The following is a 288358-nucleotide window of genomic DNA, read 5'->3' as shown; positions in this document are numbered from 1 at the left end:
GACAGCCCTCTTCAAATGATCCCACAGATGTTCAATGATATTCAGGTCTGGGGACTGGGATGGCCATTCCAGAACAGTGTCATTCCATGCCTGAGTAGATTTGGAGCGGTGTTTTGGATCATTGTCTTGCTGAAAGATCCATCCCCTGCGTAACTTCAACTTTGTCACTGATTCATGAACATTATTGTCAAGAATCTGCTGATACTGAGAGGAATCCATGCGTCCCTCAACTTTAACATGATTCCCGGTGCCGGCATTGGCCACACAGCCTCAAAGCATGATGGAACCTCCACCAAATTTTACTGTGGGTAGCAAGTGTTTTTCTTGGAATGCTGTTTTTTGGCCGACATGCATAACGCCTTTTTGTATGACCAAACAACTCAATCTTGGTTTCATCTTCCAAAAAGAATTTGGCTTCTCCAAATGTGCTTTTGCATACCTCAGCCGACTCTGTTTGTGGCATGCTTGCAGAAACAGCTTCTTTCGCATCACTCTCCCATACAGCTTCTCCTTGTGTAAAGTGCGTTGTATAGTTGACCGATGCACAGTGACACCATCTGCAGCAAGTAGAAGCTGCAGCTCTCTGAAGGTGGTCTGAGGATTGTCCTTGACTGATCTCACCATTCTTCTTCTCTGCCTTTCTGATGTTTTTCTTAGCCTGCCACTTCTGGCCTTAACAAGAACTGTACCTGTGTTCTTCCATTTCCTTACTATGTTCCTCACAGTGGAAATTGACAGGTTAAATCTCTGAGACAGCTTTTTGTATCCTTCCCCTGAACAACTATGTTGAATTTGTTTTCAGATCATTAGACAGCTGTTTTGAGGAGCCCATGATGCCACTCTTCAGAGGAGATTCAAACAGGAGAACAACTTGCAAGTGGCCACTTTAAGTAGCTTTTCTCATGATTGCATACACCTGGCAATGAATTTCAATGCTCAATGAGGTTAGAAAACAAAAAAAAAGTGCTTTAGTAAGTCAGTAAAAAGTAGGTAGGAGTATTTAAAACAAGAAAATGATAAGGGTGCCCATACTTATGCACCTGTCAAATTTTGTTTGAATGCAGATTGCACATTTTCTGTCAGTACAATAAACCTCATTTCACGGCAGAAACATTACTGTGTCCAACAGTTATTAGATTTATGAAACTGAAATAGCTGTTGCAAAAAAAAACCTTTTTTAAAACATTAAACATAAGATTAATAGGGGTGCCCAAACTTTTTCATATAACTGTATATGGTTTATTTTTGTGATCAATATTTTTGTGATCAGTATCATCTGTATTCCCTCCGTATAACACACTAATATAAATGTATTGCTGTTTTTCTTAAAAATTGGGGCTATGTCGTAATGTTTGTACTGTATGTTACTAATGTCGGTTAAATGTACCGAAAGGGTATCGTAATAGTTCGTTTGGGCTAGCCATCAAATGCCATCAAAGTAAGTATGGTTGGATATAGTTAAACAGACGCCCGATAACCATTTGACTCAGGGATATATAATGTAACTTCTCATATGCATAATGCTTTAACCCCTTAGCGACCGCCGATACGCCTTTTAACAGCGGCCGCTAAGGGTACTTAAACCACAGCGCCGTTAATTAACGGCGCTGTGGAAAAAGTGAATAGCGCCCCCCAGAGTCGGATTTTCTCCGGGGTCTCGGCTGCCGGGGGTAGCTGAGACCCCAGAGAACATGATTCGGGGGTTTTTTTACCGACCCCGCATTTGTGATCGCCGGTAATTAACCGTTTACCGGCGATCGCAAAAAAAACAAACCGCGATCTCTTTTTAATTTCTCTGTCCTCCGATGTGATCGCACATCAGAGGACAGAGAAAGGGGGTCCCAGATAGCCCCCCGATACTCACCTATCTCCCCCGGTGCTCCTCGTGGCTCCCGGTGGGCGCCGCCATCTTCAAAATGGCGGGCGCATGCGCAGTGCGCCCGCCGGCCGGCCCCGGGAGAATCTTTGGGGTCTCGGCTGCCGGGGGTAGCCGAGACCCCAAAGAGCATGATCGGGGTCGGTTTTACCGACCCCTGTTTTGCGATCGCCGGTAATTAACTGTTTACTGGCGACCGCAAAAAAAAAAGTCAACGTGTAATTCTCTGTCCTCTGATGTGATCGCACATCAGAGGACAGAGAAATAGGGGGATTCGGGGACCCTGCCATACTCACCTGTGTCCCTGGGTCCTCCTGCTGCTCCTCCTGGCCGCCGGCAAAAGAAAATGGCGGGCGCATGCGCAGTGCACCCGCCATCTCTCTCCATCTGCCGGCCGGCAGGAGAACAGCAGTTTGGGCTAAAATTAGGGTTAGGGTTAGGGCTAGGGTTAGGGCTAGGGTTAGGGCTAGGGTTAGGGTTAGGGCTAGGGTTAGGGCTAGGATTAGGGCTAGGGTTAGGGTTAGGGCTAGGGTTAGGGCTAGGGTTAGGGTTAGGGCTAGGGTTAGGGCTAGGGTTAGGGCTAGGGCTAGGGTTAGGGCTAGGGTTAGGGTTAGGGCTAGGGTTAGGGGTAGGGCTAGGGTTAGGGCTAGGGTTAGGGCTAAGGCTAGGGTTAGGGCTAGCGTTAGGGTTGGGGCTAAATTCAGGGTTAGGGTTCTTTCACACTTACGTCGGTACGGGGCCGTCGCAATGCGTCGGCCCGACATACCGACGCACGTTGTGAAAATTGTGCACAACGTGGGCAGCGGATGTAGTTTTTCAACGCATCTGCTGCCCAATCTATGTCCTGGGGAGGAGGGGGCGGAGTTACGGCCACGCATGTGCGGTCAGAAATGGCGGACGCGACATACAAAAAAAGTTACATTGAACGTTTTTTGTGCTGACGGTCCGCCAAAACACAACTGATCCAGTGCACGACGGACGCGACGTGTGGCCATCCGTCACGATCCGTCGGCAATACAAGTCTATGGGCAAAAAACGCATCCTGTGGGCACATTTGGAGGATCCGTTTTTTGTCCAAAACGACGGATTGCGACGGATGCCAAACGACGCAAGTGTGAAAGTAGCTTTAGGGTTAGGGTTGGGGCTAAAGTTAGGGCTAGGGTTGGGGCTAAAGTTAGGGTTAGATTTGGGATTAGGGTTAGGTTTGAGGTTAGGGTTGAGATTAGGATTAGGGTTGTGTTGGATTTAGGGTTTTGATTAGGGTTATGGTTAGGGTTGACATTAGGGTTGTTTTGGGGTAAGGGTTGTGATTATCGTTAGGGTTAGTGATTAGGATTATGGATTGGGTTGGGATTAGGGTTAGGGGTGTGTTGGGGTTAGGGTTGGAGCTAGAATTAGGGGGTTTCCACTGTTTAGTTACATCAGGGGTTTTCCAAACACGACAGCCAATTTTGCGCTCAAAAAGTCAAATGGTGCTCCCTCCCTTCTGAGCTCTGCCGTGCGTCCAAACAGTGGGTTACCCCCACATATCGGGCATCAGCGTACTCGGGATAAATTGGACAACAACTTTTGGGGTCCAATTTCTCCTGTTACCCTTGTGAAAATAAAAACTTGGGGGCTAAAAATTATTTTTTGTGGAAAAAAAAACATTTTTTTATTTTCACGACTCTGCATTCTAAACTTCTGTGAAGCACTTGGGCATTCGAAGTTATCACCACACATCTAGATAAGTTCCTTGGGGGGTCTAGTTTCCAAAATGGGGTCACTTGTGGGGGGTTACTGCTGTTTAGGTACATCAGGGGCTCTGCAAACGCAACATAACGCCCACAGACCATTCTATCTATGTCTGCATTCCAAAACGGCGCTCCTTCCCTTCCGAGCTCTGCTGTTGCGCCCAAACAGTGGTTTACCCCCACATATGGGGCATCAGCATACTCGGGTTAAATTGGACAACAACTTTTGGGGTCCAATTTCTCCTGTTACCCTTGTGAAAATAAAAACTTGGGGGCTAAAAAATCTTTTTTGTGGAAAAAAATATATTTTTTTATTTTCACGACTCTGCATTCTAAACTTCTGTGAAGCACTTGGGCATTCAAAGTTCTCACCACACATCTAGATAAGTTCCTTGGGGGGTCTAGTTTCCAAAATGGGGTCATTTGTGGAGGGTTTCTACTGTTTAGGTACATCAGGGGCTCTGCAAACGCAACATAACGCCCGCAGATCATTCTATCAAAGTCTGCATTCCAAAACGGCGCTCCTTCCTTCCGAGCTCTGCCGTGCGCCCAAACAGTGGTTTACCCCAACATATGGGGTACCAGCCTACTCAGGACAAATTGGACAACAACTTTTGGCGTCCGATTTCTCTTGTTACCATTGCGAAAATAAAAACTTGAGGGCTAAAAAATCTTTTTTGTGGAAAAAAAATATATTTTTTATTTTCACGACTCTGCATTCTAAACTTCTGTGAAGTACTTGGGCATTCAAAGTTCTTACCACACATCTAGATAAGTTCCATGGGGGGTCTAGTTTCCAAAATGGGGTCACTTGTGGGGGGTTTCTACTGTTTAGGTACATCAGGGGCTCTGCAAACGCAACAAAACGCCCGCAGACCATTCTATCAAAGTCTGCATTCCAAAACGGCGCTCCTTCCTTCCGAGCTCTCCCATGCGCCCAAACAGTGGATTACACCCATATATGGGGTACCAGCCTACTCAGGACAAATTGGACAACAACTTATGTGGTCTGATTTCTCTTGTTACCCTTGCAAAAATAAAAACTTGGGGGCTAAAAAATCTTTTTTGTGAAAAAAAAAATATTTTATATTTTCACGACTCTGCATTTTAAACTTTTGTGAAGCAGTTGGGCATTCAAAGTTCTCACCACACATCTAGATAAGTTCCATGGGGGGTCTAGTTTCCAAAATAGTGTCACTTGTGGTGGGTTTCCACTGTTTAGGCACATCAGGGGCTCTCCAAACGCGATATGGCGTGCAATCTCAATTCCTGCCAATTCTACATTGAAAAAGTAAAATGGCACTCCTTCACTTCCAAGCTCTGCGGTGCGCCCGAACAGTGGTTTACCCCCACATATGGGGTATCAACGTATTCAGGAGAAATCGCAGAACAACTTTTGTGGTCTAGTTTCTCCTGTTACCCTTGTGAAAATAAGAATTTGTGGGCGAAAAGATCATTTTTGTGTAAACAAATGCGATTTTTTATTATCACGGCTCTACGTTATAAACTTCTGTGAAGCTCTTGGGGGTTCAAAGTGCTCACCACACATCTAGATAAGTTCCATAAGGGGTCTAGTTTACAAAATGGTGTCACTTGTGGGGGGTTTCCACTGTATAGGCACATCAGGGGCTCTCTAAACGTGACATGGCGTCCGATCTCAATTCCAGCCAATTCTGCATTGAAAAAGTCAAACGGCGCTCCTTCACTTCCAAGTTCTGCGGTGCACCCAAACAGTGGTTTACCCCCACATATCGGGTATTGGCATATTCAGGAGAAATTGCATAACAAAATTTATGGTTACATTTCTGTTTTTGCACTTGTGAAAATTAAAAAAATGGTTCTAAATTAAAATGTTTGCAAAAAAAAGTTAAATGTTCATTTTTTCATTCCACATTGTTTCAGTTCCTGTGAAGCACGTAAAGGGTTAATAAACTTCTTGAATGTGGTTTTGAGAACCTTGAGGGGTTTCATTTTTAGAATGGTGTCACACTTGGTTATTTTCTATCATATAGACCCCTCAAAATGACTTCAAATGTGATGTGGTCCCTAAAAAAAAAAAGGTGTTATAAAAATGAGAAATTGCTGGTCAACTTTTAACCCTTATAACTCCCTAACAAAAAAAAATGTTGCTTCCAAAATTGTGCTGATGTAAAGTAGACATGTGGGAAATGTTATTTATTAACTATTTTTTGTGACATATCTCTCTGATTTAAGGGCATAAAAATACAAAGTTTGAAAATTGCAAAATTTTAAAAATTTTCGCCATATTTCCGCTTTTTTCATAAATAATCGCAAGTAATATCGAAGAAATGTTACCACTATCATGAAGTACAATTTGTCACGAAAAAACATTCTCAGAGTCAGCGGGATCCGTTGAAGCGTTCCAGAGTTATAACCTCATAAAGTGACAGTGGTCAGAATTGCAAAAATTGGCTCGGTCATTAAGTACCAAATTGGCTCTGTCACTAAGGGATTAAATACCAGGTCTAACACACGTTATACACAAGTCTAATACAGCGTTTACTCATTGAATTGTATGAATTGTTTTTAGTTGTTTTTAGTATTTTGAATTCGTACCAGTGATTGGCCCGAGTGGATCTGGGAGGAGGTGTGCCCTCTGCATAAACTCCTTCTGGCGTCACGTCCATTCACAAACCTGTTGAAGTGCTCAAGCAGCGCGAAACAGCCGTCGTTTGAGCTTGTACACTCCTTGCATATGCACCCCGGAGCCGTGAAGATTTTAATGCAATAAAGATTCATCTGCTTTGAAGATCGGTGAGTGCTGCCACTTCTTCCTTCTAATGACATCCATGTCATTGTCCCAGCGCAGCTTCAGTTGTCCATACCCCAGTCCTTGAAATGCAAGCGCAAATACGCAGCCAATGCCCCACAGGCCACACTTCCGCAACCTGATGGCGGCAGCCGTGCCTCGGTACTCAGTTCCAATCGCCACTATTTCTCCTGGTGTGCCGACTCCGCATTACACAAGCATGAATCCCATAACATTAGCCGTGTCCTCAACAATGCTGTTACTTGGAAAGTCCACCTAACCATGGACACCAGGACAAATGCTTGTGGGCAGGGACAGTACATCTTGCTGACGGCACACTGGGTTAACATAGTGGAAGCAGGACCCAGTTTGACCTTGGGATGGAACACGTCCTCCAGACGCTGAGGATTGCATGCCCTCCTGCACCTCACCTCCCTCTTCAGCCTCCATCTCCGAAATGACCACATTAGTCACATGCTGGAAGCACTGCCGCACTGACTCAGCCAAGCGGCAACAAGCTGTGCTGAAGCTAATATGCTTAGATGAGAAACCGCACAATGCTGAAGAGTTGTGGACAGCTCTGAAAGAGCACGCAGATCTGTGTCTGACACTCCTGTACCTACAACCAGGCATGGTCGTGAGTGGCCGGATCCTGGAAGCGGCTCATACCATGCCTGGCCCATGTGCTTAACATCGTGGTTCAGCAGTTTCTCAATACCTACCCAGAGCTGTCAGATCTGCCTGTCAAAGTATGCCGCCTGTGTGCCCATTTTAGAAATTCAGCTACAGCTTCCTCCTTGCCATGCTTCTGCAGTGCTTGCAGGTTGCGGCTTGCCGACTGATGTGTGATGTCCCCACGCATTGGAACTCTACACTGCAGATGTTGAGAAGGATTTGTGAGAAGAAGAGGGCAGTTGTTGACTACCAGCATCAACAAGGCTGCCGGTATTCAGTTCAAACTCGACACATTAGACCTCAGGAGTGGACATGGATGTCAGACATACTGTATGTACCATCCTCCAAAACTTTGAGGACTCCACCAAGATGGTGAGCAGCGATGGCGCCATAATAAGCAGCACTATCTCGTTTCTCTGTGTTCAGAAATGCTCTCTGCTCACAAAGAGGATGCGTTGCAGGTGGAGCACGATGAGATGAAGCATGGAACTCATACAGCGTGATTACACACAGCCCAGCCTCATCTCATTCCAACGTGGATTGGGTGACAATGAGGAAGAGGAAAAAGAAGAACAGCTGCTAGTTTAATTCGCTATAGAAGGAACTACGTCCACAACTGTCATACCGTCTGTTCAGCATGGATGGCCTGAGGACAGGGGGGGGGAGAAGGAGAGCATGGTCAGTCATCCTGTTGGTGAGGACTTGGATGTCTTGCCTGTTGGCAGTCTGGCACACATGGCTGAGTTTATGTTACGCTGCTTTTCCCGTGACCCTCGCATTCTCTAAATTTTAGGTGACCATCATTACTGATTAGTGACACTTCTAGGCCGACAGTACAAGGATAACTTTTTATCTCTTATTCCTGAGGCAGACAGGTCTACTAAAATGGGGCAGTGCCCAAAAGCCCTTTTGCGGAATTATTAAAAAAATTATCATCTGAAAACGCTGGTGGCAGAGGTCACAGTTCGTTGGACAACCAAAGAGTACAGGCAAGAGAGACACAACTCAAATCCAGCAGAGGCAGGGGAACAAATTTCTGGGAGTGTTTTCTCAGACCCTCTCATTGCACAGGCCCTGAGGCGTGGGGTACTCTCACAGGAAGTTCAAAGTTTGGGAAGATGCTGAGGGAGTACCTTTCTGACTGTACCAACGTCCTCCGTGATTTCTCTGTGCCTTATAATTATTGGGTATCCAAGCTGGACACGTGTCATGAACTGGCTCTCTACGCCTTGGAGGTCCTGGCCTGCCCTTCTGCTAATATATTTTCAGAGCGAGTTTTTAGTGTCGCTGGTGGAATTATAACTAATAAGCATATCCGCCTGTCAACTGAAATTGCTGACAGGCTGACTCTTATAAAAATGAGCAAGAGATGGATTGGGCCAGAGTTCTAACACCACAAAATGATAGCAGTGTTACATAAACTTAAATCCAGTGTCTTTTTTTGGGAGGTCTATTCCCATGCACATCTTCACACCCATACATGGGTATATGCTTCCTGATTTTGGCTATTTACTGTTGCCCTCCTCCTTCTCCTCATCCTCCACCACCATTTCACCAGGGCGACTATGGTCCGTGATACGACATCCACATATTTTTTTTACAGGGTGATTATGATGCCCTTAAAAAAATTTGTTATTCAGTATGTTCATACATACCCACAGGGGTAAAAGTTTGTCAGCCCATACACTTAGTGCCTGGTCATTACAAGAATAGGAGACCTGCTCCTTTCTAATGGGAACATTTTTTTATGAGGCCCTCCTCTACATCTCTTCAAAGGGGCATTGGAGTGCCTCCAAATTTTTGGCAGCGTTGCTTCACTGCATAGGAAAACACTATGGGAGACCCACTTTCTAACTATGGGAACATTATTTATATGATGACCTCCTCTACATCTGTTCAAAGGGGCATTGAAGTACCTCCAAATTTTTGGCAGCCCTTGCATTCACTGCATTGATAAACAGTATGGGAGACCCACTGCCTAATAATGAGAGCATTGTTTTCAGGAGGCCCTCCTGTACATCTCTTCAAAGGGTATTGGGGTGTGTCCAAATTTTGGGCAGCCCTGACACCCACTGCAAACACAATAACAGTATAGGAGACCCATTGATTAATAATGGGAACAACAAAGCTTAGCCAGCTGATGGCTCTCTTAGAATAGTGAGGACTGAAGAGGTAAGCTATAGGCTGGACCACGGTGAGTCATTGGACGTGGTATATCTCGATTTTTCCAAAGCGTTTGATACCGTGCCGCACAAGAGGTTGGTACACAAAATGAGAATGCTTGGTCTGGGGGAAATTGTGTGTAAATGGGTTAGTAACTGGCTTAGTGATAGAAAGCAGAGGGTGGTTATAAATGGTAGAGTCTCTAACTGGGTCGCTGTGACCAGTGGGGTACCGCAGGGGTCAGTATTGGGACCTGTTCTCTTCAACATATTCATTAATGATCTGGTAGAAGGTTTACACAGTAAAATATCGATATTTGCAGATGATACAAAACTATGTAAAGCAGTTAATACAAGAGAAGATAGTATTCTGCTACAGATGGATCTGGATAAGTTGGAAACTTGGGCTGAAAGGTGGCAGATGAGGTTTAACAATGATAAATGTAAGGTTATACACATGGGAAGAAGGAATCAATGTCACCATTACACACTGAATGGGAAACCACTGGGTAAATCTGACAGGGAGAAGGACTTGGGGATCCTAGTTAATGATAAACTTACCTGGAGCAGTCAGTGCCAGGCAGCAGCTGCCAAGGCAAACAGGATCATGGGGTGCATTAAAAGAGGTCTGGATACACATGATGAGAGCATTATACTGCCTCTGTACAAATCCCTAGTTAGACCGCACATGGAGTACTGTGTCCAGTTTTGGGCACCGGTGCTCAGGAAGGATATAATGGAACTAGAGAGAGTACAAAGGAGGGCAACAAAATTAATAAAGGGGATGGGAGAACTACAATACCCAGATAGATTAGCGAAATTAGGATTATTTAGTCTAGAAAAAAGACGACTGAGGGGCGATCTAATAACCATGTATAAGTATATAAGGGGACAATACAAATATCTCGCTGAGGATCTGTTTATACCAAGGAAGGTGACGGGCACAAGGGGGCATTCTTTGCGTCTGGAGGAGAGAAGGTTTTTCCACCAACATAGAAGAGGATTCTTTACTGTTAGGGCAGTGAGAATCTGAAATTGCTTGCCTGAGGAGGTGGTGATGGCTAGAGTTGAGCGACCTTGACCTTTTTAGAGTCGAGCCGGGTTTCGCGAAACCCGACTATCTCAAAAGTCTGGTCAAGTGAAATCGGCCGATTATGACGTAAAGTCGGGATCGACCGAAACACGAAACCCAATGCAAGTCAATGGGGCAGCATAGTCGGCAGTGAGTGGGGGCCAGGAAAACACCTAGAGTGCCCATTTTAATGTCAAAACCATCCATTCTTCTTAATGAAGCTTGTCAAGCGTAATTTACCTTATAATAATTGGAAGGCATTTGTAATTGGGGGTCATTTGGCTAAAGTTGTGTGGGGTAGGGCTGGTTCAAGTAATTAGTGGGCCCAGGAAATCTGGACCACGTCACGGCAGTGGAGCAGGGAGAGGTAAGTATTTCAACTTTGCAAGTGCTGTGATCCTGAGCAAGCAGGGGGGGCCCACTTGTTGGCATTGGCACTGGCACAGGGCCCCTCAAAGTACAGCGGTGTGTTTGCACGGCGGGGGCGCCTCCCACCGGCAGCAATACTTTTGCGTACTATGAGAGGCCCTGTGCCAGTGACGTCGCCAACTAGTATTCCTCCCCCCACCTGATGAAGGAACCTGCACTTTCATCTGCACCTTCCTCTTTGTCCCCGTGTAAGGTGGTATGGTATGCGGGAAGAGCAACCTGACTTTCAGCAGGGTCACAATGTTGTTGTGTAGCATGCACGGGGAATGTTGCGTTATGGGTCAATGTACCAGCAGACTCATCTATCACTGGCTGGGCAATGGGCACGATGAAGTGGAAACACAGATATAGGCCCAAAGAATAAAGTGGGCTAAATGCAGTTCAAAATTGGTAACACAGGAATAACCAGGGGGCATTGCAGTGGAGGACAACTGGAATGAGAGGCTGACACAGAGAGTAGGGCCAAATCAGTAAGTAGTCGAAATGCAGTTCAAAATTGGCAACCGTAGTAAACAGGCGGCACAGCTTTGTTCAGTGGAGGAGAACAGCAAGGAGTGGCAGACACCGATAGTAGGCCCCAACCCAACTAGTAGGCCAAATGCAGTCTAACATTAACAACTACTTAACGAGAGCCTGAAAATGGAATTTCAGGACAGGAAACCAGGAGAACAGCAAGGAGTGGCAGACACCGATAGTAGGCCCCAAACCAACTAGTACGCCAAATGCAGTTGTTCCATTTAACCACAATTTAATGAGAGCCTGAAGATAGAAGCTCAGGAAAGGCAACCTGGGGAACACCTTGGAGTGTAACACACCCTCTCTCTACACCCCATCCTCAATTTGAAGGCCTAATGCAGTGTAGTTTCCAAGAACTACTAAACGAGAGCCGGAAGATCGAAGCTCAGGAAAGGCAACCTGGGGAACACCTTGGAGTGTAACACACCCTCTCTCTACACCCCATACCCAATTTGAAGGCCTAATGCAGCGTAGTTTCCAACAACTACTAAACGAGAGCCGGAAGATCGAAGCTCAGGAAAGGCAACCTGGGGAACACCTTGGAGTGTAACAAACCCTCTCTCTACACCCCATACCCAATTTGTAGGCCTAATGCAGCGTAGTTTCCGACAACTACTAAACGAGAGCATGAAGATCGAAGCTCAGGAAAGGCAACCTGGGGAACACCTTGGAGTGGAACACACCATCTCTCTACACCCCATACCCAATTTGAAGGCCTAATGCAGCGTAGTTTCCAACAACTACTAAACGAGAGCCGGAAGATCGAAGCTCAGGAAAGGCAACCTGGGGAACACCTTGGAGTGTAACACAACGTCTCTCTACACCACGGAAGGGCTGATTCTTAGGAAGGAAGGCTGTTGGAAATAAGCATTGCGCGTCCGAGGGTGATTATATTCTTATTAGGTATATACTCACCCTCGGACGCGCCCTGCTTCTTTATTTGGAATGAATGTTTATTTGCAATGTGGTGTTGACTTTCTCTATTATTTTGGTAATTAATGATTTTATTATTTTCATTGTTTTGCATCTTCTCGGCAATAATATAAAGAAGACGCGACAGGACAACACTCGGTGGATGCCACATCTGTGTTTTCAATTTAAAAAACCTTTCAGTTAACTACTTGCAGGAGAAAGTAATTGTAGCTGGTGGCCATTTTTAGTACTGTACCAGATTTTAGTTGTGTGTTTGTTTTTAATGTTAAAATGTCTGCATTTGATATCTCACCAGTATTTTCTTTTTTATAAGCAAAATACTTTTTTTTTTATTTTATGATGTTGGTTCAAGGGGTACACGGGCAGCAGTAGACAGGTCAGTGGAGGCCTAGTGGAAGGAGGGACCGCAGACAGGCTTCGAAGCCCTAACATAATAAATTGGGCTGCCTGTAGGCAATTTAAAATTGGTTCCAGGGGAACACGGGCAGCAGTAGACAGGTCAGTGGAGGCCTAGAGGAAGGAGGGACCGCAGATGCGCCAATGTTTCCCCCATACCAAATTTGTAGGCCTAATGCAGTGTAGTTTCCAACAACTACTAAACGAGAGCCGGAATATCGAAGCTCAGGAAAGGCAACCTGGGGAACACCTTGGAGTGTAACACACCCTCTCTCTACACCCCATACCCAATTTGTAGGCCTAATGCAGCGTAGTTTCCGACAACTACTAAACGAGAGCATGAAGATCGAAGCTCAGGAAAGGCAACCTGGGGAACACCTTGGAGTGTAACACACCCTCTCTCTACACCCCATACCCAATTTGAAGGCCTAATGCAGCGTAGTTTCCAACAACTACTAAACGAGAGCCGGAAGATCGAAGCTCAGGAAAGGCAACCTGGGGAACACCTTGGAGTGTAACACAACGTCTCTCTACACCACGGAAGGGCTGATTCTTAGGAAGGAAGGCTGTTGGAAATAAGCATTGCGCGTCCGAGGGTGATTATATTCTTATTAGGTATATACTCACCCTCGGACGCGCCCTGCTTCTTTATTTGGAATGAATGTTTATTTGCAATGTGGTGTTGACTTTCTCTATTATTTTGGTAATTAATGATTTTATTATTTTCATTGTTTTGCATCTTCTCAGCAATAATATAAAGAAGACGCGACAGGACAACACTCGGTGGATGCCATATCTGTGTTTTCAATTTAAAAAACCTTTCAGTTAACTACTTGCAGGAGAAAGTAATTGTAGCTGGTGGCCATTTTTAGTACTGTACCAGATTTTAGTTGTGTGTTTGTTTTTAATGTTAAAATGTCTGCATTTGATATCTCTCCAGTATTTTCTTTTTTATAAGCAAAATACTTATTTTTATATTTTCTGATGTTGGTTCCAGGGGTACACGGGCAGCAGTGCTGTGGTCAGTGGAGGCCTAGTGGAAGGAGTGACCGCAGACAGGCATCGAAGGCCTAAAATAATAACACATGGCTGTAGGCAATTTTAAATTGGTTCCAGGGGTACACGGGCAGCAGTGGTGTGGTCAGTGGAGGCCTAGTGGAAGGAGTGACCACAGACAGGCATCGAAGGCCTAAAATAATAACACATGGCTGTAGGCAATTATAAATTGGTTCCAGGGGTACACGGGCAGCAGTGGTGTGGTCAGTGGAGGCCTAGTGGAAGGAGTGACCGCAGACAGGCATCGAAGGCCTAAAATAATAACACATGGCTGTAGGCAATTTTAAATTGGTTCCAGGGGTACACGGGCAGCAGTGCCCTGTTCAGTGTAGTAGTAGTTGAAAGAATGGACCGCAGACAGACATCGAAGGCCTAAAATAATAACACATGGCTGTAGGCAATTATAAATTGGTTCCAGGGGTACACGGGCAGCAGTGGTGTGGTCAGTGGAGGCCTAGTGGAAGGAGTGACCGCAGACAGGCATCGAAGGCCTAAAATAATAACACATGGCTGTAGGCAATTTTAAATTGGTTCCAGGGGTACACGGGCAGCAGTGCCCTGGTCAGTGTAGTAGTAGTTGAAAGAATGGACCGCAGACAGGCATCGAAGGCCTAAAATAAAAAAATTGGGCTGGCTGTAGGCAATTTTAAATTGGTTCCAGGGGTACACGGGCAGCAGTGGTGTGGTCAGTGGAGGCCTAGTGGAAGGAGTGACCGCAGACAGGCATCGAAGGCCTAAAATAATAACACATGGCTGTAGGCAATTTTAAATTGGTTCCAGGGGTACACGGGCAGCAGTGCCCTGGTCAGTGTAGTAGTAGTTGAAAGAATGGACCGCAGACAGGCATCGAAGGCCTAAAATAATAACACATGGCTGTAGGCAATTTTAAATTGGTTCCAGGGGTACACGGGCAGCAGTGGTGTGGTCAGTGGAGGCCTAGTGGAAGGAGTGACCGCAGACAGGCATCGAAGGCCTAAAATAATAACACATGGCTGTAGGCAATTTTAAATTGGTTCCAGGGGTACACGGGCAGCAGTGCCCTGGTCAGTGTAGTAGTAGTTGAAAGAATGGACCGCAGACAGGCATCGAAGGCCTAAAATAATAACACATGGCTGTAGGCAATTTTAAATTGGTTCCAGGGGTACACGGGCAGCAGTGGTGTGGTCAGTGGAGGCCTAGTGGAAGGAGTGACCGCAGACAGGCATCGAAGGCCTAAAATAATAACACATGGCTGTAGGCAATTTTAAATTGGTTCCAGGGGTACACGGGCAGCAGTGCCCTGGTAAGTGTAGTAGTAGTTGAAAGAATGGACCGCAGACAGGCATCGAAGGCCTAAAATAAAAAAATTGGGCTGGCTGTAGGCAATTTTAAATTGGTTCCAGGGGTACACGGGCAGCAGTGGTGTGGTCAGTGGAGGCCTAGTGGAAGGAGTGACCGCAGACAGGCATCGAAGGCCTAAAATAATAACACATGGCTGTAGGCAATTTTAAATTGGTTCCAGGGGTACACGGGCAGCAGTGCCCTGGTCAGTGTAGTAGTAGTTGAAAGCATGGACCGCAGACAGGCATCGAAGGCCTAAAATAAAAAAATTGGGCTGGCTGTAGGCAATTTTAAATTGGTTCCAGGGGTACACGGGCAGCAGTGCCCTGGTCAGTGTAGTAGTAGTTGAAAGAATGGACCGCAGACAGGCATCGAAGGCCTAAAATAAAAAAAATTGGGCTGGCTGTAGGCAATTTTAAATTGGTTCCAGGGGTACACGGGCAGCAGTGGTGTGGTCAGTGGAGGCCTAGTGGAAGGAGTGACCGCAGACAGGCATCGAAGGCCTAAAATAATAACACATGGCTGTAGGCAATTTTAAATTGGTTCCAGGGGTACACGGGCAGCATTGGTGTGGTCAGTGGAGGCCTAGTGGAAGGAGTGACCACAGACAGGCATCGAAGGCCTAACATAACAAAAATGTCAATACAATGGTATTGTCAGTGGCAGGCATTGAAGGATGTCAGCGCATAGACTAAACATTGGTGGAGCTGTGAGATAATTTTGCAAGTGGTAGAGCACTGTTTGAGCTGGGGTGGGGGGAAACTGTCTTGTGGCCGGCGGTACAAGCCCAGGGCCTCTCATATTACAACGGTGTGTCTGACGTTGGGTGCGCACCACCACCGCCAGAGACACTTTATTGTACTAGGAGGGACCCAGTGGCAGTGCCGTCGACCAAAAGCGGGCTCACCCACCTCTTTAGACAAACTGCACTCTCACGGGTGCTGTCGCCAAGTGTCGATACCACGGCCCCGTGTGGGGAGTTTGGCCATTTAGTGAGGTGTAAACATGTCGTATGCTGGACAATCAGGTGCTGAATATTACGAGATTGGAAAAGGCATTCAGAATAGTCCACAGGCAAGACCTTTTCATAGGAAAGCTAGGTGTCAGCCGGGCAAGGTGGGGCAAAAGATTTCGAAATCCAGTTGTGGTTCATTTTAATGAAGGTTAGATCATCTACATTTTGGGTAGCCAGACGAGTCCTTTTTTCTGTTAGTATTGAACCTGCAGCACTGAATACTCTTTCTGATAGGACACTAGCTGCCGGGCAAGCAAGCTCCTGCAATGCATATTCTGCCAATTCTGGCCAGGTGTCTAATTTTGATGCCCAGTAATCAAATGGGAATGACGGTTGAGGGAGAACATCGATAAGGGATGAAAAATAGTTTGTAACCATACTGGACAAATGTTGTCTCCTGTCACTTTGAATTGATGCTGCAGTACCTGTCCTGTCTGCGGTCATAGCAAAATCACTCCACAACCTGGTCAGAAAACCCCTCTGGCCAACGCCACTTCTGATTTCTGCCCCTCTAACTCCTCTGGTCTGCTGGCCCCTGCAGCTCGTGTGAGAACGATCACGGGCGCTGTGTGCAGGGAATGCCAGAAGCAAACGGTCAACAAGAGTTGATTGTTTGGTTGCTAATATTAGTTCCAAGTTCTCATGTGGCATTATATTTTGCAATTTGCCTTTATAGCGAGGATCAAGGAGGCAGGCCAACCAGTAATCGTCATCATTCATCATTTTAGTTATGCGTGTGTCCCTTTTGAGGATACGTAAGGCATAATCCGCCATGTGGGCCAAAGTTCCAGTTCTCAAATCTGCGGTTGTGCTTGGTTGAGGGGCAGTTTCAGGCAAATCAACGTCACTTGTGTCCCTCAAAAAACCAGAACCCGGCCTTGCCGCGCCACCAATTTCCAGTGGCCCCGGAAAAGCTTCCTCATTAAAAATATAATCATCCCCATCATCCTCCTCGTCCTCCTCTTCGCCCGCTACCTCGTCCTGTACACTGCCCTGGCCAGACAATGGCTGACTGTCATCAAGGCTTTCCTCTTCCTCAGCTGCAGACGCCTGATCCTTTATGTGCGTCAAACTTTGCATCAGCAGATGCATTAGGGGGATGCTCATGCTTATTATGGCGTTGTCTGCACTAACCAGCCGTGTGCATTCCTCAAAACACTGAAGGACTTGACACATGTCTTGAATCTTCGACCACTGCACACCTGACAACTCCATGTCTGCCATCCTACTGCCTGCCCGTGTATGTGTATCCTCCCACAAAAACATAACAACCCGCCTCTGTTCACACAGTCTCTGAAGCATGTGCAGTGTTGAGTTCCACCTTGTTGCAACGTCTATGATTAGGCGATGCTGGGGAAGGTTCAAAGAAAGCTGATAGGTCTGCATACGGCTGGAGTGTACGGGCGAACGGCGGATATGTGAGCAAAGTCCACGCACTTTGAGGAGCAGGTCGGATAACCCCGGATAACTTTTCAGGAAGCACTGCACCACCAGGTTTAAGGTGTGAGCCAGGCAAGGAATGTGATTCAGTTGGGAAAGGGAGATGGCAGCCATGAAATTCCTTCCGTTATCACTCACTACCTTGCCTGCCTCAAGATCTACAGTGCCCAGCCACGACTGCGTTTCTTTCTGCAAGAACTCGGACAGAACTTCCGCGGTGTGTCTGTTGTCGCCCAAACACTTCATAGCCAATACAGCCTGCTGACGTTTGCCAGTAGCTGCCCCATAATGGGAGACCTGGTGTGCAACAGTGGCAGCTGCGGATGGAGTGGTTGTGCGACTGTGGACTGTGGACGAGCTCTCGCTTCTGCAGGAGGACGAAGAGGAGGAGGAGGGGGTGCGAACGGCTACAGCCAATTGTTTCCTAGACCGTGGGCTAGGCAGAACTGTCCCAAACTTGCTGTCCCCTGTGGACCCTGCATCCACCACATTTACCCAGTGTGCCGTGATGGACACGTAACGTCCCTGGCCATGCCTACTGGTCCATGCATCTGTTGTCAGGTGCACCTTTGTGCTCACAGATTGCCTGAGTGCATGGACGATGCGCTCTTTAACATGCTGGTGGAGGGCTGGGATGGCTTTTCTGGAAAAAAAGTGTCGACTGGGTAGCTCGTAGCGTGGTACAGCGTAGTCCATCAGGGCTTTGAAAGCTTCGCTTTCAACTAACCGGTAGGGCATCATCTCTAACGAGATTAGTCTAGCTATGTGTGCGTTCAAACCCTGTGTACGCGGATGCGAAGCTAAGTACTTCCTTTTTCTAACCATAGTCTCATGTAGGGTGAGCTGGACTGGAGAGCTGGAGATCGTGGAACTAGCGGGGGTGCCGGTGGACATGGCAGACTGAGAGACGGTGGGAGATGGTATTGTTGCCACCGGTGCCCTAGATGCAGTGTTTCCTACTACGAAACTGGTGATTCCCTGACCCTGACGGCTTTGGCCTGGCAAAGAAACCTGCACATATACTGCAGGTGGTGCGGAAAATGGTGGCCCTACACTGCCGGAAGGGATGTTGCGTTGCTGACTAGCTTCATTGGCCGAGGGTGCTACAACCTTAAGGGACGTTTGGTAGTTAGTCCAGGCTTGCAAATGCATGGTGGTTAAATGTATATGCATGCAACTTGTATTGAGACTTTTCAGATTCTGTCCTCTGCTTAACCCCTTTACCCCCAAGGGTGGTTTGCACGTTAATGACCGGGCCAATTTTTACAATTCTGACCACTGTCCCTTTATGAGGTTATAACTCTGGAACGCTTCAATGGATCCTGGTGATTCTGACACTGTTTTCTCGTGACATATTGTACTTCATAACAATGGTAAAAATTATTTGATAGTACCTGCGTTTATTTGTGAAAAAAACGGAAATTTGGCGAAAATTATGAAAATTTCGCAATTTTCCAACTTTGAATTTTTATGCAATTAAATCACAGAGATATGTCACACAAAATACTTAATAAATAACATTTCCCACATGTCTACTTTACATCAGCATAATTTTGGAAACAAAATTTTTTTTTGTTAGGGAGTTATAAGGGTTAAAAGTTGACCAGCAATTTCTCATTTCTACAACACCATTTTATTTTAGGGACCACATCTCATTTGAAGTCATTTTGAGGGGTCTATATGATAGAAAATACCCAAGTGTGACACCATTCTAAAAACTACACCCCTCAAGGTGCTCAAAACCATATTCAAGAAGTGTATTAACCCTTCTGGTGCTTCACAGGAATTTTTTGAATGTTTAAATAAAAATGAACATTTAACTTTTTTTCACAAAAAATTTAATTCAGCTCCAATTTGTTTTATTTTACCAAGGGTAACAGGAGAAAATGGACCCCAAACATTGTTGTACAATTTGTCCTGAGTATGCCAATACCCCACATGTGGGGGTAAACCACTGTTTGGGCGCATGGCAGAGCTCGGAAGCGAAGGAGTGCCATTTGACTTTCAATGCAAAATTGACTGGAATTGAGATGGGACGCCATGTTTCGTTTGGAGAGCCCCTGATGTGGCTAAACATTGAAACCCCCCACAAGTGACACCATTTTGGAAAGTAGACCCCCTAAGGAACTTATCTAGAGGTGTGGTGAGCACTTTGACCCAACAAGTGCTTCACAGAAGTTTATAATGTAGAACCGTAAAAATAAAAAATCATATTTTTTCACAAAAATTATCTTTTCGCCCCCAATTTTTTATTTTCCCAAGGGTAAGAGAAGAAATTGGACCCCAAAAGTTGTTGTACAATTTGTCCTGAGTACGCTGATAGCCCATATGTGGGGGTAAACCACTGTTTGGGCGGATGGGAGAGCTCGGAAGGGAAGGAGCGCCGTTTGACTTTTCAATGCAAAATTGACAGGAATTGAGATGGGACCTCATGTTGCGTTTGAAGAGCCACTGATGTGCCTAAACATTGAAACCCCCCACAAGTGACACCATTTTGGAAAGTAGACCCCCTAAGGAACTTATCTAGAGGTGTGGTGAGCACTTTGACCCACCAAGTGCTTCACAGAAGTTTATAATGTAGAACCGTAAAAATAAAAAATCATATTTTTTCACAAAAATTATCTTTTTGCCCCCAATTTTTTATTTTCCCAAGGGTAAGAGAAGAAATTGGACCCCAAAAGTTGTTGTACAATTTGTCCTGAGTACGCTGATACCCCATATGTGGGGGTAAACCACTGTTTGGGTGGATGGGAGAGCTCGGAAGGGAAGGAGCGCCGTTTGACTTTTCAAAGCAAAATTGACAGGAATTGAGATGGGACGCCATGTTGCGTTTGAAGAGCCACTGATGTGCCTAAACATTGAAACCCCCACAAATGACACCATTTTGGAAAGTAGACCCCCTAAGGAACTTATCTAGAGGTGTGGTGAGCACTTTGACCCACCAAGTGCTTCACAGAAGTTTATAATGCAGAGCCGTAAAAATAAAACAAAATTTTTTTCCCACAAAAATTATTTTTTTAGCCCCCAGTTTTGTATTTTCCTGAGGGTAACAGGAGAAATTGGACCCCAAAATTTGTTGCCCAATTTGTCCTGAGTGCGATGATACACCATATGTGGGGGGAACCACTGTTTGGGCACATGGGAGGGCTCAGAAGGGAAGGAGTGCCATTTGAATGCAGACTTAGATGGAATGGTCTGCAGGTGTCACATTGCGTTTGCAGAGCCCCTAATGTACCTAAACAGTAGAAACCCCCCACAAGTGACACCATTTTGGAAAGTAGACCCCCTTAGGAACTTATCTAGATGTGTGCTGAGCGCTTTGACCCACCAAGGGCTTCACAGAAGTTTATAATGGAGAGCCGTAAAAATAAAACAAAAATTTTTTCCCACAAAAATTATTTTTTAGCCCCCAGTTTTGTATTTTCCCGAGGGTAACAGGAGAAATTCGACCCCACAATTTGTTGTCCAATTTGTCCTGAGTGCGCTGATACCCCATATGTGGGGGGGAACCACTGTTTGGGCGCATGGGAGGGCTCGGAAGGGAAGGAGCTCCATTTGGAATGAGGACTTAGATGGAATGGTCTGCAGGTGTCACATTGCATTTGCAGAGCCCCTAATGTACCTAAACAGTAGAAACCTCCCACAAGTGACACCATTTTGGAAACTAGACCCCCTAAGGAACTCATCTAGATGTGTTGTAATAGCTTTGAACCCCCAAGTGTTTCACTACAGTTTGTAACGCAGAGCCGTGAAAATTAAAAAAAAAAATCTTTCCCCCCAAAATTATTTTTTAGCCCCCAGTTTTGTATTTTCCCGAGGGTAAGAGGAGAAATTCGACCCCAAAAGTTGTTGTCCAATTTGTCCTGAGTACGCTGATACCCCGTATGTTGGGGGAAACCACCGTTTGAGCGCATGGCAGAGCTCGGAAGGGAAGGAGCGCCATTTGGAATGCAGACTTAGATGGAATGGTCTGCAGACGTCACATTGCGTTTGCAGAACCCCTAATGTACCTAAACAGTAGAAACCCCCCACAAGTGACCCCATATTGGAAACTAGACCCCCCAGGGAACTAATCTAGATGTGTTGTGAGAACTTTGAACCCCCAAGTGTTTCACTACAGTTTATAACGCAGAGCCGTGAAAATAAAAAATCTTTTTTTTTCCCACAAAAAATGTTTTAGCCCCGAGTTTTGTATTTTCCCAAGGGTAACAGGAGAAATTGGACCCCAAAAGTTGTTGTCCTATTTGTCCTGAGTACGCTGATACCCCATATGTTGGGGTAAACCCCTGTTTGGGCACACGGGAGAGCTCGGAAGGGAAGAAGCACTGTTTTACTTTTTCAACGCAGAATTGGCTGGAATTGAGATCGGACGCCATGTCGCGTTTGGAGAGCCCCTGATGTGCCGAAACAGTGGAAACCCCCCAATTATAACTGAAACCCTAATCCAAACACACCCCTAACCCTAATCCCAACAGTAACCCTAACCACACCTCTAACCCTGACACACCCCTAACCCTAATCCCAACCCTATTCCCAACCGTAAATGTAATCTAAACCCTAACTGTAACTTTAGCCCCAACCCAAACTGTAGCCCTAGCCCTAACCCTAGCCCTAACCCTAACCCTAGCCCTAGCCCTAACCCTAGCCCTAACCCTAGCCCTAACCCTAGCCCTAACCCTAACCCTAGCCCTAACCCTAACCCTAGCCCTAACCCTAACCCTAGCCCTAACCCTAGCCCTAACCCTAGCCCTAAACCTAACCCTAACCCTAGCCCTAACCCTAGCCCTAACCCTAGCCCTAGCCCTAACCCTAGCCCTAGCCCTAACCCTAGCCCTAATGGGAAAATGGAAATAAATACATTTTTTAAATTTTTCCCTAACTAAGGGGCTGATGAAGGGGGGTTTGATTTACTTTTATAGCGGGTTTTTTTAGCGGATTTTTATGATTGGCAGCCGTCACACACTGAAAGACGCTTTTTATTGCAAAAAATATTTTTTGCGTTACCATATTTTGAGAGCTATAATTTTTCTATATTTTGGTCCACAGAGTCATGTGAGGTCTTGTTTTTTGCGGGACGAGTTGATGTTTTTATTGGTAACATTTTCGGGCACGTGACATTTTTTGATCGCTTTTTATTCCGATTTTTGTGAGGCAGAATGACCAAAAACCAGCTATTCATGAATTTCTTTTGGGGGAGGCGTTTATACCGTTCCGCGTTTGGTAAAATTGATGAAGCAGTTTTATTCTTCGGGTCAGTACGATTACAGCGATACCTCATTTATATCATTTTTTTATGTTTTGGCGCTTTTATACGATAAAAACTATTTTATAGAAAAAATAATTATTTTTGCATCACTTTATTCTCAGGACTATAACTTTTTTATTTTTTTGCTGATGATGCTGTATGGCGGCTCGTTTTTTGCGGGACAAGATGTCGCTTTCAGCGGTACCATGGTTAGTTATATCTGTCTTTTTGATCGCGTGTTATTCCACTTTTTGTTCGGCGGTATTGTAATAAAGCGTTGTTTTTTTGCCTCGTTTTTTTTTTTTTTTTCTTACGGTGTTTACTGAAGGGGTTAACTAGTGGGCCATTTTTATAGGTCGGGCCGTTACGGACGCGGCGATACTAAATATGTGTACTTTTATTGTTTGTTTTTTTTATTTAGATAAAGAAATGTATTTATGGGAATAATATTTTTTTTTTTTTTTCATTATTTTGGAATATTTTTTTTTATTTTTTTTACACATTTGAAATTTTTTTTTTTTACTTTTTTACTTTGTCCCAGGGGGGGACATCACAGATCAGTGATCTGACAGTTTGCACAGCACTCTGTCAGATCACTGATCTGATAGGAGTGCAGGCTGCTTCACAGTGCCTGCTCTGAGCAGGCTCTGTGAAGCCACCTCCCTCCCTGCAGGACCCGGATCCGCGGCCATCTTGGATCCGGGGCTGGAGGGAGCAGGGAGGGAGGTGAGACCCTCGCAGCAACGCGATCACATCGCGTTGCTGCGGGGGGCTCAGGGAAGCCCGCAGGGAGCCCCCTCCCTGCGCGGTGCTTCCCTGTACCGCCGGCACATCGCGATCATCTTTGATCGCGGTGTGCCGGGGGTTAATGTGCCGGGGGCGGTCCGTGACCGCTCCTGGCACATAGTGCCGGATGTCAGCTGCGATAAACAGCTGACACCCGGCCACGATCGGCGGCGCTCCCCCCGTGAGCGCTGCCGATCGCATATGACGTACTATTGCGTCCTTGGGAAGTAAAGCCCAACCCACATGGACGCAATAGTACGTCTAATGGCAGAAAGGGGTTAAGGTAGTTGAACATTTTTGACAGATGACTTTGCACTCTTTCTAGCATCGGATACCTTTTCAGGCATTGCAGACTGAGCTTTAACCGGATGGCCACGCTGTCCTCCAACAGGTTTTAGCTTTGCCACGCGTTTTGGGCAAGATACGGGCCCGGCAGATGGAACCTGTTGCGATGTTGATGCCTGCTGCGGCCCCTCCTCCTCCGCTTCAGAACTGCTGCCGCCTGCACCCTGTTCCCCCAATGGCTGCCAATCGGGGTCAAGAACTGGGTCATCTATTACCTCTTCTTGTAGCTCGTGTGCAACTTCGTCTGTGTCACCGTGTCGGTCGGTGGTATAGCGTTCGTGATGGGGCAACATAGTCTCATCAGGGTCTGATTCTTGATCAGCACCCTGCGAGGGCAATGTTGTGGTCTGAGTCAAAGGACCAGGATAGTAGTCTGGCTGTGGCTGTGCATCAGTGCACTCCATGTCAGATTCAACTTGTAATGGGCATGGACTGTTAACTGCTTCACTTTCTAAGCCAGGGACGGTATGTGTAAAGAGCTCCATGGAGTAACCCGTTGTGTCGCCTGCTGCATTCTTCTCTGTTGTTGTTTTTGCTGAAGAGGACAAGGAAGCGACTTGTCCCTGACCGTGAACATCCACTAACGACGCGCTGCTTTGACATTTACCAGTTTCACGAGAGGAGGCAAAAGAGCTAGAGGCTGAGTCAGCAAGATAAGCCAAAACTTGCTCTTGCTGCTCCGGCTTTAAAAGCGGTTTTCCTACTCCCAGAAAAGGGAGCGTTCGAGGCCTTGTGTAGCCAGACGACGAACCTGGCTCCACAGCTCCAGACTTAGGTGCAATATTTTTTTTCCCACGACCAGCTGATGCTCCACCACTACCACTACCCTCATTACCAGCTGACAATGAACGCCCCCGGCCACGACCTCTTCCACCAGACTTCCTCATTGTTTTAAAAACGTTACCAAACGAACGGTATTTGTTGCTGTCACACAACTTACACGGTGAGCTATAACTTCAGTATGATTTAGCTACCCCTTTACAGGTGGGTGAGACCACAATGAAAATCAGCCACAATGTTACACACTCTGTTGTTGTTGGCAACAAATGAGATGGCACACACGCAGGACTGTCACTGAAGCGCAAATGTAAATATTTATCTCCCACTGATTTGTGTTTGTTTTTTTTAAAAGGGAGACTTCAGAAAAAAAAAATTAAAAAAAAATTATTTTTTACAGAAGAATTTATAAAACAAATAAAATGAAATGATTGTTTCAGGGAGAATTTAGGAAAAAAAAAAAAAAAAAGGCTTTGTAGGGCCCACTGAGTGAGAGAGGACGCACACAGGAGTCAGGAGTGGCACACAAGCCCAGAGGCCAATATTAATCTCCCACTGATTGATTTAGTGATTTTTTTTGGTAGATTTTGGAACCCAAATCAAGCAAAAAAATTAATAGGCTTTCTATGGCCCACAATTGGGGAGAGAGAGAGAGATGGCACACCCAGGAGTCAAGACTGGCACACAAGCAGAAGGGGCAATATGAATCTCCCACAGATTTTTTTTTTTTTTTTTTTTTCAGGGAGACTTGAGAGAAAAAAAAATACAAAAAAAATGATTTTTTTCAGGAATAATTTAGAAACCAAAGAAAATAAAATGATTGTTTCAGGGAGAATTTAGAAAACAAATAAAACAAAAAATAGGCTTTCTAGGGCCCACTGAGTGACAGATGACGCACACAGGAGTCAGGAGTGGCACACAAGCCCAGAGGCCAATATTAATCTCCCACTGATTGATTTAGTGATTTTTTTTGGTAGATTTTGGAACCCAAATCAAGCAAAAAAATTAATAGGCTTTCTATGGCCCACAATTGGGGAGAGAGAGAGAGATGGCACACCCAGGAGTCAAGACTGGCACACAAGCAGAAGGGGCAATATGAATCTCCCACAGATTTTTTTTTTTTTTTTTTTTTCAGGGAGACTTGAGAGAAAAAAAAATACAAAAAAAATGATTTTTTTCAGGAATAATTTAGAAACCAAAGAAAATAAAATGATTGTTTCAGGGAGAATTTAGAAAACAAATAAAACAAAAAATAGGCTTTCTAGGGCCCACTGAGTGACAGATGACGCACACAGGAGTCAGGAGTGGCACACAAGCCCAGAGGCCAATATTAATCTCCCACTGATTGATTTAGTGATTTTTTTTGGTAGATTTTGGAACCCAAATCAAGCAAAAAAATTAATAGGCTTTCTATGGCCCACAATTGGGGAGAGAGAGAGAGATGGCACACCCAGGAGTCAAGACTGGCACACAAGCAGAAGGGGCAATATGAATCTCCCACAGATTTTTTTTATTTTTTTTTTTTCAGGGAGACTTGAGAGAAAAAAAAATACAAAAAAAATGATTTTTTTCAGGAATAATTTAGAAACCAAAGAAAATAAAATGATTGTTTCAGGGAGAATTTAGAAAACAAATAAAACAAAAAATAGGCTTTCTAGGGCCCACTGAGTGACAGATGACGCACACAGGAGTCAGGAGTGGCACACAAGTCCAGAGGCCAATATTAATCTCCCACTGATTGATTTAGTGATTTTTTTTGGTAGATTTTGGAACCCAAATCAAGCAAAAAAATTAATAGGCTTTCTATGGCCCACAATTGGGGAGAGAGAGAGAGATGGCACACCCAGGAGTCAAGACTGGCACACAAGCAGAAGGGGCAATATGAATCTCCCACAGATTTTTTTTTTTTTTTTTTTTCAGGGAGACTTGAGAGAAAAAAAAATACAAAAAAAATGATTTTTTTCAGGAATAATTTAGAAACCAAAGAAAATAAAATGATTGTTTCAGGGAGAATTTAGAAAACAAATAAAACAAAAAATAGGCTTTCTAGGGCCCACTGAGTGACAGATGACGCACACAGGAGTCAGGAGTGGCACACAAGCCCAGAGGCCAATATTAATCTCCCACTGATTGATTTAGTGATTTTTTTTGGTAGATTTTGGAACCCAAATCAAGCAAAAAAATTAATAGGCTTTCTATGGCCCACAATTGGGGAGAGAGAGAGAGATGGCACACCCAGGAGTCAAGACTGGCACACAAGCAGAAGCGGCAATATGAATCTCCCACAGATTTTTTTTTTTTTTTTTTCAGGGAGACTTGAGAGAAAAAAAAATACAAAAAAAATGATTTTTTTCAGGAATAATTTAGAAACCAAAGAAAATAAAATGATTGTTTCAGGGAGAATTTAGAAAACAAATAAAACAAAAAATAGGCTTTCTAGGGCCCACTGAGTGACAGATGACGCACACAGGAGTCAGGAGTGGCACACAAGCCCAGAGGCCAATATTAATCTCCCACTGATTGATTTAGTGATTTTTTTTGGTAGATTTTGGAACCCAAATCAAGCAAAAAAATTAATAGGCTTTCTATGACCCACAATTGGGGAGAGAGAGAGAGATGGCACACCCAGGAGTCAAGACTGGCACACAAGCAGAAGGGGCAATATGAATCTCCCACAGATTTTTTTTATTTTTTTTTTTTCAGGGAGACTTGAGAGAAAAAAAAATACAAAAAAAATGATTTTTTTCAGGAATAATGTAGAAACCAAAGAAAATAAAATGATTGTTTCAGGGAGAATTTAGAAAACAAATAAAACAAAAAATAGGCTTTCTAGGGCCCACTGAGTGACAGATGACGCACACAGGAGTCAGGAGTGGCACACAAGCCCAGAGGCCAATATTAATCTCCCACTGATTGATTTAGTGATTTTTTTTGGTAGATTTTGGAACCCAAATCAAGCAAAAAAATTAATAGGCTTTCTATGGCCCACAATTGGGGAGAGAGAGAGAGATGGCACACCCAGGAGTCAAGACTGGCACACAAGCAGAAGGGGCAATATGAAGGGGCAATATGAATCTCCCACAGATTTTTTTTTTTTTTTTTTTTCAGGGAGACTTGAGAGAAAAAAAAATACAAAAAAAATGATTTTTTTCAGGAATAATTTAGAAACCAAAGAAAATAAAATGATTGTTTCAGGGAGAATTTAGAAAACAAATAAAACAAAAAATAGGCTTTCTAGGGCCCACTGAGTGACAGATGACGCACACAGGAGTCAGGAGTGGCACACAAGCCCAGAGGCCAATATTAATCTCCCACTGATTGATTTAGTGATTTTTTTTGGTAGATTTTGGAACCCAAATCAAGCAAAAAAATTAATAGGCTTTCTATGGCCCACAATTGGGGAGAGAGAGAGAGATGGCACACCCAGGAGTCAAGACTGGCACACAAGCAGAAGCGGCAATATGAATCTCCCACAGATTTTTTTTTTTTTTTTTTTCAGGGAGACTTGAGAGAAAAAAAAATACAAAAAAAATGATTTTTTTCAGGAATAATTTAGAAACCAAAGAAAATAAAATGATTGTTTCAGGGAGAATTTAGAAAACAAATAAAACAAAAAATAGGCTTTCTAGGGCCCACTGAGTGACAGATGACGCACACAGGAGTCAGGAGTGGCACACAAGCCCAGAGGCCAATATTAATCTCCCACTGATTGATTTAGTGATTTTTTTTGGTAGATTTTGGAACCCAAATCAAGCAAAAAAATTAATAGGCTTTCTATGGCCCACAATTGGGGAGAGAGAGAGAGATGGCACACCCAGGAGTCAAGACTGGCACACAAGCAGAAGGGGCAATATGAATCTCCCACAGATTTTTTTTTTTTTTTTTTTTTCAGGGAGACTTGAGAGAAAAAAAAATACAAAAAAAATGATTTTTTTCAGGAATAATTTAGAAACCAAAGAAAATAAAATGATTGTTTCAGGGAGAATTTAGAAAACAAATAAAACAAAAAATAGGCTTTCTAGGGCCCACTGAGTGACAGATGACGCACACAGGAGTCAGGAGTGGCACACAAGCCCAGAGGCCAATATTAATCTCCCACTGATTGATTTAGTGATTTTTTTTGGTAGATTTTGGAACCCAAATCAAGCAAAAAAATTAATAGGCTTTCTATGGCCCACTATTTGTGAGAGAGATGGCACGCTCAGGACTGGCACACAAGCCCAGAGGCCAATATTAATCTCCCATTTTTTTTTTTTCCAGGGAAAATTTATAAACCCAATAAAAAAATTAATAATAAATAGGCTTTCTATGGCCCACTATCTGAGAGAGAGAGATGGCACGCTTAGGACTGGCACACAAGCCCAAAGCCCAATATTAATCTCCCACTGATTGATTGATTGATTTTTTCAGGTAGAATTATGAACCCAAATCAACCAAAAAAATAAATAGGCTTTCTATGGCCCACTATTTGTGAGAGAGATGGCACGCTCAGGACTGGCACACAAGCCCAGAGGCCAATATTAATCTCCCACTTTTTTTTTTTCCAGGGAAAATTTATAAACCCAATAAAATAATAAAAAAATAGGCTTTCTATGGCCCACTATCTGAGAGAGAGAGAGATGGCACGCTTAGGACTGGCACACAAGCCCAAAGGCCAATATTGATCTCCCACTGATTGATTTAATGATTTTTTCAGGTAGAATTTAGAACCCAAATCAAGCAAAAAAATTAATAGGCTTTCTATGGCCCACTGAGTGAGAGACGGCACACACAGGAGTAAGGAGTGGCACACAAGCCCTGAGGCCAATATTTTTCTCCCACTGATTGATTGATTGATTTTTTCAGGTAGAATTAGGAACCCAAATCAACCAAAAAAATAAATAGGCTTTCTATGGCCCACTATTTGTGAGAGAGATGGCACGCTCAGGACTGGCACACAAGCCCAGAGGCCAATATTAATCTCCCATTTTTTTTTTTTTCCAGGGAAAATTTATAAACCCAATAAAAAAAATAATAATAAATAGGCTTTCTATGGCCCACTATCTGAGAGAGAGAGATGGCACGCTTAGGACTGGCACACAAGCCCAAAGGCCAATATTAATCTCCCACTGATTGATTGATTGATTTTTTCAGGTAGAATTATGAACCCAAATCAACCAAAAAAATAAATAGGCTTTCTATGGCCCACTATTTGTGAGAGAGATGGCACGCTCAGGACTGGCACACAAGCCCAGAGGCCAATATTAATCTCCCACTTTTTTTTTTTTTCCAGGGAAAATTTATAAACCCAATAAAATAATAAAAAAATAGGCTTTCTATGGCCCACTATCTGAGAGAGAGAGATGGCACGCTTAGGACTGGCACACAAGCCCAAAGGCCAATATTAATCTCCCACTGATTGATTTATTGATTTTTTCAGGTAGAATTTAGAACCCAAATCAAGCAAAAAAATTAATAGGCTTTCTATGGCCCACTGAGTGAGAGATGGCACACACAGGAGTAAGGAGTGGCACACAAGCCCTGAGGCCAATATTTTTCTCCCACTGATTGATGTTGTGATTTTTTCTGGTAGATTTTGGAACCCAAATCAAGCAAAAAAATAAATAGGCTTTCTATGGCCCACTGAGTGAGAGATGACACAGACAGAGATGGCACTCTAGCAGAAATGTCAATCTTAATCTCCCACAAAAAAAAAAAAAAAAGGAACTGTCCTTCAATTACTATCTCCCTGCAGTAATCTCAGCCAGGTATGGCAGGCAGCAATAAGGAGTGGACTGATGCACAAATTAAATAAAAAGTGTGGACAAACAAACAAGATAGCTGTGCAGAAAGGAAGGAACAAGAGGATTTGTGCTTTGAAAAAAGCAGTTGGTTTGCACAGCGGCGTACACACAGCAATGCAGCTATCAGGGAGCCTTCTAGGGCAGCCCAATGAGCTACAGCGCTGAGGAAAAAAAAAAAAAAAGGAGCTTCCACTGTCCCTGCACACCGAAGGTGGTGTTGGGCAGTGGAAATCGCTACAGCACAAGCGGTTTTGTGGTTAATGGACCCTGCCTAACGCTATCCCTGCTTCTGACGAAGCGGCAGCAACCTCTCCCTAAGCTCAGATCAGCAGCAGTAACATGGCGGTCGGCGGGAACTCCCCTTTATAGCCCCTGTGACGCCGCAGACAGCAAGCCAATCACTGCAATGCCCTTCTCTAAGATGGTGGGGACCAGGACCTATGTCATCACGCTGCCCACACTCTGCGTTTACCTTCATTGGCTGAGAAATGGCGCTTTTCGCGTCATTGAAACGCGACTTTGGCGCGAAAGTCGCGTACCGCATGGCCGACCACGCACAGGGGTCGGATCGGGTTTCATGAAATTCGACTTCGCCAAAAGTCGGCGACTTTTGAAAATGTTCGACCCGTTTCGCTCAACCCTAGTGATGGCGAACTCAGTCGAGGGGTTCAAGAGAGGCCTGGATGTCTTCCTGGAGCAGAACAATATTGTATCATACAATTAGGTTCTGTAGAAGGACGTAGATCTGGGGATTTATTATGATGGAATATAGGCTGAACTGGGTGGACAAATGTCTTTTTTCGGCCTTACTAACTATGTTACTATGTTACTATGACTGACTGCATGCCCTTTAAGAATAGTAAAGGTCACCTGATGGCCCTATGAAAATAGGCTCTCCTTCATAAATTAAACAGGATGTGTCTGATAATGTGTCACACACCACATGGCCAGATAAGGTTGTAAAATGTTAAAATGACATATCCTAGTGAATGCATTTGTATTGGTTTTAACGCAATGCTAAAGTTCAAATACCATAAAAAATGCTATGTGTGACCATAGCCCAAGGTGTGGAGGAGCATTTTTGTTTTTGGTTATATATTTTGCCTTATAGACAAGTCATTACCCTGGAAAGGATGTTCCTTAACATATTTCCCAGGAAAATCCATTTTGGTTTCATTTTTGTATGTTTATTGTGAGTCTGCAAAGGTGGGGTACGACTCTGACAACATTGTTCACAGCAGTGACCTGGGAGTCAGAAATGCTTCCAGGGGTCTTTCCCTTGCTATTCCCATGTCATGTGAGCACTGTTCCCATTGATTTTCTCAATTTCTAGTCCCTATGCAGACTGCAGGGGGGACCGCTGGAAATATGCTCAAGTTTCCCGTAGCCTTACATTGGCCTCATTGCTTGGGTCGAGCACCAGACCATTCCAATTTGCTCGTACCGAGCACTCGAGAATTTTAGTGCTCGCACATCACAGCTATTTATTTATCCAAGAGAAAATCAGTACTTTTTTATATCGAATTTATGACACACACCAACAGCAGAGTAAGGAAAATTATTGGCATTGGTAAATTGTGATGTTTTGCTTATCTCTGCAGTCACACAACTGCTAGATGAATATGCGCTATGTACTTAACCAATAGAAAATTAGTATTTTTTTTATGTCGCTTTTATGACATACTGCAACAACAGAGTAAGGAAAATTGTTGGCACTGGTAAATTGTGACATATGTCAATCTCCGAAGGCTTTGCGCCAGTCGTACAATTGCTAGATGAATATATATTATTTAACCAATAGAAAATTTGTACTTTTTGATATCGCCATCTTTTGCCCACGCAAAAAGCAGAGTTAGGAAAATGATTGGCACTGGTAAATTGTGACATTTGCGTATCTCTGCAGGCTTTGCACCAGTCGCACAAATGCTAGATAAAAATATGCTATTTATTTAAGCAATGTAATTTTTATTTTTTATACCACCTTTATGACACACACCAACAGTAGATTCAGGTAAACAGGGACGTTTGCATAGCTCAGCAAGTTTTGCGCCAATCGCACAATTGCTAGATAAATATTAACTATTTCAGCAATAGACGAGGAATGTTATTTAACAATTAGCTTTCAATAAAGATGGTTACTACATACTGGCACTTAGGAATATTACTTAGCTGTAAAAAATGCAGCTTAGCATATACTGGCACTGATGAATATTATTTGGCTGTAAAAAAAATGGTTTAGTATATTTTTTAGCTGTAAAAAAAAGTGGTTTAGTACACAGGAATATTATGCAGCTCCAAAAATATTTTAATTTATGCTGGTACTAAGTAATATTATTTGACTCTAAAAAGAGATGCTTTGTATATTATGGTAGTGGATGAAACACTGCCTCTCTCCCCAATCCCACAGTCTGTTCCTACAGTATACACAATGCAGCCTAGCAGAGATCTCCAGCATGTACTTGCAATGCTAACACTTTGCCTGCATTGCCATCTCCCTCTTACTAATTCTCTCCCTACACTATCTCAACCTAGCAGAGAACTAATCTTCACTCTCAGTAGCTCGCAAAAGAGCTTTTTGTAATCACAAACTCTCCCTATACTATCCTTTCACTCTCTCTATGCTCACACTACGCTCTCTATCTCTGTAATGTGCGCAAGATAGTGCCGGCAGGGATTAAAAATACCCAGTGACACTGCAAGGACAGCCAATCACAGTAATGCCACACCAAAAATGGCGCCGGCATTAGGCCGGCTTCACACTTGCGAGTTTTACGGACGTAAGAGCGCAGAAACTACGTCCGTAAAACTCGCAAAAAATACGGCACAATTATTCTCTATGCCCCTGCTCCTATCTGCCGTATTTTACTGATCAGTATTATACGGCTTTCTACGGCCGTACAAAATCGCAGCATGCTGAGTTTGTCACCGTACTGCGCAAAAAATACGCCAATGAAAGTCTATGGAAGCCTGAAAAATACGGATTTCACACGGACAAGCAGTGTGACTTGCGAGAAATACGCAGCGCTGTTAGAGAGAAAAGCCGGTAATTCAGTGCGGTGTACAGTAAAATCACACTGACAGCTTACAGTCCAATAGGTAGAATAAATGTGTACACATAGAATAGGTATATATATATATATATATATGTCAGTGAGACACATATATGTATATATATTAATATTTTTTCCAGCGCTATACAGCTTGAAAGCCGGTAATTCAATTACCGGCTTTTTCTTTCTCCTTCCTAAACCCGACATGATTTGAGACATGGTTTACATACAGTAAACCATGTCTTCTCTCCATTTTTTTTGCAGATTCCACACTACTAATGTCAGTAGTGTGTATCTGCAAAATTTGGCCGTTCTAGCTCTTAAAATAAAGGGTTAAATGGCGGAAAAAATTGGCGTGGGCTCCCGCGCAATTTTCTCCGCCAGAGTAGTAAAGCCAGTGACTGAGGGCAGATATTAATAGCCTGGAGAGGGTCCATGGTTATTGGCCCCCCCCTGGCTAAAAATATCTGCCCCCAGCCACCCCAGAACAGGCACATCTGGAAGATGCGCCTATTCTGGCACTTGGCCACTCTCTTCCCATTCCCGTGTAGCGGTGGGATATGGGGTAATGAAGGGTTAATGCCACCTTGCTATTGTAAGGTGACATTAAGCCTAATTAATAATGGAGAGGCGTCAGTTATGACACCTATCCATTATTAATCCAATTGAATGAAAGGGTTAAATAAAACACAAACACATTATTTAAAATTATTTTAATGAAATAAAAACAATGGTTGTTGGAGTATTTTATTCTACGCCCAATCCAGTCACTGAAGACCCTCGTTCTGTGAAAGAAAAAACATAATAAACCAACAATATACTTACTCTCCGCAGATCTGTAACGTCCAACGATGTAAATCCTTCTGAAGGGGTTAAAACATTTTGCAGCAAGGAGCTTTGCTAATGCAGGCTGCTCCTCGCTGCAAAACCCCAGGGAATGAGTCTAAATATAGATCAATGAGCTATATTTAGCTTCATTTGCGGTGAGACGCCCTCTGCTGGATGTTCATAGATCGTGGGAAATTTCCTAGAAAGCTCCCAGGCTTTCTAGGCAAGTTCCCACGATCTATAAACAGCCAGCAGAGGGCGCCTCACCGCAAATGAAGCTAAATATAGCTCATTGATCTATATTTAGACTCATTCCCTGGGGTTTTGCAGCGAGGAGCAGCCTGCATTAGCAAAGCTCCTTGCTGCAAAATGTTTTAACCCCTTCAGAAGGATTTACATCGTTGGACGTTACAGATCTGCGGAGGGTAAGTATATTGTTGGTTTATTATGTTTTTTCTTTCACAGAACGAGGGTCTTCAGTGACTGGATTGGGCGTAGAATAAAATACTCCAACAACCATTGTTTTTATTTCATTAAAATAATTTTAAATAATGTGTTTGTGTTTTATTTAACCCTTTCATTCAATTGGATTAATAATGGATAGGTGTCATAACTGACGCCTCTCCATTATTAATTAGGCTTAATGTCACCTTACAATAGCAAGGTGGCATTAACCCTTCATTACCCCATATCCCACCGCTACACGGGAATGGGAAGAGAGTGGCCAAGTGCCAGAATAGGCGCATCTTCCAGATGTGCCTGTTCTGGGGTGGCTGGGGGCAGATATTTTTAGCCAGGGGGGGGGCAATAACCATGGACCCTCTCCAGGCTATTAATATCTGCCCTCAGTCACTGGCTTTACTACTCTGGCGGAGAAAATTGCGCGGGAGCCCACGCCAATTTTTTCCGCCATTTAACCCTTTATTTTAAGAGCTAGAACGGCCAAATTTTGCAGATACACACTACTGACATTAGTAGTGTGGAATCTGCAAAAAAAATGGAGAGAAGACATGGTTTACTGTATGTAAACCATGTCTCAAATCATGTCGGGTTTTAGGAAGGAGAAAGAAAAAGCCGGTAATTGAATTACCGGCTTTCAAGCTGTATAGCGCTGGAAAAAATATTAATATATATACATATATGTGTCTAATGACATATATATATATATATATATATATATATATATATATATAGACAGTATATATATATTTTTTTTTCTTTTTGGGACACATGGATCATTTCTATAGCGGTATGTTGGTTTTGCAAGCCTGCGAGAAAACCACGCAGTACGGATGCCATACGGATTACATACGGAAGATGCCATGCGCAAAAAACGCTGACACACCCTGCCTACGGAGGAGCTACGGACCACTATTTTCGGGACATTTCAGCGTATTACGGCCGTAATATACGGACCGTATTTTCATACGCTGAGTGTGAAGCCGGCCTTACAGTGACTGGCAAACAAGCCCAGCATGTTCATTGGCTGCAAATAAGCGCCAAACATGCTTGGGGGGGGGGTCATTCGAATATACTGAGCTGAATAGCAAACTACTCACCGAATAGTGCCAAATATATTCGCTCATCACTATTCATTATACTATTATTAACTAACACAACTTTATACACCCTTTGCTTATTGATTCATCTGAACATGGAGCCTTTTTTGCCAATGTCAAACCTTTTGGAGAGTAAAGAACAATAGAAACTAACTTGAAAATAGCAACTAAAGAAGGATTTCTATTTTTTAATTTAAAAAAATGGAATAAAGTTTTGAAAAAAATATTTCCTGTTCCCAACCTTTTTTTACTACTTAATAAAGAGCAAACAAAAGTGAAACAGAAAAGTGGAAAAAATCAAATAATGCTATTGCTCTAGAACAGATTAGGGTTCTAGTTGTCCCAACAATAATGAGCATTGATCTACATTAAATTAAAGCGGTTTTCAACATACTTTACAAATGATTGTTCATGTATAAAGTAGATTGGTTCATGTCATGCCATGAAATCAGTGAGGGACACAACAGCCAGGAGGGGCATGGCCCAAGAAGTGAAAACATTGGGTTTTTTTTTTAAATCCTTGTCCTTGGTCCACCTTTAGGTACAAAAGTTGAATTTACTTTTATGTTACTTTTACACATCATTCATTTTAGTGGTGCAATGTAATTTACTGATGAAGGTTCTCAAAGCATTATCCAAGTTCCGGTTTCCTTTAATTAAACTCCAGCTGCCAGCGACTTTAGTTATGCTGAAGATAGGGTATGTCACATAAATCTGTATTGTTGTAGGTGGCATTAAAGCTACCGTGACGAATAAAAATAAAGTAATAATGTTAGTAATGAGAAAACATATTACAGTCCTTGAGGCTTGGACGTGGGCTTTCATGTTGGGACCGCTAAAACCATCAAAGTTTTGTTTGACACGATTCATATGTTTAAAAAGAGAGAAGATAATGGCTAAGGATGAGATGGAGAATATCAACAGTGCAGTCAGTGAGAGAATCATAAAGGATAAAGTGTCATTGAACTTAGAAGGCAAAAATATGATTCTTTCTTGTATATTTGCATCAGAGTTGTTGATTCTTGAAAGTGATGAGATTTCTTCTGAAATTTTACTAAGCAATGGAGCACTTACAATCACCGACCCCACTATGGCTGAAAAAAAAAGCCACGGCAAAACCTTATGGAAATTCTTCTGCAGCGAGATGTATAAAGTGAGTTTTATGTTCACAATCTTCAGGCAGAAGTAGACACAGAGCAAGGCAGACAACCAGAAATGGCTAGAATTGACAATATAGATCAAAACAGTATGGATCTTTGCCATTAATAGACTTTTATAAATTATATTAAGAAATCTTAATGACTTGATCATCTCGTGCACAAGGTTGCATACACTTATGCCGGTAATAATATGGTCACCCTGTGAAGAATTTTTGTATTTTGCCCAGTTTAGAATATTAACAATGAAGATAAACATGTTTGTTGGTACCGAAAATAAAAAAAATATAAAATCCAAAATGGAAAAATAGTTTTCCAAAAGAGTCTTCATCTTTAGCTTAGACCTAAAGAAACCTTCATCGACAACAGCCTGTGCTATTCTAATTGTTTTTCTTCCGCCCAGCCTTCAATTTAATCATAACATGATGCAAATATAAATAACATTTGCTTGTAATTGATAGCGATAGGAGAGAGTACACTCCATTTTTTCTGAAATATAGAATTGAAGTCATCTGCCTTTGAGATTTCTAATGGGACGAGACGAGACAAGTTTGTCACCTGTACCCAACCTTATTTGCATTAGCATTTAAAAAAAAAACTTTTATGTGTCATAATATAACATTTATGGAATACATCTAATTACAAGAAACTTCCCTTCTATTTGTAGTTCAAATTTCTAATAGGGTGGTAACAAATGACATACCAAGGCTAGTGGTTGTTTGGCTAAGTGCTATTGGTTGTGAAAAGATCTTGTGACCTACAGTACCTTATAAATCCTTCATCATCAAACTGTATGGATCAGAATCAATATGCACTAAATAACGTGGTCAACAATGGGGCACCAGGACTGAAAAGCATCATTCAATCGACTGGGAAGGAATGAAGGCAGTTCCAAAGTAATAAGAACAATGAGGGAAATACCTACATGGGGGCCCAATTGCTGATTTTTCTGTCAGGAAATGGGCTACCTAACCTGCAAAGAATGATATACCACGGAACGTGGAACCTGAGAGGGATGAACATTGGAAGATTGGAAATTATGAGGGGTTAAATGGAAGTAACAATTGTGGGAGTCAGTGTACTGCACTGCATTGGGTCTCAGCCCAGACAATTACATCATTTATTTCTCAATGATAAAAGATGAAAGATGAAAGGGGGTTTGCATTGTGGCTGATAAAGGGATTGCAAGGTGCACATAGAGCCAGCAGTACCTCATTGAATAGGTAATGTCCATCTCATCAGTTTCAAATTTCTGAGTGTGGCCATCATCCAAATCTATGCACAAACAGCTGATGCACTGTGGAAGCATGGTGGCAGCACTGTGGCTCAGTGGTTAGCACTTCAGCTTTGCAGTACTGGGGTCCTGGGTTCAAATGTCACCAAGGGCAACATCTACAAGGAGTTTGTATGTTCTCCCTGTGTTTGCGTGGGTTTCCTCTGGGTACATAGGTTTAAAAGACATTCTGATAAAAAATCTAGATTGTGAGTCTCAATGGGTACAGTGCCGATAATGTCTGTAAAGAGCTGTGGAATTAATGGCGCAATATAAGCGAGTTAAATAAAAAAAAAAGAATTCAATGCATGAGGACAGGATATGGACAACTTCTGCGCACATATCCAAACCACACTCAACAGAACTCAAAGAATGGACATTATCTATATCATGGTACACTTCAAAGTCAAAGTTGGAGAAGAAGAGGATGTAGAAATGATGATCAGATGTGACCTATGGTATAGAAATTAAGTTAGAAACCACCTTGTGCAATTTTGTCATGAGAACAAGCTTAGACTCATCAACACTTTCTTCACCCAACCAAAGTGGCGCCTCTTCACTTGGACATCCATAAATGGACAGTTTCGGAACAAGATCGACTACATATTCGTCAGCAAAAATGAAGAGATTACTGTCCTCTGAAAAAACACTATCAGACACAGAATGTAAGTCTGATCACCAACTTCTCTTAGCCAAAGTCAGGTTCAGAGAACATGTGGCCATGCAGAGTAAGTTGGATGTAAGGCCTCTTTCTCACACTTCTGTTTTTTACAACCAGTCACTACTGTATCTATCAAAATGTTGAAAAGACTGATCCTGTGCAGATTGTAATAAATGACTGCACTGGATCCGTTTTTCGGATGGATCATTCGAGGCAGTTGTTGCAAGAATTTAAGGTTATGTACACATGTTATGTATGCGTCTTCGCCGCATTTGTTCGCTGCAAAAATGCATGCACAACACAACCCATGTTAACAATAATTAAAAAAAAAAATTGTGATTTTCTTACCTTCTGGCGTCCCCCGCAGCCTTCCCAATGCTCGCGATGCTCCCAGCAGCTCCCATTCCCAGTTATGCCTTGCAAGACAATGACCTGTGATGACGTCTCGCAAGACCTCTATGTCATCGGGTTATTGTCGCAAGGCATCACTGGGAACGGGAGCTGCCAGGAGCATCGCGAGCATCGGGAAGGCTGCGCGGGATGCCAGAAGGTAAGAATATCATGATTTTTTATTTTTTTATTATTTTTAACATTATATCATTTTACTATTGATGCTGCATAGGCAGCATCAATAGTAAAAAGAGAGAGAGCGAGAGAGAATTTCCCTGACTGGAAATTCTTCCAGGCATGCTCAGTTTCAAAAGACGGCATCCATCGCTGGATTCCTGCTTTTGACGGTCAGCGACGTATCCTGCGTTCATAGGCTTCCATTATAGCCAACGACAGACAGCGCAGGATCCGTCGCTGGGCGATTTTCCGGCGTACACAAAAAAAGTTTCTATATGCGTTGTCTCCGCTCGATTGACAGTGATTTTATGGCAGATACAGCACAAGACGGATGAAACGGAAGGCCATCTGTCACAATCCGTCGCTAATACAAGTCTATGAGAAAAAAACAGATCAAGCAGAAACATTTGCCCGATCTGTTTTTTTCACAAAACGACAGATTTTGACAGAAACAAAAAGACAGAAGTGCGAAAAAGGCCTTAATAAGATTACAATGAAGTATATTACAAAAATGAGTAGCAGGTTTCCACCTGCTCAGGCAGAATGAAGTAGGCCCAGATGAGCTGTGAGAAGAGATAAAAGAAACCATCACTGAAACTGCTCAAAAGCATGTGCCATATAAGAAACCAGTACGTGTTGGAAACTGGTTAACTGCATTTGCCCTCTAGATTGCTGGCAAGATGAGAAAATCAAGGCTATTGGCAGATAGCATGAGGAGAGGGAGTCAAAGCTGACTTCCAAAGAGAAGACATTTTCAAATTGCCTCTTCAGAAAAAGAGAGGACTTGAACTCTATAGCGCCACCTGTTTTAAGTAGCAATCCTACAAGTCACAATCAACCCTTTATCGAGTCTTGCAATATGACTTAGGATAAAAGCCAAATCAGTATCTCAATTTTCAGACACAGTGTTTTGGCCTATTGGCACTCGTCAGTGCAAAGTATGAGAACTGCTTAGGCTAGGTGAAAGGCTCTGGACTGAGGTCTAAGGGGTAAGGTTTCTCCTTGTGGAGAGTGACATACCAGCTCTGGCTTGTCAAGGTAAGGAGGCTTATTTGCTGTGCAATTCTCCTCTGGGAAATTTAATATGCAAATTGCCTCTTCAGAGAAAAAGAGGACTGGGCCAGCATTTACAGCTTTCAATTGAGGTTTCAATTAAGATGTGGTGGCTAAGGGAGCAGTGTAAGCTTTCTTATCTATGAGTCCTATACCTCTTGCAACACCTCCAATTTATTTTTTTTTCAGGCACACTCAGATGGCACAGACATCATTTTCATACAGTACTATTGGTAGAAAAATGTAAGGAAAGTATAACAGGTTGTTGGCTGAGAGTAAGTTGAGGCATGCCTGTCTGGGAGCCCTACTTACACAGGCAACCTACCAGATGGAGACCAACTTGGAGTCTCCACATTTCAAAAAATAGTGTTCAACTTAAGCATCAGTAGCAACAGCAGTCACAGAAGACATTACAAACATGGCACAGACTGCAATAACATGAGATCAAGACATGACAGTAAAAACTACACCATCGCCTAGTCTGCCCAGTCTGAGAAGGAGGTGCAAAAGTCATTGGCTATCCATGAAAGTTAGGCAGTCTACATTTTCAGGGAACAGCTGGATGCGCTTATCCATTACAATACCACCAGCAGCGCTGAAGACACGTTCTGAGAGAACACTAGCTGCCGGGCATGACAAAACCTCCAAGGCGTGACAGGCATGCTCAGGCCACTCTTCCATTTTTGAAGACCAAAATACAGAAAGGTCCAAAGTTCCCCTGACAGCATTGATATTGAGCTCCAGATATTCCTGCACCATCCTCTCCAGTCATGTACAACGTGTCAGAATTCTGATGGTGCACAGGCTGCTCTAAAAAATTTGTGAAACAACTCACAGAAATTGCTTATGCCACTTACACTGCTGCTGCAGCTAATGTTTTTGAGATGACGCCTTTACATTCCAGGGGTTGGACGTCTATTACTCGGATGCACACTGTGTGTCTTACTGGTGTCTTGGGGAAAACCACCCTTAAGATTGTCTACACGAAGGAGAAGGAAAGCGCACTTTGTGCGGATAAACAATTTCCGAGAGCTTAAAATGATTAAAACAATGCTCACCTATGGAAGATGTGCAGCTGAGGCACATCACTGGTTAAACTGGATGAGAGCTCTGTTAGCTGCTGGTCCACCTGCAAGATCCACTTGGGGTCCAAATCCAAGTAGCAGAAAAATTGGGTTTTCAGGTGATCCGTATAGCGCTGTCCAGAGACATCACTGTCCAGTCCTGATGCAAAAATAATTTAAAAAAAGTGTTTTAAAATGTATTGCTACACATTATGGAGCAGGACCTGCTCCTTCATCAGGCAAAATACAAATATATTTTGCCTGATGAAAAAGCAAGTCCTGCTCCATAACATGAAGCAATACATTTTAAAACATTTTTTAAAAACAATTCTTGCCTCAATGAAAAATGACTTGCAGAAATTGCTTATGCCACTTACACGGCTGATGCTGTTGGTAATGTTTTTGCGATGACGCCTTGACATTGCTGGGGTTGGAAGTCCAGAACTGTGATCCACACTGTGTGCCTCACTCCAGTCTTGGGGAAGAGCATTCTTAAAATTGTCTACAAGCGTATGTTGATACTTCAGCATGCGTGCATCCCATTCCAGGGGGAAAGCATCTAGCTATAGTTACTCTTGTTCCGTGAATCTAACAGTGTAGCAACCCAGTAGTCAGCACTATTTCTAACTCTAAGAATTTGGGCATCATGTTGAAGATAGTGCAGTAAAAATGGGCTTATGTGTCAGGCCCTTCCATGAGGTGCAAGTCCATGGTGGCGGGGTAACACTTAAGGTTGCTTCCTCGATCCCCTTCAGCCAACTATGGACAATAGAGAGGGGATTATACTCTTCATGTTGAGTAGGGTTGAGCGAAACGGATCGGTCAATTTCATAAGTCGCCGACTTTCGGCAAAGTCGGGTTTCATGAAAGCCGACCCGATCCCAGTGTGGGATCGGCCACGCGGTAGGCGATCTTTGCGCCAAAGTCGCGTTTCATATGACGCGTTCAGCACCATTTCTCAGCCAATGAAGGTGGACGCAGAGTGTGGGCAGTGTGATGACATAGGTCTCAGTCCCCACCATCTTAGAGAAGGGCATTACAGTGATTGGCTTGATTTCTGCAGCGTCACAGGGGCTATAAAGGGGCGTGCACGCCGACCGCCATGTTACTTCTGCCGATCTGAGCATAGGGAGAGGTTGCTGTAGCTTCGTCTGAAGCAGGGATATTGTTAGGAAGGGACTATTAACCCCCAAACCGCTTGTTCTGTAGCAATTTCCACTGTCCAACACCACCTTTTCCTTGCAGGGACAGTGGAGGCTAGATTTCTGTGCATCAGCTCTGTAGCTTATAAGGCTGCCTTATAAGGCTCCCTGATAGCTGCATTGCTGTTTGTACGCCACTGTGCAAACCAGCTGCTTTTTTCAAACAAAAAATCCTGTTGCTCCTTCTTTTCTGCACAGTTCTCTTGTTTCTTTGTCCACACTCTTGTGTGCAGCAGTCCTTTTTATTGCTGGCATACTTGCCCTTTGGTCATTGTAGGGAGATTGAAATTCTACTACAGCCCTTGTATTTTTTGATATATCTGTCATCCACTTTCTGCCACTCAAACTGTAGTGTAATACAGTGGGCCTGATTTTTTCCTGCTGTCTCCCACACATAAAAAAGGGAGATTTATATTGCCACTGAGTGCATCTGCGTCAGTCCTGTTTGTGGCATCTGTCATACACTTTCTGCCACGCAAACTGTAGTGTAATACAGTGGGCCTGATTTTTTCCTGCTGTCTCCCACACATAAAAAAGGGAGATTTGTATTGCCACTGAGTGCATCTGCGTCAGTCCTGTTTGTGGCATCTGTCATCCACTTTCTGCCACTCAAACTGTAGTGTAATACAGTGGGCCTGATTTTTTTTCTGCATTCTCCCACACCTAAAAAAGGGAGATTTATATTGCCACTGAGTGCATCAGCGTCAGTCCTGTTTGTGGCATATCTGTCATCCACTTTCTGCCACTCAAACTGTAGTGTAATACAGTGGGCCTGATTTTTTTCTGCTGTTTCCCACACATAAAAAAGGGAGATTTATATTGCCACTGAGTGCATCTGCGTCAGTCCTGTTTGTGGCATATCTGTCATCCACTTTCTGCCACTCAAACTGTAGTGTAATACAGTGGGCCTGATTTTTTTCTGCTGTTTCCCACACATAAAAAAGGGAGATTTATATTGCCACTGAGTGCATCTGCGTCAGTCCTGTTTGTGGCATCTGTCATCCACTTTCTGCCACTCAAACTGTAGTGTAATACAGTGGGCCTGATTTTTTTCTGCATTCTCCCACACCTAAAAAAGGGAGATATATATTGCCACTGAGTGCATCAGCGTCAGTCCTGTTTGTGGCATATCTGTCATCCACTTTCTGCCACTTAAACTGTGTTGCGTAATACAGTGGGCCTGATTTTCCCAGCAGACTCACACACCTATAAAGGGAGATTTAAACTCACAACAAGTTTACGTACACCTTCTAACTGGTATTACAGTACCATATAATGTTTGTCACTTTGGTTACATTTTTCCAAGAATGAGGAAGTCTGGTGGAAGAGGTCGTGGCCGTGGGCGGTCATTGCCAGCTGGTAATGATGGTAGTGGTGGTGGAGCATCAGGTGGTCATGGGAAAAGCAATATAGCACCTAAGTCTCGAGTTGTTGAGCCAGCGTCATTGTCTGGCTACACAAGGCCTCGAACGCTCCCTTTTCTAGGAGTAGGAAAACCGCTTTTAAAGCCGGAGCAGCAGGAACAAGTTTTGGCTTTCCTTGCTGACTCTGCCTCTAGCTCTTTCGCCTCCTCTTCGGAAAGTGCAAAATTTAAAAGCAGCGTGTCGTCAGTGGATGCTCCCTGTTGTGAATTCCGCTCTTGGGCTCCCTCCGGTGGTTGTAAGTGGCACTTTTGTGAGTTCTGCTCTTGGGCTCCCTCCGGTGGTTTTAAGTGGAATGGCTGCTCCTTGGATTTAGCAGTCTGCAGCTGCTTCCACTGATTGTCTTTCTGCTCGGCTATTTATGCCTGGCTCTTTCCTTCAGCCAGTGCCACTTGTCAATGGTTCCTGGTTGGATTCACATCTCTGCTTGGATTTCACTGATATCCTGACCAGTTCAGCAAAGATAAGTCCTTGATTTGCTCTTTTCTGTCCACATGTAGTGGACTCAATTGTTCTGTACATTCTATGTTTTTTGTCCAGCTTTTCAGTATGGATTTATTCAGTTAAGCTGGAAGCTTTGGGAAGCAGATTTACCCTCCACACCTTTAGTCAGGTGTGGAGATTTTTGTAAACTCTGTGTGGATTTTTCTAGTTTTTTAATACTGACCGCACAGTATTCTGTCCTGTTCTATCTATCTAGCTAGACTGGCCTCCTTTGCTACATCCTGGTTTCATTCTACGTATGTCATTTCCCTCTCTACTCACAGTCATTATTTGTGTGGGGCTGTAAAAATATTCAGGGGCCCTGTCCTACATTTACACCAGCTAATACTTTGCGCCAAATACCACTGTCTGCAAGTCAGCGGAGGAGCCCATCCCTGAACCTAGGTATGCCACCTGTTTATTTGTAAAAAAATTTTTTTGCTTGACATTAACCTCAATTTATTATTTTGGCCTACTAACTGTCAGACACTCCTTCCAATTGTCCTCCGCTGACCACACCAATGCTGCCTGTGTACCCCTGGAACCTATTTAAAAGTGCATAGAGCCTACTTTTTTTTTATTTTAGGCCTAGTAAGTCTGTCTGCGGTCCCTCCTTCCAATTGTCCCCCGCTGACCACACCAATGCTGCCTGTGTACACCGGGAACCTATTTAAAAGTGCATAGAGCCTACTTTTTTATTTTAGGCCTAGTAAGTCTGTCTGCGGTCCCTCCTTCCAATTGTCCTCCGCTGACCACACCAATGCTGCCTGTGTACCCCTGGAACCTTTTTTAAACTGCTTTAAGCCAAGTTTTTGGTTTAAGGCCTACTACCTGTGTCTGTCTGCGCCACTCAATACAGCTGTCCTCCTCTAAAAAAAGCTGAGCTTGAATTGTCAGGTTTTCAGCCTATCGGAATTTGAAAACTGCATTTGGCCTACTAGTTTGGTTGGGGCCTACTAACGGTGTCTGCCGCTCCAAGGTGTTCTCCAGGTTTACTTTCCCGAGCTTCAATCTTCAGGCTCTCATTAAGTAGTTGTTAATATAACACTGCATTTGGCCTACTAGTTTGGTTGGGGCCTACTAACAGTGTCTGCCGCTCCAAGGTGTTCTCCAGGTTTACGTTCCTCTGCTTCGATCTTCAGGCTTTCATTAAGTAGTTTTTAGATTACACTGCATTTATACTAGTTGTTGGGTTGGGGCCTTCTAACGGTGTCTGCCGCTCCAAGGTGTTCTCCAGGTTTACTTTCCTCTGCTTCGATCTTCAGGCTTTCATTAAGTAGTTTTTAGATTACACTGCAATTATACTAGTTGTTGGGTTGGGACCTTCTAACGGTGTCTGCCGCTCCAAGGTTTTCTCCTGGTCTCCTTTCCTCAGCTTCGATCTTCAGGCTTTCATTAAGTAGTTTTTAGATTACACTGCATTTGGACTAGTAGTTGGGTTGGGGACTACTAACGGTGTCTGCCGCTCCAAGGTTTTCTCCTGGTTTCCTTTCCTCTGCTTCGATCTTCAGGCTTTCATTAAGTAGTTTTTAGATTACACTGCATTTGGACTAGTTGTTGGGTTGGGGCCTACTAACGGTGTCTGCCGCTCCAAGGTTTTCTCCTGGTTTCCTTTCCTGAGCTTCAATCTTCAGGCTTTCATTAACTAATTTTTAGATTACACTGCATTTGGCCAACTAGTTGGGTTGGGGCCTACTAACGGTGTCTGCCGCTCCAAGGTTTTCTCCTGGTTTCCTTTCCTCAGCTTCAATCTTCAGGCTTTCTTTAAGTAGTTTTTATATTACACAGCATTTGGCCTACTAGTTGGGTTGGGGCCTACTAACGGTGTCTTTGGCTCCTTGCTGTTCTCCTCCACTGAACAAAGCAGTGCCGCCTGTTTACTACTGTTACCAATTTTGAAATGCATTTAGCCTACTTACTGATTTGGGCCTACTCACTGTGTCAGCCTCTCATTACGGTTGTCCTCCACTGAACAAAGCAGTGCCGCCTGTTTACTACTGTTACCAATTTTGAACTGCATTTAGCCGACTTACTGATTTGGGCCTACTCACTGTGTCAGCCTCTCATTACAATTGTCCTCCACTGAACAAAACAATGCCGCCTGGTTACTCCTGTTACCAATTTTGAAATGCATTTAGCCCACTTTATTATTTGGGCCTATATCTGTGTTTCCTCCTCATCCTGCCCATTGCCCAGCCAGTGCTAGATGACTCTTCTGGTACATTGACCGAGACCGCTACATTCCCCTTGCATGCTACACAGCCAGAATCTGACCCTGCTGAAAGTCATGTTCCCCTTCCCACATACAATACCACCTTACACGGGGACAAAGAAGAAGGTACAGATGAAAGTGCAGGTTCCTTTATCAGGTGGGGGGAATACTCGTTGGCGACGTCACTGGCACAGGGCCCCTCATAGTACGCAAAAGTGTTGCTGCCGGTGGGAGGCGCCCCCGCCGTGCAAACACACCGCTGTACTTTGAGGTGCCCTGTGCCAGTGCCAATGCAAACGAGTGGGCCACCCCCCTGCTTGCTCAGGATCACAGCATTTGCAAAGTTGAAATACTTACCTCTCCCTGCTCCACTGCCGTGCCACGTTTCCTGGGCCCACTAAATACTTGACCCAGCCATACCCCCCACAACTTTAGCCAAATGACCCCCAATTCCAATGCCTAACTATTATTATAAGGTAAATTAAGATTGACAAGCTTCAGTAACAAGAATGGATGTTTTTGCCATTAAAATGGGCACTGTAGGTGTATTCCTGGCCTCCACTCACTGTCAAATATGCTTCCCCATTGACTTGCATTGGGTTTAGTGTTTCGGTCGATACCCGACTATTCGCGATAATCGGCCGATTTCACTCGACTCGACTTTTGAGATAGTCGGGTTTTGCAAAACCCGACTCGATCCTAAAAAAGTAAAAGTCGCTCAACCCTAGTGTTGAGCATTCCGATACTGCAAATATTGGGTAACGGCCGGTATTTGCGGTATCGGAATTCCAATACCGAGTTCCGATACTTTTGCAATATTGGATACCGGAATTGGAAGTTCCCATAATGCAAAGAGTCAGTTTCATTTAATTCAGCTGTTAGGACTGGCGGAACGTACCAAGTATAAGATGAAATATTAATAGGTGCGTTCGCAGTCCGGAGTCCACCGTGCAGGTGAAACCTGCTGCTAGTAAATGGCAGCGCTATATGGTAGTGGAAGTGAGCCCTGTAAACCCACAGGTCCGCAATACCGCAGTAAAGAGTGAAAGCAAGGAGTCAGCGAACTCAATCCCAAGACTAAGGGTTGAAGTCCGTTCAGGCTACTTGCGCACAACTCCGCAACTGGGTGTGTTAGGTAACTGATAGTTAGAGCACCGAAGTGCAAACTGTGCCATGCTGGCAGACACCACTAAGCACCCAGACGTGGGTCAGGAAGCGCAGAACTGGCACGTGGCGCCGCACTGGCGGTCATAGCAATAGACGCTGATATGTGTGTGACACGTTGAGTGGTTAGTCGGGCGCTAGATAGCAGCCATACACCTTACGCGAACAGTCATACAATAGGGTAGGGGTATTTAATGAACGACTTGCACTCACAACAAACACACATATACAAATATACACTAGCGCATGGCCGTGCGGTCATACGAAGCTTATATAGCTGCAGTACGTTCAGGAACTTCCAATAAAGGACCAATGGGCAGCTGCCACAGAAGTTAGCCTTTCCAGGACCCTCCAGGAGGACCAATGGGAACCGCTGCAGCATCTGAGCATGTGACCCTCGATCTCCAATGGAAGATCTCACCCTGGGCATGCTCAGAAGGGAAAAAAGCAGGACTTAGTCTCAAAAGCGTCCACTCGCTGCTGCCCAGCACTGGCTTTAATGGCAAAAGCTGGAGAAGCAACAGCAAGTCTAAGCACAGAGTGAGACTGAGCCAGACGCAAGGACCGACGTCTCTGCTGAGCAGGTTTCACTGCGGCAGGAGAAGAGTGGGAGACCGCAGCAGAAACGGCCCGAGATTCCCCCTGTGCAGAAGTGGGAACTCGACCCCTAACATCAGCCAATGAGGAATCATTAGAAGTGTGGGCACATCCTGTTTTGCATGTTAGGCATGTAACTACTGGCATGGCTGTGATTGGCTGCTGAAATGATGTCATGATGCACTATAAAAGTCGCCGCCGCCATTTTGGGTTCACTTTGCTGTGAATTCAGTTAGTTCCAGGACGCTGTGTTCTGACTGAGGGCCAGTTTTGAGATAGCAATTTGCTTCATTGTGCTTTACCCAGGCTAATTTAGCAACCGCTGTGTGAGAACCTTGTTTTTGCCTTGCAGCACTGTTCACGGCTGTCTGCAAGGTGTCTGTGTGAGTGCAGCTCACTCTGTAGTCTGGTCTGCAGCCACAGCTGGTCGTAGTCAGCTCAGGATACGTCACTGCCTCATACTGTTCCATTGTCCTTTTTTCAATTAGTGCAGCGTGCTGCACATTTCTTCAAGTTTATCCTACTAGTGGGTTTCCATCCGTATCCTGCTAGATTGTGGAAAAACACTATATAGGATTACATAGAGGAGCTTTTTTTGGCCTTGCAGCACCGTTCATGGCTGTCTGCACGGTCTCTGTGTGAGTGCAGCTCACTACTCACACTACACACTACTCACACTCACACTACTACAGAAATTAAAGGGAACCTTTACCCCCCAGGTGTTTGTAACTGATAGAGCCACCTTGTGCAGTACTAATACTGCACAAGGAAAAGGTGGCTCTTTTAGTTATGCTCCTTGCACACGCTGAACTTAACACTTACAAAATGTGTCCCCTCATACCGTGAAACCGTCCCGGAGGTGGGACTTTCCTTCGTAATGAGATCTCCTGACGCAAGAGAAAATGCCCAGTCCTGAGGGTCGCCACGCAAAAAAGAAATGACGATCCTAACCTGTTGAACTGGGTCACCAGAGGAGCGAGGTTTCAAAGCCAGAAATAGTTTACAATTATTTTTGAAACTCAGAAATTTAGTTCTATCTCCAAAAAACAAATCTGGAATAGGAATTCTCGGTTCTAACAAAGAATTCTGAACCACAAAATCTTGAATATTTTGAACTCTTGCCGTGAGCTGATCCACACATGAAGACAGACCTTTAATGTCCATTGCTACACCTGTGTCCTGAACCACCCAAATGTCTAGGGGAAAAAAAAGGCAAAACACGGTGCAAAGAAAAAAAAATGGTCTCAGAACTTCTTTTTTCCCTCTATTGAGAATCATTAGCACTTTGGGCTTCCTGTACTGTTGTGATAGGCAATTCAGTATCACAATGGACATAGCGGTCAGAGCACATACAGTGATCTGACAATAACCCAAAATAATAGAACGAGCTCTGAGACGTGGGAACTCTGCAGACCTCAATCCCTAATCCTCTCCAAACAACACTAGAGGCAGCCGTGGATTGCGCCTAACTCTGCCTATGCAACTCGGCACAGCCTGAGAAACTAACTAGCCTGAAGATAGAAAATAAGCCTACCTTGCCTCAGAGAAATACCCCAAAGGAAAAGGCAGCCCCCCACATATAATGACTGTGAGTTAAGATGAAAAGACAAACGTAGGGATGAAATAGATTCAGCAAAGTGAGGCCCGACTTTCTTAACAGAGCGAGGATAGGAAAGATAACTTTGCGGTCTACACAAAACCCTAAAGAAAACCACGCAAAGGGGGCAAAAAGACCCTCCGTACCGAACTAACGGCACGGAGGTACACCCTTTGCGTCCCAGAGCTTCCAGCAAAACAATTAGACAAGCTGGACAGAAAAAATAGCAAACAAATAGCAAGGAAGAACTTAGCTATGCAGAGCAGCAGGCCACAGGAATGATCCAGGGAAAAACAAGTCCAACACTGGAACATTGACAGGAAGCATGGATCAAAGCATTAGGTGGAGTTAAGTAGAGAAGCACCTAACGACCTCACCAGATCACCTGAGGGAGGAAACTCAGAAGCCGCAGTACCACTTTCCTCCACAAACGGAAGCTCCCAGAGAGAATCAGCCGAAGTACCACTTGTGACCACAGGAGGGAGCTCTGCCACAGAATTCACAACAGGTTCCCAAGGGCTGAAGGAGAGGAAACTCTCCTTCAGGCCCTGGGGTCCATATTAATGTGTAAAATAAAGAATTAAAATAAAAAATATTGATATAGTTACCTCTCCGGAGGCCCCTGGACATCACCGCTGGTAACCGGCAGCCTTCTTTGCTTAAAATGAGCGCGTTTAGGACCTGAGAATGACGTTGCGGCTTCTGATTGGTCGCGTGCCGCTCATGTGACCGCCACGCGACCAATCAGAAGCCGCGACGTCATTCTCAGGTCCTAAATTCCTAGAATGAGGAGTTTAGGACCTGAGAATGACGTCGCGGTCTCTGATTGGTCGCGTGGCGGTCACATGAGCGGCACGCGACCAATCAGAAGCCGTGACGTCATGGAAGTCCCTAAACGCGCTCATTTTAAACAAAGAAGGCTGCCGGTTACCAGCGGTGATGTCCAGGGGCCTCCGGAGAGGTGAGCATTTAAATATTTTTATTTTAATTCTTTATTTTACACATTAATATGGATCCGATACCGATTCCCGATACCACAAAAGTATCGGAACTCGGTATCGGAATTCCGATACCGCAAGTATCGGCCGATACCCGATACTTGCGGTATCGGAATGCTCAACACTAGCCGTCAGCTGATCCCTAATCGCATGTCACGGCCATGACACCACACAGTCTGAAGAAGGCAGAAGGAGATGAGTGAGAGGTGAAGATTTGCACTGCGCATGCCCATGTATCCCAGCCCCGCAGTGTGAATACACCGCCAGTTGCTGCCCGAAAGTGCTGTCTGCACAGTCAACAGTTGCTCCTCTGTTATTGGGGTTCAGTAACGCCAGCTGCTCCCCTGCTGTGTGTGCGGCAAGTTCTCCACTCAGTTTCTAGCATTGACCCTGGGCTCCAACACCGCCAGTTGCTGCTCGGACATGCTGTCTGCACAGTCAACAGTTGCTCCTCTGTTATTGGGGTTCAATAATGCCAGCTGCTCCCCTGCTGTGTGTGCGGCAAGTTCTCCACTCAGTTTCTAGCATTGACCCTGTGCTCCAACACCGCCAGTTGCTGCCCGGAAGTGCTGTCTGCACAGTCAACAATTCAATCCTCCCAAATAAGGAGTGCAGAAAATTGACAGTATTAAAAAATAATATTTATTGAAAGTAATACAAAATAAAATAATATATTCACCAAATATAGCTGATAGATAGGAGCACATATAATAGTATTTATAGGACAACCCAAATAATATAATAATTAGTAACCTTTACTTATAATGTGATAAATCCTCAAAAAAAACCAAAAGTATGAGAATTATATACAACCACCAAAATTCATTAAAAATAATAAGAAAAAATAAATATTTTAGGGAATATAAACACTACTCATAAACAGTGCAAAGTGCAATAAAAAGAATATTATGGATTGTATGAAATGCAAAAATCACAAAATTGTGCAAAATTGCAAATAAAAGTGCAATAGGACAGCTAATATCAAGATATTTCTAAAAAAGGCACCATATGCAATAATGATGTGCAATCCACACACACAAAAATATATATATGGAAATAATATGCAACTAAAGTGCTGAAATAGTACTGTCAGAAAATTAGCAACAATACAATGAAGGTGCAACAGTGCTACTAATATCAAAATAAACAAAAACCAAAAATGTGCTGTAAGATAATACAATGGTACTGCTGGTGTCAAGGTATATCAAGATAGCCACTATATGTAATAATAATATTCAAAAAAGCACAGAGAAATATATAAAACTAAAGTGCTACAATGCCAACAGCACTGTCAGAACGTTTGCAGCAATATACTGAAACATAATGAAAGTGCAACAGTGCTACTAATATAACCACTGTATATAGACAAGAGTATGCAGTATAACTTAGAAAGCACAAAAAGTGCCAATGAGGTATGACCACAATAAAGCAGCAGGTAAGTATAGACAATAAATCAAGGGCTCCTCACACCTATGTGTGCTCCCACACATAGGTCAGCGTGTGCAAGGAGCATAATTAAAAGAGCCACCTTCTTTTCCTTGTGCAGCATTAGTGCTGCACAAGGTAGTTCTTTTAGTTGCAAATGCCTGGGGGTGGTTAAAGGTTCTCTTTCAATTTGCTCCAATTAGGCCTCAGCCTACACTCTATTTCTCATGTAATCCCTGGGCTCCAACACCGCCAGTTGCTGCTCTGAAGTGTCCTTGGCACGGGTACTCCCTCCTGCCCAGCCCGGTTCCAGCACGCCAGCTCTTTCCGGGTAGTGTCAAGGTCACGTTGCCTCCAATACGTTGTACTGTCGTGTTGTGGTCGGGTTAGCCGACGCTATGGTGCCTGCAGTTTAGGTGCTTCCTATGTGAGCTGCGGGAACTGGCAATCAAGGCTGGTTCCGTAGTGCCAATAGGACAAGCTCCCCCGTAGGACGGTGGATTTTTGGTAACTACGGCCGGCTCATGGCCTATCAATTTTTTTTTTCCTGTGGACCTTTTGCTGCCTATCTGAGTTCCATCACCATTAGCTGGTTCTTAGGAAGACAAGCTTGAATAGGTCCCCCTGGTTCCTGTACCGTCAGCTGGTTCCAGGCAGAGCCCTTAGTTCTTGGTAGTGCTTTCTGGCACGGGTATCTCCTGCTTAGTAACCGGGTTCCAGTACCATCAGTTGGTCCTCAGTAGTTCCATTGGCTCTTGTACCTTCGGCCACCCATCTGGGTTCCAGTACCATCAGCTGTTTTTCGGCAGTATCTTTTGCTCTTGTACCTTCTGCTCCCCATCCTGGTTCCAGTACCATCAGCTGGTTCCAGGCAGAGCCTTTGCCTTAGGTGCCTCCTTCTGGGTGTCCGAGTTCCACCAACATCTGGTGGTCCTTGGTAGTGCTTTCTGGCATGTGTACCTCCTGCTTAGTAACCGGGTTCCAGTACCATCAGCTGGTCCTCGGTAGTTCCATTGGCTCTTGTACCTTCAGCTACCCATCCGGGTTCCAGTACCGTCAGCTGGTTCTCAGCAGTTCCTGAGCCTTCTTGTACCTTCTGCTACATTTCCAAGTTCAAGACCCTAAAGACGACGACCCTGAAGACCACCCCAAAGACTACGATGACCCCGGAGATGACGACCCCTGAGACGACGACCCTGGAGATGACGACCCTGAAGACCACCCTGAAGAAGACAACAACCCCGGAGACGATGACCCTGGAGACGACGACCCTGGAGACGACGACCCTGGAGACCGAGAAGCAGAAGAACAAGAAGCTGCAGAACAAAAAGCAGAAGGACATTAAGCATAAGACTAAAAATCAGGGCAAAAGATATTATCTAAATTATAAGCAGAAGAAGACTAAGCAGTGTATGGGGGTGAGTCCGTTCCTCCTTGTGGTGCCCCTGGAAAAAACCTGCTGCTGCAGGCCAAACTGAACGCGGACAAATCCTGTTGTAAATCTTTTGTGACAGGCAGAACGGAAGGTGTAATCTTCAAACTTTTATAGATAACAACTACAGGAATGCCTGTCACAAATAAGAATATGATGAAGAAGAAGAATATGAAGATGAAGAAGTTGAATATGAAGAAGAATAATAGTTGAATAAAAAGAATATGAAGAATGTAAAAAAAAGAATAATAGGAAGAAGGTAAAGTAGAAGAAGATGAATAAGGTGAAGGAGAAGTTGATGAAAAAGATGCTGATGCTGAGGATGATGAAGAAGAAAGTGTGGGAGAAGTAAAAAAGAAGGTGAAGAGCATGGAAGTAGTGAAACATAAATATCTGACAAAATATAAAAAATCTTAACATAGTGTGATGCAGTGACCCCTGTGACAGCTAGGGGGCGCTGTGAGTGCTCCTTGGGATGTGCATGGAGGCATACCTATTGTGATTATCGTGGTGAAACAGTGACTGGCTGTGTTGTGAATGGCCGATATGTGTCGCAGAGGGAGTCTGCGTAGTAAGTCTGATGCAATGTTGTTGTTCTGGGACCTGTAGTCCTTCAAGAGTGTATATGTATGATGTAGCTGTAAGGGAGACTTACTAGGCTAGTTGTGTGAGATGGGTGGGACAAACTAGCCACACATCCACACTCCCACCCAGGGGAGTGGTTTAAGGGTATATAATATGCCCAGGGTGTGGGTCACATGTTCCCTCTGGATGGTCCCTGTGTATGGTCCCTGAGTATGGTCCCTGAGTATGGTTCCTGTGTATGGTTCCTGTGGAGGTTCCTGGAGAGCCTGTGTGTTGGGAGGTCCTGGGAGAAGGACCGGATCCCTGAATAGCACACTGAACCACCTGTGTTGAATTTCCTGGGAGTAGGAGTTCTGAATAGCACATGGTGGGGCTTTGGACCTGGTGAGCCGGGTGTGTTGGATTTTCCTGGGAGTAGGAGTCTTGAATAGCACACTGAACAACCTGTGTTGAATTTCCTGGGAGTAGGAGTTCTGAAGAGCACATGGTGGGGCTTTGGACTTGCGGGTGGCCTGGGGTGTTGAACGGGGTCCTGAATAGCACCTGGACAGGTCACATGTGCGGTTCATGTGGGAAAGCTACCGTCCTTCGGTGGGTCTGGACTGACTAAGATATGCCGCCAGGCAAGTTGGTGATCCCTGTGAGGCAGCTTTCCCGGAGGAATGGACTGACGAGTCAGCAGGTGGAGCTGGAGCTCCCGTCAGGTACCTTTACAGACTGTTGGTGCTTGTAATGTTCCATGAACTGTGTGGTCTCCCACGGTGACTGAACAGAGTGAGGTTCAGCGTGTTTAGAGACCGCGACCCAGTGTCATATGCGCTGTATGTGACTTGGGACATTGGTGAAGTGTACGGCGTATGGACACCCATGGTAACTGGGCGAAGTGAGAGGTCCAGCATGTTTACTGTCCGTGAGTTCAAGCCGTATATGAAGTTTGCAATATAAAGCTGCAAGTTAATATCACCAGTTGGTGCCTATTGTGTTCTATGGAATGTATAACATGGACTGTGCATAACCCGGTTTATGACCTTTAATAAACCGTATAGACTGTTTTGTTTGGAAAAATCGTGCCTGACTACGTCAATCCCGTGCCAAGCGAGTGTCCCCCAATACACTTAGTGAGAGCAATCTTACAATAGTCAATTTTTTTGTAACTCTGAACGTCTTAAAAAAAAATTAATTCCTGCTATTCCATTTGATTGGGCTAAACCTCTATGCCTTTAACCCCTTCCCGACCTTTGACGCCACGTAGGCGTCATGAAAGTCGGTGCCAATCCGACCCATGATGCCTATGTGGCGTCATGGAAAGATCGCGTCCCTGCAGATCGGGTGAAAGGGTTAGCTCCCATTTCACCCGATCTGCAGGGACAGGGGGAGTGGTACTTTAGCCCAGGGGGGGTGGCTTCACCCCCCGTGGCTACGATCGCTCTGATTGGCAGTTTCACTTTCAACAGCCAATCAGAGCGATTTGTAATATTTCACCTATTATAACTGGTGAAATATTACAATCCAGCCATGGCCGATGCTGCAATATCATCGGCCATGGCTGGAAACACTCATCTGCCCCCCCCCACGCACCGATCGTCCCCCCAAGCCACTGATCTGTCCGGTACACTGCTCCGGCTCCCCTCCGTCATGTGCTCCGCTCCCCCCGTGCTCTTGTCCGCTCCCCCCGTGCTCTAATCACCCCCGTGCTCCGATCCACCCCCCTGCACTTCGATCCAACCCCCCCGTGCTCTGATCCACCCCTCCATGCTTCAATCCACCCCCCATGCTCCGATCCACCCCCCCGTGCTCCGATCCACCCCCCGCGTTCCGATCCACCCGCCCATGCTCCGATCCACCACCTCGTGCTCCCCCCACCCCATCATACTTACCGATCCTCCCGGGGTCCGTCCGTCTTCTCCCTGGGCGCCGCCATCTTCCAAAATGGCAGGCGCATGCGCAGTGCGCCCGCCGAATCTGCCGGCCGGCAGATTCGTTCCAAAGTGCATTTTGATCACTGACATATAACCTATCACAGTGATCAAAATAAAAAAAAAATAGTAAATGACCCCCCCCCCCCCTTTGTCACCCCCATAGGTAGGGACAATAATAAAATAAAGATTTTTTTTTTTCCACTAAGGTTAGAATAGGGTTAGGGTTAGGGTTAGGGCATTTGCACACGTATTCTGGTCCTCTGCAGATTTTTCCGCTGCGGATTTGATAAATCCGCAGTGCTAAACCGCTGCGGATTTATGGCGGATTTACCACGGTTTTTCTGCGCATTTCACTGCGGTTTTACAACTGCGGTTTTCTATTGGAGCAGTTGAAAAACCGCTGCGGAATCCGCAGAAAGAAGTGACATGCTGCGGAGTGTAAACTGCTGCGTTTCCGTGCAGTTTTTCCGCAGCATGTGTACAGCGATTTTTGTTTCCCATAGGTTTACTTTGAACTGTAAACTCATGGGAAACTGCTGCGGATCCGCAGCATTTTCCGCAGCGTGTGCACATACCTTTAGAATTAGGCTATGTGCACACGGTGTGGATTTGGCTGCGGATCCGCAGCGGATTGGCCAGTGCGGATTCGCAGCAGTGTTCCATCAGGTTTACAGTACCATGTAAACCTATGGAAAACCAAATCCACTGTGCCCATGGTGCGGAAAATTCAGCGCGGAAACGCTGCGTTGTATTTTCCGCAGCATGTCAATTTTTTGTACGGATTCCGCAGCGTTTTACACCTGTTCCTCAATAGGAATCCACAGGTGAAATCCGCACAAAAAACACTGGAAATCCGTGGTAAATCCGCAGGTAAAACGCAGTGCCTTTTACCCGCGGATTTTTCAAAAATGATGCTGAAAAATCTCACACGAATCCGCAACGTGGGCACATAGCCTTAGGGTTAGAGTTAAATTCGGGTTGTGGTTAGGGTTGTGATTAGGGTTATGGCTACAGTTGGGATTAGGGTTAGGGGTGTGTTGGGGTTAGTGTTGGAGTTAGAATTGAGGGGTTACCACTGTTCAGGCACATCAGGGGTCTCCAAACGCAACATGGCGCCACCATTGATTCCAGCCAATCTTGTATTCAAAAAGTCAAATGGTGCCCCCTCACTTCCGAGCCCCGACGTGTGCCCAAACAGTGGTTTACCCCCACATATGGGGTACCAGCATACTCAGGACAAACTGCGCAACAATTTCTGGGGTCCAATTACTCCTGTTACCCTTGTGAAAATAAAAAAATGCTTGCTAAAACATCATTTTTGAGGAAAGAAAAATGATTTTTTATTTTCACAGCTCTGCGTTGTAAACGTCTGTGAAGCACTTGGGGGTTCAAAGTGCTAACCACATATCTAGATAAGTTCCTTGGGGGGTCTAGTTTCTAAAATGGGGTCACTTGTGGGGGGTTTCTACTGTTTAGGCACACCAGGGGCTCTGCAAACGCAACTTGACGCCTGCAGACCATTCCATCAAAGTCTGCATTTCAAAAGTCACTACTTCCCTTCTGAGCCCCGACGTGTGCCCAAACAGTGGTTTACCCCCACACATGGGGTATCAGCGTACTCAGGAGATACTGGACAACAACTTTTGGGGTCCAATTTCTCCTGTAACCCTTGGGAAAATAAAAAATTCTGGGCTAAATAATTATTTTTGAGGAAATAAAACGTATTTATTATTTTCACGGCTCTGCATTATAAACTTCTGTGAAGCACTTGGGGGTTCAAAGTGCTCACCACACATCTAGATAAGTTCCTTTCGGGGTCTAGTTTCCAAAATGGGGTCATTTGTGGGGGATCTCCAATGTTTAGGCACACAGGGGCTCTCCAAACGTGACATGGTGTCTGCTAATGATTGGAGCTAATTTTCCATTTAAAAAGCCAAATGGCAAGGGTAAATCACGCATTAATGCCAAAACGCTTTCCCTTCCAAAAGATTTGGGTGGGATTGGAGCTCCAGATATTTCAAAATACTATCAAGCAGCCCATATTACAAGAACGATCCACTGGATCAGGAAATCAGTAGATAAACAATGGTTAAGCATTGAAGAAGCATTGTCCCCTATACCTCTACACTCCATGTTATTAGGTTATGCTAAAGATGTAACTCCATGTAAATTACAAAATATCTACACTTCTGCTACTTTTAAAATATGGAAGAAAGTCGGCCCATCACTAGCACCCCCTATCTCACCACTGACTATGGTCACTGACATCGTAGACACACTACCAAGCCGTGCGGCCCATATCCCACTTGAGCAATTGATCGTGGATGGGACTCTTCTTCCTCTACAGGATTTACTTCAAATCCCAGGACTCTCAGGTCTAACTTTTCTACAATATGGTAAAATTTCTCATATCATTCGCCACCACCGCCAATCTATTGACTTTAGTAGATCACTAACCCTTTATGAAACACTATGTGCCAGATCAAAAATACCCACTAAGTCTCTATCGATAATATACCAATCCCTACTCCAATTAGACACCTCAATGAAAAGGGCATACTTAGCTAGATGGGAGAAAGATCTAACCACTTCCTTCTCAGAGCCTCAAATCAAATATATATATAAAAATTCACATGGTCCCTCTGCCTGTGTGCGCATCCAAGAAAATTCATTTAAAATTATTTCCAGATGGTATTTAACTCCCAGTCAAATCAAGAAATGGTATCACTCATCTAATTCTGACTGTTGGAGATGTGGGGCAGATGTCGGCAACTATTTGCACATGTGGTGGACATGCCAATCTCTCTCCCCCCTATGGAAGGCGTTAGCCTCAATCATCCAAGATTTATTGGGGAAAAGCACTCCTTTAAAACCGGAAAACGTCTTCCTGAACCTACCACTGTGGCCAGGAGACGAGAAAGCTTCTAAATTATCACAATTCATTTTGGCTGCGGGTAAATCCTTGATTCCTTCAAATTGGAACACTAAAACTACACCCTCAATTAAGCAAATTTATCTCAAAATAGACCAACTGTACCGCATAGAGGAACTTGCAGCCAAAACTAACCACTCGTACACAAAATTTCAAAACATCTGGAACCCCTGGGCCCGATTCAGGACTCAGAATATATTCCACTCTGAGATATAACTATTAAATATGAGTACTCATCCCAGTGTGTCCCCCTCTTCCCTCCCTCACTCCCTCTACCCTCCCTCACTCCTTTTCTCTTCTCTTAGTCACACCTACTTGTCTCTCTTTTCTTTTCTCATCCTTATCTACCTTTTGTATTGACAAATGACAAATATTGTTTCTCTTTATAAGAAGGCAATCGCTAGCCATTTTGACAAATGTTACGGTTCTGATCACCTTTGAGAGACTTATAACATTATTTTTTAGAGCTGTATCTTGGTTAAAACTTGATGATCTCTTGATTGCGTCTTTTTTTTTTTGTTCTTTATGTCACTTATTTTACTCTCTCAAAATGTTTGTAAATCTTAACAATATGCAATAAAAAGAACATTGAAAGAAAGAAAAAGGCAAATGGCGTGCATTCCCTTCCGAGCCCTGCCGTGCGCCCAAACAGTGGTTTACCCCCACATATGGGGTATCAGCGTACTCAGGACAAACTGAACAACAACATTTGGTGTCCAATTTCTCCTATTACTCTTGGCAAAATAGGAAATTCCAGGCTCAAAAATCATTTTTGAGGAAAGAAAAATTATTTTTTATTTTCATGGCTCTGCGTTATAAACTTCTGTGAAGCACCTGGGGGTTTAAAGTGCTCAATATGCATCTAGATAAGTTCCTTGGGGGATCTAGTTTCCAAAATGGGGTCAGTTGTGGGGGAGCTCCAATGTTTAGGCACACAGGGGCTCTCCAAACGCGACATGGTGTCCGCTAACGATGGAGATAATTTTTCATTCAAAAAGTCAAATGGCGCTCCTTCCCTTCCGAGCCTTACCATGTGCCCAAACAGTGGTTTACCCCCACATGTGAGGTATCAGTGTACTCAAGAGAAATTGCCCAACAAATTTTAGGATCCATTTTATCCTTTTGCCCATGTGAAAATGAAAAAATTGAGGCTAAAAAAATTTTTTGTGAAAAAAAAGTACTTTTTCATTTTTACGGATCAATTTCTGAAGCACCTGGGGGTTCAAAGTGCTCACTATGCATCTAAATAAGTTCCTTGGGGCGTCTAGTTTCCAAAATGGGGTCACTTGTGGGGGAGCTCCAATTTTTATGCACACGGGGGCTCTCCAAACGTGACATGGTGTCCGCTAAAGAGTGGAGCCAATTTTTCATTAAAAAAGTCAAATGGCGCTCCTTCCCTTCCAAGCCCTGCCGTGCGCCCAAACAGTGGTTTACCCCCACATATGAGGTATCAGCGTACCCAGGACAAATTGTACAACAACTTTCGTAGTTCAGTTTCTCCTTTTACCATTGGGAAAATAAAAAAATTGTTGCTAAAAGATAATTTTTGTGACTAAAAAGTTAAATGTTCATTTTTTCCTTCCATGTTGCTTCTGCTGCTGTGAAGCACCTGAAGGGTTAATAAACTTCTTGAATGTGGTTTTGAGTACCTTGAGGGGTAAAGTTTTTAGAATGGTGTCACTTTTGGGTATTTTCAGCCATATAGACCCCTCAAACTGACTTCAAATGTGAGGTGGTTCCTAAAAAAATGGTTTTGTAAATTTCGTTGTAAAAATGAGAAATCGCTGGTCAAATTTTAACCCTTATAACTTCCTAGCAAAAAAAAATTTTGTTTCCAAAATTGTGCTGATGTAAAGCATACATGTGGGAAATGTTATTTATTAACTGTTTTGGGTCATATTACTCTCTGGTTTAACAGAATAAAAATTCAAAATGTGAAAATTGTGAAATGTTCAAAATTTTCGCCAAATTTCCATTTTTATCACAAATAAACGCAGAATTTATTGACCTAAATTTACCACTAACATGAAGCCCAATATGTCACGAAAAAACAGTCTCAGAACCGCTAGGATCCGTTGAAGCGGTCCTGAGTTATTACCTCATAAAGGGACACTGGTCAGAATTGCAAAAAACGGCCAGGTCATTAAGGTCAAAATAGGCTGGGTCATGAAGGGGCTAATGTCTCCTCCACCTCCCTAATACATCCTACATTATTCTTAGTTGTTTTCCTTCATGTTGAATTAACCTACAAGGAAAGAAAGGGTTTATTTTAATTCCGATATTTTTGTCCTATTGACTTGCATTGGTATCGGTATCGGCGATATCTGATATTTGTTGAATATCGGCCAATCCAATACCGATATTTCTGGATATCGGAAGGTATGGCTCAACACTACATGCCACCTTAATGTAACAATAACCATGTAAAAACGTTTTTGAACTTAAACATTTTGAAAGTGTACTTTATTTACTTATATACAGTCATGGCCAAAAGTTTTGAGAATGACATCAAAATTATATTTTCACATGATCTGCTGCCCTCTGGTTTTTATTAGTGTTTGTCTGATGTTTATATCACATACAGAAATATAATTGCAATCATATTATGAGTACCAATAGGTTATATTGACAGTTAGAATGAGTTAATGCAGCAAGTCAATATTTGCAGTGCTGACCCTTCTTCTTCAAGACCTCTGCAATTCTCCCTGACATGCTCTCAATCAACTTCTGGACTAAATCCTGACTGATAGCTGTCCATTCTTGCATAATCAATGCTTGCATTTTGCCAGAATTTGTTGGTTTTTGTTTGTCCACCCGTCTCTTGATGACTGACCACAAGTTCTCAATGGGATTAAGATCTGGGGAGTTTCCAGGCCATGGACCCAAAATCTCTATGTTTTGTTCCATGAGCCATTTAGTTATCACCTTTGCTTTATGGCAAGGTGCTCCATCATGCTGGAAAAGGCATTGTTGGGCGCCAAACTGCTCTTGGACGGTTGGGAGAAGTTGCTCTTGGAGGACATTCTGGTACCATTCTTTATTCATGGCTGTGTTTTTAAGCAAGACTGTGAGTGAGCCGATTCCCTTGGCTGAGAAGCAACCCCACACATGAATGGTTTCAGGATGCTTTTCAGTTGGCATGAGACAAGACTGGTGGTAGCGCTCACCTCTTCTTCTCCGAATAAGCTGTTTTCCAGATGTCCCAAACAATCGAAGAAGGGATTCATCAGAGAAAATGACTTTGCCCCAGTCCTCAGCAGTCCACTCCCTGTACCTTTTGCAGAATATCAGTCGGTCCCTGATGTTTTTTTCTGGAGAGAAGTGGCTTCTTTGCTGCCCTCCTTAAAACCAGGCCTTGCTCAAAGAGTCTCCGCCTCACAGTGCGTGCAGAAGCACTCACACCAGCCTGCTGCCATTCCTGAGCAAGCTCGGCACTGCTGGTAGTCCGATCCCGCAGCTGAAACAGTTTTAAGATATGGTCCTGGCGCTTGCTGGTCTTTCTTGGGCTCCCTGGAGCCTTTTTGACAACAATGGAAGCTCTCTCCTTGAAGTTCTTGATGATGCGATAGATTGTTGACTGAGGTGCAATCTTTGTAGCTGCGATACTCTTCCCTGTTAGGCCATTTTTGTGCAGTGCAATGATGGCTGCACGTGTTTCTTTAGAAATAACCATGGTTAACTGAAGAGAAACAATGATACCAAGCACCAGCCTCCTTTTAAAGTGTCCAGTGATGTCATTCTTACTTAATCATGACTGATTGATCGCCAGCCCTGTCCTCATCAACACCCACACCTGTGTTAATGGACCAATCACTAAAACGATGTTAGCTGCTCCTTTTAAGGCAGGACTGCAATGATGTTGAAATGTGTTTTGGGGGTTAAAGTTCATTTTCTGGGCAAATATTGACTTTGCAAGTACAGTAATTGCTGTTAAGCTGATCACTCTGACATTCAGGAGTATATGCAAATTGCCATTAGAAAAAATGAAGCAGTAGACTTTGGAAAAATTAATATTTGTCTCATTTTCAAAATTTTTGGCCATGACTGTACTCATACTAGCTTTGCAGAAAGGGCAAAGCCATACAAAATTATGAGGGTCATCCATAGCCCCCTGAAAGGAAACAACTAGTGGGCCTCATTAAAATATTGAATATTAAAAATTCTGTATATGCTGCTGTCATCTGGTGTTGTGCAAAAGTGTGGGCTAATCCAGGCATTGTTAATTTTTTTGAGAGTGAGCCTGTCTGCATTCTCTGTTGACAGGAGAAAACGCCTGTCTGTTATGACCCCTTGTGCCACTAAAAATCTGCTCAGACAAGACACTAACATCATAGCAGCACCATAACTTCAATGCTTTAAGGAACAGTTCATGCCAGGTGTCAGCTTTGAGACCCAATAGCTCAGAGTCGCAGAGGATTTAGGGAATACCCTGGTTTGGATGTCAAGGTATTGTTTGACCATCTTTTAAAACTTTTCCTTCCTTGTCAAAAATACCCAGCCATGAGGGCATAGATGCTGTGAGGGTGTCATAAAACTGACCCAGGCCTTTACCCCTGCCTCTGCTGTACCGGGTGTGTTTCTATCTTACCTCTCCTATTTGATTTGGCAGGGAAGCTGGCATTGCCTGATGGGAATTTTTTCAACATATTTTCCACATTGGCATTCTGGTATAACACCATTTTAAAAGACCTCTCCACCTCAGGAAGAAGATATGCAAAGTATCCTTGTAGTGTGGGCCTAGCAGAGTGAGCAGCCAGTACTCTTTTATCAGACCAGATGAATGTAATGCGAGGGTATCATGAGGGAAAAGCAGTGGTACATAAAGTTGGCCATATGTACCAAACTCCTTGGAGCCAACACTTCCCTGTCTCCACCATGATGACAACTTTCGATCTCCTCCTCCCTCTCTTCCTTCTCATTCACATCCTCAGCCTATCCACATCAGGAAGACACAATGAAGCTTGTGTGGGTGCTACCCTCTTTTGTGCTATCAGCCAGGTCCTGTTCCTCCTCATCAGCCTCCACCTCCTCATTGCTAACCAATTTTGTGCTGTGCAGATGAGATGAAGTTGGGATTATTATTATTATTGGGATATCACTTAAAGTAAGCAAACTAGCAATTAAAGACTGATACAGAGGGGTGAGGACCCTGCCCTTGCGGGCTTACATTCTATAGGATAGTGTATGTGAATACTTTTCTGCCCAATGATGACAGAAGTATTCTAGGAGTGATAACTTTATTGGTTAACCAGAAAATAATGTTTGCAAGCTTTCAGAGCACAGTGGCTCCTTCTTCAGGTAAGATTACAAATAGATTAATAAGAAACAAGCAAAACATTTAAAGAATACTACAGTAGGACATTTGTTAGGGGGTGGGAAGTGTGATGAGTCCATAGATAAGCCAAGGTAATCTTAAATTAGGCATTTTCTTACAAAAGGAGAGGCAGTGGGAATAAAGGTACCTTCACACTGAGCAACTTTAGAACGATAACGATAGCGATCTGTGACGTTGCAGTGTCCTGGATAGCGATATCGTTGTGTTTGACACGCAGCAGCGATCAGGATCCTGCTGTGACATCGTTGGTCGGAGCCGAAAGTCTTGAACTTTATTTCGTCGTTGGATCACCCGCTGACATCGCTGAATCGGCGTGTGTGACGCCGATCCAGCGATGTGTTCACTTGTAACCAGGGTAAACATCGGGTTACTAAGCGCAGGGCCACACTTAGTAACCCGATATTTACCCTGGTTACCATTGTAAATGTAAAAAAAAAAAAACACTACATACTGACATTCCGGTGTCTGTCGCGTCCCCCGGCGTCAGCTTCCCTGCACTGTGTCAGCGCCGGCCGGCCGTAAAGCAGAGCGCAGCGGTGACATCACCGCTCTGCTTTACGGCCGGCGCTTACACAGTGCAGGGAAGCTGACGCCGGGGGACGCGACAGACACCGGAATGTAAGTATGTAGTGTTTTTTTTTTTTTTACATTTACAATGGTAACCAGGGTAAACATCGGGTTACTAAGCGCGGCCCTGCGCTTAGTAACCCGATGTTTACCCTGGTTACCCGGGGACCTCGGCATCGTTGGTCGCTGAAGAGCTGTCTGTGTGACAGCTCTCCAGCAACCACACAACGACTAAACAGCGACACTGCAGCGATCGGCATCGTTGTCTATATCGCTGCAGCGTCGCTTAATGTGACGGTACCTTAATGTTCTTAGTTATCTGGAGTAAGTCAGGTGGAGGTGTGAATTGTATCCAGGTGTTAAATTGAGTCCTAGTGTCAACAAATTAAACATATTCATTAGTTTGTATTCCCAAATTTTTCTTTCCCTGTGGTCCTTCAAATTACCTTTTAGTATTAAGACTTTTAAATCTGTCACACTCTGTCTAGGTCCAGAGAAATGTTTTCCCACCGGTGTGTCCATTTCATTCTTGATTTTGTGTCTGTGGTAGATTCATCCTAGTTTGTAGTCTTTGCATAGTTTCCCAAATATAAATACTTCCAGGGCACCTCGTACATTCTATCATGTACACCGCGTTGGAGGATGTACAAGAACAGGAACCCATGACCTTGTAGTCCTGATTTGTGCTTGGTACACGGACTATATTTGTTGGTAATACGTGGGTACAAGTTTTGTATTTTTTATTGTTACAGGGGAATGTGCCAGTCACTGATGGTAATGAGAGGACACTTCTGACAAGGAAATTCCTTCAGTTAGGTGGCTGTTTGTAGGAGAGAAGTGGTAGTTCTGGGAATATGTCTTTCAGTTTGTGATCTCTATGGAATATGGATTGAAGATCAGCACCAATTTTCCTTAGGATGCTCATGTGGTGGTTGTATGTGACCACAAGAGGTACCCTGTTGTTATCATCTCTCAGTTTGTCATACAGGAGGCTGTTTCTTCGGAACCTTGTAGCCCTGTGGATCTGCTCATCTATTAACAGTGGATGGAATCCTTGTTGTAGGAATGTATTCCTCAGTGATCGCACCTGTAATAGTAGTGGAGAAGGAGACAGTAGGTTGAGGGTTGCAGGAGCTTTGATGTTGGTGAGGCGGTAGCTTCAGTAGTGGTGAGGAGGCAGCGGGGTCAGTGCAGGCTGTAGGCTTTCCTGAAGAGGTGGGTTTTCAGGTTCCGTCTGAAGAATCCAAAGGTGGTTGATAGTCGGACATGTTGGGGCAAAGAATTCCAGAGGATGGGGGATATTCAGGAGAAGTTTTGGAGGCAGGTTGGGTGAGGAGCGAAAAAGTGTGGAGGAGAGAAGGAGGTCTTGGGAGGACCGGAGATTATGTGAGGGAAGATATCGGGAGATTAGTTCAGAGATATATGGATACGCTGAGGGAATGGGAGCCAGTGAAGAGGTTTGCAGAGGGGGGAGCGGAAAAGTAGCGAGGAGAGAGATGAATCAGTTGGGCAGCAGAGTTAAGGATGGACTGGAGAGTTGAAGGGTGTTAGCAGGGAGGCCACAGAAAAGGATGTTGGTTGCAGTAGTCAAGGCGGGAGATGATGAGGGCATGCACAAGCATTTTAGTAGATTGACGGTTGAGGAAAGGACGGATTCTGGAGATATTTTTGAGCTGGAGGCGACAGGAGGTGGAAAGAGCTTGGATCTGAAGGACAGGGCAGAGTCAAGAGTTACTCCGAGTCAGTGGACTTCCGGAACGGGGGAAAGCGTGATGTCGCTAATTGCGATAGATAGGTCAGGTAAGGAAGATCTATGAGATGGAGGAAAGATGATGAGTTCAGATTGGTCCACATTGAGTTTGAGGAAGCGAGAGGAGAAGAAGGAGGTTATGGCTGATAGACACTCCGGGATTCTGGACAGTAGAGAGGTGATGGGTATTATCTCCCTGTCTCATGTCTTTCTCCATCTCTACCTGGACCGCATGCAAAGCTTCATGTTTAATTGTCTCCAGTGACTGTTTAAATAGGCACAGAATTGGGATTGTTGCACTGATATTGGCGTCATCACCGCTCACCATTTTTGTGGAGTCTTGGAGAACCGCACAAATGTCACACATCCATTCCCACTCTTCAGTTGTTACTTATAGAGGCTGATTAGAATACTGATGGGCGAGTATTCCACAACAGGCCTCTGCTAGTCACAAAGCATTGCCTACATATACAGTGTCAAGTTGCAGCACGTGATCACACCAGTCAGTGAGCTGGCACTTGCAAGAGCTGCTGCAGCAGTGCCAGAAAAATGGCAATTCTATCTGACTTGCATAAGCAGCCACTAACATGGCGTACCATGACCATAAGATCTGGCTAATCTGGGTAGGTTTTCTGAAAATGCTGAACTACCAAGTTGAGCACATGTGCAAAGCAAGGCACCTGTTTGAGCTTTCCAAGCTTCACAGTGGCCACCAGGTTACGCCGATTGTCACACACGACCATGCCTGTTTGGAGCTTCAGAGGCAAAAAACATAAGACCTGTCTAGTCTATTAATCCTTAACGATACTCTGCCACGGTGTGCGGTTTGACTCCTAGACAAATTGTCTTCAGCAAAACCTGCTGCAGCTTTGCTGAGGCAGTGCTGCAGAGCTAATGTCTTTTGGGTCATGTGTACAACGTGCTCTGAGACAGCACATCAGACATGGAGAATGAGGAGGAGCAGGAGAAGGTGCAGGAACTGGTGTAGAAGGTGGAGGATGCCCTGATAGAGTTAGGGCCAGCAATCCTCGGTATCGAGAGCACATGTGCCGTGACTTGGACCCAGCCTCCACAATATTCCCCCAGTGTACTGTCAGGGAAATTTAGCATCCCAGGCCACAAGTACTTGTCCACATATCAGTCATTGAGTGGAAAATTCCAGTAGGTGCAGTAATTTCATGTAGTGATGGCCAAATATTTGAGCAACCACGGTCAAGAAGTGGACGATGATGAGATACAATTGCCAGAAAGTCAAGAGGAGGAACAGGGTGCGGAAGTGGAAAATGAGGTGGTGGATGATGTATTTTCTGACCCAACCTGGCAGAAGGACATGCAGACCAAGGACAGCAGCACACAGGGGAGGGAGGAGGAGCACCCTTTTCAGGCAGGAAGAAGCAGTGTGGTGGCTGCAGACAGAAGGCGGGCAACTGTTCCCCGTTACACCAACATGATGGAAGTTGCCAGTCCAACTTTTAGGTCTTCCTGAGTCTGGTTATTTTTTAAAGACTGCCGATAACCCCAAACAGGACATTTGCAACACCTGTCATGCCAGCATCAGCATGGGTAGCAAAACTACCAGTCTTAACACAACCAGCATGATCAGGCACATGGAATCAAAGCACCGAACTATTTTTGGGCACAACCCCAGGCTCCAGGAACAGTGTCTGAGGGTGACACCACTGTTTCTTCCACTGTTGTGCATGCAAGCCAATCCCCTGCCCACGGTGCATGCAAAGATGCCTCCTGCCCTGCACCTGCTGTTTCCCCACACTCAAATAGCACCATCATAAAGCACGTCCACATCCTTGTCCCAGCGCAGCCTTCAGTTGTCCATACCCCAGTCATTGAAACGCAAGCGGAAATACGCATCCAACGCCACACAGCGCACAGTACTAAATTCACACATTTCTTGTCTGCTTGCACTGGAAATGCTGCCTTTTAGGCTCGTGGAGATGGAATCTTTCCACAACCTGATGGCAGCGGCCCTCCCAAGGTACTTGGTCCCCAGCTGCCACTATTTCTCCCACTGTGCTGTCCCGACATTACACAAGCACATATCCCACAACATTACCCGTGCCCTCAACAATGCAGTTACTGGGAAAGTACAGCTAACCACTGACATGTGGACACGTGCTTGTGGCCAGGGACGGTACATCTTACTGACTGCACAATGGGTTAACATAGTGGAAGCCGGGACCAAGTCAGACCTTGGGATGGAACACGTAATCCCAACGCCAATGATTGCGGACCCTACGTCGATCAGGGTTGCCCCCACAGTCTGAAGCTCCTGCACCTCCTCCTCTTCAGCCTCCATTTCTGAAATAAGCACATCAGTCCCTAGCTGGAAGCACTGCAGCAATGCCAAATCCAAGCGGCAACAGGCTGTGCTGAAGCTAATATGCTTAGGTGACAAACCACACAATGCTGAAGAGTTGTGGACAGCTCTGAAAGAGCAGGCAGATCTGTGGCTAACACCACTGAACCTCCAGCCAGGCATGGTTGTGTGTGACAATGGCAGGAATCTGATGGCGGCTCTGAGGCGAGGCGAATGGATACACATGCCATGCCTGGCCCATGTGCTTAACCTCGTTGTTCAACGGTTTCTAAAAAGCAACCCGAAGCTGCCGGATCTGCTTGTGAAAGTACGCCGCCTATGTGCACATTTTAGAAAATCAGCTACAGCTTCAGCCGCCCTTGCGGTGCTTCATTAGCGATTGCAGATTTCGGCTCACCGACTGGTGTGTGATGTCCCCACATGTTGGAACTCTACACTGCAGATGTTGGAAAGGATTTGTGAGCAGAAGAGGGCAGTTGTTGAATGCCAGCATCAACAAGGCCATCATTATTCAGGTCAGACTCCACACATAAGACCTCAGGAGTGGACATCGATGTCAGACATATGTAACATCCTCCAAAACTTTGAGCATTCCACCAAGATGGTGAGTAGCAATCATGCCATAATTAGCGCCACCATCACGCTTCTCTGCATTCTTAAAAGCTCTGCTCACACTGAAAGAGGATGCATTGCAGGTGGAGCATGAGGACATGGAGCAAGGAACCATAGACGGTGATTACACACAGCCCAGCCTCATGTTATTCCAACGTGGATTGTTTGACAATGAGGAAGATGAGGAGGCGGAAGAACTGGAGCTACTTTCATGCACTATAGATGGTACACAACTGTCATACTGTTCAGCATGGATGGACTGAGGACAGGGAGGAAGAGGAGGAGGAAGACACCTTGGTCAGTCGTCCTGTGGGTGAGGACACGGAAGACTTGCCTGTTACCAGTCTGGCACGCATGGCTGACTTTATGTTGCACTGCCTTTCCCATGACCCTGGTATTTTAAAAATTTTGGGTTATAGTCATTACTGGGTAGTGAAACTTTTAGAACCACACTATAAGGAGAACTTTCAATCTCTTCTTTCAGAGGCAGACAAGTGTACTAAAATGGTGCATTACCAGAGGGCGATTGTTGCAGACTTAGTAAAAAAAATCCTATGTCAAAGCACTGGCGGCAGACATAACAGTTCATTGGACAACCAAGGACTACAGGCGAGAGAGACAGCAGGGGAACACTGGAAAATGTCTGAGACAGTTTTCTCAGACCCTCCCATAGCCCTGGCCTTGAGGCGCAAGGTAATGTCACAAGGAATGGAATGTTTGCTGACCGTACCAACGTCCTCCGTGATTCCTCTGTGCCTTTTAATTATTGGGTATCCAAGCTAGACACGTGGCATGAACTGTCTCTCTACGCCTTGGAGGTCATGGCCTGCCCTTCCGCTAGTATTTTGCCAGAGCAGGTTTTTAGTGCCGCTGGTGGTGGAATTATCACAGATAAGCGCATTCACCTGTCAATGGAAAATGCAGGCAGGCTGACTCTTATAAAAATGAACAAGGGATGGATTGGGCCAGACTTCTCTACATCACCAAATGACATTGAAACATAACCTCCAATACAGTGTCTTTTTGGGAGGTGTATTCCCATGCACGTCTTCACACCCACACATAGGTATACGCTTCCTGATTTTGGCTATTTAGTGTACTCCTCCACCTGCTCCTCATCCTCATCATCCACCACCATTGGAACACTAGGGTGAACATGTTCTAAGCTGCTACAGCCATTTAATTTTTTAGCAAGGGTGTCCATGATCCCCATAAAAAAATTTAAAATATGTACCCCTCATGGGGAAATGTTTGTCAGTCTATGCACTTAGTGTAAGGGCATTCCAAGTCGAGGAGACCCGATCCTTTAAATTGGGCTTATTTTGTAGTGAGGCCTTCCTCCATGTTAGCTGCATTAATGTGGAAAAAAAAACGCATTGCTGTCTATGTGAATGCATGCGTTCGCAAGCACATGCGTTTGTGAACGCATGCATTGCACCACAGGAAAACATGTCTAGACAATGATTAGCCACCCCCCCACATACAAAGTGATAAAGGGAGGGAGTGGACATTTGCAGATCACTACCCAGCAGACAGACAAGCAGAGCAGACGCAAGCAAGAACCTTGGAGGAAACAAGACACTGAACAATGTGAGTATATCCTAGCCAATGTCTTTATTTTTTATTTTCTGTCTGTATATGTCCTAATTTCTGCCATTTTTTTCTTTCTGCATGCATCAAAATGTCATCTTCTTCTGAGGAGGAGCAACGGCCTGGGCCCGCACAAGCCGAACATGTCAGTGAAGTGAGTACTCACCTCCTCAGATTGGTAAGTATTCACTGTCACATCTACACATATGACAATTTTTTTTCCTTTTTTAGAGCACTTCTTCCACTGCGGCAGAGGCTGAGCAGTAGCAGCGGGGTCGCGGTCAGGTGGCGAGGCGGCAGCGTGTACGTATAGGTGGCTGACTGTTTATTGTATCCTCACTGTACTATTCTTGAATATTCATTTCTTTGCTTTCCTCTTTCTTTACTTTTTTCTTCTTGACTCCTTTCTTTTCTTGAGTTTCAATATTCATGCCAGTTTTGTGTCTCTGTTTTTGCAGCGCCCCAGAGTCCTGGTCATTGCAGTAATGTCATTCTTCCACCAGGGGGAGTGATGTTACGTCTGAAGGCAATAAAGGAGATCACCTTACCAGGTAACACTAACACTTCACACTCCAGGCCGCCAAGTCGAGCCATGCTTCTATCTCTTAGGGCACTCCTCACAATTAGGTAAGACTGGTAGTCTGGATGGGAAGTTAGGGAGAAGCTGGCTGGAGTGAGAGGGAGCCAGATGCAGACTGAGGTCTGCAGAGGACGAGGGTCCACGGAGCTGCGCCTGCCCCACGTGTGGCAGCATCCAAAGAAAGAGACATAAGAAGGGAATTGTCTTGTAGTGAGTGAGAAACAAAGTCATAGCAAAGGAGAGGAATATCAGAGGGAGACCAGCCAGGAGCAGGCTGCTTCCTTCTGAAGCGCAGAAGCCGGTAGCCAGAGCACCGAGGGAGTAAGGATCTCTATGCTTTACTTCAGAAACTGGCAGGACAGTTAATTCCACATTGGCTGCCCGACCTTATACCCAGGAGGCACGGTGGCAACTTGTGGGGGCTGGGGCGTCGTAGGGTCCCTGTAAAAAGCCTCAGGCCATCAGTCATATGGGTTCGTCCTATCCATCAGGGGGACAGAGAGAAAGAGACATTACATCCACGATAGTTGTGAGGACCTCACCAAGAAGCTCAGCAGGGAGGAGCTACAACACTCAGGTGCTAGAGGAAGGCTACTGATTTCCACCTGGAAAAGAAGGACTCTGGAATTGCCTTCAGACCGGCCGGACACTGCCTGCCCTGTGGTCTGTGCTCTGGACTGTGGACACTGAAGCCTTCAGTAAAGGTAAAGAAACTGCAACCTTGTGTCCTCATTATTCACTGCGCCTCACACCATTCATCATCTACACTCTGGGAAGCCCTGGGGACACACTTCACCTGTGGGGAGGTATACCATCTAGCTGCCATAACATCACCCCGGCGGACCCCTAAGCAGCGTCGGTCACCCTGACCGAATACCACAGGTGGCGTCATGAACACTATCCCTTTAAAGACCTTTCCCCAAATTTACAACGGACGTCCCCTAGGGCCACGGACCGGTTCAGCCACCGTGACATCCCTGACGAGAACCGAAGGGCCCGGCTCCGAGTACCCCACTGCCCTAAACGGGGGGGGGGGGGGGGCTCTCCAACTTCTTTCTTTTCCTTATGTTAATGTCTCCAACATTAATGTCTTTATTTATTATTTAGGTTCCAGAACGGGATGAGGACCTCATTGAAAATGACCTCCTTATCTCCCTAGTCCATGAGCAAGTCCCGTTGTGGGACACCCGGGTTCCGCAGCACTCGGACAACGTGACGATCCGATGGCTATGGAATGAGGTGGCCAAAGTGATGTGGGATGGCTGGGACAACGCCCCGACTCAGGTCCGAAATGCATTTTGTAAGTATTGCAATGCAGTGTGATGCAGCAGTGACCTTGGCCGTGATCACACAACTGTGTGTGATGAGAGAAACTCTCAGACGTTTCTCTCATCACACACTGTTGTGTGATCCCGTCCAAAAGTTCATTGTCTAACCATTCTTTTTTGTTCTTTCAACAGTGCTCAAAGTCAAAACACATTGGCATTCAATGAAGGATCACTTAAACAAGAACCTTCGTCAAGAGAGCCGGGTTCCTAGTGGTTCTGGAGCAAGGATCCGAAAATATAAATACCAAAACATCCTGGCATTTTTGAGACTGGTCCTTGCCCAGAGAACGTAAGTATTTTTCTGGTGTATTAGGTTGTGTTGTATTGCCTTAATCTGTATGTTTCTATTCCACAGGAGTTGGCGCTTAACTTTTGTAAATGTTTGGTATTAATTTTTTTTTCTTCTTTTTCACAGCACATGGAGCAGCACTCTTGACCCTGGTTCTGGAGTGGTCCTTCATCAGACAGCCACGGACCCATCCCAGCCAGCCAGCAGCGCTGCAGCATGTGGGCCTGCCACACATACTGGAGACCAGGAAGCTGGTCCATCAGGTGTTCCCCTGTCCCAGTCCTCTGCCTCTGCCCCTTTTTTGGGGGTCTCTTCCCGGCAGCGGCAGAGGGCCTCGGACCAATCACTCATGCCCGAGTTTTGGCACTTGAGCTCAGTTTTTCATGATGGACTCAAGGCGATGGGTGACCGACTGGATAATGTCATTAGCCATAGGAATACATGTATCCAGGAGGATACCGAAAGCCTTGACCAAGTAAAAGTCGACCTCCAGAGGCCAGCACATCATTTTTTCTATCAAATTGAACAGGGTTTATCGGAACACCTTACTCCTGATCTCCAGCTTAGTGTCATGCAGGCCTGCAATGCTGCTTATGTGCAGGCTATGCAGCAGAGTCTGTATATTCAGCAGACAGTGGCGGCATATCCACCTGTGCCTACACTGTCACGCTTGATGTCAATGTCGAGCTCTGCAGCATAACACTGCACGGCCACCTCCATTCCAAGCACTGCCGAACACCACTTCAGCACCACCACCATGCCGAGTGCTGTTGGACAGCCCACCACCACCACCATGACAACTGCTGATCCTACTTGGATATCCTCCACTGCCACCAGCATGCAGCAGCAGCAACAGCCCTGGAATGGCTTTCCGCACCACCACCATGCAGCAGCAGATGGACTCCGGCATGGCCATCCCCACAACCACCATGCAGCAGCAGCCGGACCCTGGCATGGCCTTCCCCACCACCACCATGCAGCAGCAGCCGGACCCTGGCATGGCCTTCCCCACCACCATGTAGCAGCAGCAGAACCCAGACCCTGGCATGGCCTTCCCCCCACCACAACCATGCAGCAGCAGCAGCACACGGACCCAGTTAGCCAGGCCTCACAGCTACACCCCCCGACCCTTTCCGGCACTCTACCCCAGGCAGGCGCAGTTAAATAAATTTGTTTGTTGTTCAAAAATAAATAATGTTTTTTGCCCCCAATAATGTTTGGTTAATTGTGTATTTCGTCGCCGGCAACACACACCATGTGCCTAATAAAACAATACGCCGCACACTTTATTTTACCAACTCATAACTCCAGCAGTTATTAAGTAGAACACTGCACCTTTGTGTGTTTAGTATAGAGCTATGAGTTGGCAAAAAAAAACAAAATTACTTGTATTTTCTCTATAATCTCTTTAGTATGATTAATCTGTGTCGCACACTGAAGAGAAAATGGCGGTAATACAAAGCAGAACTATACTGAACAGGTCATGCTTAAAAATATTTATACAGTACAGACCAAAAGTTTGGACACACTTTCTCATTTAAAGATTTTTCTGTATTTTCATGACTATGAAAATTGTAAATTCACACGGAAGGCATCAAAACTATGAATTAACACATGTGGAATCATATACTTAACAAAAAAGTGTGAAACAACTGAAAATATGTCTTATGTTCTAGGTTCTTCAAAGTAGCCACCTTTTGCTTTGATGACTGCTTTGCACACTCTTGGCATTTTCTTGATGAGCTTCAAGAGGTAGTCACCGGAAATGGTTTTCACTTCATAGGTGATCCCTGTCAGGTTTAATAAGTGGGATTTCTTGCCTTATAAATAGGGTTGGGACCATCAGTTGTGTTGAGCAGAAGTCTGGTGGATACACTGCTAATAGTTCTACTGAATAAACTGTTAGAATTTGTATTATGGCAAGAAAAAAGCAGCTAAGTAAAGAAAACTAAGAGGCCATCATTACTTTAAGAAATGAAGGTCAGTAAGTCCGAAAAATTGGGAAAACTTTGAAAGTGTCCCCAAGTGCAGTTGTAAAAACCATCAAGCGCTACAAAGAAACTGGCTCACATGAGGATCGCCCCAGGAAAGGAAGACCAAGAGTAACCTCTGCTTCTGAGGATAAATTTATCTGAGTCACCAGCCTCAGAAATCCTAGGTTAACAGCAGCTCAGATTAGAGACCAGGTCAATGCCACACAGAGTTCTAGCAGCAGACACATCTCTACAACAACTCTTAAGAGGAGACTTTGTGCAGCAGGCCATCATGGTAAAATAGCTGCTAGGAAACCACTGCTAAGGACAGGCAACAAGCAGAAGAGACTTGTTTGGGCTAAAGAACACAAGGAATGGACATTAGACCAGTGGAAATCTGTGCTTTGGTCTGATGAGTCTAAATTTGAGATATTTGGTTCCAACCACCGTGTGTTTGTGCGACGCAGAAAAGGTGAACGGATGGACTCTACATGCCTGGTTCCCACCGTGAAGCATGGAGGAGGAGGTGTGATAGTGGGGGTGCATTGCTGGTGACACTGTTGGGGATTTATTCAATATTGAAGGCATACTGAACCAGCATGGCTACCACAGCATCTTGCAGCAGCATGCTATTCCATTCGGTTTGCATTTAGTTGGACCATTATTTATATTTCAACAGTACAATGACCCCAAACACACCTCCAGGCTGTGTAAGGGCTATTTGACCAAGAAGGAGGGTGATGGAGTGCTACGCCAGATGACCTGCCTTCCACTGTCACCAGACCTGAACCCAATCGAGATGGTTTGGGGTGAGTTGGACCGCAGAGTGAAGGCAAAAGGGCCAACAAGTGCAAAGCATCTCTGGGAACACCTTCAATATTGTTGGAAGACCATTTCCAGTGACTACCTCTTGAAGCTCATCAAGAGAATGCCAAGAGTGTGCAAAGCAGTCATCAAAGCAAAAGTTGGCTACTTTGAAGAACCTAGAATATAAGACATAATTTCAGTTGTTTCACACTTTTTGTTAAGTATATAATTCCACATGTGTTAATTCATAGTTTTGATGCCTTCCGTGTCAATTTACAATTTTCATAGTCATGAAAATACAGAAAAATCTTTAAATGAGAAAGTGTGTCCAAACTTTGGTCTGTACTGTATATATATTTATGACATCTGACCTGGTGAGTATAGAACTGCCATGTATAACCTCCATTTTCTCTTCTGTGTACGTAATCTATTTCACACATAGTGAAGGGACGATGGAGGTCATACAAGGCATATCTATAGTCACCTGGACATGTGTCAGAAATAGGGAATTCATGAGGCTGTTATTTGTGCAACGTGAATTCATTATTTCTGACACCTGATTTGATGAGTATAGATCTGTTTTATATTAAACCCCCATCATCTCTTCAGTCTGCGTCCAATAGATACCGCAGAACTTAAAAAGGATGCAATGACGTCAACTACCTTATCACTAGCAAGTGGATTTTAGAGGAAATACATTGGAGACACTTTCAAGATATCAAAACACGTAGTTTATTAACAACAAATATTGGTAACATTTAAAACATAACTGGAACAGACCCAAACCCAACATGAAATTTGACACAATACTGTCTTGCCGTGCCACATGTCCAATATCAGAATCAAAGAAGGCAGCAAATTGGTCTCGCATGTGGCCAACTTCAACAGTTGACCGCAGCGGGTGATGCTGGTAATCTGGCAATGGGTTTACTACTGGTTCATCCAGTTGAATGTTGGGTCGCTTTTTAGCCATTATGTAATTCTGGAGAACCACACAGGCTTTGACCACCTCATCGACTGTGTCCATTTTTAGATTAATGGCTGTTGCAAGAATGCGCCATTTTGAGACTAGAATCTCAAAGGTACACTCTACTGTTCTTCGGGCCCTGGTCAGTCTGTAGTTATAGATCCTATTAGTGTGATTCAAGTCCCGACTGGAATATAGCTTCAGTAGGTTTTCACACATCTGAAAGGCCTCATCCCCAACCATAACAAATGGCATCGTGGGCCTTGAGTGTTGGGGAGAGGTCGTGGCAGTGGAAAATAAAATTTTTGCCATACACACGTCGGCCCATATCAGAGTTCTTGAAAGTCTGGGAGTCGTTGCCACAGCCAAAAGCTCCAATGTCCACGGCGATGAAGCGATGGTCCGACAGTCTGCTATTGCCATGAGCACAACAGAAAAATATTTCTTGTAATTAAAGTACTCTGATCCCGTTCTGGCGGGTTTGATAATGCATATGTGCTTTCCATCTACCGCACCCAAACAGTTGGGGAAATCACACACACTCCAGAATTTCTCTGCAATTTCCATTCTCATTTCCTCGGTGGGTATGGGTATAAATTCATCCCGGAGAACATTCCACAAAGCCCGTCAGGTGTCCGCAACTATTCCAGACAGGGTGGAAATTCCAAACCGATACTAAAAGTAGAGGGATGATAAGCTCTCTCCAGTTGCCAGAAATCAGAAATAAAATAAAAAAATAAAATTACAATCAATTCCATTTATGGTGGTGTTTTGCTAAAGACATAACGGAAAATACAATTAATACATGGCATACCAACAATAATTATAACTGGCATTTGTTTAGAATTATTAAGTACCTTAGTGTGACAAGGAGACGTTCCTCTACAGGAATCGCTCTACAGAGCTGGGTGTCCTGTCTCCGGATGGCTCCATGGACATGACCAAGCAAATCCCGAAAAGAGTCTTGAGACATCCAAGTATATTCCGGGAATTTGTCCGGGTTGGCATTAAGCTCGCCATATAGCGTGTGATAGGCTCCACGGCTCTCCCGAAGTTCAATAACGGGGTGTCTCCAAAAACGCCGACGCCGTGTCCTTCTCTGTCTTTCTCGATTTCTTTGTTGCTCCCAAGCAAACGCACAGGCAAGAAATAGCTTGATGCTCAAATCGAGGTTGAAATAAAATCTCTCCGGGCAAAGATCCATCATGAAACAGGATACAGTAGCAAACTGTTAAGATTTCTGCAGTCCAAGGGTCTATGTATAGATATCTCATAATGCACGCCCACTGTAGTCCCATTGGTGTTGTCTCGTTATCTAGATTTTTCTCCTGTTAAATTTCCCACCATGTGCACAGAAAACACAAATGCATGCAAAACGCATGGAAAAGCATGAAAACGCCGCATTTTTTTTAACCATATGCGTTATCTTATGTGTCTAAAAAACGCTGCATTTGTACACGTTTCCATACGGTTTTTCCTGCATTTGCGGTTGGGGATTAAATGCTGCAGATTCTAATGCAAATGTGAAACTAGCCTTAGACATATAGGAAACATTATTTATGAACTACTTTGTGTAAAGTAACGGTCTGATTTAAGGGTATAAAAATGTAAATTTTAAAAATTGCAAAATTTTAAAAATTTCCTTTTTTCACAAATAAATACAAGTTATATCAAATAAACTTTACCACTATCATGATTTACAATGTGTTTCTAAAAAACATTCTCAGAACCAGTGGGATATGTTGAAGTGTTCTAGAGTGATTACCACATAAAGTGACACTGGTCAGAATTGTAAAATCTGGCTTTGTCATTAAAGTCAAAATTGGCTCTGTCACTATGGGATTAAATAGACAGTATTCCATTGTCTACCTTCCTGTGCAGCCAAGTGAGCCATTTTACTACTGGTGGTGCTAGAAGTATGGGCACTTTCCCCATGGAGCACGTGTGATGGCTGTGGATAAACTGCATTTTCTGGGTGAAGGCGGGAAGCGATGTCAGACAGCATGAAGGACCTGATTAAGCACCTTGTGAAAGCCCAGCCGGAAATAAGTCATCTGCTTATGCAACAGATATAGCAGCATCAGCAGCAACACCATCAGCAGCTCCAACAACAGCAGCATCAACAAGACTAGTTCTGACAACACCAGCAGCAGATTTAGTTGCTTACAGATGCCGTTCATGGGAGACCGGCAGCCCCTTCCCCTAAGTCCAGGTGACAACACTTATGTCCAGAAAGTGGTAAGACTAGCGATGCAAAAGATGACCTGATGGATGATGCAAAAGTATTTTCCAGACCAGTGGGCAGAGGTTGCTGGCCTCCTATCTAACTGGCTATCCCCTGAAGGCTTATTATGACCTGGCCTTGCAAGATGCCCAGGAATATGCCAAACTAAACACTGAGATACTGGCAAGCTCAGGGGTGCCTGTGTGTGTCTGAGCTCAAAGGGTCTAGTACTGGGTGTATTGCAGTGATAAACCCCCATGATCCCAAATGTTCGATTTCCTGCATATGGTACAGAAGTGGTTGCAGCCAGAGTCCTCCACCCCAGGTGAGATGGTAGAGCAAGTCATAATAGACAGATTTATTAACTATTTTCCCAGGCCGGTGCAGACCTGGGTGGCCGAGAGGCATCGCTGAAATGCAGATGACCTGGTTGGCCTAGTAAAAAGGTACCAGGTAGTTGAGAGGTCCCCAAGGAAGCCAGGTGGTGTCACATACCCATACTGGAGAACTGAGAGGGAACCCAAATCCCAAAAGAGGAGTAGTAGAGCCTCTACTGCAGGGAGTCCAAGGTCCTAAGGGGTTGCCAAAGGCCTCTGGTAAAGACTTGCTCTGCTGGAGATGTAATGGTTCTGATCATATAGCTGCCTGGCATCCTATGCCCTACAAACAGATGGACTGTAGCATGGGGAAGCACCATTGGTATTATGTCTACCCTACCTGCAGTGTGGACTATCTGCCCGGTGAAGGTCCGTAGGTATGTCCTGTAACAATAGATAGAATACTGGTACGAGTAACAGGACTCTTGGACTCAGGGAGTTTGGTGACCCTGGAAAGAGCTACATCCCTCCACCAGTTGATCCTCAGAAGACATGCAGGAATTTGATGTATTCACATGGATGCCAAGGACTAGCCCGTTTCCAGAGTGTCTCGTAAACAGTTTGGCTGAGACCCATGAGTTTGGGGTGGTTAAGGACCAACTATACCCGGTAATAATAGGGGAGGACTTTAGCTTGTTTTGGGACTTACGGAGGTGGGTGGGAGTTAGGCCGGTTTCACACTTGCGTTTTGATCTGCAGCGTTTGTAACGCAAAAAAACGCATGCGTTTTTTTCTCTATGTTTAACATTAAAAACGCATGCGTTTTTTTATACGCGTTTGGTCGCATTTTACGATGCATGCATTTTTTGCTGCATGCGTTTATTTGCAGAAATGCAACATGTAGTAATTTTCAGAGGCTTTTTTTGACGCATAAAAACGCATGCGTTTGTTTTTTTGTTTTTTTGCGTCAAAAAATGCATTGGAGTCTATGGAAACGCATGCGTTTTTTATGTACATGTGTTTGCATGCGTTTTTGAACGCATGCGTTTCAATTAAGATAAGCATGTCTAGCCCTCCGTCACATACAATATTCGGACTAACGAGTTCACATACAATGTGCCTGTCAGGCGCCTGCTGGAAAAATACCTATAATATCTAATGTTTGCAATTTCAGTGCTCTAAAAGTGATCAGTGACCTTCATAGGGATGTAGTAAAAGAGACTACACATAATCAGTTGCAAAAAAAAACATTTACTTAACATGAAACTAATAACTATGAAATACAAACTTTTCAAAACTCCCGCCAAATAGTCCCCAGTTCGACTCTCTCAAAAAATGTACAAAGAAAATTTTTGAACACAAACTTAATTTTAAGGTACCTTAAGTACTATTAAAAACATATTCAATCAGAAGTAGATGCTGAGGTTTCCCCAGAAAAGTCACACTTGCAGAGCAAATAGCAAGAATTACACACCATTTTTGCATGTGTCAGGCAAATTGCTTTATGACATTTGAGACATTCATAATTTGAAAGCCTTCTGGTTCCGCTTTCCATTTGGCAGGTGGTGCATCTCCTTCTTTTGTGAGGTGGTGCAGATGGTGACTTTTCACCATCATCTTCTGGGCGGAACCTTTTGAGCTGAACTTGAAGGCGAGAGGGGATACCGATTGTTTTCACGCTTCTCCTGCGTAGCTCTCCAAGTACTAGTTCATGGGCCAATTTTTTCAGATACAATCGTCTACGGAGTGGTTCAAGCTTGTTTTCAAGATAAATTACTTGTGAATTTATACCACCCAAATTCAACATAGCAAAAAATATGACCATTGGCCAGCGTTTGATGTTTCTGCTGACGTTGAAAGTGGAGCACATCTGATCTGCTGTATCCACACCCCCTTTGGTGGCATTGTAAAATGTAATTATCTCCGTTTTTTTTTCTGCCCCAGTCCCAGGATCGATGGCAGCATCATCATGAAGTGTTGATAGAAGAAGTACGATTTTTTTGGCATGTGGTACATAGGAAACTAAAGCCTTTCCATTATGGAATGCAAACATACTGCTGTACTGTTGTCTCTCTTTCACACTTACAAACTGTGGCGGCAATTCCCTTTTGTTTTTTCTTACAGTTCCCACATATGACAGTTTCTGAATTTTCAGATAATCAATCAGATCACAACTTGTAAACCAATTGTCAGCTGTAATATTGCGACCCGATCCAAATATGGGTTCAGCCAGTCTTTTTACAACATCAATGGGTTTGTTGCTCACACAGTAAGGACCTTCTGGTTGTTTTCCTGCATAAACTTCCAGGTTGTAAGTGTAGGTCTTACTGGCATCAACAAGGGCATAAATTTTTATTCCATATTTGTTTGGCTTTGATGGAATATATTGACGAAAGGCACATCTACCACGAAAACCAGGGAGCATTTCGTCAATAGTGAGATTCTCTCCAGGGTAATAACTTTGTTTACAGTTTACAACAAATCTTTGAAATATATCACGAATTGGAGCAAGTCGGTCATGTGTTTTGCGTTCGGTTCGGGTAGTTCTGTCGCTAAATTTTTCAACTCCATCCCCATCTTTACCCCAAAGTTCCTCCAAACTTTGTCTATTTGCCCTATAAGCTCCTGCAAGGTACAGTAATCCAAAAAAAGCACGCAGTTCTATTTCATCTGTGGGCTTGATGGTTCTGTTGCAGATGTACTTGTCCTTTATAATGTCTATATATTGGTTGGTATATGTGACAATAGAGTCCAGAATGTCATCTGTAAATATACTGTTCCAGCATTCAACTGCAGTTTTTGCATTACGTGCAGTTCCTATTACTGCAGGAAGGTGAGTAATAATGTTTAAAGGTTCCCTACGTTTTTTCTGGAATGGCTTCTTGTTCCATTTAGTATTTTTATCTTTTCCAATATAATATGATCCAACTTCTTCATCCTCACCACTGTCACCATCTTGCTCTGTTTCAGAATCCAGGACACATTCTTCCACCTCATCATGAGAATCAATCTCACTTTCCTCTCCTAAATCCTCATTCAGTGTGAGGTCTCTATCATCTAACAGCATGTTTGTTACTTCCTCAACATCAAGTTGTTTGGATAAATTGTACATTTTCCTCTCCATTTCAGCAGATAATCTGAAGCAAGAGAAGGAATATGTTAGGGAACTACTGTATATGCCTGAGCAGCACACTTTCTTTTATAAAATCTCCCTTATTTCTATGAAATATCCTCACATTTTGTGCTATACATTCATAAAACAAGCTAAATAAACTATTGTGATGAATAAAAACATAAAATACCAACCTTACTGAATGTGACGTATTCACATACAATGAGCCTGAGAGATCTGTGCAGCTATATCCTCTCCCCTGAAGCTCTGAAATCCAACTGTGATATCAGGTTTCACAGACCTTCAAGAGACAGGAGACTACCTGGAGGGAGGGGGTTTTCTCACAATCTGGTGAGGAAGGAGAAATGAAAGTAAAAGAGAAGCGCCTGTCAGATCAGTTGTATGTGACGGAGGGCTAGACACTGATAAGCCACCCCCTAGCATCAAGGTGATAAAAGGGAGCTTGGAGGAAGTTTCAGGACACTTCTCATCAGACTCTCAAGAAGACAAGACACTGTCAGGCCGCATTTTGGAGGACAAGACCCAAGTCAATGTGAGTATATCCTAACCAATGCCTTTATTTTCAAATTTTTTGCACTACATGTCCTAATTTCTTCCATTTCTTTTTTCTACATGCATCAGAATGTCTTCTTCGGAGTCTTCATCTGGTGAGGAGTTTCAGCCACGTCAGTGAGGTTAGTATTTGCCTCGTCAGCTTGGTAAGTATTCACTGTCACATCGACACATGTGACAATTTGATTTTTCCTTTTTTTTAGAGCACTTCTACTGAGGCACAGACAGGGCCGGAGCAGCGGAGACAAGGTCTGGTGGGAAGACGGCAGCGGGTATGTATACAAGGCTGACTGTCCTCCTTGTACTATTCTGGAATCTTCCTTTCTTTACCCTTTAATTTCTTAAAATTTTTCTTCTGGAATCCTTTTGTATGTTGACTTTCATATTCATGCCATTTCTCATCATCTGTTCTCTTTCTTTTCCTTATGTGATTGAGCAAACTTTAATGATTTTCTTTTAATTTTAGGTTTCACGACGGGACGATGACCGTATCGACAACAACATCCTGATAACCCTGGTCCAGGAGCGAGTTCCGTTGTGGGACAGCCGGGATCCACAGCATTCAATGAACAGCATGCTCCGCCGTTTATGGAGTGAGGTGGCCCAAGCGTTGTGGGATGGCTGGGACAATGCCCCGCCATGGGTCCGTAATGCATTTGGTAAGTATTGCACTGCAGTGTGAAGCAGCAGAGACCTTGGCCGTGCTCTCTTGACTGTGTGTGATGAAAGAAACTCTTCGGAGTTTCTTTCATCACACATAGTTGTCTTTGCACGGCCAAAAGTCCATTTACTGATCATTATATTTTATTTTTATTTAACAGTGGACAAAATAAGAACACGTTGGCGTTCCATGAAGGACCGCTTCACCGAGGACCTTCGCGAAGAGAGTCGTGCTGCAAGTGGTTCAGGAGCAAGGATCAGACCGTACAAGTACCATCGTGTGCTGTCATTTTTAAGACCGGTCCTTCTCCAGAGAACGTAAGTATTTCTCACATGCTTTCGGTTGTATTGCATTGACATAATATGTATTTTCAAATTCCACAGGATTTAGCGTCTGGTTATTTTTTGGTATTAATTTTCTGTTTCCTTTTTTCACAGCACACACAGCACGACTGTCGCCCGAGGTTCTGGAGCGGTCCTTCAGCCGGCAGCCACGGACCCGTCCCAGCCATCCAGCAGCGCAGCAGCAGGTGGGCCTTCCACACTAACTGGAGACCAGGGAGCTGGCCCATCAGGTCTTTCCCTTTCGCAGTCCTCTTCCACTGCACCCTTTTTTGCGGGCTCATCCCAGCAGCGACAGAGGGCTTCGGACAGGTCACTCATGCCCGAGTTTTGCACTTGAGCTCGGTTTTACACGAAGCAATCAAGGCTTTAGGTGACTGAATGGATGTGTCTCATAACCTCTTGAATTGCCGTATCCAAGAGGTCACCAAAGCCTTGATCAAGTTAAAGCCGACCTCCAGAGGCCAGCTCATCATTTTTTCAACCAAATTGAGCAGGGCATGTCGGAACACCTTAGCCCTGATCTCCAGCTCAGTGTGATGCAGGCCTGCAATGCTGCTTTTGTGCAAGCTATGCAGCAGAGTAGCAATTTACAGCAGACAGTGGCTGCATATCCAACTGTGCCGTCACTGTCACGATTAACCTCCATTCCTACCTCTGCTGTATACCACTGCACGGCCACCTCAATTCCTTCCACAGGTGGACTCCACTACAGTGCCAACACCATGACGAGTGCTGTTGGACATCCCACCGCCACCACCATGACAACCGCTGCTCCGGCTTGGACCTCCTCCACTGACACCACGATGCCACAGGACTCTGGCGTGGCTTTCCGGGCAGGACCCACCCCGATGCAGCAGGACCCAGGCATGGCTTTCCGGGCAGGACCCCCCCGATGCAGCAGGACCCAGGCATGGCTTTCTGGGCAGGACCCCCCCGATGCAGCAGGACCCAGGCATGGCTTTCCGGGCAGGACCCCCCCGATGCAGCAGGGCCCAGGCATGGCGTATCGGACCGCCCCCCCCGATGCAGCTTGACCCAGGCATGGCTTATCGGGCCGGCCCCACCACGTTGCAGCAGGACCCTGGCAGGGCTTTATGTTCCCCCCCCAAACGATACAGCAGGACCCTGGCAGGGCTTTATGTTCTCCCCCCACTACGACGCAGCAGGACTCTGGCGTAGCCGAGCGATCGACAAGCGCAATGGACTGTGAGACAGTACAGCCGGACCCTGACGTGTCTACCGCCACCACGCTACAGCATATGAGCCCACCAAGACGTCCCTCTACCAGGCAAACCCAAACAAAAACTCAGAAAAAAAAAACTCTTAGTATTCCTCCCCCATCACCTACCGATGTGTCTGTATTGTCAGTTTTGTCTCACCCTTCCAGTGTGTCTCAAGCCTCTCATGTGTCAAGCCCCATCCCCGAACTTCCAGACCCTTCCAGTTTCATTGCCCCTTCTCCTGCCACCTCTGCGTCGTCCACGGTTAGCCAGGCCTCAGTTCTTCACACTCCCCGCTTACATCACTCTACCCCAAGCCGTCGCGGTACAAGCCGTCGCGGTACCAAAAAATAAGTTTTAGAATTTGTTAACTAAATAAAAAAAGTTTAATTTGCCACAATTATGTTAGGTTTATTGTGTCTATCGCCGCCGGCAATACACACCGTGCACCAAGAAACTTTGCCACACACGTATTCTTTGGGCCACAACATATCTCCAGTAGTTAAAAATACAAGACTGCAGCTATATGTGTGTCTTTAGTGTAGAGATATGAGGTGGCCCAAAAAATATAACATTTATTTCCATACTCTGTTTTTGTATATGCCTAGTGTGACAGTACGAAGAGAAAATGGTGGAAATCCAGTTCAGTCCTCTACTGAACAGGTCAGGTGTCCAAAAACTCATAAGTTAGGACACCTGACCTACTGAGTTGATAACTGCCTTGTATATTCACCATATTCTCTTCTTTATACCTAATCTATTAAACACCAATAGAGGTGACAATGGTTGTCACACACTACATATCTATGCTCAACTGCCCAGGTGTAAGAAATTGTGAATTCGTGAGCCTGTATATAAACATATCATGAATTCATTATTTCTGACACTTGACTTGATGAGTATAGATAGCGTGACAGTGATTGTCTCAGTCTTGACGCAATGACGTCAACAAGCTTACCAATAAATCAACATGGTTGCCATTATTAGAAGTATGTGGCCAGTGTTTTATATCATTATTTGTAAACCAAAATAGGGAGTGCAACAATAAGAGGTCAATTATGATATTAAAATAATAACTATTACCTCTGCCTCTATCACCCACTCCTGGTTTTGGATTACAAAAAATGATATTACATACATGTCTACTGCCCGTTTTTGGGCAACCTTTGCTTGGAGAGGAAAAAGATAGGAGACATGGTCAACACAACCAACACTAAAGTTTATAATTTGAAATATTTTTTTCATTGTAGAAAATTACTGGTAAAGATAAAGATACAACAGGACATTTACACAACATTGTCCTGCCATGACACCCGTCCAATATCTGAAACAAAATAGGCCGCAAATTGGTCCCGCATGAGACCAACGGCTGCAGTTGACCGCAGCGGGTGATGCTGAAAATCAGGCAGTGGGTGTGCAACTGGTTCATCCAGTTCAATGTGGGGTTGCTCCTTAGTAATTATGTAATTGTGGAGAACCACACAGGCTTTGACCACCTTGTCAACTGTTTCCACTTTTAGATTTATGGCTATTGCAAGAATCCGCCATTTAGCTACCAGAATGCCAAAGGTACTCTCTACTGTTCTCCGGGCCCTGGTCAGTCTGTAGTTCAAGATCCTTCTAGTGTGGTCCAAGTCCCGACTGGAATATGGCTTCAGTAGATTTTCACACATCTGGAAGGCCTTATCCCCAACCATAACAAATGGCAGCGGTGGGCCTTGAGTGTTGGGAAGAGGCTGTGGAGGGGGAAAATTAAAATTGTTGCCATACACACAACGGCCCATATTCGAGCTCTTGAAAGTCTGGGAATCATTGCCACGGCCAAAAGCTCCAATGTCCACGGCGATGAAGCGACAGTCCGCATCAGCTATTGCCATGAGCACTACAGAAAAATATTTTTTGTAGTTGAAAAACTCCGATCCGGTTCTGGCAGGTTTGATAATGCGGATGTGCTTTCCATCCACCGCCCCTAAACAGTTGGGGAAATCACACACATTCAAAAATTTATCTGCAATTTCACGCCACATGTCCACGGTGGGTACTGGTATAAACTCCTCACGGAGTACATTCCATAAAGCCCGACAGGTGTCCACAACTATTCTGGACAGGGTGGATATTCCAAGCCGGTATTGGAAGTGGAGGGAAGATAAACTCTCCCCTGTGGCAAGAAATCTAGAAGAAAAAGACAAACAAAAAACAACATTACAATCTACTCTTTTTATGGTGTGGTTAAAAAGAAAAAAAAGAGGAAAACACAAAAAAAACATGTCAGAATAAACAAAATTGGGACTGTCATTGGTTTAGATTTTGAACGTACCTTAATGTCACCAGCAGACGTTCCTCAGGTGGAATTGCTCTACGGAGCTGGGTGTCCTGTCGCCGTATGGCTCCTTGGACACGAGACAGCAAATCCCGGAATGATTCTTGCGACATTCTCGTGTACTCCTGGAATTTCTCCGGGTTGGCATTCAGCTCGGCATAGAGCGTGTGATATTGATCGCACGGCTCTCACGCACTTCTATTATGAGGTGCCTCCAAAAACGCCTACGTTGTTTCCTTCTCCATCTTTCGCGGTTTCGGTTTTGCTCCCAAGCAAAAGCACAGGCCAGAAAAATCTTGAAGCTGAAATCCAGGTTGAAATAAAAGCTCTCCATGCAAAGATCCATCATGACACAGGAAACAGTAGCAAGCTGTTAAAATTTCAGTACCCCTAGGGTCTATATATAGAGAGCCCATCATATACGCCCTCTCTATTCCCATTGGTGGTGTCAGGTTATCTTTGTTTGGCTCCTGTGATATTTTTGGACATGTGCACAAAAAACGCAAACGCATGCAAAAACGCATGTAAACGCGTGCCAACGCTGCGTTTTTTAGACGCATGCTTTAACGCATGCGGCAAAAAAACGCAGCGTTTACACGCGTTTACATGCGTTTTTGCATGCGTTTGCAATGCGTTAAAAACGCTGCAGATCAAAACGCAAGTGTGAAACCAGCCTTACCAAGTGACTCACACAGGAGCCAGTTCCACCATGATGAATCCCCATTGCAGTTGGAGGTGGATGAGTTCTCCCTCTGTGTCTTTGTTGGTGACGAGGATGAGAGATTGGCTGCCTTTTTGTTTGAGTGTATATGAGTTGGTGACTCTAGGTTCAGCACATGTTTACACTTAGTCTATGTTTGGATGTGACGGTCAGTTTTTTGAAGTTTGTATTCATTAGCCTTCTGACTGAGCACTCTGCCTTTTAGCCACAGGTGTTTTTAATCCCAGCAGGACCACTACCCCTCCACAGAGATTTATTTACTAAACTTTCTAAATTTTTCATATTTTTAGTACAGTGATGTAATTCAATTTTAGTATTTCATGTTTGCATGCTATGGCACTACAGTGGGCTGCCTTTTTGTCTGATACGGAAGTGGATATGCCTGCTGTTTTTGACTGATCTTAGATACCAAGCACACTGCATCTTTCTCAATCCACGCAACATCTCCGCCTGAAACTTTCTCACAGTCCAGCAGCTTGTTTTTTTCACGCTTCTCCACCCATTGTCAGCACAGAATACAGCCCTCATTTGCGCAGATGTGCTCACGTAAAAGATTGTTTCCTCCTACATATGCTAAAGCTTAGAGCTTGAACTTCCCTATCTTCAATCTACTAATAATAATAACCTTTATTTAAATAGTGCAAGCATATTTCACAGAGCTTTACAAGTCAGGCGTTCATGTCAAACAGTCAAAAGTTGCAAAGTTTACGATAATCAAACAATTAAAGACAAAACAATGACGACCCTCCTCTTCAGAGCTTTCAATCTACAATGAGGTGGGGTGACACAAAATACAGGTGCTTATTTACAATGATGGTCCAACCATCTTGAGGAAATGGTGGGTAGATAAAGGCTGCATGAGGCATTTGGGTACTGTTGAGTTTGAAGACTAATTATGTTCAGAGAAGTAAAGAATAGGCTATATATAAAAAGTACTTTGATTAGGAATTGTGATAGGTCACCCTAAACAGATGTATTTTTAAGGAGCGCCTAGAAATGTGTACATTGTGGGTATACTCCTAATTTCATGGGGGGAGAAAGGGTGAGAAAGAGGTGAGTTATCTAAGAAGGACATTGAACTGAGCCGGACAAAGACAAGATCTGGGGTGTTACTATCTTTGTGTGTCTCAGAGGATGAACATTGTGAGAGGCCACAAGCAGTGGCTAGAGATAGAAGTTGGGATACAGTTGTGGATGTTGGGCTGTTGAAGTCTTCCTGGATAAGGGTTGGCAATTCTGAGGACATGAAGTGTGGCAGCAAGGCGGAAAAGTGATCAAAGAAGTGGGTGGGTGAGTCTGGGGACGATAATAAACTTGCTCCAATTAGGCTTCGGCCTACACTCTGCTTCTAGCATTGACCCTGGGCTCCAACACCGCCAGTTGCTGCTCGGAAGTGCTGTCTGCACAGTCAACACTTGCTGCCGTGTTATTGGGGTTCATTAATGTCAGCTGATCCCCTGCTGTGTATCCGGCAACTTCTTCTGCTCCCTCCACACGCACACTACTACAGAAATTAAAGGGAACCTGTCCCCCCCAGGCGTTTGAAACTAAAAGGCCACCTTGTGCAGCACTAATGCTGCACAAGGAAAAGGTGGCTCTTTTAGTTATGCTCCTTGCACACGCTGAACTAAACACTTATAAAATGTGTCCCCTCATACCGTGAAAGTCCCGGAGGCAGGACTTTCCTTTCTAATCAGACGGGGCACAGCTGTCATTCATACCCCCTTGGCACCGTGCGCCGCCTCCTGAGTGTTGTTTGAATCTGTCCCGGAGCCTGCACTGTTATGTTATCCCTTGGCCATGCGAGGTTAGCGCTGCCCGTCTTCTGACATCATTTGATGTCAGGCTGACTGCACCTGTGCGGCCGTGCTGCTCGAGATCCTGGGTGAGAGGCGAAGATATGCACTGTGCATGCCCATGAATCCCAGCCCCGCAGTGTGAATAAATCAGAAGACACTGCGGGGCTGGGGTTCATGGGCATGCACAGTGCATATCTTCACCTCTCACTCATCTCCCTCTGCCTTCTTCAGACTGTGTGGTGTCAGCTGATCCTTAATCGCCGTGGCATGCGCTTAGGAATCAACTGACGCCACACAGTCTGACAAAGGCGAAAGGAGATGAGTGAGAGGCGAAGATATGCACTGCGCATGCCCATGAATCCCAGCCCCGCAGTGTGAATAAATCAGAAGACACTGCGGGGCGGGATCTCGGGCAGCGCGGCCGCACAGGCGCAGTCAGCCTGACAACAAATGATGTCAAAAGACGGGCAGCGCTAACTGCGAATGCCCAACAGATAACATAACAGCGCAGGCACTGGGTCAGATTCAAACAACGCTGATGAGGCGGCGCCAAGGGGGTATGAATGATGGCTGTGCTGCATCTCATTAAGAAGGAAAGTCCCACCTCCGGAACTTTTTCATGGTATGAGGGGGCACATTTTATAAGTTTTAACTTCAGCGTGTGCAAGGAGCATAAGTAAAAGAGCCACCATTTCCTTGTGCAGCATTAGTGCTGCACAAGGTGGCTCTTTTAGTTACAAACATCTGGGGGGGTTACAGGTTCCCTTTCAACTTGCTCCAATTAGGTCTCAGCCTACACTCTGTTTCTCCTGTAATCTCTGGGCTCCAACACCGCTCGTTGCTGCTCGGAAGTGCCGTCTGCACAGTCAACACATGCTCCAGTGTTTTGGGGTTCAGTAACGTCAGCTGATCCCCAGCTGTGTGTGCGGCAATTTCTCCTGCTCCCTCCACATTGACACCACTACAGATTTTAAATTTGGTCCAATTAGGCTTCAGCCTACACTCTGTTTCTCATGTAATCCCTGCTCCAATACCGCCAGTTGCTGCTCAGAAGTGTCTTTGGCAGGGGTACTCCCTCCTGCCCAGCCTGGTTCCAGCACGCCAGCTGTTTCTGGGTAGTGTCAAGGTCACTTTGCCTCCAATATGTTGTCCTGTCGGGTTGCGGTCGGGATTGCCAACTCTATGGTGCCTGCAGTTTAGGTGCTTCCTATGTGGGCTGCGGAAACTGGCAATCAAGGCTGGTTCTGTAGTGCCAATAGGACAAGCTCCCCCTGTAAGACTATGGGTTTTCTGTAACTACGGCCGGCTCGCGGCCTAGCAATTTTTTTTTCCTGTGGACCTTCTGCTGCCTATCTGAGTTCCAGCACCATTAGCCGGTTCTTTGGAAGACAATCTTGAATAGGTCCCCCTGGTTCCTGTACCGTCAGCTGGTTCCAGGCAGAGCCTTTGGCTTAGGTGCCTCCTTCTGGGTATCCGAGTTCCACCAACGTCTGGTGGTCCTTGGTAGTGCTTTCTGGCACGGGTAACTCCTGTTTAGTAACTGGGTTCCAGTACCGTCAGCTGGTCCTCGGTAGTTCCATTGGCTCTTGTACCTTTGGCTACCCATCCGGGTTCCAGTACCGTCAGCTTGTTCTCAGCAGTGTCTTTGGCTCTTGTACCTTCTGCTCCCCATCCTGGTTCCAATACCTTCAGCTGGTTCCAGGCAGAGCCTTTGGCTTAGGTGCCTCCTTCTGGGTATCCGAGTTCCAACAATGTCTGGTAGTCCTTGGTAGTGCTTTCTGGCACGGGTACCTCCTGCTTAGTAACCGGGTTCCAGTACCATCAGCTGGTCCACGGTAGTTCCATTGGCTCTTGTACTTTCGGGTAGCCATCCTGGTTCCAGTACCATCAGCTTGTTCTCGGCAGTTCCTCAGCCTTCTTGTACCTTCTGCTACATTTCCAAGTTCAAGCTTTTGGAAATGGTTTTTGCTAATCACTCTGATCTCCCTGACGACGACCCTAAAGACGACGACCCTGAAGACCACCCCGAAGAACACGACGACCCCAGAGATGATGACCCCAGAGATGACGACCCTGAATTCCACCCTGAAGAAGACTTCGACCCCGGAGACGATGACCCGGGAGACGACGACCCTGGAGACGACGACCCTGAAGACCAAGAAGCAGAAGAACAAGAAGCTGCAGAACAAAAAGCAGAAGACTAAAAATCAGAGCAAAAGATATTATCTAAATTATAAGCAGAAGAAGACTAAGCATTGTATGGGTGTGAGTCCGTTCCTCCTCGTGGTGCCCCTGGATAAACCTGCTGCTGCAGGCCAAACTGAACGCGGACAAATCCTGTTGTAAATCTTTTGTGACAGGCAGAAAGGAAGGTGTAATCTTCAAACTTTTATAGATAACAACTACAGGAATGCCTGTCACAAATAAGAATATGATGAAGAAGCAGAATATGAAGAAGATAAAGAAGTAGAATATGAAGAAGAATAATAGTTGAATAAAAAAGAATATGAAGAATGTAAAAAAAAAAGAATATTTGGAAGAAGGTGAAGAAGAAGAAGATGAATAAGGTGAAGGAGAAGTTGATGAAAAAGATGCTGCTGCTGAGGATGATGAAGAAGAAAGTTTGGGAGAAGTAAAAAAGAAGGTGAAGAGCATGGAAGTAGTGAAACATACAGTAAATATCTGAGAAAATATAAAAAATGTTAACATAGTCAATATCTTTGTAACTCCGAACGTCTGTAGAAAAAATTTAATTCCTGCTATTCCATTTGTTTGGGCTAAACCTCTAGGCCTTTAATGTCTCCTCCACCTCCCCCAATACATCCTGCATTATTCTTAGTTGTTTTCCTTCATGTTGAATTAACCTACAAGGAAAGAAAGGGTTTATTTTAATTCCGATATTTTTGTCACATTGCCTTGCATTGGCAACGGGTATCGGTATTGGCGATATCCGATATTTCTTGGATATCGGCCGATCCAATCCGATACTGATATTTCCGAACATCGGAAGGTATCGCTCAACACTACTTATTAACCTTTGTATGTTAACATATACAAAAGTGTACGCACTCACAATATTCAATCATACTATTCCTTGAATTTTGTAGTTTGCAATAAAATTGCGTTGTATTACAATTATTAGCCTTTTTAAAGCCATATCTGAACCTTAGTGTTAAAAACATGGCAAATAAAATTGCCAAATTCTCCCGTAAATAATTCTGCAAAGAGGGAACCATCACACCATTAAAATATACAAGTGGATTTTCATGGGCCCATCCAGTATGTGGGTTCAAAGACTTATTCATGTGCATATGAATTGGTAGCAGGGCAGGCCTTGCATTCAATGCAACATTTTTTCAGGAGGTCCTCCTGGACATCTTATGAAAGGGTAAACTATAGTTCACAATGGCTCTACTCCTTTTGTACCCACAAAATAAAGCTGCAGGCAATCTGGCAGATATTGTGTGTAGGTCTGCCTAAAAACTGTAAATGATTCGTATATAAGAAAAGGATTGCAGTGCTTAAGGTGGGTTGCAGCGTGTTCGCTGCAGTGGGTCTAGAGTCTAGACCTATGAGGACAATTATCCCAGAACTAGTGCCCCACTTGATGGCAATTGACAGTGTTTAATAACATATGTGAATAGACACTCGGAGTGGTTCCTAATCTATGCACTTACTTTTGAACCCGCTGGGATGCGTGCAGTACAGTGCCGTGAGGAATGGTGTAACTCCGGTGGTCTTGTGCAGCTAGCTGTCAAATGCTAGGAAGCGTCCTCCCACTGTGCACAACCCCCATTGTGGCACTGAGAGATACAGCAATTTGCCTCGGCCTTTTTTTTTGTGTGTGTAAATCACAACAGACAGCTTCTCAGATGGCAACATCATGTTTATGGAAAGATAGTCATCGCCTAAAATTAATTAACTATGGGAACCCATCCATTCAGCAAGAATGGGATGACATGTTTTTTTAACTTTTCTAATGCTACGTTCACACTAGCGTTGCGCCGCCCTGCGTCGGCGACGCAACGCACGATGCACGAAAAAACGCGCACAAACGCACGCAAAAACGCGCGCGTTTTGCGACGCGTGCGTCGTTTTTTGACGAGAATCGGACGCACAGAAAATGCAACTTGTTGCATTTTCTTGCGTCCGACGCTAGCGTCGTAAACGACGCAAGTGTCAAAAAACGCCACCCAAAAAACGCACGCGTCCCCTATGTTAAACATAGGAGCGCGTCGCCGCTGCGTCGCCGCTGCGTCGCCGGCGCAACAGCGACGCACATTGGCGGAACGCCAATGTGAACGTAGCCTAAGAGAGCAGTCCAGTTTATTATTGACAAACGAAAAATAGATCTCCATAATGTTGGTAATGAGTAGAGATGAGCGAAACGGGTCGAAATTTTTCAAAAGTCGCCGACTTTTGGCAAGGTCGGGTTTCATGAAACCCGACCCGACCCCAGTGTGGGGCCGGCCATGAAGTCGGCGATCTTTTGAATCTAGAATCGGAATTCCGATACCGATTCCCGATATGTTTATATCGGGAATTGGTATTGGAATTCAGATTTAAGTGGAAAATAAAGAATAAAAATAAAAAATATCGCAATACTTACCCTCTGACGCGCCCTGGTACTAACCGGGAACCTTCCTTCCTTAGAATCAGCCTTCCAGGACCTTGCGGTGACGTCACGGTGACGTCGCGGCTTGTGATTGGCCGCGCGGCCGCCCATGTGACCGCTCGCGCGACCAATCACAAGCCGCGACGTCACCGCGACGTCACCGAAGGTCCTGGAAGGGCTGATTCTTAGGAAGGAAGGCTGCCGGAAAGAAGCAGGGCGCGTCCGAGGGTGAGTATATACCTAATAGGAATATACCTAATAGGAATATACTCACCCTCGGACGCGCCCTGCTTCTTTCCGGCAGCCTTCCTTCCTAAGAATCAGCCCTTCCAGGACCTTCGGTGACGTCGTGGTGACGTCGCGGCTTGTGATTGGTCGCGCGAGCGGTCACATGGGCGGCCGCGCGGCCAATCACAAGCCGCGACGACACCGCGATGTCACCGCAAGGTCCTGGAATGCTGATTCTAAGGAAGGAAGGTTCCCGGTTAGTACCAGGGCGCGTCAGAGGGTAAGTATTGCGATATTTTTTATTTTTATTCTTTATTTTACACTAAAATATGGATCGCAGGGCCTGAAGGAGAGTTTCCGCTCCTTCAGACCCTGGGAACCATGGAAACCCAATGCATTGCATTGGGTTTCGAGTTTCGGCCGACCCCGACCCCAACTTTTTATAGGATCGGCCGATTTCACTCGACCCGACTTTTGAAAAAGTCGGGTTTCGTGAAACCCGACCCGATCCTATAAAAGTAAAGGTCGCTCAACCCTAGTAATGAGATAACAAAACAGTTAGAATCACTAAGGCCATGTTCACACTATGCGTTCTGTCCTGCGGGTTCTCCCGCAGCGGATTTGATAAATCTGCAGGGCAAACCCGCTGCAGTTATCCCTGCAGATTTATCGCGGTTTGTCCTGCGGGTTCCGCTGCGGGATTTACCCCTACTATTGATGCTGCATATGCAGCAATATGCTGCATCAATAGTAATGTTAAAAATAATAAAATAATTATATACTCACCCTCTGATGTCCCGATCCCCTCGGCGCTGCAGGTGGCGGTCCGGTTCCAAAGATGCTGTGCGACCAGGACCTTCGTGACGTCACGGTCATGTGACCGCGACGTCACCGAAGGTCCTGGTCGCATAGCAAACCTGAGACCGGACGGCCGCGTGCAGCGCTGAGACTTCAGAGGTGAGTATAGCTTATTTTTTATTTTAACTCTTTTTTTACCACAAATATAGTTCCGGGGGCCTGGAGGAGAGTCTCCTCTCCTCCACCCCCGGTATTACCCGCACATTATCCGCTTACTTCCCGCATGGTGCGCAAAGCCCCATGCGGGAAGTAAGCGGATGTTAGGAGTCGAGTTTCCTCTGCTGCACAGGGGGAATCTCGATCCGTGTCTGCTGCGGTCTCCCATTCGGTATCGGCCGCAGTGGGCTCTGCTTAGCAGAGACGTCGCTCCCAGCGTCTCGCTGGGGCTGATTCGGTGCATAGGGTCACTACTGCCTTTTCTGGCTTTCCCATGGTACCCTGCACTGATCTGCGGCGAGCGAGCCTCTCTGGGACTAAGTCCTTGTTTACTCACACTAAGCATGCCCAGGGCAGGGTCTCCCATTGGAGGTCGAGGGCCACATGTTCGGTCACATGCTCAGGTGCTGCAGTACATTCCATTGGTCCTTCTGGAAGGTCCCGAAAGGGCTAAACATGCTCAGGTACTGCAGCACTTTCCATTGGTCCTTCTGGAAGGTCCTGAAAGGGCAAAAACTTCAGTAGCAGCTTCCTGTGCTGCAACTATATAAACTGCGCATGACCGCACGGCCATGCGCTAGTATTGTCTTATGTTATGTGCTTTGCGCCAGTGTGGTCACATGTATGTGTGTTCAGGGACCCGGCTGAAATAAGCCCCTAGAATGCTGGCTCCTCCGGCGAGGAGTTTTGTGTGTTTGTGTGACCACTGACTGCTCTCTGTTTGGGCAGTTAGCCTGTGCCTCTGTGGAGCCTAACAGGGCACAGTGTTTTCCTTTCACGGCTACTCAGTGAATTACCGTGTATACTCGAGTATAAGCCGACCCGAGTATAAGCCGACCCCCCTAATTTTGCCACAAAAAACTGGGAAAACTTATTGACTCGAGTATAAGCCTAGGGTGGAAATGCAGCATTTACCGGTGAATTTCAAAAATAAAAATAGATCATTATTTCCCCATAGCTGTGCCATATAGTGCTCTACACAATTCATTATTTCCCCATAGCTGTGCCCCATATAGTGCTCTGCACCGTTCATTGTGCCCCATAGCTGTGCCATATACGGTGCTCTGCACCGTTCATTGTGCCCCATTGCTGTGCCATATACAGTGCTCTGCACCGTTCATTGTGCCCCATTGCTGTGCCATATACGGTGCTCTGCACCGTTCATTGTGCTCCATTGCTGTGCCATATACGGTGCTTTGCACCGTTCATTGTGCCCCATTGCTGTGCCATATACAGTGCTCTGCACCGTTCATTGTGCCCCATTGCTGTGCCATATACGGTGCTCTGCACCGTTCATTGTGCCCCATTGCTGTGCCATATACGGTGCTCTGCACCGTTCATTGTGCCCCATTGCTGTGCCATATACAGTGCTCTGCACCGTTCATTGTGCCCCATATCTGTGCCCATATACGGTGCTCTGCTCCGTTCATTGTGCCCCATTGCTGTGCCATATACGGTGCTCTGCACCGTTCATTGTGCCCCATTGCTGTGCCATATACGGTGCTTTGCACCGTTCATTGTGCCCCATTGCTGTGCCATATACGGTGCTCTGCACCGTTCATTGTGCCCCATAGAAATCTCTGCCGCCGCTGCTGCAATAAAAAAAAAACCACATACTCACCTCCCTTGATTGCAGCTCCCGGCGTCTCGTTCCGGCGCCTCCATCTTCCCGGCGTCTCTGCTCTGACTGATCAGGCAGAGGGCGCCGCGCACACTGTATGCGTCATCGCGCCCTCTGCCTGAACAGTCAGAGCGCAGACGCCGGGAATAGAGTTGAGCGACCTTGACCTTTTTAGAGTCGAGCCGGGTTTCGCGAAACCCGACTATCTCAAAAGTCGGGTCGAGTGAAATCGGCCGATTATGGCGAAAAGTCGGGATCGACCGAAACACGAAACCCAATGCAAGTCAATGGGGCAGCATAGTCGGCAGTGAGTGGGGGCCAGGAAAACACCTAGAGTGCCCATTTTAATGTCAAAACCATCCATTCTTCTTAATGAAGCTTGTCAAGCGTAATTTACCTTATAATAATTGGAAGGCATTTGAAATTGGGGGTCATTTGGCTAAAGTTGTGTGGGGTAGGGCTGGTTCAAGTAATTAGTGGGCCCAGGAAATCTGGACCACGTCACGGCAGTGGAGCAGGGAGAGGTAAGTATTTCAACTTTGCAAGTGCTGTGATCCTGAGCAAGCAGGGGGGGCCCACTTGTTGGCATTGGCACTGGCACAGGGCCCCTCAAAGTACAGCGGTGTGTTTGCACGGCGGGGGCGCCTCCCACCGGCAGCAACACTTTTGCGTACTATGAGAGGCCCTGTGCAGTGACGTCGCCAACTAGTATTCCTCCCCCCACCTGATGAAGGAACCTGCACTTTCATCTGCACCTTCCTCTTTGTCCCCGTGTAAGGTGGTATGGTATGCGGGAAGAGCAACCTGACTTTCAGCAGGGTCACAATGTTGTTGTGTAGCATGCACGGGGAATGTTGCGTTATGGGTCAATGTACCAGCAGACTCATCTATCACTGGCTGGGCAATGGGCACGATGAAGTGGAAACACAGATATAGGCCCAAAGAATAAAGTGGGCTAAATGCAGTTCAAAATTGGTAACACAGGAATAACCAGGGGGCATTGCAGTGGAGAACAACTGGAATGAGAGGCTGACACAGAGAGTAGGGCCAAATCAGTAAGTAGTCGAAATGCAGTTCAAAATTGGCAAATGTAGTAAACAGGCGGCACAGCTTTGTTCAGTGGAGGAGAACAGCAAGGAGTGGCAGACACCGATAGTAGGCCCCAACCCAACTAGTAGGCCAAATGCAGTCTAACATTAACAACTACTTAACGAGAGCCTGAAAATGGAATTTCAGGACAGGAAACCAGGAGAACAGCAAGGAGTGGCAGACACCGATAGTAGGCCCCAAACCAACTAGTACGCCAAATGCAGTTGTTCCATTTAACCACAATTTAATGAGAGCCTGAAGATAGAAGCTCAGGAAAGGCAACCTGGGGAACACCTTGGAGTGTAACACACCATCTCTCTCCACCCCATACCCATTTTGTAGGCCTAATGCAGTGTACTTTTCTACAACTACTAAACGAGAGTCGGAAGACCGAAGCAATGGCAAGGAAACCTGGGGAACACCTTGGAGTGTAACACACCATCTCTCTCCACCCCATACCCAATTTGTAGGCCTAATGCAGTGTAGTTTCCAAGAACTACTAAACGAGAGCCGGAAGATCGAAGCTCAGGAAAGGCAACCTGGGGAACACCTTGGAGTGTAACACACCCTCTCTCTACACCCCATACCCAATTTGAAGGCCGAATGCAGTGTAGTTTCCAAGAACTACTAAACGAGAGCCGGAAGATCGAAGCTCAGGAAAGGCAACCTGGGGAACACCTTGGAGTGTAACACACCCTCTCTCTACACCCCATACCCAATTTGAAGGCCTAATGCAGCATAGTTTCCAACAACTACTAAACGAGAGCCGGAAGATCGAAGCTCAGGAAAGGCAACCTGGGGAACACCTTGGAGTGTAACAAACCCTCTCTCTACACCCCATACCCAATTTGTAGGCCTAATGCAGCGTAGTTTCCGACAACTACTAAACGAGAGCATGAAGATCGAAGCTCAGGAAAGGCAACCTGGGGAACACCTTGGAGTGTAACACACCCTCTCTCTACACCCCATACCCAATTTGAAGGCCTAATGCAGTGTAGTTTCCAAGAACTACTAAACGAGAGCCGGAAGATCGAAGCTCAGGAAAGGCAACCTGGGGAACACCTTGGAGTGTAACACACCCTCTCTCTACACCCCATACCCAATTTGAAGGCCTAATGCAGCGTAGTTTCCAACAACTACTAAACGAGAGCCGGAAGATCGAAGCTCAGGAAAGGCAACCTGGGGAACACCTTGGAGTGTAACACACCCTCTCTCTACACCCCATACCCAATTTGAAGGCCTAATGCAGCGTAGTTTCCAACAACTACTAAACGAGAGCCGGAAGATCGAAGCTCAGGAAAGGCAACCTGGGGAACACCTTGGAGTGTAACACACCCTCTCTCTACACCCCATACCCAATTTGAAGGCCTAATGCAGTGTAGTTTCCAAGAACTACTAAACGAGAGCCGGAAGATCGAAGCTCAGGAAAGACAACCTGGGGAACACCTTGAAGTGTAACACAACGTCTCTCTACACCACGGAAGGGCTGATTCTTAGGAAGGAAGGCTGTTGGAAATAAGCATTGCGCGTCCGAGGGTGATTATATTCTTATTAGGTATATACTCACCCTCGGACGCGCCCTGCTTCTTTATTTGGAATGAATGTTTATTTGCAATGTGGTGTTGACTTTCTCTATTATTTTGGTAATTAATGATTTTATTATTTTCATTGTTTTGCATCTTCTCGGCAATAATATAAAGAAGACGCGACAGGACAACACTCGGTGGATGCCATATCTGTGTTTTCAATTTAAAAAACCTTTCAGTTAAATACTTGCAGGATAAAGTAATTGTAGCTGGTGGCCATTTTTAGTACTGTACCAGATTTTAGTTGTGTGTTTGTTTTTAATGTTAAAATGTCTGCATTTGATATCTCACCAGTATTTTCTTTTTTATAAGCAAAATACTTTTTTTTTTATTTTATGATGTTGGTTCAAGGGGTACACGGGCAGCAGTAGACAGGTCAGTGGAGGCCTAGTGGAAGGAGGGACCGCAGACAGGCTTCGAAGCCCTAACATAATAAATTTGGCTGCCTGTAGGCAGTTTAAAATTGGTTCCAGGGGAACACGGGCAGCAGTAGACAGGTCAGTGGAGGCCTAGTGGAAGGAGGGACCGCAGACAGGCTTCGAAGCCCTAACATAATAAATTGGGCTGCCTGTAGGCAATTTAAAATTGGTTCCAGGGGAACACGGGCAGCAGTAGACAGGTCAGTGGAGGCCTAGTGGAAGGAGGGACCGCAGACAGGCTTCGAAGCCCTAACATAATAAATTGGGCTGCCTGTAGGCAATTTAAAATTGGTTCCAGGGGAACACGGGCAGCAGTAGACAGGTAAGTGGAGGCCTAGTGGAAGGAGGGACGGCAGACAGGCATCAAAGGCCTAATATCATAACATTGGGCTGTTGGCAATTTAAAATTGGTTCCAGGGATACACGGGCAACAGTGGTCTGGTCAGTGGAAGTCTAGTGGAAGGAGTGACGGCAGACAGGCTTCGAAGGCCTAACATAATAAATTGGGCTGCCTGTAGGCAATTTAAAATTGGTTCCAGGGGAACACGGGCTGCAGTAGACAGGTAAGTGGAGGCCTAGTGGAAGGAGGGACCGCAGACAGGCTTCGAAGGCCTAACGTAATAAAATGGGCTGGCTGTAGGCAATTTACAATTGGTTCCATGGGAACACGGGCAGCAGTAGACAGGTCAGTGGAGGCCTAGTGGAAGGAGTGACGGCAGACAGGCATCAAAGGCCTAACATCATAACATTGGGCTGTTGGCAATTTAAAATTGGTTCCAGGGATACACGGGCAACAGTGGTCTGGTCAGTGGAAGTCTAGTGGAAGGAGTGACGGCAGACAGGCATCAAAGGCCTAACATAATAACATTTGGCTGTTGGCAATTTAAAATTGGTTCCAGGGGTACACGGGCAACAGTGGTCTGGTCAGTGGAAGTCTAGTGGAAGGAGTGACGGCAGACAGGCTAAGAAGGCCTAACATAACAAAACTGGGCTGGCTGTAGGCAAGTTTAAATTGGTTCCAGGGGAACACGGCCAGCAGTGGCCTGGTCAGTGTAGTAGTTGTAGAAAGAACGGACCGCAGACAGGCTTCGAAGGCCTAACATAACAAAAATGTCAAAACAATGGTATTGTCAGTGCCAGGCATTGAAGGATGTCAGCGCATAGACTAAACATTGGTGAAGCTGTGAGAGATAATTTTGCTAGTGGTAGAGCACTGTTTGAGCTGGGGGGGGGGAACTGTCTTGTGGCCGGCGGTACAGGCCCAGGGCCCCTCATATTACAATGGTGTGTCTGACGTTGGGTGCGCAGCACCACGCCAGAGACACTTTATTGTACTATGAGGGACCCAGTGGCAGTGCCGTCGACCAAAAGCGGCCCCACACCCACCTCTTCAGACAAACAGCACTCTCACGGGTGCTGGCGCAAAGTGGCGATACCACGGCCCCGTGTGGGGAGTTTGGCCATTTTGTTAGGAGTAAACATGTCGTATGCTGGACAATCAGGTGCAGAAAATTACGAGATTGGAAAAGTCATTCAGAAGAGTCCACAGGCAAGACCTTTTCATAGGAAAGTTAGGTGTCAGCCGGGCAAGGTGGGGCAAAAGATTTCGAAATCCAGTTGTGGTTCATTTTAATGAAGGTTAGATCATCTACATTTTGGGTAGCCAGACGAGTCCTTTTTTCAGTTAGTATTGAACCTGCAGCACTGAATACTCTTTCTGATAGGACACTAGCTGCCGGGCAAGCAAGCTCCTGCAATGCATATTCTGCCAATTCTGGCCAGGTGTCTAATTTGGATGCCCAGTAATCAAATGGGAATGACGGTTGAGGGAGAACGTCGATAAGGGATGAAAAATAGTTTGTAACCATACTGGACAAATGTTGTCTCCTGTCACTTTGAATTGATGCTGCAGTACCTGTCCTGTCTGCGGTCATAGCAAAATCACTCCACAACCTGGTCAGAAAACCCCTCTGGCCAACGCCACTTCTGATTTCTGCCCCTCTAACACCTCTGGTCTGCTGGTCCCTGGAGCTCGTGTGAGAACGATCACGGGCGCTGTGTGCAGGGAATGCCAGAAGCAAACGGTCAACAAGAGTTGATTGTTTTGTTGCTAATATTAGTTCCAAGTTCTCATGTGGCATAATATTTTGCAATTTGCCTTTATAGCGAGGATCAAGGAGGCAGGCCAACCAGTAATCGTCATCGTTCATCATTTTTGTAATGCGTGTGTCCCTTTTGAGGATACGCAAGGCATAATCCGCCATGTGGGCCAAAGTTCCAGTTGTCAAATCTGCGGTTGTGCTTGGTTGAGGGGCAGTTGCAGGCAAATCTACGTCACTTGTGTCCCTCAAAAAACCAGAACCCGCCCTTGCCACGCCACCAATTTCCAATGACCCCGGGAAAGCTTCCTCATTAAAAATATACTCATCCCCATCATCCTCCTCATCCTCCACCTCCTCTTCGCCCGCTACCTCGTCCTGTACACTGCCCTGACCAGACAATGGCTGACTGTCATCAAGGCTTTCCTCTTCCTCTGGTGCAGACGCCTGATCCTTTATGTGCGTCAAACTTTGCATCAGCAGACACATTAGGGGGATGCTCATGCTTATTATGGCGTTGTCTGCACTAACCAGCCGTGTGCATTCCTCAAAACACTGAAGGACTTGACACATGTCTTGAATCTTCGACCACTGCACACCTGACAACTCCATGTCTGCCATCCTACTGCCTGCCCGTGTATGTGTATCCTCCCACAAAAACATAACAGCCCGCCTCTGTTCGCACAGTCTCTGAAGCATGTGCAGTGTTGAGTTCCACCTTGTAACAACGTCTATGATTAGGCGATGCTGGGGAAGGTTCAAAGAACGCTGATAGGTCTGCATACGGCTGGAGTGTACAGGCGAACGGCGGATATGTGCGCAAAGTCCACGCACTTTGAGGAGCAGGTCGGATAACCCCGGATAACTTTTCAGGAAGCACTGCACCACCAAGTTTAAGGTGTGAGCCAGGCAAGGAATGTGTTTCAGTTGGGAAAGGGAGATGGCAGCCATGAAATTCCTTCCGTTATCACTCACTACCTTGCCTGCCTCAAGATCTACAGTGTCCAGCCACGACTGCGTTTCTTGCTGCAAGAACTCTGACAGAACTTCCGCGGTGTGTCTGTTGTCGCCCAAACACTTCATAGCCAATACAGCCTGCTGACGTTTGCCAGTAGCTGCCCCATAATGGGAGACCTGGTGTGCAACAGTGGCAGCTGCGGATGGAGTGGTTGTGCGACTGCGGTCTGTGGACGAGCTCTCGCTTCTGCAGGAGGACGAGGAGGAGGAGGAGGAGGAGGGGGTGCGAACGGCTACAGCCAACTGTTTCCTAGACCGTGGGCTAGGCAGAACTGTCCCAAACTTGCTGTCCCCTGTGGACCCTGAATCCACCACATTTACCCAGTGTGCCGTGATGGACACGTAACGTCCCTGGCCATGCCTACTGGTCCATGCATCTGTTGTCAGGTGCACCTTTGTGCTCACAGATTGCCTGAGTGCATGGACGATGCGCTCTTTAACATGCTGGTGGAGGGCTGGGATGGCTTTTCTGGAAAAAACGTGTCGACTGGGTAGCTCGTAGCGTGGTACAGCGTAGTCCATCAGGTCTTTGAAAGCTTCGCTTTCAACTAACCGGTAGGGCATCATCTCTAACGAGATTAGTCTAGCTATGTGGGCGTTCAAACCCTGTGTACGCGGATGCGAGGCTAAGTACTTCCTTTTTCTAACCATAGTCTCATGTAGGGTGAGCTGGACTGGAGAGCTGGAGATCGTGGAACTAGCGGGGGTGCCGGTGGACATGGCAGACTGAGAGACGGTGGGAGATGGTATTGTTGCCGCCGGTGCCCTAGATGCAGTGTTTCCTACTACGAAACTGGAGATTCCCTGACCCTGACTGCTTTGGCCTGGCAAAGAAACCTGCACAGATACTGCAGGTGGTGCAGAAAATGGTGGCCCTACACTGCCGGAAGGGATGTTGCGTTGATGAGTAGCTTCATTGGCCGAGGGTGCTACAACCTTAAGGGACGTTTGGTAGTTAGTCCAAGCTTGCAAATGCATGGTGGTTAAATGTCTATGCATGCAACTTGTATTGAGACTTTTCAGATTCTGCCCTCTGCTTAAGGTAGTTGAACATTTTTGACAGATTACTTTGTGCTGATCAATTGGATGTTGTTTAAAAAAATGCCAGACTGCACTCTTTCTAGCATCGGATACCTTTTCAGGCATTGCAGACTGAGCTTTAACCGGATGGCCACGCTGTCCTCCAACAGGTTTTGACTTTGCCACGCGTTTTGGCCAAGATACGGGCCCGGCAGATGGAACCTGTTGCGATGTTGATGCCTGCTGCGGCCCCTCCTCCTCCGCTTCAGAACTGCTGCCGCCTGCACCCTGTTCCCCCAATGGCTGCCAATCGGGGTCAAGAACTGGGTCATCTATTACCTCTTCTTGTAGCTCGTGTGCAACTTCGTCTGTGTCACCGTGTCGGTCGGTGGTATAGCGTTCGTGATGGGGCAACATAGTCTCATCAGGGTCTGATTCTTGATCAGCACCCTGCGAGGGCAATGTTGTGGTCTGAGTCAAAGGACCAGCATAGTAGTCTGGCTGTGGCTGTGCATCAGTGCACTCCATGTCAGATTCAACTTGTAATGGGCATGGACTGTTAACTGCTTCACTTTCTAAGCCAGGGACGGTATGTGTAAAGAGCTCCATGGAGTAACCCGTTGTGTCGCCTGCTGCATTCTTCTCTGTTGTTGTTTTTGCTGAAGAGGACAAGGAAGCGACTTGTCCCTGACCATGAACAACCACTAACGAAGCGCTGCTTTTACTTTTACCAGTTTCACGAGAGGAGGCAAAAGAGCTAGAGGCTGAGTCAGCAAGATAAGCCAAAACTTGCTCTTGATGCTACGGCTTTAAAAGCGGTTTTCCTATTCCCAGAAAAGGGAGGGTTCGAGGCCTTGTGTAGCCAGACGACGAACCTGGCTCCACAGCTCCAGACTTAGGTGCAATATTTTTTTTCCCACGACCACCTGATGCTCCACCACTACCACTACCCTCATTACCAGCTGACAATGAACGCCCCCGGCCACGACCTCTTCCACCAGACTTCCTCATTGTTTTAAAAACGTTACCAAACGAACGGTATTTGTTGCTGTCACACAACTTACACGGTGAGCTATAACTTCAGTATGATTTAGCTATCCCTTTACAGGTGGGTGAGACCACAACGAAAATCAGCCACAATGTTACACACTCTGTTGTTGTTGGCAACAAATGAGATGGCACACACGCAGGACTGTCACTGAAGCGCAAATGTAAATATTTATCTCCCACTGATTTGTGTTTGTTTTTTTTAAAAGGGAGACTTCAGAAAAAAAAAAATTAAAAAAAAATTATTTTTTACACAAAAATTTATAAAACAAATAAAATGAAATGATTGTTTCAGGGAGAATTTAGGGAAAAAAAAAAAAAAAAGGCTTTGTAGGGCCCACTGAGTGAGAGAGGATGCACACAGGAGTCAGGAGTGGCACACAAGCCCAGAGGCCAATATTAATCTCCCACCGATTGATTTAGTTATTTTTTTTGGTAGATTTTGGAACCCAAATCAAGCAAAAAAATTAATAGGCTTTCTATGGCCCACAATTGGGGAGAGAGAGAGAGAGAGATGGCACACCCAGGAGTCAAGACTGGCACACAAGCAGAAGGGGCAATATGAATCTCCCACAGATTTTTTTTTTTTTTTTTTTTTCAGGGAGACTTGAGAGAAAAAAAAATACAAAAAAAATGATTTTTTTCAGGAATAATTTAGAAACCAAAGAAAATAAAATGATTGTTTCAGGGAGAATTTAGAAAACAAATAAAACAAAAAATAGGCTTTCTAGGGCCCACTGAGTGACAGATGACGCACACAGGAGTCAGGAGTGGCACACAAGCCCAGAGGCCAATATTAATCTCCCACTGATTGATTTAGTGATTTTTTTTGGTAGATTTTGGAACCCAAATCAAGCAAAAAAATTAATAGGCTTTCTATGGCCCACAATTGGGGAGAGAGAGAGAGATGGCACACCCAGGAGTCAAGACTGGCACACAAGCAGAAGGGGCAATATGAATCTCCCACAGATTTTTTTTTTTTTTTTTTTTCAGGGAGATTTGAGAGAAAAAAAAATACAAAAAAAATGATTTTTTTCAGGAATAATTTAGAAACCAAAGAAAATAAAATGATTGTTTCAGGGAGAATTTAGAAAACAAATAAAACAAAAAATAGGCTTTCTAGGGCCCACTGAGTGACAGATGACGCACACAGGAGTCAGGAGTGGCAGACAAGCCCAGAGGCCAATATTAATCTCCCACTGATTGATTTAGCTATTTTTTTTGGTAGATTTTGGAACCCAAATCAAGCAAAAAAATTAATAGGCTTTCTATGGCCCACAATTGGGGAGAGAGAGAGAGATGGCACACCCAGGAGTCAAGACTGGCACACAAGCAGAAGGGGCAATATGAATCTCCCACAGATTTTTTTTTTTTTTTTTCAGGGAGACTTTAGAGAAAAAAAAATACAAAAAAAATGATTTTTTTCAGGAATAATTTAGAAACCAAAGAAAATAAAATGATTTTTTCAGGGAGAATTTAGAAAACAAATAAAACAAAAAAATAGGCTTTCTAGGGCCCACTGAGTGACAGATGACGCACACAGGAGTCAGGAGTGGCAGACAAGCCCAGAGGCCAATATTAATCTCCCACTGATTGATTTAGTGATTATTTTTGGTAGATTTTGGAACCCAAATCAAGCAAAAAAATTAATAGGCTTTCTATGGCCCACAATTGGGGAGAGAGAGAGAGATGGCACACCCAGGAGTCAAGACTGGCACACAAGCAGAAGGGGCAATATGAATCTCCCACAGATTTTTTTTTTTTTTTTCAGGGAGACTTTAGAGAAAAAAAAATACAAAAAAATGATTTTTTTCAGGAATAATTTAGAAACCAAAGAAAATAAAATGATTTTTTCAGGGAGAATTTAGAAAACAAATAAAACAAAAAATAGGCTTTCTAGGGCCCACTGAGTGACAGATGACGCTCACAGGAGTCAGGAGTGGCACACAAGCCCAGAGGCCAATATTAATCTCCCACTGATTGATTTAGTGATTTTTTTGGTAGATTTTGGAACCCAAATCAAGCAAAAAAATTAATAGGCTTTCTATGGCCCACTATTTGTGAGAGAGATGGCACGCTCAGGACTGGCACACAAGCCCAGAGGCCAATATTAATCTCCCATTTTTTTTTTTTTCCAGGGAAAATTTATAAACCCAATAAAAAAAATAATAATAAATAGGCTTTCTATGGCCCACTATCTGAGAGAGAGAGATGGCACGCTTAGGACTGGCACACAAGCCCAAAGGCCAATATTAATCTCCCACTGATTGATTGATTGATTTTTTCAGGTAGAATTATGAACCCAAATCAACCAAAAAAATAAATAGGCTTTCTATGGCCCACTATTTGTGAGAGAGATGGCACGCTCAGGACTGGCACACAAGCCCAGAGGCCAATATTAATCTCCCTTTTTTTTTTTTTCCAGGGAAAATTTATAAACCCAATAAAAAAAATAATAATAAATAGGCTTTCTATGGCCCACTATCTGAGAGAGAGAGATGGCACGCTTAGGACTGGCACACAAGCCCAAAGGCCAATATTAATCTCCCACTGATTGATTGATTGATTTTTTCAGGTAGAATTATGAACCCAAATCAACCAAAAAAATAAATAGGCTTTCTATGGCCCACTATTTGTGAGAGAGATGGCACGCTCAGGACTGGCACACAAGCCCAGAGGCCAATATTAATCTCCCACTTTTTTTTTTTTTCCAGGGAAAATTTATAAACCCAATAAAATAATAAAAAAATAGGCTTTCTATGGCCCACTATCTGAGAGAGAGAGAGATGGCACGCTTAGGACTGGCACACAAGCCCAAAGGCCAATATTAATCTCCCACTGATTGATTTATTGATTTTTTCAGGTAGAATTTAGAACCCAAATCAAGCAAAAAAATTAATAGGCTTTCTATGGCCCACTGAGTGAGAGATGGCACACACAGGAGTAAGGAGTGGCACACAAGCCCTGAGGCCAATATTTTTCTCCCACTGATTGATGTTGTGATTTTTTCTGGTAGATTTTGGAACCCAAATCAAGCAAAAAAATAAATAGGCTTTCTATGGCCCACTGAGTGAGAGATGACACAGACAGAGATGGCACTCTAGCAGAAATGTCAATCTTAATCTCCCACAAAAAAAAAAAAAAAAAAAAAAAGGAACTGTCCTTCAATTACTATCTCCCTGCAGTAATCTCAGCCAGGTATGGCAGGCAGCAATAAGGAGTGGACTGATGCACAAATTAAATAAAAAGTGTGGACAAACAAACAAGATAGCTGTGCAGAAAGGAAGGAACAAGAGGATTTGTGCTTTGAAAAAAGCAGTTGGTTTGCACAGCGGCGTACACACAGCAATGCAGCTATCAGGGAGCCTTCTAGGGCAGCCCAATGAGCTACAGCGCTGAGGAAAAAAAAAAAAAAAGGAGCTTCCACTGTCCCTGCACACCGAAGGTGGTGTTGGGCAGTGGAAATCGCTACAGCACAAGCGGTTTTGTGGTTAATGGACCCTGCCTAACGCTATCCCTGCTTCTGACGAAGCGGCAGCAACCTCTCCCTAAGCTCAGATCAGCAGCAGTAACATGGCGGTCGGCGGGAACTCCCCTTTATAGCCCCTGTGACGCCGCAGACAGCAAGCCAATCACTGCAATGCCCTTCTCTAAGATGGTGGGGACCAGGACCTATGTCATCACGCTGCCCACACTCTGCGTTTACCTTCATTGGCTGAGAAATGGCGCTTTTCGCGTCATTGAAACGCGACTTTGGCGCGAAAGTCGCGTACCGCATGGCCGACCACGCACAGGGGTCGGATCGGGTTTCATGAAACTCGACTTCGCCAAAAGTCGGCGACTTTTGAAAATGTTCGACCCGTTTCGTTCAACCCTAGCCGGGAAGATGGAGGCGCCGGCCGGGAAGATGGAGCGGCGCCCGGCAGCTGGAACGAGGACAGGTGAATATGCTATACTTACCTAGTCCTGGCGATCCTCGCGCTGTCCCTCTGCCTGGTCTTCGGTGCCGCAGCTCTTCCTGTCAGCGGTCACCGGCACCGCTGATTAGAGGAATGAATAGGCGGCTCCGCCCCTATGGGAGGTGGAGCCGCTTATTCATATCTCTAATGAGCGGTCCCACGTGACCGCTGAAGAGGGGAAGAAGCTGCAGCACAGAAGCCCGTGGGACGGCAGGGACAGCGCGAGGATCGCTGGGACTAGGTAAGTATACCTCAGCGCCCTCACCCCCTCACCCGCCGACCCTGCCACCCACATTGACTCGAGTATAAGCCGAGAGGGGCACTTTCAGCCCAAAAGTTTGGGCTGAAAATCTCGGCTTATACTCGAGTATATATGGTAACTGAGTTAGTCTATACCGCCATATAGCTCCGCCGTTTGCTAGCAGCAGGTACTCCTGCACGGTGGACCCCGGGCTGCGAACGCACCAATATCAATAAACATCTCTATTTACTCGGTGCGTTCCGCTAGCCCTAACAGAATACTAGCGCCAGGGTCTGGCTAGTAAATGGCGGACATTCAGCAATCTTTGCGGTATATCCAGCAGCTGGAGGGTAGGTTGGCGGCTCTCTAGAGCTCAACCTCAGCTCTGGATGTTACCGCAGTTGCTGTACAGGCTGCTAGCGTGGCTGCAGCAACCTTGTCCACTGCCACCCCTGTTCCGACGTTATCTCGCCTCCCGCTGCCAGAAAAATTTTCTGGAAATAGCAAAACTTGTAGCGGATTCGTGAGTCAGTGCTCTATTCACCTCGAGCTCCTGGCTGCACGTTTTCCTACAGAGCGGGCTAAGGTGGGATTTATTGTGTCTCTTTTGTCGGACAGGGCGTTGGAGTGGGCTACGCCGCTGTGGGAGCGTGGTGATCATGTGGTGCAGAGTGCTCCGTTGTTCCTGAGCACTCTGAAAAAGGTCTTTTTAGGACCTCAAGTCACCCATGACACAGCGCTCCAACTACTGGCATTAACTCAGGGTGAGTCCTTGGTCAGCCATTTTTCCGTCCGCTTCCGTACTTTAGCTTCCGAGCTGGAGTGGTCGGATAAAGCCCTTATCCCCATATTTTGGAGGGGCCTGGCTGACCACATTAAGGACGCTCTGGCCACTAGGGAGATTCCTGCCACACTCGAGGAGTTAATAACTGTCTCTACTCGTATTGACCTCCGTTTTAACGAGCGGAGGTTAGAGCGAGCCCAGTGTAGGCAGAGGTTTCGGCTGGCTCCCACCTTCGCCAAACCTTTGGAATCTCCAGTCCAGGCATCCGAGTCACATGAGGCCTTAGAGGTGACACGAGCGGGATCCAAGTCTCAGTCTGCCCGTGCACATAAGGTCCGTCATGTTTGCCAGCAGTCAGGACACCTTGCCTCCAAGGGTCCTCAGCGGTCGGGGAAACGTCAGCGTCTAGTGGCAGTTGGAGGAGGTACACTAGACACGGCGACGTTTGCCTCAAAGTTGTCCTTCAAGGGGACAATTACCATAGGCCCATCCACTCTTATGGTCGAGCTATGCGTGGATTCTGGGGCAGAGGGTAACTTTATGTCTTTTGCCCAGCGTCACGCAATACCCTTGGTGATGCTCGCCAAGCCGGTAACCGTTCGAGTGGTAAATGGGTCAACACTACCTTCACAGATTACCCACCAAACCATTCCTTTCACGCTTTCTGTGTCTCCATCACATCAGGAGATAATCTCCCTATTAGTCATTCCTGAGGGAATTGATGAGGTCCTGTTGGGGATACCATGGCTTCGCTACCATTCTCCTCATATTGAGTGGTCCTCTGGGAGAATTTTGGGATGGAGTAAATCCTGCGACGGTAGATGTCTGAGGGAGTGCGTTCAGGTTGCTACTACACAGGTACCCGCAGATCTTTCCTCTCTCCCCAAGCAGTATTGGTCTTATGCAGACGTGTTCTCCAAAAAGGCGGCGGAGATCCTTCCGCCCCATCGCCCCTATGACTGTCCTATTGACCTCTTGCCTGGTGCTGAGCCTCCCCGGGGTCGAGTCTATCCGTTATCTCTCCCGGAGACGGAGGCAATGTCCCAGTACATCTAGGAGAATCTAGCAAGAGGATTCATTAGGAAGTCAGTGTCACCGGCAGGGTCAGGGTTCTTCTTCGTGCAGAAGAAGACTGGAGACTTACGTCCATGCATAGACTACAGTACAGGGGTCTTAACGCCATCACCGTTAAGAACAAGTACCCACTACCCCTGATATCTGAGCTGTTTGATAGGCTATGGGGAGCGAGGGTATTTACAAAGTTAGATCTGCGGGGTGCTTACAACTTGATTCGCATCCGTGAGGGGATGAATGGAAGACGGCTTTTAACACCAGGGATGGGCACTATGAATATCTGGTGATGCCTTCGGGCTCTGTAATGCCCCAGCCGTTTTCCAAGACTTTGTGAACGACATCTTCCGGGATATGCTCACCACCTCGGTCGTAGTCTATCTGGATGATATTCTCGTCTTCTCTCCAGATATTGACTCCCATCGGAGAGATGTTCGCAAAGTCTTCGACCTCTTACGGGCAAACTCCCTCTACGCCAAGTTGGAGAAGTGTGTGTTTGAGCAGGAGTCCTTGCCTTTCCTTGGTTATATCATCTCTGCCCAGGGTTTGGCTATGGATCCTGCCAAGCTACAGGCTGTAATGGACTGGCAGGAACCCCATTCTCTTAAAGCGGTGCAGCGCTTTATGGGGTTCATTAATTACTATCGCCAGTTCATTCCACACTTCTCAACTTTGGTAGCTCCCTTGGTTGCCCTCACCAAGAAGGGAGCAAATCCCAAGTTGTGGTCAGAGGAGGTCTCCAAAGCCTTTCTCTCGATCAAGTCACACTTCGCTAGCGCTCCCATCCTACATCGCCCCGATGTTGATAAGCCATTTATCTTGGAGGTGGATGCCTCATCCGTTGGTGCTGGAGCAGTCCTTTTCCAAAAGGATGCTCAAGGTCGGAAGCATCCTTGCTTCTTCTTCTCCAACCTTCACACCAGCGGAGAGGAATTATTCCATCGGGGACAGGGAGTTGCTGGCCATGAAGTTGGCTTTTTCGGAGTGGAGACATCTCTTGGAGGGAGCTCGCTTTCCCTTCCAAGTCTTCACTGACCACAAGAACTTGGTGTATCTGCAAACGGCCCAGCGGCTGAATTCTCGCCAGGCTTAGATGGTCCCTGTTCTTCTCCCGGTTCCATTTTACTCTCCATTTCCTCTCTGGGGAGAAGAACGTTCGTGCTGACGCTCTCTCCCGCTCCGTGGTGTCATCGGAGGAGGAGGAGGAGGAGCCTCGGCTTATTGTCCCTTCTGAGAGGCTGAGAACTGTAGCTCCGGTTTCGCTAGAGTCTGTGCCCCCGGGCAAGACTTTCGTACCAGCTAACTTGTGACCGGAGGTTCTCTCTTGGGCTCACTCCTCCAGAGTGGGTGGGCATTTTGGGACCAAGAGGACATCTGAGCTTCTGGCGAGAACATACTGGTGGCCGCATATGGCCCGAGATGTCAAGGACTATATTCAGGTGTGCGTTTCTTGCGCCCAGAATCGGTCTCCTCGGCAACGGCCTGCTGGGTTGCTTTACCCTCTACCGGTGGCAGACAGGCCCTGGGAGATGGTCGGGATGGACTTTGTGGTGGGTCTACCCAAGTCGCGTGGCTGCTCCATTATTTGGGTTGTCACCGACCATTTCTCCAAGATGGTGCATTTGGTGCCGCTTCCTCTATTACCCTCAGCACTGGCCTTGACGGTGTTGTTCATTAAACACGTTTTCCGTTTGCATGGTATGCCTGATAAGATTGTCAGCGATCGGGGTCCCCAGTTCGCATCTCGGTTTTGGAGAGAGCTCTACCGTTTACTCAGCATAGAGTTAAACCTCTCCTCTGCATACCATCCCGAGACGAATGGGTTGGTGGAGAGAACCAACCAGACTCTGGTGACATATTTGCGACATTTTGTCTCTGCTAGGCAGGATGACTAGGCATCTTTGCTACCTTGGGCGGAATTTGCCCTGAACAACGCCGTAGCCGATTCAAACTCCTTTTCTCCTTAATTACGGCCAGCATCCGCGTGTCCCTGTGCCCATGCCCGTGTCATCCACCGATTCTAGGGTGGCAGACTGGGCGGTGGAGGCACGTGACATCTGGGACCGCACACAGGATGCCATCCGGGCCTCCAAGGAGAGAATGAGGGTTTCGGCTGATACACACCGGCGCCCCGCTCTGGTGTTTGCTCCTGGCGATCCGCCCGTAACATCAGGCTGCGAGTTGAGTCCACTAAGTTTGCTCCTCGCTACATTGGCCCGTTTAAGGTTCTGGAACAGGTCAACCCTGTGGTCTACCGTTTGGCTATTCCTCCACGCCTTGGTATCACCGATACTTTCCACGTTTCCCTCTTAAAGCCCGTTCATTTGTCCCGGTTTTCCGAGTTATCTTCTGGGACATCGGGTTCATCCACAGATGAGTTTGAGGTGAATGCTATTGTGGGGTGCAAGGTGGTACGTGGCAAGAAATTTTATCTGGTGGACTGGTAGGGTCACGGCCCAGAGGATAGAACCTGGGAGCCTGTGGAGCACATTCGGGCTCCGCTGCTTATCGCAGCTTTTGAGCATAGTGAGGCTCAAGGAGGGGGGCCCTAGGAGGGGGGGTAATGTTAGGAGTCGAGTTTCCTCTGCTGCACAGGGGGAATCTCGATCCGTGTCTGCTGCGGTCTCCCATTCGGTATCGGCCGCAGTGGGCTCTGCTCAGCAGAGACGTCGCTCCCAGCGTCTCGCTGGGGCTGATTCGGTGCATAGGGTCACTACTGCCTTTTCTGGCTTTCCTATGGTACCCTGCACTGATCTGCGGCAAGCGAGCCTCTCTGGGACTAAGTCCTTGTTTACTCACACTAAGCATGCCCAGGGCAGGGTCTCCCATTGGAGGTCGAGGGCCACATGTTCGGTCACATGCTCAGGTGCTGCAGTACATTCCATTGGTCCTTCTGGAAGGTCCTGAAAGGGCAAAACATGCTCAGGTACTGCAGCACTTTCCATTGGTCCTTCTGGAAGGTCCTGAAAGGGCAAAAACTTCAGTAGCAGCTTCCTGTGCTGCAACTATATAAACTGCGCATGACCGCACGGCCATGCGCTAGTATTGTCTTATGTTATGTGCTTTGCGCCAGTGTGGTCACATGTATGTGTGTTCAGGGACCCGGCTGAAATAAGCCCCTAGAATGCTGGCTCCTCCGGCGAGGAGATTGAGTCTGAGTGTATTCAGGGACCCGGCTGAAATAAGCCCCTAGAATGCTGGCTCCTCCGGCGAGGAGTTTTGTGTGTTTGTGTGACCACTGACTGCTCTCTGTTTGGGCAGTTAGCCTGTGCCTCTGTGGAGTCTAACAGGGCACAGTGTTTTCCTTTCACGGCTACTCAGTGAATTAACTGAGTTAGTCTATACCGCCATATAGCTCCGCCATTTGCTAGCAGCAGGTACTCCTGCACGGTGGACCCCGGGCTGCAAACGCACCAATATCAATAAACATCTCTATTTACTCCGTGCGTTCCGCTAGCCCTAACAGCAGATTAATGCATTTCTATGGGTGCAGAATCGCTGCGATTCTGCACAAAGAAGTGACATGGTCCTTCTTTTTTTCCGCAGCAATTCAGCGCATTTTTTTTCGGGATTTTCCGCATCATGTGCACTGCGGTTTTTGTTTTCCATAGGGTAACATTGTACTGTACCCTGCATGGAAAACAGCTGCGGACCCGCAGCGGCAAAATCGCGGCGGTTCCGCAGTAAAAAACGCATAGTGTGAACATGGCCTAAAGGAGTTTGATCATCTAGTGGAAATACAGGATTTGGCAGTATCAGTAACAGATTACAAGAAAAAGAAAGTGAGATAAGATCAAAAAAATAAAAAAATTCTAAGGGATGAAGTGACATTGCAGGGTCATTCAGACCCTATGCAAGCTACAGATTCCAATAATGATACTTCCTTGATTCAATCAACAAGGGGAACATAATTTATGATAATTGATGAATATAAGGGGACTCCACCCACAACTCCCCTAGACACATCAGTAGTATTCTCAACATATAGAAATTCAAACTCCACCCAGTATACCCCTATGTCAATTAATTACAGAAGACACTGCACACAGGTGGAAACCCCAGGTATGACAATGGAGGATGTTGAAAATTAAAACTTACTAGGGGAAACACAGCTTGATACCCCAGAGGTTAATGTAAATACCCCCATAGAAATGGGTATTCCAACAACAAAAAATAGATATGCAGAGATAGCTGCAGTCCCAGAGACTCCAGGAACTTCGTACTCACACAATTCCCCTAGGGGGTTGCACAAAAGATATGGACAAAGGATCGGGAAAAAAGGTCCTCTTTAGGCAGCAACATTAATAATAAGCAATCAAAAGGAAAAAATTTGATATCACATAATTTGGTGTCAAAGAATTTAAGCTATAGAAAAACATAAGCAATAGGAGCCTCCCTCAAAAAAGGAGACAGATCTAAAGTTCATCATAAAACCAATCAAAAATTTTTTCATGTCCAAAGTACAAAACTAAACGTGCGAAGAGAGGAGGGAGGAAATTCTTCAAAAAGGTAAACAAGAAAGAGAGGAGCCAAACACAAAAAATCTATAATTTAAGCTCCCATGTTCTAACCACAAATGAAGAGTCTCTCCTCCAAAAAGGTTTAAAATTTGCCTCCCCCCAACAGGAACAAGTCATTTTAATTTATATGTCAGTATGAAAAAATTTCTACTGAATCTAGCCCTTAAAAATACTTTTTGAAAAAAGAACTAGCAGGATCCTATTCACACCATTTAGAGAACAGTGAATTTTTACATACAACACTAGCCAACCCATCTACATTCAATCCTATTGGGGAATACTTCAATGCTTTCCATACTTTTGAAACGTTAGTCACTCCAGGCATCAGAAAAATAGGAAAAAGAAATGGTAGACATAATGTAGAATCTCACTAGAGAGGAAAAGAGGGCCTTAATTGCGCTTCAAGATAACAATGATGTGGTTGTGCGTATTGCAGACAAAGGGGGGAGTACCGTATTTTAATTATGGATCGGAACAAATATCATGACGAATCTTTAAGACTTCTAAATGATAGTATTACGTAAAAGAAGCTGTTAGGGTATCCCACCATTCGGTTTGTAAAGAAACTCAATTGTCTAGCTCAAAAAGGGAAAGCAATGGGCATTTTAAATAAAAAGGAGTTTCAATGTATTTATAACAAAACACCCAGTTTGGTCATATTTTATCATGTTCCCAAAATTCATAAAGATCCTAAATGTCGACCAGGGAGACCGATAGTTTCAGGTATAAATTGCTTTACAGCAAATTTATCAGAATATGTGGATACACACTTACAGAAGTGTGTAATATCACTTCCAGCCTATCTCAAAGACACCATAGATACAATTAGGATTTTGGAGACTATTAATTGGACTGATAAATTCATATTAGGTACTTTAGATATTAAGTCCCTTTACACAGTCATTAATCAAGAAAAGGGCTGTGAAGCATCTGAATATTTTCTAGATAAGTCACACATCTATAACCCCATCCAAGCTGCATATATTGTAGAAAGTATGAAGTTTATTCTCCAACATAACTATTTTGTATACTGAAATCAATTCTATTTACAAACTTGGGGAATGGCTATGGGGACAAAATTCGCCCCAAGCTATGCTAACTTGTATGTTGGAAAGTGGGAGGAATTATATATCTATCCCAATGGCCAATTGCGAAAGGGCTTGATCATGTGGGGTTGCTATATCGATGACATTCTTTTTATCTGAGAGGGGACCCAAGAACATCTGAAAGGATTTCTAAGGGGTCTAAATGACAATTCCTATGGCTTGGAATTTACTGAAACCATTAGTAAAACAGATGTAAACTTCCTGGATCTAAATGTGTTTGTTCAAAATAATACTATATACACCAAATGTCATCACAAGGAGGTAGACTGCAACAGCTACATTCATATGGCCAGCTGTCACCTTACCTCATGGCTTTAAAAATTCCGAAAAGCTAATTTATACATATTAGACGGAATTGCACAAAAGACAGTGATTATGATATAGAATCTCATATTTTGAAAAAACAGTTCATTGAAAGAGGGTATAATTCATCAGCCATGGAGCAAGCAAGCCAAGAAGCTAACAAGGAACAATTTGATTCATAAGATAAAACCGGCAGACAACACAGCCTCCTTAGTACAGGAAATTGGCAAAATTTCACTGATCACCCAATATCATACAAACCATAAGAGGTTTACCAAAATAATCAAAAAAAATTGGGCCTATCCCACAAAAAGATAAGATTGTGGGAGAATTATTACCCAATTATTACCCAAAAGACCTGTATTTGTTTATAAAAGAGTGAACAATATTGGGAATATTCTAGCACCCACTGTAAAAATGGGGATAGGCCCAAATATCCCCAAAAGGAAAAATGGAAATCAGCCAACAGGGGGGTTCATGCCATGTGGAAACTGTCCATGTTGCAGATGTATGAAATGTAACAGACAGCTACAAGCGTCATTTTGGAGTACAGATAAAACCAGAGAGTTCTTTATTAAAGAAAATATATCCTGTCATTCCATGGGGGTGATATACACGATCAAGTGCCCATGCGACAAACTTTATGTGGGCCGCACAAAAGACGGTTCAGAGACAGAATCAAGGAACATCTGGACAACATCTCGAAGGGATTCATAGGGCACCCCCTATCACGACATTTTTCTGAGAAACATGGGGTGTCTCTTGCAGGCACGTCATTTTGTGGTTTTCAAATGGTTCAAAAAAATCCTAGGGGAGGGGACTATATAAAAAGTATCACGGATTGAATCCAAATGGATTTTTACATTAGACAGTTTAGCCCCGAATGGGTTAAATCAGGAAATAGAACTGTATGCCTTTTAGAGACTTCAAAAGTCTGAATTGAAGACTGACACGATGCCAATTTCCATTCACCAATTTTTAGCTATTTATACATACCACTTATACACAGAAAACAGGAGACAGTGGTTTTTATCATTCACATTATAATACATTTTCTATAAAAGTTTTTTGAAGGGTCCTTTAATATTTATATTTATATATATATTTTTTTTTTACATGTATTTTTTATATAATTTTCTAATAAATACTAAATGTAATTTTTTAAGTGTTAGTAAGAAAACACTAGGTTCTTAATATAGAGTATGTACATTTTTTTTTTATTATTATCGCCACACATTGATTCTCTAATTGAAAGATAGAGAAAATGTAGGATTGAGGTAGGATTGTCTAATAGTGTACTCTGGGGATTCCGGTGCAATGTACCAGTGATAGCCAGGTTGAGGCGTGCATAGATATAAAAGGACAATGGTAGTGCAGGAAGCCATACCTTGAGAAAGAGGGACAGTTCCCTTGAAACGCGTCGGGATTGGCCCCTGCATATGTCCGTTGCATACGGACAGGTGACAACACCGTTCAGCCACGCCCCCCGCTCATTACGCGCATTCTCAGCGGCGCCATCGGCCGAGGCAAACCACTGTATCTCTCAGCGCCACAACGGGGGTTGTGCACAGTGGGAGGACGCTCCCTAGCATTTGACAGCTAGCTGCACAAGACCACCGGAGTTAGGGTACCGTCACACTATACGATTTACCTACGATCACGACCAGCGATATGACCTGGCCGTGATCGTAGGTAAATCGTAGTGTGGTCGCTGGGGAGCTGTCACACAGACCGCTCTCCAGCGACCAAGATGCCGAGGTCCCTGGGTAACCAGGGTAAACATCGGGTAACTAAGCGCAGGACCGCGCTTAGTTACCCGATGTTTACCCTGGTTACAAGCGTTAAACTAAAAAAAAACAAACAGCACATACTTACATTCTGGTGTCCGTCAGGTCCCTTGCAGTCTGCTTCCCGCACTCACTGACTGCCGGCCGTAAAGTGAAAGTGAAAGCACAGCCGCTGTGCTCTGCTTTCACTTTACGGCCGGCAGTCACAGTGCTGGAAGCAGACTGCAAGGGACCTGACGGACACCAGAATGTAAGTATGTGCTGTTTGTTTTTTTTTAGTTTAACGCTTGTAACCAGGGTAAACATCGGGTAACTAAGCGCGGTCCTGCGCTTAGTTACCCGATGTTTACCCTGGTTACAAGCGAACGCATCGCTAGATCGCATCGCTAGATCTCTAGATCGGTGTCACACACACCGATCTAGCGATGACAGCGGGAGATCCAGCGATGAAAGAAAGTTCTAAACGATCTGCTACGACGTACGATTCTCAGCAGGATCCCTGATCGCTGCTGCGTGTCAGACACAGCGATATCGTAACGATATCGCTGGAACGTCACGAATCGTACCGTCGTAGCGATCGAAATGTTATATTGTGACGGTACCCTTACACCATTCCTCACGGCACTGTACTGCACGAATCCCAGCGGGTTCAAAAGTAAGTGCATAGATTAGGAACCACTCCGAGTGTTTATTCACCTATGCTATCAAACATTGTCAATTGCCATCAAGTGGGGCACTAGTTTTGGGCTAATTGTCCTCATAGGTCTAGACCCACTGCGCGTACACCCTGCAACCCACCATAAGCGCAGCAATCCTTTTCTTATATATGAATCTTATGAAAGGGGTATTGTGGTGCGTCGTAAATCTTGGCAGCCCATCCACTCACAGCGTAGGCTACAACAGTTTAGGAGACCCACTGTTTAATAATGTCCCTTTAAGAAGATTAATGCCGCCTGATGCACCAGTAAAAGTAGGCTCTGTGACTTTAAGAGTCCCTCCTTCATAAATGAAACAAGATGGGTCTGCTAATGTGTCACACACCACATGGCCAGCTAGGGGTGTTAAAGGTTACAATGACATTTCACAGTGAATGCATGTGTATTGGCTGAAAGCAATGCTAAGGTTGAAAAACGCATTAAAAACGCTGCGTGTGAGCATAGCACAAGTGGGGGAGGAACATTTTTGTTTGGGGTTAATTATTTTGCCTTATATACAAGTCATGAACTTGGAAAGGATGTTCCTTAACATATTTCCCAACAAAATCCATTTAGGTTTCAGTTTTGATTTGTTTTTGGTTCACCTGTAAAAATGGCGTGAAGCTCTGACAACATTGTTTACAGCTGTAACCTTGGAGTCAGAACTACGTAGACACAAATTTCTAAGTGGGCACCATCAAATAATATAAGTTATAGATAATGTGGGTTCACTACCAAGCATGTGAAATATATATCACAATTTTAAAGAGAAAAGCACATGCCAAAAAAGGTTAGAACTCCACAAGAGAAATTTGTTGCAAAAATTACAAAAGTTTATTTCCACATAGAGATACTACACACAGTTAAAAACATTTAAAAATACTCCAAAGAGTAGATAGCTCCAATAGTCCAAGAAAAGGATATTTCATGCAAGATTCGCCTAATCATACAAAATATTGCCTGACATAAAGAAATTTTTTTTGCACTTTTGCACCAAATTTGATTATTTATACCACAAATGCTGCATATATATGTTATACAAGGATAATTCCAATAGACAGAACCTTTAGGTTGGCGACCTTTTATATATAGAAGAAATATATCATGAAAACATAGGAGGACCACAGGAGTATATAGGAAGATATAAAGTTTATTATAGAAAAAACATTAAAAACTACACATTAAAAGACACCAAATGAAAACACCAGGGACACCCAAACACAAATAACATCAATTCATGTACTATGTATGATATAGCGGTTGTGCCTTGTTATTATGAATAGATATAAATAATGGAAGAAACGAGTCACGTTCAAGGTCTAGATCTGCCTCGTACAAATCCACCACATCTGTAGATGACAAATATGGAGGGAGGAAGGGTCCCTCTGAGAAATCGAATGATGGCCCGCAAGGAAGTGGAAAAATGACCACTAGACAGAATGTGAAGAAAGGGTCGGCAGGGAAACAGTCGGATGGTCGGACCCAGGGGGGCTTGCAGGTAATCAATTTGTCCGACCATGTCCTCACCAGTAGTCAGCTTAATGTTTTGAGTAGAGGTCTTTCCTTTTCACCAACTAATGGCTTTAATTTTTTTACAGCCTTGAGGACCTCCATTTATTTTCACGTAAATTAATTTTGAAGAAACTGCACTCTGGAAGGGGACATGGGTCGGACACTTTGGGCTGCACGGAGGAGGAGACTCTCCGGATTTTGGAGGAGCTATTGGAGGAACAGTCGGGCACACCTAGCGGTAAATTTCCACCGGCTATACTTCCCAGATCTACGAGGTTTCCCCCCTTGTCACTATGCCCCGCAGTAGAGGTCTTTACAAAATTAGTAACGGAGGATCTCAGGAAATTGTCCACACGGAGGCAGTTTGACAATTTAACAAAAAATGAGAGAGATGCTATAGGTCAGCTTCAATCATGGAAAGATGTGGTTTTTAAGGCTGCTGACAAGGGGGGAAACATCGTGATCTGGCCGGTGGAAAAATATGAAAAGGAGGCATTCAGACAGCTCCGCAATGAGACGGTGTATGCAAGGCTTACCCATAACCCGGTGAGCTCCTTCTCTGTGCAGCTACAGAAAATTCTGTGTCGAGCTTTTGAAGAGGGGATAATCAATAAAAAAGTCCTGGATGGCCTGATGGTTACATATCCCAAGGTACCAACATTTTACCTCTTACCTAAGGTCCACAAGGACCCAGTCAGCCCCCCGGGGTGTCCGATTGTGTCTGGAATGCAGGGTCTATGTGACCCTGCGTGCAAATTTATAGATCACTATCTTAAAACATTGGTAGAAACATTACCATCATTCGTGAAAGACACAATGGACGTCCTGACTAGGGTTGACGGGGTCCTTGTGGACAGTGGGACTCTCCTCGTAACAGCTGACATAGAGGCCCTCTATACCTGTATCGAACACACTGATGGTCTACGGGCGGTCCGCTTCTTCCTGGTGACCTCCGACCTGGACGGCTCTTTGTGTGAGCTTATCCTTGAGTTGTTGGAATTCGTTCTAACGCACAATTTTTTTACTTTTAAGGACTCTTTTTACCAACAAAAGCGCGGCGCGGCCATGGGTGCGGCCTGCGCGCCCGCGTACGCCAACCTCTTTCTAGGCTTTTGGGGGAGGTTGGTTTTTGGGGACGCGCGGGCGGAGGCCGCCGACCATGTGCTGTGTTGGCTGCGCTATATCGACGATGTTTTATTTTTTTGGCGTGGAACGGACCAACAACTCAAGGATTTTATGGCTGTGCTCAATTCTAAATCATTCAATATCAGGCTTACCTATAAGTATGATTATGATACCATCGATTTTCTGGACATTTGTCTTAAGGTTAGTTCTGATTTATCCATCGAAACAGATGTGTTTCGGAAAGAAACGGTGGTGAACTCATTGGTTCATGCTTCATCGGGGCACAGCCAAGCCACGATTAGGGCCGTCCCGGTCGGACAGTTCCTCCGGATGAGGCGGATCTGCTCCACTGACCATACCTTTGAGAAACAGGCCGAGGACCTCAGTGAACGGTTCCATCAAAGGGGGTATAGTAGGCGGTGTGTTCGGTACGGGTATAGTAGGGCCAGGAGAACCCCACGTAATCATTTGCTTTATAACAAAAGGAGGAGGGATGTTGGAGACGAAACAATCAGGTTTATATCGGAGTACAACCATGAATGGGATAACATCAGAGCCATCCTTGGGAAACATTGGCGTATCCTCAACACAGAACCCTCCCTGGGTCCGTACCTTTCCGATTATCCTCGCATGACCCCACGTAGGACCAAAAATTTGAAGGATCTCTTAGTGAGAAGCCACTATACAGCACCTACAACAGGCCTGTTCGGTTCCACATGACCGAGTAGGGGTTGCCTTACTTGTGGCCATTGTCTTGCCTGCGCCAATGTCCTGCGCAGCACCTCCTTTCACTCTGCTGACGGCACAAGGGAATTCCAAATTAAAGAATATATTTCCTGCAGTAGCAGGAATGTGGTATACTATGCTACTTGTGGTTGCCCACTTATTTATGTGGGCTTGACGACAAGAGAATTAAGAGTGAGAGTGAGGGAGCATGTTCGGGGCATTGGCGCGGCCAGGACAGTGGCGGATGTATCGGAGTTAACCACGATCCCTAAACATTTCAGGGAGGTTCACAATTGTGACCCTAGAAGCTTTATGGTTCGAGGGATCGAAGTGGTCCATATGGGTATACGAGGCGGAAATGTGAAACAGCTTCTGGCTCAAAGAGAGCTTAAATGGATTGTGACTCTAGACACAGTTAAACCCCATGGCCTCAACGAGGCTTTGAATTTTGCCCCATTTCAATAAGATGTTTTAGACAGTTACACTTGTATATGGCCCGTTTTTATCGTGCTGTTCCCCTCTGTTTGTGTTGTTTTGTTTCTCTTTATATTTATTTTCTTTGTATTCTGTATTTTTTATTTAGTATACATCATAACTGGACCTACTATCCTTCCTTTCCTTGATGCGGATCCATGAGTGGGACAAAGGGAACGTTGGGATTGCCATACTATGGAATTGCCATGGACTATTAATGTTATAATAATATTATGTTGTAATGGCTGCCATTCCCTGCGTGTGCTATGATGTTTGATATTGTCCCTCTCACATTAGCTGTCCTTAACCCCTTCACCCCGAAGCCTGTTTTCACCTAAGTGACAGGGATAATTTTAACAATTCTGACCACTGTCCCTTTATGAGGTTATAACTCTGAAACGCTTCAATGGATCCTGGCGATTCTGACATTGTTTTCTCGTGACATATTGTACTTCATGATAGTGGTAAAATTTATTTGATATTACCTTTGTTTATTTGTGAAAAAAATGGAAATTTGGCAAAAATTTTGAAAATTTTGCAATTTTTAAACTTTGAATTTTTATACCCTTGCATTAGAGACTCATATCGCACAAATTAGTTAATAAATAACATTTCCCACATGTCTACTTTACATCAGCAACATTTTGGAACCAATTTTTTTTTCGTTAGGGAGTTATAAGGGTTAAAAGTTAAACAGCGATTTCTCATTTTTTCATCAACTTTTATAAAACCATTTTTTGTAGGGACCACATCATATTTGAAGTCACTTTGAGAGGCTTATAGGATTTAAAATACCCAAAAGTGACACCATTCTAAAAACTACACCCCCCGAGGTACTCAAAACCACATTCAAGAAGTTTATTAACCCTTCAGGTGCTTCACAGGAATTAACGGAATGTGGAAGGAAAAAAATAACATTTAACTTTTTTTTCCACATAATGATCTTTTAGCAACATTTTTTTTATTTTCACAAGAGTAAAAGAAGAAAATGGACCACGAAAGTTGTTGTGCAATTCCTTCTGAATACACTGATACCCCATATGTGGGAGAAAACCACTGTCTGGGTGCACGGCAGGGCTCGGAAGGGAAGGAGCGCCTTTTGACTATTTCAAACCAAAATTGGCTGGAATTGAGATTGGACACCATGTCCCGTTTGGAGAGCCACTGATGTGCCTAAACAGTGGAAAACCGCCACAAGTGACCCCATTTTGGAAACTAGACCCTTCAAGGAACTTATCTAGCTATGTGGTGAGCACATTGAATCCCCAGGTGCTTCACAAAAGTTTAGAACGTGGAGGCGTAAAAATAAAAATTCACATTTTTCCCCCAAAAATGATCTTTTAACAACAATTTTTTTATCTTCACAAGTGTAAAAGGAGAAAATGGACCACTAAAGTTGTTGACCAATTTATCCTGAATACACTGATACCCCATATGTGGGGGAAAACCACTGTTTGGGCACACGGCAGGGCTCGGAAGGGAAGGAGCGCCATTTGACTTTTACAAACCAAAATTGGCTGGAATTGAGATTGGACACCATGTCCCGTTTGGAGAGCCACTGATGTGCCTAAACAGTGGAAAACCGCCACAAGTGACCCCATTTTGGAAACTAGACCCTTCAAGGAACTTATCTAGCTATGTGGTGAGCACATTGAACCCCCAGGTGCTTCACAAAAGTTTAGAACGTGGAGGCGTAAAAATAAAAATTCACATTTTTCCCCCAAAAATGATCTTTTAACAACAATTTTTTTTATCTTCACAAGTGTAAAAGGAGAAAATGGACCACTAAAGTTGTTGACCAATTTATCCTAAATACACTGATACCCCATATGTGGGGGAAAACCACTGCTTGGGCACACGACAGGGCTCGGAAGGGAAGGAGCGCCATTTGACTTTTACAAACCAAAATTGGCAGGAATTGAGATTGGACACCATGTCCCGTTTGGAGAGCCACTGATGTGCCTAAACAGTGGAAAACCGCCACAAGTGACCCCATTTTGGAAACTAGACCCTTCAAGGAACTTATCTAGCTATGTGGTGAGCACATTGAATCCCCAGGTGCTTCACAAAAGTTTAGAACGTTGAGGCGTAAAAATAAAAATTCACATTTTTCCCCCAAAAATGATCTTTTAACAACAATTTTTTTATCTTCGCAAGTGTAAAAGGAGAAAATGGACCACTAAAGTTGTTGACCAATTTATCCTGAATACACTGATACCCCATATGTGGGGGAAAACCACTGTTTGGGCACACGGCAGGGCTCGGAAGGGAAGGAGCGCCATTTGACTTTTACAAACCAAAATTGGCTGGAATTGAGATTGGACACCATGTCCCGTTTGGAGAGCCACTGATGTGCCTAAACAGTGGAAAACCGCCACAAGTGACCCCATTTTGGAAACTAGACCCTTCAAGGAACTTATCTAGCTATGTGGTGAGCACATTGAACCCCCAGGTGCTTCACAAAAGTTTAGAACGTGGAGGCGTAAAAATAAAAATTCACATTTTTCCCCCAAAAATGATCTTTTAACAACAATTTTTTTATCTTCACAAGTGTAAAAGGAGAAAATGGACCACTAAAGTTGTTGACCAATTTATCCTGAATACACTGATACCCCATATGTGGGGGAAAACCACTGCTTGGGCACACGGCAGGGCTCGGAAGGGAAGGAGCGCCATTTGACTTTTACAAACCAAAATTGGCTGGAATTGAGATCGGACACCATGTCCCGTTTGGAGAGCCCCTGATGTGCCTAAACAGTGGAAAACCACCACAAGTGACCCCATTTTGGAAACTAGACCCTTCAAGGAACTTATCTAGCTATGTGGTGAGCACATTGAACCCCCAGGTGCTTCACAAAAGTTTAGAACGTAGAGGCGTAAAATTAAAAATTCACATTTTTTCCCCAAAAATGATCTTTTAACAACAATTTTTTTATCTTCACAAGTGTAAAAGGAGAAAATGGACCACTAAAGTTGTTGACCAATTTATCCTGAATACACTGACACCCCATATGTGGGGGAAAACCACTGCTTGGGCACACGGCAGGGCTCGGAAGGGAAGGAGCGCCATTTGACTTTTACAAACCAAAATTGGCTGGAATTGAGATCGGACACCATGTCCCGTTTCGAGAGCCCCTGATGTGCCTAAACAGTGGAAAACCGCCACAAGTGACCCCATTTTGGAAACTAGACCCTTCAAGGAACTTATCTAGCTATGTGGTGAGCACATTGAACCCCCAGGTGCTTCACAAAAGTTTAGAACGTAGAGGCGTAAAAATAAAAATTCACATTTTTTTCCCAAAAATGATCTTTTAACAACAATTTTTTTATCTTCACAAGTGTAAAAGGAGAAAATGGACCACTAACGTTGTTGACCAATTTATCCTGAATACACTGATACCCCATATGTGGGGAAAAACCACTGTTTGTGCGCATGGCAGAGCTCGGAAGGGAAGGAGCACCATTTGGAATGCAGACTTAGATGGATTGGTCTGCAGGCGTCACGTTGCATTTGCAGAGCCCCTGATGTGCCTAAACAGTGGAAAACCGCCACAAGTGACCCCATTTTGAAAACTGGACCTCCCAAGGAATTTATTTAGATATGTGGTGAGCACCGTAAACCTCCAAGTGCCTCACTCCACAAGTGACCCCATTTTGAAAACTGGACCTCCCAAGGAATTTATTTAGATATGTGGTGAGCACCGTAAACCTCCAAGTGCCTCACTCCACAAGTGACCCCATTTTGAAAACTGGACCTCCCAAGGAATTTATTTAGATATGTGGTGAGCACCGTAAACCTCCAAGTGCCTCACTCCACAAGTGACACCATTTTGAAAACTGGACCTCCCAAGGAATTTATTTAGATATGTGGTGAGCACCGTAAACCTCCAAGTGCCTCACTCCACAAGTGACCCTATTTTTAAAACTGGACCTCCCAAGGAATTTATTTAGATATGTGGTGAGCACCGTAAACCTCCAAGTGCCTCACTCCACAAGTGACCCTATTTTTAAAACTGGACCTCCCAAGGAATTTATTTAGATATGTGGTGAGCACCGTAAACCTCCAAGTGCCTCACTCCACAAGTGACCCTATTTTTAAAACTGGACCTCCCAAGGAATTTATTTAGATATGTGGTGAGCACCGTAAACCTCCAAGTGCCTCACTCCACAAGTGACCCTATTTTTAAAACTGGACCTCCCAAGGAATTTATTTAGATATGTGGTGAGCACCGTAAACCTCCAAGTGCCTCACTCCACAAGTGACCCTATTTTTAAAACTGGACCTCCCAAGGAATTTATTTAGATATGTGGTAAGCACCGTAAACCTGCAAGTGCCTCACTCCACAAGTGACCCCATGTTGGAAACTACACAGTGTGTTGTGTCAACAGGGTATAAACTAATTTTTATTAATTTGTGGACGTGTGGTATGCTTTGAAGCAATCCTTAATGCAAAGGCCAGGTTTCTCAGGGCAGGTTTCACAATGGTAAATTGTGTCCTTTCGGATTCCCCTCTTGGAACATACTCTGCACCGTTTTTGTGATCGTCCTGTCCTCGCTGTTTGGGGAACCTGTCCTGGGAAATGTTGACCTTGGACAATACGGGCACTATCAGATTCAGAAGTACTGGGACCCTCACCTCCCTGAGTGCCAAACATTAGGGCCTTGATGACTACCTCCTGAAACTGAAGGAAGGTCCCCGTATTGCCTGCAGATCGGGACAGCACAAAAGCATTGTACAGTGCCATCTGTACAATGTGCACGGCCAATTTTTTGTACCATACGTAAGCTTTTCGCATGGCACTGTATGGTTGGAGAACCTGATCTGAGAGATCCACACCACCCATGTACCGATTGTAATCCAGCATACAATCTGGCTTTGGGACTTGTGTTGTGGTCCCACGAACAGTGACAAGGGTGCTGTTGTCACGGTGTATGGTGGTCAGGATAAGGACATCCCTTTTGTCCTTATACTTGACCACCAGCATGTTGTCGCTGCATTTGGCTCTGCTTTCCCCTTTTCTTAGCGTTTGCCCAATTAGCGGCTTAGGGAGGCCTCGCTGATTTTTTCGCACGGTGCCACATGCAGCTGTACCTCTGGCAGAGAGGGCCTTGAAGAGTGGGATGCTGGTGTAAAAGTTGTCAATGTAGAGGTGATAACCCTTATCCAGCAGTGGGTGCAGCAATTCCCACACAATTTTCCCACTCACCCCCAGGATGGGGGGGCATTCAGGGGGGTTAATCTGGGTGTCCTTACCCTCGTAGACCCTAAATCTGTGGGTGTACCCTGAGGTACTCTCGCACAGTTTGTACAACTTTATTCCGTACCTGGACCTCTTACTGGGCAGGTACTGTCGGAATTTTAGCCTCCCTTTGAAATGAACGAGAGATTCATCAATAGCGATGTCCCTCTGGGGTGTGTACGCCTCAGCAAATTTTCTGCTGAAGTGTTCAACCACTGGACGAATTTTATATAGACGATCAAAGTTTGGATCGTCTCGGGGAGGACACTGCGCATTATCACTGAAATGCAAAAATTTTTGGATCGCTTCAAATCGTGTCCTTTTCATGGCCATGCGGAATACCGGTGTACTGTAGAGAATGTCAGTACTCCAGTATTGCCGAAGCTTTGGCTTTTTGATTAGGCCCATATGCAGCACAATTCCTCAAAATGTCATCATCTCTGCTGCATTTACGGGGGTCCATCTGGCATAAAATGACGTGGGATTTTGGGTGAAAAATTGTTGGGCATACAGGTTCGTCTGGGCCACCATAATATTTATTATTTCATCACTGAAAAAGAATTTGAAGAAATCAATTTCAGTGAGGCCAGTCGTGTCAAACTGGATTCCTGAGCTGCTGCTGAAATCCGGAATGACGGGCTGAAAATTTTCCGGGGGTGCAATCCATACGGGATCGATTGCTGCAGGAGTTGCCTGGGTCCTACGGCGCCTTATTAGGGGTCTTTCCTCACCAGATGAGGAGGAGGATGAGGAGGAGGAGGAGGAGGAATAGAGGAACGTGGGATATTCCTCACTGGCTGAATCTGTGTCGGACGCAAGGATGGCGTAAGCCTCCTCTGGTGAATAGCGCCTTGTTGACGAATGGGCCATTTTTTTTTTCCCAAACGCACTAAAAATTAGACGACGCAACTAATTATTCTTTTTACAAAAGAAAAGCGAACGCCACTAACAGTGTGACGTACGCTCCCCTAATGCACTAGAGATTATCCGGCGATAGCAGATTTTTTTTATGCACAAGACGCTACCTCCCTACCTATAAAACTCAGTACGATTTTTTTTTTCTAAAAGATGATCGGTCGTCACTAACGCTGTGACGCCGGCTACACTAACACGCTACCACTAAACTACTCTGTACAATTTTTTTTTTTCTCTAAAAAAAAAAAAAGACCGGTCGTCACGAACGCTGTGACACCAGCTAATCTACGTCTAAGACTACACTGTACTAACTACTATTATATTTTTGTAAAAGAAAAAAAAAAAAATCGGACGTCGCTTAGACTGCGAAGTCCGTTACACTAACTAGCTAAAAAATAAAAGTCCTGTGGCGCAGTCTCTGATCAGCAGCGATACTGATCAGAGCGCTGTGGACACAGGAAGAGCACGAATGCTCTGCGCAGGACGCCGCGCACAGGAAAAAAGCGCAAAAAAGTGCGCACAAAATTGAATTGGAGGGGGGTACTTGAACAGGGATGGAGGGACGTCACCAAACACTGACGCCGGCTACGCTACCTTGTTACGTCTAAAACTACACTGTACTAACTACAATTTTTTTTCTAAAAAAAAAAAAACGGACGTCGCTTAGACTGCAATGTCCGCTACACTAACTAAAAAAAAAAAGTCCTGTGGCGCAGTCTCTGATCAGCAGCGATACTGATCAGAGCGCTGCGGACACAGGAAGAGCACGAATGCTCTGCGCGGGACGCCGCGCACAGGAAAAAAAGCGCAAAAAAGTGCGCAAAAATTGAATTGGAGGGGGGTACTTGAACAGGGATGGAGGGACGTCACCAAACACTGACGCCGGCTACGCTACCTTGTTACGTCTAAAACTACACTGTACTAACTACAATTTTTTTTCTAAAAAAAAAAAAACGGACGTCGCTTAGACTGCAATGTCCGCTACACTAACTAACTAAAAAAAAAAAGTCCTGTGGCGCAGTCTCTGATCAGCAGCGATACTGATCAGAGCGCTGCGGACACAGGAAGAGCACGAATGCTCTGCGCGGGACGCCGCGCACAGGAAAAAAAGCGCAAAAAAGTGCGCAAAAATTTCAATTGGAGGGTGGGGGAGGGAGGGGGTACTGGAACAGGGATGGGGGGATGGGAAAGGGGTGGGGGAGGTGCTGCTGCTGCTGTGATCACAGGAGTCACACAGCAGGCAGATGGCAGCAGAGAGCACACAGCACTGGAGCACAAGCTGGAGCACAAGCTGGAAGCAGGAGATCGCAGGGACGATCGCACTGGCCACCAATGGATTATTTGACTAAGGTGACAGAGGGGCTTAGACCACCGCTCTGCACGCCAAATCTGAGAGAATGATGGCGTGCAGGGCGGTGATCGGTATTTTAAATTAACCCCTTTGGCGCTGATTGGCTAGAAGCTATTGTTCAGCCAATCAGCGCCATAGGGGTTAATCAGGTGAGGTGACGTGGTGATCACCCCACCTACTGTGACGGCTGTGATTGGTGCGACGTCACACAGCATCAATCACAGCCTGTCACATGCTTTTTTTTTTTTTTTTTTAAACTTTATTGTCAAATCGCTGTGATTGGCTGGTCAGAATTGACCAGCCAATCACAGCGATCGCTGATGCGGGGGGGCGGTGCAGGCACTCGGGGCTGCGTGCACGGATGGTCTGCTGTCAGGGACAGCAGACACCGGAACCCGATCACCGCGCGGTGCCGCGCGGTGACCGGAAAATGGCGGCGCCGTACTAGTACTGCGGCTGGCACTAATGCAGTGCCGGCAGCGCAGTACTAGTACGGCGCATGGCGCGAAGGGGTTAATGTATGCGCTAACTGAGGTTTATATCTCTTTGCAATTATACCATATTTACAAGCTGCGCTATATTTGCTGTGGTGCGCGTGCGCCGGCTTGCTCCGCCCCTCGGCGCCCTCTGGGTCCGGCCGACGTGCGTCTGCGGTGGGCGACTGGGTTGCCATGGTTCCCATGCGGCCACTCGCCTGTCCGCTGATGTATGCCGGGCTTGGGGGGTGGCGTGGGGATGGGCCGCTGGCGCATGCGCCGCTACACACAGCGTCATACAGCCTGCGGTCACATGATTATCATGTGACCCAGGAAGTGAGGATATAAGATCCTGTTTGTAGGAACAAGGCACTCCCCTTGAGAAAGCCTAGTACAGGAGCGGCGAAACGCGCGTCGGGGGTTGCGCTCTATCCAGGGACCCCCCCTGCATGGTAAGATCCGGGTTTGTTCTATGTCTGGAGGGACTTTTGGTTACACTGGTCGACAATTTACTATTCTATGTCTCTCCTGTGACACTGCTCACACCTTAGCCTTAACATGGCGTATGAGAGTCCGGTCTGGAGCAATGGAGCTTGTTTAGTTACACTGAGTACTAATATAGGTGGATCGGACGTTATTGCCTTATTGTGAGGTGGTGTTGGGGCCACGGATCTTCCATTATTTATATCTATTCATAATAACAAGGCACAACCGCTATATCATACATAGTACATGAATTGATGTTATTTGTGTTTGGGTGTCCCTGGTGTTTTCATTTGGTGTCTTTTAATGTGTAGTTTTTAATGTTTTTTCTATAATAAACTTTATATCTTCCTATATACTCCTGTGGTCCTCCTATGTTTTCATCAGTTTATCTGGAGTGGGTTATTATAGGGGCCTAGACATTGTTCCTGGCCGCCCTAATATTATGAGTCTGGGTTTTCGTGTAGCAAGAAATATATCATGTATAAGAAACAACTGCCTCTAAATAGAAAGACACAAGTAATGTGACAAACTCATGAATTATATAAAATTTGCCTGCAAATAGCATATTACTGGTGCACACAGGTACATTGGTGTTGCTAAACCTGGTATTTGGTCTAAAGAGATGCTCACATTAGTACCAACAATATTGCAGATCATTAATACCCGTATAATGGCATAGTTTCCGGCCAACATAACATGCGAGAGCTGTATACTTCACCCTAACCAGTCCTCTATGATCGCCCCCTGGTCCCTTTAAGCAGCGGTGCAGCCAGAATGTGATGGAGATTAGAAGCCCACGCATTCCGACACACACGGGTGTCTTTTTCAAGGTGACACTCACCTTGAAAACGACACCCGTGTGTGTCGGAACGCGTGGGATTCTAATCTCCATCACATTCTGGCTGCACCACTGCTTAAAGGGACCAGGGGGCGACCATAGAGGATGATGAGGTCATGGCAGTTCAAGCTCTATCACAGTGACCTCATCACTTGCATTCTCCCACAGTCCTGAGGTCGCAGGAGTTCATGCTGGCGAGCGAGCACAGACTCAGTGACGTCAGCGCTAGTTTTTGAGCCTGTGCCCACTGCGTATCATTCATTCATTCTCCCCTGCTTGCACTACTCGCCAGCAGAGCAGGGTAGAAGGGATGACAGCCGGATTTAGCACCACATGCAGGGGAACAGCACTTAGAGTAGTACTACTTCCCCGGCAGCCGTCCGTGTGCTACTGCAAGTACACACACAGACACACAGACACTGATATCTCCGGTACTGGAAATATCAGGATGTGTGAAATTGGCCTTAGGAGGCATTTGCAAGTTAGTTTTTCTTGCTCTGTAATTGCTAAAAAGATTGGCATTGGCAAAAAGACTCCATATTCAGATGGTCTCCTCTAGTTGAACCAATACTTTCTCCATGTTGCCCTCAATGTTGGAAACAACTGACAAACCAACCTGCAGATGAATTCCCGTGCTCCCATGCTCTCTGGTCCACATCTTCTCTTCTATCTCATATATTCCTCGACCAACCATCTCCCATGCTTTCCAGAGCATCAACCATGCTCTGAAAATCAGTGCCTAAATACATCCGATTGTCTCCCACAATTGATGCACAACATGACAACTCATCACTTCAGGAAAGCCTACAGGCTGCAATAAGCTCAGTACCACCTCATTAGCACCTGTACTTTCTCAATCCCCTGACCTACAACCACCTTCCCCTACAACCTATTAACTGTAAACTGGCAATGGCAGGGTCCTTTCTCTCTCTTTGCCAGTCTGTCACTGATAGTAAACTATGTTTTATATGTATCTTATATATGTAAACCCTCTTTACATGTACAGCACCAAGGAATTAATGTTGCTTTAAAAAAAAACATTAATTTATGTAAGAAAATTAAGTATAAAAATCAGAGATGGCAAATTCCCATTTGCATTGGTCTTTAGGAAAAAATCCAACAACTAAGCAGGATATGAGTCACAAACACAAACCATAATGTTCGTAATAACTGACAAATATTTGCACTTTTGGTTTTCCTTAATATTCACATTGTCCTGGTTAAGCTGTGACTAGAAGTGATAAATTGCACATATACATGGAAGAAAATGAAATGGAAAATTGTAATCAAAACATGTAAGTAAATAGTTTTATGCAAAAAAAAAGACAGACATAGGCTAGGAGGGATACCTGTTTTGCTTAAAAAAATTGCATTTGCAAGCTTTTAAAACACTGAGTCTTCTTCCCGAGGTAAGTTTGCAAATTAATAAATAAGACAATTTTGGCTGAAATATTGGAAAATTCTAATTTCTAAATATCTATTTATATATATATATATATATGACAAAAACATTGGTTACATTACTTTGGCTTATATTTAGGATGCATCCCCTCATCCATCGCATGTACAAATGTCTTGTTGTGGCATCATTTAACGTAACGGCTGTGCTCTTGACTCATTCATTGCAAACCCACCTGATGAAGGAGCCTCTGTAACCTGGAAGCTTGCAATATATATTAGCCAATAAAGGCAGGGGCGGATTATAAGAGGGTCAATCTGGGGGGTAGCCCACGGCCCAGTGGTGTGGGGGGCCCTGGGCTACCGCAAAGATTGCCCGCCGGCCGCCGCCATCAGGGCATTACTTCACGTGCCCAGGGGCGGGCTGGGCCGGGTTGCAGGAATGCATATGCCGTTGCGTAAGCAGCTGCTGATGGCCGCTGGAGGAGCTGCACTGCAGTGTGTGATGAGCAGGAACAGGAGGGCGGGACACACAGCCTGCACCTGTGGCCGGAGCCATGGCTGGCTTCAGAAATGTGCAGGCTGCGGTGAGTGGGGGCAGCTCCTGGCACACAGAAGAGGAGGATGGGTGCAAGACTTACATAGTGATCGCACGCAGCCTCCTCCTCTTCTGTGTGCACTGTGCAGATCTGTCTCTGATGTCCGATCAGCCAGGACCTGGAGGGGGAGGAGCTACAGTGTGCAGAGCAGCAGCACAGGACAGGAGGGCAGCAGAAGATGAGAGGTAGGCAGCTCTGTGTGCCCCCTGACCAGCACATTCCGGCTAATCTCTCCAGCTGCTCATCTCAAGGTTTGCTGTGCTAAGTAGCAGGGGGGAGGGGGCATTTGACAAATTAAATATGGCAGGTCAGAGTATGTGTTTTTTTTCTGAGTATGTGTGGTTTCCTATGTGTGTTTTCCTGTGTGTGTGTGTGTGTGTGTGTGTGTGTGTGTGTGTGTGTGTGTGTGTGTGTGTGCAGGGGTGTAACTACACAATTACTGGGGCAATGCTGGAGACACTGGGGCAGATTGCTGGACACACTGGGGGCAATGCTGGAGGACACACTGGGGCAATGCTGAAGACACTGGGGCAATGCTGGAGACACTGGGGCAATGCTGGACATACTGGGGCAGATTGCTGGACACACTGGGGGCAATGCTGGAGGACACACTGGAGCAGATGATTGCTGGACACACTGGGGCAATGCTGGAGACACTGGAGCAATGCTTGACACACTGGGGCAGATTGCTGGACACTGTGGGCAATGCTGGACAATTGGACATACTGGGGCATATTGCTGGACAGGACACACTGGGGGCAATGCTGGACATACTGGGGCAGATTGTGTTGTGAATTCTGCTCTTGGGCTCCCTCCGGTGGTTATGAGTGGTAGCGCTGCTGTCTGTGGATCGCAGCATCTATCAGGTCTGGTCACTTTTTGCAATTTAAACTCAGCTATTTAGTCCTGCTTGATTCTTTAGTCAGTGTCCATTGTTTTTGGAGGATTCACATCCCTTTCTGGTCTCTCCTGTTTGCTGTGCTTTTCTTCAAAAATAAGTCCTGGCTTTGTTTTTGATGTCCACATGCTGTGGGCCTTATTGTTCTGTGCATTTTCATGTATAGTCTTGTCCAGCTTGTCTGTGAAAGGATTTTTTGCAGCCAAGCGGTATATCTAGAGATGCAGATATACCATCCATGTCTTTAGTCAGATGCGGAGTTTTGTATTTTCTGTGGTGGATATTTTCTAGTGTTTTAATACTGAACGCATAGTTCTATGTACTATACTTTCTACTTAGCTAAAATGGCCTCCTCTGCTAAATTCTGATTTCAGTCTGCGTTTGTCATTTCCCTCTCATCTCACAGTCAATATTTGTGGGGGGCTGTCTTTCCTTTGGGGATTTTCTCTGAGGCAAGATAGTTTTCCGTTTCTATCTTTAGGGGTATTTAGTCCTCAGGCTGTGTCGAGGTGTCTAGGGAGCGCTAGGTACATCCCACGGCTACATCTAGTTGTAGAGTTGAGCGACCTTGACCTTTTTAGAGTCGAGCCGGGTTTCGCGAAACCTGACTATCTCAAAAGTCGGGTCGAGTGAAATCGGCCGATTATGGCGAAAAGTCGGGATCGACCGAAACACGAAACCCAATGCAAGTCAATGGGGCAGCATAGTCGGCAGTGAGTGGGGGCCAGGAAAACACCTAGAGTGCCCATTTTAATGTCAAAACCATCCATTCTTCTTAATGAAGCTTGTCAAGCGTAATTTACCTTATAATAATTGGAAGGCATTTGAAATTGGGGGTCATTTGGCTAAAGTTGTGTGGGGTAGGGCTGGTTCAAGTAATTAGTGGGCCCAGGAAATCTGGACCACGTCACGGCAGTGGAGCAGGGAGAGGTAAGTATTTCAACTTTGCAAGTGCTGTGATCCTGAGCAAGCAGGGGGGGCCCACTTGTTGGCATTGGCACTGGCACAGGGCCCCTCAAAGTACAGCGGTGTGTTTGCACGGCGGGGGCGCCTCCCACCGGCAGCAACACTTTTGCGTACTATGAGAGGCCCTGTGCCAGTGACGTCGCCAACTAGTATTCCTCCCCCCACCTGATGAAGGAACCAGCACTTTCATCTGCACCTTCCTCTTTGTCCCCGTGTAAGGTGGTATGGTATGCGGGAAGAGCAACCTGACTTTCAGCAGGGTCACAATGTTGTTGTGTAGCATGCACGGGGAATGTTGCGTTATGGGTCAATGTACCAGCAGACTCATCTATCACTGGCTGGGCAATGGGCACGATGAAGTGGAAACACAGATATAGGCCCAAAGAATAAAGTGGGCTAAATGCAGTTCAAAATTGGTAACACAGGAATAACCAGGGGGCATTGCAGTGGAGGACAACTGGAATGAGAGGCTGACACAGAGAGTAGGGCTAAATCAGTAAGTAGTCGAAATGCAGTTCAAAATTGGCAACCGTAGTAAACAGGCGGCACAGCTTTGTTCAGTGGAGGAGAACAGCAAGGAGTGGCAGACACCGATAGTAGGCCCCAACCCAACTAGTAGGCCAAATGCAGTCTAACATTAACAACTACTTAACGAGAGCCTGAAAATGGAATTTCAGGACAGGAAACCAGGAGAACAGCAAGGAGTGGCAGACACCGATAGTAGGCCCCAAACCAACTAGTACGCCAAATGCAGTTGTTCCATTTAACCACAATTTAATGAGAGCCTGAAGATAGAAGCTCAGGAAAGGCAACCTGGGGAACACCTTGGAGTGTAACACACCATCTCTCTCCACCCCATACCCATTTTGTAGGCCTAATGCAGTGTACTTTTCTACAACTACTAAATGAGAGTCGGAAGACCGAAGCAATGGCAAGGAAACCTGGGGAACACCTTGGAGTGTAACACACCATCTCTCTCCACCCCATACCCAATTTGTAGGCCTAATGCAGTGTAGTTTCCAAGAACTACTAAACGAGAGCCGGAAGATCGAAGCTCAGGAAAGGCAACCTGGGGAACACCTTGGAGTGTAACACACCCTCTCTCTACACCCCATACCCAATTTGAAGGCCTAATGCAGTGTAGTTTCCAAGAACTACTAAACGAGAGCCGGAAGATCGAAGCTCAGGAAAGGCAACCTGGGGAACACCTTGGAGTGTAACACACCCTCTCTCTACACCCCATACCCAATTTGAAGGCCTAATGCAGCGTAGTTTCCAACAACTACTAAACGAGAGCCGGAAGATCGAAGCTCAGGAAAGGCAACCTGGGGAACCTCTTGGAGTGTAACAAACCCTCTCTCTACACCCCATACCCAATTTGTAGGCCTAATGCAGCGTAGTTTCCGACAACTACTAAACGAGAGCATGAAGATCGAAGCTCAGGAAAGGCAACCTGGGGAACACCTTGGAGTGTAACACACCCTCTCTCTACACCCCATACCCAATTTGAAGGCCTAATGCAGTGTAGTTTCCAAGAACTACTAAACGAGAGCCGGAAGATCGAAGCTCAGGAAAGGCAACCTGGGGAACACCTTGGAGTGTAACACACCCTCTCTCTACACCCCATACCCAATTTGAAGGCCTAATGCAGCGTAGTTTCCAACAACTACTAAACGAGAGCCGGAAGATCGAAGCTCAGGAAAGGCAACCTGGGGAACACCTTGAAGTGTAACACACCCTCTCTCTACACCCCATACCCAATTTGAAGGCCTAATGCAGCGTAGTTTCCAACAACTACTAAACGAGAGCCGGAAGATCGAAGCTCAGGAAAGGCAACCTGGGGAACACCTTGGAGTGTAACACACCCTCTCTCTACACCCCATACCCAATTTGAAGGCCTAATGCAGTGTAGTTTCCAAGAACTACTAAACGAGAGCCGGAAGATCGAAGCTCAGGAAAGACAACCTGGGGAACACCTTGAAGTGTAACACAACGTCTCTCTACACCACGGAAGGGCTGATTCTTAGGAAGGAAGGCTGTTGGAAATAAGCATTGCGCGTCCGAGGGTGATTATATTCTTATTAGGTATATACTCACCCTCGGACGCGCCCTGCTTCTTTATTTGGAATGAATGTTTATTTGCAATGTGGTGTTGACTTTCTCTATTATTTTGGTATTTAATGATTTTATTATTTTCATTGTTTTGCATCTTCTCGGCAATAATATAAAGAAGACGCGACAGGACAACACTCGGTGGATGCCATATCTGTGTTTTCAATTTAAAAAACCTTTCAGTTAAATACTTGCAGGATAAAGTAATTGTAGCTGGTGGCCATTTTTAGTACTGTACCAGATTTTAGTTGTGTGTTTGTTTTTAATGTTAAAATGTCTGCATTTGATATCTCACCAGTATTTTCTTTTTTATAAGCAAAATACTTTTTTTTTTATTTTTTGATGTTGGTTCAAGGGGTACACGGGCAGCAGTAGACAGGTCAGTGGAGGCCTAGTGGAAGGAGGGACCGCAGACAGGCTTCGAAGCCCTAACATAATAAATTGGGCTGCCTGTAGGCAGTTTAAAATTGGTTCCAGGGGAACACGGGCAGCAGTAGACAGGTCAGTGGAGGCCTAGTGGAAGGAGGGACCGCAGACAGGCTTCGAAGCCCTAACATAATAAATTGGGCTGCCTGTAGGCAATTTAAAATTGGTTCCAGGGGAACACGGGCAGCAGTAGACAGGTAAGTGGAGGCCTAGTGGAAGGAGGGACCGCAGACAGGCTTCGAAGGCCTAACATAATAAAATGGGCTGGCTGTAGGCAATTTAAAATTGGTTCCAGAGGAACACGGGCAGCAGTAGACAGGTCAGTGGAGGCCTAGTGGAAGGAGGGACCGCAGACAGGCTTCGAAGGCCTAACATAATAAATTGGGCTGCCTGTAGGCAATTTAAAATTGGTTCCAGGGGAACACGGGCAGCAGTAGACACGTAAGTGGAGGCCTAGTGGAAGGAGGGACCGCAGACAGGCTTCGAAGGCCTAACGTAATAAAATGGGCTGGCTGTAGGCAATTTACAATTGGTTCCATGGGAACACGGGCAGCAGTAGACAGGTCAGTGGAGGCCTAGTGGAAGGAGTGACGGCAGACAGGCATCAAAGGCCTAACATCATAACATTGGGCTGTTGGCAATTTAAAATTGGTTCCAGGGGTACACGGGCAACAGTGGTCTGGTCAGTGGAAGTCTAGTGGAAGGAGTGACGGCAGACAGGCATCAAAGGCCTAACATAATAACATTTGGCTGTTGGCAATTTAAAATTGGTTCCAGGGGTACACGGGCAACAGTGGTCTGGTCAGTGGAAGTCTAGTGGAAGGAGTGACGGCAGACAGGCTAAGAAGGCCTAACATAACAAAATTGGGCTGGCTGTAGGCAAGTTTAAATTGGTTCCAGGGGAACACGGCCAGCAGTGGCCTGGTCAGTGTAGTAGTTGTAGAAAGAACGGACCGCAGACAGGCTTCGAAGGCCTAACATAACAAAAATGTCAAAACAATGGTATTGTCAGTGCCAGGCATTGAAGGATGTCAGCGCATAGACTAAACATTGGTGAAGCTGTGAGAGATAATTTTGCTAGTGGTAGAGCACTGTTTGAGCTGGGGGGGGGGAACTGTCTTGTGGCCGGCGGTACAGGCCCAGGGCCCCTCATATTACAATGGTGTGTCTGACGTTGGGTGCGCACCACCACCGCCAGAGACACTTTATTGTACTATGAGGGACCCAGTGGCAGTGCCGTCGACCAAAAGCGGGCACACCCACCTCTTCAGACAAACAGCACTCTCACGGGTGCTGGCGCAAAGTGGCGATACCACGGCCCCGTGTGGGGAGTTTGGCCATTTTGTTAGGAGTAAACATGTCGTATGCTGGACAATCAGGTGCAGAAAATTACGAGATTGGAAAAGTCATTCAGAAGAGTCCACAGGCAAGACCTTTTCATAGGAAAGTTAGGTGTCAGCCGGGCAAGGTGGGGCAAAAGATTTCGAAATCCAGTTGTGGTTCATTTTAATGAAGGTTAGATCATCTACATTTTGGGTAGCCAGACGAGTCCTTTTTTCAGTTAGTATTGAACCTGCAGCACTGAATACTCTTTCTGATAGGACACTAGCTGCCGGGCAAGCAAGCTCCTGCAATGCATATTCTGCCAATTCTGGCCAGGTGTCTAATTTGGATGCCCAGTAATCAAATGGGAATGACGGTTGAGGGAGAACGTCGATAAGGGATGAAAAATAGTTTGTAACCATACTGGACAAATGTTGTCTCCTGTCACTTTGAATTGATGCTGCAGTACCTGTCCTGTCTGCGGTCATAGCAAAATCACTCCACAACCTGGTCAGAAAACCCCTCTGGCCAACGCCACTTCTGATTTCTGCCCCTCTAACACCTCTGGTCTGCTGGTCCCTGGAGCTCGTGTGAGAACGATCACGGGCGCTGTGTGCAGGGAATGCCAGAAGCAAACGGTCAACAAGAGTTGATTGTTTTGTTGCTAATATTAGTTCCAAGTTCTCATGTGGCATAATATTTTGCAATTTGCCTTTATAGCGAGGATCAAGGAGGCAGGCCAACCAGTAATCGTCATCGTTCATCATTTTTGTAATGCGTGTGTCCCTTTTGAGGATACGCAAGGCATAATCCGCCATGTGGGCCAAAGTTCCAGTTGTCAAATCTGCGGTTGTGCTTGGTTGAGGGGCAGTTGCAGGCAAATCTACGTCACTTGTGTCCCTCAAAAAACCAGAACCCGCCCTTGCCACGCCACCAATTTCCAATGACCCCGGGAAAGCTTCCTCATTAAAAATATACTCATCCCCATCATCCTCCTCATCCTCCACCTCCTCTTCGCCCACTACCTCGTCCTGTACACTGCCCTGACCAGACAATGGCTGACTGTCATCAAGGCTTTCCTCTTCCTCTGGTGCAGACGCCTGATCCTTTATGTGCGTCAAACTTTGCATCAGCAGACACATTAGGGGGATGCTCATGCTTATTATGGCGTTGTCTGCACTAACCAGCCGTGTGCATTCCTCAAAACACTGAAGGACTTGACACATGTCTTGAATCTTCGACCACTGCACACCTGACAACTCCATGTCTGCCATCCTACTGCCTGCCCGTGTATGTGTATCCTCCCACAAAAACATAACAGCCCGCCTCTGTTCGCACAGTCTCTGAAGCATGTGCAGTGTTGAGTTCCACCTTGTAACAACGTCTATGATTAGGCGATGCTGGGGAAGGTTCAAAGAACGCTGATAGGTCTGCATACGGCTGGAGTGTACAGGCGAACGGCGGATATGTGCGCAAAGTCCACGCACTTTGAGGAGCAGGTCGGATAACCCCGAATAACTTTTCAGGAAGCACTGCACCACCAGGTTTAAGGTGTGAGCCAGGCAAGGAATGTGTTTCAGTTGGGAAAGGGAGATGGCAGCCATGAAATTCCTTCCGTTATCACTCACTACCTTGCCTGCCTCAAGATCTACAGTGCCCAGCCACGACTGCGTTTCTTGCTGCAAGAACTCGGACAGAACTTCCGCGGTGTGTCTGTTGTCGCCCAAACACTTCATAGCCAATACAGCCTGCTGACGTTTGCCAGTAGCTGCCCCATAATGGGAGACCTGGTGTGCAACAGTGGCAGCTGCGGATGGAGTGGTTGTGCGACTGCGGTCTGTGGACGAGCACTCGCTTCTGCAGGAGGACGAGGAGGAGGAGGAGGAGGGGGTGCGAACGGCTACAGCCAACTGTTTCCTAGACCGTGGGCTAGGCAGAACTGTCCCAAACTTGCTGTCCCCTGTGGACCCTGAATCCACCACATTTACCCAGTGTGCCGTGATGGACACGTAACGTCCCTGGCCATGCCTACTGGTCCATGCATCTGTTGTCAGGTGCACCTTTGTGCTCACAGATTGCCTGAGTGCATGGACGATGCGCTCTTTAACTTGCTGGTGGAGGGCTGGGATGGCTTTTCTGGAAAAAAAGTGTCGACTGGGTAGCTCGTAGCGTGGTACAGCGTAGTCCATCAGGTCTTTGAAAGCTTCGCTTTCAACTAACCGGTAGGGCATCATCTCTAACGAGATTAGTCTAGCTATGTGGGCGTTCAAACCCTGTGTACGCGGATGCGAGGCTAAGTACTTCCTTTTTCTAACCATAGTCTCATGTAGGGTGAGCTGGACTGGAGAGCTGGAGATCGTGGAACTAGCGGGGGTGCCGGTGGACATGGCAGACTGAGAGACGGTGGGAGATGGTATTGTTGCCGCCGGTGCCCTAGATGCAGTGTTTCCTACTACAAAACTGGAGATTCCCTGACCCTGACTGCTTTGGCCTGGCAAAGAAACCTGCACAGATACTGCAGGTGGTGCAGAAAATGGTGGCCCTACACTGCCGGAAGGGATGTTGCGTTGATGAGTAGCTTCATTGGCCGAGGGTGCTACAACCTTAAGGGACGTTTGGTAGTTAGTCCAAGCTTGCAAATGCATGGTGGTTAAATGTCTATGCATGCAACTTGTATTGAGACTTTTCAGATTCTGCCCTCTGCTTAAGGTAGTTGAACATTTTTGACAGATTACTTTGTGCTGATCAATTGGATGTTGTTTAAAAAAAATGCCAGACTGCACTCTTTCTAGCATCGGATACCTTTTCAGGCATTGTAGACTGAGCTTTAACCGGATGGCCACGCTGTCCTCCAACAGGTTTTGACTTTGCCACGCGTTTTGGCCAAGATACGGGCCCGGCAGATGGAACCTGTTGCGATGTTGATGCCTGCTGCGGCCCCTCCTCCTCCGCTTCAGAACTGCTGCCGCCTGCACCCTGTTCCCCCAATGGCTGCCAATCGGGGTCAAGAACTGGGTCATCTATTACCTCTTCTTGTAGCTCGTGTGCAACTTCGTCTGTGTCACCGTGTCGGTCGGTGGTATAGCGTTCGTGATGGGGCAACATAGTCTCATCAGGGTCTGATTCTTGATCAGCACCCTGCGAGGGCAATGTTGTGGTCTGAGTCAAAGGACCAGCATAGTAGTCTGGCTGTGGCTGTGCATCAGTGCACTCCATGTCAGATTCAACTTGTAATGGGCATGGACTGTTAACGGCTTCACTTTCTAAGCCAGGGACGGTATGTGTAAAGAGCTCCATGGAGTAACCCGTTGTGTCGCCTGCTGCATTCTTCTCTGTTGTTGTTTTTGCTGAAGAGGACAAGGAAGCGACTTGTCCCTGACCGTGAACATCCACTAACGACGCGCTGCTTTTACTTTTACCAGTTTCACGAGAGGAGGCAAAAGAGCTAGAGGCTGAGTCAGCAAGATAAGCCAAAACTTGCTCTTGATGCTCCGGCTTTAAAAGCGGTTTTCCTACTCCCAGAAAAGGGAGGGTTCGAGGCCTTGTGTAGCCAGACGACGAACCTGGCTCCACAGCTCCAGACTTAGGTGCAATATTTTTTTTCCCACGACCACCTGATGCTCCACCACTACCACTACCCTCATTACCAGCTGACAATGAACGCCCCCGGCCACGACCTCTTCCACCAGACTTCCTCATTGTTTTAAAAACGTTACCAAACGAACGGTATTTGTTGCTGTCACACAACTTACACGGTGAGCTATAACTTCAGTATTATTTAGCTACCCCTTTACAGGTGGGTGAGACCACAACGAAAATCAGCCACAATGTTACACACTCTGTTGTTGTTGGCAACAAATGAGATGGCACACACGCAGGACTGTCACTGAAGTGCAAATGTAAATATTTATCTCCCACTGATTTGTGTTTGTTTTTTTTAAAAGGGAGACTTCAGAAAAAAAAAAAATAAAAAAAAAATTATTTTTTACAGAAAAATTTATAAAACAAATAAAATGAAATGATTGTTTCAGGGAGAATTTAGGGAAAAAAAAAAAAAAAAGGCTTTGTAGGGCCCACTGAGTGAGAGAGGACGCACACAGGAGTCAGGAGTGGCACACAAGCCCAGAGGCCAATATTAATCTCCCACCGATTGATTTAGTTATTTTTTTTGGTAGATTTTGGAACCCAAATCAAGCAAAAAAATTAATAGGCTTTCTATGGCCCACAATTGGGGAGAGAGAGAGAGATGGCACACCCAGGAGTCAAGACTGGCACACAAGCAGAAGGGGCAATATGAATCTCCCACAGATTTTTTTTTTTTTTTTTTTTCAGGGAGTCTTGAGAGAAAAAAAAATACAAAAAAAATGATTTTTTTCAGGAATAATTTAGAAACCAAAGAAAATAAAATGATTGTTTCAGGGAGAATTTAGAAAACAAATAAAACAAAAAATAGGCTTTCTAGGGCCCACTGAGTGACAGATGACGCACACAGGAGTCAGGAGTGGCAGACAAGCCCAGAGGCCAATATTAATCTCCCACTGATTGATTTAGTGATTATTTTTGGTAGATTTTGGAACCCAAATCAAGCAAAAAAATTAATAGGCTTTCTATGGCCCACTATTTGTGAGAGAGATGGCACGCTCAGGACTGGCACACAAGCCCAGAGGCCAATATTAATCTCCCACTTTTTTTTTTTCCAGGGAAAATTTATAAACCCAATAAAATAATAAAAAAATAGGCTTTCTATGGCCCACTATCTGAGAGAGAGAGAGATGGCACGCTTAGGACTGGCACACAAGCCCAAAGGCCAATATTAATCTCCCACTGATTGATTTAATGATTTTTTCAGGTAGAATTTAGAACCCAAATCAAGCAAAAAAATTAATAGGCTTTCTATGGCCCACTGAGTGAGAGATGGCACACACAGGAGTAAGGAGTGGCACACAAGCCCTGAGGCCAATATTTTTCTCCCACTGATTGATTGATTGATTTTTTCAGGTAGAATTATGAACCCAAATCAACCAAAAAAATAAATAGGCTTTCTATGGCCCACTATTTGTGAGAGAGATGGCACGCTCAGGACTGGCACACAAGCCCAGAGGCCAATATTAATCTCCCATTTTTTTTTTTCCAGGGAAAATTTATAAACCCAATAAAAAAAATAATAATAAATAGGCTTTCTATGGCCCACTATCTGAGAGAGAGATGGCACGCTTAGGACTGGCACACAAGCCCAAAGGCCAATATTAATCTCCCACTGATTGATTGATTGATTTTTTCAGGTAGAATTATGAACCCAAATCAACCAAAAAAATAAATAGACTTTCTATGGCCCACTATTTGTGAGAGAGATGGCACGCTCAGGACTGGCACACAAGCCCAGAGGCCAATATTAATCTCCCACTTTTTTTTTTTTCCAGGGAAAATTTATAAACCCAATAAAATAATAAAAAAATAGGCTTTCTATGGCCCACTATCTGAGAGAGAGAGAGATGGCACGCTTAGGACTGGCACACAAGCCCAGAGGCCAATATTTATCTCCCACTGATTGATTTATTGATTTTTTCAGGTAGAATTTAGAACCCAAATCAAGCAAAAAAATTAATAGGCTTTCTATGGCCCACTGAGTGAGAGATGGCACACACAGGAGTAAGGAGTGGCACACAAGCCCTGAGGCCAATATTTTTCTCCCACTGATTGATGTTGTGATTTTTTCTGGTAGATTTTGGAACCCAAATCAAGCAAAAAAATAAATAGGCTTTCTATGGCCCACTGAGTGAGAGATGACACAGACAGAGATGGCACTCTAGCAGAAATGTCAATCTTAATCTCCCACAAAAAAAAAAAAAAAAAAAAAAAGGAACTGTCCTTCAATTACTATCTCCCTGCAGTAATCTCAGCCAGGTATGGCAGGCAGCAATAAGGAGTGGACTGATGCACAAATTAAATAAAAAGTGTGGACAAACAAACAAGATAGCTGTGCAGAAAGGAAGGAACAAGAGGATTTGTGCTTTGAAAAAAGCAGTTGGTTTGCACAGCGGCGTACACACAGCAATGCAGCTATCAGGGAGCCTTCTAGGGCAGCCCAATGAGCTACAGCGCTGAGGAAAAAAAAAAAAAAAGGAGCTTCCACTGTCCCTGCACACCGAAGGTGGTGTTGGGCAGTGGAAATCGCTATAGCACAAGCGGTTTTGTGGTTAATGGACCCTGCCTAACGCTATCCCTGCTTCTGACGAAGCGGCAGCAACCTCTCCCTAAGCTCAGATCAGCAGCAGTAACATGGCGGTCGGCGGGAACTCCCCTTTATAGCCCCTGTGACGCCGCAGACAGCAAGCCAATCACTGCAATGCCCTTCTCTAAGATGGTGGGGACCAGGACCTATGTCATCACGCTGCCCACACTCTGCGTTTACCTTCATTGGCTGAGAAAGGGCGCTTTTCGCGTCATTGAAACGCGACTTTGGCGCGAAAGTCGCGTACCGCATGGCCGACCACGCACAGGGGTCGGATCGGGTTTCATGAAACTCGACTTCGCCAAAAGTCGGCGACTTTTGAAAATGTTCGACCCGTTTCGCTCAACCCTATCTAGTTGTGTTGTTAAGTTCAGGGTCTGCGTTCAGTACAGGTACCACCTTCTCCAGAGTACGTCTCATGCTGCTCCTAGGCCACCAGATCATAACAGTACAAGTGGCCCACAATGAGTTAATTGCATCTCAGAAGAAGGGAGGACAGGTTTTGAGCCATTTTTTTTCCCTAGCCTGTGTTAGGGGTCGAGTTCCCGCTTCTGCACAGGGGGAATCTCGGGCCACCTCCGCTGCGGTCTCCCATTCTTGTCCAGCCGCAGTGGAGTCTGCTCAGCAAGGACGTCGGTCCCAGCGTCTTGCTCATTCTCACTCTGTTCTGAGAGTTACTGCTGTTTCTCCAGTCTCTGCTATTAAAGTCTGTGCTGGTCAGCAGCGAGCGGACTTCTCTGGGACTAAGTCCTTGTCTGCACGTACTGAGCATGCCCAGCGTAAGGTCTCCCGTTGGAGATCGAGGGTCATGTGCTCAGGCTCTGCAGCACATTCCATTGGTCCTCTTGGCAGGTCCTAGAAGGGCAAAAGTGCTGTGGCCACTTCCTGTGCTGCTGCTATATAAACTGCGCATGACCGCACGGCCATGCGCTAGTATTGTCAAACTATTGCTAATGTGTGTATGTTGTGAGTGCAAGTCGTCCTTGGATACCCCTACCCTATAGTATGACTGTTCGCGGAAGGTGTATGGCTGCTACCTAGCGCCCGACTTATCCTACAGCACAAGTCACACATTATAGCGTCCAGTTGCTGTGACCGCCAGTACGGCGCCGTGCACTTCCTCTGTGCTTTCCTTACCCAAGCCTGGGTGGTTAGTGGCGTTCGTCAGTGCGGCACTGCATGCTCTTCTGTTTCATTTCACACCCAGTTGCGGTGTTGCGCCAGCAAGGGTCTAATCGGACTTCAATCCCAGTTGGGGTTGAGTTCGCTGACTACTTGCTCGCGCTTTAGGTGCGGTACCGCGGTCCTGTGCCTTAACAGGATTGCTTCTTTCACGCTGGGTGAGGTTAACCCACACGTGTATACTCTAGTGTACCGCCATATAGTCTGCTAATTGCTAGCAGCAGGTTTTCACCTGCACGGTGGACCCCGGACTGCGAACGCATCTATACCATCTGTCTTGGTGCGTTCCGCCAGTCCTAACAGAATACTAGCGCCAGGGTCTGGCTAGTAAATGGCGGACGACCAGCGTTTACAGCGGTACATCCAGCAGCTGGAGAGAAGGTTGGCGGCTCTTGAGCGTTCAACCTCAGCTGTGGATGTTACTGCTGTCGCCGTTCAGGCTGCAAGTGTGGCTGCAGCTACCTTGTCCACTGCCGCTCCTGTACCGACGCTATCTCGCCTCCCACTACCAGAGAAATTTTCTGGTGACAGTAAGTCCTGTAGGGGTTTCGTGAGTCAGTGCTCAATACATCTCGAGCTTCTGGCCTCTCGTTTCCCTACAGAGCGGGCTAAGGTGGGCTTTATAATTTCCTTGTTGTCGGACAGGGCGTTGCAGTGGGCTACGCCGCTGGGGGGGCGTGGCGATCATGTGGTGCAGAGTGCTCCGTTATTCCTGAGCACTCTGAAACAGGTCTTTCTAGGACCTCGTGTCACCCATGACACGGCGCTCCAACTGTTGGCACTGACTCAGGGCTCGTCCTTGGTCAGCCTTTTTGCCGCCCATTTCCGCACTCTGGCATCTGAGCTGGAGTGGTCGGATAAAGCCCTTATCCCTATATTTTGGAGGGGGCTGGCTGACCACGTTAAGGATGCTCTGGCCACTAGGGAGATTCCCGCCACACTGGAGGAGTTAATAGCAGTATCTACTTGCATTGACCTCCGTCTTCACGAGCGGAGGTTAGAACGAGCCCAGTATAGGCAGAGGTTTCGGCTGGCTCCCACCTTCGCCAAACCTTTGGAATCTCCAGTCCAGGCTCCTGAGTTCCAGGAACCTAAGGTGGTGTCACAAGCGGGATCTAAGTCCCAGACCGCTCGTGCACTCCAGGGTTGCCATGTTTGCCAACAGTCAGGACATCTTGCCACCAGATGTCATCAGCGGTCGAGGAAACGTCAGCGTCTAGTGGTAGTAGGTGGAGGTGCACTAGACACTGCGACGTTTGCCTCCAAATTGTCCTTTAAGGGGACAATTACCTTTGGCTCATCCTCCCACTAGGTAGACCTCTGCGTGGATTCTGGGGCGGAGGGCAATTTTATGTCTTCTGCCTTCGCCCAACGTCACGCAATACCCCTGGTTATGTTATCTCAACCAGTAACGGTACGAGTGGTGAATGGGTCGACACTCCCCGCACAGATAACACATCAGACCATCCCTGTTACTCTGTCCCTGTCGCCATCCCATCAGGAGATTATTTCTCTGCTCGTCATTCCTGAGGATATTGATGAGGTCCTGTTGGGGATACCTTGGCTACGGTACCACTCTCCTCACATCGAGTGGTCCTCAGGCAGAATTCTGGGATGGGGTGAATCATGTGGGGGTAGGTGTCACCGAGAGTGCGTTCAGGTTGCTACTACTACTGAGGTACCCGCAGATCTATCCTCTCTCCCCAAGCAATATTGGTCTTACGCAGACGTGTTCTCCAAGAAGGCGGCAGAGACCCTTCCGCCCCATCGCCCCTATGACTGTCCTATCGATCTCTTGCCTGGTGCGGAGCCTCCCCGGGGTCGAGTTTATCCATTATCTCTCCCGGAGACGGAGGCCATGTCTCAGTACATTCAAGAGAATCTGGCAAGAGGGTTTATCAGGAAGTCAGTGTCACCTGCTGGGGCAGGGTTCTTCTTCGTGCAGAAGAAGAATGGGGAGCTACGTCCATGCATAGACTACAGGGGTCTTAACGCTATCACCATTAAGAACAAGTATCCTTTGCCCTTGATATCTGAGCTCTTCGATAGGCTTCGGGGAGCAAGGGTATTTACTAAATTAGATCTGCGGGGTGCTTACAACCTGATTCGCATCCGTGAGGGGGACGAATGGAAAACGGTGTTTAACACCAGAGATGGGCAATATGAGTATCTGGTGATGCCCTTCGGGCTCTGTAATGCCCCAGCCGTTTTTCAAGACTTTGTCAACGACATCTTCCGGGATATGCTTTCCACCTCAGTTGTAGTCTATCTGGATGATATTCTCATCTTTTCTCCAGATATTGACTCCCACCGGAGAGATGTTGGCAGAGTCTTCGACCTCCTACGGGTAAACTCTCTTTACGCTAAGTTGGAGAAGTGTATGTTTGAGCAGGAGTCTTTGCCGTTCCTGGGCTATATCATCTCCGCCCAGGGATTGGCTATGGATCCTGCCAAACTACAGGCTGTGATGGACTGGCAAGAGCCCCATTCTCTTAAAGCGGTGCAGCGCTTTATGTGGTTCATTAACTATTACCGCCAGTTCATTCCCCACTTCTCAACTCTGGTAGCTCCCTTGGTAGCCCTCACCAAGAAGGGAGCGAATCCTAAATTGTGGTCGGAAGAGGTCTCCAAGGCCTTCACTTCTATTAAGTCCCACTTTGCTAGCGCTCCCATCTTACATCGTCCCGATGTGGATAAGCCATTCCTAATGGAAGTGGATGCCTCGTCCGTTGGTGCTGGAGCAGTCCTCTACCAGAAGGATGCTCAAGGTCGGAAGCATCCATGCTTCTTCTTCTCTAAGACTTTCTCGCCAGCGGGGAGAAACTACTCCATCGGGGATAGGGAGCTGCTAGCAATGAAGTTGGCCTTTTCAGAGTGGAGACATCTTCTGGAAGGTGCGCGGTTTCCCTTCCAGGTTTACACTGACCACAAAAATTTGGTCTACTTACAGACAGCCCAGCGGGTAAATTCTCGCCAAGCCAGATGGTCCTATTCGTGCTGATGCTCTCTCTCGCTCCCTTATGTCAACTGAAGAGGAGGAAGAGGAGCCTCGGCTTATTGTTCCCTCTGAGAGCCTGAGAACCGTAGCACCGGTTTCGCTTGAGTCTGTGCCTCCGGGCAAGACTTTTGTGCCCATTAATTTGCGACCGGAGGTTCTCTCTTGGGCTCATTCGTCCAGAGTGGGTGGACACTTTGGGACAAAGAGGACATCTGAGCTACTGGCGAGGACGTACTGGTGGCCGCATATGGTCCGGGATGTCAGGGATTATATTCTGGCGTGTGTCTCCTGCGCCAAAAATAAATCTCCGCATCAAAGGCCAGCTGGGTTGCTCTATCCCTTGCCGGTGGCAGATAGGCCCTGGGAGATGGTCGGGATGGACTTTGTCGTGGCCTTGCCCAAGTCTCGCGGCTGTACCATCATTTGGGTCATCACCGATCATTTCTCGAAAATGGTGCATTTGGTGCCGCTACCACGGTTACCTTCTGCACGGGCCTTGGCTGCGTTGTTCATTAAGCACATCTTCCGCCTACATGGTATGCCTGACAAAATTGTCAGTGACTGGGGTCCCCAGTTTGCGTCTCGGTTCTGGAGAGAGCTGTGTCGTCTTCTCAGTATTGAGTTGAATCTCTCTTCCGCTTATCATCCCGAGACGAATGGGTTGGTAGAGAGGGCCAACCAGACCTTGGTCACATACCTGCGACATTTTGTTTCAGCCAGGCAGGATGACTGGGCATCCTTGCTATCATGGGCAGAGTTTGCGCTGAACAACGCCGTAGCCGACTCCACTGGACAAACCCCATTCCTCCTCAACTATGGTCAGCATCCACGGGTACCTGTGCCTATGCCCGTGTCTTCCGCAGACTCCAGGGTGGCAGACTGGGCTGTGGAGGCACGGGATATTTGGGACCGCACTCAGGATGCCATTCGGGCCTCTAAGGAGAGAATGAGGTCCTCCGCCGATGCTCATCGGTGCCCCGCCCCATCCTTTGCTCCTGGCGACTTGGTGTGGCTCTCCGCCCGTAACATCAGGCTGCGAGTTGAGTCCACTAAATTTGCTCCTCGCTACTTGGGTCCCTTCAAGGTCCTCGAACAGGTTAATCCTGTGGTCTACCATCTGGCCCTTCCTCCACGCCTTGGTATCACCGACACCTTTCATGTGTCCCTCCTTAAGCCCGTATACATGTCTCGGTTTTCTGAGTCATCTGCCGGGACATCGGGTTCGTCTACGGACAAGCGGTATCTCTGGAGATGCAGATATACCCTCCATGTCTTTAGTCAGATGTGGAGTTTTGTATTTTCTGTGGTGGATATTTTCTAGTGTTTTAATACTGAATGCATAGTTCTCTGTACTATGCTTTCTATTTAGCTAGAATGGCCTCCTCTGCTAAATTCTGATTTCAGTCTGCGTTTGTCATTTCCCTCTCATCTCACAGTCAATATTCTTTCCTTTGGGGATTTTCTCTGAGGCAAGATAGTTTTCCGTTTCTATCTTTAGGGGTATTTAGTCCTCAGGCTGTGTCGAGGTGTCTAGGGAGCGTTAGGTACATCCCACGGCTACATCTAGTTGTGTTGTTAAGTTCAGGGTCTGCGTTCAGTACAGGTACCACCTTCTCCAGAGTACATCTCATGCTGCTCCTAGGCCACCAGATCATAACAAGATTGCTGGACACACTGGGGCAGATTGCTGGACACACTGGTGGTAATATGCTGGACACACTGGGGCAGATTGCTGGACACACTGTCTGGGGGCAATGCTGGAGACACTGGGGCAATGCTGGAGACACTGGGGCAATGCTGGACACTGGGGCAGATTGCTGGACACACTGTGGCCAATGCTGGACAATTGGACATACTGGGGCAGATTGTTGGACACACTGTCTGGGGGCAATGCTGGACACACTTGGGCAGATTGCTGGACACACTGGGGGCAATATGCTGGAGTCAGACACTGGGGCAGATTGCTGGTCACACTGTCTGGGGGCAATGCTGGACACACTGGGGCAGATTGCTGGACACTGGGGCAATATGGTGGACATACTGGGGCAGATTGCTGGACACACTGGGGGTAGTATGCTGGACACACTGGGGCAGATTGCTGGACACACTGGGGGCAGGACTGGAGGCATGGGCAGAATGTAGATACGGAGCATGATTGGAGACACAGGGCAGAATGAAAGACATGGGGCAGGATTGGATCATGGGGCAGGATGGATATGATGGAGACAGATGGGGCAGGATGGGGAGATCATATGAGCTAGAATGGATACTCATGAGGGCAGGATGCGAGAACATATGGCTGGAGCCAGGAATGAGATAAACGGGGCCAGGATGGGGAATATTATTACCATAGGGGCTAATTAAGGGATATTATTACTGCAGTGATGTATTTATTTTATTTTTTGAGTATACTGTTTTAAATGGGGGGCGGTCCTGTTACTGTGCAGAGTGACACTATATCGCCTTTTTTTCTTCATGTGGTGTAATGTAGAAGTTGTGAAAAATTAAGTAATGTGTTCTGCAAGTGGAGCTTGAGATAACTGTGTTATTTCCTGCAGAAACGAGTCCTGGCTGGAAGAAATGATGGCGGTCTGTGCTGGATGAAAGATGAAGGACTTCACCTAGAGACGTCACTGGTGAGTCAGCATTACCTATACACTGATACTATACACTGTATACCATATACAGAGGTCCTGTGTGCAATGTCACCAGTGATCTCTGTATTACCTCTACACAGACACTGCACACTAAGTACAGATCTCCTGTGAATACTTGCACTTATGGTGATAGTATTGTGTTTTTTTTTTTTGTTTTTTTATTACTGATCAGTATTGTAGTATTCAGTCACTATGTGGTGGTAATATGTGGTCTGGAAGTGGTGTTGTGGTATTTGTCCCTTGTATGTGCTATTTGGTCACCAAGAGGTGGTAATATGTGGTCTTGACATGGTGCGGTGGTATTTGTTCCTTGTATGTGATATTATTCGATCACTGTGGTTGTAATTTGTGGTCTGGTCATGGTTCGGTGGTATTTGTTCCTTGTATGTGATATTATTGGTCAAAATATACCTGACTTGTATAGTATATTTTAATAAATATTTAATAGGTTACAGTAGAGTAGGGCCCGGCCATTTTTCTGGAATAATCTGGTTCAGGTATATCATGACCCCCGTCACATGACCGCCGTCACATGACCCCCGTCACATGATCCCTGTCACATGATCCCCGTCACATGATCCCCGTCACATGACCGGGGGGGCCCACAGTGTCTGAACAGCCCGGGGCCCTGGCTACCCTTAATCCACCCCTGAATAAAGGTACCACTCCTAGGTTTTCTTTGCCTTTTTGGTATATAAAAGTATTTACAAAGATTTTCCTGACTAACATGGTTCCACAATGTTAGTTTTTATTGTTCATCTTGTTCACAATGTGGAAATTCAAGTCCTTGTGTCCAGAAACATAATATATATTTCACATTATGGTTTTGTTTGTATATTACTGTGAATAAAACATCTCAATTAGTTTTTATCTCAGTCTTATTTTCCTTTAAAGGGAACCTGTCACCCCGTTTTTTGAGATTGAGCTATAAATACTGTTAAATAGGGCCTGCGCTGTGTGTTCCTATAGTGTATGTAGTGTACCCCGATTCCCCATGTATGCTGAGAAATAGCTTACCAAAGTCGCCGTTTTCGCCTGTCAATCAGGCTGGTCAGGTCGGGAGGGCGTGGTGACATCGGTGGTTCTTCCTCAGCTTTACGTTGGTGGCGTAGTGGTGAAGACACAGCGCGCGATCTGCGCTGTAATCCCTTGCATCGGTGGGGGCGGCCATCTTCCTGGGGCCGCGCGTGCGCAGATCGAGTGCTCTGCTGCACGGGGCTTCAGGAAAATGGCCGCGGGATGCCGCGCGTGCGCATTAGAGATCGCGGCGGCCATTTTCCCAAAGCCGAGATGCAAACTCGGCTTTGGGAAAATGGCCGCCGCGATCTCTAATGCGCACGCGCGGCATCCCGCGGCCATTTTCCTGAAGCCCCGTGCAGCAGAGCACTCGATCTGCGCACGCGCGGCCCCAGGAAGATGGCCGCCCCCACCGATGCAAGGGATTACAGCGCAGATCGCGCGCTGTCTTCACCACTACGCCACTACGCCACCAACGTAAAGCTGAGGAAGAACCACCGATGTCACCACGCCCTCCCGACCTGACCAGCCTGATTGACAGGCGAAAACGGCGACTTTGGTAAGTTATTTCTCGGCATACATGGGGAATCGGGGTACACTACATACACTATAGGAACACACAGCGCAGGCCCTATTTAACAGTATTTATAGCTCAATCTCAAAAAACGGGGTGACAGGTTCCCTTTAAGTCAAATTTTATTGACTACTAGCTGAAGAGCCCAGCGTTGCCTGGGCATAGTAAATATCTGTGGTTAGTTATAGCACCTCACGGCTCTTATTTTCCCATCATGTCTCTCATTTTCTCCCTTACACCTCTCATTTTCTCCCTTACACCTCTCAATTTCCCCCTCACTCCTCTTATTTTCCCCCTCACTCCTCTCATTCCCCCCTAACACTTGTCAATTCGACCTCACATATGTCATTTTCCGATCACTCCACTATTTTCCCTCACTCCTCTCATTTTGCACTCACACCTTTTCATTTTCACCTCACACCCCTCATTTTCACCTCAGTATATACATGTTTGTTATCTCCCTTACATATAGTATACACCAGTATGTCTTCTCTTGTATATAGTATATACCTGTATGCCATCTCCCCTGTAAATAGTATATACCTGCTGTATGTCATCTCCTCCTGTATATTGTATATACCCAAGTGTCATCTCCTCCTGTATATATTTTATACCTGTATGTCATCTCTTCTGTATATACTATATACCTGTATGTCATCTCCTCCTATATATAGTACATACCTGTATGTCATCTCCTGTATATAGTATATACCTGTATGTCATCTCCCCTGTATATAGTATATACCTGCTGTATGTCTTCTCCTCCTCTATACCTATGTGTCATCTCCTATTTTATATAGTATATACCTGTATGTCATGTCCTCCTGTTTATAGTATATACGTGTGTCATCTCCTCCTGTATATAGTATGTACCTGTAAGTCATCTCCTCCAGTATATAGTATATACCTTTATGTCATCTCCACCTGTATATAGTATATACCAGTGTGTCATCTCCACTGTATATAGTATATACGTGTGTGTCATCTCCCCTGTATATAGTATGTACCTGTATGTCATCTCCCCTGTATATAGTATATACCAGGATGTCATCTCCTCCTGTATATAGTATATACCTGTATGTCATCTCCTCCTGTATATAGTATATACCTGTGTGTCATCTCCCCTGTATATAGTATATATGTGTGTCATCTCCTCCTGTATATAGTATATACCTGTGTATCATCTCCTCCTGTATATAGTATATACCTGTGTGTCATCTCCTCCTGTATATAGTATATACCAGTGTGTCATCTCCTCCTGTATATAGTATATATGTGTGTCATCTCCTCCTGTATATAGTATATACCTGTAAGTCATCTCCTCCTGTATATAGTATATACCTGTGTGTCATCTGCTCCTGCATATAGTATATACCTGTAAGTCATCTCCTCCTGTATATAGTATATACCTGTGTGTCATCTGCTCCTGTATATAGTATATACCTGTGTGTCATCTGCTCCTGTATATAGTATATACCTGTGTGTCATCTCCTCCTGTAAAAAGTATATACCTGTGTGTCATCTCTCCTGTATATAGTACTAAATTGCCAGCCTGATAAATCCACAGCCAACAGGAAGCCCTCCCCCTGGCAGTATATATTAGTTTACACATACACATAATAGACAGGTCATGTGACTGACAGCTGCCGTATTTCCTATATGGTACATATGTTGCTCTTGTAGTTTGTCTGCTTATTAATCAGATTTTTATTTTTGAAGGATAATACCAGACTTGTGTGTGTTTTAGGGCGAGTTTCGTTTGTCAAGTTGTGTGTGTTGAGTTGCGTGTGGCGACATGCATGTAGCGACTTTTGTGAGATGAGTTTTGTGCGGCAACATGCGTGTAGCAACTTTTTGTGTGTCGAGTTGCATGTGACAGGTTAGTGTAGCAAGTTGTGTGCAGCAAGTTTTGCGCATGGTGAGTTTTGCGCGTGGCGAGTTTTATGTGTGGTGCCTTTTGAGTATGTGCAAGTTTCGTGTGAGGCAACTTTTGCATGTGTTGCAACTTTTGTGCATGTGGCAATTTTTCCGCGTGTGCAAGTTTTGTGTGTGGCGAGTTTTCCATGAGGTGAGTTTTGCACTTGTGGCGAGTTTTGCGTGAGCCTAGATTTTGCATTTGGCGAGTTTTACGCATGGTGAGTTTTGAGCTGCGACTTTTGTGTTTCGACTTTTATGTGGTGAGGTTGGTGTATGTGTGGTGAAATGTGTGCTGAGAGTGGTATATGTGTTCAAGCACGTGGTAGTGTGTGGCGCATTTTTTGTGTGTGTTCATATCCCCGTGTGTGGTGAGTATCCCATGTCGAGGCCCCACCTTAGCAACTGTACGGTATATACTCTTTGGCGCCATCGCTCTCACTCTTTAAGTCCCCCTTGTTCACATCTGGCAGCTGTCAATTTGCCTCCAACACTTTTCTTTTCACTTTTCCCCATTATGTAGATAGGGGCAAAATTGTTTGGTGAATTGGAAAGCGCGGGGTTAAAATTTCACCTCACAACATAGCCTATGACGCTCTCAGGGTCCAGACGTGTGAGTGTGCAAAATTTTGTGGCTGTAGCTGCGACGCCTCCAACACTTTTCCTTTCACTTTTTCCCCATTATGTAGATAGGGGCAAAATTGTTTGGTGAATTGGAACGTGCGGGGTTAAAATTTCGCCTCACAACATAGCCTATGACGCTCTCGGGGTCCAGACGTGTGACTGTGCAAAATTTTGTGGCTGTAGCTGCGACGGTGGAGATGCCAATCCCGGACATACATTCATACATACACACACACATACACACATTCAGCTTTATACATTAGATTAACATGTGGAAGTTAAAGCGTTTTTCCACTATTTCAAAATTATGGAGTAATGACTTGTGATTGACTTCAGGAGTCATGTGACTTCCTCCATCGGTCTGATAGATGAGAATGTTTTTTTTATTTAGAATTTTCCACCACTTAGTGTTTTATTACTGTAGTGGTCAATCCCTTTTATAAACAGAGACCATAAACTGGACAGGACACTATATGAATTTCTGTATTATTTCTGCATCAGAAAATGATCAAGTTGACAACATTGAAGAAAAATATAACAGTTCTTCTGCAGAATGGACAAATAGGGCATATTCTCTGGGCCTCCACCATACTAGTGACTTTGGAGGCTTCCACCACTTATTTTCCCTTTTCATAGTTCAGCTATTCTCTTGAGTCACATAGAATGTTGGAGATGTGGCCATATTTACAGGTGATTATCTCTTTCAAAGCCTATTTGATTTGATGGCTCAATTGAGACGATAATTTTTACAGACTTTAGTGGAGAAGACCACACAAATAAACATCTCCATGTTGACATAGCTGCCATTGTCTCCCCACGATTGTGCTGCATGAGTGCTGATGGGCTGACAAAGGGAAAACAAAATTATTCTCAAGAGCTGCTAGATAAATATTTGAGAAAGTGCATGTGGCTGGAGTTCCTATCACAGCTCCTGATTTTTGAGCTTACCGTTTGTCTAAAATTTTGAAGGCATTATGGGATGGAAATAATTCTACGGATTTGCTCACAAATTCTATAGAGGCTGTGCTTTTTTCTTCAGAAGGAGGGATGTGTTCTACAGCCTATGTGCCTTACTATTGTAGAATTCATGTATACCTCTATGAACTCAGATTTACAGTCCTCTTGCCCAGTGGCGTTGCTCCTCTTTCCTTGGGCTGTTCAATTTGTTTAAATTGCTTTACACAGGCATGTGGCTGAACAGTTGGATCCTACTTTGTCTTTATCTATTTTTACATCTTCTGACACATAGTGAGGTAAACCATAAGACTTAGGTACCATCCCAATTGGGGATGACAAACAAATAGAGACGGCCGAACTTGAACAGTAAAGTTCCGTGTCCTTCCCGAACACCTAGTATTCTGACATGGACCCCGAACACGGACTTTTGCATGAAGTGCGTATTACTATTTGGGTTCGGCACCTTGAACATCGCTTATTTCCCACACTATCATCTGCATGATAGCGTGAGAAACACCGGCCTCTCTGATTGGTAGTAAGATCGTTACTGGCAATCAGAGAGCAGAGGTTCCAATGCTGCCAGATGTCTGCATGAGCCAGCAGCTGTGACCGGCGGTAAAAAGTTTACCTGCAGTCTCACACGTTGGCAGATGAGAGAGTACTACTCCCATCAGCCTACTCCTGCTGCCTTTGAAAACAGTGAGAACAGGCACCACTGATGCGAGTATTTATCAGCCAACACCTGCACTATAAATAGATAAAAAAAATATATATATGTGAGGTCTCTTCTTTTTTGATAACCAGTGCAGGCAAAACTGACAGGCTGAGGACTAAAGCAGACAGCTGGGGACTGGTATTCTCAGGCTGGTAAGAGATCATAAAAAAAAAGTTAAAACAAAGGCATGGGGTCCCCCATACTTTCATAGGAAGCAGAGGGCTGATATTAATAATTTGGGAAAGAGGGCAGTATCCCTAAAAATTCTCAGGCTATTAACCCCTTACTGACATTGGGCATAATAGTATGCAGATGTCGGTACCCCCCGCTTTGATGTGTGCTCCGGCGGTAAGCTCCCATCTTTGCCGGGACATGTCAGCTGTTTTGAATAGCTGACATGTGCCCGCAATAGCTGCCGGTGGAATTGCGATCCACCGGCGGCTAATAACTACTTAAATGCCGCTGTCAAACTCTGACAAAAGCATTTAAATAGCCATCGGGCTGGAAATACACCCACCCATGAACCCCTCACGTGATCGGGGGTCATCGGTACATTAGCATGACTTGAGACCTCTATGGTTGTCAGTGCTGGATTGCTATGAGCACCATCCAGTGATTGACACTCATAGCAAGTCAGCAGTTCAGCTACATAGAGGCGAACTGATCATCGCCTCTATGTAACTGAGCCGATCGAGTTGTGCCAGCTTTTAGTCTCCTATGGAGACTATTAAATGTCAAAACGCCAGAATTACTTTTTTTGGTCGCTGTGACATTGCATTAAAATGCAATTACGGGCGATCAAAAGAATGTATCTGCACCAAAATGGTATCATTAAAAATGTCAGCTTGGCACGCAAGATATAAGCCCTCACCCAACCCGAGATCACAAAAAATGGAGACGCTTATGGTTATGGGAAAATTGTGCATATTTTTTTTTACCAAGGTTTGGACTTTTGTTTTACCACTTAGATAAAAAAAAGAACCTATGTTCAGGGCTGTATTTAGAGTTTCTGCTGCCCTAGGCACTTTTTGCGCTGCCTCCCCCTCTGGTGAGTATGACACTATCGGCAGTGACTTTGGGAAGAATCGCTGATGTGAAAGTCGCCTTTTGCAGCAGATCAGGCAGTTTTTCTGCATCTGCCACGTAACGGATCACTTACGGCAACACTGCGTTTGGTTTCATTCATTCTCTATGGGATTTGGGGTACTTGGTGTGATCTGGGAAATGCGGTGCCATACCTCCCAACTTTTGAAGGGAAAAAGGTCTAATTTTAGGCCATGCCTCTGACCACACCCATTTCACAACTAATCACACCCATATCCAAGTCCCAACCACACCCATTTAGCACTGCTGATCACACTGTTTCATATACATTAAAGCAAAAAAAAAATATGACCACGCAGTGCTTCATACTGTACAATGGTTATGCAGTGCTCCAGATACTGTATAATGGCCCTACATGATGTTCCATACTGTATAATGGCCACACAGTGCTCCATACTGTATAATGGCCACACATGATGCTCAATACTGTATAAGGCCCACACATGACGCTCAATACTGTATAATGGCCATTGGCCACACATGATGCTCCATACTGTATAATGGCCACACATGATGCTCCATACTGTATAATGGTCCCACATGATGCTCCATACTGTATAATGGCCACGTCTGTCCTGTGTCCTTGTGTGTACCACATTGAGAATGGAGAAAAGAAAGAAGACCAAAGAACTGTCTGAGGACTTGAGAAACCAAATTGTGAGATACCATGAGCAATCTCAAAGCTACAAGTCCATCTCCAGAGACCTGAATGTTCCTGTGTCTACCGTGCGCAGTGTCACCAAGAAGTTTAAAGCTTATGGCACTGTGGCTAACCTCCCTAGATGTGGATGGAAAAGAAAAATTGACAAGAGATTTCAACGCAAGATTGTGCGGATGTTGGATAAAGAACCTCGACTAACATCCAAACAAGTTCAAGCTGCTCTGCAGTCCGAGGGTACAACAGTGTCAACCCATACTATCCGTCGACGTCTGAATGAAAAGGGACTGTATGGTAGGAGACCCAGGAAGACCCCACTTCTTACCCCAAGACATAAAAAAGCCAGGCTGGAGTTTGCCAAAACTTACCTAAAAAAGCCTAAAACGTTTTGGAAGAATGTTCTCTGGTCAGATGAGACAAAAGTAGAGCTTTTTGGGCAAAGGCATCAACATAGAGTTTACAGGAGAAAAAAAGAGGCATTCAAAGAAAAGAACACGGTCCCGACAGTCAAACATGGCGGAAGTTCCCTGATGTTTTGGGGTTGCTTTGCTGCCTCTGGCACTGGACTGCTTGACCGTGTGCATGGCATTATGAAGTCTGAAGACTACCAACAAATTTTGCAGCAGAATGTAGGGCCCAGTGTGAGAAAGCTGTGTCTCCTTCAAAGGTCATGGGTCTTCCAGCAGGACAATGACCCAAAACACACTTCAAAAAGCACTAGAAAATGGTTTGAGAGAAAACACTGGAGACTTCTAAGGTGGCCAGCAATGAGTCCAGACCTGAATCCCATAGAACACCTGTGGAGAGATCTAAAAATGGCAGTTTGGAGAAGGCACCCTTCAAATATCAGGGACCTGGAGCAGTTTGCCAAAGAAGAATGATCTAAAATCCCAGTAGAGCATTATAAGAAACTCATTGATGGTTACCGGAAGTGGTTGGTCGCAGTTATTTTGGCTAAATGTTGTGCAACTAAGTATTAGGCTGAGGGTGCCAATACTTTTGTCTGGCCCATTTTTGGAGTTTTGTGTGAAATGATCAATGTTTTGCTTTTTGCTTCATTCTCTTTTGTGTTTTTTCATTTAAGGCAAATTAAATGAAGATAATAATACCAAAGAATTTGTGTTTGCAATCATTTTCAGGAAGAAAATGAGTGTTATCTGACAGAATTGCAGGGGTGTCAATACTTTTGACCATGACTGTACTGAGCCCGAGTGACGGGCGAGACACCACATGTACTGAGCCCGAGTGACGGGCGAGACACCACATGTATTGAGCCCGGGTGACGGGCGCGACACCCCATGTACTGAGCCCGGGTGACGGGCGCGACACCCCATGTACTGAGCGAGGGTGACACTGTAATATGTAAGTAACATCAGACTGTATTGTGGGGACCATTCACTTCTATGGGAGGGTGTTAAAGGGAACCTGTCACCCCCAAAATCGTGGGTGAGGTAAGCCCACCGGCATCAGGGGCTTATCTATAGCATTCTGGAATGCTGTAGATAAGCCCCCGATGTAACCTAAAAGATGAGAAAAAGACGTTATATTATACTCACCCAGGGGCGGTCCTGCTGTTGGTCCGGGTCTGGTGCCTCCCATCTTCATCAGATGACGTCCTCTTCACACCGCAGCTCCGGCGCAGCCGTACTTTGCCTGCCCTGTTGAGGGCAGACACGGTATCTCCCAGTGTGGACGGGACTCCGCGGAGGATGGGGGTCGTCTGCCGTTATCTGCTCCATCTGCGCCCAACAGAGAAGACAAACATGTCCGATAACTCTACAGGACCGCGACAGCTGCAGAACATCGCCCCTCCCTGCAGAACATCATCGCCCCCCCCCCTCCCTGCAGAACATCATCGCCCCCCCTCCCTCCCTGCAGAACATCATCGCCCCCCCTCCCTCCCTGCAGAACATCATCGCCCCCCCCTCCCTCCCTGCAGAACATCATCGCCCCCCCTCCCTCCCTGCAGAACATCATCGCTCCCCTCCCTCCCTGCAGAACATCATCGCCCCCCCTCCCTCCCTGCAGAACATCATCGCCCCCCCTCCCTCCCTGCAGAACATCATCGCCCCCCCTCCCTCCCTGCAGAACATCATCGCCCCCCCCTCCCTCCCTGCAGAACATCATCGCCCCCCTCCCTCCCTGCAGAACATCATCGCCCCCCCTCCCTCCCTGCAGAACATCATCGTCCCCCCCTCTCTCACTGCAGAACATCATCGCCCCCCCCTCCCTCCCTGCAGAACTTCATCGCCCCCCCCTCCCTCCCTGCAGAACTTCATCGCCCCCCCCTCCCTCCCTGCAGAACTTCATCGCCCCCCCCTCCCTCCCTGCAGAACTTCATCGCCCCCCCCTCCCTCCCTGCAGAACTTCATCGCCCCCCCCTCCCTCCCTGCAGAACTTCATCGCCCCCCTCCCTCCCTGCAGAACTTCATCGCCCCCCCCCTCCCTCCCTGCAGAACTTCATCGCCCCCCCTTCCTCCCTGTAGAACTTCATCGCCCCCCCTCCCTCCCTGTAGAACTTCATCGCCCCCCTCCCTCCCTGTAGAACTTCATCGCCCCCCCTCCCTCCCTGTAGAACTTCATCGCCCCCCCTCCCTCCCTGTAGAACTTCATCGCCCCCCCTCCCTCCCTGTAGAACTTCATCGCCCCCCTCCCTCCCTGTAGAACTTCATTGCCCCCCTCCCTCCCTGCAGAACTTCATCGCCCCCCCTCCCTGCAGAACTTCATCGCCCCCCCTCCCTGCAGAACTTCATCGCCCCCCCTCCCTCCCTGCAGAACTTCATCGCCCCCCCTCCCTCCCTGCAGAACTTCATCGCCCCCCCTCCCTCCCTGCAGAACTTCATCGCCCCCCCTCCCTCCCTGCAGAACTTCATCGCCCCCCCTCCCTCCCTGCAGAACTTCATCGCCCCCCCTCCCTCCCTGCAGAACTTCATCGCCCCCCTCCCTCCCTGCAGAACTTCATCGCCCCCCCTCCCTCCCTGCAGAACTTCATCGCCCCCCCTCCCTCCCTGCAGAACTTCATCGCCCCCCCCTCTGCAGAACTTCATCGCCCCCCCCTCCCTCCCTGCAGAACTTCATCGCCCCCCCTCCCTCCCTGCAGAACTTCATCGCCCCCCCTCCCTCCCTGCAGAACTTCATCGCCCCCCCTCCCTCCCTGCAGAACTTCATCGCCCCCCCTCCCTCCCTGCAGAACTTCATCGCCCCCCCTCCCTCCCTGCAGAACTTCATCGCCCCCCCTCCCTCCCTGCAGAACTTCATCGCCCCCCCTCCCTCCCTGCAGAACTTCATCGCCCCCTCCCTCCCTGTAGAACTTCATCGCCCCCCCTCCCTCCCTGTAGAACTTCATCGCCCCCCCTCCCTCCCTGTAGAACTTCATCGCCCCCCCTCCCTCCCTGTAGAACTTCATCGCCCCCCCTCCCTCCCTGTAGAACTTCATCGCCCCCCCTCCCTCCCTGTAGAACTTCATCGCCCCCCCTCCCTCCCTGTAGAACTTCATCGCCCCCCCTCCCTCCCTGTAGAACTTCATCGCCCCCCCTCCCTCCCTGTAGAACTTCATCGCCCCCGCTCCCTCCCTGTAGAACTTCATCGCCCCCCTCCCTCCCTGTAGAACGTCATCGCCCCCCCTCCCTCCCTGTAGAACTTCATCGCCCCCCCTCCCTCCCTGTAGAACTTCATCGCCCCCCCTCCCTCCCTGTAGAACTTCATCGCCCCCCCTCCCTCCCTGTAGAACTTCATCGCCCCCCCTCCCTCCCTGTAGAACTTCATCGCCCCCCCTCCCTCCCTGTAGAACTTCATCGCCCCCCCTCCCTCCCTGTAGAACTTCATCGCCCCCCTCCCTCCCTGTAGAACTTCATCGCCCCCCCTCCCTCCCTGCAGAACTTCATCGCCCCCCTCCCTCCCTCCCTGCAGAACTTCATCGCCCCCCCTCCCTCCCTCCCTGCAGAACTTCATCACCCCCCCTCCCTGCAGAACTTAATCGCCCCCCCCTCCCTCCCTCCCTGCAGAACTTCATCGCCTCCCCTTCGCTCCCTGCAGAACTTCATCGCCCCCCCTCCTTCCCTCCCTGCAGAACTTCATCGCCCCCCTCCCTCCCTCCCTGCAGAACTTCATCGCCCCCCCTCCCTCCCTGCAGAACTTCATCGCCCCCCCTCCCTCCTTGCAGAACTTCATCGCCCCCCCTCCCTCCCTGCAGAACTTCATCGCCCCCCCCTCCCTCCCTGCAGAACTTCATCGCCCCCCCCTCCCTCCATGCAGAACTTCATCGCCCCCCCCTCCCTCCCTGCAGAACTTCATCGCCCCCCCCTCCCTCCCTGCAGAACATCATCGCCCCCCTCTCTCCCTGCAGAACATCATCGCCCCCCCTCCCTCCCTGCAGAACTTCATCGCCCCCCCTCCCTCCCTGCAGAACTTCATCGCCCCCCCTCCCTCCCTGCAGAACTTCATCGCCCCCTCCCTCCCTGTAGAACTTCATCGCCCCCCCTCCCTCCCTGTAGAACTTCATCGCCCCCCCTCCCTCCCTGTAGAACTTCATCGCCCCCCCTCCCTCCCTGTAGAACTTCATCGCCCCCCCTCCCTCCCTGTAGAACTTCATCGCCCCCCCTCCCTCCCTGTAGAACTTCATCGCCCCCCCTCCCTCCCTGTAGAACTTCATCGCCCCCCCTCCCTCCCTGTAGAACTTCATCGCCCCCCCTCCCTCCCTGTAGAACTTCATCGCCCCCCCTCCCTCCCTGTAGAACTTCATCGCCCCCCCTCCCTCCCTGTAGAACTTCATCGCCCCCCCTCCCTCCCTGTAGAACTTCATCGCCCCCGCTCCCTCCCTGTAGAACTTCATCGCCCCCCTCCCTCCCTGTAGAACGTCATCGCCCCCCCTCCCTCCCTGTAGAACTTCATCGCCCCCCCTCCCTCCCTGTAGAACTTCATCGCCCCCCCTCCCTCCCTGTAGAACTTCATCGCCCCCCCTCCCTCCCTGTAGAACTTCATCGCCCCCCCTCCCTCCCTGTAGAACTTCATCGCCCCCCCTCCCTCCCTGTAGAACTTCATCGCCCCCCCTCCCTCCCTGTAGAACTTCATCGCCCCCCCTCCCTCCCTGTAGAACTTCATCGCCCCCCCTCCCTCCCTGTAGAACTTCATCGCCCCCCCTCCCTCCCTGTAGAACTTCATCGCCCCGGCTCCCTCCATGTAGAACTTCATCGCCCCCCTCCCTCCCTGTAGAACGTCATCGCCCCCCCTCCCTCCCTGTAGAACTTCATCGCCCGCCCTCCCTCCCTGCAGAACTTCATCGCCCCCCTCCCTCCCTCCCTGCAGAACTTCATCGCCCCCCCCTCCCTCCCTCCCTGCAGAACTTCATCGCCCCCCCTCCCTGCAGAACTTAATCGCCCCCCCCTCCCTCCCTCCCTCCCTGCAGAACTTCATCGCCTCCCCTTCGCTCCCTGCAGAACTTCATCGCCCCCCCTCCCTCCCTGCAGAACTTCATCGCCCCCCCTCCCTCCCTGCAGAACTTCATCGCCCCCCCTCCCTCCCTGCAGAACTTCATCGCCCCCCCTCCCTCCCTGCAGAACTTCATCGCCCCCCCTCCCTCCCTGCAGAACTTCATCGCCCCCCCTCCCTCCCTGCAGAACTTCATCGCCCCCCCTCCCTCCCTGTAGAACTTCATCGCCCCCCCTCCCTCCCTGTAGAACTTCATCGCCCCCCCTCCCTCCCTGTAGAACTTCATCGCCCCCCCTCCCTCCCTGTAGAACTTCATCGCCCCCCCTCCCTCCCTGTAGAACTTCATCGCCCCCCCTCCCTCCCTGTAGAACTTCATCGCCCCCCCTCCCTCCCTGTAGAACTTCATCGCCCCCGCTCCCTCCCTGTAGAACTTCATCGCCCCCCTCCCTCCCTGTAGAACGTCATCGCCCCCCCTCCCTCCCTGTAGAACTTCATCGCCCGCCCTCCCTCCCTGCAGAACTTCATCGCCCCCCTCCCTCCCTCCCTGCAGAACTTCATCGCCCCCCCTCCCTCCCTCCCTGCAGAACTTCATCGCCCCCCCTCCCTGCAGAACTTAATCGCCCCCCCCCTCCCTCCCTCCCTGCAGAACTTCATCGCCTCCCCTTCGCTCCCTGCAGAACTTCATCGCCCCCCCTCCTTCCCTCCCTGCAGAACTTCATCGCCCCCCTCCCTCCCTCCCTGCAGAACTTCATCGCCCCCCTCCCTCCCTGCAGAACTTCATCGCCCCCCCTCCCTCCCTGCAGAACTTCATCGCCCCCCCTCCCTCCCTGCAGAACTTCATCGCCCCCCCCTCCCTCCCTGCAGAACATCATCGCCCCCCTCTCTCCCTGCAGAACATCATCGCCCCCCCTCCCTCCCTGCAGAACTTCATCGCCCCCCCTCCCTCCCTGCAGAACTTCATCGCCCCCCCTCCCTCCCTGCAGAACTTCATCGCCCCCCCTCCCTCCCTGCAGAACTTCATCGCCCCCCCTCCCTCCCTGCAGAACTTCATCGCCCCCCTCCCTCCCTGCAGAACTTCATCGCCCCCCCTCCCTCCCTGCAGAACTTCATCGCCCCCCCTCCCTCCCTGCAGAACTTCATCGCCCCCCCTCCCTCCCTGCAGAACTTCATCGCCCCCCCTCCCTCCCTGCAGAACTTCATCGCCCCCCCTCCCTCCCTGCAGAACTTCATCGCCCCCCCTCCCTCCCTGCAGAACTTCATCGCCCCCCCCTCCCTCCCTGCAGAACTTCATCGCCCCCCCCTCCCTCCCTGCAGAACTTCATCGCCCCCCCCCTCCCTGCAGAACTTCATCGCCCCCCCTCCCTCCCTGCAGAACTTCATCGCCCCCCCTCCCTCCCTGCAGAACTTCATCGCCCCCCCTCCCTCCCTGCAGAACTTCATCGCCCCCCCTCCCTCCCTGCAGAACTTCTTCGTCCCCCCCTCCCTCCCTGCAGAACTTCATCGTCCCCCCCTCCCTCCCTGCAGAACTTCATCGCCCCCCCTCCCTCCCTGCAGAACTTCATCGCCCTCCCTCCCTGCAGAACTTCATCGCCCCCCCTCCCTCCCTGCAGAACTTCATCGCCCCCCCTCCCTCCCTGCAGAACTTCATCGCCCTCCCTCCCTCCCTGCAGAACTTCATCGCCCCCCCTCCCTCCCTGTAGAACTTCATCGCCCTCCCTCCCTCCCTGTAGAACTTCATCGCCCCCCCTCCCTCCCTGTAGAACTTCATCGCCCCCCCTCCCTCCCTGTAGAACTTCATCGCCCCCCCTCCCTCCCTGTAGAACTTCATCGCCCCCCTCCCTCCCTGTAGAACTTCATCGCCCCCCCTCCCTCCCTGCAGAACTTCATCGCCCCCCCTCCCTCCCTGCAGAACTTCATCGCCCCCCCTCCCTCCCTGCAGAACTTCATCGCCCCCCCTCCCTCCCTGCAGAACTTCATCGCCCCCCCTCCCTCCCTGTAGAACTTCATCGCCCCCCCTCCCTCCCTGTAGAACTTCATCGCCCCCCCTCCCTCCCTGTAGAACTTCATCGCCCCCCCTCCCTCCCTGTAGAACTTCATCGCCCCCCCTCCCTCCCTGTAGAACTTCATCGCCCCCCCTCCCTCCCTGTAGAACTTCATCGCCCCCCCTCCCTCCCTGTAGAACTTCATCGCCCCCCCTCCCTCCCTGTAGAACTTCATCGCCCCCCCTCCCTCCCTGTAGAACTTCATCGCCCCCGCTCCCTCCCTGTAGAACTTCATCGCCCCCCTCCCTCCCTGTAGAACGTCATCGCCCCCCCTCCCTCCCTGTAGAACTTCATCGCCCGCCCTCCCTCCCTGCAGAACTTCATCGCCCCCCTCCCTCCCTCCCTGCAGAACTTCATCGCCCCCCCTCCCTCCCTCCCTGCAGAACTTCATCGCCCCCCCTCCCTGCAGAACTTAATCGCCCCCCCTCCCTCCCTCCCTCCCTGCAGAACTTCATCGCCTCCCCTTCGCTCCCTGCAGAACTTCATCGCCCCCCCTCCTTCCCTCCCTGCAGAACTTCATCGCCCCCCTCCCTCCCTCCCTGCAGAACTTCATCGCCCCCCCTCCCTCCCTGCAGAACTTCATCGCCCCCCCTCCCTCCCTGCAGAACTTCATCGCCCCCCCTCCCTCCCTGCAGAACTTCATCGCCCCCCCCTCCCTCCCTGCAGAACATCATCGCCCCCCTCTCTCCCTGCAGAACATCATCGCCCCCCCTCCCTCCCTGCAGAACTTCATCGCCCCCCCTCCCTCCCTGCAGAACTTCATCGCCCCCCCTCCCTCCCTGCAGAACTTCATCGCCCCCCCTCCCTCCCTGCAGAACTTCATCGCCCCCCCTCCCTCCTTGCAGAACTTCATCGCCCCCCTCCCTCCCTGCAGAACTTCATCGCCCCCCCCTCCCTCCCTGCAGAACTTCATCGCCCCCCCCTCCCTCCCTGCAGAACTTCATCGCCCCCCTCCCTCCCTGCAGAACTTCATCGCCCCCCCTCCCTCCCTGCAGAACTTCATCGCCCCCCCTCCCTCCCTGCAGAACTTCATCGCCCCCCCTCCCTCCCTGCAGAACTTCATCGCCCCCCCTCCCTCCCTGCAGAACTTCATCGCCCCCCCTCCCTCCCTGCAGAACTTCATCGCCCCCCCTCCCTCCCTGCAGAACTTCATCGCCCCCCCTCCCTCCCTGCAGAACTTCATCGCCCCCCCTCCCTCCCTGCAGAACTTCATCGCCCCCCCTCCCTCCCTGCAGAACTTCATCGCCCCCCCTCCGTCCCTGCAGAACTTCATCGCCCCCCTCCCTCCCTGCAGAACTTCATCGCCCCCCCTCCCTCCCTGCAGAACTTCATCGCCCCCCCTCCCTCCCTGCAGAACTTCATCGCCCCCCCTCCCTCCCTGCAGAACTTCATCGCCCCCCCTCCCTCCCTGCAGAACTTCATCGCCCCCCCTCCCTCCCTGCAGAACTTCATCGCCCCCCCCTCCCTGCAGAACTTCATTGCCCCCCCTCCCTCTCTGCAGAACTTCATCGCCCCCCCTCCCTCCCTGCAGAACTTCATCGCCCCCCCTCCCTCCCTGTAGAACTTCATCGCCTCCCTCCCTCCCTGCAGAACTTCATCGCCCCCCTCCCTCCCTGCAGAACTTCATCGCCCCCCCTCCCTCCCTGCAGAACTTCATCGCCCCCCCCTCCCTCCCTGCAGAACTTCATCGCCCCCCCTCCCTCCCTGCAGAACTTCATCGCCCCCCCTCCCTCCCTGCAGAACTTCATCGCCCCCCCTCCCTCCCTGCAGAACTTCATCGCCCCCCCTCCCTCCCTGCAGAACTTCATCGCCCCCCCCTCCCTCCCTGCAGAACTTCATCGCCCCCCCTCCCTCCCTGCAGAACTTCATCGCCCCCCCTCCCTCCCTGCAGAACTTCATCGCCCCCCGTCCCTCCCTGCAGAACTTCATCGCCCCCCCTCCCTCCCTGCAGAACTTCATCGCCCCCCCTCCCTCCCTGCAGAACTTCATCGCCCCCCTCCCTCCCTGCAGAACTTCATCGCCCCCCCCTCCCTCCCTGCAGAACTTCATCGCCCCCCCCTCCCTCCCTGCAGAACTTCATCGCCCCCCCCTCCCTCCCTGCAGAACTTCATCGCCCCCCCTCCCTGCAGAACTTCATCGCCCCCCCTCCCTCCCTGCAGAACTTCATCGCCGCCCCCCTCCCTCCCTGCAGAACTTCATCGCCCCCCCTCCCTCCCTGCAGAACTTCATCGCCCCCCCTCCCTCCCTGCAGAACTTCATCGCCCCCCCTCCCTCCCTGCAGAACTTCATCGCCCCCCCTCCCTCCCTGCAGAACTTCATCGCCCCCCTTCCCTCCCTGCAGAACTTCATCGCCCCCCTTCCTCCCTGCAGAACTTCATCGCCCCCCTCCCTCCCTGCAGAACTTCATCGCCCCCCTCCCTCCCTGCAGAACATCATCGCCCCCCTCCCTCCCTGCAGAACATCATCGCCCCCCCTCCCTCCCTGCAGAACATCATCGCCCCCCCTCCCTCCCTGCAGAACATCATCGCCCCCCCTCCCTCCCTGCAGAACATCATCGCCCCCCCTCCCTCCCTGCAGAACATCATCGCCCCCCCTCCCTCCCTGCAGAACATCATCGCCCCCCCTCCCTCCCTGCAGAATATCATCGCCCCCCCTCCCTCCCTGCAGAACATCATCGCCCCCCCTCCCTCCCTGCAGAACATCATCGCCCCCCCTCCCTCCCTGCAGAACATCATCGCCCCCCTCCCTCCCTGCAGAGCATCATCGCCCCCCCCTCCCTCCCTGCAGAACTCCATCGCCCCCCCTCCCTCCCTGCAGAACTTCATCGCCCCCCCTCCCTCCCTGCAGAACTTCATCGCCCCCCCTCCCTCCCTGCAGAACTTCATCGCCCCCCCTCCCTCCCTGCAGAACTTCATCGCCCCCCCTCCCTCCCTGCAGAACTTCATCGCCCCCCCTCCCTCCCTGCAGAACTTCATCGCCCCCCTCCCTCCCTGCAGAACTTCATCGCCCCCCCTCCCTCCCTGCAGAACTTCATCGCCCCCCCTCCCTCCCTGCAGAACTTCATCGCCCCCCCTCCCTCCCTGCAGAACTTCATCGCCCCCCCTCCCTCCCTGCAGAACTTCATCGCCCCCCCTCCCTCCCTGCAGAACTTCATCGCCCCCCCTCCCTCCCTGCAGAACTTCATCGCCCCCCCTCCCTCCCTGCAGAACTTCATCGCCCCCCCTCCCTCCCTGCAGAACATCATCGCCCCCCCTCCCTCCCTGCAGAACATCATCGCCCCCCCTCCCTCCCTGCAGAACATCATCGCCCCCCCCTCCCTCCCTGCAGAACATCATCGCCCCCCCTCCCTCCCTGCAGAACATCATCGCCCCCCCTCCCTCCCTGCAGAACATCATCGCCCCCCCTCCCTCCCTGCAGAACATCATCGCCCCCCCTCCCTCCCTGCAGAACTTCATCGCCCCTCCTCCCTCCCTGCAGAACTTCATCGCCCCCCCTCCCTCCCTGCAGAACTTCATCGCCCCCCTCCCTGCAGAACTTCATCGCCCCCCCTCCCTCCCTGCAGAACTTCATCGCCCCCCCTCCCTCCCTGCAGAACTTCATCGCCCCCCTCCCTCCCTGCAGAACTTCATCGCCGCCCCCCTCCCTCCCTGCAGAACTTCATCGCCGCCCCCCTCCCTCCCTGCAGAACTTCATCACCCCCCCCTCCCTCCCTGCAGAACTTCATCGCCCCCCCTCCCTCCCTGCAGAACTTCATCGCCCCCCCCTCCCTCCCTGCAGAACTTCATCGCCCCCCCTCCCTCCCTGCAGAACTTCATCGCCCCCCCTCCCTCCCTGCAGAACTTCATCGCCCCCCCTCCCTCCCTGCAGAACTTCATCGCCCCCCCTCCCTCCCTGCAGAACTTCATCGCCCCCTCCCTCCCTGCAGAACATCGCCCCCTGTCCGTCCTCATACTCACCTGTCAGCTGCCTGTCCCACACACCGCGCGCGCCGCAGCCGCCGACATCCCTCTGGCGCTCTGTCCCGCCGCAGCGCCTTCTTCCTGAGTGAGCGGTCATGTGATACTGCTCAATAAGGTCATGAATATGCGCATATTCATGACCTTAATGACCGGTACCATGTGACCGCTCACTCAGGACGCGCTACAGACGGTGAGAAGCGGCATCGCTGGAGGCTGGAGCAGGTGAGTATCGTCTTCAAGAAGGGTGGGTGGGATACGGAGGCGGGGGGACGCGTGGAGGTGGGCGGGGGGGCGGGGTTTTGCGGTCGGTCGCGATTGTGACTAAAAAAAAAAAATCCTTGCCCAGGTGCCGCCCCCCGCAAAGTCGCCGCCCTAGGCACGTGCCCTCGAGTGCCTAGTGGCAAATACGGCCCTGCCTATGTTCTATGTTTGGTGTCTTTGAACTCATAATGACCTGGAGAATCATAATGGCAGGTCAGTTTTAGCATTTAGCAAACCTAGCAAAAAAGCCAAGCAAAAATCAAGTCTGGGATTGCACTTTTTTTGAAATTTCACCGCACTTGGAATTTTTTCCCCGTTTTCTTGTACAAGACATTGTAAAACCAATGGTGTTGTTCAAAAGTACAAAAAGTCGCAAAAAATAAGCCCTCACATGGCCATATTGACAGAAAAATAAAAAAAAGTTATGGCTCTGGGAAGGAGAGGAGTGAAAAATGAAAACGTAAAACCGGAAAAAGCTCAGGGGTGAAGGGGTTAATATCAGCTCACAGCTCTTTGGTTAGCCTTTAGTGGTTATTTTATGGGGGAACCACAGAAAAAAAGACGTAGGGTCCCTCCATCATTTCAAACCAGCAAAGGCTAAACAGACAGATGTGGAGTGATGTCAATAACCAGGGAAGGGCACAGGTAAATTGACTCTCCTCCCAGGTTAACAACATCAGCTTTCAGCTGTCCCAGAATTGGTGCATGAAAAATATGCAAAAAATCTGGCGGTTAGCCTTGCTCTTCCCACTTGCCCTATTTTTAAAAACTCAGTTGGTATGAGTGCCGACCGCTGGGTGGCACTCACAGCAATCCAGCAATGCAACCACAGGGGTCACTTTCAGACCCCGAGTTGTCATGCCAACAAGCAGACATGTGACATGGGCGCCTAGGGGCGCAATCAAATTAAATGCACCTGTCAGAGATTGACAGAAATTTAACATTTATCGCAATCCCACCCGCAGCTTTTAGGGGCAAATGTCAACTGTTCAAAACTGCTGACATGTGCCGGGAAAGATTTGGACTCAGCACCGGAGCCCACATCAAAGGAAGAGGCACGACATGTGAAGTACATGTACGGCGCATGTCATGAAGGGGTTAAAGGAAAAAAGATAAAGATCCAAACTAATTGAAATGTTTTATTCACAGTAATATACAAACAAAACCATAATGTGAAATATATACAATGTTTTAGGACACAAGGACAACAATGTACAAAGAAAACTTATATTGTGGCACCGTGTTAGACAGGAAAATCTTTCTAAATACTTTTATGCCAAAAAGACAAAGGTATCCTAGGAGTGACAACTTTATTCCCTAATATATGCTTGCATGCTTCTGGGTCACAGAGGCTCCTTCATCAGGTGAGTTTGCAATGAATGAGTCAACAGCACAACAGTTAAGATGCCACAACAAGACATTTCTACATTGGATAGATGAGGGGATGCATCCTAAATATAAGCCAAAGTAATGTAACCAAGGTATTTGTAATAAATAGCAAGGTAGCAGATGTGATGACTTAGGCCGGCGTCACACACAGCGTAAAACAATACGGTCCGTATATTACGGCCGTAATACGCTGAAAAGTCCCGAAAAAAGTGGTCCGTAGCTCCTCCGTAGGCAGGGTGTGTCAGCGTTTTTTGCGCATGGCATCCTCCGTATGTAATCCGTATGGCATCCGTACTGCGTGGTTTTCTCGCAGGCTAGCAAAACCAACATACCGCTATAGAAGTGATCCATGTGTCCCAAAAAGAAAAGAAAATATATATATACTGTCTATATATATATATATATATATATATATATATGTCAGTAGACACATATATTAGAGAGAAAAGCCGGTAATTCAGTGCGGTGTACAGTAAAATCACACTGACAGCTTACAGTAGAATAGGTAGAATAAATGTGTACACATAGAATAGGTATATATATATATATATATATGTCAGTGAGACACATATATGTATATATATTAATATTTATTCCAGCGCTAGACAGCTTGAAAGCCGGTAATTCAATTACCGGCTTTTTCCTTCTCCTTCCTAAAACCCGACATGATTTGAGACATGGTTTACATACAGTAAACCATGTCTTCTCTCCATTTTTTTTGCAGATTCCACACTACTAATGTCAGTAGTGTGTATCTGCAAAATTTGGCCGTTCTAGCTCTTAAAATAAAGGGTTAAATGGCGGAAAAAATTGGCGTGGGCTCCCGCGCAATTTTCTCCGCCAGAGTAGTAAAGCCAGTGACTGAGGGCAGATATTAATAGCCTGGAGAGGGTCCACGGTTATTGGCCCCCCCCTGGCTAAAAATATCTGCCCCCAGCCACCCCAGAAAAGGCACATCTGGAAGATGCGCCTATTCTGGCACTTGGCCACTCTCTTCCCATTCCCGTGTAGCGGTGGGATATGGGGTAATGAAGGGTTAATGCCACCTTGCTATTGTAAGGTGACATTAAGCCAGATTAATAATGGAGAGGCGTCAATTATGACACCTATCCATTATTAATCCAATTGTAGTGAAGGGTTAAATAAAACACAAACACATTATTTAAAATTATTTTAATGAAATAAAAACAATGGTTGTTGCAGTATTTTATTCAACGCCCAATCCAATCACTGAAGACCCTCGTTCTGTGAGTAAAAAAACATAATAAACCAACAATATACTTACCCTCCGCAGATCTGTAACGTCCAACGATGTAAATCCTTCTGAAGGGGTTAAAACATTTTGCAGCAAGGAGCTGTGCTAATGCAGGCTGCTCCTCGCTGCAAAACCCCAGGGAATGAGGCTAAAAATAGATCAATGATCTATATTTAGCTTTATTTGCGGTGAGGCGCCCTCTGCTGGCTGTTCATAGATCGTGGGAAATTACCTAGAAAGCTCCCTTCAGAAGGATTTACATCGTTGGACGTTACAGATCTGCGGAGGGTAAGTATATTGTTGGTTTATTATGTTTTTTTACTCACAGAACGAGGGTCTTCAGTGACTGGATTGGGCGTTGAATAAAATACTGCAACAACCATTGTTTTTATTTCATTAAAATAATTTTAAATAATGTGTTTGTGTTTTATTTAACCCTTCACTACAATTGGATTAATAATGGATAGGTGTCATAATTGACGCCTCTCCATTATTAATCTGGCTTAATGTCACCTTACAATAGCAAGGTGGCATTAACCCTTCATTACCCCATATCCCACCGCTACACGGGAATGGGAAGAGAGTGGCCAAGTGCCAGAATAGGCGCATCTTCCAGATGTGCCTGTTCTGGGGTGGCTGGGGGCAGATATTTTTAGCCAGGGGGGGGCCAATAACCGTGGACCCTCTCCAGGCTATTAATATCTGCCCTCAGTCACTGGCTTTACTACTCTGGCGGAGAAAATTGCGCGGGAGCCCACACCAATTTTTTCCGCCATTTAACCCTTTATTTTAAGAGCTAGAACGGCCAAATTTTGCAGATACACACTACTGACATTAGTAGTGTGGAATCTGCAAAAAAAATGGAGAGAAGACATGGTTTACTGTATGTAAACCATGTCTCAAATCATGTCGGGTTTTAGGAAGGAGAAGGAAAAAGCCGGTAATTGAATTACTGGCTTTCAAGCTGTCTAGCGCTGGAATAAATATTAATATATATACATATATGTGTCTCACTGACATATATATATATATATATATACCTATTCTATGTGTACACATTTATTCTACCTATTGGACTGTAAGCTGTCAGTGTGATTTTACTGTACACCGCACTGAATTGCCGGCTTTTCTCTCTAACAGCGCTGCGTATTTCTCGCAAGTCACACTGCTTGTCCGTGTGTAATCCGTATTTTTCACACTTCCATAGACTTTCATTGGCGTATTTCTTGCGCAGTACGGTGACAAACGCAGCATGCTGCGATTTTGTACGGCCGTAGAAAGCCGTATAATACTGATCAGTAAAATACGGCAAATAGGAGCAGGGGCATAGAGAATAATTGTGCCGTATTTTTTGCGAGTTTTACGGACGTAGATTCTGCGCTCTTACGTCCGTAAAACTCGCAAGTGTGACGCCGGCCTTAGAAGTAAAGATAAACACATTTTTAGAAATTCAAATTTTCCAGTTTTGCCAAATTCCCACCTCCCCCCAAAAGAATTGTCTTAGTCATTAATTTGTAAACTTGCTTAAGGAAGAAGGCTCAGTGTTCTTAAAGCTTGCAACTGTAATTGTTCTGGTTAGTCATTGCTCGTGTTGAGCATTCCGATACTGCAAGTATCGGGTATCAGCCGATATTCGCTGTATCGGAATTCCGATACCGAGATCCGATACTTGTGCGATATCGGAAATCGGAATCGGAAGTTCCTATAGTGCAATGATGCACTATAATGGAGTGTGGGCGGTGCGTGGGCGGAGACTGCATGTGTGTGCGGGCGGGCGGTGTGTGCTTATGTGTCGGGGCTCTGTGCGTGTGTGTCAGGGCTCATACATACATACATACTACATACTTACTGCATACATACTCCATACATACATACAACATACTACATACACACATACTATATACATACTACATACATACTACATACATACATACCACATACATACATACTAAATACAACATACATACTACATACATGCTACATACATACATACAACATACATACTACATACATACTACATACATACATACTACATACATACTGCATACAATACATTCATAAATTACATACATCACATACATATAGACATACAGTACATTAAACATAGATTACATGCTCACCATTACTTGTCATTTTGATCCCCGAAGCCAGTGTCATCTGTTAAAAAGGTGAAAATAACAAACATCCAATATACTCCCTGTCCGCAGAAATCCACGAGTATCCCACGACGATCTCCTGTGGAGAACGGCAGCAACAGCTGTTGCAACCGCTCTCCAGGGGTCCCAGAAACACAATGACGGGAGGAAGTGATTCCTCTGCCGCTGTAAAAAACATAGTCCCTAGCCTCACTTACAGCATTGCTGGGTGAGAAATTTTCCCACACAGCAATTGCCATAAAGTGAGACTTTAAACTTTAGTAACCTCAGTGATACACTGCAGGAGCCATTGTCTCCTGTCAGAGTGTCACTGAGGGTCCTATAGAGCAGTGACATCACCCGAGGGTGAGTATATCATTATTTTTTTATTTTTAACACTACTATTGATGCTGCATATTGCTGCATATGCAGCATTAATAGTAGGGGTAAAATCCTGCAGCACAACCCGCAGGACAAACCGCGATAAATCTGCAGGGATAACCGCAGCGGGTTTGCCCTGCAGATTTATCAAATTGCGGTTTTTGGTGCTGTTTTTGATGCTGTTTTTTATTTAGGTTTTTGGTGCTGTTTTTGATGCATTTTTTGGTGCTGTTTTTAATGCGGTTTTTCAAAAACAGCACTAAAAACAGCATCAAAAACAGCAGCAAAAACTGCATCAAAAACCGCATCAAAAACCGCACCAAAAAGTGCATCAAAAGCAGCACCAAAGACCTGCATCAAAAACTGCACCAAAAACCTTCATCAAAAACTGCACCAAAAACCTGCATCAAAAACAGCATCAATAACCGCATCAAAAACAGCACCAAAAACCTGCATCAAAAACTGCATCAAAAACTGCACCAAAAACTGCATCAAAAACCGCATCAAAAACAGCACCAAAAAATTACATCAAAAACAGCACCAAAACCTGCATCAAAAACTGCACCAAAAATGCATCAAAACAGCATCAAAAACAGCACTAAATTTCACAAATTTCACAACAAATTTCACAACGTGCTTCGGTACGTCGGCCCCACGCATAGCGACAGACCCGTACCGACGCAAGTGTGAAAGAGACCTTTATGAGCATTGAATTTAAAAAAAAAATGAAAAAAAACGGCGTCGGCTCCCAGGGGCCAATATTTGTAGCCTGCTATGAATGTCAGCCCACAGCTGTCTGCGTAGCCTTTACTGGCTATTAAAATAAGGGGACCCCCCAAAAAAATGACGTGGGGTCCCCCTATATTTAATAGCCAGAAAGGCTACGCACACAGCTGCGGGCTGATATTCATAGCCTAGAGAGGGGCCATGGATATTGCCCCCCCCCCCGGCTACAAATACCAGTCCGCAGCTGCCCCAGAAATGGCACATCTGTGAGATGCGCCAATTCCGGCACTAAGCCCCTCTCTTCCCACTCCCGAGTAACGGTGGGATATGTGGTAATAAGGGGTTAATGTCACCTTGCTATTGTAAGGTGACATTAAGCCGGGTTAATAACGGAAAGGCGTCAATAAGATGCCTATCCATTATTAATCCAATAGTAAGATAGGGTTAATAAAACACGCACACATTCGGAAAAAGTATTTTAATATTCTTCATTTAACCATACTTACCATACTTCAGCGCCAGCAAAAATCGTAAAATAATAAACCGTATACTACCTGTCCACCGTAGTCCAATTAGTAACGAGTGTCCCACGACGATCTCCCCTATAGAACAGTGACATCGGGTGATGTCACTGCTCTATAGGACCCTCAGTGACACACTGACAGGAGATAATGGCTCCTGAAGTGCATCACTAAGGTTACTAAAGTTCAAAGTCTCACTTTATGGCAATTGCTGCGTGGGAAAATTTCTCACCCAGCAATGCCATAAGTGAGGCTAGGGACTATTTTTTTACCGCGGAGGCAGAATCCCTTCCTCCCGTCATTGTGTTTCTGGAGCCCCTAGAGAGCGGTGGCATCAGCTAATGCTGTTGTTCTCCATGGGAGATCGTCGTGGGACACTCGTGGATTTCTGCGGACAGGGCGTATATTGGTTGTTTGTTATTTTCATATTTTTTACAGATGACACTGGCTTCGGGGATCAAAATGACAAGTAATGGTGAGCATGAACTCTATGTTTAATGTACTGTATGTCTGTATGTATGTACTGTATGTAATGTATGGAGTATGTATGGAGTATGTACGGAGTATGTATGGAGTATGTATGGAGTATTTTTTTTTTTCATTCAACACATTAGCCGGATGATGGGACTACTACTGTCCCATCATTGGCTAATGTGCCAGTCACTGTCAGTGTAGCAGGCATCGTCCGATGGGACTGGTAGTCCCATCGGACGATGCCAGCACACACGCACAGAGCTGTTATGATCCGGTGACCTTGGAGCCGCATGAATAACTTTCACTGGAGTAGGTGGTAACTGTACTGACCGCAAATCCTGATCTAACACCGCAACTAGAAGTAGCCGTGGGGTGTGCCTAACAAACCCTAGACACCTCGTCACAGCCGGAGGACTAAATACCCCTATAGATGGAAATAGGAATACTATCTTGCCTCAGAGCAGAACCCCAAAGGATAGGCAGCCCCCCACGAATATTGACAGTGAGTAGTAGAGGAAAGACACACACAGGCAGAAAACAGGATTTAGCAAAAGAGGCCACTCTAGCTAAAATAGGAAAGGATAGGACAGAATACTGTGCGGTCAGTGTTAAAACCCTTCCAAAAATATCCACAGCAGATTATACAAAAAATTCCTCCATCTAACTAAAGACGTGGAACGTATATCTGCAACTCCAGAGAATCCTACACACAGATGAGAAATACAATCAAAAATCTAGCACATAGCATGTGTGCCATAGAAAAAAACAAACAGATACTTATCTTTGCTGAATTGGCAGCTAAGCAGGAGAAACCAGACAGAGGTCCAACACCTCCCAATAACCATTGACAACTGGCAAGGACTAATGAATCCTGCAAACCTAAATACCCCAGTCAAAATTGCAATCAGCAGATACACCTGACCAGGACTGCAGCCCAGGGACAACTGCATTACTACCTACAACCACCGGAGGGAGCCCAAAAGCAGATTTCCCAACACAGAGCCCCAGCATGCCACAGAGACCCCGCACGCCACTGAGAGCCCGGGTAGAGCACACAAACAGCCCCGGCAGTCCCGCACAGACCCCCGGCACGCCGCATAGACCCCGCACACCATAGAGCCCGGGCAGCCCACATACAACCCCGGCACACCACACAGAGCCCCAGCAGGCAGGTACACATCCCCGGGAGGCCCGCACAGACCCCGTCCGCACACACAAACACTCACAGTGTCCACCCACGCACCGCCCACGCACAGCCCACACTCTTCCCCCCTCCGGAACAGCATATAGAAGGACAGAAAGGGCTTATTTACATTCCGATATTTGTGTCCCATTGACTTGCATTGGTATCGGGTATCGGTATCGGCGAGATCCGATATTTTGTGGATATCGGCCGATACAATCCGATACCGATACTTCTGGGTATCGGAAGGTATCGCTCAACACTAGTCATTGCAAGTATCCATCCTAGAATGCATCTGTCTTTTTTTGGCATAAAACTATTCACTTACATGTTATGATTACAATTTTTCAGAATTTAATTTTAGGTTTTTCATGTATCAGTACAATATAACAATTCCATACACAGCTTAACTTGGATAATATTAATATTAAGAAAACCCAAAAACACAATATATTTGCCAGTATTTATAAACATTATGGTTTGCATTTGTGACTTATATTCAGCTGCATTGTTGAATTATCCTCTCAGGTTAAATGCAAACACGAATTTGATAAAGTCACCATCGCTGATCTTTATATTTATTTTTCTTAGAAATATTTTGTTATTAAATATTTTTAAAGCACCAATAATTCCATGCTGCTGTACATATTTTGGAAGATCGGCTGACTCAGCTGCACGTGAAGGTAGTCACAGGAACACTGCGGAGGATGCACTTGGTTTATTAGTACTGCACTAACCAAGGTTTAAAGGGACACTGTCAACTGAATTTGAAGGGAACAATCTTTAGCCATAGGGGCGGGGTTTTCGGGTGTTTGATTCACCCTTTCCTTACCCGCTGGCTGCAATATTGGATTGAAGTTCATTCTCTGTCCTCCATAGTACACGCCTGCGCAAGGCAAGATTGCCTTGTGCAGGCATGTACTACGGAGGACAGAGAATGAACTTCAATCCCATATTGCAGCCAGCATGCAGCCAGCGGGTAAGGAAAGGGTGAATCAAACACCTGAAAACCCCGCCCCTATGGCTAAAGATTGTTCCCTCCAAACTCAGGTGACAGTGTCCCTTTAAGCACAAAACTAAAAATGACCCTCTGGGCAAAGGAGCAAAACTAAACAAAATGGTAGCACTTCGTGCAGTCCTTGCACTAATGGGGGTCAGCCCAGTCAGGGTTTGCAATGTCCTTGAACAAGCACTATGTGCACATACACTCTCCTGGAGTCTTCCTCTCCAGGCCCTCAACAGCCCAGACTACCCCTGGTGCTCAGCTATTTAAGCCCAGACCATGAGACTCCTCAGCCACGTGACTGGTCACATGACTGTGACATCACCAAGTCCTGTCAGCACAGGGCAATGCTGGGTCTGTAGGTGGAGATATGGAGGACATTCTCCCACCTCCTCTATTAACCCCTTAGTGACAGAGCCAATTTGGTACTTAATGACCGAGCCAATTTTTACAATTCTGACCACTGTCACTTTATGAGGTTATAACTCTGGAACGCTTCAACGGATACTGCTGATTCTGAGACTGTTTTTTCGAGACATATTTTACTTCATGTTAGTGGTAACATTTCTTCGATATTACTTGCGATTATTTATGAAAAAAATGGAAATATGGCGAAAATGTTTTACATTTTGCAATTTTCAAACTTTGTATTTTTATGCCCTTAAATCAGAGAGATATGTCAGGAAAAATAGTTAATAAATAACATTTCCCACATATCTTCTTTACATCAGCACAATTTTGGAAACAATTTTTTTTTTTGTTAGGGAGTTTTTAAGGGTTAAAAGTTGACCAGCAATTTCTCATTTTTACAACACCTTTTTTTTTAAGGGACCACATCACATTTGAAGTCATTTTGAGGGGTCTATATGATAGAAAATAACGAAGTGTGACACCATTCTAAAAACTGCACCCCTCAAGGTTCTCAAAACCACATTCAAGAAGTTTATTAACCTTTTATGTGCTTCACAGGAACTGAAACAATGTGGAAGGAAAAAATGAACATTTTACTTTTTTTTGCAAACATTTTAATTCAGAACCATTTTTTGTAAAAACAGAAATGTAACCATAAATTTTGTTATGCAATTTCTCCTGAATACGCCAATACCCCATATGTGGGGGTAAACCACTGTTTGGGCGCAGCGCAGAACTTGGAAGTGAAGGAGCGCCGTTTGACTTTTTCAATGCAGAATTGGCTGGAATTGAGATCGGACGCCATGTCACGTTTGGAGAGCCCCTGATGTGCCTAAACAATGGAAACCCCCCACAAGTGACACCATTTTGGAAACTAGACCCCTTAAGGAACTTATCTAGATGTGTGGTGAGCACTTTGAACCCCCATATGCTTCACAGAAGTTTATAAAGTTGAGCTGTGAAAATAAAAAATCGCATTTTTTCTACAAAAATGATATTTTGCCCCCAAATTTTTATTTTTACAAGGGTAACAAGAGAAATTAGACCACAAAAGTTGTAGGGCAATTTCTCCTGAGTACGTCGATACCCAATATGTGGGGGTAAACCACTGTTTGGGCGCACCGCAGAGCTTGGAAGAGAAGGAGTGCCGTTTTACTTTTTCAATGTAGAATTGTCTGGAATTGAGATCGGACGCCATGTCGCGTTTGGAGAGCCCCAGATGTGCCTAAACAGTGGAAACCCCCCACAATTTACCCCATTTTGGAAACTAGACCCCCCATGGAACTTATCTAGATGTGTAATGAGCACTTTGAACCCCCATGTGCTTCACAGAAGTTTATAACGTTGAGCCGTGAAAAAAAAAAATCAAATTTTTTCTACAAAAATGATTTTTTTGCCCCCAAATTTTTATTTTCTCAAGAGTAACAGGAGAAATTAGACCACAAAAGTTGTAGGGCAATTTCTCCTGAGTACGTCGATACCCAATATGTGGGGGTAAACCACTGTTTGAGCGCACCGCAGAGCTTGGAAGAGAAGGAGTGCCGTTTTACTTTTTCAATGTAGAATTGTCTGGAATTGAGATCGGACGCCATGTCGCGTTTGGAGAGCCCCTGATGTGCCTAAACAGTGGAAACCCCCCACAAGTGACCCCATTTTGGAAACTAGACCCCCCATGGAACTTATCTAGATGTGTGGTGAGAACTTTGAATGCCCAAGTGCTTCACAGAAGTTTAGAATGCAGAGTCGTGAAAATAAAAAATATTTTTTTGTCCACAAAAAAGATATTGTAGCCCCCAAGTTTTTATTTTCACAAGGGTAAAAGGAGCAATTGGAGCACAATAGTTGTTGTCCAATTTATCCCGAGTACACTGATGCACCATATGTGGGGGTAAACCACTGTTTGGGCGCACGGCAGAGCTTGGAAGGGAAGGAGCGCCATTTTGGATTGCTGACTTTGATAGAATGGTCTGGGGGTGTTATGTTGCAATTGCAGAGCCCCTGATGTACCTAAACAGTAGTAACCCCCTACAAGTGACCCCATTTTGGAAACTAGACCCCCCAAGGAACTTATCTATATGTGTGGTGAGAACTTTAAATGCCCAAGTGCTTTACAGAAGTTTATAATGCAGAGTCATGAAAATAAAAAAATATTTTTTTTCCACAAAAAAGATTTTGTAGCCCCCAAGTTTTTATTTTCACAAGGGTAACAGGAGAAATTGGACCTCAAAAGTTGTTGTCCAATTTATCCCGAGTACGCTGATGCCCCATATGTGGGGGTAACCCACTGTTTGGGCGCACGGCAGAGCTCAGAAGGGAGGGAGCACCATTTGACTTTTTAAGCGCAAAATTGGCTGTCATGTTTGGAGACCCCCTGATGTACCTAAACAGTGGAAACCCCGCTATTCTAGCTCCAACCCTAACCCCAACACACCCCTAACACTAATCCCAACCCGATCCATAATCCTAATCACTAACCCTAACGATAATCACAACCCTTACCCCAAAACAACCCTAATGTCAACCCTAACCATAACCCTAATCAAAACCCTAAATCCAACACACCCCTAATCCTAATCTCAAGCCTAACCTCAAACCTAACCCTAATCCCAATACACCCCTAATCACAACCCTAACCTTAACCCTAATCCCAAACCTAACCCTAATCCCAAGCGTAACCCTAATGCCAACCCTAACCCTAATACCAACCTTAATCCAAACCCTAACCCTAATCCCAACTCTAACCCTAACTTTAGCCGCAACCCTAGCCCTAACTTTAGCCCCAACGCTAGCCCTAACTCTAACCCTAAATTTAGCCCCAACCCTAACCCTAGCCCTAACTTTAGCTCCAACCCTAACCCTAGCCCTAACTTTAGCCCCAACCCTAACCCTAGCCCTAAGGCTACTTTCACACTTGCGTCGTTTGGCATCCATCGCAATCCGTCGTTTTGGACAAAAAACGGATCCTGCAAATGTGCCCACAGGATGCGTTTTTTGCCCATAGACTTGTATTGCCGACGGATCACGACGGATGGCCACACGTCGCGTCTGTCGTGCACTGGATCAGTTGTGTTTTGGCGGACCGTCGGCACAAAATACGTTCAATGTAAAGTTTTTTTGTACGTCGTGTCCACCATTTCTGACCGTGCATGGCCGTAACTCCGCCCCCTCCTCCCCAGGACATAGATTGGGCAGCGGATGCGTTGAAACACTACATCTGCTTCCCACATTGTGCACAATTTTCACAACGTGCGTCGGTATGTCGGGCCGACGCATTGCGACGGCCCTGTACCGACGTAAGTGTGAAAGAACCCTAACCCTAAATTTAGCCCCAACCCTAACCCTAAATTTAGCCCCAACCCTAACCCTAAATTTAGCCCCAATCCTAGCCCTAACCCTAGTCCTAACCCTAGCCCTAGCCCTAACCCTAATTTTAGCCCCAACTGCTCTTCTCCTGCCGGCCGGCAGATGGTGACAGATGGCGGGTGCACTGCACATGCGCCCGCCATTTTCTTTTCCCATGAAGACGCCGGTGGGCAGGAGAGGACGCAGGAGGACCCAGGGACACCGGTAAGTATGATAGGGTCCCCAAACCCCCCTATTTCTCTGTCCTCTGATGTGCGATCAGATCAGAGGACAGAGAATTACACTTTGCTTTTTTTTTTTTTGTGGTCGCCGGTAAACAGTTAATTACCGGCGATCGCAAAACAAGGGTCGGTAAAACCGACCCCGATCATGTTCTTTGGGGTCTCGGCTACCCCCGGCAGCCGAGACCCCAAAGATCCTCCCAGTGCCGGCCGGCGGGCGCACTGCGCACGCGCCCGCCATTTTTTTGCCGGAAAAAGATGGCGGCACCCATCGGGAGCCACGAGGATCACCGGGGAGACAGGTGAGTATCGGGGGGCTACCTGGGACCCCTTTTCTCTGTCCGCTGATGTGCAATCACATCGGAGGACAGAGAAATTAAAAGGGAAATCGCGTTTTGTTTTGTTTTTGCAATCGCCGGTAAACGGTTAATTACCGGCGATCGCAAAAGCGGGGTTGGTAAAAAAAACCCCGAATCATGTTCTCTGGGGTCTCGGTTACCCCCAGCAGCCGAGACCCCGGAGAAAATTGGACTCTGGGGGGCGCTATTTACTTTTTCCACAGCGCCGTTAATTAACGGCGCTGTGGTTTAAGTACCCTTAACTGCCGCCGTTAAAAGGCGTATCGGCGGTCGTTAAGGGGTTAATGTCCCCCTAAAAACCACCCTCTAACATTACATTACTTAACCCTTGCAACACTTACTGTATTGGAGGAAAAAATCTCTGGCTTTTATATCACTGACGTCATTAGGCGAAGTGAAACATATCTCCACTACAGCACTTCATCAGTGAGTTTGTCACAATGTGAAGAGGGTTTACATACAAATGATACACATAAAACAAAGTAAACTAAAAGTGATAGACTGGTTCAGAGCGGGAAATGACCCTGCTGTTGTAGACTTTTAGCTTACAGGGTAGAGGGGAAAAAGGACAGTAAGTTGGTGGGTAGGAAAGCCTAGGTGGTAGTGAGGTGGCAGTGGGGTTAATGCAGACTATTGGCTTTGCTGAAATGATGAGTTGTCAAGTTACGCCTCAATTGTGGTAGACATTTGGATGTGTTTAGGCACTGATTTTCAGAGAATGGGCAATGCTCTGGAAAAGTCTTGGAGATGGTTGGTCAAGGAATGTATAAGGGCAGATGAGAGAAGGACATTTTGTGGAGACCAGAGAGCATGTGTGGGAATGTGTCAGGAGATTAGTTTGTCAGTTGTTTCCAACATTGAGAAAAATATGAGTCCAATTGTTGCCAGAAAAGATTAACAATATTTATTAAAAAATTCAATTACTAAATTACATATAAATGTAATGTATGGATTTCTTATAGTGACTATATTCACGGATACAAAAAAATGACCCAAGGAAAACAAACCAGGACATATGTTATTACAACAGAGTCAAGGGGATATGCAGTGGACATCATGTCCATAAATTACTCCCAATCATTGAGTGCATATGCCTCGAGTCAAATTTTTACCGCCCCTTGAGGAAGCGGTAAAAATTTGACGCAAAACACGCATTGGGGTAAGGTGACCGGGATCCAGACGGGACACTTCTACTTATGGGTATTATCCCTTTATTTAATCACATACTTTTTGTATTTTTGATACATTGGCACAGAGAGATATGGTCACGAACTTATTGCTAATAATACATTACTTGTAAAGTCTCCATATATTTAAAGCATATGCACTCAATGATTGGGAGTAATTTATGGACATGATGTCTGCTGCATATCCCCTTGACTCTGTTGTAATAATATATGTCCTCTTTTGTTTCCCTTGGGTGAATATGAAGCCTTTTTTTCAAATGCCAATCCTTTTTGCAATTACAGAAGAATAGAAACTAACTTGAAAATACCTTCTAAGAGAAGATACATTTATTTTTATGTTACTTTTACACATCATTAATTTTATTGGTGCAATGTAATTTACTGGTGACAGTTCTCAACGCATTGTCCAAGTTCCGATTTCCTTTGATTAAACTCCAGCAGCCGGCAGCTTTAGTTAAGCTAAAGAAAGGATGTACAATATACATCCATATTGTTGTAGCTGATAATAAAGTTGAACATACTATAATGAGTAAAACTAAAGTAATCGTATAAGTAATGAGAAAAAACATTACTGTCTTCATGGCTTGGACGTGAGCTTTCATGTCAGGACCTCTAAAATCACCAAAGTTTTTTTGGACCTGATTCATATGATTGAAAAGAGAGAAGATGATGGCTAAAGATGAGATGGAAAAAACCAACAGAGCAGTCAAAGAGGAAACCATAAAGTAGAAAATATCATTGAACTTTAAAGGTAAAAATATGAGTCTTTGTTGTTTATTTGTGTCAGACATGTTGATTCTTGAAAGTGATGAGATTTCTTCTGAAACTTTACTAATCAATGGAGCACTTACAATCACCGACCCCACTATGGCTGAAAAAAAAAGCCACGGCAAAACCTTATGGAAATTCTTCTGCAGCAAGATGTATAAAGTGAGTTTTATATTCACAATCTTCAGGCAGAAGTAGACACAGAGCAAGGCAGACAACCAGAAATTGCAAGAATCGACAATATGAAATAAAGCAATAATGATCTTTGCCATTAATAGACTTTTATAAATTATATTTAGAAATCTTAATGACTTGATCATCTCATGCACAAGGTTGCATACGCTTATGCCGGTAATAATATGGTCACCCTGTGGAGCGTTTTTGTATGTTGCCCAGTTCAGAATATTAACAATGAAGATAAACATGTTCATTGGTACCAAAAATAAAAAATTAATAAAATCAAAAATATAAAAATAGTTTTCAAATAGAATCTTCATCTTTAGCTTAGACTAAAATAACCTTAACCAACCACAACCTCTGCTGTTCTAATTATTTTCTTCCACTCATCTTTCAATTTAACCATAACGTGATGCAAATATAACTAACATTTGCTTGCAACTGATAGCAATAGACAAGAATATATTCCATTTTTGTAAATTCAGAATTGAAGTCATTTGCCTTTGAGATTTCTAATGGCACGAGACAAGTTTGTCCTCAACCCTATTTACATTAGCATCTGTTTTTTAAAAAAAAGTTGCATAACATAACATTAATGGAATACATCTAGTTATAACACACTGCCCTCCCTTTATGTAGCCAGCTCAAAGTGCCAATAGGGTGGCAACAAATGACATGACAAATAGAGATGGCCGAACTCGAACAGAAAAGTTCAGCGTCCTTACCAAACACCTAGTGTTCTGACATGGAATCTAAACACGTACTTCTCCATGAAGTCCGTGTTACTGTTTGGGTATGGCACTTCGAATATCAGTTATTTCCCACACTGTCATCAACATGATAGTGTGAGAAATACCGGAATGTTTGATTGGCAGTAAGATCATTACTGCCAGTCATAGAGCTGCAGTTCCCATGCTATCAGATGACTGCATGAGCCAACAGCTGTGACCATCAGTAAAAATTACCACTCCCATCAGCCTACACCTACTATCTCTAAAAACAACGAGAGCAGGTACTGCTGATGGAAGTATTTATCAGCCGGCACCTGCTGATAAATAAATAGTTTATTTTTTTAAGATGTGAGGTCTCTTCTTTTTTTTAATAACCAGCGTAGGCAAAACTGACAGGCTGGGGACTAAAGCAGACAGCTGTGGACTGGTATTCTCAGGCTGGTAAGAGAATCCTTTGTGCTAATTTTGTGCTCCAGCCCCAGCAGCCCACATTTTACATTTCAGCATGGGACAGGGCCTGGGACAAAGCTTAGAGCAGCATTTCTAGCTTAAGGCTATGTGCACATGTTGCGGATTTGCCTGTGGAATTTTCTGCGCGGATTCTTCGTCTCTTGGCAGATGCGGATTTGATGCGTATTTTCATGCGGATTTGTATGCGCTTTTGTAAGAGAAGTAAAGATCTATTATTTAACAAAAAAAAAGAAGTGTTATGTCATTTTCTTTCCAACCTCTTCTTTTACATACTCCATTGAAGAATAATGTTTACACACATAGATAGATAGATAGATAGATCTAAAGATAGATAGATCTAAAGATAGATAGATCGATCGATAGATAGATAGATAGATAGATAGATCTAAAGATAGATAGATAGATAGATAGATAGATAGATAGATAGATAGATAGATAGATAGATAGATAGATAGATAGATAGATAGATAGATAGAAAGAAGACAGAGGGTGCAAAAAATCCTTCCAGGTATATACCAAACCTCATGCTACTGTCCAGAAAGATGAAGGCAGCACTCCAGTAGAAAAAATAAGAGTATTTTATTGGCCCATGTGCAACATTTCAGTCCAAAGTGTGGACTTGAGAAAGGTTCACACTTTGGACTAAAACGTCGCACATGGGCCAATAAAATACTCTTATTTTTTCTACTGGAGTGCTGCCTTCATCTTTCTGGACAATAGATAGATAGATAGATAGATAGATAGATAGATAGATAGATAGATAGATAGATCTATAGATAGATAGATCTATACTAGATCACCAGGGTTAACAAGATCCATTCTGCTACAGCCAGTCAAATTTTGGGCAGGGGTGTCTATGATCCCATACAATATTTTAAAAAAATGTATCCCACATGGGGAAATGTTTGTCAGCCCATGCACTTAGTGTATGGGCATTACAAGTCTAGGAGACCAGCTCCTTTGTAATGGGATTTTTTTTATGAGGCCATCCTCCATGTTTCTTCCAAGGGGGGATTTGTGTTGTGTGCAAATTTGGGTCAAGGCAGCCCTTGCATTCAGTACATATGGAAACAGTATGGCAGGACAAACTGAAGAATGTGAAGTATAGTTTCCTGTGGCGATCCAGTACCTGGGTTCAAAGGCTTATTGGGGTGCATATGACTTGCTAGCAGGGCAGGCCTTCCTGTTATTATATAAGAAAACAGTATGGCAGGACCAAGTGAAGAATGTGAAGTGGGTTTTCCTGTGGCCATCCAGTACCTCGGTTCAAAGGATTCTTCAGGTGCATATGACTTGATAGCAGGGCAGGCCGTGCATTCAATGCAACATTTTTTTCTGGAAGCCCTCCTGTACCTCTCGTGAAAGGGGTGTGTTGTAATTCTTGGCAGCCCAGCCAGTCTCTGCATAGGCAACAGCAGCATAAGAGACCCACTGTTAAACAATCGCCCTTTAAGAATATTAATACCGCCTGATGCCCCTTTAAAAATAGGCTTTGTGACTTTAAAAGTACATCCTTCATAAATGAAACAATATGGGTCTCCTTATGTGTCACACAACACATGGCTAGGTAGGATTGTTAAATGTTACAATGACATTTCCTAGTGAATCCATTTGTAGTGGTTGAAAGCAATGTTAAAGTTGAAAAACGCATCAAAAATGGTGTGTGTGTGTGAACATAGCCCAAGTGGTGGAGGAACATATTGGTCTGGGGTTAATTATTTTGCCTTATATACAAGTCATTACCCTGGAAATGACTTAACATATTTCCCAGCAAAGTCCATTTTGGTTTCATTTTTGTATGTTTTTGGGGCACCTGTAAAAAATGGCATGAAACTCTGACAACATTACTTACAGCTGTGACCTAGGAGTCAGGAATGCTTCCAGGGGCGATCCCCAAGATGTTCCTGTGTCATTTGAGCACTGTTTCCATCATTTTCAGATGTTTTTAGACCTTAAAAGGACCCCTGGGGGGATCGCTGTGAAATATACTCGGGTTTCCCATAGACTTACATTGGGCTCATTGCTCGGGTCGAGTACCTGAGTATTCCAATTTGCTCGACCCGAGCAAAGAGCACCCAAGCATTTTAGTTCTTGCCCATCAATAGTATTCAAAATGCAGACTGCTGACAGGTCACCTGCTCTGCAGCATAATCACATATTTACTGTGCACTTAATCCCTTTTGCTTATTTAATTGAGCAAGGGAAAAAAAAAGTCAATTTGAAAATGGTGCCTGCCGTGCCTGCGCAGTAGCAGCTATCGGTGTGTATAGAGATTCGATAGCTGCTATTGTGCAGGCGCCGGTAGCGCCATCTTGCTGGAGATGAATATTAAAGATTTCCTCCTTCAAGGTGGCGCCACCCGTGTCTGCGCAGTAGTAGCTTCTAACTGCACGATTCCACTGAAACAGGCCTGACTAAAGTCAACAACGACCTACAAACCGCCAAATCCAAGCGACTCTACTTTGTTCTCCTTCTGTACAATTGCCTTCGACACAGTGGACCATTTCTTCTTACTACAGACTTTCTCATCGCTTTGCATCACAGACTTAGCCCTATCTTGAATCTCCTCAGTGTCTCCCACTCACACACCACCTCCTCATCTCACCCCCTATCTGTCAGTGTCCCCCAAGGTTCAGTTTTAGGACCCCTACTCTACTCCATTTACACTTTCGGCCTGGGACACCTCATGGAGTCTCACGGCTTTCAGCATCACACTATGGTTATGACACACAGATCTACCTTTTTGGACTTGACATCAATTTCTTACCAGAATCCTACAATGTCAGTCCTGTTACATTTTTTTTCTCTTCTAGATTTCTAAAACTTAACATGGATAAAACTGAGTTCATCATATTTTAACCATCTCATTCAAGCTCCCCAACTGACCTATCCATCAAAATCAATGGCTCGACTCATCTTTCCTTCAAATCTGAGGTCTAAGCTCTTTCCCCTTCCTGCCTACTCCAACTCAAAAATATCTCCAGAATCCACAGATTCTTCAACCATGAATCTACGAATACACTAGTGCATGCCCTCATCATCTCCTGCCTCGACTACTGCAACCTCCTGTTCTGTGGCCTCCCTTTTAACTCTATCGCACCCATCAAATCTATCCTAAACTCTGCTGCCTGACTAATCCACCTGTCACTCCGCTATTACCTGCCTTCTCCCCTATGACAATACCTGTAATGGCAATCCATTGCCCAGAGACTCCTGTTCAGAACCCTAAGTTTGGCATAGAAAGCGATCCAAAACCTGTCTCCTCCATACCTCTGAGACCTAGTCTCCCAGTACTAATTTGCACTCAACCTCCGATCATCACAAGAACTCCTTCTCTACCCCCCTCTTATCTCCTCTTCCCACAATTGAATACTAGATTTCTCCTGTAGATCCCCTCTACTCTGGATTTGTGCCCCTCAACATATACTTTCGCCTACCATGGCAACCTTCAAAAGGAACCTGAAGAAATACCTCTTCTGACAAGCCTACAACCTACACTTACCATCGCTCCATCATACCGCTGCTCAAGCAGCTCTACCCTCGCCTATTGTATTCCCACCCATCCTTTGTAGACTGTGATCCTTTGTGGGCAGGGTCCTCTCTCTTCCAGTAGCAGTCTGTGACTTGCATTGTTTTTTAAGATTATTGTTCTTGTTTTTATTATGCATACTTTTTTTTACATAAATGGCTCTATAACAATAAATAATAATAATTTAAAATATAAAGCTGAATGTGTGTATGTGTGTATGTATGTGTGTATGTCCGGGATTGGCATCTGCACCGTCGCAGCTACAGCCACAAAATTTTGCACACTCACACGTCTGGACCCCGAGAGCGTCATAGGCTATGTTGTGAGGCGAAATTTTAACCCCGCGCGTTCCAATTCACCAAACAATTTTGCCCCTATCTACATAATGGGGAAAAAGTGAAAGGAAAAGTGTTGGAGGCGTCGCAGCTACAGCCACAAAATTTTGCACACTCACACGTCTGGACCCTGAGAGCGTCATAGGCTATGTTGTGAGGTGAAATTTTAACCCTGCGCTTTCCAATTCACCGAACAATTTTGCCCCTATCTACATAATGGGGAAAAAGTGAAAGGAAAAGTGTTGGAGGCGTCGCAGCTACAGCCACAACATTTTGCACACTCACACGTCTGGACCCTGAGAGCGTCATAGGCTACGTTGTGAGGTGAAATTTTAACTCCGCGCTTTCCAATTCACCAAACAATTTTGCCCCTATCTACATAATGGGGAAAAAGTGAAAGGAAACCAGGGATTCAAGCTTGAGGAGGCTAATTTGCATATTCCAGGTGCCTTCTGGGAAAAGCGAAGTCTACCTAAGCTAGAAGATCGTTGGGTACAGCCGGGACCAGCTGCTTGGAAAGCATCGCCAAACCAGGGATTCAAGCTTGAGGAGGCTAATTTGCATATTCCAGGTGCCTTCTGGGAAAAGCGAAGTCTCCCTAAGCTAGAAGATCGTTGGGTACAGCCGGGACCAGCTGCTTGGAAAGCATCGCCAAACCAGGGATTCAAGCTTGAGGAGGCTAATTTGCATATTCCAGGTGCCTTCTGGGAAAAGCGAAGTCTCCCTAAGCTAGAAGATCGTTGGGTACAGCCGGGACCAGCTGCTTGGAAAGCATCGCCAAACCAGGGATTCAAGCTTGAGGAGGCTAATTTGCATATTCCAGGTGCCTTCTGGGAAAAGCGAAGTCTCCCTAAGCTAGAAGATCATGAAGCGCGAATTTTTGCCTGTAGGATATTATTGCAAGAGAGCTTGGCTGAGTAGATTACACAAGAAGGAAAACACACAGCAAGTCAGCAGGATCTAGGAGCAACATGGCAGATGTGACAACCTACATGGTGAGCTGCAGCATGTGCTACATGTTCACAGACCGACCAGAAGAAGAATCAAATTTCACCTGTCAGAAGTGTAAACTAGTGGCCCTTTTAGAAGAAAAGGTGCGGGGTCTGGAAGAAAGAATAGCAACTTTGAAACTCATCAAAGAGAATGAAGACTTTCTAGACAGAACAGAAGCATCTCTACTGGTCACAGAAGGTGAAAAAAGTGTCAGAGAACCTCCAAAAGCAGATGAGTGGAAGCATGTGACCAAAAGAAGCAAGAAGACCATGGCGAAATCACCAACCACACAACTGAAGAACCGATATCAAATCTTTGTAGAGGATGAAGATGGCACACCTAAGGATGAAGCAATACCAGCAAGCAAAAAAGAAAAGGGCAAACAGCAACAAGTGACAGCAAAAAGTACAGCCAAGAAGCAACGAAGAGTGGTGGTGGTGGGAGACTCACTACTGAGAGGCACAGAAGCAGCCATCTGCAGACCGGACATAACTGCAAGAGAAGTATGCTGCCTTCCAGGTGCGATGATCAAGGATGTGACCGATAGGATACCAAAGCTCTTCAGCTCCAAGGACGTCCACCCATTTCTTCTGATACATGTTGGCACCAATGACACGGCAAGGAAAGACCTACCGACAATCTGCAAAGACTTTGAAGAGTTGGGGAAGAAAGTAAAGGAACTGGATGCACAGGTAGTTTTTTCTTCTATCCTTCCAGTAGACGGGCATGGCACCAGGAGATGGAACAGGATCCTTGATGCAAACAACTGGCTAAGACGATGGTGCAGACAACAAGGATTCGGATTCCTGGACCACGGTGTGAACTACTGGTACGATGGACTCCTCGCCAGAGATGGACTACACCTCAACAAACCTGGGAAACACACATTCGCCAGAAGACTCGCTACACTCATCAGGAGGGCGTTAAACTAGAAGAAGAGGGGACGGGAAGAAAAACATTAGACTTGAACAAAGAAGACCCAGGAAAACATACTCAGATGGGAGGTAAGAACATTTCTAAAGCAATCCACAGCGAGGAGATTGGAACAAAACAAAATCCTCTAAACTGCATGCTCGCAAACGCCAGAAGCCTGACAAACAAGATGGAAGAACTAGAAGCAGAAATATCTACAGGTAACTTTGACATAGTGGGAATAACCGAGACATGGTTAGATGAAAGCTATGACTGGGCAGTTAACTTACAGGGTTACAGTCTGTTTAGAAAGGATCGTAAAAATCGGAGAGGAGGAGGGGTTTGTCTCTATGTAAAGTCTTGTCTAAAGTCCACTTTAAGGGAGGATATTAGCGAAGGAATGAGGATGTCGAGTCCATATGGGTCGAAATTCATGGAGGGAAAAATGGTAACAAAATTCTCATTGGGGTCTGTTACAAACCCCCAAATATAACAGAAACCATGGAAAGTCTACTTCTAAAGCAGATAGATGAAGCTGCAACCCATAATGAGGTCCTGGTTATGGGGGACTTTAACTACCCGGATATTAACTGGGAAAGTGAAACCTGTGAAACCCATAAAGGCAACAGGTTTCTGCTAATAACCAAGAAAAATTATCTTTCACAATTGGTGCAGAATCCAACCAGAGGAGCAGCACTTTTAGACCTAATACTATCTAATAGACCTGACAGATTAACAAATCTGCAGGTGGTTGGGCATCTAGGAAATAGCGACCACAATATTGTACAGTTTCACCTGTCTTTCACTAGGGGGACTTGTCAGGGAGTCACAAAAACACTGAACTTTAGGAAGGCAAAGTTTGACCAGCTTAGAGATGCCCTTAATCTGGTAGACTGGGACAATATCCTCAGAAATAAGAATACAGATAATAAATGGGAAATGTTTAAGAACATCCTAAATAGGCAGTGTACACGGTTTATACCTTGTGGGAATAAAAGGACTAGAAATAGGAAAAACCCAATGTGGCTAAACAAAGAAGTAAGACAGGCAATTAACAGTAAAAAGAAAGCATTTGCACTACTAAAGCAGGATGGCACCATTGAAGCTCTAAAAAACTATAGGGAGAAAAATACTTTATCTAAAAAACTAATTAAAGCTGCCAAAAAGGAAACAGAGAAGCACATTGCTAAGGAGAGTAAAACTAATCCCAAACTGTTCTTCAACTATATCAATAGTAAAAGAATAAAAACTGAAAATGTAGGCCCCTTAAAAAATAGTGAGGAAAGAATGGTTGTAGATGACGAGGAAAAAGCTAACATATTAAACACCTTCTTCTCCACGGTATTCACGGTGGAAAATGAAATGCTAGGTGAAATCCCAAGAAACAATGAAAACCCTATATTAAGGGTCACCAACAGGGTCGTATTTAGAGTTTCTGCTGCCCTAGGCACTTTTAGTGCTGCCTCCCCCTTTGGTGAGTATGACACTATCGGCAGTGACTTTGGCAAAAATCGCTGATGTGAAAGTCGCCTTTTGCAGCAGATCCGACAGTTTTTCCGCATCTGCCGCGTAATGGATCACTTAGGGCAACACTGCGTTCGGCCTCATTCATTCCCTATGGGACTTACAGACATGTGCGGCTCTTGCGGTTTTGCCGCCATCCGGCAAATGCGGTACTTGCAGCAATGAGAAAAAACACTACTAGCAGTGTTTTATGTATCATCGTAAGTGCAAAACCGCAATTGCCGCACATGTTCGCAAGTAGCCATCATTACCTGTCCCTGCACCTTGCTAGCTCATCCCTATCCAACCCTCCCTGACCTAAAACTACACTATAAAGCTTCAGAAAAGCAATTTATTAACTGCCATATTCCTATGATAATGAGGGCTCTAGGCTACGGCGTAGACTGGGACGGGCAGTCTCCGGGTCTCCATCCTCTCTGTGCACACCCTCAGTCCCTGCCTCACTGCCTGTGCACAGACCTCCCTCCACCGCACCCGGTAATCACCGCTCGCAGTAGCATACCAGCAGAGGTGTATCTAGGGTTTCTGGCACCCGGGGAAAGAATTCATTTTGGTGCCCCCCCTCCGCCAAGGACATATGTGATTTGCACACTCAGTCATGTACCCACGAGCTCCTCTCCCTAATGCTCTCAATGTTCAGTGAAAAACTAAGAGAAGCAGAAGAGAAGCTCGATGTCGCAGGACCATAAGAGTATGTGTCCACGTTCAGGATTGCATCAGGATTTGGTCAGGATTTTTCATCAGTATTTGTAGCCAAAACCAGGAGTGGAACAATTAGAGGAAAACTATAATAGAACCATATGCTCCACTTCTGTATTTATCACCCACTCCTGGTTTTGGCTACAAATACTGATGTAAAATACTGACCAAATCCTGATGCAATCCTGAACGTGGACACACACCCTAAGTCTGAAAAATCGCATATGAGTGACGTGTCCATGTGACGACTACTGGAACTTGCAGAGCTGAATCCTGACATCGCAGCTTCTGAATTCTCACAACGCATGCACTGCACTTTTAGGATTCTCCCTTGCCGGTGGACGGTCATGTCAGCACAAGTATGTGATTTGTAGACTTCTGACCACATTCTGACTAGATGTGCCCGGCCTCGCTCAGTTCATTTTCATTGACGGAGGTCACGCATGTCTAGTCAGCACGTGATCGCATTAATGTAAATCCCCAGCATGAGAGAATCCTGACAGCGTGCAGTGTGCACTGTGAGAATTCAGAAGTCTGCAGTCACAAAGAATGACTGCAGACTCATCACAAGCCTGGACATCCCCTTTAAAAGGGACTCTGTCACCTGAATTTGGAGGGAACAATTTTCAGCCATAGGGGCGGGGCTTTCGGGTGTTTGATTCACCCTTTCCTTACCCGCTGGCTGCATGCTGGCTGCAATATTGGATTGAAGCTCATTCTCTGTCCTCCATAGTACACGCCTGCGCAAGGCAAGATTGCAAATTGTGCAGGTACAGTATGTACTACGGAGGACAGAGAATGAGCTTCAATCCAATATTGCAGCCAGCATGCAGCCAGCGGGTATGGAAAGGGTGAATCAAACACCCGAAAACCCCACCCCTATGGCTGAAAATTGTTCCCTCCAAATTCAGGTGACAGTGTCCCTTTAAATCTCCTAACATATATAAAAACATGAGAGTTAGCATCACAAATAACATTTACATCCAGGTACCTGATAGATGACGTCGCCTCTGGAGCCGTTCTCCTTTTCTTCATCTTGTCCAGATCCCATGATGAGTTTTCTCATCCACAGCCGTCTCTGCAGACTTCCATCTTCGCCGCTCTTTTGCAGAAAGTCTCCACATGACGCCCTTAAAGATACAAGTGTCATTATAATGCTCCCAAATAAAAAATTGCCCCTCACTATATTGTCTGCACAAAGTATGACCCCCACACTGTCCCTCTTATGGTACATGCTCTTCACACTGTCCTCTCCTTTCTATACCAGTCCCCTCTTCACACTGTCCTCTCACACTGTGTCCCCCTTATAGGGCCCAGTATTTATACTCCATATTTATACTCCATCCTCCCACACTGCGTTCATGCCTCCCCCATCCTCCCACCCTGCGTTCATGGCTCCCCCATCCTTCTCCCCTGCAAGCATGGCTCCCCCATCCTCCCACTCTGCGTTCATGGCTCCCCATCCTTCTCCCCTGCGTTCATGGCTCCCCCATCCTTCTCCCCTGCGTTCATGGCTCCCCCATCCTCCCACTCTGCGTTCATGGCTCCCCCATCCTCCCACTCTGCGTTCATGGCTCCCCCATCCTCCCACTCTGCGTTCATGGCTCCCCATCCTTCTCCCCTGCGTTCATGGCTCCCCATCCTTCTCCCCTGTATGCACGGCTCCCCATCCTTCTCCCCTGTATGCACGGCTCCCCATCCTTCTCCCCTGTATGCACGGCTCCCCATCCTTCTCCCCTGTGTGCACGGCTCCCCATCCTTCTCCCCTGTGTGCACGGCTCCCCATCCTTCTCCCCTGTGTACATGGCTCCCCATCCTTCTCCCCTGTGTGCACGGCTCCCCATCCTTCTCCCCTGTGTGCACGGCTCCCCATCCTTCTCCCCTGTGTGCACGGCTCCCCATCCTTCTCCCCTGTGTACATGGCTCCCCATCCTTCTCCCCTGTGTGCACGGCTCCCCATCCTTCTCCCCTGTGTGCACGGCTCCCCAACCTTCTCCCCTGTGTGCACGGCTCCCCATCCTTCTCCCCTGTGTACATGGCTCCCCATCCTTCTCCCCTGTGTGCACGGCTCCCCATCCTTCTCCCCTGTATGCACGACTCCCCATCCTCCCCTGTATGCACGGCTCCCCATCCTTCTCCCCTGTATGCACGGCTCCCCATCCTTCTCCCCTGTGTGCACGGCTCCCCATCATTCTCCCCTGTATGCACGACTCCCCATCCTTCTCCCCTGTATGCACGGCTCCCCATCCTTCTCCCCTGTATGCATGGCTCCCCATCCTCCTCCCCTGTGTGCACGGCACCCCACTTTTTTCCCTGTCATACTTACCTCTCACCGGCGCGCAGCACAGAACTTCCTGGCATCTCAGCGTCTTCCTTCCTGTCTTCAGCGGTCACAAGGTAGCGCTAATTAAGGGTGATGAATATGCGCATATTCATCACCCTTAATGATCGGTACCATGTGACCGCTGAAGACAGGACGGCGCTGAGACGCAGTTGCAGCCACCGCTGGAGGAAGGTGAGTATTACGTCTTCAGGGAGGGAGGGAGGGGGGCGGGAAGGAGGGAGGAGGGGGGGGCGGGAAGGGGGGAGGGAGGAGGGGGGGCGGAAACTTGACCCCGGAGTTTTATAAAATAAAAAAAAAAAAAAAAAGGAAAAAACCTAGCTCAAGGGCGCCCCCCCGCATCCCGCCGCCCTAGGCACGTGCCCTCAAGTGCCTAGTGGCAAATACGGCCCTGGTCACCAATCTAACCCAAGAAGAGGTGCGAAATCGGCTAAATAAGATTAAAATAGATAAATCTCCGGGTCCGGATGGCATACACCCACGAGTACTAAGGGAACTAAGTAATGTAATAGATAAACCATTATTTCTTATTTTTAGGGACTCTATAGCGACAGGATCTGTTCCGCAGGACTGGCGCATAGCAAATGTGGTGCCAATATTCAAAAAGGGCTCTAAAAGTGAACCTGGAAATTATAGGCCAGTAAGTCTAACCTCTATTGTTGGTAAAATATTTGAAGGGTTTCTGAAGGATGTTATTCTGGATTATCTCAATGAGAATAACTGTTTAACTCCATATCAGCATGGGTTTATGAGAAATCGCTCCTGTCAAACCAATCTAATCAGTTTTTATGAAGAGGTAAGCTATAGGCTGGACCACGGTGAGTCATTGGACGTGGTATATCTCGATTTTTCCAAAGCGTTTGATACCGTGCCGCACAAGAGGTTGGTACACAAAATGAGAATGCTTGGTCTGGGGGAAAATGTGTGTAAATGGGTTAGTAACTGGCTTAGTGATAGAAAGCAGAGGGTGGTTATAAATGGTATAGTCTCTAACTGGGTCGCTGTGACCAGTGGGGTACCGCAGGGGTCAGTATTGGGACCTGTTCTCTTCAACATATTCATTAATGATCTGGTAGAAGGTTTACACAGTAAAATATCGATATTTGCAGATGATACAAAACTATGTAAAGCAGTTAATACAAGAGAAGATAGTATTCTGCTACAGATGGATCTGGATAAGTTGGAAACTTGGGCTGAAAGGTGGCAGATGAGGTTTAACAATGATAAATGTAAGGTTATACACATGGGAAGAAGGAATCAATATCACCATTACACACTGAATGGGAAACCACTGGGTAAATCTGACAGGGAGAAGGACTTGGGGATCCTAGTTAATGATAAACTTACCTGGAGCAGCCAGTGCCAGGCAGCAGCTGCCAAGGCAAACAGGATCATGGGGTGCATTAAAAGAGGTCTGGATACACATGATGAGAGCATTATACTGCCTCTGTACAAATCCCTAGTTAGACCGCACATGGAGTACTGTGTCCAGTTTTGGGCACCGGTGCTCATGAAGGATATAATGGAACTAGAGAGAGTACAAAGGAGGGCAACAAAATTAATAAAGGGGATGGGAGAACTACAATACCCAGATAGATTAGCGAAATTAGGATTATTTAGTCTAGAAAAAAGACGACTGAGGGGCGATCTAATAACCATGTATAAGTATATAAGGGGACAATACAAATATCTCGCTGAGGATCTGTTTATACCAAGGAAGGTGACGGGCACAAGGGGGCATTCTTTGCGTCTGGAGGAGAGAAGGTTTTTCCACCAACATAGAAGAGGATTCTTTACTGTTAGGGCAGTGAGAATCTGGAATTGCTTGCCTGAGGAGGTGGTGATGGCGAACTCAGTCGAGGGGTTCAAGAGAGGCCTGGATGTCTTCCTGGAGCAGAACAATATTGTATCATACAATTATTAGGTTCTGTAGAAGGACGTAGATCTGGGGATTTATTATGATGGAATATAGGCTGAACTGGATGGACAAATGTCTTTTTTCGGCCTTACTAACTATGTTACTATGTTACTATGTTACTATGGAGGCGTCGCAGCTACAGCCACAAAATTTTGCACACTCACACGTCTGGACCCCGAGAGCATCATACGCTATGTGGTGAGGTGAAATTTTAACCCTGCGCTTTCCAATTCACCGAACAATTTTGCCACTATCTACGTAATGGGGAAAAAGTGAAAGGTAAAGTGTTGGAGGCGTCGCAGCTACAGCCACAAAATTTTGCACACTCACACGTCTGGACCCTGAGAGCGTCATAGGCTACATTGTGAGGTGAAATTTTAACTCCGCGCTTTCCAATTCACCAAACAATTTTGCCCCTATCTACATAATGGGGAAAAAGTGAAAGATGCTAAGGTGGGGCCCTGACATGGGATACTCACCACACACGGGGATATGAACACACACACAAAAGGCGCCACAAACTACCACGTGCTTGAATGCATATACCACCCTTAGCACACATTTCACCACACATACACCAACCTCGCCACATAAAAGTCGAAACACAAAAGTCGCCGCTCAAAACTCGCCACATACAAAACTAGGCTCACGCAAAACTCGCCACACGTGCAAAACTCGCACACGCGGAATAATTGCTACATGCACAAAAGTTGCAATACATGTAAAAGTTGCCTCACTCAAAACTTGCACATACTCAAAACGCACCACACATAAAACTCGCCACGCGCAAAACTCGCCATGTGCAAAACTTGCTGCACACAACTTGCTACACTAACCTGTCACATGCAACTCGGCACACAAAAAGTTGCTACACGCATGTCGCCACACAAAACTCATCTCACAAAAGTCGCTACATGCATGTCGCCACATGCAACTCAACACACACAACTTGACACATGAAACTCGCCCTAAAACACACACAAGTCTGGTATTATTTTTCAAAAATAAAAATCTGATTAATAAGCAGACAAACTGCAAGAGGAACAAATGTACCATATAAGAAATACGGCAGCTGTCAGTCACATGACCTGTCTATTATGTGTATGTGTGAGCTAATATATACTGCCAGGGGGGAGGGCTTCCTGTTGGCTGGGGATTTATCAGGCTGCCAATTTAGTACTATATACAGGAGAGATGACACACAGGTTTATACTATATACAAGAGGAGATGACACACAGGTATATACTATATACAGGAGGAGATGACACACAGGTATATACTATATACAGGAGCAGATGACATACAGGTATATACTATATACAGGAGCAGATGACACACAAGTACATACTATATACAGGAGAAGATGACTTACAGGTATATACTATATACAGGAGCAGATGACACACAGGTATATACTATATACAGGAGAAGATGACTTACAGGTATATACTATATACAGGAGGAGATGACACACGTATATACTATATACAGGAGCAGATGACACACAGTTATATACTATATACAGGAGGAGATGACACGCAGGTATATACTATATACAGGAGGAGATGACACACACATATATACTATAAAGGGGGGAGATGACACACAGGTATATACTATATACAGGAGGAGATGACATACAGGTATATACTATATACAGGAGGAGATGACATCCTGGTATATACTATATACAGGGGAGATGTCATACAGGTACATACTATATGCAGAGGTGATGACACACAGGTATATACTATATACAGTGGAGATGACACACAGGTATATACTATATACAGGTGAAGATGACATAAAGGTATATACTATATACTGGAGGAGATGACACACAGGTATATACTTTATACAGGAGCAGATGATACACAGGTATATACTATATACAGGAGGAGATGACTTACAGGTACATACTATATACAGGAGAAGATGACACACGTATATACTATATAAAAGAGGAGATGACACATAGGTATAGAGGAGGAGAGGACATACAGCAGATATATACTATATACAGGGGAGATGACATACAGGTATATACTATATACAGGAGATGACATACAGGTATATACTATATATAGGAGGATATGACATACAGGTATATAGTATATACAGAAGAGATGACACATGGGTATATACAATATACAGGAGGAGATGACATACAGCAGGTATATACTATTTACAGGGGAGATGGCATACAGGTATATACTATATACAAGAGAAGACATACAGGTGTATACTATATATAAGGGAGATGACAAACATGTATATACGGAGGTGAAATGAGGGGTGTGAGGTGAAAATGAAAAGGTGTGAGTGCAAAATGAGAGGAGTGAGGGAAAATAGTGGAGTGATCGGAAAATGACAGATGTGAGGTCGAAATGACAAGTGTTAGGGGGGAATGAGAGGAGTGAGGGGGAAAATAAGAGGAGTGAGGGAGAAAATGAGAGGTGTAAGGGAGAAAATGAGAGGTGTAAGGGAGAAAATGAGAGGAATGATGGGAAAATAAGAGACGTGAGGTGCTATAACTAACCACAGATATTTACTATGCCCAGGCAACGCCGGGCTCTTCAGCTAGTCTATCTATATAATCGTCTAAGGGGTACTTCCATCTGTCTGTCAGTCTGTCTGTATGTCTGTAACGGAAATCCCACATCGCTGATGCGATCAATCAGTGACGGGCACAGTCCGGCCGCGAATTTGCCCCTCCCTACTTCCATCCTGTCAGTGCCTGCTCCATACTCCCCCCCAGTCAGCGCTCACAAAGGGTTAATGTCAACGTTAACAGACCGCGTTATGCCGCGGTGTAACACACTCCGTTAACACTGCTATTAACTCTGTGTGACCAACTTTTTACTATTGATGCTGCCTATGAAGCATCAATAGTAAAAAAATATAATGTTAAAAATAATAAAAAATAATAAAAAATCGTGCTATTCTCACCCTCCGACGTCCACCGATGTGCGTGATGCTGCCGTCAGCTTCTGTTCCCAGAGATGCATTGCGAAATTACCCAGATGACTTAGCGGTCTCGCGAGACCGCTAAGTCATCTGGGTAATTTCTCAATGCCTCTCTGGAACGGAAGCTGGCGGCAGCATCGCGCGGATCGGCACACTTCGCTGGGTGAGTATATAACTATTTTTTATTTAAAATTTTTAACAGGGATATGGTGCCCACATTGCTATATCCTGCGTGGGCTGTGTTATATACTGCTTGGGCTTTGCTATATATTACGTGGGCTATGTTATATACTACGTGGGTTGTGTTATATACTGCGTGGGCTGTGCTATATATTACGTATGCTGTGCTATATATTACGTGGGCTGTGTTATATACTACGTGGCTGCTATATACTACGTAGCTGTGCTATATACTACGTGGCTGTCTGTGTGACGTGGGCTGTGTTATATACTGCGTGGGCTGTGATATATACTATGAGGCTGTGCTATATACTACATGGCTCCTATATACTACGTGGCTCCTATATACTACGTGCCTGTGCTATATACTACATGGCTGCTATATATTACGTGGGCTGTGTTATATACTACGTGGCTGTGCTATATGCTAGGTGGCTGCTACATACTACATGGCTGTGCTATATACTACGTAGCTGTGCTATATACTAAGTGGCTGTTCTATATACTACGTGGCTGATATACTGCGTGGGCTGTGTTATATAGTACATGGCTGCTTTATACTACGTGGCTGTGCTATATATTTTGTGGCTGTGCTATATAATACATGGCTGTGCTATATACTATGTGGGCTGTGTTATATACTATGTAGCTGTGCTATATACTACGTGGCTGTGTTATATACTACGTGGCTGTGCTATATACTACGTGGCTTCTATATACTAAATGGCTGTGTTATATACTACGCGGATGCTATATACTACATGGCTCCTATATACTACATGGCTGTGCTATATACTATGTGGCTACTATATAAATACATACATACATATTCTAGAATACCTGATGCTTTAGAATCGGGCCACCATCTAATATATAATTGCCTAGAATACTACTTCCTGCAATTTGTGCCAACTTCCGTGGCTTTGTCCGGAGCTAATGTCCGGAGCTAATGTCCGGAGCTAATGTCCGGAGCTAATGTCCGGAGATTAATTGCCTAGAATACTACTTCCTGCAATTTGTGCCAACTTCCGTGGCTTTGTCCGGAGCTAATGTCCGGAGCTAATGTCCGGAGCTAATGTCCGGAGCTAATGTCCGGAGATAAGTGACGTCAACAGTGTCCAGTGTCTGATTGGTTGCCGCCTGCTGCGAGCGACCAATCAGAAACGTGCCGTACTGTGACACACTCCGCCCGCCATTTTGGTGTGATTTTTGAATTTTTACCTCACAGCAAGTTTCTACTGCGTGGAGGCGGGCCCAGTGACGTTGCTCTTCAAGCTCCTGCCGAATTTCGTCAAAAAAATGATAATACCATTTACCAAAACTATATATATTTAGTTGTGAAGTGGTTCAGTGACATTTTCACACCAATTTTGAACTTTTGTTTGGTGTTTTCTCCATATACTGCCTATTATTCACTGACTGTTATACTGAGAGACTGCCGTTTATTAACCTCTTCTTTGCCACATTGGGTATATTGCTCTATTATTTGCCACATAAGGACATTGTCCATTATTACCCAGCAATTTCTCTGCAATATAAACTGCCTATTTATTAATATCTGCATTCAAACACGCAAAGTTGTCGTCTGATGTCTTTCATCCCTCCCCTCATAAGCATGTTCATGGATCCTGTGTAACTGTACCTTAAATAACAAGAATTGTCAAGAGCTGGTGAGTGCAGCCATTTTTTGTTCTTTCTTACTATTATTTATTAATTGTATTATTCTTACATTTGAATAAATAAAGTATATATGGATTCTAGACTCCCGATTCTTTAGAATCGGGCTGCCATCTAGTCTAGTAATAATAATAATACCGCTGTGTGGCTGCCAAATTAAGGGAGTCAAGAAGATTGTACAGTAACTGAAGTAAAAAAACTGCGCTATTCTAGTATTTCTACTCTGAAATAATGATGACACTTAAGTGGTGCGTGTCAATAATTTTTTAAAAGATTTGTACTCCAGTTTGGGTCTTCTTCGTGAGTGTTGCCTATATCAGTAGGTATCCCAGACCGGCAGGCCTGCACTTACTTTCAGTCAACTAGCTGTGTTACTATCCTTAAATTTTTATAACTTTTGTGGTATTGTAACAAGGGCGTGGATGATTTATTTAAAGGTACAGTTCTTAGACAGGGTCCACTAAGACCACTGAGCAAACGGTCAGTGAGCACCCCCGGCCCCTTGTACATAAAATAGACGAGACAGACACAGCTTAGGCTGGTTTCACACTTGCGTTTTGATCTGCAGCGTTTGTACCGCATATAAACGCATGCGTTTTTTTCAATGTTTAACATTAAAAACGCATGCGGTTTTTTTGTACGCGTTTGGCCGCGTTTAACAACGCATGCGTTTTTGCTGCATGCGTTCTGTCGCAGAAATGCAACATGTAGTAATTTTCAGAGGCTTTTTTTGACGCATGGAAACACATGCGTTCGTTTGCGTTTGATTTGCGTCAAAATAATACATTGGTGTCTATGGAAACGCATGCGTTTTTACTCACATGCGTTTGGTTGCATTTTTGAATGCATGAGTTTCAATTAAGATAACCATGTCTAGACACTGATAAGCCACCCCCTACCATCAAGGTGATAAAAGGGAGGTTGGGGACAGTTACAGGACACTTCTCATCAGACTCTCAAGAAGACAAGACACTGGCAGGCCGCATTTTGGAGGACAAGACCCAGATCAATGTGAGTATATCCTAGCCAATGCCTTTATTTTCTATTTTTTGGCTCTACATGTCCTAATTTCTTCCATTTATTTCTTTCTACATGCATCAGAATGTCTTCTGCAGAGTCTTCATCTGATGAGGAATATCAGCCACGTCAGTCGGAAGTGGATCATGTCAGTGAGGTAAGTATTTGCCTCTTCAGCTTGGTAAGTATTCACTCTCACATCGACACATGTGACAATTTGATTTTTCCTTTTTTTTTAGAGCACTTCTACTGAGGCACAGACAGGGGAGGAGCAGCGGAATCAAGCTCCGGTGGGAAGACGGCAGCGGGTATGTATACAAGGCTGACTGTCCTCATAGTAATATTCTTGAATCTTCCTTTCTTTACACTCGTATTTCTTTAAATTTTTCTTCTGGAATCCTTTTGTATGTTGACTTTCGTATTCATGCCATGTCTCATCATCTGTTCTCTTTCTTTTCCTTATGTGATTGAACAAACCTTAATGATTTTCTTTAATTTTTAGGTTTCACAACGGGACAATGACCTTATCGACAACGACCTCCTAATAACATTGGTCCAGGAGCGAGTTCCGTTGTGGGACAGCCGGGATCCACTGCATTCGATGAACAGCACGCTCCGCCGTTTATGGAATGATGTGACCCAAGCGTTGTGGGATGGCTGGGACAACGCCCCGCTACGGGTCCGTAGTGCATTTGGTAAGTATTGCACTGCAGTGTGAAGCAGCAGAGACCTTGGCTGTGCTCTCTTGACTGTGTGTGATGAAACAAACTCTCCGGAGTTTCTCTCATCACACACAGTTGTCTTTGCACGGCAAAAAGTCCATTTCCTGACCATAATGTGTTTTTTTTTAACAGTGGACAAAGTAAAAACACGTTGGCGTTCCATGAAGGACCGCTTCAACAAGGACGTGCGCCAAGAGAGTCGTGCTGCCAGTGGTTCAGGAGCAAGGATCAGACCGTACAAATATCATCGCGTGCTGTCATTTTTAAGACCGGTCCTTGTCCAGAGAACGTAAGTTTTTCTCACATGCTTTCGGTTATATTGTATTGACATAATCTGTATTTTAAAATTCCACAGGATTAAGCGTCTGGTTATTTTTTGGTATTAATTTTCTGTTTCCTTTTTTCACAGCACACCCAGCACGACTGTCGGCCCAGGTTCTGGAGCGGTCCTTCATCCGGCAGCACGGACCCATCCCAGCCATCCAGCAGCGCAGCAGCAGGTGGGCCTTCCACACTAACTGGAGACCAGGGAGCTGGCCCATCAGGTCTTCCCCTTTCGCAGTCCTCTTCCACTGCACCCTTTTTTTGGGGCTCATCCCGGCAGCGACAGAGGGCTTCGGACAGGTCATTCATGCCCGAGTTTTTGCACTTGAGCTCGGTTTTACACGAAGCAATCAAGGCTTTAGGTGACCGAATGGATGTTTCTCATAACCTCTTGAATTGCCGTATCCAGGAGGTCACCAAAAGCCTTGATCAAGTGAAAGCCGACCTCCAGAGGTCAGCTCATCATTTTTTTAACCAAATTGAGCAGGGCATGTCGGAACACCTTAGCCCTGATCTCCAGCTCAGTGTCATGCAGGCCTGCAATGCTGCTTACGTGCAGGCTATGCAGCAGAGTCGGTATTTACAGCAGACAGTGGCGGCATATCCAACTGTGTCGTCACTGTCACGATTAACCTCAATGCCGACCTCTGCTGCATACCACTGCACGGCCACCTCAATTCCTTCCACAGGCGGACTCCACTACAGCGCCAACACCATGACGAGTGCAGTTGGACATCCCACCGCCACCACCGTGACAACCGCTGCTCCGGCTTGGACCTCCTCTACTGACACCACGATGCAGCAGGACCCTGGCGTGGCTTTTAGGACCGGCCCCACCACGATGCCGCAGGACCCTGCCATGGCTTTCAGGATCGCCCCCACCATGATGCAGCAGGACCCTGGCGTGGCTTTCAGGACCGCCCCCACCACGATGCAGCAGGACCCTCGCATGGCTTTCAGGACCGCCCTCACCACGATGCAGCAGGACCCAGGCGTGGCTTTCAGAACCGCCCCCACCACGATGCAGCAGGACCCAGGTGTGGCTTTCAGGACCGCCCCCACCACGATGCAGCAGGACCCTGGCGTGGCTTTCAGGACTGCCCCACCACGATGCAGCAGGACCCAGGTGTGGCTTTCAGGACCGCCCCCACCATGATGCAGCAGGACCCTGGCAGGTCTTTATGTACCCCCCCACCATGACGCAGCAAGACTCTGGCATGGCCGAGCGCTCGACAAGCGCTATGGACTGTGAGACAGTGCAGCCGGACCCTGACGGGTCACCCGCCACCACGCTACAGCATATGAGCCCACCTCGACGTCCCCCTACCAGGCAAAACCCCAAAAAAACTCAGAAAAAAACCTCTTAGTATTCCTCCCCCTTCACCTACCGATGTGTCTGTATTGTCAGTTTTGTCTCACCCTTCCAGTGCGTCTGAAGCTTCTCATGTGTCAAGCCCCATCCTCGAACTTCCAGACCCTTCTAGTTTCATTGCCCCTTCTCCTGCCACCTCTGCGTCGTCCACGGTTAGCCAGGCCTCATTTCTTCACACCCCCGGTTTACATCACTATACCCCAAGCCGACGCAGTAAAAAATACATTTTTGCAGTTGTTTAACAAAATAAAAAAAACTTTGATTTGCCACAATTATGTTTGGTTTATTGTGTCTATCGCCGCCGGCAACACACACCGTGCGCCAAGAAACGTCGCCACACACTTACTTTTTGGGCCACATCATATCTCCAGTAGTTAAAAATAAAAAGACTGCAGCTTTGGGTGTCTTTAGTATGCAGATATGAGGTGGGCCAAAAAATATAACATGTATCTCCATATTCTCTTTTTGTCTATGCCTAGTGTGCCAGTATGAAGAGAAAATGGTGGAAATACAGTGCAGTCCTCTACTGAACAGGTCAGGTGTCAAAAAACTCATTAGTTATGACACCTGACCTGTTGAGTAGATAACTGATAATCTATTACACACAAATTGAGGGCACAATGGTTGTCACACGCTACATATCTATGCTCACCTGCCCAGGTGTCAGAAATTGTGAATTCATGAGCCTGTATATGTGTATCATGAATGCATTATTTCTGACACCTGACTTGATGAGTATAGATAGCGTGACAGTGATTGTCTCTTCAGTTTTTGTCCAATGGATACATGAGAAGACAATCATGACGCAATGACGTCAACAAGCTTACCAATAAAGCAACATGGCTGTCATTATTAGCAGTACATCGCCAGTGTGTTATAACAGTATTTGTAAACCAAAACAAGGAGTGGAAAAATTATAGGTAAATTATGATAACATAATAACTAGCACCTCTGCTTGTATCGCCCACTTCTGGTTTTGGATTACAAAAAATGATATTAAGTACCGATCAAATACTGCCAGGTTTTGTACAACCTTGGTTTAGAGAGGAAAAAGATAGGAGACACGGTCAACACAACCAACACTAAAGTTTATTAATGTGAAATATTATTTTCATTGTAGAAAATTACTGGTACAGATAAAGATACAACAGGACATTTACACAACATTGTCCTGCCATGACACCCATCCAATATCTGAATCAAAATAGGCAGCAAATTGGTCCCGCATGAGACAAACGGCTGCAGTTGACCGCAGGGGGTGATGCTGGAAATCAGGCAGTGGGTGTGCAACTGGTTCATCCAGTTCAATGTGGGATCGCTCCTTAATAATTATGTAATTGTGGAGAACCGCACAGACTTTGACCACCTCGTCAACTGTTTCCACTTTTAGATTTATGGCTAATGCAAGAATGCGCCATTTAGCGACCAGAATGCCAAAGGTACACTCTACTGTTATTCGGGCCCTGGTCAGTCTGTAGTTGAAGATCCTTCTAGTGTGGTCCAAGTCCCGACTGGAATAGGGCTTCAGCAGGTTTTCACACATCTGGAAGGCCTCATCCCCAACATAACAAATGGCAGCGGTGGACCTTGAGTGTTGGGGAGAAGCTGTGGAGGGGGAAAATTAAAATTGTTGCCATACACACGCCGGCCCATATCCGAGCTCTTGAAAGACTGGGAATCATTGCCACGGCCAAAAGCTCCAATGTCCACGGCGATGAAGCGACAGTCAGCATCAGCTATTGCCATGAGCACCACAGAAAAATATTTTTTGTAGTTGAAAAACTCCGATCCGGTTCTGGCAGGTTTGATAATGCGGATGTGCTTTCCATCCACCGCTCCTAAACAGTTGGGGAAATCACACACATTCAAGAATTTGTCTGCTATTTCACGCCACATGTCCGCGGTGGGTAGGGGTATAAACTGATCATGGAGTACATTCCATAAAGCCCGACAGGTGTCCACAACTATTCCGGACAGGGTGGATATTCCAAGCCGGTATTGGAAGTGGAGGGATGATAAACTCTCCCCTGTGGCAAGAAATCTAGAAGAAAAACACAAACAAAAAAACAACATTACAATCTATTCTTTTTATGGTGTGGTTACAAAAAAAAAGGAAAATACACAAAAAATACATGTCAGAATAACCTAAATTAGGACTTTCATTGGTTTAGATTTTTAACATATCTTAATGTCACCAGCAGACGTTCCTCGGGTGGAATCGCTCTACGGAGCTGGGTGTCCTGTCGCCGTATGGCTCCTTGGACATGAGACAGCAAATCACGGGAACAATTCTTGCGACATTCTGGTGTACTCCTGGAATTTCTCCGGGTTGGCATTCAGCTCGGCATAGAGCGTGTGATAGGCTCCACGGCTCTCACGCACTTCAATAATGGGGTGCCTCCAAAAACGCCTACGTTGTCTCCTCCATGTTTCGCGATTTTGGTCTTGCTCCCAAGCAAAAGCACAGGCAAGAAACAGCTTGAAGCTGAAATCCAGGTTGAAATAAAAGCTCTACATGCGAAGATCCATCATGACACAGGATACAGTAGCAAGCTGTTAAAATTTCAGTAGCCTTAGGGTTTATATATAGAGATCCCATCATATACGCCCTCTCTAGTCCCATTGATGGTGTCTGGTTATCTTGATTTTCCTCTTGTGAAATTTCTCTTCTTGCGCACCAAAAATGCAAACGCAGGAAAAAATGCATGTAAACGCGTACAAACGCTGCGTTTTTCAAAAAAACGCAGCGTTTGTACGCGTTTACATGCGTTTTTTCCTGCGCTTGCATATGCGTTTAAAACGCTGCAGATCAAAATGCAAGTGTGAAACCAGCCTTAGTCCAGGTGAAATAGAGTCCAATAAGGCAAATGTTGTCCAACAGGGAATAACGTCTGGGAGTCTGGCAGTGCCCCGTCTATTCACCACGTCTGCTCTGGGCTAGCATACCCAAGCTTCTGACCAGGAAGCAGCATCTTCCTGTCTCCTCTCTGCTGCTGGCTCAGCCCCTAACTTAACCCCTAACTGTCCCTAGATTAGCAACAGCAATTAAAGGGGAACTCCCCACAACACAATACATAGTAAAACAGGTGCAACATATGGCGGTACACACATTGCAAACACATCACAGCATAAAACGCATGACATTATACACTGCATAACAAATACAGCACATACAGTACAGACCTAAAGTTTGGACACACCTCATTTAAAGATTTTTCTGTATTTTCATGACTAAAAAAAAGAAAGAAATAAGAAAAAAGCAGCTAAGTAAAGAAAAATGAGTAGCCATCATTACTTTAAGAAATGAAGGTCAGGCAGTCCGAAAAATTGGGAAAACTTTGAAAGTGTCCCCAAGTGCAGTGGCAAAAACCATCAAGCACTACAAAGTAATTGGCTCACATGAGGACCGCCAAAGGAAAGGAAGACCAAGAGTCACCTCTGCTTCTGAGGATAAGTTTATCCGAGTCACCAGCCACAGAAATCGCAGGTTAACAGCAGCTCAGATTAGAGACCAGGTCAATGCCAAACAGAGTTCTAGCAGCAGACATATCTCTACAACAACTGTTAAGAGGAGACTTTGTGCAGTAGGCCTTCATGGCAAAATGCTGCTAGGAAACCACTGCTAAAGACAGGCAACAAGCAGAAGAGACTTGTTTGGGCTAAAGAACACAAGGAATGGACATTAGACCATTGGAAATTTGTGCTATGGTCTGATGAGTCCAAATTTGAGATCTTTGGTTCCAACCACTGTGTCTTTGTGTGACGCAGAAAAGGTGAATGGATGGACTCTACATGCCTGGTTCCCACCGTGAAGCATGGAGGAGGAGGTGTGATGGTGTGTGGGTGCTTTGCTGGTGACACTGTTGGGGATTTATTCAAAATTGAAGGCATACTGAATCAGCATGGCTACCAAAGCATCTTGCTTCAGCATGCTATTCCACTATTCCATCTGGTTTGCGTTTAGTTGGACCATCATTTATTTTTCAACAGGACAATGACCCAAAACACACCTCCAGGCTGTGTAAGGGCTATTTGACCAAGACAGAGAGTGATGGGGTGCTACGCCAGATGACCTGGCCTCCACAGTCACCAGACCTGAACCCAATCGAGATGGTTTGGGGTGAGCTGAACCGCAGAGTGAAGGCAAAAGGGCCAACAAGTGCTAAGTATCTCTGGGAACTCCTTCAAGATTGTTGGAAGACCATTCCCGGTGACTACCTCTTGAATCTCATCAAGAGAATGCCAAGAGTGTGCAAAGCAGTCATCAAAGCAATAGGTAACTACTTTGAAGAACCTAGAATAAAAGACATAATTTCAGTTGTTTCACACTTTTTTGTTAAGTATACAATTCCACATGTGTTAATTCATAGTTTTGATGCCTGCAGTGTGAATGTACAATTTTCATAGTCATGAAAATACCAAAAAATCTTTAAAAGAGAAGGGGTGTCCAAACTTTTGGTCTGTACTGTACATTAAGAACATGTTTATATAAGGTGACAAGGGGCCACACTGAGAAGGAGAGTGCGCAACTGAGTTGCCACCTCCTTATAGTATACCAAGCTAAAATTTTTGCCACCTGAGTGTGGCTGATCAAAAAATAACATTTATGATGTTACATGAGGTATCATGGCTCGCAGCACAGCAGGCCTACATCTGTCACTCACCCACGTCGTCTTATTTGCTGACTTTCAAATAGAAGTCAAGAAAGATAAGACCAGCTTCTTAAATCCCCAATTCACGAACCTCAGAGAAGCCTATAATAAGGGCTTTACCAGTGAATTATTTGCCATGACTAACTAGCCGGACATCAAGAAAAGATGCATTGAATAATCAGTGCCTGCTTTGGCCATCATGAGGGGAGCGGGGACAAGAGGAACCAGCATCAGATCTATTGGAAAGTGAAGTGTATTATGCTTTAAGGCAGAGGCCAACCAACAAAGTATTTAGCATTGATGGTATCCATGAAGAGCTGTTCAAACCAGTCCCAAGAGCTGCACTGACAACCCGAAGATCTACAGGACCATTGGCAAATATAAATTTTCATTCCGCTACCAAAGAAAAGTAATATCAAGGATAGTGACAACTATAGAACTATTGCCTTGATTTCCCATCCAAGAAAGGTGCTTCTAAAGAACATTCAGAAGCTTGAGCAACATCCTTGATAGACAGTGGAGTAATTAGAGTCCAAATGGTCAAATACAAATTTGTGCATGGCCCCTGCTACATGTTAGTCTGATGTATGCTTGTAGCATTCCAAATCCTATATAGACATATGTGTTGCCCCTCCTTCCCTTTCATATCTAGTAATGCCCCTCCATCCTGGTCCTCTTCCAGGTATATATGTAAGTCCATCCTGGGCCCTTCCAGTTATATACAGTGCCTTGCGAAAGTATTCGGCTCCCTGGAACTTTTCAACCTTTTCCCACATATCATGCTTCAAACATAAAGATACCAAATGTTAATTTTTGGTGAATAATCAACAAGTGGAACACAATTGTGAAGGTGAATAAAATGTATTGGTTATTTAAAATTTTTGTGGAAAATCAAAAACTGATAAGTGGGGCGTGCAATATTATTTGGCACTGTATGTCGTCCATCCTATGTCCTTTCCAGGTTTATATGTCCCCCATACTGGTATATATGTTCAAAAAAGAGATTAGAGCGGCGCTTAGTACGCAATAACTCGTAGGGCTGCAAATTTAGACAAAAACAACCCTCTTGTCAAATGAAACACATAAAAGTAATAACGTAAATTTGTGCACACAACGAGGATTTGAACAGAACCAGAATCTGTATTTAATAAAATGGTGGTACAATCATGTAAATATAGATATGAATATGCAAACCGAAGACAAACTTGCACTAGTTCCAACAAAACTTGTACTATATTGCCCAAACTACTACCAATAGATATTAATGCTCAACAATTGTATACGGATGAATAGAGAACAAATATTGCAGTGAACATGCTGAAACCCGAAAAATGGACTAATATATATATATATAAAAAGCAGCCTGTACAATGGAGTAGCTATGCTGATTTTAAAAAGTTCTAGTCGCTGGGCAATCAGAGTCTGATTAGTAAAAGAATGTGTGATTCCCACTGGAAAAAAGTCTCCACGGTGAGATGGAAAGCTTTCAAGTCTCATATATAGGACATGCATGTAAAAAAGGTAAGAAAATGCTGTGAAAGAACTACGTAAGAAGAAGCAGCCCCGGCCGGTGGCGATGCTTCGATGCGAAGAGATAGAGCTGCAGACAGATTAAACCTGGTCGGAAATCTGCTGTATGCACGCAGCCTGTTACCTTTAGTTGGAGCTCTATATTTACATGATTGTACCACCATTTTATTGAATACAGATTCTGATTTTGTTCAAATCCTCGTTGTGTGCGCAAATTTACTTTATTACTTTTATGTTCTCCTAAATGGTACATGTGTCCCCCTTCCTGGTATACAGTTAGGTCCATATATATTTGGACAGAGACAACATTTTTCTAATTTTGGTTATAAACATTACCACAATGAATTTTAAACAAAACAATTCAGATGCAGTTGATGTACAGACTTTCTGCTTTCATTTGAGGGTATCCACATTAAAATTGGATGAAGGGTTTAGGAGTTTCAGCTCCTTAACATGTGCCACCCCTGTTTTTAAAGAGACCAAAAGTAATTGGACAGATTCAATAATTTTAAATAAAATGTTCATTTTCAGTACTTGGTTGAAAACCCTTTGTTGGCAATGACTGCCTGAAGTCTTGAACGCATGGACATCACCAGACGCTGTGTTTCCTCCTTTTTGATGCTCTGCCAGGCCTTCACTACAGTGGTTTTCAGTTGCTGTTTGTTTGTGGGCCTTTCTGTCTGAAGTTTAGTCTTTAACAAGTGAAATGCATGCTCAATTGGGTTGAGATCAGATGACTGACTTGGCCATTCAAGAATATTCCACTTCTTTGCTTTAATAAACTCCTGGGTTGCTTCGGCTTTATGTTTTGGGTCATTGTCCATCTGTAGTATGAAACGACGACCAATCAGTTTGGCTGCATTTGGCTGGATCTGAGCACACAGTATGTTTCTGAATACCTCAGAATTCATTCGGCTGCTTCTGTCCTGTGTCACATCATCAATAAACACTAGTGACCCAGTGCCACTGGCAGCCATGCATGCCCAAGCCATCACACTGCCTCCGCCGTGTTTTACAGAGGATGTTGTGTGCTTTGGATCATGAGCTGTACCACGCCTTCGCCATACTTTTCTCTTTCCACCATTCTGGTAGAAGTTGATCTTGGTTTCATCTGTCCAAAGAATGTTATTCCAGAACTGTGCTGGCTTTTTTAGATGTTTTTTAGCAAAGTCCAGTCTAGAGTTTTTATTCTCGATGCTTATGAGTTGCTTGCACCGTGCAGTGAACCCTCTGTATTTACTTTCATGCAGTCTTCTCTTTATGGTAGATTTGGATATTGATACGCCTACCTCCTGGAGAGTGTTGTTCGCTTGGTTGCCTGTAGTGAAGGGGTTTCTCTTCACCATGGAGATTATTCTGCAATCATCCACCACTGTTGTCTTCCGTGGGCACCCAGGTCTTTTTGCATTCATGAGTTCACCAGTGCTTTCTTTCTTTCTCAGGATGTACCAAATTGTAGATTTTGCCACAACTAATATTGTAGCAATTTCTCGGATGGGTTTTTTCTGTTTTCGCAGCTTAAGGATGGCTTGTTTCACCTATACAGAGAGCTCCTTTGACCTCATGTTTACTTCACAGCAAAACCTTCCAAATTCTAGCACCACACCTCAAATCAACTCCAGGCCTTTTATCTGCTTAATTGAGAATGACATAATGAAGGGATTGCCCACACCTGTCCATGAAATAGCCTTGGAGTCAATTGTCCAATTACTTTTGGTCCCTTTAAAAACAGGGTGGCACATGTTAAGGAGCTGAAACTCCTAAACCCTTCATCCAATTTTAATGTGGATACCCTCAAATGAAAGCTGAAAGTCTGAACTTCAACTGCATCTGAATTGTTTTGTTTAAAATTCATTGTGGTAATGTCTATAACCAAAATTAGAAAAATGTTGTCTCTGTCCAAATATGTATGGACCTAACTGTACATGTGTATACATTGGCCGGTGACGTGTATTGTGGTGCATGGACTCACTGAGTCTCTATGCTGCAATAAATTTCAGCTGAAGTAGGCACTGGGGTTGGTGGGCCCCTCCAGCACAGGACAAGTCATGGTCGCACCCTCTGTGACTGCAATTATTACACCCCTTTAAATAGAGAAGTCCTTGATGCTCAAGCTGGATTCTTTAAGGATGGTGACCCATGATCACATCTCAAACCTGAGATGGATCATAGAAAAAGACAAGTGAGTACCAGAAGAAGCTCCCTCTGTGCTTCATTGATTATACCAAGACTTTTGACTGGGTTGAGCATGATATGCTTTGGGAAGCTCTAATAAAGTAGAAGTGCTGACGCAAAGAAAAGGGAAGAAGGGCATAGTACCATCCAAACTTGGTAAAATGTTCAAGCTTTGTTACCTGTTCATTATAAAAATTGAATCCATATACAATGGTCGAAGATACACATCTGATTTGGTTAAGCATGTAACTCTGCCAATCAATAAGCTACGGTTTGAACAAGATATGGAGACACAGAATGTTTCAAGATAAAAAAGTGCAAGACAAACCTGTGTCCTCTCTCTTGTTTTTCAAATTCTATGTGAAAGTATAGTGGTATATATATGTTTGGGCACCCCTGGTCAAAATTACTGTTATTGTGAACAGCTAACCAGTATGAAGATTAAATTATCTCTAAAAGACCTAAACTTAACCCCTTCACGACATGCCCCATACTAGTACTGCGCATGTCGTCTCTCCCCCTTTGATGTGGGCTCCGGCGGTGAGCCTACATCAAAGTCGCGACATGTCAGCTGATTTGTACAGCTGACATGTGCGCGCAATAGCAGCGGGTGAAATCGCGATTTACCCGCCGCTATTAACCAGTTAAATGCCGCTGTCAACCGCTGACAGCGGCATTTAACCGGCGCTTCCGGCTGTGCGGCCGGAAATGAGCGCATCGTCCACCCCCGTCACACGATCGGGGATCAGCGATGTGTCAGGATAGTAACCATAGAGGTCTTTGACACCTCTATGGTTACTGATGCCGGTTTGCTGTGAGCGCCAGCCTGTGGTCGGCGCTCATAGCAAGCCTGCAATTTAGCTACAAAGCAGTGATCTGATGATCGCTGCTATGTAGCTGAGCCGAACCACTTGTGCCAGCTTCTAGCCCCCCATGGAGGCTATTGAAGCATGGCAAAACTTAAAAAGAATGTTTTGAAAAATATGAAAAAAATAAAAAAATATGAAAGTTTAAATCACCCCCCTTTCGCCCCATCCAAAATAAAACAATAAAAAAAAAAATCAAACCTACACATATTTGGTATCGCCGAGTTCAGAATCGCCCGATCTATCAATAAAAAAAGCATTAACCTGATTGCTAAACAGCGTAGCGAGAAAAAAATTCAAAACACCAGAATTAAGTTTTTGGTCGCTGCAATATTGCATTAAAATGCAATAACGGGCGATCAAAAGAACGTATCTGCACAAAAGTAGTATCATTAAAAACGTCGGCACGCAAATAATAAGCCCTCACCTGACTCGAGATCCCGAAAAATGGAGACGCTACGGGTATCGGAAAATTGCACAATTTTTTTTAAGCAAAGTTTTGAGTTTTTTTTCACCACTTAGATAAAAAATAACCTAGACATGTTTGGTGTCTATAAACTCGTAATGACCTGGAGAATCATAATGGCAGGTAAGTTTTAGCATTTAGTGAGCCTAGCAAAAAATCCAAACAAAATTCCAGTGTGGGATTGCACTTTTTTGCAATTTCACCACACTTGGAATTTTTTTCCTGTTTTCTAGTACAAGACTTGCTAAAACCAATGGTGTTGTTCAAAAGTACAACTCGTCCCGCAAAAAATAAGCCCTCACATGGCCATATTGACGGAAAAATAAAAAAAGTTACGGCTCTGGGAAGGAGGGGAGCGAAAAACGAAAACGCAAAAACAAAAAGGGCTGCGGCGTGAAGGGGTTAAAGATCGCACATTTCCTTTGTATTTTAGGCAAAAAAAATCTTTATTTTCATCTTTTACATTTTAAAAGTAACAAAAAGGAAAATTGTATAACGCAAAAGTGTGGACACGCTTGGGGATTTGTATGCTCAGATACCTTTGACCAAGGTTTTAGACCTTAATTAGCCTGTTAGGGTATGTGTCCACGTTCAGGATTGCATCAGGATTTGATCAGGATTTTATGCAGGTAAAATCTGCACCAAATCTGCACGACGTCACTGGCAGGTCACCTGCGTTGTTCATGCGTTGTTTGAGCATTGTAAGGACATGCTACGTTCTAAAAAGACGCGCCACATGTCCGTTTCCGCGGGTCTGCCTCATGCGTCTTTTAACGTATAGTGGAGACAGGATTTCATGAAGTCCCCTCCACTATGCTGTAACCTCTGGATGCTGCATGTTTGACACTGCAGCTCTACGCTGCGTCAAACACGCAGCGTTTCCTGAATGTGGAAACATATCCTAAGGGTTATGGCTTATTCACTATTTTTGTTAGGAAAGGCCAGGTGATGTAAATTCCCAAGCTTTGGAAAAACCCAGCCTCCTCTAATCAAAAAGGAGCCATGGGTTCTTCTAAGCAGCTGCCTTGCACTCTGAAAATAAAAATAGTTGAGTCCTACAAAGCAGGAGAAGGCTATAAGAAGATATCAAAGAGTTTTTAAGTTATCATAAAATTCAGCATCAGAAGTATGCAAAAAGTGTAGTTACTCACCGATAACGGTGTTTCTCAGAGCCCATGACAGCACTACCAGAGAGAGGGGATCCGCCCTTCAGGGACAGGAAACCTACAGGATAAAAGGGCGGTACCTCTCCCCTGCATCAGTTTGGTTTACAGAGCATCGGAGGTCCTCCAGGTTAGTCACAACAACATAAAAAATATGCAATTTAATCATAATGCTTAACAAGTGAACACCGTGTCTATATGGAAAACCACTTCACACAAATAATGTGCTCACCGCACACGTGATGAGGGGGGGAATAAGCAGGTGCTGTCATGGGCTCTGAGAAACACCGTTATCGGTGAGTAACTACACTTTTCTCAGTCGCCCATGACAGCACTACCAGAGAGAATTACAGAGATCATTGCTTAGGGAGGGACCACAGCCTGCAGAACCCTTCTCCCGAAGGTTAGGTCAGACGAAGAGGCTAGGTCTAAGCGGTAGTGTCTGAAGAAGGTTGAAGGTGATGACCAGGTGGCCGCCTTACAAATCTGATCTAATGGTACCTCTGACCTTTCGGCCCAGGAGGTTGCCATAGCCCTTGTAGAATGTGCCTTCAGTCCTTGCGGAACGGCGTTCCCAGAGGATGAGTACGCCAAGGCTATTGCGTCTGTGACCCATCGAGCTATAGTGCCCTTAGAAGCTTTGAGTCCTTTTCTGGGTCCCTGGAAGCAGATAAAAAGAGACCCTTCCTTCCTATACTGCTGGGTGATTTTAATGTATTGGACCAGGCACCTTTTAACGTCTAGTGTATGGAATTTCTCTTCCTTCTTATTTTTAGGGTTTTGACAGAAGGAAGGAAGGATTATTTCCTGAGATCTATGGAATGTTGACACAACTTTTCGTAGATAGGCAAGGTCTATTTTTAGTATAACCTTATCATCCAGAATTTGTGTAAATGGAGGGTTTGCAGACAGGGCTTGGAGGTCACTTATCCTACGGGCCGAAGTCAGGGCTATTAGGAGGGCCATTTTAAGAGAAAGAATCCTAAGGGGTACTGATTCTATAGGCTCAAACGGGGATTCTGTTAGGGCTGACAAGACTAAGTTCAGATCCCAGGTTGGTAATCTACTTATAGTTACAGGTTTAGACCTTGCAGCTGCTCTGATAAACCGTATAACCCAAGGATTGGCCGCTATGTTTTCACAGCATAACGCTCCTAGAGATGCTATCTGTACCTTTAAGGTATTTACTGAAAGGCCTAAGTCTAAGCCCTTTTGTAGAAATTCTAGTATTTCAAACACTGGAACACCATCTTGCAACCTTACCCCGGAGGAGGAAAAAAATTTTTTCCATGTTTTGCCGTATATTTTTGTGGTCACAGGTTTTCTTCTTTTCATTAGTGTGGACACTAGTTTGTCAGAAAAACCTCTTTTCCTCAATAGTGACCTCTCAAATGCCACGCTGTCAGATGGAGATTCTCTGACTGAGGGTGGAACACCGGTCCCTGAGACAGGAGGTCCGGAAGATCCGGAAGCACCCAGGGATCGGTGATCGATAGCATCCTCAGCCATGAGAACCAGGCTCTCTTGGGCCAGAAGGGGGCTATTAAGATGAGTCTGGATTTGTCCTGCCTGATCTTTCTCAGAACTGCAGGAATGAGAATAGTAGGGGGAAATGCATACGCTAGGGTCTGTGTCCAGGGTATTGTGAATGCATCCACGGCCTGAGGGTTCCCACTGGGATCTAGGGAACAGAAAGTTCCCACTTTCTTGTTGTGCATATTGGCAAAGAGGTCTATTACAGGGATTCCCCATAGATCTGTAATTTTGTTGAATATGCCCTGATTTAGAGACCACTCCCCCTGCTTTAGTTGGGTACGACTCAGGAAGTCCGCTTTCTGGTTTTCTACCCCCTTTATATGTAGGGCTGAAGGGACAGGAAGTTGTTTTGTACCAGGCTGAAAATTTCGGAGGTGGTTTCCATTAATGATTGAGACCTGGTTCCCCCCTGGTGGTTTAAGTAAGCTACTACTACTTTGTTGTCCGAGAATACTCGGACATGATGGCCTTGTAGTTGGTCTAGGAAGTACAGTAGTGCATGATTTACGGCCCTCAGCTCTTTTTGATTTGAGGAAGATCTGAGCTCCTGAATTGTCCATATCCCTTGAGCGACTTTGTCGTCCAGGTGAGCCCCCCACCCTGTGGGACTTGCGTCTGTGGTGACTATCTGAGACGCCTCTATCATCCAGGGAATCCCTTTTGATAAGTTGCTGGGATTTAACCACCAGACTAGGGAATGAATAGTGGGTAAACTTAGAGTCATTCGACTTTCTAACCGCCCTCCTAGTATTTGTTGGTTCCTTGAAATATCCCACTGAAGTGTCCTTGTGTGGAGCTGTGCCCACTGAACCGCTGGGAGACAGGCAGAGAGGGACCCCAGTAATAACATTGCCTTTCTTAGAGTCATGGTAGGGTTTGCACGCGCTTCTGACACTAGGTGGATTATGTTTTGTTTTTTCTTGTCTGGTAGGTGACAAACCTGAGAACTTGAGTCCAGGGTGAGACCCAAGAATTCTTGAACCTTGGTTGGTTCCAGTCTTGATTTTTGGAGGTTCACCAGCCAGCCCAATTTTGTTAAGGTGTCTATCACTCTGTCGCATTGTTGACGGCAGAGTTCGGCAGAGTTGCTTACAATCAGAAAGTTGTCTAGATATGGAATAATCAAGACGTCTTCCTCTCTTAGATGTGCCATCATCTCCGCTATCAACTTCGTGAAGATGCGGGGAGCAATTGATATGCCAAAGGGAAGAGCCCTGTATTGGTATTCCCTGGTCTGTCCTTTTATGACTACTGCCAGTCTGAGGAATTTCTGAGAGGTCTTGTGGATGGGGACGTGATAATACGCGTAGCTGAGATCTAGAACTATCATAAAACAGTTGGGAAACAGATTTTTTATCGTTGATTTTATTGACTCCATTTTAAATCTGTGTTTTTTTTACAAAAGTATTCAACTTCCGTAAGTTTATTATAGTTCGGAAGGTTCCGTCCGGTTTGGGAACCAGGAACAATGGAGAGTAGAAACCCTTCCCTCTCTCCAGAGGGGGGACTTCTTGGATTACTAGTTTTACTAGTTTACTAGTTTTACGATTTCTAGTTCTAGAGCTTCTTGTTGATGAGGAGATGATCTCAGCGGTGTTACCACATAATTCCGTGGGGGTAGGGATAAAAATTCTATGCGAAGCCCTTCTCCTATTAATTTCAATATCCAAGGGCTGGACGAAATTGTCTCCCAGGCCGGGAGGAATTGAGACAATCTCCCTCCTACCCTGGGGAAGACGTCACTTGGGGGGGGGGGGGGGGTTTCTATCCCAAGGGGAGTTACCAAAAAGGAAAACTCTGTCTTTCCTTCTCCCGTCATCCCATCGGTTTTGCTCCCTCGGTGGTCTCCTTCTAAAAAATTTTCTGTTCCGAAAGGGCCGTTTATTATATGTTGGGGCCAGGATGGGAATCTCTTTCTTTTTATCACCTGCTTTTTGCAGGATATCGTCCAAAGTCTCTCCAAAGAGAAATTTACCTTCACAGGGGATTGAACACAGTTTTTGTTAAGTTTGTAAGTCCCCCGGCCAGCTTTTTAACCATAAGTTTCTACGTGCCGCATTTGAGAGAGCTGCAGATTTAGATGTTAATTTAATGGAGTCGGCCGATGAGTCTGCCAAGAATGCCGTGGCTCCTCTAATCATAGGGATGGACTCTAAAATTTTATTTCTAGGGACCCCATCTCTAAGCTGTTTCTCTAGGTTGTCAACCCAAATTATTAAGGAACGTGACGTACAGGCCGCCGCTATAGTTGGCCTTAAGCATCTTCCTGCTGACTCCCAGGCCCCTTTAAGAAAAGTATCTGCTCTTTTATCAATAGGATCTTTCAAGGTTCCCATGTCCTCGAATGGCAATGCGAACTTTTTCGAGGCCTTAGCTACTGCAACGTCTAGTTTGGGGGCTTTATCCCACGAGACCGAAGCCTCTTCTTCAAAGGGGTATTTTCCTTTTAATAGAGGGAACCGATGCATTTTTCCTCTCAGGTTTCTCCCACTCCTTTTTTATTAATGTTTGAATGTTTTCGTTAAGGGGAAACACCTTACGCTTTTTTTGGGATAGCCCTCCAAACATAATGTCCTGCACAGTTTTATCAGGACGAGGATCCAATCCATCGTTGATCTCACAGCCTTTACGAGGCCTTCAACCTCATATAGGGGGAAGCAATGACGACCCCCACTTTCACTGTCTGAAGAGGAGAGGGATGAATCTTGCGTATCCGAGTTTTTACTCTCGGAGCTGGAAGAGTCGGAATTCCTATCAGGAACTGATTGTTTCTTAGTAGATTTCCTTTCGCCTTTAAGGGAGTTAAACACCGTCTCAACCTCCGCTTTAATTACAGAACGTAACTCAGAGGCGAAGTTCGGGGTCTCCTCACAGAGGACTCGCTCAATACAGGAGTCGCATAAGTTCTTCTCCCAGGACTGTGGTAATGCTTTCTTGCATAAGGGGCAGGTTCTATTTTTCATCTTCCCCGTTCTCTTCCTTGCCTAAGATAAGGGAGAAGGGGAACCCCAATTACAAAAAAAATGAGCTTTCACGAAGATCACTCACCAATCTGACGCAGCCACAGGTACCGATTCTGGAGGAGGGATAGGATCCTGAAGAGTATGATCCGTGGCAGGCCGCAGGTTTACCACACTGGAACTACGTTGTGTGCAATGGCTACTGGATCGAGAACTCCGGTTGCCTGCAGAAGTTCTCTTCCCCTGGGCATCTGGCTTCTGGCGCTGACGATGGCGGTGGCGGTGGCGGCGGCGGTGGCTGGAGCTGCTGACCGCTGTCCTCCATGGCTCTTGGAACAGCATGCAGCAAGGGTTTTGCTAAGTACACCTTCTTTTAAAGGATGGCGCTTATTCCCTCCTCCCGTGGCTGCGTTGTTTGGAGGAAGCGCTTTTTTTTTTTTTCTTCTTCTTCCCCAGCCACTGCGCATGCGCACGCAGCTAGTGACCCGGAAATGAAGGATTCCGGTTCCGGGGCAGCGCCATCTTGGTGTAGTCATTCACCTCACTGCCCCCGAACTGGAAGTTCCTCCACTACTTCTGGTCCGGCGCCATCTTGGAACCCTGGCGTCCTGCGGCAGTGTGCTGGAGCGCTCCAACTCCTATCCGGAGAGGCGGTGGCGCTTCCCCCCGCTCACGCTTCCAGACCCCTCGGTCGAAGTCGTGGCGGCTTCGGATACCGGACCAGCCGTGGTAGGGGCCTCCCCGCTGCCAGAGCCCGGACTGGCCGGCTCCGGATCTTCGCCAGGTTAGTCCTTACGTTCTGGTCGGTCATGACAGGTACCGTCCGAGAAGGTTCCCCGTCAGGGACAGGAAACCAACCTGATGCAGGGGAGAGGTACCGCCCTTTTATCCTGTAGGTTTCCTGTCCCTGAAGGGCGGATCCCCTCTCTCTGGTAGTGCTGTCATGGGCGACTGAGAAAGAACATCGAAACAAGCCTGATGCATTTTGGAAACATGTCTTGTGGACTAATGAGGTTAAAATAGAATTATTCGGCCACAATGATCAAAGGTATGGGTAGAGAACAAAAAGCACAGAATTTTAGGAAAAGAACATCTCCTCAACCATTAAGCATGGAGGTGGATCAATCATGTGTTGGGGTTGGGTTGCAGCCAATGTCACGGGGAGCATTTCATGGGTAGGGGAAGAATGGTTTAAATGAAATTTCAATAAATTCTTGATGCAAACATAACACAACCTGAAAAATAGCTGAAGTTAATAAGAGTATGGCTTCTACAAATGGATAACGATCCTAAACACGCGTTAAAATGCACAATAGACAAAAGGTGCAAGTAGAAGGTTTTACAATGGCCCTCACAGTCCCCTGATCTGAATATCATTGAAAATCCGTGGCTAGACCTCAAAATAGCAATGCATACAAGATGACCCAGGAATTTCACAGAACTGCAAGAATTTTCCAAGGAAGAATGGATGAAAATATCTCAAACAAGAATTGAAAGACTCTTGTATGGCTGCAAAAAATCTTTACAAGTTGTGATACTTTCAAAAGAGGGTGCTATTAGGTACTGACCATGCAGAGTGGCGAAACGTTTGCATAGTCCCATTTTCATAAGGCCTCCACCCTTGCCTTATCTCCTGAGTTAGGCTAACTGAGCACAGCTGTGAGCACAGGGACTTCCAAAATGGTCAATTAACCCATTCTGGCAGAAGGACTGGACACATTTAAAATGAAGGAGAAGTGCTTCTTCTCACCATCAGAGTGTTAGGGTTGGCGGAACGCACCGAATATATTTATTAGAAGTAACAGGTGCGTTCGCAACCCAGGATCCACCGTGCAGGAAAGAACCCGCTGTTAAGTAAGGCGGTGAAGTATATTGGTATAAACGAACTCTGTTACTTCACAGAGTCCGTTAGCAAAGAGAACGCTGTGCCCTGTTTAGCTCACAGGGAAACACAGCTACTTAGTAGAGCCGACAGTGGTCATGCAGTCAAATGCAAACACGCAGCTCTTCTCCGGTGGAGCCGGAATTCTAATGGCTATTAGTCAGCCCTGAATCCACACACATGAAACTCCTCGCCGGAGGTGCCAGCATTCTAGGGGCCTATTTCAGCCGGGTACCTGACTGCACACACACGACCACACTGGCGCTGAGCACATACATAATTTACACTAGCGCATGGCCGTGCGGACCTGCAAATGTTTTATAGTTGCAGCTCTACAGGACCTTCCTAGAGGACCAATGGGAGCTGCTACAGGGCCTGAGCATGTGACCCTCGACCTTCAACGAGAGGTCCTCTCGTGGGCATGCTCAGTGTGTGCAAAGCAGGACAGAAAAGCCTGCTTGCTGCAGACCAGTAAAGGGTACAATAGCAGGGCCTGAAAAGGCAGCAGCAACCCTTTGCAGAATACCAGACTTGAGTGAGGCACTGGGACCGATGTCTCCGCCGAGCAGGCTCCACTGCGGCTGATGCAAAATGGGAGACCGCAGTGGACATGGTTCGAGATTCCTCCTGTGCATCAATGGGAACTCGACTCCTAACACAGAGTAGGAGCAATCAGATGCTGCGGTCTTCTGGCTCCACACTGTCATGGTAACCCCATGACAGTACCCCCTCATCTACGAGGGACCTTCCAAACCTCAGGACCAGGCTTATCAGGGTGTGCCACGTGAAAAGCCCAGACCAGTCTGACTGCATGAACATCAGATGCTGGTACCCACATCCTCTCCTCAGGACCGTACTCCCTCCAATGTACCAGATACTGAAGTGAACGACGAGCAAGACAAGAATCCAAAATTTTCGCAATCTGAAACTCTAAATTACCATCGACAATGACAGGAGATGGTGGTAGAGGTGATGGTACAGAAGATTCAACGTATTTTTTGAGGAGAGAAAGATGAAATACATTATGGATCTTAAAGGTAGGCGGTAAAGCAAGGCGAAATGCTACAGGATTGATGATAGGTATGATCTTATAAGGACCGATAAACTTAGAACCCAGTTTCCAAAATGTAACCTTCAGCTTACTGTTCCTATAGGACAACCACACCAAGACACCAACACACAGGTCCGGACTCACCAAACATCTCCAATCAGCCACACTCTTTATTTGGATCCCATCTTCCTAAAATCTACTATATAATTGTCTAAGGGTCACTTCCGTCTTTCCATCTGTCCTTCTGTCTGTCTGTAACGGAAATCCCAAGTCACTGATTGGTCGCGGCAAAACAGCCATGACCAATCAGCGATGGGCACTGTCCGGTGGCAAAATGTCAACTCCTTACTCCCCGCAGTTAGTGCCCGCTCCATACTCCCCTCCAGTCAGTGCTCACGCAGGGTTAATGGCAGCGTTAACGGACCGCGTTATGCCACGGTGTAACGCACTCCGTTAACGCTGCTATTAACCCTGTGTGACCAACTTTTTACTATTGTTGCTGCCTATGCAGCATCAATAGTAAAAAGATCTAATGTTAAAAACAATAATAAAAAAAATAGTTATATACTCACCTTCTGTCGGCCCCCGGATCCAGACCAGGCCTTCCCCGCTCCGGAGACCGCTCCATGCATTGTGATCTTGCGAGATGATGACGTAGCGGTCTCGCGAGACTGCTACGTCGTCATCTCGCGAGACCGCAATGCACTCTTGGGACCGGAGCGCGCGAGGAGCATTGGTAAACGCTTCGCCTGGATCTGGGGGCCAACGGAAGGTGAGTATATAACTTTTTTATTTTAATTCTTTTTTTAACAGGGATATGATGCCCACATTGCTGTATACTATGTGGGCTGTGCAATATACTACATAGGCTGTGCAATATACTACGTGGGCTGTGCAATATACTACGTGGGCTGTGCAATATACTATGTGAGCTGTGCAATATACTAAGTGGGCTGTGCAATATACAACGTGGGCTGTGCAATATACTACATAGGCTGTGCAATATACTATGTGGGCTGTGCAATATACTACGTGGGCTGTGCAATATACTATGTGAGCTGTGCAATATACTAAGTGGGCTGTGCAATATACAACGTGGGCTGTGCAATATATTACAAGGGCTGTGCAATATACTACGTGGCTGTGCAATATACTACGTGGCTGTGCAATAAACTACGTGGCTGTGCTATATACTACGTGGCTGTGCTATATACTACGTGGGCTGTGCTATATACTACGTGGCTGTGTTATACACTACGTGGCTGTGTTATACACTACGTGGGCTGTAATATACTGCGTGGGCTGGGCTATATACTATGTGGGCTGTGTTATACACTTCATGGGCTGTTACATACTACGTGGCCTGTGTTATACACTATGTGGGCTGTGTTATGCACTACATGGGCTGTGCTATATACTACGTGGGCTGTGTTATACACTACGTGGGCTGTGTTATACACTGCATGGGCTGTGTTATATACTGCATGCGTGGGGTGTTATATACTGCGTGTGTGGGCTGTTATATACTACGTGAGCTGTGTTATATGCTACATGGGCTGCTATAAACTACGTGGTTGTGTTATATGCTATGTGGGCTGTTATACACTCCGTGGGCTGTACTATATACTACGTGGCTGTGCTATATACTCCGTGGGCTGTGCTATATACTCAGTGGGCTGTGCTATATACTACGTGGCTGTGCTATATACTACGTGGCTGTGCAATATACTACCTGGCTGTGCTATGTACTACGTGACTGTGCTATATACTACATGGCCGGCCACGAACAATCAGCGACAGGCACAGTACGGCCGCAAATTGGCGCGGGATTTGAACCACACTTCGCTAATTGGTCGCATCCAGTGTATTAAATGTATTATTCTAAAATCTTCAAAAATGAACTACATACATATTCTAGAATACCCAATGCGTTAGAATTGGGCTACCATCTAGTTATTCATAACACCCTGCCAAATGATAAAAATGGAAGATGAAAACTGTTCTTCCTCCGTAATCCAGAAGAGTGATTACCACTAAAAGAACGAAACTGAGGATGTGTTAAATATGAATTATTAATTGAATTATTATTAAACTCAATTCTGTACTGAGCCTCGTGGAAGGTTTCGCTGACATTACAAAAGCTATTTCTGTATATTTAGCTCAGAGTAAAAGTTAACACCATATAGAGAGAACACGTGTTCTATGAAACATATGTAATCCACGGCGTGTGGGGGCGGTCACGTGGGGCCTCCTCCTGCTGTCACCTTCACTCTCGACAGATTCCAGACAGAAGAAATGAACAGCTGATAGCTGTGCTTATGAGGACTTCTACCATACTCCTTGACAGGGACAGACACTATTTACCATTCAGAATCTCAAATAGACAATCTCTTTGCAACTACTTCACCTATTTTATGTTTCGCTGCAATGTGTGAGTATCACATCTGGTAAAGTGTCCAGATTAAATAAAGGTGCAAAAGCATATTTAACAGGATGAAACCAATATGCCCTGAAAAATGAGGACTTACTGGTTGATCCCTGACATCAATTATTTACAGCGAATTCTGCTAACAGTAAATAGGTAACCCAGTCCTCCTGGTTTTCAGAAACAAAATGCCTGAAATACGTCTCTAAATTCTGGTTAACCTTTCTGTCTGCCCATTACACTGTGGGTGAAAAGCGGAAGAAAATGACAAATGGATTCCCAGACAGGTGCAAAATTCCCTCCAAAACTTGAAGACAAACTGCACCCCCTATCAGAAACAATATTGGTCGGGATCACATGCAATCTAATTATTTCCCTGATGAAGACTTGTGCATTTTGGCATTCGGTAACATACATAGTAACATAGTAACATAGTAACATAGTTAGTAAGGCCGAAAAAAGACATTTGTCCATTCAGTTCAGCCTATATTCCATCATAATAAATCCCCAGATCTACGTCCTTCTACAGAACCTAATTGTATGATACAATATTGTTCTGCTCCAGGAAGACATCCAGGCCTCTCTTGAACCCCTCGACTGAGTTCGCCATCACCACCTCCTCAGGCAAGCAATTCCAGATTCTCACTGCCCTAACAGTAAAGAATCCTCTTCTATGTTGGTGGAAAAACCTTCTCTCCTCCAGACGCAAAGAATGCCCCCTTGTAGCCGTCACCTTCCTTGGTATAAACAGATCCTCAGCGAGATATTTGTATTGTCCCATTATATACTTATACATGGTTATTAGATCGCCCCTCAGTCGTCTTTTTTCTAGACTAAATAATCCTAATTTCGCTAATCTATCTGGGTATTGTAGTTCTCCCATCCCCTTTATTAATTTTGTTGCCCTCCTTTGTACTCTCTCTAGTTCCATTATATCCTTCCTGAGCACCGGTGCCCAAAACTGGACACAGTACTCCATGTGCGGTCTAACTAGGGATTTGTACAGAGGCAGTATAATGCTCTCATCATGTGTATCCAGACCTCTTTTAATGCACCCCATGATCCTGTTTGCCTTGGCAGCTGCTGCCTGGCACTGGCTGCTCCAGGTAAGTTTATCATTAACTAGGATCCCCAAGTCCTTCTCCCTGTCAGATTTACCCAGTGGTTTCCCGTTCAGTGTGTAATGGTGATATTGATTCCTTCTTCCCATGTGTATAACCTTACATTTATCATTGTTAAACCTCATCTGCCACCTTTCAGCCCAACTTTCCAACTTATCCAGATCCATCTGTAGCAGAATACTATCTTCTCTTGTATTAACTGCTTTACATAGTTTTGTATCATCTGCAAATATCGATATTTTACTGTGTAAACCTTCTACCAGATCATTAATGAATATGTTGAAGAGAACAGGTCCCAATACTGACCCCTGCGGTACCCCACTGGTCACAGCGACCCAGTTAGAGACTATACCATTTATAACCTCTGCTTTCTATCACTAAGCCAGTTACTAACCCATTTACACACATTTTCCCCCAGACCAAGCATTCTCATTTTGTGTACCAACCTCTTGTGCGGCACGGTATCAAACGCTTTGGAAAAATCAAGATATACCACGTCCAATGACTTACCGTGGTCCAGCCTATAGCTTACCTCTTCATAAAAACTGATTAGATTGGTTTGACAGAAGCGATTTCTCATAAACCCATGCTGATATGGAGTTAAACAGTTATTCTCATTGAGATAATCCAGAATAACATCCCTCAGAAACCCTTCAAATATTTTACCAACAATAGAGGTTAGACTTACTGGCCTATAATTTCCAGGTTCACTTTTAGAGCCCTTTTTGAATATTGGCACCACATTTGCTATGCGCCAATCCTGCAGAACAGACCCTGTCGCTATAGAGTCCCTAAAAATAAGAAATAATGGTTTATCTATTACATTACTTAGTTCTCTTAGTACTCGTGGGTGTATGCCATCAGGACCCGGAGATTTATCTATTTTAATCTTATTTAGCCGGTTTCGCACCTCTTCTTGGGTTAGATTGGTGACCCTTAATATAGGGTTTTCATTGTTTCTTGGGAACAAGCTTGTTTCTTGGTAAAGCTGGTAAAGCGATAAAATGAAACATTTTACTGAATCTATCTACCACCACAAGAATTACAGTATTCCCCGCCGACACGGGAAGATCCGTGATAAAATTGACCGACAAGTGAGACAACGGTATGTTGAGAATCTCCAATGGCTGGAGAGCCCCCGACAGACGAGTATGAGAGGTCTTAGAATGCTCGCAGACACTGCAGGTGGTTACATACTCCCGGATATCCTGATGAGCTCCTGATCACCAAAAATGCTGAGTAAGCAGATCAGCTGTGGCTTTTTACCAGGATGTCCAGACAACATTGAATCCTAATGTTCGCTGAGGACTCTAAGATGGAGATTTACAGGAACAAACAGTTTACCATGTGGACAGGCAGCAGGGGTGTCCCCCTGAGTGTTAAAAACATCTCCTTCCAGATCGGAGCATATAGACGTCATCACTACCCCATTTTGAAGAATAGGTATCGGTTCACAATGATTTCCTCCTTAAGGAAAGCAAAAGGTAAGGCATCTGCCTTAATGTTTTTGTTCCCCGCCTATATTTGCCAACAAAGTTAAACCTAGTAAAGAACAATGCTCATCTTGCCTGTCGAGGTGATTGATGTTTCACTGATTACAAGTATACCAGATTCTTAAGATCCGTGTTTACCATCACTGGGTAGACCGCTCTCTCCAAAAAATGATGCCACTCCTCAAAAGCCCTTTTGATTGCTAAGAGTTACTTGTTATCAATGTCATAATTTTTCTCAGCCGGTGACAGTTTTTACAAAAGTAAGCACATGGTTGCCATTTACCAGGAGACCCACCCTGCGACAAAACAGCCCCCTCTCCCACCTCAGACGCATGAATGGCAATGATAAAAGGCTGAGAGACGTCAGGCTGAATGAGAATTGGTGCAGAAGGAAACCACCTTTTCAATGTATCAAATGCCTCCCTAGCAGGACTGGACCACTTGGAGAAGTCCGTCCTCTTCCTTGTCAAATCCGTAAGATCTTTGGCTACTACTAGTGATGAGCAAGTGTACTCAGATTTTCCTGAGCACGCTCGGGTGACCTCCTAGTATTTATGACTGCTCGGAGATTTAGTTTTCATCGCCGCAGCTGAATAATTTACAGCAAGGCTGAGCACATGTGGAGGTTGTCTGGTTGCTAGGGAATCCCCACATGTAATCAAGCAGGCTGGTAGCTGTAAATCATTCAGCTGCCGCAATGAAAACTAAATCTCCAAGCAGTCATAAATACTCAGAGGTCACCCGAGCGTGCTCGGGAAAACCCGAGCAACGAGTACACTCGCTTATCACTAGTTACTATCGAAAAGTTTTTTATGAGCTTAAAGTAGTAGCTGGCAAAACATAAAAATCTTTGTAATGCTTCAAATCCTCTGCACTAGGGTTGAGCAAAACGGATCGGAAAAATTCAAAAATCGCCGACTTTCGGCAAAGTCGGGTTTCATGAAACCCGACCCGATCCTAGTGTGGGATCGGCCATGAGGTAGGCGATCTTTGCGCCAAAGTCGCGTTTCGTATGACGTTTTCAGTGCCATTTTTCATCCTATGAAGGAGGACGCAGAGTGTGGGCAGCGTGATGACATAAGTCTCGGTCCCCACCATCTTAGAGAAGGGCATGACAGTGATTGGCTTGCTTTCTGCGGCGTCACAGGGGCTATAAAGGGGCGTGCATGCCGACCGCCATCTTACTTCTGCCGATGTTAGCATAGGGAGAGGTTGCTGCAGCTTCATCAGAAGGAGGGATATAGTTAGGGAGGGAAGATTAACCCCCAAACTGCATGTGCTGTAGCGATTTCCACTGTCCAACACCACCATTTGTTTGCAGGGACAGTGGAGGCTAGATTTTTGTGCTCCAGCTCTGTAGCTTATTAGGCTGCCTTATAAGGCTCCCTGATAGCTGCATTGCTGTTTGCACACTGCTGTGCAAACCAACTGCTTTTTTTAAAGTAAAAATCCTGTTGCTCCTTTCTGCACAGTTATCTTGTTTATTTGTCCACACTTTTGTGTGCAGCAGTCCTTTTTATTGCTGCCATACTTTTCCTGACATCATTGTAGGGAGATTGAAATTGTACTACAGTCCTTGTATTTTTTCATATATCTACCAACCACTTTCTGCCACTTACATTGTGTTGTTTTATACACTGGGCCTGAGTTTTGGTTAAGTCTCCCCCCAAAAAAGTGAGATTCAAATTCTCACAAAGTGGATATACTTCAGTCCCGTTAGTTTGTCGTATGTCAGCAAGCCAATTTCTGCCACCTAGATTGCGTTGTTATATACACTGGGCCTGACTTTTGGTTCAGTCTTCCCCAAAAAAGGGAGATTCAAATTCTCACAAACTGGATATACTTCAGTCCTGTTAGTTTGTTGTATGTCAGCCAGCCAATTTCTGCCACTTACATTGTGTTGTTTTATGCACAGGGCTTGAGTTTTGGTTCAGTCTCCCAAAAAAAAGTGAGATTCAAATTCTCACAAAGTGGATATATTTCAGTCCTGTTAGTATGTCGTATATCAGCCAGCCACTTTCTGCCACTTACATTGTGTTGTTTTATGCACAGGGCCTGAGTTTTGGTTCAGTCTCCCAAAAAAAGGGAGATTTAAATTCTCAACAAGTTTCTATACACCTTCTACCTTGTTTTACAGTACCATATAACGGTTTTATTTTGGTTGGATTTTCCAAAAAATGAGGAAGTCTGGTGGAAGAGCCCGTGGGCGGTGGTTGCCAGCTGGTACTCATGGTGGTGGTGGCGGTGGTGCATCTGGTGGTAGTGGCAAAAGCACCTAAGGCTGGAGGTGTTGAGCCAGAGTTATCGTCTGGCTACACAAGGCCTTGAAGGCTCCCTTATCTGGGAGTAGGAAAACAGCTTTTAAAGCCGGAGCAGCAGGAAAAAGTTTTGGCTTTCCTTGCTGACTCAGCCTCTAGCTCTTTCGCCTCCTCTTCAGAAAGTTCCAAATATAAAAGCAGTGAGTCGTCAGTGGATGCTCCCGGTCAGGAGCAAGATGTTTCCTTGTGTCCTTCACCCAAACCAAAAGTGAAGGATGCGTCAGGCGACACTACAGGTTACTCCATGGAGCTCTTTACACATACCGTGCCTGGGTTAGAAAGGGAAATTGTTAACTGCCCATTACAAGATGAATCGGACATGGAGTGCACTGATGCACAGCCACAGCTAGATTATTATGCTGTTCCATTGACTCAGATTACTCCATTGCCCTCGCAGTGTACAGAGCCAGAATCTGACCCTGATGAGACTATGGTGCCCCGTCCCGAACGCTATAGCACCTTACACGGTGACACAGAGGAAGGTGCACATGACATTGAAGAGGAGGTGATAGATGACCCAGTTGTTGACCCAGATTGGCAGCCATTGGGGGAAGACGGTGCCGCTGCCAGTAGCTCAGAAGCGGAGGAGGATGATCCGCAGCAGCCATCTACATCGCAACAGCTGTCATCTGGCAGGCCCGTATCAGGCCAAAAACGTTTGTCAAAAACAAAAACAGTTTTAGGACAGCGTGGCCATCCGGTGAAAGTAGCACAGCATGCAATGCCTGAAAAGGTATTCCATAGTAGGAAGAGTGTAGTGTGGCAATTGTTTAACCAAGATCCGAATGATCAGTAAGAAATGCTCAAGGACTTTAGCAGAGGGAAGAATCTACAAAATTTAAATACAACAAGCATGCTTAGACATTTAACCAGCATGCACTTGCATGCCTGGACTAACTACCAAACGTCCCGTACCGTTGGTACACCTGCTCAGAATGAAGGTAGTCAGCAACGCTACATTGCTTCCCTCACTGTAAGCCCACCGGTTAGGACACCACCAGCAGCAAATGTGGAGGTATCGTCGCAAGGCCAAAGCAGTCAGGTTATCACAAGGTTATTGGTTACCATCACCAACCCTCTCTCAATCCGCCATATTCACCACCACCACCGCTAGTTCCACCATATGCAGCTCTGCAGTCCAGCTCACCCTACAAGAGACTCTCGTTAGGAAAAGAAAGTACTCATCCTCTCATCCGCGTACACAGGGTTTGAACGCCCACATTGCTATACTAATCTTGTTAGAGATGATGCCCTACCAGTTGGTTGAAAGCAAAGCTTTCAAAGACCTGATGGCCTACGCAGTACCACGCTATGACCTAACCAGTCGGCACTTTTTTGCGAAAAAAGCCATCGCAGCCCTCCACCAGCATGTCAAAGACCGCATTGTCCATGCACTGAGGCAATCAGTCAGTGGAAAGGTGCACCTCACAACAGATGCATGGACCAGTAGGCATGGCCAGGGACATTACGTGTCCATCACGGCGCACTGGGTTAATGTGGTGGATGCAGGGTCCACAGGGGACAGCTATAGTGGGACAGTTCTCCCTAGCCCACGGTCTAAGAAACAGTTGGCTGTAGGCGTTCGCCACCCCTCCTCCTCCAGAAGCAAAAGCTCGTCCACAGAGCGAAGTCGCACAACTACTCCATCCGCAGCTGCCAGTGTTGCACACGAGGTGTCCCATTATTGAACAGCTAGTGGTAAGTGTCAGCAGGCTGTGTTACAAATGAAGTGTTTGGGCGACAACAGACACACCGCGGAAGTACTGGCCAAGTACTTGCAGCAACAAACTCAGTCATGGCTGGGCAGTGTACATCTTGAGGCAGGCAAGGTAGTCAGTGATAACAGAAGGAATTTTATGGCTGCTATAGCACTTTCAGAACTTAAACACATACCTTGCCTGGCTCACACCTTGAGCTTGGTGGTGCAGTGCTTCCTCAAAAATTATCCAGAGTTACCAGCCCCGCTCCTGAAGGTGCAAAGACTTTGCTCGCACATCCGCCGGTCGCCCATACACTCCAGCCGTATGCTGAACCATCAGCGTTCGCTGAATCGTCCCCAGCACCCCCTAATAATCGACATTGCAACTAGGTGAAACTCCACACTGCACATGGTTCAGAGGCTGTGCGAACAGAGGCGTGCTGTAATTAATTTGTGGGAGGATACACATACACAGGCAGGCACTTGGATGGCAGACATGGAGTTGTCTGGTGTGCAGTGGTCGAAGCTACAAGATCTCTGTCAAGTCCTTCAGTGTTTTGAGGAATACACACACGGCTGGTAAGTGCAGACAATGCCATCATAAGCATGAGCATCCCACTAATGCGTCTGCGGATGTAAAGTTTGACGCACATTAAGGAGCTGGTGTCTGCAGCCGAGGAGGAGTGAAGCCTTGATGACAGTCAGCCATTGTCTGCTCAGGGAACTCTCCTGGACGAGGTGGCGGATGAAGAGGAGGAGGAGGAGGATGATGGGGATGAATATTTATGGGAGGAGGATGCTTCTCAGGGGGCAATAGAAACTGGTGGCATTGCAAGGTCAGGTACAGAGTTTTTGCGGGACACAAGTGATTTGGATTTGCAAGAAAGTGCTCCTCAACCCAGCAGAAGCAGTGAATTGACACCTGGAACATTGGCTCACATGACTGAGTATGCCTTGCGTATCCTAAAAAGGGACCCCCGCATTATCAAAATGATGACCGATGACGATTACTTATTGGCCTGCCCCCTTGATCCACGATATAAAGGAAAATTACAAAATATCATGCAACATGAGAACCTTGAGCAAATATTGGCTACCAAACAAGCAACTCTTGTAGACCATTTGGTTCAGGCATTCCCAGCACACAGCAACGGTGATGGTTCTCACACGAGCCGTAGGGGGCAACATGGCAGAGGTGTTAGAGGTGCACAAATCCGAAGTGGTGTTGGACAGAGGGGTTTTATGACCAGGTTGTGGAGTGATTTCACAATGACCGCTGACAGAACAGGTACTGCTGCATCGATTCAAAGTGACAGGAGACAGCATTTGTCCAGTATGGTTATGAACTACTTTTCCTCCCTTATCGATGTTCTCCCTTACAGGTCATTCCCCTTTGATTACTGGGCATCTAAAATAGACACCTGTCCTGAATTGGCAGAATATGCATTACAGGAGCTCGCTTGCCCTGCTTCTAGTGTGCTATCAGAAAGAGTCTTCAGTGCTGCTGATTCAATACTGACCGAAAAAAGGACACGTCTGGCTACCCAAAATGTTGATGATCTAACCTTCATTAAAATGAACCAATCATGGATTTCGAATGATTTTGACCCACCTTCCCCTACTGACACGTAGCTTGCCTGAAAAATGTCTTGCTTTTGGCCTCCTCTTACTGACTTCTCCAATTCCTCCATTTGCAGGTGCCGAATGTCCACCATATGCCATTTTTATACCTCTCTAAATGGGCTGACTCCCCCCACAGGGCCGTGGTCACCACCTGGCGCAAGCACCCGTGCGTGTGCCGTTTGCCTGGACAGGTGGGTGGGCCCACTCTTGGGCGAAGGCACTGGCACAGGGTCCCTCATAGTACAATGAAGTGTTTCTGAGGGTGGTGGTGCACAACCAACGTCAGACACACCGTCGTAATATGAGGGGCCCTGTGCCAGTACCGCCGCCAATGAGAGAGTGTTCCCCCCAGCTCGAACAGTGCTCTACCACATGCAATACTTACCTCTCCCTGCTCCACCACTGTGTAGTCTGTGCTGTTAAATCCTTCAATGGCACTGCCAATACAAATTTGTTGAAATGATAGATGATAGTTAAAATATACAGGGGCCCTGGCCTCCATTTAGACCAGTTAATACTTTGCGCCTACTACCACTGTCTGCTACTCAGCAGAGGAGCCCACCCCTGTACCTAGCTATGCCACCTGTTTATTTATGAACAATTTTTTGGCAGACATTTAGCCCACTTTATTATTTGGGCCTACTAAGTTAGTCTGCTACTCATTACAATCTTCCGACACTGAGCAAAGCAATGTCGCCTGTTTATTTATGAACAATTTTTTGGCAGACATTTAGCCCACTTTATTATTTGGGCCTACTAACTGTGTCTGCCACTCATTACAGTTTTCCTCCACTGAACAAAGCAATGTCGCCTGTTTAGTCCTGTTACCAATTTTGAACTGCATTTAGCCTACTTTATTACTTGGGCCTACTAACTGTGTCTGCCACTCATTACAGTTTTCCTCCACTGAACAAAGCAATGTCGCCTGTTTAGTCCTGTTACCAATTTTGAACTGCATTTAGCCTACTTTATTACTTGGGCCTACTAACTGTGTCTGACACTCATTACAGTTTTCCTCCACTGAACAAAGCAATGCCGCCTGTTTAGTCCTGTTACCAATTTTGAACTGCATTTAGCCTACCGTATATACTCAAGTATAAGCCGACCCGAGTATAAGCCGACCCCCCTAATTTTGCCACAAAAAACTGGGAAAACTTATTGACTCGAGTATAAGCCTAGGGTAGGAAATGCAGCAGCTACTGGTAAATTTCAAAAATAAAAATAGATGCTCCATACCATTCATTATTGCCCCATAGATGCTCCATATACAACTGTGCTATATAGAATGCTTTCCACCGTTCATTATGGCCCCATAGATGCTCCACATAAAGCTGTGCCATATGGAATGCTCTATACCGTTCATTATGGCCCCATAGATGCTCCATATAAAGCTGTGCCATATAGAATGCTCTGCACCTTTGATTATGGCCCCATAGATGCTCCTTATAAAGCTGTGCCCCATATATATTGCTCTGCACCGTTGATTATGGCCCCATAGATGCTCCTTATAAAGCTGTGCCATATATAATGCTCTGCACCTTTGATTATGGCCCCAAAGATGCTCCTTATAAAGCTGTGCCCCATATATATTGCTCTGCACCGTTGATTATGGCCCCATAGATGCTCCTTATAAAGCTGTGTCATATAGAATGCTGCTGGTGCTGCAATAAAAAAAAAATCACATACTCACCTCTCTTGCTCAGGATGCCAGCGCTTTCAATATTTACCTGCTCCTCGTACGGCTCCGTCTCCAGCACTGATGCTCAGCAGAGGGCGCGCACGGACTACGTCACAGCGCCCTCTAACCTGAGTGTCACTGCTAGAGGACGCTGGAGACGGAGCCGCACCGGAGCGAGGAGCAGGTAAATATAGCGCAGCGCTGCGCTCCCCGTATGCTTACCTGCTCCTGTTGCGGTCCCTGCAGACCCTGGCTTCCCCGGCGCTGCAGCTTCTTCCTGTAATTGAGCGGTCACAGTTACCGATCATATCACCCTCAACCTACTGTCTCCTTCCCCATAATCCTGTAGAATGTAAGCCCGCAAGGCCGGGTCCTCGCCCCTCTGTATCAGTCCGTCATTGTTAGTTTGTTTACTGTATGTGATATTTGTAACTCGTATGTAACCCCTTCTCATGTACAGCACCATGGAATCAATGGTGCTATATAAATAAATAATAATAATAATAATTTACAGCAATGAATATGCGGCTCCACCTCTATGGGAGGTGGAGCCGCCTATTCATTTCTGTAATGAGCGGTGCCATGTGACCACTCAGTACAGGAAGAATCTGCAGCGCCGGGGAAGCTGCAGGGACCGCAACAGGAGCAGGTAAGTATAATTACACAGCCCCCGTTCCCCCTTCCCTGCCGACCTCCCGGTATATTACTCGAATATATACGGTACTTTGAAATACTTACCTCTCCCTGCTCCACTGCCGTGACATATTCCGCGTTTCCTGGGCCCACGAAAATCTTGAGCCAGCCCTACCCCCCACAACTTTAGCCAAATGACCCCCAGTTTTCAATGCCTAACTATTATTATAAAGTAAATTAAGATTGACAAGCTTAAGTAATAAGAATTGATTTTTTGGAATTAAAATGGGCACTGTAGGTGTTTTCCTGTCCTCCACTCACTGCCGACTTTGATTCCCCATTGACTTGCATTGGGTTTCGTGTTTCAGTCGGCCCCCGAGTTTTCACAATAATCGGCCGATTTCACCCGACCCGACTTTTGACAAAGTCAGGTTTCGCGAAACCCGACTCAATCTGAAAAAAGTAAGTCGCTCAACTCTACTCTGCACGATCCCAATCCAATACCGCGCAGACTTTTGCTGGATATGGAGCGCCCCCAGACACAGGGCCACAAGTCACTCGGTACCGGTCCTTTCTGCTTGATTCTGCCATTGTCACGGTGGCTGGACCCGGTCGTGACCCTGCTAAGGGGCGTCCAATGAAGGTGGTAGTACAGTCTGTCAGGGGTTCGTGACGCCACCTGTGGTGTTCGGTCAGGGTGACCGACGCTGCTGTGGGGTCCGCTGGGGTGATGGAATGGCAGCTGGATGGTTTACCTTCCGACAGGTGAAGTATGTCCCCAGGGCTTCCCAGAAAGGTGGATGGTAATGATGTGAGGTGCAGGCAATAACGAGGACACAAGGTTGCAGTCTCTTTACCTTTTTACTGAAGGCTTCGATATACTCAGTCCAGAGCACGTTCAACCGGGCTATCAGAGACCGGCCGGTCCAATGGGCACATCCAGAGTTTCCCTCGCAGATGGAAATCGTTGCCTACCAATAGCGCCTGTGTGTTGTAGTCCTACCCTGCTGAGCATTCGGAATAGTCCTCACAACTGTTGTCCTCCTTCGTTCGTTCTCTACAGCTTCCTCTCTCTCTCTCTCGTTCTTTGGTTCCAGATGTTGCTAGTTTCTAACGTCCCCCAGGTATATTTTGGCTAGGACGCCACCCATTTGACGGGAAGGCTTGGAGGTCTTCCGGGACCCTAGAGACGCCCCTCTCCCAATGTTGCCCCCTATGTCTTCGTAGGTGTTTAAGGTAGACAGCCAATCTATAGTCAACTGTCCTGCGGAATTTGAAGTAAGGCTTGAAGTCAGTTACTCCTACGGTGATCCGGCCACCGACTACGCGCCTCAGTAAGATGTTGCCTGTCTCTCTCGGCACGACTCTTACTGGCTTTCCTTTGTGCTGATCTCGTTTACACTGTTCCACAATATTCTTCCCTACGTGTCTCTCTCTTGGGATACCGCCGCAAGGTGTGCAGGCGCGGTTCCATTACGTTCTGTTCTGTTTGCTAGGCACCTGCCAGGTTCCCACGCCTGACAGGGACCCCCCTGTGCCTTCTCCCTGCAACACCCCCTGCCACGGGATGTTGCCTGGTTCCAACCCAGTCAGCTTCTGACTAACTTCCTCCCCAGCCCCTAGTTTTACCAGTGAGAGGAGTGGCCCAATAAATAAAGCCTTTTTCTCTCCCTAGTGGCCGGAGTGTGAAGTGTAATGTGTTCTGGTGATACCTGGTCAGGAGAACTCTTTAGTGCCATCGGACGTACCGCTACTCTCCTTAGGGCCATACTGCAATGACCAGGTCTCTGGGGCGCTGCAGATACATGCAAAAACCGGTGGAAGACAACACATATCCTAGGAAAGGGATCTCCTCAACTGAGAACATACAGTTCTCAGGTTTGACATATAATTTATTGTCTCGGAGTATATATAAGACCTGCCTGACATGTACCTGATGTGACTCAAGGTCAGGTGAATAAATTACTATGTCATCCAGGTAGATAACAGTGAATCTGCCTACCAGTTGACTAAAGATATAATTTATAAAGTGTTGAAAGACAGCGGGCGCGTTCGTTAACCCAAAAGGCATCACCAGATTCTCATAGTGTCCCTAAACACAGTTTTCCACTCATCCCCCTCTTTAATAATAATAATAATAATAATTTTTATTTATATAGCGCCAACATATTCCGCAGCACGTTACAATTAAGCAGGGACATGTACAAACAATAAATTCGGTACGAGTTAAGACAATTTAAACAGTGACATTAGGAGTGAGGTCCCTGCTCGCAAGCTTACAATCTACAATAATAATGATGATAATAATAGTAGTAGTAATAATAATAATATAAATAATAATAATAATGATGATAATAGTAATAATAGTAATAATAATAATATCATGGTTTTCATTTTTCTTCTTCGTATTATTATTATTACAATTATTATAGCTATTCTTCACCTTCTTTTTTTATCTCCTCCTCCTTCTCCTTCTCAATCTTCTTCCTCTTCTTCTCCTCATTCTTCTTCCTCTTCTTCTCCTTCTTCTTCTCCTCGTTCTTCTTCTCCTTCTTCTCCTTCTTCCTCTTCTTCTTTTTCCAACTTCTTCTTCCTCTTTTTCCTGTTTTCTCTCCTCTTCTTCTTCTTTTTCCACATCTCCTTCTTCCACTTCTTCTTTTTCTTCTTCCTCTTCTCCTTCTCCCACTTCTTCTTATTCTTCTTTAATGCGGATGAGATTAATTGCTCCCCCTGAGGTCCATCTTAGAGAAACAATGTGCCCCTAAGGTTTGATTAAAGAGGTCAGGAATGAGAGGGAGCGGATACGGATCACGGACAGTGATCATATTGAGTTCCCGGAAATCCAGGCAAGGGCGTAACCCCCTCATCTTTTTTCTTTACAAAAAAGAACCTGTAGCAATGGGGGATGAGGATGGTCTGAAATAACCCTTAGCCAGGCTTTGATGTAGTCCTTCATGGCCTGACTCTTTGGACCAGAGATATTATAGAGTCTGTTCTTGGGCAGCTTGGTACCAGGAGCGAAATTAATGGCACGATGAGGAGGAAGTTCTTGACTTCCCTGCTCAGAGAACACATACCCAAAATCTGACAGGTAACTAGGCACAGACTGGGCTTCCACCCTAGCCAAATAGGTACTCAAGCTGTGTCCTTGACAATACACACATTTAACCCCTTTACCCCCAAGGGTGGTTTGCACGTTAATGACCAGGCCAATTTTTACAATTCTGACCACTGTCCCTTTATGAGGTTATAACTCCGAAACGCTTCAACGGATCCTGGTGATTCTGACATTGTTTTCTCGTGACATATTGTACTTCATGATAGTGGTAAAATTTCTTTGATAGTACCTGCGTTTATTTGTGAAAAAAACGGAAATTTGGCGAAAATTTTGAAAATTTCGCAATTTTCAAACTTTGAATTTTTATGCAATTAAATCACAGAGATATGTCACACAAAATACTTAATAAGTAACATTTCCCACATGTCTCCTTTACATCAGCATAATTTTGGAACCAATTTTTTTTTTTGTTAGGGAGTTATAAGGGTTAAAAGTTGACCAGCAATTTCTCATTTTTACAACACCATTTTTTTTTAGGGACCACGTCTCATTTGAAGTCATTTTGAGGGGTCTATATGATAGAAAATGCCCAAGTGTGACACCATTCTAAAAACTGCACCCCTCAAGGTGCTCAAAACCACATTCAAGAAGTTTATTAACCCTTCAGGTGTTTAATAGGAATTTTTGGAATGTTTAAATAAAAATGAACATTTAACTTTATTACACAAAAAATTTACTTCAGCTCCAATTTGTTTTATTTTACCAAGGGTAACAGGAGAAATTGGACCCAAAAAGTTGTTGTCCAATTTGTCCTGAGTACGCTGATACCCCATATGTGGCAGTAAACCACTGTTTGGGCGCATGGGAGAGCTCGGAAGGGAAGGAGCGCTATTTGACTTTTCAATGCAAACTTGACAGGAATTGAGATGGGACGCCATGTTGCGTTTGGAGAGCCACTGATGTGCCTAAACATTGAAACCCCCCACAAGTGACACCATTTTGGAAAGTAGACCCCCTAAGGAACTTATCTGGATGTGTGGTGAGCACTTTGACCCACCAAGTGCTTCACAGAAGTTTATAATGCAGAACCGTAAAAATAAAAAATCATATTTTTTCACAAAAATTATATTTTTGCCCCCAATTTTTTATTTTTCCAAGGGTAAGAGAAGAAATTGGACCTCAAAAGTTGTTGTCCAATTTGTCCTGAGTACGCTGATACCCCATATGTGGCAGTAAACCACTGTTTGGGCGCATGGGAGAGCTCGGAAGGGAAGGAGCGCAGTTTGACTTTTCAATGCAAAATTGACAGAAATTGAGATGGGACGCCATGTTGCGTTTGGAGAGCCACTGATGTGCCTAAACATTGAAACCCCCCACAAGTGACACCATTTTGGAAAGTAGACCCCCTAAGGAACTTATCTAGAGGTGTGGTGAGCACTTTGACCCACCAAGTGCTTCACAGAAGTTTATAATGCAGAACCGTAAAAATAAAAAATCATATTTTTTCACAAAAATTATATTTTTGCCCCCAATTTTTTATTTTTCCAAGGGTAAGAGAAGAAATTGGACCTCAAAAGTTGTTGTCCAATTTGTCCCGAGTACGCTGATACCCCATATGTGGCAGTAAACCACTGTTTGGGCGCATGGGAGAGCTCGGAAGGGAAGGAGCGCCGTTTGACTTTTCAATGCAAAATTGACAGGAATTGAGATGGGACGCCATGTTGCGTTTGGAGAGCCACTGATGTGCCTAAACATTGAAACCCCCCACAAGTGACACCATTTTGGAAAGTAGACCCCCTAAGGAACTTATCTAGAGGTGTGGTGAGCACTTTGACCCACCAAGTGCTTCACAGAAGTTTATAATGCAGAACCGTAAAAATAAAAAATCATATTTTTTCACAAAAATTATATTTTTGCCCCCAATTTTTTATTTTTCCAAGGGTAAGAGAAGAAATTGGACCTCAAAAGTTGTTGTCCAATTTGTCCCGAGTACGCTGATACCCCATATGTGGCAGTAAACCACTGTTTGGGCGCATGGGAGAGCTCGGAAGGGAAGGAGCGCCGTTTGACTTTTCAATGCAAAATTGACAGGAATTGAGATGGGACGCCATGTTGCGTTTGGAGAGCCACTGATGTGCCTAAACATTGAAACCCCCCACAAGTGACACCATTTTGGAAAGTAGACCCCCTAAGGAACTTATCTGGATGTGTGGTGAGCACTTTGACCCACCAAGGGCTTCACAGAAGTTTATAATGCAGAGCCATAAAAATAAAACAAAATTTTTTTCCCACAAAAATTATTTTTTAGCCCCCAGTTTTGTATTTTCCCTAGGGTAAGAGGAGAAATTGGACCACAAAAGTTGTTGTCCAATTTGTCCTGAGTACGCTGATACCCCATATGTGGGGGGGAACCACCGTTTGGGCGCATGGGAGGGTTCGGAAGGGAAGGAGCGCCATTTGGAATGCAGACTTAGATGGAATGGTCTGCAGGCATCACATTGCGTTTGCAGAGCCCCTAATGTACCTAAACAGTAGAAACCCCCCACAAGTGACACCATTTTGGAAAGTAGACCCCCTAAGGAACTCATCTTGATGTGTTGTGAGAGCTTTGAACCCCCAAGTATTTCACTACAGTTTATAACGCAGAGCCATGCAAATAAAAAATATTTTTTTTTCCACAAAAATTATATTTTAGCCCCCAGTTTTGTATTTTTCCAAGGTTAGCAGGAGAAATTGGACCCTAAATGTTGTTGTCCAATTTGTCCTGAGTACGCTGATACCCGATATGTGGGGGGGAACCACCGTTTGGGCGCATGGGAGGGCTCGGAAGGGAAGGAGCATCATTTGGAATGCAGACTTAGATGGATTGGTCTGCAGGCGTCACATTGCGTTTGCAGAGCCCCTAATGTACCTAAACAGTAGAAACCCCCCACAAGTGACCCCATATTGGAAACTAGACCCCTCAATGAACTTATCTAGATGTGTTGTGAGAACTTTGAACCCCCAAGTGTTTCACTACAGTTTATAACGCAGAGCCGTGAAAATAAAAAATCTTTTTGTTTTCCCACAAAAATTATTTTTTAGCCCCCAGTTTTGTATTTTCCCAAGGGTAACAGGAGAAATTGGTCCACAAAAGTTGTTGTCCAATTTGTCCTGAGTACGCTGATACCCCATATGTTGGGGTAAACCCCTGTTTGGGCACACAGGAGAGCTCGGAAGGGAAGGAGCACTGTTTTACTTTTTCAACGCAGAATTGGCTGGAATTGAGATCGGACGCCATGTCGTGTTTGGAGAGCCCCTGATGTGCCGAAACAGTGGAAACCCCCCAATTATAACTGAAACCCTAATCTAAACACACCCCTAACCCTAATTCCAACGGTAACCCTAACCACACCTCTAACCCTGACACACCCCTAACCCTAATCCCAACCCTATTCCCAACTGTAAATGTAATCTAAACCCTAACCCTAACTTTAGCCCCAACCCTAACTGTAGCCCCAACCCTAACCCTAACCCTAATCCTAGCCCTAACCCTAGCCCTAACCCTAACCCTAGCCCTAACCCTAGCCCTAACCCTAGCCCTAACCCTAGCCCTAACCCTAGCCCTAGCCCTAACCCTAGCCCTAACCCTAGCCCTAACCCTAGCCCTAACCCTAGCCCTAACCCTAACCCTAACCCTAGCCCTAACCCTAGCCCTAACCCTAGCCCTAGCCCTAACCCTAGCCCTAACCCTAGCCCTAATGGGAAAATGGAAATAAATACATTTTTTTTTATTTTTCCCTAACTAAGGGGGTGATGAAGGGGGGTTTGATTTACTTTTATAGCGAGTTTTTTAGCGGATTTTTATGATTGGCAGCCGTCACACACTGAAAGACCCTTTTTATTGCAAAAAATATTTTTTGCAATACCACATTTTGAGAGCTATAATTTTTCCATATTTTGGTCCACAGAGTCATGTGAGGTCTTGTTTTTTGCGGGACGAGTTGACGTTTTTATTGAAAACATTTTTGGGCACGTGACATTTTTTTATCGCTTTTTATTCCGATTTTTGTGAGGAAGAATGACCAAAAGCCAGCTATTCATGAATTTCTATTGGGGGAGGCGTTTATACCGTTCCGCGTTTGGTAAAATTGATAAATCAGTTTTATTCTTCGGGTCAGTACGATTACAGCGATACCTCATTTATATCATTTTTTTATGGTTTGGTGCTTTTATACGATAAAAACTATTTTACAGAAAAAATAATTATTTTTGCATCGCTTTATTCTCAGGACTATAACTTTTTTATTTTTTTGCTGATGATGCTGTATGGCAGCTCTTTTTTTGCGGGACAATATGACGCTTTCAGCGGTACCATGGTTATTTATATCTGTCCTTTTGATCGCGTGTTATTCCACTTTTTGTTCGGCGGTATGATAATAAAGCGTTGTTTTTTGCCTCGTTTTTTTTTTTTTTTTCTTACGGTGTTTACTGAAGGGGTTAACTAGTGGGCCAGATTTATAGGTCGGGCCGTTACGGACGCGGCGATACTAAATATGTGTACTTTTATTGGTTTTTTTTTTTTATTTAGATGAAGAAATGTATTTATGGGAATAATATTTTTTTTTTTTTTTCATTATTTTGGAATATTTTTTTTTATTTTTTTTACACATTTGGAAATTTTTTTTTTTACTTTTTTACTTTGTCCCAGGGGGGGACATCACAGATCAGTGATCTGACAGTTTGCACAGCACTCTGTCAGATCACTGATCTGATAGGAGTGCAGGCTGCTTCACAGTGCCTGCTCTGAGCAGGCTCTGTGAAGCCACCTCCCTCCCTGCAGGACCCGGATCCGCGGCCATCTTGGATCCGGGGCTCGAGCAGGGAGGGAGGTGAGGAGACCCTCGCAGCAACGCGATCACATCGCGTTGCTGCGGGGGGCTCAGGGAAGCCCGCAGGGAGCCCCCTCCCTGCGCGGTGCTTCCCTGTACCGCCGGCACATCGCGATCATCTTTGATCGCGGTGTGCCAGGGGTTAATGTGCCGGGGGCGGTCCGTGACCGCTCCTGGCACATAGTGCCGGATGTCAGCTGCGATAAGCAGCTGACACCCGGCCGCGATCGGCCGCGCTCCCCCCGTGAGCGCGGCCGATCGGCTATGACGTACTATCCCGTCCAGGGTCAGATAAGCCCAGGGCACCTCGACGGGATAGTACGTCTAAGGTCACAGAGGGGTTAATTATTGTCTGAGTCTGCCAATCAATTACAGGATTGTGCAGAGCGAGCCAAGGAAGTCCCAATACCACAGGTGAGGGCAGACCCTCTAGCACATAACAGTCCAACACCTCAGTGTGCATGGCACCCACCTGAAGCTGCAAGTCTCGGATGACTTGACTAAAGTGTCCCTGTCTCAAGGGGGTGGAGTCGATGGCATTTATGTCTATGCAACGGAAAAAAGGGAAGGGGAAAAAATTCAGCTCACCAGTTTGAAGCAGAAGTCCTTGAATACAAGTTTGCTCAGGAACAAAAGTCTTGATTGACTCATAATGAAATTTATGCAAGGAGGTGCCTGGATCAGAGGCGTTGTCCACAACGGAAAAAAAAAGGAGGAAGTAAATCTCCAGCGTGAAACTTGGATAAAAGTTCAATTTATTTAGACAAATCCATTAAAATCCTTGTTTCATAGTGGAACAGCAAATGATGGGGTACATGATACGACCATGCACCCCATCATTTGCTGTACCACTATGAAACAAGGACTTTAATGGATTTGTCTAAATAAATTGAACTTTTATCCAAGTTTCACGCTGGAGATTTACGTCCTCCTTTTTTTTTCTGTGATGGCAATTATGGGTATGGGTCTGGACAGATTATGTGGGATGAGGCCTTGGACCTGGATGAACCTAACGTCGATCAAATTAAACTCCACCCCGCTGTTCAGAAATGCAGACACGTCCACCTTAATTCCGCCCTTAAACACAACTTCTTTTCTTTTAACAAAGAATTTTTATTGCAGGTTTGCGGAGCCCCGATGGGCGCAGGGTTTTCGCCATCTATCGCTAACTTTTATATGGCAGCCTGGGAGAGTTTGTTCATGTTTTCACATGTTAACTCCTTCTCCCCCATATTAGGTGGCTGCCTCTTGCATTTTTAAGCAGGCTCAGCTGTTCAATCAGTGCTTCTGAATCATGTCTGCAGTCAGCCTGTGACCTGCTCAGGGAAGTCTTGGACTTAGTATTCCAGCCATCTCCTACTGTGGATCTCTGGGACACTTGTGGACACTGGAACTCTGCTGCATGCTAATCTACATGTACCAGGGAAGTAACAGAGAGACTCTGAACCTGCTTTGTGCTTAATGCTGAACTTAAGGTTTACTCTGGTCTGCTGTGTCGCCCGCCGTGTCTCCTGCCTGTGTACCTGCAATTATGTAAAACCTGTTTCTCTGTGGCATACTTGTATGCAGTAATACAAGCAAGTCCTAACTAAACCTGTCTACTGTGTCTTCCTCGCACCCAAGCACAAGACTCTAAATAGACCGTGTACAAAACATTACAGGAAGGAGGGACCTGCGGACTTGATATCTGAACTTTTCAAATATATGAATGATAATGAAATTAATTTGAAATTCACCTATACAATTAGTGGCAGAAACATAATTTTGTAGATGTTACTTTAGACTTAAAGGGAACCTGTCACCTGAATTTGGCGGGACTGGTGTTGGGTCATATGGGCGGAGTTTTCGGGTGTTTGATTCACCCTTTCCTTACCCGCTGGCTGCATGCTGGCTGCAATATTGGATTGAAGTTCATTCTCTGTCCTCCATAGTACACGCCTGCACAAGGCAAGATTGCTTTGCGCAGGCGTGTATTATGGAGGACAGAGAATGAACTTCAATCCAATATTGCAGCCAGCATGCAGCCAGCGGGTAAGGAAAGGGTGAATCAAACACCCGAAATCTCCGCCCATATGACCCAAAACCAGTCCCGCCAAATTCTGGTGACAGAGTCCCTTTAAATCAGATTCAGTCATCACAATCTCCCCTTTCCGGAAATGTACCGCTACTAACTCCATATTACACGCCAAATCATGTCATCCAAGACATGTAATAAAAAACATACAGTACCTGTGGGGGAACTCTAAAGGTTTAAGAGGAATTGTATCACCAAGGAAGTCTATGACAGGAGTAAAAGGGAGGTGAAGGATAGACTGGCCCATAGGGGTTATTCCAGCTGGATGCTACAGAGGGCTGAGAGCATTGTGGATGATATTGATCAGGATACTATGCTTTATAAGGCAAGCAATAAACATAGGTCTAGTGAAGAGCGTATTACCTTTACCACAACATACAGCCCTCAGTTTTAGATATGTTCTTTTGATCACCACCCATTATTGCATTATAACCCCTTCATGACCCAGCCTATTTTGACCTTAAAGACCTTGCCGTTTTTTGCAATTCTCACCAGTGTCCCTTTGTGAGGTAATAACTCAGGAACGCTTCAACGGATCCTAGCGGTTCTGAGATTGTTTTTTCGTGACATATTGAGCTTCATGTTATTGGTAAATTTAGGTCAATAAATTATGCGTTTATTTGTGATAAAAACGGAAATTTGGCAAAAATTGTGAAAATTTCGCAATTTTCACATTTTGAATTTTTATTCTGTTAAACCAGAGAGTCATGTGACACAAAATAGTTAATAAATAACATTTCCCACATGTATACTTTAAATCAGCACAATTTTGGAAACAAAATTTTTTTTTGCTAGGAAGTTATAAGGGTTAAAATTTGACCAGCGATTTCTCATTTTTACAACGAAATTTACAAAACCATTTTTTTTAGGGACCACCTCACATTTGAAGTCAGTTTACGGGGTCTATATGGCTGAAATTACCCAAAAGTGACACCATTCTAAAAACTGCACCCATCAAGGTGCACAAAACCACATTCAAGAAGTTTATTAACCCTTCAGGTGCTTCACAGCAGCAGAAGCAACATGGAAGGAAAAAATGAACATTTAATTTTTTAGTCACAAAAATTATCTTTTAGCAACAATTTTTTTATTTTCACAATGGTAAAAGGAGAAACTGAACCACGATAGTTGTTGTACAATTTGTTCTGAGTACGCTGATACCTCATATGTGGGGGTAAACCACTGTTTGGGCGCACGGCAGTGCTCGGAAGGGAAGGCACGCCATTTGGCTTTTTAAATGGAAAATTAGCTCCAATTATTAGCGGACACCATGTCACGTTTGGAGAGCCCCTGTGTGCCTAAACATTGGAGATCCCCCACAAATGACCCCATTTTGGAATCAAGACCCCCAAAGGAACTAATCTAGATGTGTGGTGAGGACTTTGAACCCCCAAGTGCTTCACAGAAGTTTATAACGCAGAGCCATGAAAATAAAAAAAATAAAAATATTTTCTCAAAAATGATCTTTTAGCCTGCAATTTTTTATTTTCCCAAGGGTAACAGGAGAAATTTGACCCCAAAAGTTGTTGTCAAGTTTCTCCTGAGTACGCTGATACCCCATATGTGGGGGTAAACCACTGTTTGGGCACATGCTGGGGCTCGGAATTGAAGTAGTGAAGTTTTGAAATGCAGACTTTGATGGAATGCTCTGTGGGCGTCACGTTGCGTTTGCAGAGCCCCTGATGTGGCTAAACAGTAGAAAGCCCCCACAAATGACCCCATTTTGGAAACTAGACCCCGAAAGGAACTTATCTAGATGTGTGGTGAGCACTTTGAACCCCCAAGTGCTTCACAGAAGTTTATAATGCAGAGCCGTGAAAATAATAAATACGTTTTCTTTCCTCAAAAATAATTATTTAGCCCAGAATTTTTTATTTTCCCAAGGGTTACAGGAGAAATTGGACCCTAAAAGTTGTTGTCCAGTTTCTCCTGAGTACGCTGATACCCCATGTGTGGGGGTAAACCACTGTTTGGGCACATGTCGGGGCTCAGAAGGGAAGTAGTGACTTTTGAAATGCAGACTTTGATGGAATGGTCTGCGGGCGTCACGTTGCGTTTGCAGAGACCCTGATGTGCCTAAACAATAGAAACCCCCCACAAGTGACCCCATTTTGTAAACTAGACCCCCCAAGGAACTTATTTAGATATGTGGTGAGCACTTTGAACCACCAAGTGCATCACAGACGTTTACAACGCAGAGCCGTGAAAATAAAAAATCATTTTTCTTTCCTCAAAAATGATGTTTTAGCAAGCATTTTTTTATTTTCACAAGGGTAAGGCCGGCGTCACACTTGCGAGTTTTACGGACGTAAGAGCGCAGAAACTACGTCCGTAAAACTCGCAAAAAATACGGCACAATTATTCTCTATGCCCCTGCTCCTATCTGCCGTATTAAACTGATCAGTATTATACGGCTTTCTACGGCCGTAGAAAATCGCAGCATGCTGCGTTTGTCACCGTATTGCGCAAATAAAACGTCAATGAAAGTCTATGGAAGCCCCAAAAATACGGATTACACACGGACCAGCAGTGTGACTTGCGAGGAATACGCAGCGCTGTTAGAGAGAAAAGCCGGCAATTCAGTGCGGTGTACAGTAAAATCACACTGACAGCTTACAATAGAATAGGTAGAATAAATGTGTACACATAGAATAGGTATATATATATATATATATATATATGTCACTGAGACACATATGTGTATATATATTAATATTTCATCCAGCGCGATATTAGCAGAAAGCCGGTAATTCAATTACCGGCTTTTGCTTTCTCCTTCCTAAAACCCGACATGATATGAGACCTGGTTTACATACAGTAAACCATCTCATATCCCCATTTTTTTTTGCATATTCCAAACTACTAATGTTAGTAGTGTGTATATGCAAAATTTGGTCGTTCTAGCTAGTAAATTAAGGGGTTAAATGGCGGAAAAAAATGGCGTGGGCTCCCGCACAATTTTCTCCGCCAGAGTAGTAAAGCCAGTGACTGAGGGCAGATATTAATAGCCTGGAGAGGGTCCACGGTTATTGGCCCCCCCCTGGCTAAAAACATCTGCCCCCAGCCACCCCAGAAAAGGCACATCTGGAAGATGCGCCTATTCTGGCACTTGGCCACTCTCTTCCCATTCCTGTGTAGCGGTGGGATATGGGGTAATGAAGGGTTAATGCCACCTTGCTATTGTAAGGTGACATTAAGCCTAATTAATAATGGAGAGGCGTCAATTCTGACACCTATCCATTATTAATCCAAAACTAGTAAAGGGTTAAAAAAATACACAAACACATTATTAAAAATTAATTTAATGAAAAAAACACAAAGGTTTTTGTATTAATTTATTCTACTCTCAATCCACTCACTGAAGACCCTCGATCTGTAAATAAAAAAAAAATAATAAACCAAGAATATACATACCTACCGAGGATCTGTAAGGTCCAACGATGTAAATCCATCTGAAGGGGTTAAAATATTTTGCAGGCAGGAGTTCTGTTAATGCAGCGCTACTCCTGCCTGCAAAACCCCAGCGAATGAAGGTAAAGTAGGTCAATGACCTATATTTAGCTTCATTTGCGGTGAGGCGCCTTCTGCTGGCTGTTCCTAGATCGTGGGAACGTTCCTAGAAAGCTCCCTGGCTCGAGATCATAAGAGGGCGCCCTCTGCTGGTTGTCCTCATATGAACTCGAGCCAGGGAGCTTTCTAGGAAAGTTCCCACGATCTAGGAACAGCCAGCAGAGGGCGCCTCACCGCAAATGAAGCTAAATATAGGTCATTGACCTACTTTACCTTCATTCGCTGGGGTTTTGCAGGCAGGAGTAGCGCTGCATTAACAGAACTCCTGCCTGCAAAATATTTTAACCCCTTCAGATGGATTTACATCGTTGGACCTTACAGATCCTCGGAAGGTATGTATATTCTTGGTTTATTATTTTTTTTTTATTTACAGATCGAGGGTCTTCAGTGAGTGGATTGAGAGTAGAATAAATTAATACAACAACCTTTGTGTTTTTTTCATTAAATTAATTTTTAACCCCGTAGCGACCGCCGATACGCCTTTTAACGGTGGCCGCTAAGGGTACTTAAACCACAGCGCCGTTAATTAACGGCGCTGTGGAAAAAGTAAATAGCGCCCCCCAGAGGCCGATTTTCTCCGGGGTCTCGGCTGCCGGGGGTAGCCGAGACCCCAAAGAACATGATTCGGGGGGGTTTTAACCCACCCCGCATTTGCGATAGCCGGTAATTAACCGTTTACCGGCGATCGCAAAAGAAAAAACAAAAAAAAAAAACGCGATCTCTTTTTAATTTCTCTGTCCTCCGATGTGATCGCACATCGGAGGACAGAGAAAAGGGGTCCCAGGTGGCCCCCCAATACTCACCTATCTCCCCCGATGCTCCTCATGTCTCCCGGTGGGCGCCGCCATCTTCAAAATGGCGGGCGCATGCGCAGTGCGCCCGCCGGCCGGCACTGGGAGAATCTTTGGGGTCTCAGCTGCCGGGGGTAGCCGAGACCCCAAAGAGCATGATCGGAAACCGACCCCTGTTTTGCGATCGCCGGTAATTAACTGTTTACCGGCGACCGCAAAAAAAAAAAAAAAAGTAAAGTGTAATTCTCTGTCCTCTGATGTGATCGCACATCAGAGGACAGAGAAATAGGGGGATTCGGGGACCCTACAATACTCACCTGTGTCCCTGGATCCTCTTGCTGCTCCTCCTGGCCGCCGGCAGAAGAAAATGGCGGGCGCATGCGCAGTGCGCCCGCCATCTGTCTCCATCTGCCGGCCGGCAGGAGAACAGCAGTTGGGGCTAAAATTAGGGTTAGGGGTAGGGTTAGGGTTAGGGGTATGGTTAGGGTTAGGGTTAGGGGTAGGGTTAGGGGTAGGGTTAGGGTTAGGGTTAGGGGTAGGGTTAGGGTTAGGGGTAGGGTTAGGGGTAGGGTTAGGTTAGGGGTAGGGTTAGGGGTAGGGTTAGGGGTAGGGGTAGGGTTAGGGGTAGGGCTAGGGGTAGGGCTAGGGGTAGGGTTAGGGGTAGGGTTAGGTTAGGGGTAGGGTTAGGGGTAGGGTTAGTGGTAGGGTTAGGGTTAGGGGTAGGGTTAGGGCTAGGGTTAGGGCTAGGGTTGGGGCTAAATTTAGGGTTAGGGTTGGGGCTAAATTTAGGGTTAGGGTTGGGGCTAAATTTAGGGTTAGGCTTCTTTCACACTTACGTCGGTACGGGGCCGTCGCAATGCGTCGGCCCGACATACCGACGCATGTTGTGAAAATTGTGCACAACGTGGGCAGCAGCTGTAGTTTTTCAACGCATCCGCTGCCCAATCTATGTCCTGGGGAGGAGGGGGCGGAGTTACGGCCACGCATGCGCGGTCAGAAATGGCGGATGCGACGTACAAAAAAACGTTTCATTGAACTTTTTTTGTGCCGACGGTCCGCCAAAACACAACTGATCCAGTGCACGACGGACGCGACGTGTGGCCATCCGTCACGATCCGTCGGCAATACAAGTCTATCGGCAAAAAACGCATTCTGCGGGCACATTTGCAGGATCCGTTTCTTGTCCAAAACGACGGATTGCGACGGAATGCCAAACGACGCAAGTGTGAAAGTAGCCTTAGGGCTAGGGTTAGGGTTGGGGCTAAAGTTAGGGCTAGGGTTGGGGCTAAAGTTAGGGTTAGAGCTGGGATTAGGGTTAGGGTTTGGATTAGGGTTGGTATTAGGGTTAGGGTTGGCATTAGGGTTACGCTTGGGATTAGGGTTAGGTTTGGGATTAGGGTTAAGGTTAGGGTTGTGATTAGGGGTGTATTGGGATTAGGGTTAGGTTTGAGGTTAGGGTTGAGATTAGGATTAGGGGTGTGTTGGATTTAGGGTTTTGATTAGGGTTATTGTTAGGGTTGACATTAGGGTTGTTTTGGGGTAAGGGTTGTGATTATGGTTAGGGTTAGTGATTAGGATTATGGATCAGGTTGGGATTAGGGTTAGGGGTGTGTTGGGGTTAGGGTTGGAGCTAGAATTGGGGGGTTTCCACTGTTTAGGTACATCAGGGGGTCTCCAAACACGACAGCCAATTTTGCGCTCAAAAAGTCAAATGGTGCTCCCTCCCTTCTGAGCTCTGCCGTGCGCCCAAACAGTGGGTTACCCCCACATATGGGGCATCAGCGTACTCGGGATAAATTGGACAACAACTTCTGGGGTCCAATTTCTCTTGTTACCCTTGTGAAAATAAAAACTTGGGGGCTACAATATCTTTTTTGTGAAAAAAAAAATATTTTTTATTTTCACGACTCTGCATTCTAAACTTCTGTGAAGCACTTGGGCATTCAAAGTTCTCACCACACATCTAGATAAGTTGCTTGGGGTGTCTAGTTTCCAAAATGGGGTCACTTGTGGGGGGTTACTACAGTTTAGGTACATCAGGGGCTCTGCAATCGCAACATAATGCCCACAGACCATTCTATCAAAGTCTGCATTCCAAAAAGGCGCTCCTTCCCTTCCGAGCTCTGCCGTGCGCCCAAACAGTGGTTTACCCCCACATATGGGGTACCAGCATACTCAGGACAAATTGGACAACAACTTTTGGGGTCCAATTTCTCTTGTTACCCTTGTGAAAATAAAAACTTGGGGGCAAAAAAATCTTTTTTGTGGAAAAATTTTTTTTTTATTTTCACGGCTCTGCATTATAAACTTCTGTGAAGCACTTGGGCATTCAAGGTTCTCACCACACATCTAGATAAGTTCCATGGGGGGTCTAGTTTCCAAAATGGGGTCACTTGTGGGGGATTTCTACTGTTTAGGCACATCAGGGGCTCTCCAAACGCGACATGGCGTCCGATCTCAATTCCAGCCAATTCTACATTGAAAAAGTAAAACGGCACTCTTTCTCTTCCAAGCTCTGCGGTGCGCCCAAACAGTGGTTTACCCCCACATATTGGGTATCATCGTACTCAGGAGAAATTGCACAACAACTTTAGTCGTCTAATTTCTCCTGTTACCCTGGTGAAAATAAAAATTTGTGGGCAAAAAGATCATTTTTGTAGAAAAAATGCAATTTTTTTTTTTCACGGCTCTACGTTATAAACTTCTGTGAAGCACATGGGGGTTCAAAGTGCTCGCCACACATCTAGATAAGTTCCTTAAGGGGTCTAGTTTCCAAAATGGTGTCACTTGTGGGGGGTTTCCACTGTTTAGGCACATCAGGGGCTCTCCAAATGCGACATGGCGTCCGATCTCAATTCCAGCCAATTCTACATTGAAAAAGTAAAACGGCGCTCCTTCACTTCCAAGCTCTGCGGTGCGCCCAAACAGTGGTTTACCCTCACATATGGGGTATCGACGTATTCAGGAGAAATCGCACAACAAGTTTTGTGGTCTAATTTCTCCTGTTACCCTTGTGAAAATAAGAATTTGTGGGCGAAAAGATCATTTTTGTGTAAACAAAAGCGATTTTTTATTTTCACGGCTCTACGTTATAAACTTCTGTGAAGCACTTGGGGGTTCAAAGTGCTCACCACACATCTAGATAAGTTCCTTAAGGTTCTAGTTCCCAAAATGGTGTCACTTGTGGGGGGTTTCCACTGTTTAGGCACATCAGGGGCTCTCTAAACGTGACATGGCGTCCGATCTCAATTCCAGCCAATTCTGCATTGAAAAAGTCAAACGGCACTCCTTCACTTCTAAGTTCTGCGGTGCGCCCAAAAAGTGGTTTACCCCCACATATGGGGTATTGGCGTATTCAAGATAAATTGCATAACAAAATTTATGGTTACATTTCTGTTTTTACACTTGTGAAAATAAAAAAATGGTTCTGAATTAAGATGTTTGCAAAAAAAAGTTAAATGTTCATTTTTTCCTTCCACATTGTTTCAGTTCCTGTGAAGCACGTAAAGGGTTAATAAACTTCTTGAATGTGGTTTTGAGAACCGTGAGGGGTGTAGTTTTTAGAATGGTGTCACACTTCATTATTTTCTATCATATAGACCCCTCAAAATGACTTCAAATGTGATGTGGTCCCTAAAAAAAAATGGTGTTGTAAAAATGAGAAATTGCTGGTCAAATTTTAACCCTTATAACTCCCTAACAAAAAAAAATTTTGTTTCCAAAATTGTGCTGATGTAATGTAGACATGTGGGAAATGTTATTTATTAACTATTTTTCGTGACATATCTCTCTGATTTAAGGGCATAAAAATACAAAGTTTGAAAATTGCAAAATTTTAAAAATTTTCGCCATATTTCCGTTTTTTTCATAAATAATTGCAAGTAATATCGAAGAAATGTTACCACTATCATGAAGTACAATATGTCACGAAAAAGCATTCTCAGAATCAGCGGGATCCGTTGAAGCGTTCCAGAGTTATAACCTCATAAAGTGACAGTGGTCAGAATTGCAAAAATTGGCCTGGTCATTAAGTACCAAATTGGCTCTGTCACTAAGGGGTTAATAATGTGTGTGTGTGTTTTTTTTTTAACCCTTTACTAGTATTGGATTAATAATGGATAGGTGTCATAATTGACGCCTCTCCATTATTAATTTGGCTTAATGTCACCTTACAATAGCAAGGTGGCATTAACTCTTCATTACCCCATATCCCACCGCTACACGGGAATGGGAAGAGAGTGGCCAAGTGCCAGAATAGGCGCATCTTCCAGATGTGCCTTTTCTGGGGTGGCTGGGGGCAGATGTTTTTAGCCAGGGGGAGGCCAATAACCATGGACCCTCTCCAGGCTATTAATATCTGCCCTCAGTCACTGGCTTTACTACTCTGGCGGAGAAAATTGTGCGGGAGCCCACGCCATTTTTTTCCGCCATTTAACCCCTTAATTTACTAGCTAGAATGGCCAAATTTTGCATATACACACTACTAACATTAGTAGTGTGGAATATGCAAAAACAATGGTGATATGAGATGGTTTACTGTATGTAAACCAGGTCTCATATCATGTCGGGTTTTAGGAAGGAGAAAGCAAAAGCCGGTAATTGAGTTACCGGCTTTCTGCTATATCGCGCTGGATGAAATATTAATATATATACATATATGTGTCTACTGACATATATATATATATATATATATATATATATATATATAGACAGTATATATGTTTTTTTTGTTTTTTTTTACACATGGATCCCTTGTATAGCCGTATGTCGGTTTTGCAAGCCTGCGATAAAAACACGCATTACGGCTGCCATACGGGTTACATACGGAGGATGCCATGCGCAAAAAACGGTGACACACCCTGCCTACGGAGGAGCTACGGACCACTATTTTCGGGACTTTTCAGCGTATTACGGCCGTAACATACGGACCGTATTTTCATACGCTGTGTGTGACGCCGGCCTAACAGGATAAATTGGACCCCAGTAATTGTTGCGCAGTTTGTCCTGAGTACACTGATACCCCATATGTGGGGGTAAACCACTGTTTGGGCACACGTCAGGGCTCGGAAGTGAGGGAGCACCATTTGACTTTTTGAATACAAGATTGGTTGGAATCAATGGTGGCGCCATGTTGCGTTTGGAGACCCCTGATGTGCCTAAACAGTGGAAACCCCTCAATTCTACCTCCAACACTAACCCCAACACACCCCTAACCCTAATCCCAACTGTAGCCATAACCCTAATCACAACCCTAACCACAACCCTAATTCCAACCCTAACCCTAAGGCTATGTGCCCACGTTGCGGATTCGTGAGAGATTTTTCAGCATCATTTTTGAAAAATCCGCGGGTAAAAGGCACTGCGTTTTACCTGCGGATTTACCACGGATTTCCAGTGTTTTTTGTGCGGATTTCACCTGCGGATTCCTATTGAGGAACAGGTGTAAAAGGCTGCGGAATCCGCACAAAGAATTGACATGCTGCGGAAAATACAACGCAGCGTTTCCACGCGGTATTTTCCGCACCATGGGTACAGCGGATTTGGTTTTCCATATGTTTACATGGTACTGTAAACCTGATGGAACACTGCTGTGAATCCGCAGCAGCCAATCCGCTGCGGATCCGCACCGTGTGCACATAGCCTAATTCTAAAGGTATGTGCACATGCTGCGGAAAACGCTGCGGATCCGCAGCAGTTTCCCATGAGTTTACAGTTCAATGTAAACCTATGGGAAACAAAAATCGCTGTACACATGCTGCAGAAAAACTGCACGGAAACGCAGCGGTTTACATTCCGCAGCATGTCACTTCTTTGTGCGGATTCCGCAGCGGTTTTACAACTGCTCCAATAGAAAATCGCAGTTGTAAAACTGCAGTGAAATGTGCAGAAAAACCACGGTAAATCTGCCATAAATCTGCAGCGGTTTAGCACTGCGGATTTATGAAATCTGCAGCGGAAAAATCCGCAGAGGACCAGAATACGTGTGCACATACCGAAACCCTAACCCTAACCCTAACCCTATTCTAACCTTAGTGGGGAAAAAAAAAATTCTTTATTTTTTTTATTGTCCCTACCTATGGCAAAGGGGGGGGGGGTCATTTACTATTTTTATTTATTTTGATCACTGTGATAGGTTATATCTCAGTGATCAAAATGCACTTTGGAACGAATCTGCCGGGCGGCAGATTCGGCGGGCGCACTGCGCATGCGCCCGCCATTTTGGAAGATGGTGGCGCCCATAGAGAAGACGGACGGACCCTGGGAGGATCGGTAAGTATGATGGGGTGGGGGGAGCACGGGGGGGGATCGGAGCATGGGGGGGTGGATCGGAGCACGGGGGGTGGATCGGAGCACGGGGGGGTGGATCGAAGTGCAGTGATTGGAGCACGGGGGGAGCAGACAAGAGCACGGGGGGAGCGGAGCACAGGAAGGAGGGGAGCCGGAGCAGTGTACCAGACAGATCGGTGGCTTGGGGGGGCGATCGGTGGGGTGGGGTGGGAGCACATCAGTGTTTCCAGCCATGGCCGATGATATTGCAGCATCGGCCATGGCTAGATTGTAATATTTCACCAGTTTTAATAGGTGAAATATTACAAATCGCTCTGATTGGCAGTTTCACTTTCAACAGCCAATCAGAGCGATCGTAGCCACCGGGGGGTGAAGCCACCCCCCCTGGGCTAAACTACCACTCCCCCTGTCCCTGCAGATGGGGTGAAATTGGAGTTAACCCTTTCACTCGATCTGCAGGGACGCGATCTTTCCATGACGCCACATAGGCGTCATGGGTCGGATTGGCACCGACTTTCATAACGCCTACGTGGCGTCAAAGGTCAGGAAGGGGTTAATGCAATGTCAGGGCGACCAAAAAAAAACCGTAATTCTGGCTTTTTGAATTTTTTTTTCTTGCTACGCGGTTTAGCGATCAGGGTAATCCTTTTTTTAATGATAGATCGGGCGATTCCAAATATGTGTAAATTTGATTTTTTATTATTGTTTTATTTTAAATGGGGCAAAAGGGGGATACTTTTATAATTGTTATTTTTAAAAACATATATTTTTTTAACCCTGCTATTGTGTTCGGGTCATAGTGACCCGTAGAGAATTTGTGAGGCCCTGTAGATTTTTTTTTTAACCCCTTAAGCCCCGAGGGTGGTTTGCACGTTAATGACCGGGCCAATTTTTACAATTCTGACCACTGTCCCTTTATGAGGTTATAACTCTGGAACGCTTCAACGGATCTTGGCGATTCTGACATTGTTTTCTCGTGAGATATTGTACTTCATGTTAGTGGTAAAATCTATTCGATATAACTTGCGTTTATTTGAGAAAAAAATGGAAATCTGGCGAAAATTTCGCAATTTTCCAACTTTGAATTTTTATGCCCCTAAATCAGAGATATGTCATGCAAAATACTTAATAAGTAACATTTTCCACATGTTTACTTTACATCAGCACAATTTTGGAACCAAAACTTTTTTTTGTTAGGGAGTTATAAGGGTTAAAAGTTGACCAGCAATTTCTCATTTTTACACCATTTTTTTTTTTAGGGACCACATCTCATTTGAAGTCATTTTGAGGGGTCTATATGATAGAAAATACCCAAGTGTGACACCATTCTAAAAACATCACCCCTCAAGGTGCTCAAAACCACATTCAAGAAGTTTATTAACCCTTCAGGTGTTTTCCAGGAATTTTTGGAATGTTTAAATAAAAATGAACATTTAACCTTTTTTCACACAAAATTTATTTCAGCTCCAATTTGTTTTACTTTACCAAGGGTAACAGGAGAAAATGGACCACGAAAGTTGTTTTACAATTTGTCCAGAGTACGTTGATACCCCATATGTGGGGGTAAATCACTGTTTGGGCGCATGGCAGAGCTCGGAAGGGAAGGAGCGCCATTTGACTTCAATGCAAAATTGACAGGAATTGAGATGGGATGCCATGTCACGTTTAGAGCGCCACTAATGTGCCTAAACATTGAACCCCCCCACAAGTGACACCATTTTGGAAAGTAGACCCCCTAAGGAACTTATATAGATGTGTTTTGAGAGCTTTGAACCCCCAAGTGTTTCACTACAGTTTATAACGCAGAGCCGTGAAAATAAAAATTCTTTTTTTTTTCACAAAAATGATTTTTTAGTCCCCAGTTTTGTATTTTACAAGGGTAACAGGATAAATTGGACCCCAAAAGTTGTTGTCCAATTTGTCCTGAGTACGCTGATACCCCATATGTGGGGGTAACCACTGTTTGGGTGCATGGCAGAGCTCGAAAGGGAAGGAGCGCCATTTGGAATACAGACTTAGATGGATTGGTCTGCAGGCGTCACGTTGCATTTGCAGAGCCCCTGATTTACCCAAACAGTACAAACCCCCCACAAGTGACCCCATATTGGAAACTAGACCTCCCAAGGAACTTATCTAATTGTGTTGTGAGAACTTTGAACCCCCAAGTGTTTCACTACAGTTTATAACGCAGAGCTGTGAAAATAAAAAAAATCTTATTTTTCCCACAAAAATGATTTTTAGCCCCCCAAATTTTTATTTTCCCAAGGATAACAAAAGAACTTGGACCCCAAAAGTTGTTGTCCAATTTGTCCCGAGTACGCTGATACCCCATATGTTGGGGTAAACCCCTGTTTGGGCGCACCGGAGAGCTCGGAAGGGAAGGAGCACTGTTTTACTTTTTCAACGCAGAATTGGCTGGAATTGAGATTGGACGCCATGTCACGTTTGGAGAGCCTCTGATGTGCCTAAACAGTGGAAACCCCCCAATTATAACTGAAACCCTAATCCAAACACACCCCTAACCCTAATCCCAACGATAACCCTAACCACACCTCTAACCCTGACACACCCCTAATTCTAATCCCAACCCTAATCCCAACCGTAAATGTAATCCAAACCCTAACTTTAGCCCCAACCCTAACTTTAGCCCCAACCCTAACCTTAGCTCCAACCCTAGCCCTAACCCTAGCACTGACCCTAGCCCTAACCCTAACGCTAGCCCTAATGGGAAAATTAAAATAAATACATTTTTTTAATTTTATTATTTTTCCCTAACTAAGGGGGTGATGAAGGGGGGTTTGATTTACTTTTATAGCGTTTTTTATATCGGATTTTTATGATTGGCAGCTGTCACACACTAAAAGACGCTTTTTTATAGCAAAAAAGTTTTTGCGTGTCCACATTTTGAGACCTATAATTTTTCCATATTTTGGTCCACAGAGTCATCTGAGGTCTTTTTTTTTGCGGGACGAGTTGACGTTTTTATTGGTAACATTTTTGGACACGTGACAATTTTTGATCACTTTTTATTCCGATTTTTGTGAGGCAGAATGACCAAAAACCAGCTATTCAGGGAATTTCTTTTGGGGGAGGCATTTATACCGTTCCGTGTTTGGTAAAATGGATAAAGAAGTTTTATTCTATGGGTCAGTACGATTACAGCGATACCTCATTTATATCATTTTTTTATGTTTTGGTGCTTTTATACGATAAAAGCTATTTTATAGAAAAAATAATTATTTTTGCATCGCTTTATTCTGAGGACTATAACTTTTTTATTTTTTTGCTGATGATGCTGTTTGGCAGCTCGTTTTTTGCGGGACAAGATGACGTTTTCAGCGGTACCATGGTTATTTATATCCGTATTTTTGATCGTGTGTTATTCCACTTTTTGTTTGGCGGTATGATAGTAAAGCGTTGTTTTTTGGCTCGTTTTTTTTTTCTTACGGTGTTCACTGAAGGGGTTAACTAGTGAGACAGTTTTATAGGTTGGGTAACGGACACGGTGATACTAAATATGTGTACTTTTATTTTTTTATTTTATTTTTTTTAATAAAGAAATGTATTTATGGGAATAATATATATCTTTTTTTATTATTTATTTAGTAATTTTTTTTTTTTTTTTTTACACATGTGGAAATTTTTTTTTACTTTTTTACTTTGTCCCAGGGGGGGACATCACAGATCGCCGATCTTACAGTTTGCATAGCACTCTGTAGGATCGGCGATCTCACTCACATCGCTGCAGGCTTACCAGCACCTGCAGTCGACCCGGAAGTACTCCCTGCAGGACCCGGACGCAGCCCCGCAGCCATTTTGGATCCGGGGACTGCAGGGAGAAGACGCTCGGTACAAGGTGAGCATATCACCTTGTACCGATCGTCTCAGGGAAGCACTCAGGGAGCCCTTTCCCTGCGCGATGCTTCCCTGTACCGCAGGCACACCGCGATCATGTTTGAATTATCTGGACGTGTGGGACTGCCCTAACAGGTCCTTATTTTGTAAAGCTGAGCTCTAAAGACCTGCCTTCCTGGCTTACCTCCTTGTTTTCAGAATGGAAGGATCAGCAGGCCTTGTACAGAGCATCCTGCAACATGCTCAGGAATGTGAAACCATGGCCTCCACAAGCACTTCTACCCGCATGGCCTCTACCAGCGATGCTTCCAGAATAAAAAGAAAAAGGTGCAGCTATTGCCCTTATTCTTGTGATAATAAAACAAGTATTACATGTTCTGGATGCAAAAAATTATTGTTTATTGTTCTTCATGCAAGAATACATAAATTTATATTACCATGTAAATATGTTCAAATTGAAGTGTTTATTATCTTTTTTTTTTTTTTTCACAAAATGTTTGATTTGCTCGTTTTTTTTTTGTTTTGTTTTTTTTACCACATGTGTAGTTTGCTATTTTTCGTTTTGCTTATTACAAAGTTGTTGTTTTTTTTTTAATAAAAAAAAAATAAAGATTTTAATTTCATCTTTCAATTTTTTTTATTTCCAAACATGTTTCCATACAGTCTAGTAAGCAAAAGGTATAAAAATAATTGAGTTAGAGTATCTAAAATCAAGATTTAATAAACCGGGTCATAGTGACCCAGGAGCAATACAAGTGAAGTGTATAGTACATGGAACAGAACAGCAGGGTTACATTTTGCCATGCTTCAATAGCCTCTATGGGAGGCTAGAAGCTGGCACAACTCGATCGCCTCTGCTACTGTTGTGAGTTCTGTTTTTGGGCTCCCTCTGGTGGTTACTGATGGTACTGGGTGACTTGTCTTTCCTGGGTTTCTGGGTTCCACCTGTTCCATCAGCATATGGGAGTTTCCTATTTAACCTGGCTTTGCTGGCATTTCCTCGCCGGTTATCAATGTATCCAGTGTGTCTTGTTACCTCTGCTCCCTGCTCCTAGAACCTTCTGGTCAAGCTAAGTTTGGATTTTCCTGTTTTGGTGTTTTGCTTTATTTGGTTTTTAGTCCAGCCTGCAGATATGTGATTCTTGCTGCTGGTTGCTCTAGTGGGCTGAAATTGCTCCTCATGTACCATGAGTTGGCACATGAGTTCAAGTAATTTCAGGATGGTTTTTTGAAGGGTTTTTCGCTGACCGCGCAGTTCACTTTTGTATCCTCTGCTATCTAGCTTTAGCGGGCCTCATTTTGCTGAAACTGTTTTCATACTGCGTATGTGCTTTCCTCTCATTTCACCGTCATTATATGTGGGGGGCTGCTGTTTCTGTGGGGGATTTCTCTGGAGGCAAGAGAGGTCTGTGTTTCTTCTAATAGGGGAAGTTAGATCTTCGGCTGGAGCGAGACGTCTAGGATCATCGTAGGCACGTTCCCCGGCTACTTTTATTTGTGTGTTAGGTTCAGGGTCGCGGTCAGCTCAGGTTCCATCGCCCTAGAGCTTGTTTGTATCTGTGCTTGTCCTTTAGTGATCCCCTGCCATTGGGATCATGACAGTATAACCGGCCCACAAAGTGTTAATTGTATTGGCTGAAGTAGGAGGATAAGTAGTCTGAGGAAGTTTTTTTTTTTTTTTCTTTCTCTTTCCCTCAGAGTTTGCTGCCTAGCCTTATTGCAGCCTGGCTACTTCCTCCTCCTCTTAATCTTTGAATGGCTCTGATCCCAGCTGTTTATCATGGACGTCCAGAGTTTGGCTTCCAGCCTGAATAATCTTGCCACTAAGGTTCAAAATATACAGGATTTTGTTGTACATGCTCCTATGTCTGAACCTAGAATTCCTGTCCCAGAGTTTTTTTCTGGAGATAGATCTCGTTTTCTGAATTTTAGGAACAATTGCAAGTTGTTTCTTTCTTTGAAATCTCGCTCCTCTGGAGACCCTGCTCAGCAAGTCAAGATAATTATATCTTTCCTGCGGGGTGACCCTCAGGATTGGGCATTTGCATTGGCACCAGGGGACCCTGCGTTGCTTAATGCGGATGTGTTTTTTCTGGCATTGGGTTTGCTCTATGAGGAACCTAACCAAGAGATTCAGGCTGAAAAAGCTTTATTGGCCCTCTCTCAGGGGCAAGATGAAGCAGAAATTTATTGTCAAAAATTTCGGAAGTGGTCGGTACTTACTCAGTGGAATGAGTGCGCTCTGGCTGCAAAGTTCAGAGATGGCCTTTCTGAGGCCATTAAAGATGTTATGGTGGGGTTCCCTGCGCCTGCTGGTCTGAATGAGTCTATGACTATGGCTGTTCAGATTGATCGGCGTTTACGGGAGCGCAAACCTGTGCATCATTTGGCGGTGTCGTCTGAACCGTCACCTGAGATAATGCAATGTGATAGAATTCAGTCCAGAAGTGAACGGCAAAAGTATAGGCGGAAAAAAGGGTTGTGCTTTTATTGTGGTGATTCAGCTCATGTTATATCAGCATGCTCTAAACGCACAAAAAAGGTTGATAAGTCTGTTGCCATTAGTACTTTACAGTCTAAGTTCATTCTGTCTGTGACTCTGATTTGTTCATTATCATCCATTTCCGTCGATGCCTATGTGGATTCAGGCGCTGCCCTGAGTCTTATGGATTGGTCATTTGCCAGTCGCTGTGGGTTTAGTCTGGAGCCTCTGGAAGTCCCTATTCCTTTGAAGGGAATTGACTCTACACCTTTGGCTATGAATAAACCTCAGTACTGGACACAAGTGACCATGCGTATGACTCCCGTTCATCAGGAGGTGATTCGCTTCCTGGTACTGTATAATTTGCATGATGTTCTAGTACTTGGTCTGCCATGGTTACAAACTCATAATCCAGTCCTTGACTGGAAATCAATGTCTGTGTTAAGCTGGGGTTGTCAGGGGGTTCATGATGATGCACCTCCGATTTCTATCGCTTCATCTACTCCTTCTGAGATTCCTGTGTTTTTGTCTGACTATCGGGATGTTTTTGAGGAGCCTAAGCTCAGTTCGCTTCCTCCTCACAGGGATTGCGATTGTGCTATAAATTTAATTCCAGGCAGTAAATTTCCTAAAGGTCGTTTGTTCAATCTGTCAGTGCCAGAGCATACTGCTATGCGGGATTATGTTAAGGAGTCCTTGGAAAAGGGACATATCCGTCCATCTTTGTCCCCTTTGGGAGCAGGTTTTTTTTTCGTGGCCAAAAAAGATGGTTCCTTGAGGCCTTGTATAGATTATCGTCTTTTGAATAAGATTACCGTAAAATATCAGTATCCTTTGCCATTGTTGACTGATTTGTTTGCTCGCATTAAGGGGGCTAAATGGTTCACTAAGATTGATCTTCGGGGTGCGTATAATCTTATACGAATAAAGCAAGGTGATGAGTGGAAAACCGCATTTAATACGCCTGAGGGCCATTTTGAGTATTTGGTAATGCCTTTTGGACTTTCTAATGCTCCTTCAGTCTTCCAGTCCTTTATGCACGATATTTTCCGTGAATATCTGGATAAATTTATGATTGTGTATTTGGATGATATTTTGGTTTTTTCTGATGACTGGGAGTCTCATGTTCAGCAGGTCAGGAAGGTGTTTCAGGTCCTGCGGGCCAATTCCTTGTTTGTAAAAGGCTCAAAGTGTCTCTTTGGAGTCCAGAAGATTTCTTTCTTGGGGTATATTTTTTCCCCTTCTACTATTGAGATGGATCCCGTCAAGGTTCAGGCTATTTGTGACTGGACGCAGCCTACATCTCTTAAGAGTCTACAGAAGTTCTTGGGCTTTGCTAATTTCTATCGTCGTTTTATAACTAATTTTTCTAGTGTTGTTAAGCCTTTGACGGATTTGACTAAGAAGGGTGCTGATGTTGCTAATTGGTCTCCTGCGGCTGTGGAGGCCTTTCAGGAACTTAAGCGCCGGTTTTCTTCTGCTCCTGTGTTGCATCAGCCAGATGTTTCGCTCCCTTTTCAGGTTGAGGTTGATGCTTCCGAGATTGGAGCAGGGGCGGTTTTGTCACAGAGAAGCTCCGATGGCTCAGTGATGAAGCCATGCGCGTTTTTTTCTAGAAAGTTTTCGCCGGCTGAGCGGAATTATGATGTTGGTAATCGGGAACTTTTGGCCATGAAGTGGGCATTTGAGGAGTGGCGTCATTGGCTAGAGGGTGCTAGACATCGTGTGGTGGTCTTGACTGATCACAAAAATTTGATTTACCTTGAGTCTGCCAGGCGTCTGAATCCTAGACAGGCTCGTTGGTCACTGTTTTTCTCTCGTTTCAATTTTGTGGTTTCATACCTGCCAGGTTCAAAGAATGTGAAGGCGGATGCTCTTTCTAGGAGTTTTGTGCCTGACTCCCTTGGAAATTCTGAGCCCTCTGGTATCCTTAGGGATGGGGTGATTTTGTCTGCTGTCTCCCCAGACTTGCGACGTGCTTTGCAGGAGTTTCAGGCGGCTAAACCTGATCGTTGTCCGCCTGAGAGACTGTTTGTTCCGGATAATTGGACCAGTAGAGTCATCTCCGAGGTCCATTCTTCTGCGTTGGCAGGTCATCCTGGAATATTTGGTACTAGAGACTTGGTGGCCAGGTCTTTTTGGTGGCCTTCCTTGTCGAGGGATGTGCGTTCTTTTGTGCAGTCTTGTGAGGTTTGTGCTCGGGCTAAGCCTTGCTGTTCTCGGGCCAGTGGATTGTTGTCACCTTTGCCTATCCCCAAGAGGCCTTGGACGCACATTTCCATGGACTTTATTTCGGATCTCCCTGTCTCTCAAAAAATGTCCGTCATCTGGGTTGTGTGTGATCGCTTTTCTAAAATGGTTCATCTGGTACCCTTGCCTAAGTTGCCTTCCTCCTCTGAGTTGGTCCCTCTGTTTTTTCAGAATGTGGTTCGTTTGCATGGGATTCCTGAGAACATCGTTTCTGACAGGGGATCCCAGTTTGTGTCTAGATTTTGGCGGACGTTCTGTGCTAAGATGGGCATTGATTTGTCCTTTTCGTCTGCATTCCATCCTCAGACGAATGGCCAGACTGAACGAACTAATCAGACCTTGGAAACTTATTTAAGGTGTTTTGTTTCTGCTGATCAGGATGACTGGGTTACCTTTTTGCCGCTGGCCGAGTTTGCCCTTAATAATCGGGCTAGTTCTGCTACCTTGGTTTCTCCTTTCTTTTGTAATTCGGGGTTTCATCCTCGTTTTTCCTCTGGTCAGGTGGAACCTTCTGATTGTCCTGGAGTGGACATGGTGGTGGATAGGTTGCATCGGATTTGGAGTCATGTGGTGGACAATTTGAAGTTGTCCCAGGAGAAGGCTCAGCAGTTTGCTAATCGCCGTCGCCGCGTGGGTCCTCGACTTCTTGTTGGTGACTTGGTGTGGTTGTCTTCTCGTTTTGTTCCTATGAAGGTCTCTTCTCCTAAGTTCAAGCCTCGGTTCATCGGTCCCTATAGGATCTTGGAAATTCTTAACCCTGTGTCGTTTCGTTTGGATCTCCCGGCATCGTTTGCTATTCATAATGTGTTTCATCGGTCGTTGTTGCGGAAGTATGAGGTACCTGTTGTTCCTTCTCTTGAGCCTCCTGCTCCAGTGCTGGTGGAGGGAGAATTGGAGTATGTTGTGGAGAAGATCTTGGATTCTCGTGTTTCCAGACGGAAACTCCAGTATTTGGTCAAGTGGAAGGGTTATGGTCAGGAGGATAATTCTTGGGTGGTTGCCTCGGATGTTCATGCTGATGATTTGGTTCGCGCTTTTCATAGGGCTCATCCTGGTCGCCCTGGTGGTTCTAGTGAGGGTTCGGTGACCCCTCCTCAAGGGGGGGGTACTGTTGTGAGTTCTGTTTTTGGGCTCCCTCTGGTGGTTACTGATGGTACTGGGTGACTTGTCTTTCCTGGGTTTCTGGGTTCCACCTGTTCCATCAGCATATGGGAGTTTCCTATTTAACCTGGCTTTGCTGGCATTTCCTCGCCGGTTATCAATGTATCCAGTGTGTCTTGTTACCTCTGCTCCCTGCTCCTAGAACCTTCTGGTCAAGCTAAGTTTGGATTTTCCTGTTTTGGTGTTTTGCTTTATTTGGTTTTTAGTCCAGCCTGCAGATATGTGATTCTTGCTGCTGGTTGCTCTAGTGGGCTGAAATTGCTCCTCATGTACCATGAGTTGGCACATGACTTCAAGTAATTTCAGGATGGTTTTTTGAAGGGTTTTTCGCTGACCGCGCAGTTCACTTTTGTATCCTCTGCTATCTAGCTTTAGCGGGCCTCATTTTGCTGAAACTGTTTTCATACTGCGTATGTGCTTTCCTCTCATTTCACCGTCATTATATGTGGGGGGCTGCTGTTTCTGTGGGGGATTTCTCTGGAGGCAAGAGAGGTCTGTGTTTCTTCTAATAGGGGAAGTTAGATCTTCGGCTGGAGCGAGACGTCTAGGATCATCGTAGGCACGTTCCCCGGCTACTTTTATTTGTGTGTTAGGTTCAGGGTCGCGGTCAGCTCAGGTTCCATCGCCCTAGAGCTTGTTTGTATCTGTGCTTGTCCTTTAGTGATCCCCTGCCATTGGGATCATGACAGCTACATAGAGGCGATGCTCAGATTGCCTCTATGTAGCAGAATTACTGCATTGCTATGAGCGCCGACCACAGGGTCGAGCTCATAGCAATCCGGCATCAACAACCATAGAGGCCTCTGGTTGTCATGCGGACGCATCGTTGACCCCCGATCACGTGATGGGTGTCAGCGATGCGCGCATTTCCGGACCGATGGCCAGAAGCAGTAGTTAAATGCCACTGTCAGCGTTTGAAAGCAGCATTTAACTAGTTAATAGCGGCGGGTGAATCGCGATTCCACCCGCCGCTATTGCAGGCACATGTCAGCTGACATGTCCCGGCTTTGATGCAGGCTCACCGCCGGAGCCCACATCAAAGCAGGGGACCCGACCTCGGACGTACTATCCCGTCCGAGGTCAGAAAGGGGTTAAAGAAATTACTAATATCAACAGAAAAAGAATCCCTATGTTGAGCCAGGATATAAAGTTGAACCAAATCCTGTCCAAACCAGTGCGTTATATCAGTAAAAAAAGCCCCTAGTCTGAATGACATCTTATCCCCCAGCCTCTTTGTTAGGCCGGCCTCACACTAACGAGTTTTACGGACGTATGAGAGGTGCAGAAAATACGGATTGCATACGGTACAATGCATCTCTATGGCCAAGCTCCTATCTGCCGTATTTTACTGATCCGTATTATACGGTCTTATATGGCCGTAGAAAATCGCAGCATGCTGCGTTTGTCACCGTATTGTGCAAAAAAAACGCCAATGAAAGTCTATGGGGGCGAGAAAAATACGGATTACACACGGACCAACAGTGTGACTTGCGTGAAATACTCCAGACATCTCCAGACATCGCCAGGTGCAAGGAATTGAGCCAAGCCCTCAATCATGAAGCTCAGACATGCTAATTAGCTCAAAAAGCCATACAGACATCCCGGAAGTTTGGTGGTCGCCTCCACAGAGTTGCAAGCATCATGGCCAGCATAATAAATGTGGATATGCTCCTCATCCTGGTCCAAGAAAGGCCAGAAATATGGGACCAGCGGGATCCTAACTATTCAATCGGGGCCAGGAAAGAGGCAGCTTGGAGGACCATCTGTGGGATCCTATTCCCCGATTATGCCCAACGGCCACGTGCGGAGCAGACAAGTCTTTGTAAGTACACTCATGTATTCACAAGATTTTACTTTACAAGATGCTTTCCCTACATGATTACTTGAAGAAACATTTTTAGCTTTATATGTCATTTTTGGGCATTTTTGGCAATTCCAAAAGTTGATTAACATGCTAAAGTGTTTCTGGACATAGGTAATCTTGATGTTGCGCTGGTAAATATTTTTTTGTACTCATACCTCGTCCAGAGGGGTGTTGACCCTGGTATTTGTTTTTACAAAAATTTACACTTTAGGCTAATTATTTCACAAGGCATTTTATTCTCCTATGCAAAATCTTAGCTAATGTATGTTTGCAAGAACAGGGTCCTCTCCCCTCTGTACCAGTCTGTGACTGTAAAGTTTTTAACTGTGACCGATATATAGACCTCTGCATGTAATCTCTTTATCATCTGCAGCACCATGGAAATAATGGTGCAAGAAAAATAAACAATAAGAATAAGAAGAATATATCACTGACAACTGTAATAAGCTATGTGCAGAATGATCTTGAACAATATTTCTGACCATGTAATTGCAGTGGATGATGTCATGACACGATGGCGCAGCATCCGGGACCAGTAACGGCGGGAAAGACAGCAGCGGGCAAGAAGTGGGTCAGCAGCCCCACTCAAGAAGGAAAAATAAATCTATTATGACCGTCTTTCATTTTTGGATGGCAGTATGGATCTTAGGCAGTAAGTAATAACCTCACAACACATTTTTCATGAAACTAAATCTTATTAAGATTATTTGTTAGGGTTATTACATTGCGAATTACATGTAAGGATGTGTCAATATAGTACAAACAATAATGTAAACAAGCAAAAATTCAAAAAGGGTCCTGGAGAAGAGAGGACCCTACCCGCAAAGCATCACAAGCTACAACAAGGGATGGGTGAGAATATAGTAGGCGAGGTTAGAGATGTTCATGCAGTGGTTTGTTCGATGGGTTGTTACTGCAGGTTATTTGTTTGAAGAGGTGGGTCTTCATGGTTTTTGTGTAGCTTGAAATGCAATGCGACAGTATGATGTGTTGTGATAGTGTTTTTCACAGTAGGGGTGATACACAAGATAAATCTTGTATATCATTGTGGGAATAGGAGATAAGAGGGGAGTAGAGAAGGAGATCTTGTGCTGATCTGAGGTTGTGTGTAGGTAATTTTTGTGATTATAGCTCACAGATGTGTAATTATTATTATTATTATTATTTATTGTTATAGCACCATTTATTCCATGGTGCTTTACATGTGAGGAGGGGTATACATAATAAAAACAAGTACAATAATCTTAAACAATACAAGTCATAACTGGTACAGGAGGAGAGAGGACACTGCTCGCGAAGGCTCACAATCTACAAGGGATGGGTGAGAATACAGTAGGCGAGGATAGAGCTGGTCATGCAGCGGTTTGGTCGATCGGTGGTTACTGCAGGTTGTAGGCTTGTCGGAAGAGGTGGGTCTTCAGGTTCTTTTTGAAGGTTTCGATGGTAGGCGAGAGTCTGATGTGTTGTGATAGAGGGTTGCAGAGTAGGGGTGATATGTGAGAGAAGTCTTGTATGCGAATGTGGGAAGAGGGGAGTAGAGAAGGAAATCTTGTGAGGATCGGAGTTTGCGTGTAGGTAAGTACCGGGAGATGAGGTCACAGATGTATGGAGGAGATAGGTTGTGGATGGCTTTGTATGTCATGGTTAGAGTTTTGTAGTGGAGTCTCTGGGCAATGGGGAGCCAGTGAAGGCATTGACAGAGGGGAGATGCCGGGGAATAGCGGGGGGACAGGTGGATTAGTTGGGCAGCAGAGTTTAGTATAGATTGGAGGGGTGCGAGAGTGTTAGAGGGGAGGCCACAGAGCAGGAGGTTGCAGTAGTCAAGGCGAGAGATGATGAGGGCATGGACTAGGGTTTTTGCAGATTCATGGTTGAGGAATGAACGGATTCGTGAAATATTTTTGAGTTGAAGTCGGCAGGAGGTTGAAAGGGCTTGGATATGTGGTTTGAAGGAGAGATCAGCGTCAAGGATTACCCCAAGGCAGCGAGCTTGTGGGACTGGGGAGAGTGGGCAGCCATTTACTGTAATGGATAGGTTCGTTGGGGGGGTCGGGTGAGATGGGGGAAAGATGATGAATTCTGTTTTGTCCATGTTAAGTTTGAGAAATCTAGCAGAGAAGAAGGATGAAATAGTGGACAGACATTGAGGGATTCTGGTTAGAAGGGAGGTGATATCTGGTCCAGAGATGTAGATCTGTGTGTCATCAGCATAGAGGTGATACTGAAAGCCATTAGATTCTATGAGCTGTCCCAGACCAAAGGTGTAAATGGAGGAGAGCAGGGGCCCAAGGACTGAACCTTGTGGGACTCCGACAGATAGTGGGCGAGGTGAGGAGGTGGTGTGTGAGTGGGAGACGCTGAATGTCCGGTCTGTTAGGTATGATGAGATCCAGGATAGGGCCAAGTCTGAGATGCCAAAGGATGAGAGGGTCTGTAATAATAGGGAATGGTTTACTGTGTCAAAGGCAGCCGACAGGTCGAGGAGGAGGAGGACAGAGTAGTGTCGCTTGCTCTTGGCTGTTAAGAGGTCATTGGTGACCTTAGTTAGGGCAGTTCCAGTGGAATGGTGTGACTGGAAGCCAGATTGTAAGCGGTCAAAGAGGGAGCAAGAAGAGAGATGGGAGGACAGTTCAAGGTAAACGTGTTGTTCCAGTAGTTTGGAGGCATAGGGGAGAAGTGATATAGGGCGATAGCTAGATACAGAGGATGGGTCAAGAGAAGGCTTTTTGAGGATAGGTGTATTGGAGGCATGTTTAAAGCTTGAGGGGAAAACACCAGTTGTTAGTGATAGGTTGAAAAAATGGGTTAGGGTTGGGATGAAGACTGTGGTGAGGTTTGGGACGAGGTGGGATGGGAGCGGGTCAAGTGCACAGGTGGTGAGATGCGATCTTGAGAGTAGAGTGGAGAGTTGATCTTCTGTAATGGTGGAGAAGTTGGTTTTAGAGGTGGAGGGCTGGGAAGTCGGGAGGAAGGGCTCTGGGGGTTGTTCACCAAAACTGTCTCTGATGCTATCAATCTTCTGCTTGAAAAATGAGGCAAAGTCTTCAGCGAGATAAGTGGGGAGGGAGGAGGTGCTGGGGGACGGAGGAGAGAATTGAAGGTGTTGAATAACTGTTTAGGGTTGTGAAACAGAGAGGATATAAGAGATGAGAAGTAGGTTTGTTTAGCTGTGGCGAGTGTGGTCTTGAAAGTAGTGAGGGACTGTTTGAATGCGATTAAGTGCTCGTTAGAGTGGGATCTTTTCCATCTGCGCTCAGCAGCCCTGGTAGCTCGCCTCAGTTCTTTGGTCAGGCTGGTGTGCCAGGGCTGTCTGTTGATTTTGCGAGCTTTGGTATGTGTAAGTGGGGCAGCAGATTCCAAAGCTACAGCTATTGTGGTGTTATATAGAGCGGCAGCGTCATGGAACTTATGTCTGTGAGAGGGAGGAGGGATTCAGAGAATGAATGTAGGTCAAGATGTTTAAGATTTCTGCGAGGGTGTGAAAGTTTGTGGGGTGGGGATTGTAGACGTGGAGTGGAGAGAGATGAGAATGTGAGAAGGTTGTGGTCAGAGAGTGGAAGAGGTGAGTTAGAGAGGCTAGATAGAGAGCAGAGGCGGGTGAAGATGAGGTCCAGTGTGTGACCATCTTTGTGAGTGGCTGCAGAAGACCATTGAGTAAGGCCAAAGGAGGAAGTGAGAGTTAGAAGTTTAGTGGCAGCTGAGAAGTGTCAATGGGGATGTTGAAGTCACCCAAGATGATAGTGGGGATGTCCGCAGAAAGGAAATTAAGTAGCCAGGTGGTGAAGTGGTCAAAGAAGTTGGTGGCTGGCCCCGGGGGGCGGTAAATGACAGCCAGTTGGAGGTTGGAGGGGGAGTAGATGCGCACAGAGTGCACCTCAAAGGAAGGGAGGGTAACAGAGGGTGGCAGTGGGATTGGGGTGAAGGAGCAGTTATCTGACAGGAGAAAACCAACTCCTCCGCCATGTTTGCTGCTGTGGCAGGGTGTGTGAGAAAGGTGGAAGCCGCCGTAAGAGAGTGCAGCAGGGAAGGCTGTGTCAGAAGGGGTGAGCCAGATTTCGGTGATGGCGAGGAAGGAAAGTTTGGTAGTAACAAAAAGATCATGGATGTATGAAAGCTTGTTGCAGACAGAGGGAGCGTTGAACAGAGCTCCTGTTAGTGGGACTGGGGAAGCGGGGGCTGGGTGAATGGGTATAAGGTTAGAGAGGTTACGGAAGTTTGTCATAGAGCGTGGATGGGAGGTAGAAATGACTTTGGGAATATGGTGAGGAGGACCAGGATTTGGAGCGATATCACCAGCAGTGAGAAGGAGCAGAGAAAGTGTTAGCAAGTGGGAGCAGGAGAGGGCATGAGTGGGCTGTCTGTGCTTGGAGACAGAGGATTGTATGTTAAGGAACAGTTCTGAGGAGGAAGTGAGGTGGATGGGGAGGATTGAAGAGGAGATGAACAGTTCCTTGCTTGGTGTGGGGATTGGGGGAGGTAGCAGAAAGTGAAGGATTATAGGGGTGAAAGTGAAAACAGACAGAAACATTGTTTACAGTGACTGGCCAGTTAGCTTCAGTTCCCTTCAGGTTCAATTCAGGTTTTAATTCTACTGTAATCCACACTTTTAAGGACACACTTCTAAGGGATCACACTGCAGACTGAAGTCTATGCAGACTTGTACTATGCAATATATGTACACCTAAGTGTGTTCAGGTGTGAAGCAGACAATTTGCCACAAAGAAATAACCTTTTAAATATTTTTTGTTTATTTTTTTGTTAATAACAGAACACAGTCCAACCTCACAGAGAGGGAGACCGAGTCGGAATCGGAGGCTGTGATCGATCCTGTAAGTGTGGATGAAGAGGTGGCAGGCCCATCTTTCGATTCATCCACGTCCATCCTTGAGGACCCATCAGCATCATCATCACTGCAGGCAGCAGCAAGTGAGGAAGATGCAGCACCACCACCCTCAGCAGCACATGATGCTGAAAGGCATGAGGAACATGGCCAGAGAAGCAGCCCTACTGGCCCACTGGTGTCATCCCCACAGGCAGCTGGGCCTTTACGGAGATCCCGCCAAAGGAGAGAGCTGCAAGCTACAAGAACTGATGTTGATGCTAGGGTCCTCAATTATTTGGCCAGGGCAGCCACGGATGATGGAGAGGAGGCCTTTGCCCGCAGCCTTGCCCGTTACCTTAGACCCCTTCCCCGTGAGGTGAGGCTACGTGTGAGAGGGTGTATGCAAATCGTGATTGATTTAAGCACCCCTCCAAATAATCCCTATGAGGTGTTTGAATATCTTGAGCCAAGGCAGCTTTCCCAAACCAACCTCTTGCGCCTTCAATTCCCTCAACAGGAGTAGGATCAATCAGGATTTGCAGCACCTACTCCACGTATGCCTACACCTCAACCCCTCCCACCCCAAAATCTACAAATGCCTTCGTCTACCAAATGGCAGGATACAACCCCCAATCCCAATATGGCCACTTTTCCAGACCCAGTGATGTAGGCTGGTCCCAACCTGGGTTTGGACAACATGGCCATTTTGGGGTTGGGTATGATGCAAGCCAATATGTCCGTCAGCATGAGGCACAGAGACAGTTGGCTTATGGACACCACACAACTGGCCAATATGGACAAGGCCAGTATTCTGGGCCACAAGCCACTGCATCCTCAGAGGATGAAGTCCCATTGACCCAACAAAGGCCCCCTGACCAGGACCCTGAGCTGCCACCATCTCCCCCGCCAACTTACAGGGATCTGTAATGTGTTTGGTTTTTTTTCTTCATAATCTTTAGTTTTGTGAGCTGACTACCATGTTTTGTATTTGTTTGGGCACCATTTCCACTTTGTCGTGGTTACTTGTTTCAAGAACAAAAAAAAAAGTTTAAAAAATACCATATGACAAAAATATGGTATAAAGTTACCAAAAAGAGGCTTGGTATGTTACTAACATTTTTTCACAAAAGCCAATTGATGTTTGTGGATTAATCATTTTTGCATCACACACATATTCAGAAAACATAAACATATGGTCATTAATGAAACACAACACACACAGTACTGTTTAAGTGGATGAAAATAGAATATTTCTCAAACATATCTAGAAAATAATGAAATCACAACTGAGAAACAGCATAATCTTGCCAGGGAGTAGAACCCTGAGGAGAAACAATAAAATTTGTCAAAACATCCCTAACTTTTAGGCCAGAAAGGGGACGGCGCGGAGGAGGGCCATGTGGTGTTGGCCTAATTACACTACGCAACATGTGTTCATCATTACCATCTGAGAAGCAATAATGTATGCGGGTATAGTTGTGCAAAATTACTGAGGCTTTGATAACTTCATTGACTGTAGCCTCACTGAGCTGTATGGCAGTCTGTAGGACACGCCATTTGGCCACCAGAAAACCAAAGGCACACTCCACCAGTCTCCGTGCCCTAAAAGGCGCAAATTAAGTATCCTCCGACGGTGGTCCAGGTTGCGCCGGGGATAAGGTCTCATGACGTGTCTGGTGAGTTGGAACGCCTCATCTCCCACAAAAAAAAGGCAGTGCTTATGCAGTGGACACAAAAGGAAAAAAAAAAAAAAAATGGAGAGAAACCAGCTCACCTACTAGGCATTTGTTGTGGGGGAAGCCCGGATGCCGTGCAGTCTTCACGTGAAACAATAGAACAAAATAGAAGAGAAAATCCAGCTTCCAAAAATATCCAATTTATTAAAGTTGTTTTACATGCAGCCATAATTCACACATGATTTCCTTTTTGGACTTGATGCTGCATAGTACTGTTGGCTCTGGTATTGCCACTTCCACATTTCATAAACCTTTATCTGGTAATAGTATTTTACATGCGTCCAGCAGTCATCCTGGACATACAATAAAGTCTATACCAGTGGGTGAGCTGACTAGAATAACCAGAAATTGCAGTGATGCTAGCATTTTAAAGCAAGAGACTGATTTGTGTTGTAAAAAATTAGAAAAAAGAGGCTACTCTAATTGGTCTCTGGATAGAGCCAAAAATATAGTACAACATAAAAAACGCAGTGACATGCTGTTATCTAAAAATAAGAGTAAATTGCATCAAAACCAAAAAAATTTCTGCTCCATTAAATACAGTCCTCAATACAATAACATCAAATCTCTTATTTTGAAAAACATTCCTATTCTTTATGAGGATGAGATTCTCTCCAAAATTCTGTCTTCAGGCTGTCAGGTGATTGCAAAAAAGGCTACCACTTTGTCTGATATTCTTTCACCCAGCCTATTTAAATCTAGCAAGGTCTCCCACACATGGTTACATCATAAAGGCTTTTATCATTGTGGTGCTTCTAAATGTCGCACATGTGCGCATTCCATTGTTATGCATTCCTTTACTGATAGTAGTAACAGACAAGAACACAAAATTCAGCAATTTATTAACTGCAATAGTAAGAATGTAGTTTATATGATAACATGCATTAAATGTAATTTAAGTTATATAGGTTGCACTACTCGCATGTTAAAGACGCGTTTTTCTGAACATATCACTGACATTGTTGTTTCTACTAATAATAATCGCTCTATGTCTCACGCCTCTAAGCATTTTATTATCAGTCATCAAAGAGATACTGCATTCCTTCGGGTTGTCGGCATTGAAAAGCTTCTGATAACAGCCAGAGGAGGAGATCTGAAAAGACGCTTAATGACGCGTGAAGCCTACTGGATGTTTTGCCTTAACACTTGCTATCCCATGGGTTTAAATGCTCGCAAGGAAATCATGTTTCATTACTGAGAGATCAATGCTGTTTAGTTATATTATATGTTTTTTATATGTCTGTATTATATATTTTCTTTGTTTTTCTCTTTTGCAATATTATTGCGTTTTTATTGTATATAATTACTGATGTATCAGGTGTGGATTAATTCACTGTGATTGGTCACAGTTGCTATTTAAACCTCATTCTGGTGCATAGTAGGCAGCTTTGAAAAAGAACCTAGTGTTCGAAACGCGTAGCATGCTGCTATCTCCTCTCCTGTGAACCATGTTTTTGGACCTTGGATTTTAACTTTAATAAATTGGATATTTTTGGAAGCTGGATTTTCTCTTATGCAGTGGAGCCTGGGAGTTGTTGTGGTGGTGGGAGGTGTAACTGGTTGTCACGTAGCCGCCGACCCATTATAGACGAATTGAAGTCCCTAGAGTCTCCAGTTCGGCCATAGGCCCCAATGTCTACAATTATAAACCTGTAGTTACTGTCAACTACAGCTAACAGAACTACAGAGAAAAACTGCTTATAATTGTAGAATTGGGAGCCAGAGTTCGGCGGCTTACGTACCCTGATATGTTTCCCATCCACCGCTCCAATGCAGTTTGGGAAGTCACAATTGACCTGGAACCCACGGGCTATTTTGAGCCAATCAGCCTGTTTTGGCTCAGGCATCACAAGGTCCTTGAGTCTATCCCATATTTGCCGCCAGAAATTGTTGATCGGCCAATCAAAAACTCCAAGTGGAGTCCCGCAAATGACAATCCAGTGGTCAGGAATCTGAAAGTGAAACAAAAAAAAAATTACCGTATATACTCGAGTATAAGCCGACACGAGTATAAGCCGACCCCCCTAATTTTGCCACAAAAAACTGGGAAAACTTATTGACTCGAGTATAAGCCTAGGGTGGAAATGCAGCATTTACCGGTGAATTTCAAAAATAAAAATAGATCATTATTTCCCCATAGCTGTGCCATATAGTGCCCTGCACCGTTCATATTGCCCCATAGATGCTGCACTGATGCCCCATATAGTGCTGTGTGCCGTTCATATTGCCCCATAGATGCTGCACAGATGCCCCATATAGTGCTGTGTGCCGTTCATATTGCCCCATAGATGCTGCACAGATGCCCCATATAGTGCTGTGTGCCGTTCATATTGCCCCATAGATGCTGCACAGATGCCCCATATAGTGCTGTGTGCCGTTCATATTGCCCCATAGATGCTGCACAGATGCCCCATATAGTGCTGTGTGCCGTTCATATTGCCCCATAGATGCTGCACAGATGCCCCATATAGTGCTGTGTGCCGTTCATATTGCCCCATAGATGCTGCACAGATGCCCCATATAGTGCTGTGTGCCGTTCATACTGCCCCATAGATGCTGCACAGATGCCCCATATAGTGCTGTGTGCCGTTCATACTGCCCCATAGATGCTGTACAGATGCACCATATAGTGCTGTGTGCCGTTCATATTGCCCCATAGATGCTGCACAGATGCCCCATACAGTGCTCTGCACCGTTCATATTGCCCCATAGATGCTGCACAGATGCACCATATAGTGCTGTGTGCCGTTCATACTGCCCCATAGATGCTGCACAGATGCCCCATATAGTGCTGTGTGCCGTTCATACTGCCCCATAGATGCTGCACAGATGCACCATATAGTGCTGTGTGCCGTTCATACTGCCCCATAGATGCTGCACAGATGCCCCATATAGTGCTGTGTGCCGTTCATACTGCCCCATAGATGCTGCACAGATGCCCCATATAGTGCTGTGTGCCGTTCATACTGCCCCATAGATGCTGCACAGATGCCCCATATAGTGCTGTGTGCCGTTCATACTGCCCCATAGATGCTGCACAGATGCCCCATATAGTGCTGTGTGCCGTTCATATTGCCCCATAGATGCTGCATAGATGCCCCATATAGTGCTGTGTGCCGTTCATACTGCCCCATAGATGCTGCACATAAATCTGTGCCATGGCCGCTGCTGCTGCTGCAATAAAAAAAAAAAACACATACTCACCTCTCTTGATTGCAGCTCCCAGCGTCCGGTCCCGGCGCCTCCATCTTCCCGGCGTCTCTGCTCTGACTGATCAGGCAGAGGGCGCCGCGCACACTATATGCGTCATCGCGCCCTCTGCTTGAACAGTCAGAGCGCAGACGCCGGGAAGATGGAGCGGTGCCCGGCGGCTGGAACGTGGACAGGTAAATATAACAAACTTACCTAGTGCCAGCGATCCTGACGCTCCCCGCCTTCCTCCCCGTCTTCTGTGCTGCAGCCTCTTCCTGTCAGCGGTCACCGGCACCGCTGATTAGAGAAATGAATAGGCGGCTCCACCCCTATGGGAGGTGGAGCAGCCTATTCATTTCTGTAATGAGCGGTCCCACGTGACCGCTGAAGAGGGGAAGAAGCTGCAGCACAGAAGACCGTGGGACGGCAGGGACAGCGCGAGGATCGCTGGGACTAGGTAAGTATGCCTCAGCGCCCTCACCCCCTCACCCGCCGACCCCACCGCTACCGTGACTCGAGTATAAGCCGAGAGGGGCACTTTCAGCCAAAAAATTTGGGCTGAAAATCTTGGCTTATACTCGAGTATATACGGTAGGTAGGTTTCAAGAGTGCACACAAAACATGAATAAGCACAATCATATTTGCTCTTTTCAGAAACAAGATTAACGCTGGAAAGGGAAAAATGTCCTTAGGGTGCTTAACTATAACATTTTCCTAACTTTGTCACATCTGCTTGTGACCTAATGTACACATATTCCGGGAAAAAACAGATAGAAACAAACACATAAAATAAAAAAAAATCATCAACATACAGTATGTGAGGATGTAGAATACATACCATAAGGTAAGGAGAAGACGTTCCTCGGCGGAGATGGCTTTGCGCATCCTTGTGTCCTGAAATGTGATTCCTGGGCGTAAAATCTCCAACAATCTGTCAAAAGTGTTGTTGTAGGCCTCTTGGCAGCTTCCCAGATATAGTTTCGTCTTGTTTCTTTTTGTCAATTTTTGAGTGACGTCCAGTTTCAGGTAAGGTCACCATTGTGCCAAACTTATACCACTTCATGATGTCTTTAGTGTTCCATGCCAAAACTGTTGCCAAGCTTTTATGCTTTACTTTGTAAAAAAAAAAAATGGTTTTTATTTGGTCATCCTATCCCACAGACCAGACATATAAAGTATATGAGAAATTGTTGTCACTGGGGTTGAGCGGCTTTTAGTTTTTTAGGGTCGAGTCGGGTTTCACAAAACCCGACTATCTCAAAAGTCGAGTCGAGTGAAATCGGCCGATTATCGCGAAAAGTCAGGGATCGACCGAAACACGGAACCCAATGCAAGTCAATGGGGAAGCATAGTCGGCAGTGAGTGGAGGCCAGGAAAACACCTACAGTGCCCATTTTAATGGCAAAAACATCCATTCTTGGTACTAAGGCTTGCCAATCTTAATTTACCTTATAATAATAGTAAGGCATTGGACATTGGGGGTCATTTGGCTAAAGTTGTGGGGGGTATGGCTGAGTCAAGTATTTAGTGGGCCCAGGAAACGTGGACCACGTCACGGCAGTGGAGCAGGGAAAGGTAAGTATTTCAACTTTGCAAGTGCTGTGATCCTGAGCAAGCAGGGGGGGCCCACTCATTCGCATTGGCACTGGCACAGGGCCCCTCAAAGTACGGCGGTGTGTTTGCACGGCCGGGGCGCCTCCCACCGGCAGCGACACTTTTGCATACTATGAGGGGCCTGTGCCAGTGATGTCGTGAACGAGTATTCCCCCCCACCTGATGAAGGAACCTACACTTTCATCTGCACCTTCCTCTTTGTCCCCGTGTAAGGTGGTATAGTATGTGGGAAGGGGAACCTCACTTTCAGCAGGGTCAGAATCTGGCTGTGTAGCGTGCAAGGTGAATGTAGCGGTCTGGGTCAATGTACCAGCAGACTCATCTAGCACTGGCTGGGCAATGGGCAGGATGAGGAGGAAACACAGATATAGTTCCAAATACAAAAGTAGGCTAAAAGCAGTTCAAAATTGGTAACAGGACTAAACAGGCGGCATTGCTTTGTTCAGTGGAGGACAACTGTAATGAGAGGCTGACACAGTGAGTAGACCCAAATCAGTAAGTAGTCTAAATGCAGTTCAAAATTGGTAACAGTAGTAAACAGGCGGCACTGCTTTGTTCAGTGGAGGAGAACAGCAAGGAGCGGCAGACACCGTTAGTAGGCCCCAGCCAAACTAGTAGGCCAAATGCAGTGTAATATTAACAACTGCTTAACAAGAGCCTGAAGATCGAAGTTCAGGACAGGAAACCAGGAGAACAGCAAGGAGCGGCAGACACCGTTAGTAGGCCCCAACCAAACTATTGGCCCAACTGCATTTGTTCCATTTAACAACTATTTAACAAGAGCCTGAAGATAGAAGCTCAGGAAAGGCAACCAGGAGAACACCTTGCAGCGGCAGACACTGTTAGTAGGCCCCAACCAAACTTGGAGCCCACTGCATTTGTTCCATTTAACAACTATTTAACAAGTGCCTGAAGATAGAAGGTCAGGAAAGGCAACCTGGAGAACACCTTGGAGCGGCAGACACTGTTAGTAGGCCCCAACCAAACTAGTAGCCCCACTGCAGTTTTAAAATTCCGATAGGCTGAAAACCTGACAATTGCCGGTCATTTTTTTTTTAAGAGGACAGCTGTATTGAGTGGCACAGCCAGACACTGCTAGTAGGCCTTACAACACAAAGTTGGCTCGAAGCAGGTTTAAAAAAGGTTACATGGGTACAGAGGCAGCATTGGTGTGGTCAGCGGAGGACTATTGGAAGGAGGGACCGCAGACAGACTTAGTAGGCCTAAAATAAAAAAAGTAGGCTCAATGCAGTTTCAATTATCTTGCAGGGGTACACAGGTAGCATTGGTGTGGTCAGTGGAGAACTATTGGAAGGAGGGACCGCAGACAGACTTAGTAGGCCTAAAATAAAAAGTAGGCTCTATGCACTTTTAATTAGGTTCCAGGGGTACACAGGCAGCATTGGTGTGGTCAGCGGAGGACTATTGGAAGGAGGGACCACAGACAGACTTAGTAGGCCTAAAATAAAAAAAAAGTAGGCTCAATGCAGTTTCAATTATCTTGCAGGGATACACAGGCAGCATTGGTGTGGTCAGTGGAGGACTATTGGAAGGAGGGACCGCAGACAGACTTAGTAGGCCTAAAATAAAAAAAGTAGGCTCAATGCAGTTTCAATTATCTTGCAGGGGTACACAGGCAGCATTGGTGTGGTCAGCGGATGTTGTGAATTCTGCCTTTGGGCTCCCTCCGGTGGTTGTAGGTGGTAATGCAGTTGTCCCTGGGTTGCAGTCCTGGTCAGGTGTATCTGCTGATTGCAGTTCTGACTGGGGTATTTAGGTGTGCATAATTCATTAGTCCTTGCCAGTTGTCCATGGTTTCTGGGAGGTGTTGGACCTCTATCTGGTTCCTCCTG

Source organism: Ranitomeya imitator, chromosome 1 (assembly GCF_032444005.1).
Source record: "Ranitomeya imitator isolate aRanImi1 chromosome 1, aRanImi1.pri, whole genome shotgun sequence".
In the NCBI taxonomy this organism is placed as follows: Eukaryota; Metazoa; Chordata; class Amphibia; order Anura; family Dendrobatidae; genus Ranitomeya; species Ranitomeya imitator.
This window is presented reverse-complemented; position numbering follows the sequence as displayed.